A 239,623-nucleotide genomic window follows, 5' to 3' on the forward strand; every position below is an offset into this window, starting at 1 on the left:
TCCCGGAAAATCAAATGATTTTCCGGAAAAACTTCCCAGTGTAGACACAGCCCTGGTGTTCCTTTCCTCCTGCATGATGCCTACACTAGCTTGCTCATGCCCTCCAGTGCTTTCCATGGCTTTCCTTTCCACTCACAGCAGATCCCCGAAGCCATAGGTAGCCCCACCGAACTCATGCCCCAGCACAGAGCCTCATCCATGACTAGGATTGCCAGATACTTTCACAAAAAATAACCGACCGTGGCAGGAAAAAAATTGGTTGAGAAAAACAAAACAAAGTTGTTGAGCAGAAAAAAACCCCAAAAAAACGTGGGACCAAAGTTGTTGAGAAGAAGAAAGTTGTTGAGCAACAAACTAAACCAAACCAAAAAAAAAAAAAAAGCACAAAAAAACCCGGGACTGCGCCTTTAAATCCCCCCACTCCCTGCTCCCCCTGCCCGATGCAGCAGGGGAAGAACGTCCCAGCCGTCCGAGAAAATCATGTCCAGTATTTTTTGTTTTTTTAATCGGACAGAGGCAGCAAATACCGGACTATCTGGGCCAATACTGGACACCTGGCAACCCAATCCATGACCCCCTATGCTTTGAGATCAGTCACAGGCACTGCCTTTCATTATCTGGGCAGGTGCTCCGCCCTTGTTCCATCCTTAGGCCCCGCCCCCAGTCCGCCCCTTTCCCTAAGCCCCTCCTCCTTTCCGCTCCCTTCCCTGAGTGACTCCAGCTCGCCCTGAATAGCTGATTGGCAGGTGGGGGTGGGTGCTGAGCACCCATATTTTTCTGCGCCAGGGTATGAGCAGAGTTCAAGCCAGCCTCATGACAGGTCACCAGCATGGGGCCCTCCTGGTCAGAGGCTGCCTAGGTAAGAGCTGGGCATTGTTATCATGGGAAGCCCACCGAGAATGCTAGAGGCCAGCAGCAGAGGACGGAGAGAGACCGTCTGGAGTAGTGGGATGAGGATGAAAGCAGGCACCTAAGAGCACCTGTCATCCTCAAGGACCACACTGAGCTGGGCTGCTCTTCACACCCAGGAGAATGTTGCTTCCTAGTTCCATGGGACCAGGATCTGGTTCTCTGTACAGATAGTACCTCTAAAGTGCAGCCACCTCTGGGGTGGGGTGCATCGGTTGGTGAATAAGTGGCACGTCACTATGGCAGGGGATGTGGAAAGACCGGCCTGCAGTGCTCGGGGCTAACTCCTCACTCCTGCGGGGTGTAATCCATCTCTCATTGAAGCTAATCTTAAAATCTCTGCTGATATCAATGGGGCAAGCTCCAAGGCCCAGAAAGTGCTGTGGGACCATGCAGAACAGCCAGGCTCTTGGAAGGCTGAGACAACCCTGCTAGAACTGAATACCTGGACTGCAGGGAGTCCAGGAGCTCCAAAGTCATCCCCTCTGATACAGGCCAGGATGGGGAGACAGTCACGAGAAGAGAGGCTGCTGATCAGGAGCAAAGGTGTTTGAATGTCACACTGTGGCTGTCACGTACCCATGGGAACGGTGCTGCCACACAGCTCTGGTGCGGGCCCTGGAGGGTCCCCCATCGGTCTGCTAACCTCGCTGGTTACATCTCTCACTGGGGTAAACCCCAGGGCTTCACCACCTCCTGGGAGCGAACCTCGGCGCCTTCAGCACCCCCAATCCACAGCATCTGCTCCCTGCCACGAGCCTCCTGGATCGGAGCCCCCGGGGAAGTCCTGTGCTCCCAAAGGGATTGATGCACCCCCAAATTGAACCTGGCTGTGTGGTGCCTTGCATCCAGCACTGCAAAAGCAGGGTGGTTTATTAGATGTCTGGAATATGGCAGAGAAAGTCCCGAGTCATGGCAGAGAACAGAAAGGGGGTCAGCTCTCTCTGACCTCCTTGAGACCCAGCCTGCTTCCAGCAGCCCGCACATAACAACTTCCTGTGACCCCTCCTCAGCCCTTTGTTCACAGCTACCTGGCTGCCTCCTCAGGCCTTTGTCCTCCAGCAGGTCACCCCTGGCTGGCTTCCAGAGAGGGTGGCCCCCTGGGCTGTTAGCTGCTCCGTTCCCATTGTCTTTTGGGACTCTCCATAGACAAAGGGTTCCTGGACCCAAACCATCCAGCTGGATCTCTGCAAAGAGTAAACAACTTCCCCTCCCCTCCTAGTTAGCCAGGGAGCTCGTAGGGGAAACTGAGGCACACACACTCGTCATCCAAAACATTATGAAAAATTCCCACTGTGGCACCGTGGCCGAGAGCAGTCAGCAACCAAGCTGGTATTGTTGTAGCACAGCATGGATTGGCAGCAGGTGTGAACACCGGCCCAGCTACAAAACCCTCAGCTGCTCCAGCGCAAGGGATAACATCCATTGGCTTTCAGCCATCCGGGCTTGTTCTACCAAGGATTAACCCAGCCTGGAAGAAGAAAGGCCTATGTAACACCGGGCAGGCTGTTCCCGTTGGATTCCTGGCTCGCTCACACATTGGGAACCCATTCTCCCAAGACTAGAAAGCATGAGAGAGAATAAGTCCTCCAGCCCAGCATTAGCATGTGTCTAGACTACACAACTCTGTTGACAGAGAGACGTAGATTAGGCACTTTGAAATTGCTAATAAAGTGGGGATTTAAATAGCTCATGCTTCATTAGCATAAACATGGCCGCTGCTTTTTTTTGAAACAGTGCTTTTTCAGGAAAAAAAACCCTGGCAGTCTAGACGCGGATCTTTCGAAAATACTACCCTTTTTTGAAAGACCCTGAAAACCGCATTTTAAGAGAGATAAGGGATCTTTTGAAAAAGGGTTGTATTTTCGAAAAATCAGCATCTAGACTGCTGGGGGGGGGGGTTTCCCTCGAAAAAGCTTCGTTTTGAAAAAATGCAGCAGCCACGTTTATGCTAGTGAAGCACGAGATAGTTAAATCCCCACTTCATTAGCAATTTCGATGTGCCTAATCTACATCTCTGTCGACAGAGAGGTGTAGTCTAGACACACCTTCAGAGAACCTAAGATGTCTGGTGAGTTAGAGACAGCGCCCAACCTCTTAATAAGTGCCTGTCCCCATGTGCTTAAGGCCAAATCCAGCAAGCATTAAATACAAGCTTCATGTTAAGCAGATGAATAGGCCCATTCACTTGTACATAAAGTCAAGCCCATATTGACGTATCTTGCCGGCGGGGGGAACATGAGACAACTCATCCCATGCCTGCCTTCACCCAGCAGTTCGCAAAGCTCAGGTTATACCTCCCAGAAGCCTCCAAGGAGCTCATGTAAGGCTGACAGACCCTGGTCATCTCAGGACAGAATCGAACCTGGTACCTCTGGAGCTTAGTGAATGAGCTAAAAAGCCAGCTGGGATGCAGAGCAGACTCATTCACTCTCTCCATGATCTCAGTGCCACTAGATGAGTCAGTGCACCACCCCCATTACACTCAGACTAACCAGTGGCCTGCCATTCGGTGTGGTGTGGAATTCCCGCATGGGGAAGAACCCAAGGGACACATTTCTAATGAACCAAAGCTTCAATCCCGGACCCCTGGTCACCTCCTGCCCAGCTGCCCCACAGACACCTGCTCTCCACCCGTCCAGGCAGCTGAGGCCTGGTGTTTCCAGGGACAGCTGGCCTGGCACCAGCTGCCCTGGTCTAACAGGTCGCCACAGGCCTAGGATCACAGAAGGCCTCACACTGGACCTGATCCCAGCAGGGGCGCCTGGAAAAGGGGAGGAGAAAGCTGCCATGCTCCGCTGACACAGCACCCCAGAGCCAATGTCTGTGGAGAGGCCAGCAGGCACGTGGAGCCATGAGGGACCCCACAGAGGCCGTTACTGGTCCCCGTTGCTATGGTGACGAGATGTGAGTGATGACATTGGACTGGACCATGGTACCTGAGCTGGGTAATGTTGCTCTAAAGGGGGTGGGGAGATAGAGGTTTGATGTTGCCTCATTCCTTAAAGGCTTTTAGCCTCATCCCTGTGGGACCGACCATAACAGCTGCATGGGGACGGGAAGTCAGCAAGACACCACGCTAGCTTAGCTCTATGATACACACACACACACAAGGGACATAAAGGATAATGGGCTGGAAAGCAGCCCCGGCATCCATGACCTGAGCATCTCCTGAGTCTTTGGGAAGGGAACAGCAATACCAGTCTCTCTGCCCGGCCCAGAGGGGGAATGGCTTGTGTAGTCAGTAGGGCAGGTGTGGGTATGTGTGGAGAGCGGTGAGGTGAAGGTATGTGGGGAGAGAGCTCAGTCCAAGAGAGGAGTTTTACATTTGGGTCCAGATGTGATGAGGCCTGTGCTCGCTGCTGGCTCTTGTGGCAGTGAGTTCCGCAGGCTGGGGCCCTCGCCTGTGGAATGTCTCATTCCTGCCACGCGTGGGCCCAGGGGTGACGAGAGGGGTGGTGCATGGGGGGGTGTCTTGATTTGCTGCGTGGCTTGTACTGAGCATGCTCACGTGGCCTGGGCATGCTCGGTTGCATCTGCTGAAGCCACTGCCCTCACGCTGTCCCTGCAGACAGGGGTGGTCTCTCGTGGACCGTCGGGGTCCTGGTGGAACACAGCCGCAGTGGGAGGTGAGGGGTGCCAAGGAAGATGGCTCTCCTTGGTGGCAGAGTCCAGGTCGTAGTAACGGGCCAGGACCGCAGAGGCTGGTGGAGGAAAGGTTGCTTCTTCCTATTTTTCTGCCAGGGAGCCAAGGCACAGCGCGACAGAGTGACATGCCCAAGGGGTGTGGCAGAGCCAGGAGCTGAGGGCAGCTCTCCGGAGACCCCACCCAGGGCCTCCCCCACAGCACTGCAACATGTGCACCTGGGCGGAGCCCTAGGAGGGCTGGCCCTCTGCAGGTGTGGCCTCGGCAGCGTTGCAGCCGGGACAGAGGCTCTTTGGCCTCTTGCTAGGTGCGGAGTCCCCAGCTCCATTCCCCTGCATGGCGTTGCAGAGAAGTTAGCCCAGCGGTTTCCAATGCGCACACCCCCAGAGCCTGGCACAGGGCGGGCGGGGCTGGCCTGGGCATGCCCTTCCTCCAGGGAGCTTGGGTTTTTTATGCTCGCCGGCGCTGATGGACAATGCCCAAACACCGCCAGGCACACGGGCACTGCCCCTGGCCCCCTGGGTCCCGTACCCTCCTTTCCTCTCCCGTGTCAGTGTCCCAGCCTTGGTGGGGCTGACTGCACTCTTGGGGGTATCTCTTCCTGACAGACTAAAACCCGCAAGGAGTTAATTTCTGCCAGACTTTTCACACACTCCTAGATGAAGAGGGGAGTGTGTGTGGAGGGGAGGGGGAGAAAGAGAACGGAAGAGGCCTGTCTTCTGATTGGATGGCAATGACATCATACCGCCCACAGGAGCCAATAGGAAACCGTCCTGCCTGTTTAAAGCATCCCAGCCCTATAAATTTCTAGCTCAGCTCGGAGTGCTGCAGGGGGAGGAGGCGGTGGAGCTGCCTTTAATTACAGCCTCATTAGGGACCCAGGCGTGGGCCTAGGGGAGGACAAGAGGGATGGGGAAGTGATGTCTTTGTTCCAGATGGTGATGGAGCAGCCTCGCCCTCCCCTCACCCGGTGCATCTCGCTCAGCCCGCCCACCCCCACCACAGGTGCTGGGAGATCAGGGATTCTGCTCACGACCAGACCCCATCATGTGCTTGCACCGGGCACTGGGGTGAGATCATTGCAAGCGGCGCGTGATGGGACTGTGAAGGAGCGAGGCCCCCTGGGTGAACTGGCACACGGCCCCCAGGAGCCACCAGCCTGGAGAGGTGGGTGCAAGCCGACACCTGGCCCACCGCTGGACGGGGCGGGCAGGGCCGGCGAGCCCGGCGCAGCAGAGCGGGGAAGTGGGCTGAAGTCGTGGAAGCACAACGAGGTCTCTGACAGTCAGTGGGGCGGGGTGGGAACATTTTTAGGTCGGGGGCCGTGGACCCACGGAAAAATCAGTCGGGGGCTATGCACAAGTCAGAAGCAAAAATTGAAAAAACAACCCCTCACGAACCTGACCCCCTTCTCATTCCTCTTGCACACCAGAGCCTTGGGGGGGCTGGCTGGTGGATGTTGTGGGCTCCAGCCCTGCAGAGGGATGGTGGAGGGGCTGGAACACCAGTGCTGGCTCCCCAAAGGGGGGGGGCAGCTCTGAGCCTCAGGGAGCTGGATACAGGCAAGCCAGGGGCTGCATCCGGCCCCTGACTCTTAGACTCCCCACCCCTGCAGTCGGGGCTTGAGAGACGGCAGCTCAAGATCTTTCTCTGACCCTGGCCATGACACGAGGGCAAGTGGAGAAGGGAGGGACACGAACAGGGAGAAAGGGGAAGCTGGCTGGGAGCAGAGATTCTGGTCTCTGGACTTTGCTGCATTTGGCACAGGTAAGCTCCCCTCTCCCCACGCCGTATTGAACAAGCAGCTGGCTTCACAGGGCCGTGTGCTTGGGCGAGCCGGGAGGTGGGTGGACGGGAAGATCTGAGCCCAGGACAGACACACAGGCGCTGGCCAAACTCATTGCCCGAGACATTTTGAGGAGAGATGCTCAGGTGGGGGAAGACCAGCTGGGTCTGTTCCACCAAGCAAACCCCGATCCATGGCAGGCCTCACGGTTACAGTCAGACACACAGCGAGTGTGCGGGAGCTGGCCGGACGTGGGCCAGTCGACAGCACATCAGGTGCCATGTCCCTGGCCTGCACGGGCCAGGCATGGCATCTGGGCACTGAACTTGCCTGGGGGCTCAGCAAAGCAGGAGCTGGCGCTGCAGCCACATGGCCACAAAGGGGGTTCTGCCTGGGCCAATGCCATCTAGCGCAGGGCTTCCCTCTGGCACATGCTACATCAGTCGCTGTGAGCTGGGCCAGGCACCGGGGAGCTGAGGCATCCGCCTCCAAGGAGCCGGGGCCCGGCTTGGGAGAGGCACAGATGCAACTGTTGGCCTAGGCCACGTGTACAGGCTGGAACAGCTAAGGGTGCTGCTGCTTTGTGGCATCTGGCGTCATGGTGCCATGCCAGGCAGGTGGGGAGGCAGGGGACACAAGTGGGGCCCACCCCCTCCCTCCAGCTTCAGGGCAGGCCCAGTGAAAATACAACACGGAATAGCAGCACAGTGTGCCAATACCTTGAAATACCCTGGCCCAGCAGGTGGCATCATGTCTTCCTCTAGTGGCTGAGCCTTGTAACTGCAACAACCTACTACTACTGCCCAGCTCCCCGTGTTGCTCTGCGCGCTTGGGGGGTAGCAGTGCCAGCGGGTCTGGGTTTGCTCCCCACCGATAACAAGGGTGTCTGTGTAATGTGGGCCATCAGAACACTTTGTAGGGCACAGTGTGGTGCTAGGAGCACAGGGACTAGTCTGTGAAAACCAGGACGCGTCACACCCCTGCCCTAATTCCTGCTGCTACTTCGCTGGAGAGGAAAAAAGAAAGGCCACGCAGAAACTCTCATTTCTCAAGCTAAATCTGAGACTCCCCTGAGCTGTGGCTACAAAAAAAACCACCTCTCCAATTAGTGGGAGTAAGATTGATTAGCTCCAGTAAGGTCAGTGAGTACCTGGAGTTTTCTGAGGGTTGGGAGGGGAGAGTTTAATTTTGGTCAGTCTGTTCAGCTCCTTGCAGGGTTACCAAGTGCTCCTGGGCTGGCTGTGAGGATAGGTCTGCGGGGGGAAGGCTCATGCAGCTCCCAGGACACCTGGCATGAACACTATGGACAAGGCACTAAACCTGCAAAGCTTTTCCCCATGAGAAAGGTCTTTGAAGCTCAGATGGGCACTTGATGCATCAGTGTCAGTATCACCCGGCCTTAAATTCACTGTCCTAGAGCACCCCCTAGTGACAGGATCTGGCATTTCAGTGACTCCACGTGGCTCTCTCGCTCCTGACCTCAGAGCTCTGGGGAGGATGTGGCCTTCCATCCAGGACAGGGGAGAGTTCCACCTCTTCTGGGCAAGCCCCACATCTCCCACTCCTCCTGGGCGCCTCTTCCATCTCACTCTTCCTTCAAAGCAGCAGCTTCCTCCCCAGCCCTCAGGCGAACCCCAGCACCGGGCGAAGTACAAACAAAGCCACCTCCTGGATCTCCTCCTCCCAACTTCTCCGAACTCCTTCCTTTCAGCTCCTCCTTGAGCCTGGCACACCCTTCAGGTGTAACCAGGTGAGGCGCTCTCAAATGAAATTTAATGTGGATAAGTGTAAAGTAATGCACATCGGGAAAAATAACCCCAACTATACGTACAGTATGATGGGGGCTAATTTAGCTACGACAAATCAGGAAAGAGATCTTGGCGTTATCGTGGACAGTTCTCTAAAAACTTCCACACAGTGTGCAGCGGCGGTCAAAAAGGCAAATAGGATGCTAGGAATTATTAGGAAAGGGATAGAAAATAAGACCCAGAATATCTTACTGCCCCTGTATAAAACTATGGTACGCCCACACCTTGAATACTGTGTACAGATGTGGTCTCCTCACCTCAGAAAAGATATTTTGGCCTTGGAAAGGGTTCAGAAAAGGGCAACTAAAATGATTAGGGGTTTGGAACGGCTCTCATATGAGGAGAGGTTAAAACAACTGGGACTTTTCAGTTTAGAAAAGAGGAGACTGAGGGGGGGATATGATAGAGGTCTATAAAATCATGAGTGGTGTGGAGAGGGCCGATAAAGAAAAGTTATTTATTAGTTCCCTAAATAGAAGAACTAGAGGACACCAAATGAAATTAATGGGTAGCAGGTTTAAAACTAATAAAAGAAAGTTCTTCACACAGCATGTAGTCAACCTGTGGAACTCCTTGCCAGAGGAGGCTGTGAAGGCTAGGACTATAATAGAGTTTAAAGAGAAGCTAGATAATTTCATGGAGGTTAGGTCCATAAAAGGCTATTAGCCAGGGGATAAAATGGTGTCCCTGGCCTCTGTTTGTCAGAGGCTGGAGAGAGATGGCAGGAGACAAATCGCTTGATCATTGTCTTCGGTCCACCCTCTCTGGGGCACCTGGTGCTGGCCACTGTCGGCAGACAGGCTACTGGGCTAGATGGACCTTTGGTCTGACTCAGTACGGCCGTTCTGATGTTCTTATGCTCTCAGTCTCCTCTTAGCCCTTCTTGGCAGGTCAATACATCCCATCGCTTGCTAACTCTGCATTTTCTACCAAAAGATTTTTTTTTGCCAAAGTAGTTCATGGAGCACAAGTAAATATCAGACTTACTGGATCACAGAAGCCACCTAAGTGTCATTAATTCATTTTGGTGTCACTTGTTACCTTCTACTGAGAGGTAGCAGACGCAAGGGGCTTACAGGTCAGTTTCCTGCTGGAGGAGAATCAGGGATGCAGCATCTGGATATTTTCTTGGTGTAACTTATTTTACCTACCCCCTAGACACCAGTCCTGGAACAGAGGTGGTCAAACAACATGCAGGTAAACCCCTGCTTACGGAGGCTGAGCCCAAACACCAGGGCATGGTTCCCAGGAACCAACACTGCATTCAGAATTGAGTCTAGTGAGAGAAATTAAGGGAGAGTGCAAACTCTCTTGCTATTTGCACTAGATCCCCAAAGAGCCTACACCATTACAAGATGTCTGCAAAGAATGAGCCTGCTAATCAAGAGTCTGAAGTCTGTGCATAATCACCACTATCTGGTGGTGCAAGGACACTATTTTTGTAACTCCACCTCTACAGAATCAATGGCCACATGGATTTCTTAGTCAACCACCAGGATCAAGATGAATAACTCTGCCTGGCTCCCTGATCAGTTCTTCTGGCAGAAACAACCAGGAGTCCAGTGGCACCTTGAAGACTAACAATTTCATTGTGGCATAAGCTTTCGTGAGTTGTGACTTCATCAGATGAGGTGAGTTGCAACTCACGAAAGCTTATGCTGTAATAAAAGATGCCACAGGACTCCGTGTTTTTGCTGAAACAGACTAACACAGCTAGCTCTGTCTTCTGGCAGAGTGGCTCCTTAGAAACTTGGTTTGGGATTGAAACAAGATTCCTGGAAGAAGCAATATCCTTTGTGCTGTTTACGATCATCTCTGTTCCATGACTGGAGTATCTGTGAAAATAAAAAAATGTTAGATTTTGAATATACCCTGTCCTCAAATCACTGATTTCTCCTCCAGTGGGAAGCCAATCCATGATGCTCCTGATCTCTGCTATCACTGACAGGAGTATATCACTGTTGCCAGAACAGGACATTAGGTTGGAAGAAGGGGCAATAAATAGGAAATAAATGTTTTTAAAAAATCACAATGGATGGCAGATGTACTGGGCCGGGAAGAGTACAATGCCATATAGATCAGGAGCAGCATTCGCCATTGTTGAAAGACAGGATACTGGGCAAGATGGATCTTTGCTTTGACACGGGCTGTGTCTACACTGGCAAGTTTTTCCAGAAAATCAGCCGCTTTTCCGGAAAAACTTGCCAGCTGTCTACACTGGCCGCTTGAATTTCCGGAAAAGCACTGACGCTCTAATGTAAAATCACCAGTGCTTTTCCGGAAAAACTATGCTGCTCCCGTTTGGGCAAAAGTCTTTTTCCGAAAGACTTTTGCCCAAAAGGGCCAGTGTATACAGCACAGTACTGTTTTCCGCAAAAAAGCCCTGATCGCGAAAATGGCGATCGGGGCTTTTTTGCGGAAAACCGCGTCTAGATTGGCCACGGACGCTTCTCTGCAAAAAGTGCTTGTGCGGAAAAGCATCCTGGCAGTGTAGACGCGCTTTTCCGAAAATGCTTTTAACGGAAAACTTTTCCGTTAAAAGCATTTTCGGAAAATCATGCCAGTGTAGACATAGCCAGGATGTTTGTTCTTACCCTCTTATGTTTCTACTGCAAACTTTGGGTTTGCTGCAGAGTGAATTCTCTGATGTATGTTATGCAGGAGCGCAGACAAGATGACCATAAATATCCCTTGTGATCACAAGTCTTGGAATACATGAAGTTTTCCTTGAAGCCCCCTGCTGCTGGAAGCATGGGATTATGTGAGACTCTCTGCTTTCACGGAAGGAAAGGTGACTGTCTAGCCTTCCAGTGATGGAGAAAAGTCTGAGAACATGACCACCTTGCAGACTCAAAACCAGAGTGGGTTATGAATTTTGACAGTGAAACTATTGGGAGAGGAGGGGGAAATGCTGCTTTATCAAAACTGAAACTTTGTGAGAAAGGATTCCCTGGTTTTTTGTCTTGGCTCAAAAAAAAATTGAGAAAACTTCAGAATGGTTGAAATGTTTTGTTTTGACATAAAAAAAAGATTTTCTGGTTCAAAACAATTCATTTGTTTCAAAATTTAAGCTAATTAGAGCCAATTCCCCCCCCCCCCCCCGCCAAAAAAAATACAACAAAATTCAGTGGACACAAAATGATTTTTTTCCTTCTGGATTTTGAGCATATGACAACTTTCAAGACTTTGGACTCTTTGTCCCAGACAGGAAGAAGAGCTGAGCTCTTGAAAGTTTTCACAGAATCGGGCAAAGATTTCTTTCTGGTGAGCATTCCTCACAAGCCATGGGCCAAATAAAAAGAAGCCGGCCTTTATTATTTTAAAATCTGATGATTTGGGGAGCGTGCGTGAAGGTTTTTGAATGGTTGGGGTTGACAACACTGGGACCATTTAGGTCAGTGGGCCCCAAACTTTTGAGGTTGTCGGGCATAAGGGGGCGTGGCCGTTTGCCCGCCGGGCGCCAGGGGGCGGGGACACTTGCGCACCCAGGGGCGGGCCCCCCCCAGCCGCGCGCCCGGGGGCGGGGCCTCCTCCAAGGGCCGCGCGCCCAGGGCCGGCGCTCCCCCCCGCCAAGTGCCGCGCGCCCGGGGCAGGCGCTCCCCCCCCCCGCCGAGTGCCGCGCGCCCGAAGCCGGCGCTCCCCCCTCCTGCCGAGTGCCGCGCGCCCAGGGCCGGCGCTCCCCCCCGCCGCGTGCCTGGGGCTGGCGCTCCCCCCCCCCCGCCGAGTGCTACGCGCCCGGGGCCGGCGCTCCCCCCCACCACATGCCCGGGGCTGGCGCTTCCCCCCCTCCTGCCGAGTGCCGCGCGCCCGGGTCCGGCGCTCCCTCCGCCAATCGCGCTCCCCCCCCCGCAAGTGCCCGTGCGCCATGTGCCCGGGGCCAGGTCAGTCCCGAGCACCTGGCGGGCGCATTCAAATGCCCCCGCGGGTGCCATGGCGCCCGCGGGCACCGTGTTGGGGACCACGGATTTAGGTCATATGCCTTATACAGCGCATGAGGACTGGATAACAACAAGCTATTCTGCAGCAGAAGGAAGCTGGAGGACTGGCTGTTCCATAGGTCTTCTTCATTGCTAACATCTCTGATGCCCCATAATGGGGGCTCACCTGTTTTGATGGGAAGACTTTGAGACACCCACACAACCCACTTAATTGTGTGTGTGTGTATAAAAAAACAACAGAGAAAAAAAATCCAAGCTTAACATCAATCTTCCAGGCTGCATTCAGCACCACCCTTTCTCCTTCAGCCCCCTGGAGTGGCTTCCTCCTCCCTTTTTATGCTGCTTGAACATCTTCCTTTTGTATTTAGCTTGGTGACTCCTGGGTTCCTTGTTCCTAAGGAGAATCCTATGCAAATAGAGCAGTCGAAACCATGGAAACCAATGGCTAATATCTTCCTTTTGTGGTGCCCGGCCTTGGCCAGCAGCGACACTGTGTAATCGCACTGCACACTGTAATACAGATGGGGTAGATCTGAATGAGCTATAGCATGTTCCTCTCCAGGGCATCTTGTTTTAAAAATTCACAGGAGCAGAGAGACAAGATTTCAGTTGGTAAATACAAGGGTTAGGATCAATCACACTTTGGTAACATGAGTGGAAACGGCTTCTGTTTGCAGAGTCCTTTGCACAAGGCCAGACTGGAATCTTGGGCATAACTGGTGTAAACTCAGAATAACTCCCATGAAACCAATATAGTTATGTTGCTGTTTCAGCAGGATCTGTCAGTAAATACTAACAATTTTGGCTTAAAAGAACACAACATAGTTTAAGCTTGGGTTTTTAGCAGGTCTGCTTTGATAAAAGAATGGAAATGTTTTCATCGGGGGAAAAATGAATGTAAGCAATGGTGTGTCTTACAGGGAAGGATTGGAGACATTCACCTCCATTACTGGCAACCCAAAAGCAACAGCGCCTAATGACCAGAACAGGAAATTGACTAGAGACAGTGAAACTGATTAAGGGAAGCAAAATGCAAAAACCAAATAGTAAGTGATAGTAACTAAGGAATAACACTCAGCACTTTTCATCCATAGCTCTCAAAGAGGTCTATAAAATCATGACTGGTGTGGAAAAAGTGAATAAGGAAAAGTTATTTACTTGTTCCCACAATATAAGAACTTGGGGTCACCAAATGAAATGAATAGGCAGCAGGTTCAAAACAAACAAAAGGAAGTTTTACTTCACTCAGTGTACGGTCAACCTGTGGAACTCCCTGCCAGAGGATGAAGTGAAGACTAGGACTTTAACAGGGTATAAAAAAGAGCTAGATAGATTCATGGAGGTTAGGTCCATCGATGGCTATTAGCCAGGATGGGTAGGAATGGTGTCCCTAGCCTCTGTTTGTCTGGAGGTGGGTGACAGGGGAGGGATCATGTGAGGATTCCCTGTTGTGTTCCCTCCCTCTGGGGCATCTGGTATTGGCCACTGTTGGCAGACAGGATACTGGGCTGGATGGACCATTGGCCTGACCCAGTCTGGCTGTTATGATGTTCTAAAGCATGTAACAAGGGAAGGCTCAGTATCTCCATTTGACAGAAGGGGAAAATGAGACACAAAGAGGTAAGATGATAGAAACGAGGACTTCTCATGCCTGATGGACTGGTAGCAGCAAGTTCACAGAAACTATTACTTGGAGCAGGGGGAAGAAATGTTTCTTCAACTCACATGCCACTGACCACACAGCAAGTACAAGGAGCTGTCACTCACCTAATGTTAAACCTAAATCATCTTTGCTTTCGGATTTAGAAAGGAAACTCAGGTCTTAGCCAATAGGTCAATGAACGACACCCCAGGCAAGCTCTTAAGCGAGGAAAGTTTAGGACTAATGACCCTATGGCATATCTGTAGAGCAATGATACACCAAGGGAAAGATCCAGCCGCAAGCTGTGGTTTTTTAGATCGCATTTCTGGAACTGATTTGATAGGTTAGATGCATAATTTTATTTCTAATTCTGGGACACAATTTAAAACAGGCAGGCTAATTGCACTGGTTAAAGCCAGACACAGTGCTGTCAAAGGCTCTGCAAACATCGCTTTGGCCCCAGGCTTGGTCTACACACCACTGAGCGCCAGCCGACAGAGGTGATGAAAATCTTGCTCACCGCATCTATTCTGACACGTGCCAGGCCTGACCTGGTCCACCCCCTACCAACTCCAGGAGAAAGACTTTAAAGCCGGACTTCCCACCTGTCTGGTTATTCTGTCATTAAGGTAAACCCCACAGGTGAAAGAAAGGAGGGTGTGCAGCTAAGGTGCCTCGGTTTACCCATTTGGCCAATGAGGGTAATATTACTTTCTTTGTCAAGTTAGGTTGGGCATTCCACAGTGGAGGGATACTCCCTCGCCATGTGGCCGCATCGCACACGGGGGCTTGATCTCAGTTGGGCTCTCTAGCTGCTACTTTCATAATAATACATGGTTGCTGAGATCGCTACACTCATGACACACATGAGCCGAACACAGAGCTCCCACAATCTAAGGCCAGCTTGTTTGCCCATTCACTTCACTCCCCATAATGGGCACCCAGCTCACGAGAAGACTTTGCTATAACCATTTGGCTTCTCATCACTGTCTCTTTGCCTGCCCCCTGCACCTCTTTTTATTAAGTGCTAATTGCATCAAATCTATCTGCTTCCTTGGCCCCTTGTCAGCAGAGTCTATCTGGAGCAACTGTAGGATCCGAGTCAGACACAGACCCTGCTTCTTCTCAAAGCTGGCAGGCAGCTGCAATTCAATTATTTTAGGGTGGCCTGACAATTGCATCCCTGTTTCCCAGAGCGCACCTCGTCCAACCTGTCGGATGACGTTACAGGAATAAGAAAAGCAGGTGGCAGATTTTGAAACCCCCTCAGAAACGATGTACGAGTAGGCGATCGCATCGGCCAGGGCTGGAGGCAGCTGGATGAAGGGGAGTTAAGCATGGGAGCCCGCATAAAATGTACGATTCAATATTCACACTTGATCTAGGCCCCTTTGCCTCATGCACTGGACCCTGATATTCCCCCGCCAGAATATAAGCAGCAGAATGGCTCTTGCGCAAGAGGGGGGTTTTGCGCAAGAAGGAGCCATGTAGACGGCTCCTTCTTGTGCAAAAACCCCTTGTACAAAATGGCGGCTCATTAGGTATGCAAATGAAGTGCAGCCATATTCATCGCCACACCTCATTTGCATATCTTCTTGGGCAAGAGTGCGCAATGTAGACATATCCTAGAGTTTAGTGTCTAAAGGACTGGCCCAGTGGGCTCTGTTGGGTAAGATCTGGGGTATATAGTGACCTCGGTCTGTGGCAGGCCCTATGGGACCAGGAGAACCTGTTGGAGTTGGTGAGATTGGTTTTCACACTCTCTCCCGTGTCACGTTGCTGGATCTTGAGGAGAGCAGCCAGATCACTGATACACCCATAGGTGGGGGTGTTGGCCCCAAAAATGGTATAGAAGGGGGCCATGTGAGGTATTGAATAGAAACTTATTATCTGATAATCCTATGTATGCTGTTCTGGTGTTTGTATAATGTCTGTGTGTGCAATTATGAGCATGTACTTGTGTGGATACTGAAGATTTCCCTGCATGTGGTTAAGCATTGGGCAGGGCCGAGCCTGTGGACCTGCTAATTACCGAGGCCCTGTGGAACAATGGCTCTCAATGGGCTATGGACACTCCCAAAGAATAGGGGCTGTCACCTGAGAGCAGCCAGCAGGAAACACAGAGATTGGCCTCTGACCAGGTGACCTGCTGCATACAAGAAGAGGCCAGGAAGGAGGTATAAAGAGGCCATGTGGTTGATGCCATTTTGTTCTCAGCTCAGCACTTCATCCCAGAGGCAGCATTGCAGGGATCGAAGAGCCCGGAAGACCTGTGAACCCATCCTGATCCTAGGATGTGCAACAAGAACTTTTAAACCAGCAGCTGTAACATCTCTGCTAGAGCCTGCATCGAGGACTGGGAGATTCGGTGCATGTAACGTACTGTACTTTAATAACCTTACTCTCATGCTTTTCTTTCCTGTAATAATAAACCTTTAGATATAGATTCTAAAGGATTGGCCCAGCGTGATTTGTGGGTAAGGTCCAGAGGGTAAATTGACCAGGGATCTGTGGCTGGTTTCTTGGAACCGGACAGAACTTGTTCGGGGTAGGTGGGATTGGGTGCTAGGACCCCCCACCCGTGTAAGAGGCCCGGGGCCATCTGGGGACCGGATATTGCTGGGGTGTCGGAGGGGTTTTGCTCGTGAGGCTTCAGGCAGGCTGCTGAAGTGCTCTGTGGGACTGGTTTGTGGCCTGTGTGGAGAGGTCACCAGTCTGGGGGCTGTAAGGAGCCCCGGATTTGAGCAATTCGCCCTGAGCGGATGCCCTCAGCTGTGCCCAGACACGGCCCGGTCCGTCTGCTGGTCGTGGCGCAGGTAACGCTGGGCTGTCTAAGGGGATTGCCGACGAGACTTCTTGCTGGCCAGAGTAGCAGGAGCAGTGCTCTGTGTGACTAGTTTGGTGCCTTCTAGAAGAGAACTCCCGTCTTGGGCCGTAAATAGGCCTGATTCTAAGCAATTCGCCCTAATTTGACCCTCATAGTCATCCAGACAACCTGTTCTCTTACACCTCCATTATATACCTGGCCTACCCCCAATTCTGTTTTCCCTCCTTCTTTCCCCCCTCTCCCAATATTGCTGTTGAGCTTGGAGACCTCATTCCCCTCAGCAGAAGCCTAGTTCTCCATCCTGGTTCAGGCTTCCTCCTTCACCTGCACATACCCTGTCCTGAGAAAGAAGGCAGCACATATATACTACCCTCCTTCTGAAAGCTTCCCTTGATTGGCCCAAAGGCAGGGAAGCCCCGCCCCATCCTATCCTACCCAACTCTTGAGCCCGGGCCCTTAAAGTGACACTGTCCTGGCATCTTCCCACCTTGAGTAATAAACTTACACTGGTCAGGCTTCTGGCCAGGGCAGGGCAGGGCAGCACAGCTCCAGGGTACAAGATGGGGGGAAGGAGGGAGAAGACTTGCTGGTGCCTTTCTCTGTGCGATTCATGAATGAACATGGGAGCATTCACGCCCGTTAGCAGGATGTGGGGCATCTCATGCTGTTGTGCTGAGTGATAACAGGGCCTGGAAGGGCTGGCTGCTTGTCACTAGCAAAGCACAGAGAGCCCGGGGTGGAGCGTTAAGGGAGCACCATGGTGCCCTGTTTCCAGGCTGTACCCTGGGGAGCCCGTCACAACCGCCATTATAACTATATAGACAACTAAATCACACCCCTAATGGAAAGAGTTACGAAAGAGTTACATTGGTGCAGCCCAGGCCTTGAGGAGAAGTGTGCATGGAAAAATCTGAGCGCTCAAAGCCTTCAGAGACTCACATGAGATTTAAGGGAGACTCTTAACATCCCAAGCTACAGGAAAGGGAGTAGCAATTCTTACCTTTAAATGTTTACTCCACCTCTTCAGCCTAGTCTTTTGCTCTGTCAACTCTCTGAGGCAGACACAGTCACAGGCAGGCTACGTCTACACTGGCACCCTTTTCCGGAAATGCTTAAAATGGAAAACTTTTCTGTTATAAGCATTTTCGGAAAAAGCACGTCTACATTGGCAGGATGCTTTTCCGGAAAAGCACTTTTTGTGGAAAAGCGTCCTTGCCAATGTAGACGCGCTTTTCCGCAAAAAAGCTCCGATTGTCATTTTCGCGATCGGGGCTTTTTTGCAGAAAAGAAATCTGGGCTGTCTACAGTGGCCCTTTTCCGGAACAGTTTTCCGGAAAAGGACTTTTGCCCGAACGGGAGCAGCATAGTTTTTCCGGAAAAACACTGATGATTTTACATGAGATCGTCAGTACTTTTCCGGAAATTCAAGGGGCCAGGGCAAACAGTTGGCAAGTTATTCCAGAAAAGCGGCTGATTTTCCGGAATAAGTGGCCAGTGTAGACACAGCCGCAGGGTATGGAAGCCACTGGCTCGGGAGACCCAGAGGAGTAAGTTCACAGCTCTGTGTTCTTGCACCAGGCAAAGCTACATGCTCACAACTGTCTCTTTTGACCTTGAAATCTATTAAGTATTCGGTACATTTGTACAGCACCTGGCACAGCGAGGCCCGGACTTGGTTGGCCTCGAAGTGCTACCACATTATAACAACAGAGCGCTCTTCAGGTTACATTCGTCCACGCAGTAATTCCAGATGTGACTAAAGTTAGGTAACAGGTAATCCATACATGATGCACCATGCAGCATCTCTTACCCGGCGACCTAATGCGATTTGAATCCGTGTCAATTTCAATTCAAATCCACCTCCATTCTCCTGACTCTCCCTGGGAATTAAGGGACAGGCAGGAAAGGGCAGAGCTAGATGTAAATAGCTTAAAATAGAAAGAAGGGTGGGTGGGTTTCTCATGCAGGGTTCAGCTCAATGAATTTTGCACAGGAGCAACCCCACTGCCTGGAGAAATATGTGTTTGTTGTTGGTGGGGAGGGGAACCTGGAGTTCACTGAAGGATGGAAAAAAAATAACAGAAAAAAATTCTTAAAATCGTGTCTTACTTTTCTCCCCCAAAATCTGCCATGGCTATCTTCGAATCTTGGGCACATTGTGATTTAATACACTTCATGTCTCCTAATTATAGAAAGGGTCTGATTCTGATCTCAGGTGCCTGGCGGAAAGCCAGGAATAACTCTACAGAGAGCAACAGAGTTAGACCACCCGAAAGCCTGCGTGAGGTCAAACTCAGACTCTGGTGCTCCAGAAGTTAACAGTCCTTCAGAACTTGGAGGGTTGACAAGGAACAAGTTTTCCCTCTAACCTTTTCCATCCCTGTGCGGAATCACTTTTATGTACACTGAGGTACGTGCAAATGTGCACCACCCGTGGAAACACAAAACCTAGCTGTGGGCGCTCCACTAATTAGCTGGGCGGCATCTGACTCTCTTCTGGGCAGCCGCCAGTGCTTTTTTTTGTTTAAAAAAAAAAAAAAAAAAAAAAAGACCCAGCCGATGGTCGGTCATTTTCATTACAGAGGTGCCGGTACTCTCTGTTCTTTCCAGGTAAGCTCTGACTAGAGGTGCCGGTACGGTGTACTGGGCAGTACCATCACAAAAAAAGCACTGGCAGCCACACAAGGACACAGCTTATAAGGAAACCTGACAAGGGAGGGGTGAAAAGCCACTCTTCCCAACCTAAGGTCCCTCTCAGACACCCCTGCGGTACAGCACACAGAAGCTTCCGAGGCTGTTTTGCACAGCCTGCGTTCTCCACTATGTGCACGACCATGCAAGGACCTAACACACTCAGATGAAACACTGGAGTTGTGCAGGACACAAGACGCTGCGGGTTGGGGAGATCCTCGCTGCAGCTTGGTCATTAAGGGGGAGCTGAATTTCACACTTGCCAAAGCCAGGTGGGTTAGGGGCTGTTTTATTTCCTCTCTCACCCACTGGCAGGGAAAACTACACTGGGGAGCACAGACTAGTGGCTAACCTCTGGCGACCTGTGTCCTATGCCCAGCACTGCTGCTAGGGGACCCAGGCTAGTCAAGGCCAGCCCCGTGCCTTGGTTTCCCAAGGGGGGCCTGCCCTCCTTTCTGAAGGGCTTTGAGATGCCCTGGTGAAAAGCGCTATTGTAAGCCTGGCTAGAGGCAGCCGGTCACTCCGGCCAAGAGCCGCAGAAGCTGGGAAGAGGGTGGCTTCCTGAGAAGTTAAAGATAAAAGGATACAAGGAAAAATCTCCCTCCTTCCCCCCCAGAGCCTTGAGGCTAGAGGAGCTCTCGCTCCCCACTGTGGCCTCCGCCCAGTTTCTCCAGTCTCAGGGCTGCAGCAGGGGTCTCAGAAAGGAGCAAGGAGGGGGCGGAGCTATAGGGGAGGGGGTGGAGCCAGGAGGAAGCGGCAGAGCAGGACAGAAACATGAATGGCATGGGGATGCAGGATGGGAGCAGGGCCATAGGGAAGGCCCTGAACTGAGCAGGAGTGCAGGGCAGAAGAGCAAGGAAAGGCCACAGTTCAGGGTCGTGTCCCTTCATGTACTCCAGCCCAGGGCCGCAGGAAACCTTCAGGATCCCCTAAGCTGCATGGCCAGAACACAGGGAGTGACTTAGCCTGGATGTGAAGCAATGACCTTGGACTAAGAGGTGATTATGACCAACCCCTTGAGGCTTTCACTCCCCTCTGCCATTATCACAAGGAAAAACAGCTACAGGCTTTCTGCCTTTCAAAAAATCATTAAGCTATTAGCATGAGAGGTAGGGGTTGTTTTTATGCCAGACCAGGCTAGAGCGAAGAAGAGGATCTATACACTGCCCTGTATTAGACCAGAGGTCCAGCTCGTCCAGGATCTTGTCTTAACAGCGGTCAACATCAGCTGCTCAAGGAGGAAGGAGCAAGAAATTTCACACAGGAATAAACTCCCTCGGGGCAGAGGATACCCGTCACTTGGCCTCGGGGAGCAGGCTGATGTCCTGGGATAGGTGGACTGAATAGACTCAACAGCCACAGGCCCACACCCATTTTTTGAAACCTGGGGGCTCAGTATCATGTGACAATGAGTTCCACAGGTTCAGCCCATAAGAGGAAATGCTTTCCCAACTTGGTGATTTTTTTTAAAGGGAGGGGGATGGGGTTTGGCTGCTCACTGAACCGTTCCAGACAAAGATTTGAAAGGAGACACTTGAAATTTGTGACCCAAATCATCCGGCCACCACAGAAGTTTATTTATTAAAAAAAAAAAAAAAAAAAAAAAAAAAATCGGTTATGAAGGCAAACAGTAGAAAATAACTGAGCGGTAACAGCTTCTGCTGAGAAAGCCCAAGCAGGAAGTCAGGGGCTGGCCCGTTGGAGGATGACACCCCCGTGGAAGGCATTGTAGAAAGGCACTTGGAAGAGGCAGGCCGGGGCAATGGAGGATGGGAACGTGGCAGGCCAGAAGGGGAGCCTTTCTACTGGTTGTACAGAGCAGCCTAAAGTGGGAGGTCTTCCTTGATCCGGATGCGTAGAGGGCAGATCCGGAGGGAGCCAGGAGGTGTATCAGGCATTAGGTTGCCCACATAGAAATAGGGGAAGACCTCACCACTGAAGTGCTCGTGGAAGGTGTAGATGTGGCTCTTGTGGTCGGCGTCGTAGAAGGAGAGCTCGCCCTCGTCACAGTCCAGTTCCACCCGGATCCGCTTCAGGTCCCGGAGCACGGTCTCCGACCTGGCCGAGTTGGAGGCCCGGCACATCTCGTTGTCTGCCCCCTGCAGGCGGTAGATGTACCAGAAGCCCGAGCGGGCGTCGTGGTGGAAGTTCCAGCGGCGGCCGCTGCGCTCCTTGGCCACGCCCACGCGCCAGTTCGTGAGTCCTCCGAGGTCCACCTCCCACACATGGGAGCCCTTGGAGAAGCCCTGGGAGCCCAGGATGCAGGGGGCGGAGGAGAAGCGCTCCGGGTTGTCCACCAGCAGCTTGTAGCTGCCGTTGGTCACGCTGGTGAGGTTGCTGGAGACCGAGAGCCAGCCTGCGGCGGAGTTGGGGTCAAAGCTGAAGGGAACTGAGAGAGGAGATCATAGAATCATAGAACACTAGGACTGGAAGGGACCTCGAGAGGTCATCGAGTCCAGTCCCCTGCCCTCATAGCAGGACCAAATACTGTCTAGACCATCCCTGATAGACATTTATCTAACCTACTCTGAAATATCTCCCCACAGATGGAGATTCCACAACCTCCCTGGGCAATTTATTCCAGTGTTTGACCACCCTGACAGTTAGGAACTTTTTCCTAATGTCCAACCAAAACCTCCCTTTGCTGCAGTTTAAGCCCATTGCTTCTTGTTCTATCCTCAGAGGCCAAGATGAACAAGTTTTCTCCCTCCTCCTTATGACACCCTTTTAGATACCTGAAAACGGCTATCATGTCCCCCCTCAGTCTTCTCTTTTCTAAACTAAACAAACCCAATTCCTTCAGCCTTCCCTCATAGGTCATGTTCTCTAGACCTTTAATCATTCTCGTTGCTCTTCTCTGGACCCTCTCCAATTTTTCCACATCTTTCTTGAAATGCGGTGCCCAGAACTAGACACAATACTCCAATTAAGGCCTAACCAGCGCAGAGTAGAGCGGAAGAATGACTTCTCGTGTCTTGCTCACAAAACACCTGTTAATACATCCTAGATTCATGTTTGCTTTCTTTGCAACAGCATCACACTGCTGACTCAAATTTAACTTTTGGTCCACTATAACCCCTAGATCCCTTTCTGCCGTACTCCTTCCTAGACAGTCACTTCCCATTCTATATGTGTGAAACTGATTGTTCCTTCCCAAGTGGACCACTTTGCATTTGTCTTTAATAAACTTCATCCTATTTATCTCAGACCATTTCTCCAATTTGTCCAGGTCATTTTGAATTATGACCCTATCCTCCAGATTAGTCGCAACCCTTCCCAGCTTGGTATCATCTGCAAACTTAATAAGCGTACTTCCTATACCAATATCTTCATCAACGATTTAGATATTGAACAGAGCCGGTCCCAAAACAGACTCCTGCGGAACCCCACTTGTTATGACTTTCCAGCAGGATTGTGAACCATTAATAACTACTCTCTGAGTACGGTTATCCAGCCAGTTATGCACCCACCTTATAGTAGCCCCATCTAAGTTGTATTTGCCTAGTTTATTGATAAGAATATCATGCGAGACCGTATCAAATGTCTTACTAAAGTCTAGGTATACCACATCCACCGCTTCTCCCTTATCCACAAGACTCGTTATTCTATCAAAGAAAGCTATCAGATTGGTTTGACATTTGTTCTTTGCACATCCATGCTGGCTGTTCCCTATCACCTTGCCACTTTCCAAGTGTTTACAGATGATTTCCTTAATTACTTGCTTCATTATCTTCCCTGGCACAGAAGTTAAACTAACTGGTCTGTAGTTTCCTGGGTTGTTCTTATTTCCCTTTTTATAGATGGGCACTATATTTGCCCTTTTCCAGTCCTCTGGAATCTCTCCTGTCTCCCATGATTTTCCAAAGATGATAGCTAGAGGCTCAGATACCTCCTCTATCAGCTCTGAGTATTCTAGGATGCATTTCATCAGGCCCTGGTGACTTGCAGGCATCTAACTTTTCTAGGTGATTTTTAACTTGTTCTTTTTTTAATTTTACCTTCTAAAATTACCCCCTTTCCACTAGCTTTCGCTATGTTAGGCATTCCTACAGACTTCTCGGTGAAGACCGAAACAAAGAAGTCATTGAGCATCTCTGCCATTACCAAGTTTCCTGTTACTGTTTCTCCCTCCTCACTGGTCTTCCTCTTGCTTCTAATGTATTTATAAAACGTCTTGTTTCCCTTTATTCCCGTAGCTAGTTTGAGCTCATTCTGTGCCTTTGCCTTTCTAATCTTGCCCCTGCATTCCTGCGCTGTTTGCCTATATTCATCCTTTGTAATTTGTCCTACTTTCCATTTTTTATAGGACTCCTTTTTTATTTTTAGATCATTCAAGATCTCATGGTTAAGCCAAGGCGGTCTTTTGCCATATTTTCTATCTTTCTGACACATCGGAATAGTTGGTTTGTCAGGAGGCCCCAGGAGTTGCCTTTGGAGCTAGAGGCAGGCTGGTGCCAGGTGTCTACCGATAGCCTTAGAGGCCTTTGCTTAGCCACAGCCATGGGCAAACAGTCCACCTGCCAGCCTCCATCCCCCAGCCTCTCCCACAGGCACCTTTGCAGTCCCCCAGCCCGCCCCTCATGTGCAGGGAAAGATTCTGACTGCACACGGGACAGCACCAGGTGTGGGGTAGGGCCTGTGGCTGACTCACAGCCTGCTACAGCCAGTGGCTTCAAGCGATCAGCCCCTCCTAGCCAGGGCTGGCCTCCAGTCCAAACTCAGAGTCCCCCAAAAAACCACCTTTGAGTTCCACCTCAGACCGCCCCCTGCTGGAGCTTCCACAGGGAACGCCAGGCGCCATGCGGTTAGCACCGCTCCCAACAGGCAGAGCACTACCTGGATCCTATCGCCTGCACCTCCCTGTCTCCCCCTCCCGCTTTCCCCTTGCTCGCTCTCACTTGGACGACCGTCCGCTCTTTGGGGCAGGGGCTCTCATTTGCAAGGTGTTTGTGCAGCGCCCCACACAGCTCCGCAGTTGGTGTGCAGGCATTACGGTAACAGATACATTTGCCATGCCTGCTCCTACAGGGAACTGTACAGTCTAACTACTTCTGAAGCCCTAGCACAGCGGTGGGCAACCGGCAGCCCATCGGGGGTACGTGCGTGGCCAGCGAGACATTCCGTGTACCGCTGCCTACACACAGGGTTGCCAGATTCCGCTGGTTCCCCCGCACGTAGTTTGTGTCCTACCGGTATTCCTAAAGCGACGTGCACGTAAGGCCGGGGCACGTGAAGGGAGGGCATGTGGATTGCACACAGCACGGACTGCGGGAGCCATGCGCTCCCTCTGCAGCCAATCCCAGCGCGGCTACGGTTCCATCGGCACCCCCTGCAAATTCTAGGTACGCAAGTGTCGTGAGCAAAACTGCCCTGTGCCGGGAGACCGGCTTGGTTACAATCATCTCGCAGCTGACTAAGCTGAAGGTGGCCACTCCTACAGCTCACTTGTTAGCCAACGTTGCCCACTGCTGCTCTACAGAGAGCCTGGAGCAGAACTGAGACCCTACCCTGATCCCCAAGTGCCAGAGCAGTGTCTTCCCCGGGCCTGCTTCCCTCCCTCCTTTCTGCCTCTAAATCCACCCCAGCGGTGAGATTTCTGGGGACTTTCCCGATCACATCCCCAGTGTTCAGTGGTTGTGATTCTCCACACACGCACTCGTCCCGGCAGCCGAGCCTGGGCAGGGAGCAGGCTGCTGCCTCCCAGCCAGGCTCTCTCAAGTCGAAGCAGCTCCATCTCGTTCAGTGTCTGGCTGCCAGGGAGAGGGGAGGACGCATAGTCTCACACACACACACCCTAGTATGGGGAGACACCAGTCGGCTATATTCATAAAGGAGCTGGAGAAAGGGGTACGCAGTAAGATGACAAAGTTTGCCGATTATATTAACCTGCCCCGGATGGTTAAGTCCAAAGCAGACCGAAGAGTTATGGCGTTATTGCACACAACTCAGTGACTGGGCAACACACTGGATGATGAATTTCAGTGCGGATATAGAGAAATGCACCTTGGGAAAAAGGGATCTAGACTACGACATAAAATATCTTATTGCCTCTCAAACAATGGGATGCCCACATCTGGAATACTGCGTACAGATGTAGTCACCTCATCCCACCCCCCCCCCCCCAAAAAAGATATCCTGGCAGTGGAAAAGATTCTGAAAAGGTCAACAAAAATGATGAGGGGTTTGGAACAGGTCCCATATGGAGAGAGATTAAAGAGATTGGGACTTTTCAGAAAGAGGAGACTAAGGGGGGATAGGATAGAGGTCTCTAAAAATCAAGGCTGGTGTGGAAAAAGTGAATAAGGACGTGTTCTTGGCTCTGTCTCACGACACACAAGAACTAGGGGGTCACCCAATGAAATTAACAGGCAGCAGGGTTTGGAACAAGGCTGGGAGACCTCCAGCATTAGGGATGCAATCCCCTGCTGTTAGCGGCCTGAACTACTCACTGCCAGGAAGTGGGAGCGGACAACAGGGGCCGGATGCCTGGAGAGTTCCCTGGTCCGTTCATTCCCTCGGACGCATGTGGCATTGCGACGGTCGGAAGTTCCCGACTAGATGGAGCATTAGTCTGGCTCAGTTTGGTCTTTCTTAGGGTTGTGTCTCCCCCCCCTCACTGCCCCCTAGTGGATAAAAGCAAGACCTGCACGTGTGTACCTCCAGCTCCCTAAAGAGGTTCCGCCTTTGGTTTCTACCCTAATCTTCTGCCGTCTCTGATTCCGAGACCTCAGGAAGCCATCTGGTCCAACTCCCTGCTCGAAGAGTAGAGCGCATTGACCTCCCCCTTCCACAATGCAGTGTAGCAGCATCTGGAGCCTGCAGATGCAGCATCTACGGTGGCTACCTGTAACCCTCTGTTCAGCGCGTTATTCTCTGCGGGTCGAGGACATAAGAACATAAGAACGGCCGTACTGGGTCAGACCAAAGGTCCTTCTAGCCCAGTAGCCTGTCTGCCCACAGTGGCCAGCACCAGGTGCCCCAGAGAGGGTGGACTGAAGACAATGATCAAGCAATTTGTCTCCTGCCATCCCTCTCCAGCCTCTGACAAACAGAGGCCAAGGACACCATTTTATCCCCTGGTTAATAGCCTTTTATGGACCTAACCTCCATGAATTTATCTAGCTTCTCTTCAAACTCTGTTATAGTCCTAGCCTTCACAGCCTCCTCTGGCAAGGAGTTCCACAGGTTGACTACACGCTGTGTGAAGAAGAACTTCCTTTTATTAGTTTTAAACCTGCTCCCCATTAATTTCATTTGGTGTCCTCTAGTTCTTCTATTATGGGAACTAATAAATAACTTTTCTTTATCAGCCCTCTCCACACCACTCATGATTTTATAGCCCTCTATCATATCCCCCCTCAGTCTCCTCTTTTCTAAACTGAAAAGTCCCAGTCACTTTAGCCTCTCCTCAGAGGACAGAGGAGGGACTGGTTAGAACTCCCAGTTAGAGAGTTTAGTCCTTTGGCACAAGCTGTAACAGGCACCGGCTTTGATCCCTGTTGAGACCCAGAATGACAGCTGCTCGGTGCAATTACCGATCCTCGGATGCTGGAAGAGCAGCTGGCCTGTGGGGAGGAGACAGTCTCTCTACCCCATCCTGAAGCAACCAACCCTGAAGCGTTGCCGGGTGAGTCAAGGCAAAGGACGCCCTTTGTGCAGGGACTGAAAGGTGCTGAGAGTCAGCATCCACCTGCCCAAACCAGGATCTGCCTGGGAGACTCAGGATGTCACGTCATTGGCACACACAACCCAGGCTGGCTGTGTCTAATGCAATACCCTACAGCCGGTCATCCCACAAGCTGTGAACCCACAGCCTTCAGTGCCGGGGGCCTCTAGCACTTGAGCTAAAGGAGCAAGCCTTCAGCAGTAGTAGGTTGTTAGCTTCCAGGTGGACCCATCTCTGTGTGTTACATGGAGGCTGTGAAGGAAGAAATTTGCCTGCAGAGCGCCAAGGGGCTCCTATCCGGTATAGTTTGAGCGTCCCTGTGGCTCTCAGTTCCCCGGTGCCCACCTCACTCGCTGCCCCGTGCCCCCAGCACCTTACCTACAGTAATGATGTCCAGCATCTTCTTCCACACATTGTACTGCAGGGACCCCAGGAACTTGGGGACATCAACCAGCATCCCCGGTGGGATGGCTTCTGGCTCCTCGGCCGTGCAGGCAATCCTGGGGACATGCAGGGGCAGTTTAGACGGATCCGGCCGGGGAGGCTAGTTCTAGGGGAGTTACCGCAAAGCATCACCTGGGTCAGGGAGGACACGGCTGGGACAGGGGTGAGACCACCAAGGCACAGCGGAGTCGGGACAGTGCTCTGTTCTCAGGGTCCGACCAGCACCACGCTAGGGGCTGCTGTGCTGAGGGAGGGGCTGTCTGTCCAACGGGGCTTTGAAACCAAATCCTCAGCCGTTCCCTGGCTAGAGTCCAGCTTGGGGAGTTACGGCCTGTCTGACACTGTCCCTCCAGAGTCAGCTGGAGAAGGGACCCTTCATTTCCAAGCCTGAAGGGCTGCCTAGAGCCATTCCTGGGGCGGGGCGGGGCTGCAACTCCTGTCTTTGGCACCAGAGATCAGTCCTAGACCGGCCCTTCAAAGGCCAACGTGGCACAGAGGGTGCGATTCCTTATTTCGACCGAGAGTTTGCATCTCAGGCTCATCTCTACCCATCCAATTTGTAAATCGTTCTAGGACCCAAGACACCCTGGGCCAGTGTTCCCTGTAAGTTGTGCGCTTGGGCAGCCACCCAGGAGGGATTCAAACAGTGCCCAGCTGATGAGCACAGCGCCCACAGCCACCATCATGTGCTTCCATGGTGGTGCACATCCATACCTGCCTGGGTGCACCAAATTTATTCCGCACATGGATGGAAAAAGTTTAGAGGGCACATTGCTATGGGCTGCACAGGCAGAGGCGCTGGGCCCCTGCAGGAGTGGCAGGTACTCCGCACCTTGGAAAACAAGGCCCTCTACGAAAGCACCACCCCCACCTAGTCACAGCAGTAGCCCTATGTACTGTGTGATCATTTCATGCCTCCCTCTTCCCCAGGAAACTCTTCACAAGGGACAAAGCCACTATGCTGGGGACGGGGAACGCCGCGGACTTGGCGCAAGAGGGCCACGTGTTCCCCAACAAGCCTCCAGTGCACAGTCAGGATTTCAACCAGTCAGGACGGCACGCTACCTGCGCTTGCGGTTCTTGTGTTTCTGAAAGAGGAAAGAGACGTCTCACGTTACAAACGCGCCTCGGGCCGGTTTAAGTGAACAGAGGAACGGACAACGGGGAGGGGCGGGGAGAGGGGACACAGAATCGGGCCCTGGGGACAGGACTGTAATGCACTGGAGCACCTGACTTCCCAAATGTGGAGGGGATGGGCGTTAAATTCTTACACCCAGGACTGGGGCGATCCAAAGTGTAACTCCCCCCAGGAAAGCAATATGCTTCTAAGCAGGTTTGAGACACAATTTACATGGAAAACATGATTGTTTCACCCAAACCGCCTGGAGGAGGTGCTGACTCCGCACGCATGCAGAATACGGGCAAGTTTTCCTTTGCTTGGTTGCAGACTGTTTCTCTGAGGTCTCCTCTCTGCCCAGTCCCTTCCGTAGCGCCTATGGGCCTGTCTGTAGCGTTCCTGTAAGCTGCAAGCTTGCGCGCTGGAGAGATCGCAAGCTAGGATATTTTGTTTCTACCAGTGGTGCACATTCCTCAGCACACAAAAAAAAAATGTATTCCACACACAGATGGAAGAGATCAGAGGGAACACTGCCCGTCTACACTTGAGATACTACAGCTCCGTAGCGTCTAGACTGAAGCTGTAATTCCCCAGCTGCCTAGTCATCCACTCCCCAGAAAGGTGGAAGCTAGCTCCATGGAAGAATTCCTCCATCACTCCAGCGCTGTCTACACAGAGACTCAGGCTGGCTTAACTATGCCACTCAAGTGTGGGATTTCTCTCACCCCAAGCAACGCAGGTGAACCAATCTCATTTTCTAGGGCAGACCAGCCCAAACTGGCTTAATCCAAAATGATCACACCCTTCAAATACAGGGACAAGTCTGCAGCTGGTGTCAGTTGGGGTGCTCCATTGAAGGCCACACACGAGGCTGGGTTTACACCATCCAGGGGTGCCTGAATCAGGTTTGATGCCCCTTCACCGAGCTGTGCCTATCTAGCTCCCAAAACCCCAGGCTGCCTCAGTCCTTGATCCTGCGTGGCTCTGGGCATCACTTTCCCCAAACTCTCTGCCATCTGCCCATGGCCTTGCTGGAGCAGCTCGGACCGGACGCCAGCTACCCGTGCTGTGTGGGGAGGGACACCCCACTCCTTACAGAGGGGAGGTTTCTGCACTGCCAATTCCAAATGGCGACAAGTAATTTTCCACTGTCCCTTCACGTCCATGCTCAGCCCCCATACTCTGCCATGTGCCATCTCGGGTTACTGCTCCCAGACGGATTGCAGGTTACCTCCTGCCTTTGTCACTAGATGTGACGTAGTGGGGGTACCTGGCTGGTTTCTATGCTGCTGGCTCTGGGGGAACCCCCACTGGCTGCTGTGGGTACCACGACCCAGCAAAACAGGATGAGTCACTATGCAAACCAGTGGCCAGACACCCCCCATGGAGAGGAACAAAGGAAGGTGGAATGCTGCCTTGGCTGGGGGGCAGGGCTGGAAGTGAGTGAGTTGGTTGCTGGCTGTCGGAGGGCATGGATGAGACAGCCTAGGGAGAGGAGCTGGAGTTTAGGGGCCCAGTCTCCCCCATCTCAAGGGGGCCTGAGGCATCCTAGCCCAGTTCCTGTGACCAGATTACATCTGTGCTGCGCTGTGCTGGAGGAGCAGTAAACCACCCTCAATTCCACTGGCTGGTGCAGTCTGTTTGCGCCATTTCGGGGTGCAGGAGACGGGGGACCCCAACGCGCCGTCACACTGGTGTCAGAAGTGGGATGCACTGCACCCCGTGGATGGAGCTTCCAGCGGCAAGCGACAAGGCGCAGTAGAAGCAAGAGCCCTGGAGCCAGGCGTGCTGGAGACAGAGCGAAGCGGTTCCTGGGAATCGTGGGGCGCTGCAGCACTAGACTGGTGAGTCTGCACCGAGGGGCCCAGCGGGCAGATGGCCTACGCCCGACTCTTGAAGGCAGAGCTGGTGGGGCTGTGCAGAGAGAGGGGCTTGCCTGTGCGGAAAGCAGCCAAGGCCCAGCTGATTACCCAGCTGGAAGAGAATGACCAGCCACAGGGCCAGGATCTTGTCCCCAGGGGAAGCAGCCAGACCCCCCCTGAGAGTGTGTCAGGCTCAGAGAGGGGGAGGAGCGCTGGAACCCAACGGAGAGATGAGACAGCTTCCCCCAGGAGGCCTGCAAGCTGCGGCCCATCTAGGGCAGGGGCCAGCCCAGCGGAGCTGCGGCGGCTGGAGATCCAGCTGCGGATCAGGGAATTGGAAGTAGAGGACCGAGAGAAGGACCGCCAGGACCGAGAGAAGGAGCGCCAAGATCGAGAGAGGCAGCGACAGCATGAGCTGGCCATGGCAGAGCGGAGAACCGGCGGGGCACCGGCTGCGCCAAGTGCGGATGGGCCCCAAGGTCCCAGGGCTGCCAGCCACTTGGAGAGGCTCGTGGTGGCCCAATTGAAGGACATGGGTGACATAGACGGGTTCCTCAGCTCCTTTGAGAGGGCCTGTGGACTGCAACGGGTTCCCCCAGCTGACTGGCTGCAGGAGCTCATCCCCGCACTGAGCCAGGAGGCGGCCGGAGTGCTCAGTCAGCTGGAGGACCTACAGCCAGGGGATTACAACCGAGTCAAGGAGGCCCTGCTGCACAAGTTCGGGCTGACCCCCGAGATATACAGGAAGAAGTTCCGGGGGGTACAGAAAGGGCCACGGGAGACCTATGTGGACCTGGCCTCCCGCCTGGCGCAATACTGCCGCAAGTGGGTGTCTGGAGTTGGAGCCCAGACCGCAGAGGAGCTGCTCAAGCTGGTCATGATGGAGCAGTTCTATGAAGCGTGCCCACCCAAACTGAGGCTGTGGCTCAAGGACCGGAGACCAGAGAACCCCCAGGAGGCCGGGAGACTGGCGGATGAGTTCACGGAGAGCCGGTCCGGGTGTGAACGGGAGTCCCGGAGAGAAAGGGAACCGCGCAGAGACCGGATCTCGGCTGAGCGACGGAGGGAGTCAACTACGGGGCGAGACCAAGGAACAGGTCGTCTGCGCCCCAGAGAACCAGCCAGGGCCTGGACAGAGACAGCCCAAAGCCTAACTTGCCATCGCTGTGGGCAAAAAGGCCACAAGAGGGCTCAGTGCACCAGGTCCCAGGACCGGGGACTGTCCAGGGTTAACTGGCTGGGGCGGGAGGAAGGGCAGGCTGCCCCAGAGGCAGGGGCTGGCAGGCAAACCTCAGCTCAGAGAGAGGGGAAGGATGCTCAGTGCACCTCCCCTGGGAGGTCTGATTCTCAGGAGGCGGATTCCTCCGTGTACCGGGTGGGGGCAGGACGGCCCCTGCGGAGCGAGTGCCTCATACCCCTGGAGGTGGATGGTAGGAAGGTGACGGGCTTCTGGGACACGGGGGCGGAGGTGACTCTGGCCCGATCTGACATAGTGGCCCAGGAGCGGATACTACCCCACGCGCAGCTGACCCTGAAGGGCATAGACGGGTCCCCGTTTAAGGTGCCTGTAGCCAGGGTGCATCTGAAATGGGGGGCGAAGGAAGGCCTCAAGGAAGTGGGGGTGCACCCGCACTTGCCCACCGAGGTGCTGATGGGGAACGACCTAGAGGAGTGGCCCCATGAATCCCAGCGGGCTCTAGTCACTACCCGGAGCCAGAGCCAGCGGGGGGCTGACAACGTGGGTCCAGGGAAGGACTCCTGGCAGCGTCCTCAGGGTCCCATCCCAGTGGACCCGGGGTCCAGCCAGGCTGGGACTCCGAACCTAGGCAGAGGTGGGGAACAGGTCCCGATCCCTGCCTCAGCAGCTGAATTCCAGGCTGAGGTGCAGGCAGACCCCTCCTTGCAGAGGCTGAGGGACCAGGCTGGCCTCCGTGCAGCTCAGCCCCGGGGGAGAGGTGGCCAGGAGAGATTCCTGCGGGAGCGTGGGCTCCTGTTCCGTGAGTGGCTCCTCCCCAGGAAGGCGAGGGCATGGAGGGTAGAGCGGCAGCTGGTCGTCCCCCGAAAGTATCGCCTCAAGCTGCTGTATTTGGCCCACGATGTCCCCGTTGGGGGCCACCGGGGGATCCGGAGCACCCGGCTGAGGCTGCTCCAGCACTTCTATTGGCCGGGAATCTTTACAGCCGTGCAGCGGTACTGCCGGTCCTGTGACTCCTGCCAGAGGGGCGGGAAGGCCCAAGACAGGAGGAAAGCGGCTTGGGGGTCTCTACCCCAGATAGACCCTCTGGGCTTGCTGAGAGAGTTATGGGAGGGGAAGTCCTCCCTGGATGGAGCATCGGGGGTGGAAGCCGCCCTGGCTGTCCAGAGAAGGCTCGCTGGGCTCATGGCCCTGGCCCGAGAGACCCCGGCCAGAGATCAAGGCCAGCGGAAGGGTGGGTGTGACCCCCGAGGACAGGCCTGGGCCAGTCACCCTGGAGCGGGGCGGCGAGTGGACAGAGGGAAGCCAATTCATGTGGGGCCTCGCCACGGCCGGCCCGAGTCAAGGGGAGCACCCATGTCCCCGGGGCGGGTTCCCACGCAGAGGACCCGAACTTCCCTAGGTCACGAGCGGAGTGACCCTGCTCAGTTCGCTCTCGGAGGGGGGAGAACTGTGACGTAGTGGGGGTACCTGGCTGGTTTCTATGCTGCTGGCTCTGGGGGAACCCCCACTGGCTGCTGTGGGTACCACGACCCAGCAAAACAGGATGAGTCACTATGCAAACCAGTGGCCAGACACCCCCCATGGAGAGGAACAAAGGAAGGTGGAATGCTGCCTTGGCTGGGGGGCAGGGCTGGAAGTGAGTGAGTTGGTTGCTGGCTGTCGGAGGGCATGGATGAGACAGCCTAGGGAGAGGAGCTGGAGTTTAGGGGCCCAGTCTCCCCCATCTCAAGGGGGCCTGAGGCATCCTAGCCCAGTTCCTGTGACCAGATTACATCTGTGCTGCGCTGTGCTGGAGGAGCAGTAAACCACCCTCAATTCCACTGGCTGGTGCAGTCTGTTTGCGCCATTTCGGGGTGCAGGAGACGGGGGACCCCAACGCGCCGTCACACTAGAGCCTCTTATTTCCCAGGGGTACAGAGGTGCCCACATAGGGGCACCCAGCTGCTCTTGGTCCCAGGAGAGGCAGGTGGCCACATTTGTGCTAGCTGAAGACTAAGGACGATCATGGAAAAGTTAGAGCTGAGTCAACCACTGCACGGCTAATCATTTGAGCAGAAACCTCTAGCTCTCACACTGTGGGCGGAGCTCTGGACATGGGCGGAGCTCTGGACGTGGGCGGAGCTCTGGACGTGGGCGGAGCTAGGGTGTCATTCTACCACTCCCCCTACCACACTGCCCCACTGGAGTCAGGGAAAAGGGGCGACTGTAGGCACTGGAGGTGGATGGGAGGGGGTTTTACCCTGAGGAAGGAGAGGTCGTCCTCCTTCAAGTCAGCCTGCAGCTGGTTCACCTCGTGCAGCAGGGCGTCACTGTCCTCCGACAGCTTCTTGATCTTGCCCTCGATCAGGCCCCGCTTGCACCGAGCCTCCTCCTGCAGCTCCGACAGCACGGCCTTCTCCTCCCCCCGCAGGAACTCGTGCAGCTTCTCAAACTCCTCCCTGATCTGACCCTCCAGCCTGGCCACCTCCACCTGCCCGGCGGGAGGAATCACAGGGTCACAGCGGTGACCTGACAACCCAGGGCCTCACCACACCCAGGGGGTCCCTGCACCCAAGAGCTGCCCCCCAGACCGCACGCCGCCCCACTCCAGGACAGGAAGGGCGATGTGTATGCCTGGGGTTCCGCTCAGACACAGCCGTAGGGGCCCTGCCCCAAGGAGTCTGCAATCAAGAGACCGATCGGAGTTTTTCTAATGACTTTTCCGTTAAAAAGCAAAATCTGACACAACCTTGGCTGCACTAAAACCATCGAAGGCTGAAAAAGGCTTGCGATTTTTTGACTTGCCTTTCTCACTTTCAGTTGTTTGAGTTTTGTTTGCCGCAGATGAAAGACATCTGGGGCTTCGGGCCCCCTGCGGGAGGGAAGGACCAAAGCCCTAGCTGGGGCCAGGAGCCGACCGCCCAAACTAAACCTTTTCAATTAAAAAAAACCCGGAACATTTTGTCTCATTTTTTCCCCAACCGACACAAGGCAGAGGGCGGCCCCTCTCCCATTGAAACAGCACAGGAATCCAGTGCCCCTCTCCCATTTGTGCGCTTGGGAATCTCTACTCCTTCCTAGGCGGTGGGTGTCCGGTAGCTTCGTTGGGGCCTCTGGCGCCGGTCAGGTCGGCTCCCCAGGCTGCTCTGGTACGTCCCCAGGATCTAGGCTGGCTTGCCCAGGCTGCGCAAAGCCCTGGGCTCACAGCCACTTGCCACGTGCCAAATGGCGCCTGTGCCGGTGTGAAGATCCACAACCCGCCCTGTTCCCATGTTGCTCCTGGTCCCGCCCTCCCAATCACCCATCCCGATGCAGATTCCCGACCCCAAGGCACAGCAGACGGGGGCCGATTCTGCCTCCTGTGACCCAGCCTGCCTGCCTCAACACTCCTGCCGTTATCCTCCTTGACACCGGTGTGAGGGATTGCTGGCACGGGCTAGGGGCAGCGCTCCACCCCAGAGGTGGCTGCATTCCTGCCACAGGAGCGTAATCCTCTACATGCAGTTTGCAAAGGACCGTTGGATCCTCCAGGAGGAAAGGCTCCATTGGGCACTAGTCACCCAGAGAGACCAGGGGGCTTTGGGCCGTGGCACCAGCTCAGCAACTTGTGGCTCAACCAACCCCTCCTGGTAGTAGTGAGAGACTCCGCAGCCGCCTGCCTGTGGGTCAGGCTCCACACACAACAAGGCCGGCTGTAGGTTTGCCAGCAGCCAAGACCCCCCCTCTGCAGGCTGTCTGGGCAGGGACTGTGCAAACCGCCAACCCACTTCCACCTGGCGGCTCACCTGGTTGTGCTTGGAGATGGACTCATAGGAGCGCCGGACCGCCCCGAAATCCTTCACCTTGTCCCGCAGGGAGTTCTCCATGTTCCTCCACTTGGCCTGCAAGGTGGGGATGCTCTTTGTCAGGGAACCAGGCCCGACGCCCTTTTATAGACACACAGGTAGACACCCACCCCCTTCACCAGAGTGAAATCACACCTCTTCACCAACAGTCACAGCTGGCATTTAGCTAGGCCCTCCCCCAAGGATCTCCAAGCCCGACAAGCCTCAGTCTAACGGCACCAGGCTCTCAAGAGTCTGAACTCCCCTGCTGCAGTGCCTAAGACAACTCCTAAGGGGCTTCCTTGCAGGGTATTTGGCACCTTCCTCTCAATATCTGGTCCTGGCCACTGTCAGAGACAGGCCCCTTGGCTAGAGAGATGCAGGCCTGATCCTGTCTGGCAAGTTCCCCCCGCCCAGTGCTTGTTTTCCCTGTTCTGCAGGCAGGCACCCTCCCGTGAGAGAGTCCGAGACTCACGCCCGCTCACAGCACGGCTGGGATGACCGCAGAGGAGGCCTGACTCGGAGGGCTGTGTCTCAACCACTAGGCCACGCTACCCCCGCTTGCCCACCCTGCGCGCTGTCAGTCGGGGTTATGAACCAGATTTCAGCGCCGGTCCCAACGGCTGTTGCTGCAGCAGCGTTTGAATGAAGGCACGGCCCTTCCCGGTGACTCACTCGGCCAGTGACGACAGCAGCTCCAATTTCCCTTTTCCGGACTCGTGAGTGGGAGGGGGCCCCGAGCGGGTTCTCTGCCACAGTCTCTCTGCCACCCACCATGCCAGCGCTAAGCAAACTTCACTGCCCTTGCCTCGCGGGCCCACTCTCCAGGCATGGGGCCATGGCAGGGTCATTGGCGGGGCTAGTCACCGTTCCAGGACACACGCACGGGGGACAGCAGAGGCAGGGCCCCTCCCGGAGCGCTCTCCAGCTCTGCCATACTGCCAAGAGGACAAGCCACAGCGCTAGGTCTCCTGCCTGGGGACTGGCAGGGCCATGCAGCACCCCAGCTTTTTAATGCACCCCCACAGCAGGGCCATGCAGTGGGGAGAGGAGGCGGCAGGGCTAACTTACGGACAGGGTATCTATCTGGGAAACACCTGCGGCCCAAACACAGTCCTGCCCCTGGCTGCTTAGAGCCACGCCTATTTCCAGAGACCAACTAAGGGCAGCTCCGTAAAAATCCCAGGCCAGGGGCCTCAGGCAGTTTGCACGGAAGGAAGGGCAGCACATACCTGTCCTACTGCAAGGGTGTGTGTGTGGGGGGGGGGGGTACTGTGCACCCCCATACACCTCTCTCTGCAGCATCCGAAGTGCAAGCAGCCCACTCCCCGGTTGGAAGTGCCACTGGGTGCATCCGTGTATCAGTGGTGCCACACGCACACACCACTGGCTGAATACCCGGTGGGCAGCCCCACCCCACGTGCCCAGGGCAAATCCCTGTGCCCATACAGCACTGGCCACACGCCCTGCATCCCCCTGTCCTGCAGGTCTCCATGCAGTGGTGCACACACCCTCCCCCATCCTTCCCACCCCCACAAGCACCTCACTGGGGGCACGCACCCCCCCCCCTCCCCGCCTGGGCCCACTCACCCTGTAGTCCTTGGCCGTCTCCCCCACGGGCCGCACCTTGTGGCCCTCGTGCGGCTTGGAGGCCTGGCAGGCGGGGCACACCAGCTCCTTGTCCTCCTGGCAGAAGAGCTTGGCCTCCTGGCCGTGCAGGGCGCAGAGGGCGGGCCCCGCCTGGGCCCCCCTGCGGCTCTCCTCCCGCAGGAGCATCTCCACGAGGTTGTTGAGCGTGTGGTTGACGCGCAGGTCGTCCAGCGAGGACACCTCCTTGCAGACGGGGCAGGCGTGGCGCGGCTGGTGCGCCCAGGAGCGGCTCACGCAGGCTTTGCAGAAGTTGTGGCCGCAGCAGAGGGTCACGGCCTCGCGGAAGGGGTCGTAGCAGATGGGGCAGAGCAGCTCCTCTTTGAAGCGGGGGCTGGCGGCCGGGGCGGCGGCCGGCTCCATGGCCCTGCTGGAGGGGAGAAGGGAGCAGAGGGGGGCGCCCCGGCTGGAAAAACAGCTGCCGCCGCCCTGCTGCCGGGCCGGGCGCTGACTCAGCCGCAGGAAGCCGAGTCGCTCGGCAGCCCCGGCCGCGGGCACAAGCGGCGGGGCCGAGTGAGTGACACGGCGCCGGACCAGTGGGAGGCGCGGCGGCAGGCGGGGGAACGCCGCAGCGCCACGGTGGTGGGCGCGGCTAGGCGCGGAGCCCGTCTGGCCCGCGGGTGCGTGCGTGGGAAAAGGGGGGCGCGCTGCTCCCGCGGGTGCGTGCGTGGGAAAAGGGGGGCGCGCTGCTCCCGCGGCTGCGTGCGTGGGAAAAGGGGGGCGCGCTGCTCCCGCGGCTGCGTGCGTGGGAAAAGGGGGGCGCGCTGCTCCCGCGGCTGCGTGCGTGGGAAAAGGGGGGCGCGTCTGTCCCGCGGCTGCGTGCGTGGGAAAAGGGGGGCCCACCCGCTCTTTCCCCGCGTGTGCGGGGAGGCGGAAGAGGAGCCTCCCGCTATGTGTGCGTGGGGAGGGACAAAAGGGCCCCCCCTTTTCGCGTGTGCGTGGGGGGGGGGAAGGGAGCGGGTTGTCCCGCGTGGGTGTGCGTGGGGAGGGGGCGCTGCTCCCGCGTGGAGAGAAAATGGGGCCGCCCTCTTTTCGCGTGTGCGTGGGGGGAAGGGAGCGGTTTGCTCCCGGTGTGCGTGGGGTGGGAGAAAAGCCCCCCCCTTTTCGCGCGTGGGTGGGGAAAGGGGGCGAGAAAGGGGCCGCCCTGCCCCGCTGCTGCCGGAGCTCCTCTCCCCTGCGAGCTGGGGGGGGACACGCCACGACTGGGCACCGGCAGCCGGGGTTTTACCTGCTGGCGGCGGGCGGGCGGCGCTGCCTGCGCGGGAGCCGGGCGGAGGCACCGGGCATCTCTGGTGCTTTCGGGCCTCCCCGGGAGAAGGCAGCCGCGGCACCCGGGCCTTTCCTTTTATGGCCCTGGGTTGGCGCGGACTCCTCCCCCGGCAGGGCTGGGGAGCGGCTCCCGCAGCCCACGCCAGCGTGGGGGGCCCGGGAGCCGCGAGTCTCCCCTAGGACAGAAGGGGGGGGGGGCGCAAAACAGCCCTGCCAGAGACTCTCTTCCAACACTGAACCAGGAGGTTGCAGCAGAAGGAGCCAGGCCTGGAGGTTCCCCCCCCCCTACACCTGACTCGTGGGTTCCCAAACTGGGGGGCGTGAACAGGGGGTGGGGCACGAGACTCGTGGGTTCCCAAACTGGGGGGCGTGAAGACATTCCGGGGGTGCACGAGGCGACCCAGACCCCCACACACCCCATCAATCCCACCCCAAGTTTTGTTGCTTATTTTTTGGGAGGGGGGGGCATGAGGGTTTCTCAAAAATCAAAAAGGGGGGCGGGATGCCGAAAAGTGTGGGAACCGCTGTCCTAACTGATCCCCAGGCTCCACTGGTCTCCTTGCACTGGGATCCGCTGGAGGTGGGGGGGACTGGGCTACTCTTGTGTTAATTGCACTTTGCAGTGGCCTAGCGAATGGCCGGAGCTGGGTTTGTTAGTGGAAATATATTAGTGCTTGTCCAGCCACGTGTGGAGCCTGGTGCAACAGTGCCTGGGCGAGGCCGGTGCTTGGCTCCCATCCCAGATGGTCTGCCTGGGCTTGCGCAGAGGGACCTGATCCGTTGGGGGAGCCCAGGCTGGCTGTGGTGCTAGCCCGCTCACCCCCATAACCGTTGGCTACAGAAACCAAGGTAAGATGAGCTCAAAGCAACATCTGGCTGGTGCAGGGCATTGGAGTACCCCTGTTATAAAGTAGATTGGTTGGGGGTCTTCTGTAATGCCACTGTTAAATTACAATTGGATGCTGGTTTAAAAGAGTTCTCAGAGTTTTGCTCTTTCAATCAGGAAAGAGGAAACCATATCACATGACTTCAGTGGCCAATCCGCAAAGTGAATTTTAGCTAGCAAATCGTTAGACTCCCTTTTCCGGAAAGGGGTGCCAATGTAGACACAGCCCAAGTGGTGGTGTATCTTTGCAAAGCCACAGCTCTGGACCCCAGTCCCAGCTGGAGGCCAGAGCCAGAAGTGCAGAGGCTGGGAACCTGAGCTGTCTTGTCAATTTCATGACTCAGCTGTGAAATTGACAAGGCTGCCTGGCGCAAGGCATTTGGGAGGCATGAGAAGCCAGGGCAGGCAGATGGGGAGGCTTTCCCTGCATCCAGCAGGGAATGGGAAGATAAAGGTGGAGGGAGGACAGCCTGCCTGGGGGCCTGTGGGGACATCTGGGCTTCTACAAGGAGCTGCCAGCAGAGCTGAGGGTCTGGGCTCTCGGTTCCCCAGACTGCCTCTCTGAGGTTGGTGGAAGCGGGTGACGATGTGCGCCACTGACCCAAGGAGGGTAGTGTGGACATGTGTGACCACAGTAATTCCTGCCGTGGCTGTAAGTCAATCAACTGTAGCTCTGCTAAAGTTTCTAGTGTCGATGTCCCCCCCTCGCCCCTCAACCCCCATTGTGCTGAGCCCTATCCAAATGCACAGTGAGGGATAGCCCTGTTCCCTAAGGCCTTACCTCTCAACTGCAGCCCAGAGAGATGAAGGCCCAGTTTCACAGACTTAAGCACGGCACCATTTATGAAGGGCTGGAGGGTAGCAGCCCCCCCTCCTGAGTTGAATCCCCTGGATTTCATACTTGAGGTCTGCTTAATGCTGCATGCCCTGGCTCTAGAGGCAGCTCTTAACTGCAATAGAGTTTGACCTGCCTGCAGGTTTGCCTTTGGGACAGGGAGTTTGTTATAAGAAGAGGGAGTGATTAACAATAACAAAAGGCTGGGCATTCAGGTAATTGAAGGATCCTTAGATCATCACAAAAATATTGCTGGGTACTCAAAAGATAGAAGAGAATAAAAGAATAGGAATGAATATTATGGTGCTGAGATTTGCATTTGAATTACTGCTGCTAAACTTAAAAAAACGGAAAAAACAAGGAGTGGTCCTGTAGCACCTTAGAGACTAACCAAAAAAAAAAAAACCTGCTCTTAAACTTATACATGTTCTTGAAAATGGTAAAACTTAGAATCATAGAACATTAGGACAGGAAGGGACCTCGAGAGGTCATCGAGTCCAGTCCCCTGCCCTCATGGCAGGACCAAATACTGTCTAGACCATCCCTTATAGACATTTATCTAACCTACTCTTAAATATCTCCAGAGATGGGGATTCCACAACCTCCCTGGGCAACTTATTCCAGTGTTTGACCACCCTGACAGTTAGGAACTTTTTCCTAATATCCAACCTAAACCTCCCTTGCTGCAGTTTAAGCCCATTGCTTCTTGTTCTATCCTCAGAGGCCAAGATGAACAAGTTTGCTCCCTCCTCCTTATGACACCCTTTTAGATATCTGAAAACTGCTATCATGTCCCCCCTCAATCTTCTCTTTTCTAAACTAAACAAACCCCAAACTGAAAAAACAAGGGTTTGAAGTAGGAATAAGAGCCTCCGGAAAAGGGCACTTTTTCCGGAGGATCGGGGCCAGTCTAGACGCTCTTTTCCGGCTTTTTTAAAAGCCGGAAAAAAGCGGCGGACATTTTTATTTAAATGCCGCGGGGTATATTTAAATCCCCCGCGGATTTCCCTACGACGACTGCTGAAATTTACATGCCCCTTCCGGAAAAGGGGCCAGTGTAGACGTAGCCTGGGAGTCATTAGGAAAGGAATAGCTAAGACCATATTGCCTCTCTATAAAGTCATTGTATGCCCACATCTTGAATACAGTAAAACTCCATTAGTCCGGCATCCAGTGCTCCGGGACTCCTGATGGTCCGGCACCATCAGGAACCCGGAAGTGCTGGGACAGCTGGACAGGCTTCCCCCATTCAGCTGCTGCTGAAACTGACCAGCAGGCTGAATCCAGATGCCTGGGGCAGAGCAGCTGGGGTGCTGCCAGGTTGGTCCTGCAGCGCCGTCCTTTGGTGCTGTGGGACCAACCCGGCAGCACTCCAGCTGCTCTGCCCCAGGCGTCCCCCTGCTCTATTGCAGGCATCCCCGATTCAGCTGCTGCTGAAACTGACCAGCAGCAGCTGAATCAGGGACGCCTGGGGCAGAGCCAGACTATCGTAAGGGGGGGCTATGAGGGGTCTGGGGTGGAACCCCCATCCCACCCCACTCCAGACCCCTCATAGCCCCCCCTTCTGATAGTCCGGCATATCTGATAATCCGGCACTCCCTGGGTCCTAAAGGTGCCAGATTATTGGAAGTTTACTGTACTATATGCAGATTTGGTCACCATCTTAAAAAAACGCTATTTGGATTTGGAAAAGGTACCGAAAAGGCAACAGAAATGATTAGGAGTAAGGAACAGCTTCCATATGAGGAGAGATTAACAAGACTGGGACTGTTCAGTTTGGAGAAGAAAATACTAAAAGGTGGGGGGATATCATATCACAGAAGTCTAGAAAATCATGAATGGTGTGGAAAAATAGAATAAGGAAATGTTATTCATTCTTTCACGACCCAATTAAATTTACAGGCAGAACATTTAAAACAAGCATAATACATTATTTCTTCATGGTCAATTTTGTAGAACTCTTTGGTAGGAGATGGTGGAAAGGCCCAAACCATAACAGGGTTCCAATAAGAACAAAATAAATTCAAGGAGGATCGGTCCATGTTGCCAGACTGGGCAGAGATGGTGTCCATAGTCTCTGTTTGCCAGAAGCTGGGAATGGGTGACGGGGGATGGATCATGATGAGGGCCTCTTCTGAAGCACCTGGCATTGGCCTCTGTTGGAAGACAGGATACAAGGCTAGAAGGCCCATTGATCTGACCCAGTGGCCATTCTGAAGTTCTTATAGAGAGCCGAAATGTATCTGCCCCCTGCTGTAACCCACTAGACCCGCTCCCCTTCCAGAGCTCAGAGAGCGCCCAGGTGTCCTGATGGGGTCTGTCTGTCTCTCCACAGAGTTAGTAACACAGCAAAAATATACATTAAAAATGGTAAGGCTAATTGCTAAGTTGTATGCCAAAAAAGTAGAGTTTGCCTGGGCCTTAGTAGCTCCTGGATACAGGTGATGTGTGGGGGGGAGGAGGAGGAAGGCGGCTGTTTCCCTCCCTCCATTTGGTGCTTGGCTTGTACTGAGCATGCTCAATAAAACTCCTGATGCCTCTGTCTTCAACCCCCCCATGCTCTCACTCTCCCCCTCCCATCACAGCATGCACAGGTCTACGCCCCTCAACCAAAATCTGAAATGGTGCCCCTAGACTGAGGCTTCTAATTTCTATTGAGTCCCAAATCAGTGCCTTAAGCATGGGGTTACTCCCCCCGCCTCACCCCCCTCGTGCCAATTGCTCTGCTCCTTGACCTCACACGACTGGGCTTTGTAGTAACTTGGAGCCCTCCCCATCCAGTGTCCCATTGCCAGGGCGTGGGGATAGCTGCTGCCTGGTGATGAGCCATGGCCGCTAGGGTTCCCAGGTGCCCGGTATTGACCCAGACAGTCTGGTATTTTTGCTTCCTGTCCGGTAAAAAAATTCAGAAAATGCAGACACCTAAAATGTTCGGTACTTTCTGATTTTTTCCCGGCCAGAAGGCGAAAATTCCAGGCTCTCCGGCTCAGTACGGAGGCAGCCTGGCAACGCTAGAGTTTACCAAGTTCCTCAGGGGAGCTGTCCGGCCCGGTGCAGGGAGGCAAGATGGCGGAAAGCCACCGGCAGCCGGCTAGGGCCAAAAAGCTTTACTGTGGGGTTTTTTAAAGGGGCCACGGTAGTGTGGTTTTTTGTTTGTTTGTTGTTCAACAAACTTTTTCCTGGCATGGTTTTAGGTGGTAGTGGTGGTGGTGGTTCAGTATTTTTTCTGAAACCATCTGGCAACCATAACCCTCCCTGCCCCTGTGCTTACACGGCAAACCTGCCAGCTGGGCCCTGGCTGACTCGCTCAGGGAGCTCCCTCCCAGATCAACGCACATGCGAAAGTCCCATGGTGTTCCCTAGCCCACATGCGACCTGCTGCTCACTAGTGAATGGGTGCACGGGAGTGATGCTCATTCGCGGGAATAGTCCTGCTGAGGCCAGCACGAATATTCCATAGGCACTTTTAACCCCAGGGGATAAAGATGATGGGAGCTCGTTAACAGTGGTCAAGAAGTTATCTGAGCTTCTGCCTCTGGAGAGCCACGTGGGGGGATCCCAAGAGCACGTGGGGAAATGGGGTCACTAGGAGGAGGAAGGACACCAGCAGACCCCTCTACAAAGCCAAAAGGGCAAGAACGAGAAGCATGGACCCGCAGGGTGCCCTAGTGTGAGGACCTGTGTGGGCTGAAGGGGCGTTATGGGCAGTGGCGGATGAGCAGAGCCCTGCAAATCCACGGAGATCCACCTTATATCTGCAGGTATTGTATCCGCAGATATCAGTGCGGATATCCACGGCTCAATTTTGCAGATATTGATGCGGATGCGGATACAAATGTTGTATCCATGCAGGGCTCTACGGATTAACCACTGGGCTTATTACAGGACGTGTGCCCAAGGACCCGGGTCATTTGGAGAGCCTTGAAAACAATGTGTAATGGAAGCCTAGAACCCTGGTTGCTTGGCAGGTGCACAGAAAGGGGGAACCTCCCCTCTCCCCCAATGGCCTCAAACCACATCCCTGGCCTGGAGATAGAAGCCCCTTTCCGTTAGGCATGGGTGCAAGGTGCATAACAGAGACCTGGGAATCAGCAGCGCCAGGATCGCTGTTCAACCAGCTAGACTCTCCCCAGTGTCCCGATCAAGGAGAGGAGTCTTGACGGCCTGGTCAGATTGGGGCTGGGTAGCTACCGAGCTAATTAGCCCATAACCAAGAGGCAGGACAAAAGGGCACAGGTGGGAAAGGAGAAGCAGACATGAGGAAAGGCTGGTGGGGCCCAAAGCAGGGAATTCTCTGGCAGGAGACACCTTGGCTGCCCCCGCTTTGGAGGCGAGGGAGTAAAACTGGAAGGCCCTGGAAATGCACTAATATTGGACAGCAATAGGGAGGAAAACAACGCGTCCCTGTATGGATGCCAGAGGGCTCTTCGTGGTGCCCCCAGTAGTCCGCCGAAGAAATGCAGCTGTCACCCCTCAGCCACGCAGCTCTCCCCAGAATATTGCCATGGAGTCGCTGTCGTGTTTCAGCCCAGCCATATCATGCCTTTTCCGCACACTCTTTGCAGCCTTTGCGCAAGTGACGTTCTGTTCTTCGGAACATTCACAGGAAGCAAATATGCAGCCCACACACTAAATAAGAGGGCTACGTTCGTGAAGAAATTGCTCACAATGTATTTTATATTTGGCTCTAAGCTCTGGGTTCTTTAGTCCAGGGATCTTATCCTGGATTTCTCTTTTGCTGTCGGAGCACGCTTTTTATGATATGGTTATATATTCTACAGTATTACCGAGAAGTCCCATTGTGGGGGTTCAGGTCACACACACACACAGCCAAAGACAGGCAATTTAAATGCACAAGACCAGACAAAGGAAGTATTATTATCCATAGTTTATAGATGAGAAACTGAGGCACGGAGCGAGCAAATCACTCGCTTGATTTCCTGCTGGGAGCAAGAGGCTGAGAGGGAATTGGTGGAGGCAAAAGTGCTGTGGAGCAAAACCTGGGGCTAGATAATGTACATAGCATTTTGATTTGAAAGCAAAACAAAACCAATTTAAAAACCCCCAAGAAAAAGCAACTATTTAGTCTCCATTGAAATGTGGACTCTGATTGCCTGAGAAATAGCTCAGGATGAGAACCGGCAAGAAAGCCCCTATCACCAATGCAGGGGGAATGCTTGGTCCTAGGTGGGATTTTGTTTAAAGCAGCGATATTAAGACTGTGGCTCTTTAATGTGTCTCCTGCAGCTCTTCGCAGCACATGCCTTTACAACACCGTGTGTCTGTTTTGTTTAAGTATTATTTAAATGACTGAATTTATTACCCAAAGTTATTAACCAAGCAGGATGTTTTTCCTATGTTATTAATTAAGTTATCAGTTTGCACAAAGTTATTCACTTATTTGCTGTGAGGATTACATACAGCTAAAGATTTCCCCTCTTTGTCACATACTGTGGCTCTTTTGGGTAATGTTGATTGATAATTTGGCTCCTGAACCACAACTCTGAGTATTACTGGTTTAAAGACACCAGGCTGGTGATTCCTAAGTACTACAGAGAAATTATGTATTACAAAGGATACAGCAAGGACGTTTAGGACTGAAAAATCTAAGAGAAGGGCCAGAGATGTTTTATATTGGCCTCAGATGAATAGTGACACAGAGGAAGTTGTCAAAGTCAAGTGAAAGTGACCATACTGGTGACAAAGGAAAAAAATCTGTTCCCTGGGGTAAAACAGCATAGAGTTGTTTACGCTGACTGGCGAAAAATGTTGAACTATTATTCTCATTTTTACGAGGTTATTTGCAGATACTGCAGCATAACAGATGATCTTGCATGTCAGGTCTACTTTTGCTAGACATGGCGTGGCAGACCAAGTAGGGTCAGACCGTGGGCGGCAGCATCGCAGGCATGCATTTAAGCAGGTTACAGGGAAGTGTGGATTTACATGTTGCTGCAAATCACCCTTGTCCCCAATCCCATGGGTGGGTGGAAGATGGTGGTCAAATAATAAAGTGGCTACAGGGAAAGGCCACCGTGTCAAGACCAATCTAGATGCATCAATGTTACATTACAGAGTGGCGCCACGGAAACATGGTGGCTACGTCTACACTGGCACCATTTCCGGAAATGCTTAAAACGGAACAGTTTTCTGTTATAAGTATTTCCGGAAAAAGTGCGTCTACATTGGCAGGATGCTTTTCTGGAAAAGCACTTTTTCCGGAAAAGCGTCCGTGCCAATATAGATGCGCTTTTCCTCAAAAAAGCCCCGATCGTCATTTTCGCGATCGGGGCTTTTTTGCGGAAAACATCACTGTGCTGTCTACACTGGCCCTTTTCCGGAACAGTTTTCCGGAACAGGACTTTTGCCCAAATGGGAGCAGGATAGTTTTTACGGAAAAACACTGACAATTTTACAGTAGCTCCTCAGTGCTTTTCCGGAAATTCAAGGGGCCAGTGTAGACAGCTGGCAAGTTATTCCGGAAAAGCGGCCAGTGTAGACACAGCCCAATTTATCACCTTCCGACACTTCGTTTAACAGAAAACCCGAGCAGGGCGATGCTAGAGGCTGGCGGTCAGAGGAACAGTGCAGACAGAGAAAAAGAGAGACAAAAATCAAGACAATTGGGCTGTTCTGGGATCTGCCACTTCTCTGTGAGCATGTCACAGTGTGAATCTGTCAGGAGCCAGCGGTCGCAAGCAGCAGGGGGGGTCACAAGAGTCAGAGGAGGTGGGGTCATCCGGTGAATACAAATAATAATGAAGGCAGAGAGAATTCTTTGGTCCTGTGCAAAGGCTGCTGTGTTCCTCCTTCCACACTGTGCAGCTGGTGTGTGACAAGACCTCACCTGCTCTCAGAATGCACAGGGAGCCGCTCACTTGTTATTGCAGGAGGATCCGCTAGATGGCGCAGGAAGGGTGCAGGTAGGAGCAGATCCAGACATAAAAATGTGCAGGGCCAGTCTTAGGGAAAATGCCACCCTGGGCAAATATACATTTTGGTAGCCCCAGTCCCCGTTGTCTCCCCAGGCTTCTCCCAACCCCTCACTGCCTTGGTCTCTGCTGCCTCCCTGCATCTTCACCCATCCTTCCCGGCCTCCGATGCCTCCCCTCCCCAGTTACCCCAAGTTGCCTTTGCAGCCTCAGCCCCACACCCCCCATATATTACTTGTCTCTTGGTCACAGGGCCCCCCAACTATGCTGCCCTGGGTGGCTGGGTCACCCACCTGTAGGGCCAGCCCTGAAAACGTGTCCCTGTGTGCTGTGACAGAGCAGGGGGGCGAGACTCTGCAGGGCAGGTCAGAGCTATGTAGATTGGGTGCAGCGGGCACTGGGCATGCTCATGAGCTGACTGAAGGTCCTTGGATGGTTTGCACTGTGGGCCAGGACCCTGGCAGGATACACCGAGTCACCGTCCTGATGTGGCACCCAGAGGAGGAGCCCAAGGGGAGAGGCGAGGCCTGAATAAACAGGAGTGGTCTGGAAAGCTCTGCAAAGGAGCAGTGCCAGGCTATGTTTGAGGGACTGGGACAGTTTGCTGGATTTGGAAGGGGCAGGCTCCCTCACCCCGCTGGACAAGAAGAGGGCTAGAGCCACGGCAGGCTGGGCAAGCTGCAGTCTATTGCTGAAGAGACTTAAGGACAGTGTGTGAGACTTTCACTCGTGCGACAAAGCAGGGATTGTGTTTACTCCATTCCCTTTGTGATGTTACATGCGATTTCTGCTGTTCTGGGGTAGCACTGTGTGTGTGCCTCAGTTTCCCTGGGCACTGCACTACTATCTGGATGGGAATTCTAGATGTGACCACTGAAACCAGCGGGTTCACAATGACCCAGGCTCACAGTAACCTGAGCCTGGGAAGGGTGTGTGACACCTTTTGCCCAGGAAGCTGGCCAAAGGAGGAGGCAAGGTTGCCTGCAGGGCTGGGCCCCCTTGCTGAGTGTGAGTTAGTTTTGGCTGGCTTATGATGCAGGGAGGGGGCCCACGGCCCTGGCTCTGGGCCCCCTTCTCCCCAAGTTGGATTGTACTGGCTGCTTCCGGTTCCTGTGCTAGTAAGGAAGTGTTCTATACTGTATCCCTGGGAATGATAAACATTCTGTTCCATCCACTGGCTGAGAGTCACTTCTGGCTGTGGATGGGGGTGCAGGGCTTGGTGACTCCCCACTCCTCTGTGACAACTTGTTTCCGAACTTTAAGAAGCTGGCGTGCCCTATGGACACCGTCCTGCAGAGCCTGAGACAGGTAAGTTACCCAGAGAAGACCCCTAGGGCCATGGCTCTCAGCCTTCCCAGACTCCTGTACCCCTTTTCAGCCCTTTGGTTTGCCTTGGGCACCTCAAATTTCCCATCACTTAAAAAATCAGGCATTGGCTTCAGCCCCACGTGGTGGGGTCGGGCATTGGCTTTTTGCCCTGGGCCCCAGCACGTCTGATGCTGGCGTTGGCAATCCCTTTCAAGAGAACTCGAGACCCACTTTGGGATCTTGACCCACGGTTTGAGAAACGCTGAACATACAGAGCAGTATAACATATAGAACATATATGGCTGTCTTGTCAAATACACGGGGAGGCATTGGAATTACAATTCATCCACAAATTCAGTTCTCACTCTGATCATCATCTTCTCAGTTGGGACAATGGGGGTGTGTCTAGACTACATGCCTCCTTCGACGGAGGCATGTAGATTAGCCAGATCGGAAGAGGGAAATGAAGCCGCGATTAAAATAATCGCGGCTTCATTTAAATTTAAATGGCTGCCCCGATCTGCCGATCAGCTGTTTGTCGGCAGATCGGGGCAGTCTGGACGCGATGCGCCGACAAAGAAGCCTTTCTTCATCGGCACAGGTAAGCCTCGTGAAACCAGGTTTACCTGTGCCGATGAAGAAAGGCTTCTTTGTCGGCGCATCGCGTCCAGACTGCCCCGATCTGCCGACAAACAGCTGATCGGCAGATCGGGGCAGCCATTTAAATTTAAATGAAGCCGCGATTATTTTAATCGCGGCTTCATTTCCCTCTTCCGATCTGGCTAATCTACATGCCTCCGTCGAAGGAGGCATGTAGTCTAGACACACCCTGGATGACTGGGACATTATCAACCTGACATTCATTATCAACCAGAATCCTCTCTGTGTGGATTCTGGTGTCAGTTCCCTTTGATCCTTATCTGCTTCCTTTTAACTATCCAATCTTCAGGTGCTTATAGGCACCAGTTCTGCCTACTTATTTACCCCTTTGATATTTTAATTCCTTGTTTTCCCCCCCCCCCCCCGCTTTCTCTTTTTCCTTCCCTCCTCTCCCTTCTCCCCTATTTATTTTGGGTCTGCCCATCCTAAACTCATAACTCTGGTCATCTGAAGAAGTGGGCTGTGCCCACGAAAGCTCATGATACCGTCTACATGTTTTGTTAGTCTATAAAGTGCTACCAGACCTCTTGTTGGTTTTTGAGTTTATCCTGTACAGACTAACTCAGCTACCCCCTGAAGGCAGCTGAGTATATAGGGCAGTATAAACCAGTCATTGTCAGCATGACATTTGAATGTGTAGTGACTCTGCTAGTGCTTTTTATGCAGCCTGCTGTAAAACTAGGCAAGTATCTGGATGATGAGATGAATCCCTGGAAGGCCACTGTACACCCACAGTGGTACATGTACCCCTAGTTGTGAACCACTGCCCTAGGGGAGTGTATGTGTGTAGGTGCATGTAATTATAATTTGCATTTGAACACTAACACTTTGGAACCCTCCTAAAATATTACTTGTTGCTGACAATACTGACAATTGTTTCATGGGTCATAAGTAAACAAATGCATACACATCTATCAGTCTAGATCTTACTGCCCCTATATAAAACTATGGTACGCCCACATCTTGAATACTGCGTACAGATGTGGTCTCCTCACCTCAAAAAAGATATTTTGGCATTAGAAAAGGTTCAGAAAAGGGCAACTAAAATGATTAGGGGTTTGGAACGGGTCTCATATGAGGAGAGGTTAAAGTGACTGGGACTTTTCAGCTTAGAAAAGAGACTGAGGGGGGATATCACCAAGGTATATAAAATCATGAGTGCTGTGGAGAGGGTGAATCATAGAATCATAGAATAATAGGACTGGAAGGGACCTCAAGAGGTCATCGAGTCCAGCCCCCCGCCCTCAAGGCAGGATCAAGCTCCGTCTACACCATCCCTGACAGATGTCTATCTAACCTGTTCTTAAATATCTCCAGAGAGGGAGATTCCACCACTTCCCTTGGCAATTTATTCCAATATTTGACCACCCTGACAGTTAGGAATTTTTTCCTAATGTCCAATCTAAACCTCCCCTGCTGCACTTTAAGCCCATTACTCCTTGTCCTGTCCTCAGAAACCAAGAGGAACAAATTTTCTCCTTCCTCCTTGTGACACCTTTTTAGATATTTGAAAACCGCTATCATGTCCCCCCTTAATCTTCTTTTTTCCAAACTAAACAAGCCCAGTTCATGAAGCCTGGCTTCATAGGTCATGTTCTCTAGACCTTTAATCATTTTTGTCGCTCTTCTCTGTACCCTTTCCAATTTCTCCACATCTTTCTTGAAATGTGGCGCCCAGAACTGGACACAGTACTCCAGCTGAGGCCTAACTAGTGCAGAGTAGAGCGGCAGAATGACTTCACGAGTTTTGCTTACAACACACCTGTTGATACAACCTAGAATCATATTTGCTTTTTTTGCAACAGCATCACACTGTTGGCTCATATTCAACTTGTGGTCCACTATGACCCCTAGATCCCTTTCTGCCATGCTCCTTCCTAGACAGTCGCTTCCCATCTTGTATGTATGGAACTGATTGTTCCTTCCTAAGTGGAGCACTTTGCATTTCTCTTTATTAAACCTCATCCTGTTTACCTCTGACCATTTCTCTAACTTGCTATGGTCATTTTGAATTATGTCCCTATCCTCCAAAGAAGTCGCAACCCCACCCAGTTTGGTTATTTATTTGTTTCCATAATATAAGAACTAGAGACACCAAATTAAATTAATGGGTAGCAGGTTTAAAATGAATAAAAGAAAGTCCTTTTTCACACAGCGAACAGTCAACCTGTGGAACTCCTTGCCAGAGGAAACTGTGAAGGCTAGGACTATAACAGAGTTTTTAAAAGAGCTAGATAAATTCATGGAGGTTAGGTCCATAAAAGCTATTAGCCAGGGTAAGGAATGGTGCCCCTGACCTCTGTTTGTCAAAGGCTGGAGAAGACAAATTGCTTGATCCTTGTCTTCAGTCCACCCCCTTTGGGGCACCTAGCACTGGCCACTGTCGGCAGACAGGATACTGGGCTAGATGGACCTTTGGTCTAACCCAGTATGGCCATTCTTAATGTTCTTATGTAAGTACAAGGTTGAACCTCTCTAGTCCAGCATCCCTGGGATCTGACCGGTGCTGAGCCAAAGAATTTGCCGGACCATGGGAGGTCAATATTGTCTAGCAACATCACCAACACTTCCACTGATTACTGGGCTCTTAGAAGACATTTAGGGGTAAATTAGAGCTAAATAACAGCACAGAACACTGAGAGCCAAGACTGGTGGCTGTAAACAAACTTTAGGGGACCACAGGAAACTTGGCCACACTTATGATCAGTGGACATCAGGCTACCTAAAATCATCCTGGACCACAGATGTTGCCAGACCAGAGAGTGCTGGACTAGAGAGGTAGAATCTATACAGCTTTAATAAGTGCTTTGCCTCTACAAATGTTGTCACTGCTTCTCCTGGGGTATGTCTAGTTTACAGGGTTTTGTCGACAGAAGTTTTGTCGACAGATACTGTCGGCAAAGCATCTGTCGACAAAGAGCATCTAGACTACATCCAGTTCTGTCGACAAAGCAAGCCGCTTTATCGACATAACAGTGTGGACGCAAAGGACAGTGTAGATGCAATAATGCCTTCTATCAACAGAACTCTGTCGATAAAAGGCGTTATTCCTCGTAGAATGAGCTTTACATACGTCGACATAACTCAAAGGCAGTGTGAACGCAGGTATAGTTTTGTCGACAAAACCCTGTAGTCTAGACACACCCTTGGAGACTGAACTCTGTATAGATAAAGCTACACCCTGAAAAGACGAACCTCTGGCCCGCAGCCTGCAGCAAAGAGAGGTAAGCTGTGATTCAGAAGAAGGTCAGAGCACAGGGCTTTCCCCGAGTCCGTTACACAAACATTGGGCCAAGCAGTACATGTTTGCAGGACTGGTTCTGGTGCACTGAGTTATATTGAATGGGGAGCATAACTCACGAGTAATTCAGTATTGCCAAGTGTGACGGCGCATTGGGGTCCCTCGTCTCCTGCACCCCGAAATGGCACAAACAGACTGCACCAGCCAGTGGAATTGAGGAAGTTTATTGCCTCTCCAGGATACAGCACCGCACAGATGTAGTCTGGTCACAGAGCTGGGCTAGGATGCCTCAGGCCCCCTTGAGTTGGGGGGAGACTGGGCCCCTAAACTCCAGCTCCTCTCCCTAGGCTGTCTCATCCATCCTCACCGACAGTAACTAACTACATTCCCTTCCAGCCCTGCCCCCCAGTCAGGGCAGCATTCCACCTTCCTTTGTTCCTCTCCATGGGGGGTGTCTGGCCACTGGTTCAACAAGTTTGGCACTACCTTTGCATAGTGAGGTTTTCCCTGCTGGGTCTTGCTCCAGACAGCAGGGGTCACCACAGCCCAGCAAGTACCCCCACTACGTCACACCAAGCCAGAACATTCACAAATCGTGAGATTGGGCAAAGGTTGCCTTTGATGTTAAATAATGACCTTTAGGCCCTTTTTGCTGCCTTCTGGCTTTGAGCCCTCAGGGGGTGATTCCTGCATGCTTCCAAGCTTTTCCCTGCCACAGGAAGGCCAGAAGCCTACTTAAAAGACAGCTGAGCTCTCAGACGCTCCCATGACTCCAGCAGCTGGGTCTTGGGGATACCCACTAAGGATGGTGAGAGTTGCCATAGAAGTGGGAACCCCGACAGTCGCATGCATGGGGAACACTCCAGCAGAGATCAGGATCCCCTGTGCTGGGTGCTATACAAACACACCCCTCCTGAGAGGTCTTCCCCACCCAAAGAGCTAGACAAGGCAAGGGATGGGGAATAGAGGCACCAAGAGGGAAAGTGGCTTAGTGGAGGTCTCCTAGCTGGTCAGAGGCCAAGCCAGGAACAGAAGCAGGTGTCCTGGCCCTCAGGCCCATGTTTTTCTAGTGTTGCTAATAGTTTTTTTCCTTGACAAGAGAAGCACGGCCCTGGGTGCTCAGGGCTGTCTAGGATCGAGGGGAGCAACACGGTTTCTGCTTCTGGGGCGCCCGGTCTAAATGGCTGACCCCAGGCACAGCCGGGTGGCAGCCGGAGGGCCGTGGCACCTTCGGGCGTCCGACGGCGGTGCTTGGGCAAAGTGCGGGTCAAGGAGGGGCAGATCTGGCAGCGTTTTTTGCCCCCTCCTCCTTGGTGGCAACAGGTGCAGCTGAGTTTGCCTCTGGCCCCTGGGGGCTGCCCCCTTCCCTTTGCCTCTCTCATGTGTGGGTTTAACGCCGCCAGCTGAGGCCTGAACCACTCGTTGCATTGGTGACCCCCCCCTTTCACATTCCCCATGGGCGCCCGTCAGCGTCCCAGCCCGGGGCCCCTCCAGGGCCGCCCCGCGCACGTGGATTCCCGGGACGGGGCCGGGCGTGACCGAGGATCCGCTCAGCCCGGAGCCCCGCGCCTCTGCCCCTGCAGCGCCCGGCCCGCCCCGCCCGAGGAGGATCGGACCCGCAGCGGGCTCCGCGCCTGCAGCGTGCGCGTAGAGCCGCGCGGGGGCGGCAGCTGCGCGCCTGGCCCGCCCCGGCCCCGCGGAGCCGGCTCCAGACGCGATCCAGCGCTGCCGCGGCGAGGACAGCCCGGCTCGGCTCGCACGTGGCTTCTGCCGCCGGGGCAAGCAGCTGGCTCCTACCCGGGCTCGGCCGCCCCTGACGCCTCCCCTTCAAAGTAAGTTGGGGGGGGGGGTCTGTCTGTCTGTTTGTCCATCCATCCATCCGTCCATCCCGCACCCTGGGCTTGGCTGCCCTTGCAGAGGCATTGTTGGGGGGTATGGAGGGCTTGCTCCTGGCTTTGTGGCTCCCTCCAGGGCTGGCAGAAAGGGGGATGTGGCCAGTGGTTTGGAGATGCGAGTGGAGACCCCCCCCCCAGGGTGGGCTCCTGGGCCAGGTCCCAAGTCCCAAGCCCGCCTGGGTGGAGGCCGATGTGACGCTGCTGCCGTCTAAGGTGCGGCACCGTCTGGGTTTTGGTGAAGCAAGCGGCTTTGTCCCTGGTCTTAGCCATCCGGGACGGAGCGAGCGGCTGTGCCAGGCAGGCACTGAGCCAAGCTGGTCTCGGGTGCGGTGTGGGGACGTTGGCACTGCTGCTGCCCGTGCTTGGTTTGGTCAGTGGGGCTGGGGTTGCCTGCCTGCGGGCAGCGTGGCTGCGAGAAGTCTGTAGGCTGGCATGCTCTCTGCTTGTCTGTCTACCGCCTCCCATTTAAAACTACCATACAGCCTGGCTAGCTAGGAAGTTTGGCCGGGGACCGAGTCCCTTTGGTCCGTTTGCATGGCTCCCCTGCAACTCCCTTCCTTATCTTCTCCCGCAGCAGTGTGAGTGCAGGCGCTGGAGACATGGCGCAGAGGCTGGGTGCCAGAGCAGGTTTTGGAGGAGGCTGGGTGCCAGAGCAGGTTTTGGCAGAGAAGGAGAGGCAAAGATAGCTCCCGGTCACCCCCAAATTCCACTGGGCACTACCATAATCCCCAGTCTGTGCCCTGGATCTCCCTGATGGCACCCCTAGGTAAAAAGATCCCATTCGCCAGCGACGAATCGGACAGCGTGCAAGGTTCTTATGGTACCAGAATGGCCACCCTGCTATTATTATGCTTGTGCTGAGGCCAGGTTTTGCCAGCCCAGTAGCGGTGCAGGGAGCTGTACATACCCTGTATCCTTGCAGAAGGCTTATCACACAACTGTTGCCTTGTGCAGGGACAGACAGCATGGCCCAGGGGAAAGGGACTGGGAATTGGGAGCCCAGCCCTCACTCTGGCACTAGGCAAGTCACTTGACTTCTCCGTGCCTCAGTTTCCCCTCTCTGAACTAGGCTACTCGCCTCCCCCTTTGTGATTTATGCCTGAAAAGCACTTACCAAGGGGCCGGGAAGTTTGCAACATCAGGGCGCTCTGCAAACGGTGCCAACGCCGTGATGTCGCATCCCCTTCCGAGGTGAGGTTAGTTGGCCCCGGCCCTGTTGAGAGGAGGGGGAAGGCATGAAGCAGCATAGCCGAAAGTGGCACCACCATCCCCCACGTCTCCGGGCGAGTGGCTCCTAACCCAGTGCTAATCCCGGCACCTTTGCTGGTTAGTTGCACCCCCAGCCACTGGGACTATTCTGCAGCCAGCGTGCTCATGTCTGGACAGTTGTGTTCGTTTAGCGGCTTTAACGACGGGTCCACAGGGCACCATCTGCAGTGGATTCACCGCCGTGGCCGCCAGCTAAGCCGGGACTGACCATGAGAGGGGTGGTACCATGCTGGGCCAGCTGCAGGGGTGGGCAGGAGCCCCCGGTGGAGGAGTTGGGAGGCTGAGGAGCAACCGCTGTTGCCGTGTAAGGATGTGGGGGCAGCAGTGGGATCTGTGGTCCCTCTCCCTTTGGCAAGGCGGGGCTGTGGACTGCAGGGGGGCGCAGAGAAACAGCCGCCCTGCCACTGCTGGGGTGGAGCGGTGTGACCTTTACATGACCAGGATGCAGCTGTTAAACGCAGGCTCTCCTTGCTAGTCTGGGGACAGGGGCATACTCGGAGGATATGCACGAGTGTGCTAGGGCTTGTAACCTGCCTGTGCCATCGTGCACGAGTGAGCAGGTCCAATTCCATCCAGCACTGGGGGGGGGCTGCCCTGTGACCCAACCAATCCCTTCTTTGGCTCAGCAAGCTGGTGCTGCCACCTTAGGGACTGTGGTTGGGATCCAGGCTTCCTAGGTAGAGTCTCTGCTCACCCATTTGTCCCTTTTGCACCCAGGACCTGGTTTCTGCCTTGCTCTTTGAGCCCCCTTTGGCTGGAGTGTGGTATGATGCAGCTATGCCCCAGTCAAAGGGGCTCTGGAGAGCAATGCATGCTCAGACTGTGGTGATGGAGGATCTCCAGGATGTAAAGTCCAAGGTGGCCATGTGTGGATGGCATTTGGGGTCCTAGAAGGTCTGAGTAAGGGGCAGTGGAGTGGGGGATCCTGGAAGGTGGATAATGAGGAGATGTAGGACGGGCCAGTGTGGCTTTATCCCAGACCCTGGGCCCCTCACATTGGTTTACAGACCAGAGGGCTGTCTGCAGCTGAGGCTCAAGCATCTTGTTGTGGTAAATGCTGGGTCTTGTGCAAAACCTGGGGTGGATTTTGCAAGGCTTTCTCGTCTTCCAGGATGCTACAGTGTGCAGCAGGAACTCAGGGGGAGGGTGACGTTGAAGGATCTGGACTGGGCGCCTTCCAAGAATTTACTTTTCAGATGAGAAGCCCATGGGAGGAGGGCGCAGGACACCTGGGTAGGAAAGGGCCCACAAGCATTCACAAAATTTTGCATTTTTTTTCCTGTTACAAATTGGGGAATAATTTTTTTTTCAGAAATGGAGAAAAAAAGTTCAGTTTGGATCACTTGGCGCATCTTGTTTTGATCATTTCAAAAGGGGTTGTTTCATTTTCGTTTCATTCTCTTTTCTCTTTTAACCTTTTTTTTGTCTAACTCTACTAAAATTTCAAACCAGAAAGTAATTCTGTGTGTAAAACCAAAACTTTGTGGGTGGAAAATACAGAAATGGAACATTCAGGCAATTTCAGAGAAATTTTTTTCCACAACTGTTTTGTGTCAGGAGATTGGCTGAAACAGACCCACTTTTGTGAAAAACCATTGGTTCTGACAAATCCACATTATTTTATGCCAAAAAAGAAAGACCCCCCCCCCAGCTAAGTGTACTCCTGTGTTTGAAGCTAGGCTCTGCTGTGAACCTCATATGCCCATGCCTCAGTTTCCCTATTGGAAAAATATGGCTGGCAATGCTTGCCCCTCTTTATAGAGTGAGTTGAGATCTGTAGATGAAAAGCCTAGTTATTTATTAAATAGCAGTGATGCCTAGAGGTTGTGACTGGTGTCCCATTTTGTCAGGTGCGTATAAATGCATAGTAAAGCAGATAGAGTCTACAATGTGCCAGCGTGTCTTGTGGCACCTTAAAGACGAATAGGTTTATTTGGGCATAAGCTTTCGTGGGTCAAAACCACTTCCTCAGATGCATTCTAAAGCAAACATCTTGGTTGCATCTGACGAAGTGGTTTTGACCCCTGAAAGCTGATGCTCAAATAAACCTGCACATCTTTAAGGTGCCACAGGACTCCTGGTTGTTTTTGCAGGTACAGACTAACATAGCTACCCCTCTGAGACATGGGCTGAAAGTGATTTCCAGTATATACAGGATTTTGCACCTTCTCGGTGTACAGCGAGGGAGGAAAAAGCCAGCCCCAACACAGACCCAAGAAAGGAGGCTGGACCTCTGGTGACTTCCTGAGGCTGAATACATACTGTCACACATACCCAGTGTAAATAAATGAGGCTGATGGGTTGCAGCACCCATGGTTGTATCCCTTGGGCTGCAGAAAGCTGAACCTGGGGCAGAAAGGCCGGAGGCCATGCAGCTAAAGAACTGACCTGACCTTGGTCCATTCCTGGTCTTGCCACATTCCCTATCTATGCTGAGTCTGTAGTGCCTGGTCTGTAACACCGTAATACCTCACCTGTACAGACTGCTAGTTCTTTGATGCCGGGCTGTGTCTTGCGATGTGTCTGCAGTCCCTGCCACTGGGTACTACAGAGTCAGTCTCTCCCTTGCTTGTTGAAGCTGCTCCACTTTGTGTACATTACTTAATACTGAGGACCAGCTGGAGGCTGATTCTGTAGCCCAGAGCGGAGGGCAGTCCATTAAGAGCACCATTCACTCACGTCTGAGGCCAGAGCCCATGTCAATGGCTTGGCCTCCTTGTTTTCTTCTTGCCCAGACGTTCACCACCCGAGACACCTTTCCAGCGAAAGTCTTATGGACAGCAACAGGTTTGGATTTTGACACCACATTTCCTGTCAAATAATTCCTGACTGCTCCTGCACTTCCCTGTGGCTGTGGGGTTCACTCCGAGGTCTGGCCACCTTCCAGCTGATGAATGTGCTGTCTCCCCAGCAGGCCTCCGTTTCCGCTGGACGCAATCTTTCAACGTTGACTTGGCCAAGCCTGTGGTGTAGCATGGCTGACTGTTGGGAAGTAGCCGCTGCGTCTCACCCCAGAAGAGAGGCTGAAGCAATGTCTGTCTATCCATTGCTTTCTCCAGAGAGGGCTGTCTGTAGTGGAGAGTAGCCCCGTGGCTGCTCTTAGTTACGCAGCAGGACTGGTTGGCGCAGACCTGGCCCAGGATCAGGGAAGCCCATTGGTGGCCTAAATCATGGTTCTCGACCTTGCCAGAGTAGGGTTGCCAGGTGTCCAGTTTTCACCCAGACAGTCCGGTATTTGTCTGTTATGTCTGTTATTTTCTGTTTTTCTCGGACAGAAGTCCAATGGGGACAGTCTTCTGGCGCATCTGGCGTGGGGTGCAGTGACCTTTGTTTTTGCTCAACCAATTTTTTCACCCACCATGTTTGGGATTTTTTGCGAAAGTATCTGGCAACCCTATTCCAGACTATGGTGTCTCTTTCAGGCATCTGGTTTGTCTCAAATACCCTCCGAGTTTCATTTAATTTAAAAACAACTTGTTTACACAATCAGACGTAAAACTACATAAGTGCCACATCACTCTACGACTGCTGCCGTTCTCGTTTTTAACCATAGAATTACCAATCAGTTGGAAATATAAGTCGTAGGCTTACATTTCAGTGTGCGGGATCTAGGGCACTAGAAACAAGTCGCTGTGCGTATAAAAGTTTAGTTGGGACTGTCTTGGCTGGTGCGTTTTATGCAGCCTGCTGTAAAACGTGGCAGATCTCTAGATGAGCGGATGTACCCCCTGGAAGTCCCCTGAATGCCCCCAGGGATACACACACCCCTGGTTGAGAACCACTGGCCTGAAGGGCCCTTCTGTTTTCCTTTGGTGAAGCTGAGGATTCAGGCCTGGCTCTCCGTGTGTCCGGCTGGGGATCAGACCCCCACACCCGAGTTCTCAGTAAGGTGGGAGGGGGGAGCTCCTTGTTTGTGGAGTCCTTTTGCTGGGGCAGGGCATCCGGCAGTCCGCTCTCTATCTCACCCTGGTTGGGGCATCTGCTCTCACGTAAGTGCAGGCTTGAGGAGCCGTGTCACCCGCACCCCTCACCCTTCCAGGAAGTGGGCAACCGGCAGCAGAGGTGTGGCTTCAGTTAGAGTAAGAAGGATGCCCTTCCCCTTAGCACAAACTCCCGCACGGGCCAGATCCTCCAAGTCCCTCAGGTCGGCTCTGGCCTGGTGAGCCAGAGACCTGCCCAGAGGAGGAACAAAGGACTCATCGCAGGTCCCCCGGGGTCTCGCTCTGGCTGCCCCTCGCGTAGGTGAGTCCTTCGGGCTCCTGGGAGGCAGCAGGGTGCTGCAGGCAGATCTGCCAGCCTCCGGGGAGGAACAGGGCAGCCTCTGCACCCGAGGGTCCTGCTGGGCTGGCAGGAGATGAAGGCAGAGAGAGAGAGAGAGAGGGCGGTGCCGGGAGGAATGCAGGACAGCCCAGACCAGGAAGTGAGAGCACAGACGGGGTGTAAACTCCCATGGTGTTTTCTTCAGGGCCTCTAGGGAAGGGAGAGCCCGTTTTCCATACCTCTGTCCCTACCCCGTGCCCATCTTGGGGCAGGGAGGGGGGGGGCCCTGTGGACCCACGGCTCTTTCCCTACTGCCTTGGCAGCTGGTTCCCCTGAAGCTGGATGAAAAGGTAGGAGATGGTTAACCTGGAGTGAGCCGGTGTGTCCCGCTGGGAGGGGACATCCAGGGGTTGGGTGCTGAAGGGTCCTGGCGGGTAGCGCCTGCGGGAGCATGCTGGCCTGTGTAGGGGTGACGATCGCCCCCCTGGGTCGTTGGGGGGGTGGCTGTGACTGAGGCCGAGCGCCTGGCACCGACGGTGGAAGTGTGTGTGTGTGTGTGTGTGGACTGTGGACGTGTGTGTGTGTTCTGACTCCGTGCAAAATCCTCCCCCTCCTCCTGTCCCTGGTGTGAGGGCGCCGTAGCTTGTCGGCTGGGGCTGCGCCCCGAGGTGTACAGGGCCTGGCGGTGGGCTGGATCTGCCATGGGATGGCACGGATCTCCTCGCACCACTGGGATTCCGATACCTGTGCAAATATTTGCTAGGCTGGGCCAAATCTGTCCCTGATGTAACTGTCCGGGGGAGCCTGGCTCCTGGTGTTTACTAGTGAGAGTGCCCCAGAAAAGGGGCTGAGACCGGCCCTTCCGTCCAGCGCCTGATCCAGGAGAGCTGGGGGCAGGGGCATGCTCTGAGGGGATACCGGGCAGGGCTGTTTACTCAGGGAAGGGGCTCGTGTCGTGGGATGGACCCGGATGTGTGGGATCCGATGCCAAGAGCATTGCCTGCTGAGACACGCCGGCGCCTCGCCCTGCACAGGGGGCTGGGTTTCTGCCTGTGGAAATCCTGGCTTCAGCCTGCCACTTGCAAGGAGAGGTGCCCACCTCAGTGAGCCCAGCCGCTGGCTGGACGACTCGCTGGCCGCCAGCCGGCAGACACACGGGTGCTGGTGCCCTGGGGAGCGACCTGCCTTGGAGGGGCCAGTCTGCAAACAGAGGGGCAAACGCCGCCCGAAGCTGCAGTGACACAAACTGGTCCCGTCCAGGAAACGTCCCTGGGTCAGCTCCCACGGCGAGCTGGCAGGTCCCAAAGTGCGATTCTTACCCCCACTGGTGGGCCCAGACGTCTGCACGCCGCACGGGGCTCCCCAGCGCTCGGGGTGACGGGTCTGGAGCGAGCATGTGGAGTTCCCCTGTGCGCTGACAGGGAGGGGGAAATCACATGCTGCTGGCATTTCATGCACCGTGAGTTTCCTCCCCTGTTTCTTACTCCTTCCCTGCTTCGCCTCTTCCCCTCTGTCCCCTAAAGGCTGCAGAAGCTACGGTGCCGCACGGCGTCTGCACTGCTCCGATGACAACAGAAATGAGTCTTAAAATGCTTGCGGGACTTTTCCTCCTCTCCCCCCTTCCCCCGAAATACGGCCCCTAGGAAAGCCCCTCCCCCAGAGCTGAAAAAGCCCCGATCCGGCAGTGAAGGCGCTGCTCGTTTTCCCCCATGCTACCGATGCTGCTGGCTCCTGCCCAGCGCATGCCATTCATAGCAGAAACACGCCGCCTCAGGCCTTGTCATCCAGGGCCACGGCCTCGGCTGGCGTAAACCGCTGCAGTCTGCAGAGCCCGTTTACGCCCGGTAGGCATCTGGCCCGGGAATCTGCCTGCAGAGGCATGACAGAACTAGAAGTAAGGGCTTGGCGTGAGGTGCCCTGGGATGCTGCAGGATCCTCCATGTGTGCTCAGGGAGAGGGGGGAAAGGAGGGAAGGTTCCATGCGGATGGCCCTGGAGGATGGTGGCTTTCCCCACACGGCATGGTCAGAACCGGGCCAGGGTCACCCCTCAGAGCATGTCTGCTGAATCACAGGAGACGCGAGACTGTCACAGCCCCGGCGAGAGAGTCTCTGTGCATTAGCCCAAGCGTGGGCTTCTTGCTCCGCCGGTCTCTGGCCAAGATGGTGGCTACTGCATGATTGTTCTGGGTCTGTGACCCATTCACCTCCCTCTACGCTCCCCACCACCCGGTGCTTGTACAGCCCCTGATCCCGCAGGGTCTGATCACCTCACTCTCTTTAATGTATGTAGCCTCACGTGCTGCCTCTGTGAGGCAGGACAGGGCTAATATCTCTGTTGCACAAAGGGGAAACTGAGGCACGGGAAGGCTCACCCACGCACAGGAAATCAGTGCCAGGTCCCAGGCTAGTGCCTTAACCACTGGGTTATCCTTCCTCTTTATCCTGGGCCTCAGTTTCCCTTGTGAGTCATCAGAGATGCAAGTAAAGACTTTGTTTTCATTCCCCCCCCGCCGCCCCTCCCCGCTCTTGGAGTTGGGTGACTAAAAGCAACCGCTTGTTCTCCGCTGGGTGAGTGTGAGAGCCCTGTTTGCAAGCCGTCCTGGGCTGTTCAGGCTTATCTGTCTCTGCATCTGAGAGCTGTGGTCATCTCTGAGAACTGCTGTCAGGTCCCATGAGAAGCCTGTGTTTCAAGAGAGCAATAGATTCTTAGAATGGGCTTAAATTAGCCACCACAACCCCCCCCTCCCTTACCAGCTTGGGACCATCTTTGCAGGAGGTCTCTAGCTCAGAATCCTAGGGTGGGGGGACACTTCTAAGCATGGGATCTGGGATTAAAAACTGCAGCTGATAGAGCTAGAGTGTATGTCTGAAGGAGCCAGAGAGGAAGACACAGTGTGCGTCTTCTGCTGTGTCCATGGGGGAGATAGGTTCTGTGGGTCTTTCCCCGTGTGTGTGTGCAAAAGACACCATTGGGGTGTGTGAGTGTGAGCGAGACTGGCTTTGTGTGAGAAGGGAAAGGGACAGTTTCCCTATGAGACAGCCATGGGTCAATGTGCAGGTGAGGCAGTAGCCATGGGAATGATTTTCCCTAGAGCTGTTGGGACTCTGGCAAGTCCTGGAGAGCAGCATTTTGCGGTGTCCCCTCTCTTCTCTCCCTCTGTGCATTATTGTGTCTCCTTGAATGGAAAAGCCTCCCCCACTGTTGTCCCTGCACAGGGCGCTGCTCCTGCTTGTTCAGAAAACTCTCCGGCTGGGTGTGTAATTTTTACCTTCCACCTCTTCCTGTGGAGCACAAATGGCAGCACTCCTCCAGCTTCTGCTTTTCCATTGTCTTCCCGCTGGGGCTGTTATTAATATGCACCGTGCAAAGTCCTCGGGGCTATGGGGGCAGGAAGGGCAATGTCTTCTGAATCACTTTGCTTTTTCCTCTGCATAATTCTTACTCATGATGGGTTGGCAAAGGAGTGAAGCCTTTGCACGGAGCTTTGCTTATAATTCTTAAAATTATAATAACATCAGAGTAATGCCCCTGAGCTCTCACTGTACAGAAGTGTGGTTATGGCAGGAATAGAAAAGAGCCTAGAACCTGTTCTGCTTGTGATACAGCAGTAATGCCCTCAACTGATGGAAGAGCTAGCTGGAAAAAATTTTTTCCCCACCCATAGAAATTTTGACAACCATGGAAAAACTTTCAATGAAACATTAAAAACGGAAATATTTCAATTTGGATATGTGATCCCAGTGGCTCATGGGAGTTGTAGTTCTCGTGTCTCGTCCTGCCAGTTTTCCTCTGCAGGCTGGGTTGCCTGGCCAGACTACATCCCCCATGATGCCCCTTGGTCTCGCCTCTTGGTGAGAGCAGACAGTACATCATGGGAGATGAAGTCCAGCAGGAGAGCCCAGCCTATAGAGGAAGAATGAGGCTCCTGAACTACATCCCCCATGAGGCACTGAGATGGCATTTCTGAATTTGTCAGGAAATTCAGCTTGTCACTATCAAGTAAAAACAAAACGGTTGATGTGAAATTGGTGCTTTGTGTAAAAAACCCCCCAAAACCTCCCCTCCCAATTCCTGTTTAAAAAAACACGTTTTTGATGGAAAATCCCTAAACAGGCCTAGTTCATGGGAAGTAGCAGCATGTTACACTGAACCTTCTGACAGGGCTAAACCGGATAGTGACACATGCTGTAAAACTGTCTTGCTCTTTCAGCTCAAACGATAGAGGCCTGTCCATAGGGTGCTGAGGGTCCCTGGTTTCATGCCTCCTGATTGCCCCTGACGGGGATGAGTTTCATACCAAACAGCCTGAGTCCATGGAGCAGACGGGGTGAACCTCCAAACCTTGCTAGGCCTCTGCTTAAGCAGTGCCTAGATGCGAGCCCGGCAGGCCTGGGGATGTTAAATATCGGTTAATTGAATAGTCAGTTAACCCCATGGATTCTTATCGGTTACTCGACTAGTCTATAGTCCCCGTGGCTGGAGCTAGCAGCCAGTGCGCTCTGGCCTCATTCCTGAGGAGCCCCCTGCCACTCCGGGCTGCTGCCTCTGTATCAGCGGCAGCAGCGTGGGGTGCCAGGCAAGAGCTGGTTTGCGAGGGGAGCCAATTTAAAAACGAGCTCCCCTTGCGGACCAGCTGCCTGCCACTCCACGCTGCTGCCTCTGAAACAGAGGCAGCAGCATGGGGAGGCAGCAGCCCCTGTCCGGGGAGCAGGGTCTGAGCTGCCGGTCCTGGTGCGAGCTGGAATTGAGCCAGGCTACCTACCAGGCTTGGCTCATCATAGACAGGGGCTGCTCTGGCTGTCCGGCTGGAGCAGCCCCTGCCTATGATGGGCCGATCTGGAGCACTCCCTTTTCTGAGGCAGGCAGGGAGCTGCTCCGGCACCTACTGGTTAACCGGGTCCGATAAGCCTCATCCATTAAGGCTACTTCTACACTATGAGTTTTCTCAGCAAAAAATAAGCTAATGAGGGACTCATTTGCACGAGTCACAATCTCATTTGCGTATTTTCTGCTGCTTGTTTTTGCGCAAAAACCCCAGTGCCAAAACAGATCGGCAGTCAATATGCAAATGAGAATGCGAGTCATGCAAATGAGTCCCACATTAGCATATTTTTTGCTGAGAAAACTCATAGTGTAGACATAGCCTAAGAGTTAACCAGTTAACCATTTACATCCACAGACAACAGGCAGATTTACTCGATAAATTCTACCTCACTGAAGTGATGATCCTTCTTCATCTTTAAAAGCCTGCACCTCTGCTACTTGAGCCAAGGGAGAAACGCCATCTCTTATCGCTACCAATTGGTATTTTTCCCTTCTGTGGACTAGTCATTGCTGTGTGTTATGATCTGACCTATAAAGGATAAAATTTGTGCTGACGCTCCATTCAGAGGCAAACACACTGTTCAAGGCCCACGCACACCCCAAAATAGGTCTTATGTGGGGTGCGCGTGGGCCTTACTGTAGGAGAGCAGAGGGAAATCCGGCATATCCATCCCCTGAGATATTCCAACTTTTGTTTTCATCCCAAATCAGGAGGAAAAGTTGAAGTTTTGAACTCTTGTGTGGAATGGCAATTCCAAAACATCTCCCGTCTGGAACTATGGAAACATTTTGTTTCCAGATTTCAGTCCAAAGAAAACATTTTGACAATCCCGGAATTGATGCTTCATTTGGGTTTATTGGACCGAGACAACATGCTTAAAAAGCTTCAGAGGGGCGGACGAGTTAGTCTGTAATTGGAAAAACTTAAAAAACAAGGAATAGTCTAGCAGTATATTAAAGACTAACAAAACATGTAGATCGGGGTGGGCAATACTTTTTGAAGGGGGCCACTTCACAAATTTCGGAAGTGGCCCTGGGCCTCAGGTGGAAGGGGCGGAGTTGAGAACTTCCTTACCGGGAGCTTTGCTTGGCCTGGGATCTCTGCCCCCTGACTTCTGGCCAAAGGGAGGGACCTGGAGCAGATGGGAGGGTGCTGGGGGCGAGCCTCCTCCCGGAGTTGTCTGGGGTGGAGGCTTAGAATTCACATAACACAGCTGGCAGCTCCTGGCCCCGCTACTAACCTGTTGCCTGGCAGCTGCCCGGCAGGCACAAGCGCTTTGAATAGAAGCAGTTGAAAGGGCTCACACCTCCCAGGCAGTTCCCAGGGAACGGGCCAGTGAGACCGAGAGCTGTGAGCCCTTTCAATTGCTTCTGTTTAAAAGGCTTGTGTGTGCTGGGTGGCCGCCAGGCAACGCAGCTGCCCAGCAAGCGTGATCCCTTTAAATAGAAGCAGTTGAAAGGGCTTGAGCATCTTCAGCTCCCAAGCACATGCTAGGGCAGGGGCCAGCAACCTTTCAGACGTAGAGTGCCAAGATCTGACTTATTCGCCTCTATGCACGGGTCCGAGTGCTGGTGATACTTTTTAAAGTCAATAATAGTCCTACTTAGCAGCTTTGTTAATAAATAAATTAAGATGCAGATCTTACCTTTCAGTGCAGGGGTCGGCAGCCTTTCAGAAGTGGCATACTCAGATTTAACTTATTCCCGGATCTGTGTGCTGGGGGAGGAGCGGGGAGGGGTGGCCAGGGCAGGCTGGGTCTGGTGACCTTATTTTCTGAACCAGCTGCAGCTAGGGAGAACGGTTTAATTTAAATTATGAAACAGATTAAGCGTTTCAACTTTCTCCTGTTAGTTTATCAAACTTCTTTTTAAATAAAGTAAAATATTCTCTCCAATGCAAAAGGTTTCAATGTTTTCTTTATTTATGGCAGGGGTGGGGAACCTTTTTTGGATTAGGGTGTCACTGACCCACAGAAAAATCATTTGGGGACCACACAAGTGACAAGCAAAAAAATCCTCCAAAAATTCCCCAGTGCTCACTGATGGGGTCCCAACTGAGACATCTCACTCTTCCTCTGATCTAGCCTTATGGGGTGAGATGAAGAGACCGGGGGGGGGGGGGGGGGACGGACACTGAGGTTCAGGGCTTCCCGTAGTCCAGATTTACTTTTCTGGGGTTCTGGAGTTAGTGGATTTTATGGACTTCCTTAGGCTCTGGGATAGAGACAAAAATGAGGGGTGCAGTCCACGAGACAGGGCTGCCAGTAAGTAGGATGGGGATGGGGTGCAGGATCTGGGGTGCTGAAACAGGCTGGGAGTAGCGTGTCTGGCCAGGTAGAGGAAGCAGGAGCAAGGGAGGGTGCAGTGTGTGGCCAGGAAAGAGGATACAGGAGCAATGTAGATAATGGAGCAGGGTGGGGGTGTCTGGCCAGGAGAGAGGGTGCAGGAACAAGGGAGGGTGTCAGAGAAAGCTGGGGGTTCTGGCTCTTGGGAGGGAAGTGAGGGGATTGGGGTGTGTGTGGGGGGGGGTCTGGGCATGAGGGGGGACCTTCCCTGGCTTCATGCCCCCTTGTAGCAACGGTTGCAGCCATGCTGTCCTGGCTACCCCGGAGGCTGGGGCTGCCGCTACCATGCCATGGCAGTGGCGCCTCCAGCCTCTGGGGTGGCCCTGGACCACGTGGCTACAGCAGCGGTGCCTCCAGCCTCCAGGGCCTCCAGGGTTTGCCATGGATCACGTGGCCGCGGCAGCGGCACCTCCAGCCTCCCAGACCGGCCCTGGACCACGTGGCTGCAGCAGCGGCACCTCTGGTCCCGGCTGAAGAGCCTCCGCCCCATCACAGCCTCCTCCCACTGCAGCCTAACCTGCTGCCGGGAGGAGGGAGCGCTCTCCAATGGCTGCGCAGGGGAGGAGGGGCGGGGCTGAGCTCCCTCCCACGTGCCACTGAAAATCTGCTTGCGTGCCATAAGTGACACGCATGCCGTAGGTTGCCGACCCCCGCGCTTGGGATTGGGGCCTGGAACTGCCTCTCCGGCCGGATCAAAGCCCTAGGTAGCCCACTAAGAGGCTTTTGCCCTCCTCCCCCTCTCTCCCCGATGCAGATGGTATCGTGAGCTTTCATGGGCACCACCCACTTCTTCAGATGAATGGAGTTATGAAAGGTCCAGCTCCAAAATAAATAGATGTGGGCAGGGGAGAAGCAGGGAAAAATTAGTCAGAGTTTTCATGTTACATGAAGTCGATAGAGCAGGTGCAAATGGTTCTTAAGGGCCCGTTGTTTGGTTGGTTAAGTCATGAGGCTGTGGAAGGCAGTGTGCTAGCCAGGTGATGTCTTTATTCACAGCTTTGTGATGGGTCCCAAACCTGTAAACGAAGTGAAGTCCCAAGGCTTCCCTGTGTATTTGGCTTGTGGAATTGGCCTGAAACAACACGGTGACTTTGAGATCCATTAAGGAGTGCCCGGGCAGGTTCAAGTGTTCTCCAACAGGTTTATGTGTTGCCTTTTCAGATATCTGATTGGTGTCCATTAATTCGTTCCCGTCGAGACTGTCCAGTTTGGCCAATATACATGGCAGAGGGACACTGCTGGCATTTGGTGGCATAGATCACATTAGTTAAATGAGCCCCTGATGTAGTAGCTGATGTGGTTGGGTCCAGTGATGAAATCGCTTGTGTAGCTGTGTGGGCAGAGTTGGCACTGGGGCTGATTGCAGAGGTGTGTTCCTGGGTGATTAAGATGGAGGTGTGCTGTGTGGTTACTGGAATTAATTTGTTTGCGGTTAGGGGGTTGCTTGTAGGTGAGGACTGGCCTTCCCTGCAAGGCCTGTGAAAGTGAGGGGTCATTTTTCAGGATAGGTTGTAGATTGTTGATAATGCGTTGGAGGGGTTTAAGTTGTGGGCTGTAGGTGACGACAAGTGGAATTCTGCTGTTTTCACTTCTTGGCCTGTCTTGAAGTAGCTGATATCTGGGTACTCTTTTGTCTCTGACAATCTGTTTTTTCACTTCTCTGGGTGGGTATTTCAGTTTTAAGAATGCTCTAGATCAGTGGTCCCCAAGCATTTGAGGTTGCCGGGCGCCAGGGGGCGTGGCCGTTCGCCCGCCGGGCGCCAGGGGGCAGGGACACTTGCGTTCCCGGGGGCGCCCCCCCCCATAGCCGCATGCCCGGGGGCGGCCCCCCCATAGCCACACGCCTGGGGCCGGCGCCCCCACCCTCAAGCGCCGCGCGCCCGGGCCCGGCACTCCCCCCGGCAAGCGCCGCGCGCCCGGGGCAGGTGCTCTCCCCGCCAAGCGCCGCGCGTCCGGGGCCGGCGCTCTCCCCCCCCCCAAGTGCCGCGCGCCTGGGGCCGGCACCCCCTGCAAGCGCCCCATGCCCAGAGCGCGGGCGGCCAATCCGCGGCGCTCCCGGGGCCGGCGCTCACCGTGCGCCATGTGCCCGGGGCCAGGTCAGCCCCGAGCACTTGGTGGGCGCATACAGGGCACCGTGTTGGGGACCACGGCTCTAGATAGATCCTGTAGGTATTTGTCTCTGTCTGGGACTGGAGCAAATACGGTTGTATCTTAGGGCCTGGCTGTAAACAATAGACTGAGAAATGTGTCTTGGATGGAAGCTAGAGGCATGAAAGTAAGTGTAGCGGTCGGTAGGTTTCCGGTATAGGGTGGTGGAAATGTATCCGTCATGTAATTGTACAGTAGTGTCAAAGAGATGGTTCCCTCATGTGGACTGGTCCAGGCTGAGGTTGACGGTGGGGTGGAAGTTGTTGAAATCCCTCTGAAATTTTTCAAGGGTCTCTTTTCCGTGGGTCCATATGATCAGGGCTCGACAGATCACTGAATCTACTCGCCCGTGGCGAGTAGATTTCAGCTGGTTGCCCCGTTTACCAGCGGCGCGCGCATGCGCAATGCGGGTCGTGCCCATGTGCAGTGCGGGGCTGGGGAGAAGATTTCGCCGCCGTTTGTCAAGCCCTGCATATGATGATGTTATCAGTGTAGCGTAAATAGAGTAAGGGCGCTAGGGGTCGAGAACTGAGGAAACGTTGTTTGAGGTCAGCTATAAAGACGTTGGCATATTATGGGGCCATGCGGGTTTCCCACGGCTGTGCTGCTGACTTGAAGATACAAATTGTCTCCGAATCGGAAGTAGTTGTGGGTGAGGGCAAAGTCACAGAGCTCTGTAACCAGGTGTGCAGTGATGTCATGAGGGACGGTGTTTTTGATGGCCTGTAATCCGTATGCATGTGGAATATTGGGGTAAAGAGCTTCTGTGCCGATGGTGGCCAGGATGGTGTTTTCAGGAAGATGACTGAAAAGTTTCCTCAGGAAGTCAGTGGTGTCTTGAAGATAGCTAGGTGTGCTGGCTGCATAGGGTCTGAGGAGAGAGTAAATATAGTCAGTCAGTTCAATCTTAAACTCAATGTTACTCTATGCAGGTGCACTGCCTTCTGGGAGATGTAGTTTGGGAGACTGAGGCACTCATTCTCCTTAGAATCCTCCGATGCCCATGATGCATGAGACAGCTTGGTCATAGGAAAAACTGCATTGCATTTTGGGTATATTTTAAGTGTGCCCGATTGTGACATCATGGCCTCAAACGTGTTCTCCTGTGGCTGTGTAGCCCGATTCTTGAGGAGCAGGATGACAAACAGATGTCACACAGGAACGTGCAGGTGCTCATGGATGCTTTCACGTGATGGTTGGCCCTTTTTTTCAGTCAGTTTTTCACATCGAGCTTCCTCACCGTGTGTGCAGCCTTTACTGCTGGTTGGTCTCTGTTCGGGTCTGTCCTTGGCTGCATCTTTGACATTATCAGTATTTAGGCAGTAAGAGGTGATATTCAGCCAACGGGTGCGTCTCTGGGGGTTTTCTTACCTACCCCTCTTGTGCTCTGAGTTTCAGCTCACCACTGAAAACTTTTTCTGGGCGTCTTCCAACACCCATTCTGGTAACTTGCTCTGTCCAGCTCAGCAGGGCTTCCTCAATTAAAGCTACGATTATGTAATGGGTTCACGGAAGTAATGAAATCGAACAGCCTCTGCAATATTGGGCTGTGCAGCAGGATCCCAGCCCCCACTGCAGGTGGGAGGATCCTGGCAGCTGCCCAGTCCCCATGGGTGTGGGAGGGACCCCATTGTTCCCAGTCGTAGCAGCCATTGGGGGACGGCCCCCCAGCTTTAACCCTACAAGTGGCCTCCTTCAGTTCCTAGCCTGTGGCTGAGGGCTTCAGCTTCCATCTGCCATATGCATATCCCTATTTTGTCAGGGATGATTTTAGTAAAAGCTAGGGACAGGCTCTGGCTTCTGTGAATTTTTGTGTGTTGCCCATGACGCATCCACAACTTTTACTAAAAATACCCATCGTAGCCTTATTCATGCTCAGTGCTTGGATACTGGTTGGTTTTGTTCTTTCAAGTCTTTGGGGGGAACCCATTCCGCAGGATAGAATTGGGGTTTAAACGACAACTGCTGTAAAGCACTGCACTGAGAGGGAAATGCAAAAGGGGGATGGGATAGGGGCCTATAAAACCACGACTGGTGAGCAGAAAGTGATTAAGGCCTTTTCTATACTTATGAGACGATCAACACTCAGGAGATTGATGTTTCAGGGTTTGATTTAGCGTGTCTAGTAAAGACCCACTAAATTGAAGGCTGAGGGTGCTCTCGTTGAGCCCAGTAGTCTACAGGGTCGTGGAGAGTGAGAGAAATAAACAGGAGAGTTTCTTACTTCAGCCTCCCACCAAGGGGCTGCCCCAGAAATTTGGTTTAAGGTACATCGACTCCTGCTACACAGTTCTCATAGTGTAGACCTGGACTAAGGAAGTGTTATTTACTCCTTCATATAACACAGAGAACTAGGGGTTGCCCATGGAAATTAATAGTCAGAAGGTTTAAAACAAATAAAAGGAAGTACTTCTTCACACAGTGCACTGTGAACCTATGGAACTCCTTGGCAGGGGATGTTGTGAAAGCCAAAAGTATAATAGGGTTCAAAAAAGAATTAGATAGGTACGTGGAGGATAGATTTATGAATGGCGAGTATCTAAGAAAGTCAGGGATGCAACTCCATGCTCTTGGTGTCCTTATCATCTGACTGCCAGAAGTTGAGAGAGGATGATAAGGCAAGATGGATCATTCACAATTGCCCTGTTCTGTTTTTCCCTCTGACGCACCTGGCATAATAGGATACTGGAGTTGATGGATCATTGGTTTATTGGGTCAAAAAGACCCCAAATGAAATATCTCATTTTTTATTTTTCCTGTCAAACCTTGAAAATGTTTGGCAGAATCAAAATTTTTCCGTGGCAAATTCAATGCTGAGGAAACGGTATATTCCATTGACAAATCCCTGAGTAGTTGCAATCACTAGATATAGTCAGAAGGGATCGATTATGTAAAATCTTCCAGGCCTTTCACGAGAAACAAAAACGGTAGTTAGTCAGGGGGTGGCTGTGTTAGCCTGTAACTTTAAAAAGAATGAGTAACCCTGTGGCACCTTAGAAAATAACACATATATATGGTGTAATGAGCGTTTGTGGATAAAACCCATTTCCTCAGATGAGATGAGCTAGAGTGGAGAAAAAAAGGGGGATCCTTAGAATGGGAAAGAGGGAGAAAAAAAATACTGGTGACTTGTAGTGCTGGTGCAAATGAGGCTAATGGTGTGGTCTGAAAACGTGTCCTGTACTTAGTTGTTTATGTCAATGGGATGCTGAATGTAAGGAAAGCCGGTTTTATAAGATATCATCCGGTTCAAGTCTTTGTCCAGGCCTAGGGAGATGGTGTCAAATTTGCATATGAAGGTCAACTAAAGTCCATGATACTATCTATCTATCTATCTCTCTTTGTTAATTTCTAAGGTGCCACAGGGCCACGCTTGTTTTTAACAGCCGTAGTAATGATTATACATGAAACAAACCAATTAAGCTATGGAAATGTATTGCCTGAAACACAGACACAGGAATGTCCAGGGAGGTGTAAACTTCCCCCCATTTTATGAAAGGATTTTACTGCTGTGGACGGAGGCTGGAACGAAATATTGATCGCAAACAGAGCATGTTGGTGGCTGCAAAGCCTGGACTTATTTATCTTAGGGGGGTAACCGATAAAGGAGGATGTGGCAAAGGTAGACAGACTAACGCAGGGTATAGAGAACAGGGTATAGAGAACGTAGCTGGGGAATGTTTGATGATCCTGGGCAGACATGCCCCAATGTGGGATTCACAGTGTTTTGTAGGTGCCTAGATCAATGGGCGTTATTAGGCTTTGAGACCCTCCCAATTTGCTGCATTTCCTAGGATTGCCAGGTGTCCGGTATTGAACCAGACAGTCTGTTATTTTTGCATCCTGCCCGGTGCAGAGAGGCAAGATGGCAGGTGGCTGCTTGCAGCTTGTTAGGGCCAAAAAGCTTCACCACGTGGTTTTTAAAGGGGCCACTCTTCTTTTTTTTTTTTTTTTTTTTTTGCTTAACAAACTTTTTCCTGGCGTGTTTTTGTGTTGTTGATGTTCGGTATTTTTCCTGAAACAATCTGGCAACCCTAGTGTTTCTGAGCCCAGGCTACAGTTCAAGTGGGGCTGTCTAGTCTGCCATTTTGGCCCTGTAGCTTGAACCCAAGTCAGCTGACCTGGGCTTCGAGACGTGCTGCTGTGTAAAGGCCACTGAAACACTTTAGAACACGTGAGCCCCTGGTTGTGATACAGAACCAAAGGCACAGTCTGTGACACTGGAAGGTGACAAAGGCCAAACGGAAAGACTTGCATACAGCGCCGCGTCGCCTGTGCCACTCAGCTCATTGGGGCTAAAAGCACAGTAGGATTCATTTGTGTTAAAGGGCCCGTCTGAGATATGGATCACAGAAATATCCAGAGCTCCATTTCCAAAGGAGACGATGGGATTCGGGAACTCAAAAGTAGGCGTCTTTGAAGAAAATCCTGGCTTACCAAACATGAACTTTAGAAGGGGGGTAAATTCCCACCCCCTGCCCTGCTACAGGAGATAAGCTAGCCTAATTAATGGGGTAGTAATTAGGGCAAATTTCTACAGGCCCCAGCTGAGTTCAGGGCCTCATTATGGTCTGTGCTGTAAGTGGCACTGTCAGGTCTACGTTGTGCTAGGCACTGTACAGAAGCATAGCACTAAGATAGCCTCATGTCAGGAGTACTGTACACCGTCAAAGACTACAAGCCCACGCAGCTGGTGAGAGCCAGGCCTAGGACCTATGGCTCCTGTATTCTTGACTGTGCTCTAGCCACTAGGCACTATTGCCGCTTGATGGTCCCTGGGTGTGATTCTTCCACAAATGCCTGTTGCTGGTGCCTGGCCTCTATTGAAGACAGGACACTGACCTATATGGACCGTGGGTCTGATTTACTCTGGCAGCTGCTGTGTTCCTTATGGGGATACAAAGATGAAAGCAAATAGTCAATTTTTTAAATTTATGGAAGGGACAGAGATGAATCACTTGGTGATGACTTGCTCTGTTCATTCCCTCTGAAGCGTCTGGGAAGACAGGCTGCAGGGCTAGATGGGCCTTTGTTTTGACCCAGTCTGGCTGTTCCTTTGCATTTAGCTTCCGGCAGGGCATAAGGACCTTTTGGGATATTTTGCCCTATCCGTTCTCCAGGACAGGAATGTCTTATCTGTTTAGAAAGCATGTAGTATAGTCTATTGAGGCTGCTAGCAGAACCACATAATAACCAGTTGAGGAGTCTCTGTGCCAAAACACACCCACACAACCCCTTCAAACATGGGAACAACTATTTAGGGAACTTTCATTCACTGTCGCCCACGCGTCACATTGATGGTTCTCGAGAATGGACTCCTCACCTGCCCAGCAAGTCCTCTTCCACTTGGCCACTGTGCAACGCACACACAAAAAACACCTAATTGCAAAGCATGGGCTGTGATCTGAGCGATAGCTGTAGGAGAGGATTCAGTTGCGTGAGGTTTGTGCTGCAGTGGGAATTGGAGGGGTTTGGGGTATGCAAATGAGGGTCATGTCCAGCTCATTTGCATACTTTGGTAATAAGAGGCCTGGTTCCAGCCTCATGCGTCAGTGCAAAAGCTGTCAGTATCTGGGGTCAGGAAGAATCGGTCCTGCCCTCATCTTGGCATGGCCAGTATAAACCATCATCCACTGCCTGGGACTCAGGACTGGGAGAAAGGAGGTATGGGGTGTCTTAGTAAATGTAGCAGTGCTGCCTTATGTGGGCTAGCTGGTGCCTCAGTTTCCCCTCACAAAGATTAGATCTCCCAGCTTCCCCAGGAAGGATTCACAGCCAGGCCAAAGACTCTTTCTAAACAAAACAAAAATTAGTCCCTCTGCCCACCCTGGGCAAGAACCGCCAGGCCACTCCATTACATGGATTACCTCATACGTGTGGTGCCTCAGTTTCTCCACCTGTAAATTGCAGGAATGATGCTCACGCACCTGAGTAATGTGCTCTGAGACCTCAGCGTACCCTGTAAGCACCTGAAATTATTACGGGACATCCCAGGGGCGTTACCATTTGCTCACTGACGCATCCACGTTCGCCTTCTGTAGGAGGTGAGATGCCAGGCAAAATGGGCCATCGGGGCAGACTGGCTGTGAAGCGCCCAGCGCGGTGCCCATAATCCTGTGAGCTTGCAAAAGCCCGACCTGAGAGAGGCCAAGCCAGGCGGCACACACGTATCTTTCAGGGGTGCGGCCGCTCGCCATCTTCTTCCCTCCACCTCCACCTGCTCGGATTGGTGGGTTTTCAGAAGCAGCCAAATGCGGAAAACAAACCCTTTATTTTCTTTTGCCCCCACACGAGGCAGCCGCATCACATGGGGTTTCGCTTGGGTTGCTTAGCGACCGTTGTGCTTAGCGACCAACGTGCTTAGCGACCAATGAGGAACCTGTGATCACACCTCCCAGAGTTTCCCCGTGGTGCAAAAAATCCGAGGACGCCAGTGCTCTGCTCGCTTGCTTTGTGCAGAGAAAGGTTACCGGGAAACACGCCCACCCTGCTCCGGGGAAGTGGGTTCCCCTCCCCTGGGGGAGGTTTCATTGCTGAGCTGGATTTATTTTTAGTACTTCAGCATTTGTTGGATTTTTGGGTTTGATTCTGATGCAAGTGATGGGCTAATAACAGAGGTAGAACTCCCACCCACGGCTCTGCCGTGGGACCTTAATCAACGCAGCGCCCTGTTCTCCTAGCCTGGGGCTCCCACCCACAGCTCTGCCAGCACCCCTACATCCCAACCCGCAGCGCCCTGTTCTCCTAGCCTGGGGCTCCCACCCACAGCTCTGCCAGCACCCCTACATCCCAACCCGCAGCGCCCTGTTCTCCTAGCCTGGGGCTCCCACCCACAGCTCTGCCAGCACCCCTACATCCCAACCCGCAGCACCCTGTTCTCCTAGCCTGGGGCTCCCACCCACAGCTCTGCCAACACCCCTACATCCCAACCCACAGCGCCCTGTTCTCCTAGCCTGGGGCTCCCACCCACAGCTCTGCCAACACCCCTACATCCCAACCCGCAGCGCCCTGTTCTCCTAGCCTGGGGCTCCCACCCACAGCTCTGCCAACACCCCTACATCCCAACCCGCAGCGCCCTGTTCTCCTAGCCTGGGGCTCCCACCCACAGCTCTGCCAACACCCCTAAATCTCAACCCGCAGCGCCCTGTTCTCCTAGCCTGGGGCTTCCACCCACAGCTCTGCCGACACCCCTAAATCTCAACCCGCAGCGCCCCGTTGCCCCAGCCTCGGGCTCCCACCCACAGCTCTGCCGACACCCCTAAATCCCAACCTGCAGCGCCCTGTTCTACCCGCCGGGGCTCCCACCCACAGCTCTGCTGACACCCCTAAATCCCATCCCGCAGCGCCCTGTTCTCCTAGCCTGGGGCTCCCACCCACAGCTCTGCCAACACCCCTACATCCCAACCCGCAGCGCCCTGTTCTACCCACCCAGGGCTCCTACCCACAGCTCTGCCAACACCCCTAAATCCCAACCCGCAGAGCCCTGTTCTACTTACACAGGGCGCCCACCCACAGCTCTGCCAACATTCCTAAATCCCAACCCACAGCGCCCTGTTCTACCCACCTGGGGCGCCCACCCACAGCTCTGCCAACACCCCTAAATCCTAACCCGCAGAGCCCTGTTCTACCCACCCGGGGCGCCCACCCACAGCTCTGCCTGGAACCCCAGGTAATTATTCATGGAGCCAGCCCTTGGCTTCACTGCCTTGGTGGCCGGATTGGCTAGCTCCAAGCGAGCTGCAGTCTCACGCCCTGTGCGTGCAGGGTCCAAGAGACAGACGAGCTCAGGACATGCCGCGGGAATGGGATCTGTGTTTGCTGCGCCCGTCTCTGCTCACTCAAGGCTGTGATGTCCCCTCCCTCTTGTGCGCCCCTCGGGGCAGGTTGGGTGGTTCTGAGTCAGGTACTAGCTCTGAGCAGCGTGGGCTGTTTTGCCTCCCTGCTCACTTTCAGACGTCACCAGCCTCCTTTGCCAGTTCCTTTGCCCCCATGGGAGTTAGGGGCCTAAATACCTCTGAGCATTTGGGCCAGAGGACTTCCAAAGAGCTGGCTGGCACTGCGGATAGCCCCTCCTTCGGCTGCCCCGTCCTATACTGGATTTGGTCCTTTGCCTCATTCAGACAGGGACCTTTCCTTGCACGTGGCCTGCACAGCACCACGCAGCATCTTGCCCACATGCTTAGAATCTAACTGAGCATTATCTTTGGGGTCAGGAAGGACGTTTCCCCTAGCTCAGACTGGCAGAGACCCTGGGTGTTCTTTGCCTTTCTCTGCAGTGTGGGGCATGGACCACTTGCAGGTTTAAATTAGTGTAAGTGTTGGAGTCTCTGAAAATTGAAGTTTTAAAATCATGGTTTGAGGACCCCAGTGATTCAGCCAGAGGTTACAGGCAGGGTTCCCGCCAATGTTTTCCATCCATATGTGGACTTTTTCCATTCATGTGCGGACTAAATTTTGTCTTATGCACCGAGGCACGTGCAAATGTGCACCACTAGGATAAACACAAACTTAGCTGTGGGCACTCTGCTAATCAGCTGACCATCATGGGAATCTCTGCTGTTAGCAGTATAGGGCAGCAGGTTTAAAACAGATAAAAGGAAGTTCTTTACACAGCGCATAGTGAATCTGTGGAACTCCTTGCCAGAGGAGGTTGTGAAGCGTAGGACTATAACTGGATTTAAAAAAGAACTAGATAAATTCATGGAGGTTAAGTCCATCAATAGCTATTAGCCAGGATGGGTAAAGAATGGTGTCCCTAGCCTCTGTTTGTCAGAGGGTGGAGATGGATGGCAGGAGAGAGATCGCTTGAACATTACCTGTTCCGTTCCCTCCCACTGGGGCATCTGGTATTGGCCACTGTCGGCAGATAGGATACTGAGCTGGATGGATCTTTGGTCTGACGCAGTATGACAACTCTTATGTTCTTATGTTCTCCTGAGTGCCCGCACAAGTGCACAGCTTATAGGGAACACTGGTTAGGGGTCTATCACAGGAGTGGGAGGGTGAGGTTCTGTAGCCTGCAATGTGCAGGAGGTCAGACTAGATGACGATGATGGTTCTTTTCAGCTTTTCAACTGGACACCTAAAATCCAAGTTGAAGTCCAAAATCCAAGTCTAAGGCCAGTGAGTGGCAGAGCCAGAAAAGGGGCCCTGTGGTCCTGTCTGCTGGGCTGATACATCCCTTCACGATAACGCAGCAGAAGCGTTTGTGACATGGGCTTGCAGATCTCTGCAGAGAGCATCTTCCTCTGCACAGGTATCTTGCTTTCTGGGTAGGCTGCGGTTGCAAGCCAACGTGGCTGGCACTGAGTCACCCCTGCCTGCTGTCAAGGAAGGGGGCTGGTTGATGCGTGCTGTTCCTCTGACAAGGCTGGAATTCAGGAATGCAGCAAGAAGAACTTTCCGCTCCTCAGCTCCAATGCTGGTTTGTTTTTTTTCTGTTTAATTTGCTGGGAGTTTCTTTGACAGCTTCCCTGTTCCAGGTGTGGGGGCGGAGGCGGGAGGAGGGGAGCGCTGCTTGCTTTGCTACCTCCTTTTGCCTGTGGGCTCTGAACGCTTGTTGCAAGGGACTGTGTTTCTGAATTTCAGAGCAGACAGTTAAACAAAGAGCTTTGAGCAGAGAGCGGAAGGCTGGAAGGGGTCTGAACGTGACTGAGAAGCCAAAAATGTGGGCCTGCTGTGCTGGCATGGGATCTTGTGGGCTGTGTGAACAGCAACATAGGAAACACCTTAGCAGACTGATGGCCTACCCAGTATCCTATCTCCGACAGCGGCCAACGCCAGCTGCTTCAGATGCAGTGTAAGAAACCTCAAGAGCTGGAGTTTGGCTTTCTCCCACTGCCACTCATACTTTGTTACACTGCTGTCTAGCGTAACAGCAGCTGTTTTGAGTGTCCATGTAAATATCCAATCCGTTCCCGACTCCAGCTCAGGTGTCGGCCTGCGGGATTGTGGCGGTGAGTTCCACAGGTGAACAGATGCCCTGTGTAACACGGGGTTTGAAAGGAGTTCCGTCTGCCATTTGCACAACCCCTTGTGCTTGTAGTCTAAGAACGGCCATACTGGGTCAGACCAAATGGCCCTCCTTGCCCATGAGGAGACAGGGTCAATAAGGGTACATCTACACTGCAGGACAAAGTCGAATTAAGATAGGCAACTTCAGCGATATTAATTGCATGGCTGAAATCGAAGTAGCTTAACTCAGCTTTTGGCGCTGTCTACGCAGCCGGAAGTCGAAGGAAGAGCACCCTTCCTTTGACTTCCCTTACTCCTCGTGGAAGCAGCGTTACCAGCATCGACTAGACCGCTAATTCAAACTCTGGAAGAGCGACAGTGGCAGCTTCAATCTTCCTCTGTAGTGTAGCCGTACCCTAACAGTGCGTTGTAATCTTATATGTCTCAGCATCTGCATAGAGGCAGCTCTCCCAAGTAGACAGACGGCTGAAACATAACGAGATTCCCCCGTGGCTCAGTTCAGCCCCCGGCCTCCTACCAGAACAAAATGCTTTCCTGTTCCCAGATGCTACGGGCCTGATCTCAAGGCAGTGGGAAGTTTCCCACTGGCTTAGCAGGGTTTGGGATAAGGCTGTCTGCCATGGTGTCTGGCCCCTTGTCAGCTGTCTCAGCAGAGGGTGGATAGGACAGAAGGGTGCTTTGGCTTCCCCTTGAGCCCGCTTGCTCAGGGTTGAATGTCACCCCCACTGTGGTGGGAACTGCCCCCTGAGGGCATCCTAAGAGTGAAGAGTTGTCATGGAGCTGGGAGACATCCTGGTGTTTTCCAGCACAGCCCTGCTGAAGAGCAAGGCAGGGGGCAGTGCAGGTACATAGTGGTACCATCGCCCAGCTGTTCCTTGGTACATCTCAGACTGCTGTACAAAGGAAGGCAGGATCCCCATTTTATTGAAATGGAAACTGAGGCACAAGAGTCTTGCCTAAGAGGCCAGGCCAGGACTAGAACAGTAGTCCCCCGCATCCCAGCAGCACCGAGCTCAGTGCCATACTCGTTCATGCTGACACTAGCTTTGGAAGGGAGCTAAACACTCATGTTTCAGGGTTAAACCCGCTTTCTAACTGTTAGCGATCAGGGTCAGGCCTTTGCTAGGGGCAGGTCACCCCACCTCTGCCTGCTGCGGGGGTGCGGGGAGGGTCTTGTACCTTCTGCGCAAACAACTAATGAGGAAGAACGGTCCTGTGGTTAGGCTGCATCTGGGACTTGGGAGACATGGGGCATGTCCTTGCTCTGCCACAGACCTCTGTATGACCTTAGGTGAATCACTTAGCCACCCATGCCTCAGTCTCCCTTCTGTACCATGGGGATAATAGCCTGGCCCAGCTTCACAGGGGAAGCGAAGAGGACAAGGATATTAAAGATGGCAGAGCACTAAGGGGCCCAATTTTAAATGTGCTGAGGTGATTAGCTCCCCCTGATTTCACTGGGAGCCAGGTACCTAGGCAGGCACTGTGGTAAAGGGGGCTTTGCTCTGGTGCAGGCTGCATGTGAGAACAAAAGCCACGTCGAAGTGACTGAGCCAGGATAGCGATTCCTGGGGCCCTGGGCAATTCGAGGGGGTTTGGTGACGTTTAGGCAGGGTGGCACTGCTTTCACCAGCCTGCCCCTGGCGGCCGGGACCCTGGGCATCTGCTGTATTGTGGGTAGGGGACAAGGGATGGGACTGCTAACTCCTTCCTCCCAGCCAGTGCAAAGGGGAGCCCTGGCTGGTGGGGGGGGGCAGTTCAAGAGCACCGTGGTCTGGCCCTTGGGAGGGTGCCGGCTGTGTGGGACAGGCCTCATGAGGAGAGGCTGGCTACAGTCCCTTCACCAAGTGAAAAGGAGCAACACTATGGGCGTGTGGCAGAGCATCTCTCTGTGTGTTTGGGTAGCAGGGATGTAAAATCTCATTTAACTGGTTAACCAATTAAAGCAGGAGAGAGGGGGCGAATGGGAGGACAACCCCCTCCCCACCTGCTGTGGCCAGTCTAGAGCTGTCCCCTCACTGGAGACAGGGGCTGCTCTGGCGGGGCTGGAGTGCGGGTCCCACAGGGCTGTAGCCGCCCCCTGTTCCAGCCCCCACCGGTAAATCATTCACTTCTCTGTTGGGTAGATGTATGTGGCCATGTGAGGGGGGGGGGGTGTAGGTGGGTGTGCTTGTGTGTCTACAAGGGTGTACTGTGCACGTGTATATCTAGATGGGGGGGTGCATCTAGATGAGTGTATTCTCAGTGACTATGTCTCTAGGCGTGCAGGTGTGTATCCAGGTAGGTGTCTGCTCTTTGGGTGTCTAGACCGGCGAGTGTGTCTAGATGAGAGTGCTGAGGTGTGCGTGTCTCAGATAAGTGTACTCTCTGTGTGTGTCTCTAGGTGGGGGGGTGTGTGTAACGAGACAGGTGTGTGTATCGAGACAGAGGTTGCGTGTGTGCGGCAGCATGTCTGTGTCTCTACATGGGAAGCTAGCTGGGTCGGTGGGGGTGGGTTCAGTGGTTTTTGTGTGCACCCGGCACTGCCTGTATTCAGTCTCCAAGCGGCTGTCAGGCTGCAGGGTTAGGCTGTAGCACACAGCTCTGGGTCAGGGAGCTGCATTTCCCTCACAGGAGGTCTGGGAGGGACTGTGCCTAAAAAGCAGTGGCTGGCTTATATGCAATGAGTTTGATAGGTCTTGGGCCCCACACTCCTGGGGCTCAGCCTCCTCGGCCTCTCAGCTGGAATGGTGATACAAGGGGGCTGGCTGTGGTCGTGAGACCACTTTTCTGGCGGGGTGTGAGCCCCCGTCCAATGAGAGACAAAGCAGTGCCTCAGCACTGACCCCGAAATCCCTCCCGGCCGAAGGACAGAGCAATGTGAGGATTAGGGAGGAGCGAACTCGGGCTGAATGCCACATCCCCTCCGGCAGCGCGGGCCTGGAAGCCAGAATTTAACGGATGCGGCTGGAAGGCAGAGTCTGGGAGAAATGGTGGAAAAGGAAAGAGAAATCCGTGTGGTGGGCCCAGGCCTGAGCTTGCTCCCCTCCCCCCAAGTGTAAATGCAAAGTGAGCCACTCCACTAAAGGCCTGGTCTGGTTTCCCTCCCAGCAGTGTAAACACACTGGTGCAGTGTAAACTCAGGGTGGCCCCGCTGAAGTCTGAAGGCCTGGCTCTGACCTCACCCTCAGCCCAGGCGGTGAGTAGCCCTGATCGCGGGGAGCGGGGAGCGTTCCGTTCAACAGCCGCAGTCCGGTCCTGAGAATCTGGGGTCCCCCTGTGAACCTTTAGAAGGCTGCATCGTTCCTGGGCCTGCGGCGGCCTCCTGATCCGCCAGCAGCCGCCTCGGAAGATGCTCTCTCCCTCGTCAGCTCGTGAAAAATTCCTTCCCAGATGGTCCCTGCCTTGTCCTCTCCCCGTCTCCAAATAAACGCTGTTACGCTGTGCCCGGTACAAGAAGATCTGTTTCCATCCGATCTTGGCTCCGATGCAGAGCGTGGGTTTGACGGGAGCTGCGAGGGGAGGGCTTCGCGTTTCACATTCCCTGGAACACCTGGAGTCCTGAAGCTCTTTCGAATGCCTCTGGCATTCATTTTTCACTCCCTGGTGAGGCCCGTTTAAATAAACAGGGGTTAATAAGTGACCTTGTAAGAAAGACGTGGTTTAATGGTGAAAACACGGAACTGGGGGACTTTCCTGGCTTTGGGCTAACTGGAACCCTGGATCCAAACCCACCGGAATTCTGTGACATTTGCAGATCAGACTCCCAAATGTGCCTATTCCTCCTTTGGCACTCAGTGCCTCAGTTTCCCTGTCCGGAAGCTAATTCACTGCTTCTCCAGGCGCACAGCTGTGACCTGGAGTTCGTTCGTATTTGTCAGTTGCTGGACAAAAGCCAAGAGTTCTGATTTGTTTGTCCCTGGCTCCAACCCCAAGGCCATAATTGACCTTCCTGCGCCGGTGGGGCTTGCAGTGACAGAACCGGAACAGAATGGGTGAGAGCAGAGCAGACTGGAAAAGGGAAGGGAACTTGGTTCTGGTCCTTACGCTGCATGAGGTGATGCTGATTTCAGTCCCTGCAGGGGAAGCCCAGAGGAGTTGTGAGGAGTGGGGTAATGAAATCTAGATGGCAGGTTAGATAAGGAAGGGGCTGGACTCGCAGGGCCCCAATTGGGGTCATGGCTGGTGATGACGGGACAAATTAATTCACACAGTGTGGTTTGTTTAAGGTTACAGGTGTCCGGAAATATTACAGGGCCCTGGGACACAGCCAGTAAAGCTCCTCTCCCAAGTAAAACTCCTCTCCCAAGAACCACTGCCGGCCTTGCCTGGCTGGTGGAGGGAAGGTGGATCCATATGCTGCCGTCCACCCCCACCCCTGCTGAGCTGGGGAGGAAGCTCTGTCCTTGTGCTGCCCTTGCCTTCAGGCTCTGCCCCTGCAGCTCCCATTGCCTGGGAATTCCAGCCAATGGGTGCTGTGGGGGTGGTGCCTGCAGGTGGGCACAGGGCAGCATGGCTCATGCTGAGCCCCCCGTACCCCCCGAAAGGAGAGCTGCCCGAGTAAAGTGCCCCACAACCCAACCCCCTGCCTCAACTCTGAGCCCTCTCCTGCACCCTCCATCCTTCCCACACCCCACAACTCCCTGCCCCAGCCTCGAGCCCCCTCCACCTCCCTCCCAGACCTTGCAACCCAACCCCCTGCTCCAGCCCCCTCCCATATCCTCCCTCCCAGATCCTGGCTCCCACCTGCTGGCCCCGCTCCTGGGGACCCAGCTGCTGCCTCACGCTCTGGGCTCTGATACTGGGCTCTGATACTCAAGGGAGCTGGACCAGGTGCCTGTGGCGCTGCAGGCTGGGCAGTGTAAGCCTTGTACAGCAGAGCCCACAGTGCGGGGAAGCAGCCGGCTCCTGGGAGCGGGGCTGAGAGCCGGCACACGCCAGCAGAAGAGTGTAACCTCAGCCAGAACCGGTCAGCTGATGCTTATCGGTGAACCAGTTAAACTCTTAGGGTATGTCTACACTACCCTCCTAGTTCGAACTAGGAGGGTAATGTAGGCATACCGCACTTGCAAATGAAGCCCGGGATTTGAATTTCCCGGGCTTCATTTGCATAAGCGGGGAGCCGCCATTTTTAAAACCCCGCTGGTTCGAACCCCGTGCAGCACGGCTAAGATTCCTATTCCGAACTACCGGTACACCTCGTGGAATGAGGAGTAACTGTAGTTCGAACTAGGAATCCTAGTTCGAACTACCTAGTTCGTGCCCCGTGTAGCTGTGCTGCATGGGGTTCGAACCAGCGGGGTTTTAAAAATGGCGGCTCCCTGCTTATGCAAACGAAGCCCGGGAAATTCAAATCCCGGGCTTCATTTGCAAGTGCGGTATGCCTACATTACCCTCCTAGTTCGAACTAGGAGGGTAGTGTAGACATACCCTTACATCCCTACCCTGGAGTCCGCACCCACAGCCACGGAGCGTTCCAAGCCGGCTTGGGCAGTACCAAGCCGCCTAGCCTGGTACCCGCAAGGGCGTACGCTGCTGAGCCACACTTGGCTCGTTTCGGCAGAGGGAAGAGGTCAGCTCCTTGTACTGCCTCCAGTCTCCACCCCAGGCTGGCAGTGCTGTCCATTCTCATGGGCCCCTGAGCGCTGCTGTCTGTAGATCCGAGGGTTTTTAGCTGAGCCCCTGTGAGGTCAAGGGGCCGGCTGGGATGGGTGGCCCCTGCTCTGAGCTCCTCAGGCTTTGGGAATTTCTGGATCAGGGCCTGGCGTGTGCCCCTTAAGTATTGCCTCTTGGAGAGCCTGGTTCCAGCTGTCGCAGGGATAGCAGCCCAGCCCAAATCCGAGGGGAGAGAGGCTCAGCCCAGCTTCAGTGTCCAAGCCAGCGCTGGGGGGTGGAGGGCGACGGGAAAGATCCCCACGGCCTGGCGTTTCCCTGCGCCTGCCGTCAGCTTCCTCCCCGCCTCCCCCGGGGTGAATCACCCCCTACAGACGGGAGCGCGGTGTCACGTGTCCTTTCTGCTGCGTGGTGGAAGCCAGACTTCCTGCGAGGGCATCACGTGAAACCGCTGCCGGCTGGTGTCAGTGTCACTGCAGAGCCAGCAGCGACGGAGAGATCCGGGTTTGAAGTGCTTTGTGATACGGTTTCATGGGAAGCAGCTGTCTAGGCGCCTCCCCCTTTCCCTTTTTCACAGCTCTGCCTGTGCCCCTCTGTGCGGACCCACAGAAGCTGGGAATGGGCGACGGGGTGGATCCCTGGATGATTCCCTGCTCTGTTCCTTCCCTCTGGGGTGCCTGCCATTGGCCACTGTCGGCAGACAAGATACTGGGCTAGATGGACCTTTGGTCTGACCCAGGCTGTTCTTGTATTCAGTCCTGGTTTCTGTCCTTGGGGGTCCTGTTGCTTTCTCCATCCACGCTGCCTCCCTGTGCCCCCTGCCTGGCCCTGAAGTCACCGGGTGCCCCCCAGTTTGGGAAGCTCTCTTGTGTCTCTAGCTTGGTTCTCTCTGTGGAAGGCACCTGGAACGTCGCTACTTCCAGGCCCCCTCGCCGCCATTACAGTCTGAGCGCTCCGTCCCTGTCCGTGGGAGCCGTCCTGCCCCTTCCCTTCCACGCTGGCCAGGGAACAGGCTGGTGGGAGTCTGCGGATGACCTCTCCCTGGCCCGCAGTGTCTTCCCCATGCTCCCCACCTGCTGCCTCCCACCTAGCTCCAAGCATCACGCTGCTTGCTCCCTGTCCACCAATCAGAACCTAGGGTGGCTAGAGGCAGTGCAAAAGGCCAGGAGCATCGACACGGGGGATGTTAAATTATAATTAATTAACTCATTGAATAGTCAATGGGATTTCCATTGATTATTCGATTAGTCGATAAGGACTAGCGCGGCATTCTGCCTTTGTAATGTACAAGAGCCCCAGCAGGGGCTCTTGTGCATTTCAAAGGTTGAAATGCCCCAGGCCAGTAGGGAGTCCCCCGCTGGCCCCAGGCTCCATCTGGCACTTCCTCTTTGAAATGTACAAGAGCCTCCGAGGGGACTCTTGTACATTTCAAAGTTGGAACGCCGCCACTGCACCCCTGCCCCCTCCCGTGGAGCAGGAGCTGGGGGGAACTGGCTTTTAAGCCAGCTCCCCCAACACCTCCTCTTCCCCCTGCTTGCTGCCTCTTTCTGATAGAGGCGGCGGGGGGAGGGTGCGAGGGAAAGAGACTAGTCGATTAGTTGCTTATATCCCTAATCGACACCGAGGAACACCCAGAAAACTCTGGTTGGCCAGTTTGCGCTTCCAGCCACAATGTTCCCCATTTAATTTCATCCCATCGTTCTTGTCTCCCTCCTTCGACCACCAAAAACAGCCACCTGGGCATTCACAGTCCTCACGTGTCTTCGCCAAGGGAATCTCTTTCAGTCCTTTTCCATCCGCAGTTTTTCCAACCCTCGGCCCCGATAATTTTCTTTTCACCCGTTACTGATCTTCCCTCTTACTCCATGACTGCTCACTTTGGTGAGGGACTGTGTCAAAAGCTTTGAGAGTCCAAGTGCACTAAATTAATGGAATCACATGTTTGTTGACCCCGCCAGAGAATTCTAATAGATTGGGGAGGCACGATGTTCTTTGCAAAAGCCATTTTGACTTTCCCTAGCAAATCATGTTCATCCCTGTATATGGTAATTCTATTCTTTCCTGTGGTTTCAACCAGGTTGCCCTGAATTGCAATTAGGCTTGTAATTGCCGGATCACCTCGGGATCCTTTTTAAAAAATCATAGAACCCTAGACCTGGAAGGGACCTTGAGAGATCATCAAGTTTAGTCCCCTGCCCTCACAGCAGGACCTGTCTAGATCATCCTTGATAGATGTCTATCCAATCTGCTCTTAAATATCTCCAGTGATGGAGATTCCACAACCTCCCTGGGCAATTTATTCCAGTGTTTAACCACCCTGACAGTTAGGAAGTTTTTCCTGATGTCCAACCTAAACCTCCTTTGGTGCAATTTAAGCCCATTGCTTCTTGTCCCATCATCAGAGGCCAAGGAGAACAATTTTTCTCCCTCCTTCTTTGTAACACCATTTTAGATACTTGAAAACCGCTATCATGTCCTCTCTCAATCTTCTCTTTTCTAAACTAAACAATCCTAATTCTTTCAGTCTTCCCTCATAGCTCATGTTTTCGAGACGTTTAATCATTTTTGTTGCTCTTCTCTGGACTTTCTCCAATTTCTCCAAAGCGGTGTCAAATTAGCTATTTTTCCATCATCGGATCCAGAAGCTGGTGTAAGGGATATGTGACATACCACAGCTAATTGCTCTGCATTTTCATGTTTGAGGTTGTTCAGAATGCTTGGTTGAATGCCATCAGATACTGGGGACTTGTTGCTGTTTATCAATTTACTAGCCAATTAGCCCGTCATAAGACGGGATTTTCAAGTCCTTCCTCCACCTTGGTCTTCCCTCCGGAACCTCCCGTCTCTCGCACCGTCTCTCTCTCTCTCTTCCTACTGCCTCCCCCTCTCTGTCTCAGCTCTCCTCCGCCTCTTGCCTCTCTCGCCTTCTGCCTCTCTCTCCGTCTCTTTCTTTCTCTTCTCCCCCTCCTGCCTCTCACTCTCCCTTTCTCTTCTCCTCTCCCTCCCCTCCGTCTCTCCCCGCCCCCCTTCCCTTTTCCCTCCCGCTGTGGTGCTCGGCTGAGTGCTGCCTGCTCAGCTGGGCCTCTGCGAGGGACGGGGGCGGGGTGGTGACGTACACGGCTACAGGGTGGGGCCGTGTACGTCACTCCCCTGCCCCTCCTTCCCCTCCCACTGCGGGGGAGCCCAAATGGCCCCTTGTACTGCTGGCTCCCCCACGGCAGCCCGGCTGAGGGGTGTGGCACTCAGCTGAGCGCCACAGCGGGAGGGGACGGGGGGCGGGGTGGTGACGTACGCGGCTGGGGGTGTGGCCGTGTACGTCAGCGTTATAAACTCACAGACACTGGCCTACTATATCTATGATTTCACAATCTGCTCTATTGACACCTCAGTCTGGGACAATTCCTCAGACTGTTCTCTTTAAAAGAATGACTCTGGTGTTGGAATCTCTCTCTCATCCTCAGCTGTGAAAAACGGGTGCAAAGAATTCATTTAGCTTTTCTGCAATGGCCTGATTTTCTTTGAGTGCCTCTTTAGCCCCTCAAGGCTACGTCTAGACTACCCGCGGCTTCCGAAAGAAGATATGCAAATTAGACACAAATTTGCATGTCTTCTTCCGATCCCTTTGTTGGAAGTTTTTTTCGTTAAAAAAAAAAAAAAGTCTAGACGGGGTTTTTCATGTGAAAACCCCCTTTTTCAAAAGAACCCTTATTCTTCAAAAATGGGGTTTACAGGGTTCTTTCAAAAAAGGGGGTTTCTGCGCGAAAATCCCCGTCTAGACTGCTTTTTTTTTTTTTTTGGAAAAGAACCCTTCCAAAAAAGGGATCGGAAGAAGATATGCAAATTTGTGCCTAATTTGCATATCTTCTTTCAGAAGCCGCGGGTAGTCTAGCTATCCCCCAATTGTCCAGTGGCCCCTCAGATTGTATGACAAGCAGGCTTCCTGCTTCTGCTGTACTTTTTTTTTCTTTTCTTTTTTTTTTTTTGCTGTTTGTGTTTGTGTCTTTTGCTAGCTGCTCTTCAAATTCTTTTTTGGTCTCCCTCATTATACTTGTACACTTGACTTGCCAGAGTTTATGCTCTTTTCTCTTTTCTTCAGTAGGATTTGACTTCTGATTTTAAAGGATGCCCTTTTGCCTCAAACCATCTCTTTTACTGGTGTCGTTTCCACACTTTTTAAATCCTCTTTACTGTGTTTGTTAATGTGAGGTAGAAGTCTGTTACTTTAAAAAAACTAATAGTCCTGTAGCACCTTATAGCAGTGTTTCCCAAATGGTGTTCCGTGGAACCCTGGGGTTCCGTGAAGTGGAAATAAGTGTTCCGCGAGAAAATTCCATTACAATAACATTTTATGATTTTAAAAAATCATAATTAACATTTAAGCATTTATGAATTGTGTTGAAAACAACTTTCATTTGTGTTAATCTCATGACCTTGTTTAGCTTTTGTTTATTATTATCTTTACTTACTTGTGGTCTACTTTTTCAGCTCCATATATTATTATTATTCCACAAATTTCTTTAGAATTTAAAAGGGTTCTGTGGCCAAATAAAATTAGGAAACACTGCCTTAGAGACTAACCAAAAAAAAGAAGAAGAAAAGTATCATGAGCTTTCATGGGCAAAACCCACTTCCTCAGATGACCTGTTGTATGGTATTTTTACATGGGGAACACATATTTGATAATGGGCTTTAATTTAGCAGAGAAAGGGGTAACATGAGCTAATAGCTGGAAGATGAAGCTAGATTCATTCAGCCTGGAAGTAAGATGTAAAATTTAGAAAGTCGGGGTGATTAAGAATTGGAACACGGGTTGTGCTGGATTCTCCATCATTGGCCATTGTTTAAATCAAGACTGGATGTTTTTCTAATGCTCTGCTCTAGGGATTATTGTGGGGAAGTCCTCTGGCCGGAGTAATACGAGGACTCGGGTCAGGTGATCATGATTCTTTTTGGCCCTGGAATCTGTGACGCTTGACTCCCTGCCCGATCTGGAACAAGTCACTTTCTCTCTGGGTCTGTTTCTCACTAGGGATGTAAGCGACTAGTTGAGTAGTCAACTACCTGATAAGCCAAGACATTGGGTAGTCAAGTCGACTCCTCGCATTCCTGCCCCCTTCCCTGCCCGCTGCCTCTGTATCAGAGGCAGCAGCATGGGGGGAGGGGCAGGTGAAGCTGCTGCAAAGTAGTCCTCTGCCCACAGCTGGCCGAGGCTCACCACGAGCAGAGACTACTCCATGTCCCGCAAACAGGGCCTGCTGTCAGAGCAGCCTGTGTTCACGGCCAGCCCTGGGTCCGGGAGCTACCCTCACTGTGGCTCTGAATTTTAAATGTGGTAATAGTACATGATTAGCCAATTACCCGCCTCTTAATATCCTTATTTCTCACAAAGAGATTTGTTGTTATTTTTAGTGGCCAAAACGATCAGGGCCTCCGTGTGCTTGGCTCTGTAACTACACACAGGAGAAAAAAGTCCTAACTCCAAAGTAGGGATGTTAAAACACGTTTATGGTTAAACGTGAATTCATTGAAACTTTCAGCGGTTACACGGTGGGGTGGGGAGGCAACTGTCATACGGTACCCAACAGACTGGGGTTTCTTGGGGCTATTGCAATAAAAAAACAAACAGGGATCATAGAAATCCCTCCATAGGGGCTAGTCACCCCTGCCCAGTCCTGGATGGAGAGAGAAGGAGAGATTGAAAATCTGACCTTTTCAATCGGAATGTGGCTGTTTTGATGCAGCTCCATTAAAAAAAAAATTTGGCATTATTCCAACGCAAAAGCAAATTTTGGATGCTCCAAAGTTTTTGCGGAAAGGACCTGTCATTTTCTGGCCCACTTCTAATATTAAGTAGTCATATGGTGTGAGGAAAGTTGGGCCATTCATTGGGATGCTAGCCTGGGACTTGGTTCAAATCCATGCTCCGCCATAAACTTCCTGTGGGACCTCGGACTAGTCATGGAGTTTTTGGTGCCTCAGTTTCCCCATGTCTAAAATGAGGCCATAGCAGTGCCCTACACAACAAAGGTGCTTTGAGAATAAACACATTTAAGGTTATGAGGTTCTCAGACACTAGCAATAGGAGCCTAATGTGCATCTTAAAATCCTGCCATGCATCAGAAGCTGAGTAGGAATAAATGGTCAGTGTGTAGCAAGGTGAATAGGTAGCACTCGGTGACACCAGGTTCGGTGCTAGATCCCATGTTGTTTAATATATTTAGCACAGGCATTGGAAAGTGACATGGTAACCTTTGCAGATGTCACACAACTATTTAGATTTGCCAAGACTAGAGAGGGCTGTGGGGAATTTCAGAGAGACCGAGCCGTGGCAGGTGAATAGGTAGGGTGATGGCAGATGAAAGTCAGTGCTGACAGACATAGCATAATGCACATTGGAAGGAACAATTTGAACCTTGCCAGGTTTAAATCACAAACATTGACTCAGGTAGAAGGGGTAGGCCTCTCTGTAGGGAAGTGTAACCTCTGCTCAGGTGTTAGGCTGCATAAGAAATGGGATGGAGAATAATATTATAATGTCCTCATATAATTAACCCATGGAACTCACTGCCACAGTATACTATGGTGGACATTGGCTTAAGAGGATTCAGTACTGCATTTGATGGCTAGATGGATAAGGAAATCATGGGTGAATTCCTTGTTCAGGGATGCTAGTCCCTTCCCCTGCCTCTTCCACATGACATCCCACCTCTTCTGCCCTCTCCCTCAACCTGCTGGTATCAGAGGAGCCCCAAACTCCAACACTACGGGTGGAAGAGCCCCGTCCCAGCCCGCTGGCAGACTTGAGTTGCCCCCAGCCACAGGTTCTGGGCTTCCCTGCCTGAGCCCCCGCTGGCTTTGGAGGAGAGAGGGTGTGAGGAGGGGTGGTCACGGGGGAACAGCAGGACACAGGAGCAGGGTCTGGGTGCCCTTTCGGCAGCAGCACTCCAAAGGCAGCAGGCTGGCAGCATGTTTCTGCAGGCAGGTGTTTGCAGAGGGCCTTTTATACCCCCACCCTTGCCCCCATTCCATTAGCTAGGATGAATAAAGGAGATAAGCATTCATGCTTCAGCCCATAATCCAGTCACCGGCAGGGGCTAGGAAGAAATTCACCCTTGGGGCAGGTTGTTGCATAATCGCTTGCTATAGGTTTTCTTGCAACTTCCTTCAGTTATCTGGTGCTGAGCACAGTCTCAGCGACTGGATGGCTCACAAGTCAGATCTGGCCCAGTGACCCCTACCATCATAGCGGCTCCCAGTCTCTGATGCATTTAGCCTCCCAGCACCCTTAACTCCCTGGTACCGAAGGGGAGCTGAGTCACAGAGAGGTGAAGCATCTCTCCCAAGACCATGCTTGGTAGTTGTGGTGAGCAGGGACTTGCACCTATATCTACGCCAGCCCCCTGGCCACTTGGTTTGCCTTTTTGTCGGAAAGCTGCCAGACCTGTCCCAGCATCGGCGCAAGTCTGGGTCGCATCCGAGGCGCTTGGCAGAGTCTCATCTTCATTTCAGCCTTGCAAGGCTGTGGCAGCCACTCCGGGACACTGAATGGAGGCACGATGGTGGGAGGCAGCTGAACAGGTTTCAGTGACTAGTTTCAGATAGTTTCACAAAAAATACCGAACATGGGGGGCAAAAAATTGATTGAGAAAAAAAAAACCACCTTCACCAAAAAAAAAAAAAAAAGTCACGGTGCCTTTAAATCCCACACTCCTCACCCCCACCAGATGCGTTTTTTTTTTACCGGACAGAAGCCGCAAATACCAGACTGTCCAGGCTAATACTGGACACCTGGCAACCCTAGCAGGGACTGTTTATCTCGCCTGTATGGACCCGGGTTTAAAACTATGTCCTCACCTTAGCCACGATCCGGCTGGCCGCCTGCGTCACACAAGCTCGAAGCAAAGTGAACTGAGTTGAAGCCTGGCTGATTAGCCCACTCTGTGGGCTGGCCTAAGACCGACAGATTCTGGTGTTTGGGGGTGTGACGTAGTGGGGGTACCTGGCTGGTTTCTATGCGGCTGGCTCTGGGGTAACCCCCACTGGCTGCCGTGGGTACCACGACCCAGCAAAACAGGATGAGTCACTATGCAAAGGGATCTCTCAGCCAGTATGGCCAGACACCCCCCATGGAGAGGGACAAAGGAAGGTGGATGCTGCCCTGGCTGGGGGGCAGGGCTGGAAGAAGGTTAGTTAGTTGCTGTCTGAGAGCATGGAGGAGACAGTCTAGGGAAAGGGGCTGGAGTTTAAGGGCCCAGTCTCCCCCCATCTCAAGGGGGCCTGAAGCATCCTAGCCCAGCTCTGTGACCAGATTCCATCTGTGCTGTGCTGTATCCTGGAGAGGCAATAAACTTCCTCTATTTCACTGGCTGGTGCAGTCTGTGCCATTTCGGGGTGCAGGAGATGGGGGACCCCCAACGCGCTGTCATGGGGGGGAGACATTTTCCCTACAAGAAGGAAGGAGCAGGGAAAACCAGGCTGAGGAAAAGACAATGAGTTGCTGAAGGAAAGGGGATAAAGAAAATAGGGATGTAAATGGTTAACGGGTTAATCAAGAAGCACCGCCCTGACCAGGTGATGCTTACCGGTTATGGTTAACTGGCGGGGGCAGAAGCTCTGGCTCAGTGAGGCTGGCTGGAGAGCAGCCCTCTCCCCCCCGTTTAAGCCGTTAACCGGTTAAACATGACATTTCACTGGCTAACAAATTAAATGTGAGTTGACATCCCTAAAAGAAAGACTCCAGGACCGTCCCGGTCAGGGAGCGTCTGCCCCACCCCGGTACAGTCCCACCTGACGGAGGGAGGGGAGTAGGTTTTGTAGCTGTCAGGTTAATCTCCTTCTTCCCTGGCCCTCGTGCAGGGAGGTTTTCCTCATGAGGCGGCTGCTGCGGCTGCACCCTCTCCGCCTTTGCAATATGCAAATTCCTCTCTGCACACTTGTGTGAGAAGGAAGGAAGTGTCTGTTTGGTCAGAGCAGGCTTCGCGGAGAGAGAGGCAGCCAGGCGAGCGGAGGCAGCCCTCTTGACAGTAAGTGGCACTTTCCTCACGCTGCCCTGGACGCTGGCGCCTTTTGCCCAACGTCTGCGTGAGCTCGGCTGGTGCTGGCCCCGCCAGGGCCACAAGGCGGGGGGCAGAAGGGGCTGGCTGGGGCGAGCGATACTCCGGGAGGGGGGCACAGTCAGACAAGAGGGTGCTGTCAGTGGAGTTGCAGCATGGCTGACTTTGGCCCTCCGTGTGTCTGGGGTCATGAAAGGAGCCTTGGGCTTTGAAATCCTCTGGGTATCTGCAGACCGGGGCAGCCGTGCGGTGAGCTTCCTGGGCACCGCGCTGGGCCTCAGCCCTCGGGGGACTGGATGCTGCCAGGGCTGCCTTCAGCACAGGCCTCCTGGGTGCCCGCGGCTTTGGACCAGGCCTGGGCACGGCCCAAATAGCCCTTCTGCAGCTCTGGGATTTTGCCAGGGTGACCCCGTCAGCGCCACCAGGTGCAGTGGGCAGCTGTCGGTCTCAGGTGCATCCCAGAATCCTCTGCCCCATTGCCTGAGCCAGCCCACAGGACCGTTCGAGGGGGCCCTGAAAGCCCGGAGCAGGAAAAGGGGCAGAACTAGACATAGGGAGGGGGCGGGTTGCAGGACGAATACAGCAGGGGTGGATTGGGAAGGGGCAGCCCAGGGCTCTCTGGCTGAGAGGGATCTCTGGCTCCGCAGCCCCTTCCCTCGTTGGCCTTCCTGCCGAGCCGGTGGGGGGAGCAGGCCGTGCTGAGGGGTGCCCACCAAGGGCCTGGTTGGGGCCCAGCCCCCACGGCACAGGGACTCAGCACCAGCAGAGACCGGAGTTGAACCCGTTACCGAAGGTTTGGCTTCCCACCGCCCGGCCCCAGGGGATGGGCGGCGAGCAGGCTGGGGAAGTGGAGGGCATGTCAGGGGACGGAGGAGAAAGCAGGGTGTTCCAAGCCCTAAGCTCATGAGCTCCGGGTTACCCTGCTAGCTAGACAGCTGTAGGGAGATAGCCCGGCGCAGTGAACAGACAAGGCCTGTCGCAGCAGAGCCAGGCTCACTGGATGAGGAGGAACGTGTAGGCAGAGCCTTGTCCTGCTGGGAGTGGATTTAACCTGGGCCCTAACTCAGTTATGCCAACATACGTTGCCCTGGCAGGCCGGCCTGCAGGTGTCTCTAGCTCCCAGCCCTTGGACGAGGTACAGCAGAGATACGACTGGAGAGCCTTACGCTCTTCGGTGTAGGGTGCCAGCTCGGCTGCTGCTATTCTGGGAGATTTTTTTTCCCCTAACATGAGGTAATGTTATTTTCTTAGAAGATCCTATTAAAATCTCCATTGCTTTCAGTAGTCACTGGGAGATTAACGCCGATTCTGGGAGACTCCTAGAGGGTTGGCAACCCTACATCTGTTCCATCCCGGGGCCCAGGAAGTCACATTTGGACCCCGGGATGGGGGGACTGCAGAGGTGGCTGAAAATCCCCCAGATCCCTAGCTTAAGTGCAGAAAAGGAATGACCAAAATCAGAGCTGCTATATTTCAAGAGCTGAGTTTCCCCGATTCGTAGGGTTGCCAGATGTCCGGTATTCTACTGGACAGTCTGGCATTTGCGCTCTTTGTCTGGTAAAAAAATTCAGAAAATACCAGACATGTGCAATGTCCGGTGTTCTCTGATTTTTCCGGCTGCGCACCGGATGGAAGCCTGGCGGGGGCGGGGAGAGCGGCTGGGAGGCGGGGCCACAATCGGCGCTAGGGGCCTGTGATTGTGCAGAAGACTGGCGAGGGGGGAGTCCCAGCCCCTCCCCTGGCCCCCACCAGGCTTCTGTGCAATCACAGGCTCCCAGCACCGATGGCGGCCCCGTCTCCCAAATGGGAGACAGGTTTGCGATCGCTGCTCTGGGGGGGCGGGCTTATTATCCCGCATTCCTTTTTTTTTTTTTTTTTTCTCGACCAAAAAATACTCTGTGTCCAGTATTTTTTGGGAGGCCATCTGGCAACCCTATCCCTGCATGGTGGAGGAAGGCCACCTTGAGGTTTTCAGTTCCACATCCAATCCCTGAAGCTACTCCCCGCCAGCCTATCTCCTTCCTTCAGAGTCAGGAGCGCTCAGGGGGAGCAATGCCCCAAAGCGAGTCCATAATAAATAAGAGTGCCAAGTTCTTACCATTTGCAGATCTCAGAGCACTTTACAAAGGAGGTCAGTGTCATTTCCAGGAAGGGAAATTGAGGCACAGAGAGAGGGTATAACAAGCTCTCTCAGCAGGCCAGTGTCAGAAACAAAAATAAAACCCAGGGTTCCTTCAATTTTTTCCCATCCATGTGCAGAATAACTTTTGTTATATGCACCAAGGCATCGTGCAGATGTGCACCACCAGCAGAAAAATATGCTATGGGCACTCTGCTAATCAGCTGGGCGACACTTGAATCTCTCCTGGGTGGCTGCCTACATACACAGCTTGAAGGGAATTCTGCTCCTGAGGCCTCCCTGGCCTAGATGAGGGTAGACAGCTCTATAAATTGGCTGTGTCTCCTCCAGCCATTGGCTGCTCGCCATCAGACGTGCTTCCCCGCACAGTCCTCATCCTGGGGAGGTCGGAGCAGGCCAGAGAGCTCAGAGCAGCCTGGTCAGGACCCACAAGGAGACACGCCCAGCCCCCGTGGGTCAGGAGGACAAGCGGGGCAGTGTGACACGGAGCCTGGCCTGGGGAGAGACGAGAAAGGAGAGCCCCGCTGACACCTCGCGTCTGGGCACACCAGCTCAGCCAATTGCCAGTGTTTATTTTAGGGAGGCACCGCAAAATAAAACGGAGCCGCGAGCCGGGAAGAGAAGGCAAAACCTCTCTCACTTGGAGCTCTGTTTCCCAACTTGGGCTCTGAGCAGCTACCACCCCTCCTTGTAGGAAATAGATGGGGGGAGGGGTAAAAGAACAGGGCATCAGGAACCTCTGGCAGCGAAATCCATGTGGACGTGGAATAAACTCCCAGTACATGTGGTGGAAGATCCTCTTGCAGCTGGCCTGGACAGACCGCGCAGACGGAAGAGAACAAACATGCCTTGGAGCAAAGGGGTTGGACTGCATGGGAGCTCTAGATTATGCCTCTTTGGATCTTACGCTGTGTCTAGCCCTGCTGCGACAGCTAAAGGGACCGATTGCAGAAAGGCTCTTGTGGTGAAGAGACAGCTGCTGGGGTAGGTGTTGGGTTTGGGCTTATTTTGTCTCTGACTGTCAATTTAACTCATTCGCTTCTGCAGAAGAGGGAATGGCTAGTAGGATGAAATGCCCCTGCTATTTTAGGCTGGGGATTTGTCTGAGCAGCAGAGGGAACGTTGCTCAGATGGGAGATTAAGGCTTTGTAGATAGCAACCAGCACCTTGAATTTCACGGGGGTGTCTACTAGCAGCTCACGCAGCGCTTGGAGCACATGGGGCACTATCCAGTTGACAGCGCATTCCCCTCAGAAGGGTGGGCAGCTGCAGTACGCACTAGTCTGAGCTTCTAGGGCACTTCGGTGCTCAGTCCCAGCTAGCGCCCGCTGCACCACTCGCACCTAGGGCTCAGGATTGGCAGAGACAAGGACTCAGGAGCTGAATTGGAGGTGGGGAGAAGTCATGGTACCTTTCCAGCTCTGCCCACAAGCCTGTCTCCAGCCTCGCGAGATACCCAGTTGTGCAGATGTTCAAAATATGTGTCCCGAGGAGCCATTTGGGCCTGGATCCTGTGTGGCTGGAATGGGTCCTCGGTCTTGGCTGTTCCTCTGTTGGGCTTAGGTGCCCTGCTAGACTCCACGGGCTTCTCCTCTCCTCAGTGGACATGCACAGCTCCCTCTGCTCATCGGGTGTGGCTTTGTGATGGCCTGCCTCTGCCTCCTCCGCTTCCTGGGGCTCTTTCTATCAGTTGCCCGCAGGCTTGATTTTGCCTAATAATGCCCTTTGCTCTGGGTGTAATTTACAGTACTGGCATCTAACACAATCTCCGTGCTCAGTTCTCCGCCCTTCCCCTGTGCTTGGTCTCTGCATCTCTTCCCTGCCTGGACACTCTGCTTTCATCCGTTCCCAGTTGAGAGCTTTCCCGCCACTGTGGAGTCTGCTCTCCCTGACCCTCAGCCTTTTCCGGCTCCCTGGCTTTTGGGACCAAACCCTTCCCCAGCCACGGACTTCGCAGGCGTGCTGTGTAACTCCTGCTTAAAGCAGCTCTTCCCCAGGGGCTTCCTTCAGGCCCCTTTCAGCAGTTCTCTGGGAAATCCTCGCTTACAGCTCTCGGCAGCCCTCTGCCTGATTCCCTCATCCCTTTTAATTTCTCAGCCGCTAACTGATCCCAGTCATTTGGGCATGAGACAGTGACGGGTGCTTTCCCCTTCGCACGGTGACAGCCAGTGGGCATTCGGGCTGCCACCCCTCCATGAACGGGTGCACTTGGCTCCCCTCAGAGCTATTGCTGCAGGCTGCCTGCAGACTCAGGCAAACACCACTCAGGTGAGACTCTGAAGGTTTAGTTCGTAGCCATGAGCACTAGAGCACGAAAGCTGAGATCCTGGAGAAGAAATGGGCATCTCTGAGAGGACACGGTGCTGCTCTAATTCAAATGCTGCAGATTCTGCAACTTAAAGGAGGGGCTGTTTTGAAGCCCTGCCTTGTTTTGAGGAGCGTGGAGCAGCACTGGGTGTAGAAGGACCCTTGTGTGCAATCCAGGTGCCTTTGGTTGCTGGGAGCAGTGGTAGATTTAGCCGTCTCTTCTAGGTGCTCCTCTGTCAATTGGCCGTCCGGGGCAGGAAATAGGAGTTGATATAGAGCTAATCTAGCTCTTGGGGAGTGGCCAGTGACCAGCAGCACACAGATCAGACTGAGCCCTGTGGGTAATCGCCAAAGGCATGTTAAATTAGAGCAAATATCTCCTGACTCTCTGTCTGGCCTGTACTCGGACCACTAGACCATGCTTCCTCCAGCCAGTGGTACAAGGAAGGAACTGAGCAAAGGAAGTTTTAGGCTGAATATCAGGGGTGGAGGGACAAGCTGACATTCTGTTCTGTATCAATTTAGACTGCATTCATCACCATAGCATCTTCACTTAAGCCAGGGGTGGGGAACCTAAGGCCCGGAGGCTGGATGTGGTCCCCGGCTTGCCTAGATCTCTCCCCCCCCCGACCAGCACGGGGGAGCCTGCACTGGTGTTCTAGCTCCCTGCTGCCTCCTCTCTGGGCTGGAGCGCGCAAAATTGACTAGCCTTGGCCCCACTAGGCTCTGGTGTGCGAGGGAAATGTGGGGAGTGTCTTTCTGCTCCTCAGTTGGGGGCCACGTCAGTGGGGAGTTTGTTTGTTTTTTGCTTTTCATTTGTGTGTGGCCCCCGGCTGATTTTTTTGTGGGTCAGCACCCCCCCGCCCGAAAAAGGTCCCCCCCCAACTTAAGAACTTCACTTAGGAAGGAAAAAACTGGGGAATAACCCGCCAGACAGTGGTACTGATGGACAGGAGCTGTGGATTACTGTGAATCGCAGACTGAATATGAATAAGTGATGTGATGCAGCTGCCAGAAGGGCTAATGTCCTTCCGGGGTGTATTAACAGGAAGCTCGTGTGCAAGACACGGGAGGTAACTGTCCCCCTCTGCTCAGCATGGAGAGGCCTCTGCTGCAGTATGTGTCCATTCTGGCTGAGCAGCCCCAGCTGGGCTATTGGCCATAAGTCAAAGACAGCCACGAGGCAGTAGTCATGAGTCAGGATCAGGGTTATTGGCAAGAATCAGGTCTGAGTGAGCCAGGGTCAGAGACTAGAGATCAGAGAGCAAGAGTAGGCCTAGCATCACAACTGACCAGAATTCAACGTGGTTGCCCAGACGACTGCCTGGACCACTCTCCAAGGTGCAGTAGTGAGCTTTGGCCAATCAGAAGACCTCGGTTCTGTCACTCTGGACCCTGGGGCGGTACTTAATTCCCACAGTGCTCCTGGGAGGTAACTCTCTTCTTGGTGGCAGCGTGGGAACGTCAACAGTCCCTGGTGTGATGGAGCTAGCGTGCAGGCCCATGGGTATTAACGGACATTGGGAAAGCCTGGCTAACTCTCAGGGGTGTTAAGCTCTGGAATCGGCTTCCAAGGGAGGTGGTGGAATCCCCGTCATGGGAGGTGTCTGAGAGCAGGCTGGACAAACCCCTGTCAGGGATGGAATAGGTTTGCTTGGTCCTCCCTCAGCACGGAGGGGAGGACTGGCTTTAGACCCTCAAGGTCTCTTCCAGCTCTACATTTCTAGGATTCTTCCAGTCCCTCATAAAGCCACTGTCCTGTCCTCTTTCCCCAGGGGAGACGCGAAGAGGGTTGGTTTGGAATAATGGTAATGGCGCGCACATGTACTCGCGCACGTTTCCCCCGTGTTTATATCAGAGAAGGCAGGTCAACGAAATGCGCCTTGCTCTAGGAATGGGAAGAGGTGGGGTGGCCCTCGGTTCCCGGAGGAGTCCGTTGCAGTCCCAGACACCCCTCTGCCTCTTTCCGCCCAGGACGGTTCTGTCTCCTTCCCAGAGGACCCCGGGGGTCGTACCGGTGAGCAGTCCGTTGTGTCGAAGGAGCAGTTGCAACCACCGGCTCCAATACATCTTTTCTGTATTCCGTATTGGGGGGGAGGGATAGCTTAGTGGTTTGAGCATTGGCCTGCTAAATCCAAGCTTGTGAGCTCAATCCTTGAGGAGGCCATTTAGGGAACTGGGGCAAAATCTGTCAGGGATTGTACTTGGTCCGGCTGTGAAGGCAGGGGACTGGACTCGATGACCTTACGAGGTCCCTTCCAGTTCTAGGAGACTGGCATCTCCATTCATTTCATTGGTCCCCGGCTGTGGAGAGGGGCCAAGACCTTGAATTTGGCTGTGTACTCTGTGGGATGAAGGTGTGGGGCAGTGGTCCCCAAACTCTTCACAGTTGTACCCCACTGGCCTCTGTGCCCCCAGAGCTGGAAGCAGGGCTTTACCTGGGGGCAGGGCTAGAGCCATGGCCAGGGACGCAGGCTGGAAGAGAATCTTCAGCCAGGGGCGAGGCAGGGCTGTGACAGAGCGGGGAGTGGAACAGGGCTGGTGGGTGCTCCCTGTGTGGACTGATCTGGTCTTCCTCCACCTGAACGTTTCTCTGGGGCATGCCCCCACGGTGTGAGGCCCATTAGGGTGAGCAGAGGCGTAGCCTGGACTGTTGAGGAGACACGTGGCCAGGTTCTGTACTAGTTGCTGAAGCAGGGAGGGAAGGCTTGGTGGCCGGATGTCTTGCATTGCCGTAGTCCAGCTGAGAAATGACAAAAGTGTGAATTGCCGAGGCAAAGTCTTCATCTAGCTATGCCGGCCGGCAGAAAGGGGCATTGCTGTCACTAGTGTGTGTGATGCTAGGGATCTAGCAGGATCTAGCAGAGTCGCCCTTTGAAGAGCGCAGGGGATCAGTACCCAAGTCAGGCTCGGGGCCGGGTTGCCGTCCTTTCGAAAGACGTTGCTGAAGGACGTTTTTCTTGTCACCTGCCGGTCAATTCTCACGCTGGCATTTACCTCCTCCAGGCAGCTCTGGGGGCTGATGGCCAGTAAAACCCCAGCCAATCAGAAGTCTTGCTAGGCCGTGCAGCTTCTGCAGCCAATAAGACTGCACTCGGGGGCAGACTGACTAAGGAATCAGGTCGGTGCTTTGGAAGCCTTTGGGTGTGGTGACTCGGCCCTGAGAAATCTCATTGGCTCTTGGAGTTAGGGGCGAAGCAGAGTAGCCAATCAGATTGTATGTAGATGAGTCATTCTGTTAGAACCAAGAAGTGGAGGATGGTGAGCACCAGACCCAGAGAGCGGGGGTGGGAAGTTTGCAGGCTGCACTGTGAGAACTCCCTGCTGCAGGCTAACCTGCGTATGGGACCCTGCATATGGGGCCTTGTAGTGACAGGGAGCAGCAGAGGTGTGTTCCTGACAGCAGCCAGCCCCATGCTGCACGCTGTGGGGGGAAAGCGTGCCACCGCTGATTGCCAGCCCCCTCCCATGGCTTCCCCAGCCCGCTGCTACCAAGTGCTCCCTCTCGGCTGCAGGAAACCACCTGTCTCCTTCCTGTTAACGTCAGCCGCAGAGCACCTGAGGTTCTGTAACGCTCCCCGTTGAGCAAAGGCAGGTGGAGAGGAGCAGCCCTGCCGACAAGGCGATCGTGGCTGACACAGGCTGGCGGACAGGGCCGGTTCTCCTCTCCTACACCCACTCCCCAGGCTGACACACTGCTTCCGTGGGGATTTGAAACCGCAGAGTTCACCAGCGCCAGCCCCCACCAGTGACTAACACAGGCAGCCTGAAGGGCAGTGGGCGTTAAAGTGGGGGCTGTTGCATTCATTTAGATGGAACCCAGGGCCCAAGGAGTTAAGGCCTCCGACGCTCGTAAAACAGTTGGAAGCAACATGCGGGGTCTGGCAAACAGAGACCTCTGCCTGCTGCAGCACCACGGCAAACAGCCGTGTAATGATAGGAGTTACTAGAGAGAACTTTCTGGGTGTCTGGCTGGTGAGTCTTGCCCACATGCTCAGGGTTTAGCTGATCGCCATATTTGGGATCGGGAAGGACTTTTCCTCCAGGGTAGATTGGCAGAGGCCCTGGAGGTTTTTCGCCTTCCTCTGTAGCATGGGGCGCCGATCACAGATGGAGGATTCTCTGCATCTTGGGGTCTTCAAAGTATTTGAAGGCTTCAATATCTGAGATATAGGTGAGAGGATTATTCTAGGAGGGGTGGGTGAGATTCTGTGGCCTGCACTGTGCAGGGGGTCAGACTAGATGATCATAATGGTCCCTGCTGACCTTAAAGTCTATGAGTCTATGGCTACGTCTACACTGGCCCCTTTTTCGAAAGGGGCATGCTAATTTTAAACTTTGGAATAGGGAAATCCACAGGGGATTTAAATATCCCCCGCGGGATTTAAATAAAGATGTCCGCCGCTTTTTTCCGGCTTGGGGAAAAGCGTCTTCAAAGTAGGAATAAGAGATCCTCTGGAATAGGGCTTTATTCCGGAGGATCGGGCCAGTCTAGACGCTTTTTTCCGGCTTTTCCCCAAGTCGGAAAAAAGCGGCGGACATCTTTATTTAAATCCCGCAGGGGATATTTAAATCCCCCGCGGATTTCCCTATTCCGAAGTTTAAAATTAGCATGCCCCTTTCGAAAAAGGGGCCAGTGTAGACGTAGCCTATGAGTCTAATCTCTCATTAAAGAGACCAAAAAGTAGGTAAGCGAGCGAAAGCCTTTGGACTGAGGCGTGTGAAGCCAGACGTTCGTATCAGCAACGACCCTTGCTCCCTTCCGCTGGAGAGAGCTTTTCGAGGGAAACACCATGCTGGCTTGACGGTCCCGTAGACGGTATTGAATGGGGCGGACTGTGCGTTGGGGGGTGCAGAGAAGTCAGCTGAGCAGGGCTGGAGGTGGGGTGACTTGCTGCACTTGTTACACATCTGAGCCCGTTTCTATGACACCAAACACAAAAGAGAGGAGAAAAAAGCAGCAGGCAGTAAACACAGCCCCTGCCGGTCAGAGCCCCACGCCTCGACTGTGCGTCGATAGGGGGCAGCCTGCCCACATCGCTTCCTGGGACCTGCGAATCCCAGCCCCACTGGTCCTGCAGTCTGAATGGCCGAGCTGCTGAGCAGCCGGCTGGCCCTACAGAATCCAGTGGCAGGCACAGGGCTTTGTGCCAGGGGTGGCATGTGGGGGGCACGGGCCCCTAACACTGTGGGTGGGAAGGGCAAAGGGTCAGAGCCTATAGGTGGCCTGGGGGACTAGCGGGGGAGGCGTGTGGTGCCCGCAGCAGGGATCGGGCCAGCCCCTGCTCCCGCTCTGCTCCTGGCTGTGTCACTCGGGAGGGGCGAGACCGCCTCCCTCACCTACCCGCACTAGCAGGGGGGAAGCAGGGCAGTGCACCAGGAGCCAGGGGAGTGGGCTGAGGCCGTGTCGTTCTCCTCCCGCCCCCCCGCTGCTGCTGGTGCTGAAGGTGGGGAGGTCTGGCCTCTGCTACCGGCACCAAGTGCCCCAGTAATACCCGGAGCTGTGTCGCTTGTGGGGGTGGGGTGCTTGGGGGAAGAGGTGGGGCGTGGAGGGAGGGCACAGAGCAGTGTTGGGAAAGAGTTGGGTCCTGGGGTACAAGGAGGGTTGTCCTGGGCCTCCCCTGGACTAGGGGTGGTATGGGGAGTGGTCATTTGATCGCTGCTGTTTCCCCATTTCCCCTGGCCCTCCTCACCAGTTGCTCCTGCTTTAGGTTGCTCATGGTAGACTCTGTGCATCCCGCTCCTCTAGGGACTGACCCCGGTTCCTGATCCTGTCTGGCTCCTGCCTCTGACCCCTGGTATCCTGACCCTGGGCCCTAACTCACAGTGCAGATCTCCAGCTGGTCTCTTGCTTCTGGCCCAGCCGACTTGTGACCGTGGAGTCTGGCTCTGACGACTAGATCCGGCTGCCCCCAGCCTGGCCATGGTGCCGAGGCGTGGATTCTCACTTGCTGCTGGAAAATAACATGTGGTTTTCTCAGCTCCTCTGAGACCAGGCAAACTGGTCCCTGCATCGGGCCGGGGAGGGCAGTGCGCTTAGCTGCCTCCTTCTGGTCACAGGCGTGCAGCCGTGTTGCAGAATACGCAAAGCACAATAGGCTAAGCCAGACAGGCGGAGAAATGAGAGAGAGGAAAGAAAAGCCGAGTGTGAGTCTAGCATCCCAGGGAGAGATTGGGGTTTTGCTGGTTGCGATGGCAGTGTCGTCTGTGCTCTTCTGGCCTGGAAATCATAGAACCAGAGAATACTAGGACTGGAGGGGACTTCGAGAGGTCATCGAGTCCAGTCTCCTGCCCTCATGGCAGGGCCAAATACTGTCTAGACCATCCCTGATAGACATTTATCTAACCTACTCGTAAATATCTCCAGTGATGGAGATTCCACAACTTCCCTGGGCAATTTATTCCAGTGTTTAACCACCCAGACAGTTAGGAACTTTTTCCTAATGTCCAACCTAAACCTCCCTTGCTGCAGTTTAAGCCCATTACTTCTTGCTCTATCCTCAAAGGCCAGGCAGAACAAGTTTTCTCCCTCCTCCTTATGACACCCTTTTAGATACCTGAAAACCGCTAGCATGTCCCCTTTTAATCTTCTCTTTTCCAAACTAACCAAGCCCAATTCTTTCAGTCTTCTTTCATAGGTCATGTTCTCTAGACCTTTAATCATTCTCATTGCTCTTCTCTGGACCTTCTCCAATTTCTCCACATCTTTCTTGAAATGCGGTGCCCAGAACTGGACACAAGACTCCAACTGATACCTCGTAGAGCAGAAGAATAACTTCTCGTGTCTTGCTTACAACTTTCACGGTTAGGCTGAAGGGGGTCCAGACTTCCCGGAGATGGTGGGAATGGCATCTGTGATGGTGAAACTTCCTTCCGTAGCCAATTTTTCATAGAGTCATAGAACACTAGGACTGGAAGGGACCTTGTGAAATCATCAAGTCCAGTCCCCTGCTCTCATGGCAGGACCAAGCACCATCTAGATCGTCCCTGATAGATGTATCTAACCTTTTCTCTTTAAGGACCCATAAAGGGAGTGATGGGAGGAATAGCCTCTCTCTTCATCATTTGGCCCACCAGCTAGGTTTCATATGTGACCCATCAGTTTTGTTTCACCGATTTCCAGTCCCACACGTCTCACCGTACAGGATAGTAAGTTACAACAGAAGGCTTTTTGTTTGTACTCATTCAGTCTGTCCCCACTTTTCACCTTTCGCTGTCGACGGTTGTCGATACACAAAATGGTGACATTTTATTAACTTTCCACAGCTGAGCTCAGCATTAGGGTAACTGTGTAAGTCCAGTTGTCACAGGGTGGGACACACACTGGCTTTTTTTCAGTGCAAATCTAGGAAAATCATGTATGTTGCAAAACACGGTGGGCAACTCCAGAATTCAGCCTGCTTTGCTCTGGTGCTGCAGGGTTACACAGGAGCAGGAGAAGTTGGGGGTCGGGGAGGAGGAAGAGCTAACCCTGTACTTTGGCAGGGTGTGTGCTCTGTCCCACTTTAGTGACTGGTGACTGGCCCTTCGTAGATAACAACCTGTTGCTGCTACTTACTAATGGAGCAACTCCTTTAGCTCAAATGGTTGCGTTCTGTATGGCAGTTCTGAAGATTTGGGGTTCGAATCTTTCTGACCTCTTCTGCGGTCAGTCAATTCCATGATCACGGTGGCTCTGACTTTCCACACCCAGATGGAGAAATTCCGCTTTGAGAAATCTGAAAAACACAGGCCCTGTCCCTTTAAACCCCCCTGCAGGGTGAAGAACGCTGTGTTCTGTAGGACAGGCGGGATTTTTAAGGGTCCCGACCTGTAATTACGTGTTCTTAGGACAGTGATTACATGGAGTTGCTTTAAAAAGCAGAACCTTGCAGCGTGGAGGAGCCGGCACGCAGCATCCTGGAAGAGTTCAGACGCACGCAGAGCAGCCAAGCCCTCTGGATTCTTTCTGTACAATGCAGCAGCACAATGCAGGCTGTAATTAGAGAGTGGCCCCTCGCCGATCAAAGCTGTCTCTAAGTGCTTTGCAAATGACAGCACAAATCACACCACTAGAGTGTAAACCGGGGGAAGGGACAGCCAGAACCTGCCTCTTAGTGGCAGCTCAGTTTAGTGCATTTTGAGCAAACAACTGTCACCCAACTAGGGATGTAAAATCCTGTTTAATCTGTTAGGTGGTCAAACGTAATGTTTAACCAGTTAGTTGAGTCAACAGGTGGGGAGGGGCTGCTCACCTGTTACAGGTGAGGCTTACTGGTTAACTGGTCAACCATTCACATCCCTAGTAAAAAATAGCCGAGTGGATGTCACAGTTTCAGGACAGTTGCATCTGTATTCCCTCTCGTGATCCCTCCCAGCTGTCACTTCTCTTGAGTGGAGATTTGCATCTTTCTCCCTTCTGACTGTGGGTTTTCAAGGCTACTCAGTTGCCTGGCGACGCTGCTATATCCCCCACAAGCCAGACTGCTTAAAAAGCCAGTGTTTGCACTTCGCTGGCGCTGCCCAATATCATAAGTTATCATAGAATCATAGAATCATAGGTCTGGAAGGGACCTCAAGAGGTCATCGAGTCCAGCCCCCCGCCCTCAAGGCAGGACCAAGCTCCGTCTACACCATCCCTGACAGATGTCTATCTAAACTGTTCTTAAATATCTCCAGAGAGGGAGATTCCACCACCTCCCTTGGCAATTTATTCCAATATTTGACCACCCTGACAGTTAGGAATTTTTTCCTAATGTCCAATCTAAACCTCCCCTGCTGCACTTTAAGCCCATTACTCCTTGTCCTGTCCTCAGAAACCAAGAGGAACAAATTTTCTCCTTCCTCCTTGTGACACCCTTTTAGATATTTGAAAACCGCTATCATGTCCCCCCTTAATCTTCTTTTTTCCAAACTAAACAAGCCCAGTTCATGAAGCCTGGCTTCATAGGTCATGTTCTCTAGACCTTTAATCATTCTTGTCGCTCTTCTCTGTACCCTTTCCAATTTCTCCACATCTTTCTTGAAATGTGGCGCCCAGAACTGGACACAGTACTCCAGCTGAGGCCTAACTAGTGCAGAGTAGAGCGGCAGAATGACTTCACGAGTTTTGCTTACAACACACCTGTTGATACAACCTAGAATCATATTTGCTTTTTTTGCAACAGCATCACACTGTTGACTCATATTCAACTTGTGGTCCACTATGACCCCTAGATCCCTTTCCGCCATGCTCCTTCCTAGACAGTCGCTTCCCATCTTGTATGTATGGAACTGATTGTATCACTCAGCTCTTTCTAAGAACCTTTCTTCTTACGCAGAAACCCTGCTAAAAACAAGAACAGAACCTCCTCCCGTGCTAAAAAGCTCACGAGGCATCACCCCGGCTCCAGCTTCCGGCGCTAGTATATGTCAGTCCTTCAAAACCCACAGTTGGGTTTTCCCCATGGTTACACGTTCAGAAGTGTCTCTGACCCAGAATGCTGGCTGGCCAGAGCAGCTGTTTCTTTACACTGTCTGAGCCCTTGATCTCAGCCTTTGCCAACAGGTGATCAGCTGACAAAACTCCCTCCCCTCTGGAGATTGCTTCAAAAGGCTGTTCTTTTGCATAACCAGAGTTGGGTAATTGATGTTATCCAGTCCTCTGAACGCCCAATCTCACTTGGTCACTCCTCCCCCTTGAGAGGTAATATACAACCCCAGCCCACCGAAGACATACAGTGGACCTCAGAAGCACTCAAACCAGTCAGAGGCAAACTCGGCTACTGAGTGGGCTGTATGAATGGCCCTCCTTCATCTCAGTGGGCTACAAGATTGTCATAACCAAGACGGCCTCCCGGGATAGGTCGTTTGGCTCACGGCACTTGCCTACCTAGGATTTGCAGGCAGGGCCGAATGAACCAGAGCAGTGCTTTGATTGGCTGCAGAGGGCACGCATAATTCTCACAACGTTGTGCGCAATCACAATGTTGTGTGCAATTTGTAATAGTGATCGGGGAAAAAAACTCTGATATGGATGAAAAGCAGCAGAATCTGGCAACCCTGTGCCTAGACAATGGTAAACAAGATGTCTTGTGGGCCACACATCCCTCGGGTCACAGGTTGCCCATCGCTGACTTAAACATAACTCAGGGCTGTCTCCCAAGTGGCCGGCCCTTGACATATCTGTTACAGTACCTCTGGCTTTAGCACCATGAGCAGGTAGCAGGGTCCCTGGCCTGTTTGTACAGCCTGCCTTGCCCCATCCAGCCATGCTGCAGTCATTCCCTGGACTCCAACATGGGCAGGCCCTTTCCCACAGCATCTTCCTGGCAATGTGACAGAGTGCATCCTTGAGCATCTCGGGTCCGCCTCCTGGCGCCCGTTCTAACAGAGCCGCGACCATGTGAGAGCTTGTGCTGGGAGCAGGGCTTGCTCATGAGCTCGTCTGTACTAGACACAGGCGCTCTTAGCGCTTGCACGGGTGAGGTCCTCTACTGGCAGCAGTATGGTACTTCTGTGGCCACTAGATGGCGACAAGACTGTACCTGCCCTGCCTAAAACCAGCGCTGATGTTTTCTTCCCAGTGGGGCGCCCGGTGCACAGACGCCGCAGCCCTGCCACTAGCGAGGGGCTGACAACACGAGACTCAATGCAGGCTAGGAGAGCGGCTGCTGCTGGGACAAAAAGCTGGGGTCAGTTCTGAGCTGGAGACAGAGCCATAAAGTCAACACAGACCGCACTAGGGTCTCGACATGCATCTTGCATGGTGTGGGTGGGAGCAGGCCGGGGCTATAAGCCAGCTTCGGGATTGTTCCTGTTGCATGTGGTTCCATCTACACGGCAGGTTTTTTGCGGAAGAGGAAATGCAAATTGAGTGCTCATTTGCATATCTCACACTCTCATTTGCATATCTTCTTCCAATCCTTTTTACAGAAGAGATTTTTTGCAATAAAAAGCCCTGTGTAGATGGGGCCATTTGTTGGAAAAAACCCTTTTTGCGCAAGAGCCTGAAAACTTAATTTTTTGAGGACTATGGAATCTTGCACAAAAGGTTTTTTTTCTGACAAATGGCCCCATTTATACGGGGCTTTTTATTGCAAAAACCTCTTCTGCAAAAAGGATCGGAAGAAGATATGCAAATGAGTGCTCCATTTACTTTGCCTCTTCTGCAAAAAACCCACAGATAGACGTAGCGTGTCAGTGCCACACCTGACAACAGAGCCCCTTCCCGTGTGCTAATTGTGTCCTCTTCAGGGTGGAATAAGGTCAGTATTTTGAGGGACTAATTTGGAGAGAAACAAACAAAACCAAAACCTTTTTTGGCCAAAGATTTCCGTTATTTTTCCCCCCAGTTTTTTTCCCTAGGTGAAAATGTTTGATTTTCTGGGGTTTATCACTCATTTCTCTGCCTCCCTCCCTCCCCTACTTCCTTTTTACAAATGGAAAATGGTGGGGGAGGAAGGGAAAAAAAGCAGGGGCAACCGCTCGAACACGGAGCCCTGAACGCTGGGCATTGTTGTTTCGACTCCCATTGAAATGAAACATTTTGTTCTGATTAAAAAAAAAACGATCGAAACGTTTCCAGTGAGACGACAGTTTTTGGAAAATGTGTAAGAGTGAAAGCCATTTTTTCCTCCCTCTCCTTCACTTCCACTCAAAGGGCGTTAAAGGACCACGTCCCTTATTTGTATCCATCCTGGTATCCATCCTTCTGAGATCCTAGCCTGAAGATTTGTATAGAACTCACTAATGGAAACGACCTATCCAGTCCTTTCCGTCTTGCCCTTCCTGCATGGCAGAGGAGGAAAATAGAGTACAGGCAGTCCCCGGGTTACATGCATCCGACTTACATCGGATCCCTACTTACAAACGGGGTGAGGCAACCCCGCACTAGCTGCTTCCCCCCAGCAGACCAGGGAGACGCGAAGCTAGCGCCCCTTCCCCAGCAGACCAGGGAGACACGGAGCGGCTTTTCTCAGCAGACACCTCAGCTTGAGAATAAAGGACTGAGGGAAGTGAGGTGTGGGAGAATATAACTGAGCTCTGGAGAAATATTTGGCTAGAGTTTCTCCTACAATATGTACCAGTTCCGACTTACATACAGATTCATCTTAAGAACAAACCTACAGTCCCTATCTTGTACGTAACCTGGGGACTGCCTGTATATGTTCTTTGTCCACTGTAGCTTTAAATGTTCTACACCAGCGTTTCTCAAGCAGTGGTACGAGTACCCTTAGGGGTACTCGAGAGAAGTCTGGGGGTACGTCAACAAAACTGAAATTTGGAGAAAACGGAATTTTTATTTTAACTTTTACAGCATTTTATTATTTTTGTACTTTTTACACCCAAAAATTTAATTGCCTGCCTGGCTACGATTAAGTTGTTTCAACAAATGTACTGCAATGGTAGAAAAAAATGGTGTGTGTCTCAAAATTGTAGGTACTGTTGTTGAAAAAGGGGTATGTTATAAAAAAAAGTGGAGAAACACTGTTCTACACAATCAGATTCAACTGTTCTCTGTACTAAATCTCACCAGTAGCATGCACGAGCTGGTATCCCATCTTCGTTCTCCTTGGCTCCGTTGCATCCAACAGGCAAACGCCACACTGTTGGCAGCAGCCTGGGAGGGTATCTCCACACTGCAGTGGGATACAAGCTCCCTGCAGGCTGGGTAGACACACCTGTGCTAGTGTGGCCCAAGTCAGCATGCCGACAATAACAGCCTGGATGTTGCGGTTTCAGTGGCGACAGAGGCTAGGCACCCAAGCTGCCGTCCAAGCCCAGTGTCCATGCTGCTGTTTTTAGAACGTTAGTTTGATCTGTGGGCCATGCGCTCCCAAAAGGGACTAAATCCATCGCGTGGGAACCAGATGTTACAAGACACAACCCAGTGAGGTCCTGCTAACTCCACTGCAGGTCACGGGAGAGTGTGTGTGTGGGGGGGGGGGGGGAGGGGGGGGATGCAAAGAAAGACCCACCGGGAGCTAAAGCTGAAATTTACATGGGAAAAGGGGCACTAAGATGTGGATTTTTGCCAGCTGTTCATGCTGCAGCAGGGCTAAGAGTCCTGGGCAGGATTGGGCTGTGTTGGAGTAACTGTTGTGTGATACCAGAATCCAAAGACTGTCCCTGTCCCGTTGCCTTCCCCTCCCATGGCCTGATTGGTTGAGGCCACCTCGTGCTGCAGTCTGGTACGAAGGTCCCATTCATGGTCATGCTGTGTCAGCCAAAGCGGCCTTTCTTGAAGCTAGGCACGTGCCTAGAACAAGAGAAAGAGAACCTAGGACCGGGTGGCTAACCTATTTAACAAACAGAGCCGAACCAACAGTGGAAAAAATGCGAAGAGCCACACCAGAATTGTCAAGCAGAAAAAAAAAAAAAGAAAAAAAAAGGAGGTTGCCCCTTTAAGAAACAAGCGTAGGCTTTTTGGCCAATTTTGGGTGCCATTTTGAATCGTCACCCCAGTGAGCACAGGTCCATGTTCTCCAGCATCCTATCTCCAGCTGCAGCCCATATTGTAGCTTCAGAGGGAGATGGGAGCTCTACCAGTGTCCTCTGTCGTCCCTTGTAATTGCAGGGAATTGATCCCCGTATGGGAAAGAGACCTGATACATGATCCTCTCTCCTCGCTCCGGGGAAAGACAACCCACCATCACTCCAAGGACCCCACCAGGCTGCCCAGGGGAAGACTTTTTCCTGTCTCCAAATTAGTGATGAGCAAGACTCCGCCTGGTTGAACACCTGTTCCCATGTGTGAGCCAAGACCGTGGTATCCAAATCCCTCTTCCATCCACCCAGTCGGTCTCCCTCGCGTCCATCACCGTGGCACCCGTCCACTACTGCCTGTCACTCGTCTTGAGTTCCCAGCGCTAAGTGGAACCAGGCTCGCGAGCCGCAAACCCGCCGTGGAAACAACTCTCGGATGAACCGTATTGGTTTGGTCAGTTGGTTTATTCTGCAGACGTCCTGGGGGCTTCGCACCTCACTCAGTTGCTGATCTGCGATTAGTTGTCTTGGGCATTAATGAAGGCTCCCCATGCTTGTTAGTTGCGTTAACCGAGTGTGGGATGTGCCTGTGCACCTAGAGGCAGCAGCGTGCGTGTGGGCTGCCGTTTGGATTTGGAGGGGCTCAGTCATTTCTCCGTTACGTGGTTCATTTGCCAAGAGAGAAACGAGAGGAGAGGCAAAGGGGCAGGGAGATTTCTCCTCTTATTCTCCTGCTGGCCTCATCGGGGCTTTATTTTCCCATATGGACCCTCTTGGAGTTTTTCCCTTGCATCTAGCCCAGGGGTGGGCAAAAGGGCATCCCAGGGCCAGATCCAGCCCGCTAAGTGGGTGGATCCAGCCCACAGAGGCCCTGCCGCTTCCCCGCCCCCAGGCCAATTAGGATCTGGGGGCAGAGGAGTGCGCAAAGGTTTCTTCACCTTGCCAGGAGCAAGTGGCACTTGGAAGCTTTCAAGGGCCATGCAGGGTGGGGACAGAGCGGAGGAAACGTCACACGCTGCCCCGCCCCCAGATTCTGATTGGCCTGGGGGTGAGGGAGCATGGGAAGTCTCCTTCCAGCCAGGGGCATGGGCACTCCGGGGAAATGGGGGACAGGGGCAGGTGGGCAAAGGTTTTCCCTCACTCCCAGACCAACTGTGTTCTAGGGGTGGGAAACCTGCAAGTATCCCGGCCCCACCCTTCTGCTCAAAGCCCTGCCCCTTCCGGAGTGGCCCGGGGCCACTCCAGAAGTTTTTGAAGTGGTCCCCAGCAAGAAATTATTGCTCACTCCTGATCTAGCCTGTTCCCCTGGAGTAGTTCTTAGCCCTTTACTCAGTCTTTGCTGGTCTGTGTCTCCTGGAGCCGGCGGTCGCAGGATCGTGCCCTGCTGGGGACATCATAGACCACTTGTTGCAACAGTGTCCTCGGTCTACACTTTTCTCTTCTGGGAGCGGATGCAGCGCTGGAGGATGCTGAAGCGCAGGGGTTAGTTGTAGTGCCGATATACAGCAGACAGTAGCCCTGCGAGCTTCCCTCCCATCATCACACCCGTACGCTTCACTCGCGATACAGGCAGCCATGCTCACAGTTGGTAGCTCATCCTCTAAACTGGGGATGGGCAAACAGTTTTGCCAGGGTTCCGGTTTGCCAGGGTTTTTCTTCCTCCCTATTGACTCTTCTCATGCACTATGTTGTACCAAAAAGGGCTACACGAGCGAGTAGATTCTAGAGTTTGTCAAGTCCTGGCTATTAATGTCCAAACGTTTGGAAACATTTCAGCATCTGAATCTTATTGAGGTTCAGTCATGTCTCCTTTAAGTAGAACCTAATGATTTGTGTATCAGGTTCACAACCAGCGCAACACAAACAAATGCAACAAAAGGGTGTTTGAACAAAGATTCTTTTGATGCCCCAAATGAATGTTTGCGCTAAGCCTTTAGTTATCGTTGCTTAAGGGACTGCTGCTATCCAACGTCTAGAGAATGGGGCTTGAGGCATGTAGCGATGGGTACGAGCCAAACTTTGGATCAAGATTAGAACATCGCGCCCCCGTCTGAAAAGGTTCTGTGCCAGGCTGCCGGAGAGAGAAAATGCGGAGAACCAGGGGGGAAGGGAAGGAGAGATGATGAACCTGTGGTGCTGGGGAGGTGATACTGCTAGAGCAGCGGTGCGCAACCCGGGGTTCACGGCTGCCTTCGTGGGGGTCGCAGCACTTGGATCCGGTCTGCTGCTTTTCCTGGCTTCTCGGCGTCCGACGCACATGCGGCAGAGGCAAGGGGAGTGGTAGGAGAGTGGCCGCAGCCCGACAATTAAAGGGGCCGCTTCCTTTTTTTTTTTTTTTTTGGTTCCGTTCCACCAAATTCAGCGGCCCCTGTGGGGGTCGTGAATGAAAAAAGGTGGCGCACCACTGCGCTAGAGAGATGGAGAGCGGTCCAATTTTAGGATTAAATTGCATTCCCAAATCCCAGGCACTCGGGGAGGGGAAAGGGGCGAGCTGAGATGAAGACATAGGAGGAGACTCGGGTGGACCAAAGCCACAACCTGGGGTGAGCAGATTTGTTTAAAACCAGGCATTATGTGAAATAATGTACCCCCGACTGCCCCTAATGAGTCAGCAAGCACTCTGGTGCATTGACGCTGCTGGTATAATGTCGTCAGCAGATGGGAGGGCAGCCCAATTAGGGTCAGTGGGGGGTGGGGTTTGCATTATTCCTTGCTGAAAGCCCCAAAGAGCACACTCTGGTATAGAAATTAAAATAAAACCAGCCCTTGGAGCAGGCTGGCTGCTGGGGGGGGGGGGGGTGCAGTCTTTTGCTGCACGCAACTGGGGCTGGGGTCGGGGTCATCTGTTCTGTTTGCCTGCAGACCAGGGCTGGATTAAGACCTTTAGAGGCCCTAAGCACTGAAAAGATTATGGTACCCCCCCCCCCCCCATACATAATTCAAAATAAAAACAATCCTATACTGTAAAATCTCTTTTTTTTGTGTGTCCCTGCTTTGCTTGTGCCCTAAGCACATGCATAGTCTGCCTATTGGGTAATCCAGCCCTGCTACAGACTGAAGGTCAGCTAGAACTATAGTTCATTCACCAAAGTTAACAAACTTCTACCCCCTGCCTACTCCTACCACCCTGCTGCTGTGACCTCAGTGCTTTCTGAGGGCACACGAGGCTGCCCCGATAAAAGGCGCTGCTTCTCCTCTCAGGGTCAGGAAATGATTTACAAAGGCGATCAAGAATGATCCTTTCCCTAGTGGGTCAACTGAGGCATGGGATAAGGAAGGGGGTTGTTTCAGCTCACCCAGTGATTCAGTGGCAGGACTAGGAACAGTAAAACCCCAGTCTCCTCCTTCCCAGGTACCTTAAACACAAGACCCCAGTAAAGCAGGAGCAATCGATCACACTTCTGAGCAGAGGATGCTCGGGCAGTCACGGTGGGCTGGTGAACAGTGGGCAAGAGAGCCTTTTGTTTCTAGGTTGCGGGTTCAAATACAGCCAGTGCTATTTGAGAATGATTGAAGGTGTGGAAAAAATCCCATAGAAAAGGAGCTAGAGAAGGTGTCCTGGGGACTTCTCTGTGCTCTGTCTCCCAGTGCAAGAGCAAAGAAAGATGAAACGGAAAGGTGGCAAATTCAAAGCGAGAGAAGGGAATACTTTTTTACACATGGTGCAGTCAGCCTTTGGAATTCCTTGCCACAAGATATAACTGAAGCCAGGAGCGTAGTAGGATTCAAAGAGGGATTAGGCATTGCCATGGATAACAAGGAGATTCAGAAAAACGAGTAGTCCTGTAGCACCTTAGAGCCTAACAAAAATATATATAGTATCATGAGCTTTTATGGGCAAAACCCACTGCTTCAGATGAGTGGAGAAAAAATGGGGTACAAGCTCATGATACTATATATATTGGTTAGTCTCTAAGGCTATGTCTACACTGGTGTGATCTTGCACCAGAAGTATGCAAATGAAGCTAAACGTGGTATATCGCCGAGCCTCATTTGCATATCTAATGAGCTGCCATTTTTGCAGAAGAGGCTCTTGCGCCAGACGGAGCATCTACACTGCCCCTTCTTGCGCAAGAAAAACCCTCTTGCGCAATGCTGTTATTCCTGCAAATAATCAGCGTCACGGCATTGCGCACGAGGGTTTTTCTTGTGCAAGAAGGGGCAGTGTAGACAGCCCCTTGCAGGAGGCATAAGGGATCTGTCGAAAAAGGCTTTCTTTCTTGACAGATCCCCCTCTAGACGGCCGCTTTTTGCCGACAAAGTGCTGAGTCGGCAAAAACGGCGGCCATTTTTATGCAAATGAAGCACGGGATATTTAAATCCCCGCTTCATTTGCAATGTCGATCTCTCTAATCTGCATCCCTCTGCCGACAGAGGGATGCAGTCTAGACATACCCTAAGGTGCCACAGGACTAATTGTTTTTAAAGTTACAGACTCACACAGCTACCCCCCCCAAGTGATTCAGTGTTAGAATAAAGACGATTAAGCCCCCCCCCCCATCCTATCCAAGGTTTGAGAAGAGAGTCTAACCCCTCCTGCATCAGGCTCTAACTCCTAGGAGTAAAGAAAAATCTTTCCCTGTGGTCATGTTATCCCATTGCTGCCTGCGATAGGGTTTCTCCTATCTTCTTCTGAAGCAGCCAGTACTGACCAGGGAAAGGGTACAGAGAAGAGCGACAAGAATGATTAAAGGTCTAGAGAACATGACCTATGGAGCCAGGCTTCATGAACTGGGCTTGTTTAGTTTGGAAAAAAGAAGATTAAGGGGGGACATGATAGCAGTTTTCAAATATCTAAAAGGGTGTCACAAGGAGGAAGGAGAAAATTTGTTCCTCTTGGTTTCTGAGGACAGGACAAGGAGTAATGGGCTTAAAGTGCAGCAAGGGAGGTTTAGATTGGACATTAGGAAAAAATTCCTAACTGTCAGGGTGGTCAAATATTGGAATAAATTGCCAAGGGAGGTGGTGGAATCTCCCTTTCTGGAGATATTTAAGAACAGGTTAGATAGACATCTGTCAGGGATGGTGTAGACGGATCTTGGTCCTGCCTTGAGGGCGGGGGGCTGGACTCGATGACCTCTTGAGGTCCCTTCCAGTCCTATTATTCTATGATTCTATGACCACAGCAGGAGACAGGATACCTGTCCCCCCTCCCCTTCCCCATTACGGAAAGGATGTGGATGCATTAGAGAAAGTCCAGCGTGGGGCAATGATTTGGGGGCTGGAGCACATGCCTTAGGAGAAGCTGAGGGATTTGAGCTTGTTTAGTCTACAGAAGAGTGAGGGGGAATTTGATGGCAGCCCTCAACTAAGACTGAGAGGGGATATGGTACCGGTTTGCTAGTATCTAAAAGGGTGTCACAGAGAGGAGGGGAGAAAATTGTTCTTCTTGGCTTCTGAGGATAGGACAAGACGCAATGGGCTTAAACTGCAGCAAGGGAGGTTTAGGTTGGACATTAGAAAAAAATTCCTAACTGTCAGGGTGGTCAAACACTGGAATAAATTGCCCAGGGAGGTTGTGGAATCTCCCTCTCTGGACATATTTAAGAGCAGCTTTGACAGACATCTGTCAAGGATGATCTAGGCCAGTGGTTCCCAAACTTTTTGGCATCACATCCATTTTTTGAGAAACCCTCATGCCCTTCCCCCCCAATAGCAGCAAAACTTGTTGAGCAAAAAAAAAAAAAAAGGGGGGAGGGGGAACTGACTGGGGCCAAAAAACAAAAGTAGCAGCAAAACTTAGTGGCGGGTATTGAGGGGCAGGGTGGCTGGTTCGCCTCGGGCCCCCTTGGAATTTCTTCACCTCCCCCCAAAGGGCTACACCCCCACTTTGGGAACCGATGATCTAGACAGTGACTGGTTCTGCCATGAGGGCAAGGGTCTCTTGAGGCCCTTTGCCGTTCTAAGTGTTCTATGATTCTATACCTGAAGGGAGGTTCCAAAGAGGATGGAGAGAGGCTGTTCTCAGTAGTGACAGATGGCAGAACAAGGAGCAATGGGCTCAAGTTACAGTGGGGGAGGTCTAGGTTGGATATTTGGAAAAACTATTTCCCTAGGAGGGCGGTGAAGCACTGGGATGGGTTCCCTAGGGAGGGGGTGGAATCTCCATCCCTAGAGGTGTTTAAGTCTTGGCTTGACAAAGCCCTGGCTGGGTTGATTGAGTTGGGATTGGTCCTGCTTTGGGCAGGGGGCTGGACTCGATGACTCCTGAGGTCTCTTCCAAGCCTACAGTTCTGTGACCGTATGGGCTAATTGCTGTGATGGGCCTATGATGATCCGAACTCGCTTCCCAAGTGGCTGCTTGGTGGCTTAGTGAAATGAGTTTGATGGGTCTCAGTCCAGGGTGGCGTGGCAGCCACCTCCTCAGTGCAGCTGTCACCGTGAACGTTATTTGGGAACGTCCATGGAGAGGCCCCTCAGTGCTGAGCTCTGGATGGTGGACTCCAGCCTTTACAGGGAGGTCCCCGTGTGTCAGAGCTGGGGGCAGATGAGGAGTGTGCCCATGCGGGTATTATTGGCATTGTGATTGTGCCCAGACTGCAACCAGCTTCAGGGACCCGCTGTGCTAGGTGCTGTACGAACCCATCGGACGGCATAGTCCCTTCCCTACGGTCCGACAGCCTCCAGAGCAACGTGGGGAGGGAGGCAATCAGATACGTGTAATGCCTCAGCTCCACCTGCCTGCCCCTTCCCCGTCGCTTGTGGACATCATGGAACGAATAGGCCTGGGGCAGGAACTGGAAGGAAGAGTGGTGGTTTGTGGGTGAGTCCAAGGAGGGTGTCCCGCATGTAGGGAGCTGCAGGGGAGAAAGTGCAAAAGCAGCTGTGAGTGATCATTAGCAGGCTGGATAACCCATGTTGTGTCCTGAGGGCTGGATGGGCTGTTAGTGTCCTGGGCTGCTAATCTGGCTGATTTTGCCAGGTTTAAATTACCTTTGTGCGTGTGGATTGTGGAGGGCGCAGCTCCGTGTGTGTCCATGTGTGTGTTTGAACCCTGTTTCGTCAGACATGAAAGGAGAAATGTATTCATGACGCATGCATGTTCCCCGGCGTCTTGCCTCTTTGTGCACCCTTATAATTAGCAAAGGCCACTCCTGCGTCAGTTATGACAGTCTGGGTTTTTTTTTCCCCATCTGCAGATTGTTTGTATTTATCATGCGTTATTCAAACCTATCCAGCTATTAAAGAGAGGGGAAAATTTGCAGAGAACTAGCCGAGCCATTTCCCCATGGCAGGATCACTGCCTAATGCAACAGATGTGTCTTCAAAGCCTCACCTGGTGACCTGCAGTCAGATGAGCTATTTTTCTGTCTCTGTGGCAATTAGGGGTTAATAAATAGGTCTGCTTTGAAGCAGGCATGCCGCAGGCAGGTAATAACAGATCCAGCTCTTCTGTGATGTTTTTTTTTTTTTTTCATCAGTGGATTTTCAAAGTGCTTTACAAAGGAGGGCAGCCCCACGATCCCGGTGTTACAGAGGGGGAAACTGAGGCAGCAAGTGACTTGCCCAAGATCACCCAGGAAGCACAGCTGGAAATAACAGCTGGTCTTTTGAGTCTGAGACCAGCGCTCTGTGCATTCGGCCACACTGCCTCTCCTCTCTGTATATTTGTCTCCTTGCTGTGCAAGTACGCAGTTCTGCTGATACCCCTCAAGACTGACCTGAATCACACCCGCTCCACACTCAGCTCTGCCAGTGCATCTCAGTCCTAACACCTAGCCTCTCGCCCTTGCCATTCCAGCCCTGGGCTCCCCACACAGCACTGCCTGTGCACCCCAGCTTTGCTCTGCAGTCCAGCATACCTCCTCTACCTTCCCATCTGGCTGGGGAAACCAGGCATAGATCACCCCTTAGAAAACATCCTTGCCTAGGCAAAGGGAGAGAGGTTTGGACAGCCTGCGGCTCTACATTTCAAGTGTATTACAAGCCAGGTGGGCAGGTAGCCCAGCTCCGTTCTGGCTTGCATTGAGTCCGGGAGCCGAGTCCCAACTTCCCCCGAACAGGGTCTGCTGCCACCCTGCACTGCTGCCCCTCTATCAGAGGCGGGGTGGCAGGTAGCTGGTCTGCATGAGGAGCTGGTTTTTAAACTGGCTCCGCTTGCAGACCAGCTCCTGCCTGGCACCCCATACTGCTGCCTCTGATACAGAGGCAGCAGTGCAGAGTGGCAGGAGGCTCCTCAGGAGTGGGGCCGGAGCACACTGGCTGCCAGCCTCACCCCTGGGGACTATAGAATAATTGAGTAACCGATAAGAATCCACGAGGTTACTCGACTATTCAATTAACCGATATTTAACATCCCTACCCTTTACTCCTTCTTCTTTACTCCTTGGGCTGACCCAGGACAGCAGCCTTGAGGCTCAAGTTAGATTTCAATGGCTGGCTTCTCTGTTTCGCTAATTTTGGTCTGAAATCCCTGCTATTTTTAACGAACCCATGTTGCCCAAAAGTTTAGATCTAGTGAAAACATAAAGCCAGGAAGTTATCTCAGCAAAGATCCAGCCTCAGATTTACAAAGCAGGAGACGACAGAGAGACACACACGAAACAGAAGCATTTCTGTGCCGTTTTTCAGACACAGTTATTTGCAAACAAACATTCTTCTGGAATGTTTGCAGCCTACGCACGGGTGGCTGATCGCCTGAGCCTGTAGTTGACTGTGCACTCTAGTAGTTTGCAGTTTTGGTCCCTGGATATTAGAGAGACAAGGTAGGTGAGATGATATCTTAACTTCTGGAAGAAATTAGTTCAATGAAAGATATTGTCTCACTCACTGTGTCTCTCTATGAACCCAAGTGATACTCACTTCATTGATTCCCATTGTCCAAGCTGACAGAAAAGGAAACAAAGTGTGTTAAAGAATCAACCGTAAACTAGATGATTACAAGAAAAATAATGGTAACTGTTATTGTAATTGGCAGTGCTGGCAAGAAGATAGGGTTAACAATACACCACAATGAAAAATAAGTATACTTTGTGTGTAGGTGTTACTACTGCGCCCTGCTGTATGAAGTAGTAACTGCACAACTGTGTTTCCTATGCCCTATACTGCCAATTGAGGAAGGAGATTCTCTTTTAGCGTGAACAGCTTACCCCGAGTCCATTCATATTGCTCATTAACAAAACCAAGTGCAGAAGTCCCAAAGCATAGTCCCTATCCTTGGCACCCTTAAAAATCACTCGCCTTTTGGCCTCTGAAATATTGTATTCGGACATCCTCTGCCACTCCTGGCCTCTGTGCCAGCCCTCCACTGTCCCTCTGAAGGACAGGCTGTGCTGGTACAAGAGGATCAGGGTGGGCAGCGTACCTTCCTGTGGGCCTCCCTCAGCCTCTCTGCTGGGAGCATCCCGCCCTGTGCCTGGGTCTCTCACAGTGCCCCCGGACCCAGCTGTAGCAAGATGTCAGTGGTAGCCAGGGGTGATGGGTTCTGCCCCAAAGTGGGAGGCCCCACAAGACCCCGCCTCCTATGTGGCTCCACCCCTGCCACACCTCTTCCTGAGGCCACGCCCCCAGCCAAGTCAGACGCTGGAGCTGGGCTGGCGACCTAGGATCCCTCCACCTGCCTGGGGTGGCGGGGCCCTGGGAGTAGCTCTAGCCCATGTCCCTAGGCTCTCGCCCCGGGCAAGTGGAGTGTCCACGTGCCCTACAGCTCCTTGGGCTCCTGTTGCACAGGACTGGCCATGGGGCCAGGCATCGGGGGAAAGAGAAAAGCAGGGGACCGAGCCTGCTGAAAAGCAAGCGCTGTGACCCCTTGGCTCTCTCTGTTACCACGCTCTGGTGGGAGCCCCTCGCTGCTCCCCTTTTCTTCAGCCCTCCCTGGCCCATGGCTCAGGCTTAGAACCAGCCAGTATCTCCCTGTGCTGCTCCGTGGCCATCAGCCTTCTCCAGCTGTGACGCCGGCCCCCGACCTCGCTTGCTGACATCCTGCTGTCTCCCAGGAACCCGCGGCAGCTCCTGACGGACTCTGGACGGGCCCAGGCGCACTGAGCCCAGCGTCCATCCGCCGGCCTGCCACAGCCCCCAGCGGAGGTCGCTGCCGGCGTGCGATGCTCCCGCGACAGGTGAGGAGGAGACGCGGTGTCCCTAATACGACAGGTCACCGTGCCACGAGTACAGCAGCACCGCTGGCGGCCGAGAGCCTGGCGCTGGACTGGTTTGCCCCTCTTGCCTGCCGGGGCACGGCTGAGGCCCACGGGAAGGTGATGGTGTCGGGGCAGCTTGTCCCCGGTTCCGTGCCGTTGTGGGACGAGCCGGGGCCTTGGCGTGGAGCTGACTCATCGTGGGGGATTTCAAAGGAGCCTTTTAGAAAAGAGGAACGTGCTGAAGGCAGAACCGAGACTCCCTCCTTCCCTCGTCGCCGGCTCTGTGCCCTGAAAAGCAGGCAGAGGAAGGAAGCGCTGCGAGGAGCAGATGGAAAGATTTCACTGGCAAGAAACCGAGAAGCGGGAGGAGGCTCCAGCCAACGGCGGCTCTCGGGAAGCGGCTGTACTTGTTAGCCACGCTCCCGGAGACGAGCAGATGTCTCCGTCTGCTGGGGCGTTGTCACGGGCGTGCCTGGTGTGCATGGCTGGGTCCCTTCCCCGTGCCCGGCCACAGCTCACAGACCTGGTCTCCCATCTCCTCCCTTCACTTCATGCCTGGCCCTGCTGTCTGGGCCTCCAGGCTTTGTCCCCCAAACCAGGGTTAGGGGCCACGGACCCATGGAAAAATGAGTCGGGGGCTGCTCACAAGCGAGCAGCTGAAAAACCCCCCTCCCTGTGGCCCCCAAATGAGAAGCAGAATGACACTCCCCACACCCGCCTCGCACACCAGAGCCGAGGGGGCCCCAGCCTAGGAGATTTTGTGCGCTTCAGCCCCCAGGGAGGTAGCAGGGGGGCTGGAGCACCAGCACAGGCTCCCCAGTGCTGGTGAGGGGGGAAGACGAGGGCCGCATCCGACCCTCAAGCCTGAGGTTCCCCACCCCTGCCCTAAACGCCGCTTCCTCATCCCCCCCCCCTTTGACCAGCACCATCCCCTGCTTCCTTCAGCATCGCCCACGTGCCCCCGCTCCTGGCCCTTTGCCTCCAGCCCACGAGTGCCTGCAACGCCTCTCTCTCTGCTGCCTCCTCCGCTGACCCACCCGGCAGTTCCCTCTGCAAAGTGCATCCCTCCAGGAGCCAGCCCCGGCTCACCCACCACAGACCCCTTCCCCTCCACTGCCAAGCACTGCCTCCCCCAAGCCCCAGCCCTCTGACTCCCCCTAACACTTCCCTTTTGTCTTGACTCCCTCCTGCTTCTCCACTTACCGCCCCGTCTCTCTTCTCCAGGTCACCTCTCAGCCCCTGGCATCCTCCCCCTCCTTTTCACACCCCTCGTTATCCCCGGCTCAGCCCATTCACGGCACCTGAAGGGTCGGAGGAGCCAGCGGGTACCATCCGGAGAAAGAAGGAAAGAAAGAAAAATTGCTGTTGTATCCACGCCTGGATCGTCGGCTGGGGTAGATCCACTAGCAATGACAGAACTGCGCGGGTTTACACTGGCGGAGAAGCTCCCTTTGTGCCCTCCTCGGCCAGCCTTTTGGATTTCACGTCTCTCCTCTGGGACGGGAGCTGTGTCCGCAATGGGGCCCTGATCCTAACACGGCCGTAGGGTGCTACCGTCACACGTATCATAAATGCCAGGGCTTGACAAATAGTGTAATCTAATCGCCCGTGGCGAGTAGATTACACCCCGGTAGAACCAGCGCGGAGCGATCTGCGCATGCGCAGAGTGCAGAACTACGTGGCTAGCGAGCGGGGCACGCCACCGCTCGGCGAGCCCTACTAATAACTAATCACTATGGCTACATCTAGACGGCAGGCCTCTTTCGAAAGAGGCTTTTTCGAAAGATACTTTCGAAAAAGCCTCTTTCGAAAAAGAGCGTCTAGACGACAACCAGGCCGTCTGGATGCTCTCTTTCGAAAAAGCACAGTGTGCATTGCATAAGCGCCTTTTTTCGAACGAGCACTTTGGAAGAAAGGCGTTATTCCTCGTAAAACGAGGTTTACCGCGGTCAAAAAACCTGCCGCGTTCTTTCTTACTTTCGAAAGAACGGGCAGCAGTCTAGACGCAGGGGAAGTTTTTCCAAAAAAAGGCCACTTTTTTCGAAAAAACCTTGTAGTCTAGACACACCCTATCTCTCCTGCTACAAAATACGCCTGTGACCTGAGCTGCCACACTTCGCTTTCACCCACCCCCTGCTGCCATGCTCAACGGCTAACCATAGCGGCGCATTTTGCAAACAGCAGCAGCACGTTCGGGCCCCTCGTTGCTGCCCAGGATTTGCTATCCAGTGGCAGAACCTTTGGTAGCCACATGCCAGCAGACATACCTCTGGCATAGATAGAGCACACACCTGCTGGCAGTTTCTTGGCCCAGGAGTTCTGCTTCCTGTAGCTTCGTCTGCGTGAGGCTCCGCTTCCCTTGCAGTGACCTGTCCTTTTCCGGGAGCTCCTTCCTGCATCACCCCCCTTTCCCTCTCCTCCCGGCGTGACAAAGTCAAGTATAAACAGCATCAGCAACCAGCTGGGCGTGGCGGGCAGGTAGGACAGTGGCCGTGCGCCCGGAGTGCAATGTTGTTCTAATCTAGGAGCTTCTCGTCACAATAGTATAAAAACTAGAGATGGAGCAGACCTAGGCGTTCGCCCAGCCCCTCTCCCCGGCCAGGGCACGGGATCTGTTCAGACACAACATGCTTCATGAGGTCTGGTTTCTGAGCATATCCATGGGCTTTGTAGCTTCGGCAGTGCAAGGAGTGTGCTAGCCAGAGCACCTTGAAACCTAGAAATCTCACGTACTGAGGCTTCACTTGGAATAATACGGTATTTGAGATGGAGAGGCTCTATTTGATCACCTGCAGCCCATCCCCTTGCCCTCTTTGGTAGCTGGCACCTGAGCTGGGATCCAGCACCTGAATAGAACAAAGCAACGTGTGCCCTTTAGCTGGGATCCAGCCATGCTCTTAAAACAATGGAGTTCAGTACCTTAGCACCATCGTCTTGCAGAACAATGCAATGCATGGTCCTTAGCTGGGATCCAGCCACCCACGTGCAGAACAGTGCAATGCATAGCCCAGTGCAATACATAGCCCTGAATGGAGATCCAGCCACCCACCTGCAGAACAATGCAGTGCATGGCCCTGAGCGGGAATCCAACCACCTCCCTGCAGAACAATGCAATGCATGGCCCTGAGCAGGGATCCAGCCACCCGCCTGCAGAACAATGCAATGCGTAGCCCTGAGCAGGGATCCAGCCACCCCCCTGCAGAACAGTGCAGTGCATGGCCTTACCTGGGATCTAGCCACCCACCTGCAGAACAATGCAATGCATAGCCCTGAGCAGGGATCCAGCCACCCCCCTGCAGAACAATGCAATGCATGGCCCTGAGCGGGGATCCAACCACCTGCCTGAAGAACAATGCAGTGCATGGCCTTACCTGGGATCTAGCCACCCACCTGCAGAACAATGCAATGCATGGCCCTGAGCGGGGATCCAACCACCTGCCTGCAGAACAATGCAATGCAAGGCCCTGAGCGGGGATCCAACCACCTGCCTGCAGAACAATGCAATGCATGGCCCTGAGCAGGGATCCAACCACCTGCCTGCAGAACAATGCAGTGCATGGCCTTACCTGGGATCTAGCCACCCACCTGCAGAACAATGCAATGCATGGCCCTGAGCGGGGATCCAACCACCTGCCTGCAGAACAATGCAATGCATGGCCCTGAGCAGGGATCCAGCCACCCGCCTGCAGAACAATGCAGTGCATGGCCTTACCTGGGATCTAGCCACCCACCTGCAGAACAATGCAATGCATGGCCCTGAGCGGGGATCCAACCACCCACCTGCAGAACAATGCAATGCATGGCCCTGAGCGGGGATCCAACCACCCGCCTGCAGAACAGTGCAGTGCATGGCCTTACCTGGGATCTAGCCACCCACCTGCAGAACAATGCAATGCATGGCCCTGAGCGGGGATCCAACCACCCACCTGCAGAACAATGCAATGCATGGCCCTGAGCGGGGATCCAACCACCCGCCTGCAGAACAGTGCAGTGCATGACCCTTAGCAGAAATCCAGCCTCGTCCTTTCAAAAGATGAATCGTGAGCATGTCAGAATTTTCAGGATTTGAACTCTCATGACTGGTTAGCTGAGTCACATGGTTTTTTGTCTGTCCCTCCATTGGATAACGGCACACAAATGCTCTGTGTTCAAAAGGAGAGGCGCTGTGGTTTGAATGGCCCCTCCTGAGTATGGCTTTGAAATGTCTTTTTGCACCAGCGATCAGGCGACAGAATACAACCTGGAGTAGGGGGAGGGGGGAGGTATCATTTTCCAGTAACATTCACCCAACTCTTCTTCAATTCCTACTGCTGCACTGGCCCCTAAATAATCAGGCTTGGCAGGAGGCCCAGTCTGTCACGGAGCCCTCTCCCTGCTGCGCATGAGGGCGAATGGCAACCGACATCCACTTGTTCAGCTCCAGGGAGTCCTGTCTCTAGGCTGATTGATCATTTCTTCTCCTGCCTCATTATCGCAGGTGATGGATGCTTCAGGTCGAGACACTGGGCTTTAATTTGAATAGGACAAGTGAGAGCTGGTCCCTAGGCGTCAGCCTGGGTTGTTTTTTAGTGCTGATGGAAGATAATGGGTTGCCTGTCCCAGAGCATGCAGTTGTAGGGAAGCGGCCTGTACTTACGTATGCTTCAATTTCACCAACTGGATTGCTACAGGGTCTCTTCCAGTGTTCCCTCTAATTTTGGATCTCTCCTGGGTGGTTGCCCAACCACTCAGCTTACAGGGAACAGGGTGGTCAAATATTGGAATAAATTGCCATGGGAGGTGGTGGAATCTCCCTCTCTGGAGATATTTAAGAACAGGTTAGATAGACATCTGTCAGGGATGGTGTAGACGGAGCTTGGTCCTGCCTTGAGGGCGGGGGGCTGGACTCGATGACCTCTCGAGGTCCCTTCCAGTCCTATGAGTCTATGATTCTATGGTCACCTCGTCTTTATGGCGTTTCCGGGATTGCCAATTTCTTCTTCACCCCTTCTTGACGGGGTCACTGGTCCAGTGGGTGTGGGAGGGGAGGAAGCAGTCGAGATTAAAGAGAGGTTTTGGACATCGTTGTTCCTGACATTCTCATAAGCAAACTTGAGAAATGTGGTGTAGGTGCAATTTTTATGAGGTGGGTACACCACTGGTTGAAAGGCTATGCTAAGTAGTTCTCTATGGTTTGCTGTCAAATTGAGACATGGGGATCTACAGGGGTCAGTCCTGGGTCTGATACTAGCTAATATTTCATTAATAACTTGGATAATGCAGTGGAGAGCACGTTTATAAAATTTGCAGATGGCACCAAGTGGGGAGGGGTTGCAAGCAGTGTGGAGGAATTTGGAGGAGTTGGAATTTGGAACGATCTTGACAGACTGAGGAATTGGTCTGAAGTCACCAAGATGAGATTCAGAAATGACAAGTGCAAAGTACTGCACTTAACGAGAAACCATCAAAAGCACAACTCCCAAGTGGGGAGTAAGCGGCTAGGGGGTTGTACTGCTTGCAAAGGGCCTGTGGGTTATAATGGATCACAAATTGAGTCAACTGTGTGATGCAGTTGCAAAATAAGCTAATATCCTCCGAGGGTGTTTTAACAGGAGAGCTGTACGTAAGACATGGGAGGTAATTGTTCTGCTTTGCCCGGGACTGGGTAGGCCTCTGATGGAGATGGGATATAAGTGACTAGTCAACTATCCAGAAGCTTATCGGAGAGTTGACTAGTCCCTCAACTAGTCGCTTTCCCCCTTCCTGTTTGCTGCCTCTATCAGAGGCAGCAAGGGGGAGGAGCAGTAGCCGGTGGTGGGGGGAGCCAGCTTAAAGACAGTTCCTCCCATCACCGTCTCCATGGAGGGCAGGGGAGGCAACGGGGTAGTGGGGACCAGGCACGACCCAGTGCCATACTGAGCACTTCTGCTTTTTCAGTGTATTAAGAACCTGCCAGTTCTTAATACATTTAAAAATTAGAAGTACAGTGGGGGAGACCTGGCGCGAGCCGGGAATCAGCTGGTCCAGCTTGCGCCAGATCCCCCCGCTGCGCTTTATCCTTTAAAATGTATTAGGAGCAAGCAGGCTCTTAATACATTTAAAAGGCAGAGCCGCAGCGGGATTGGCTCCCAGGCCGGGCGCTAACCCTGCTGCACCTCCCCCACATCGACTAATCGACTAGTCGATGGAAAATCCATCGACTAGTCGATGAGTTGATTAAAAGCAATTTAACATCCCGAAGCTGGACTACTGTGTGCTGTTCTGGGTGTGACACTTTAAGAAAGAAGTGGATAAACTGGAGAGAGTCCAAAGAAAAGCAAGAGAAATGTTCAGGGATTTAGATAACACGATGCACGAGGAACGGTTAAAAAGGGCACGGTTAGCCGTGAGACAAGAAGACTGAGGCAGGACCTGATCACAGTCTTCAGCTATGTGAAGGGCCATTATAAAGAGAGCGGCAGGCAATTGTTCTCCATGTCCACTGACGGCAGGACAAGATGTAATGAGCTTAATCTGCAGTCAAGGAGATTTAGGTTAGACATCAGGAAAAAAAACCTTTTTAACTCTGAGGGGAGTTAAACTTTGGAATAGGCTTCCAAGGGAGATTGTAGAATTGCTGTGATTGGAGAATTTTTTAAGAACAGGTTGGACAAACATCTGTCAGGCATGGTTTGGGGTAACTCGGTTCTGTGTCTGCACAGGGGCTGCAAGAGATAAGTCCTTTGCAGCCCCGCCTTTCTGTGATACTATGAAAACACATCCCCCAGTGTTGTGAGAGAAAAATCCTGCTTGTGCAGCTGCTGTGTGAGTTAGCTGCTGCCTGCCACCCCAGAGGTGGCCGCATTGCAGTTTATTTGGTGAATCATTTTGAGATGAACGAGAAGGCCCATCTGTGCACTTCCTGGTTCTGCCATGCCCAGTGAGAAGAAATCCAGGTCGTCGTGACTCACAATCGACTTTGGCATTGCAGGAGTTTGTTCTAAAGGGGGAACTGCAGATCTTATGCGGCGAAGAAATCTTATTGAGGGCCAGATGATGAAGCCCATGGCCTGGCAAGCAGCTACTGAAGGAGATTGTGCTGCATGATGTGTAGATCTGCAGACTTAGAAAATTGCAGCCGCCTGTGCGGGGCGCACGGTTGTGTTCTGGTGGGGCTGCTGCTGAAGGACAGCGGTGCAGGGTTGCTTAGGGGAGCCAGGCTGCGATCGGTCCTTGGGGCTGATTACGGGAGTGTAGTTGCCCGCACTGCTTTTGGGTTGCTTGTCCGGGCCGTGTCGACGGTGCCCATCGGTGTGTTTATTGTAGGCTTGCTGAGGAAGGCTGGGAAATCCATCATTTTATCCTTCCCCATCCCCCCAAACATCCAAAACTGTCTCTGGGGGTTTGACTGGGCTGATTAAAAAGAAAGAAGGCAGAAAACTGGGGGATTCCCAGGGCCGCCTGGGGCAGGTGGAGAGGGCTGGGCCGGTCCCAGGTTGAAAGCCATAAGCAGACCAGAAGATGCGGGGTGGAGAGGGAGAGCGTTAGGCGTTGCTCTGGTCCTGCATGCGTGAGATGGGGCGCAGAGCAGCCGGCAGGTTACGCTGGCCTAGCCGCGGGCAGGACGGGCGAAGGCAGCAGCAGGTTTGCTTGCATGGTAGGACCATGACTGTGCCCTTGTAGCCGTGGGCTGGAGGGTGGGGGCTTGCCCCACTCCCGTTCGGGCACTGGCGGTACTCGTAGGCCCGTGCTGCGCCTCGGGGCAGAGGGAGCCGGGACCTTCCACTGTCCGGGTGGGGCGAGGGCTGGGAGCCGCAGGTCTCTGTGCTACAGAGAGGAGCGGCGCCGGCCGGCTGACGTCACGCCGCATGCCCCGACAGGCCCCCGGCAGCACGTGCCTGCCATGCCGCACGGGGCGGAATCGCGGAGCCTCCCTCCTCCGCTTCCTGGGCTCCTCGCTAGGCTGGGAAACAGACCAGGAGCGGGGTCCCAATTCCCCCTGGTAAACATGACAGGAGCAGGCTGCTTGGAGGGGGAGGGGGAGAGGGTTCTCCTGGGTGCTGGGTTCTGCTGCCCACCCATGCAGGGTGCCGTCTTCCAGGTGCCTTTCCCCTGCCTCTCCCGCACTGGCCCAGTGCCTGGTCCTCCCCCGGCTCTGCTTTGCCTCCTGCCCTTCCCCCCACATATGTTGGGGGGGTGGGGGAGACTGGGCCCTGGGTGACTGCTGAGAACCCAGCGGCCTCGCTGCCCTGTCCCCTGCCCAGCGCTGAGCCAGGGGGGTTCCTTCTCCATTCATCCGCCTCTGTCTTGTCCCCGCAGGAGAGTGATGCTGTCCTCGTAGCAGCGCCGTGCCCCTCAGGATGTCGGGAATGCCGGAGGCCCTGACCCGGCTGCGGGGGACCTCGCTCCGGAGTCTGGGCGGGACCCTGGACCCCAGCATGGTGTCGCTGCCCATCGACCTGGAGAAGGAGGAAATGAGGATCCTCAAAGTGTGTTTCTACAGCAACAGCTTCAACATGGGGAAGAACTTCAAGCTGGTGAAATGTTCGGTCCTGACAGAGATCCGGGTAAGTGAGGCGGGATGCAGCGTTGTCACGGAGATCAGGGTCAGAGGGGTTGGGAGTGGCGTCGTCACAGAGAACGGGGTCAGGGAGGCGGGATGCGCCATCGTCACAGAGAACGGGGTCAGCGGGGCGGGATGCGTCGTCACAGAGAACGGGGTCAGCGGGGCGGGATGCGTCGTCACAGAGAACGGGGTCAGCGGGGCGGGATGCGCCATCGTCACAGGGAACGGGGTCAGTGGGGCGGGATGCGCCATCGTCACAGGGAACGGGGTCAGTGGGGCGGGATGCGTCGTCACAGGGAACGGGGTCAGCGGGGCGGGATGTGTTGTCGTCACAGAGAACGGGGTCAGAGGGGCAGGATGCGTCGTCACAGAGAACGGGGTCAGCGGGGCGGGATGCGTCGTCACAGAGAACGGGGTCAGCGGGGCAGGATGCGCCGTCGTCACAGAGAACGGGGTCAGTGGGGCGGGATGCGCCGTCGTCACAGAGAACGGGGTCAGCGGGGCGGGATGCGCCGTCGTCACAGAGAACGGGGTCAGCGGGGCGGGATGCGTCGTCACAGAGAACGGGGTCAGCGGGGCGGGATGCGTCGTCACAGAGAACGGGGTCAGCGGGGCGGGATGCGTCGTCACAGAGAACGGGGTCAGCGGGGCGGGATGCGTCGTCACAGAGAACGGGGTCAGTGGGGCGGGATGCACCATCGTCACAGAGAACGGGGTCAGCGGAGCGGGATGCGTCGTCACAGAGAACGGGGTCAGTGGGGCGGGATGCGTCGTTACAGAGAACGGGGTCAGCGGGGCGGGATGCACCATCGTCACAGAGAACGGGGTCAGAGGGGCGGGATGCGTCGTCACAGAGAACGGGGTCAGTGGGGCGGGATACGTCGTCACAGAGAACGGGGTCAGCGGGGCGGGATGCACCATCGTCACAGAGAACGGGGTCAGCGGGGCGGGATGCGCCATCGTCACAGAGAACGGGGTCAGCGGGGCGGGATGCGCCATCGTCACAGAGAACGGGGTCAGCGGGGCGGGATGCGTCGTCACAGGGAACGGGGTCAGCGGGGCGGGATGCGCCATCGTCACAGAGAACGGGGTCAGCGGGGCGGGATGCGTCGTCACAGAGAACGGGGTCAGCGGGGCGGGATGCGCCATCGTCTCAGAGAACGGGGTCAGCGGGGCGGGATGCGTCGTCACAGAGAACGGGGTCAGCGGGGCGGGATGCGTCGTCACAGAGAACGGGGTCAGCGGGGCGGGATGCGTCGTCACAGAGAACGGGGTCAGCGGGGCGGGATGCACCATCGTCACAGAGAACGGGGTCAGTGGGGCGGGATGCGTCGTCACAGAGAACGGGGTCAGCGGGGCGGGATGCACCATCGTCACAGAGAACGGGGTCAGCGGGGCGGGATGCACCATCGTCACAGAGAACGGGGTCAGCGGGGCGGGATGCGTCGTCACAGAGAACGGGGTCAGTGGGGCGGGATGCGTCGTCACAGAGAACGGGGTCAGCGGGGCGGGATGCGTCGTCACAGGGAACGGGGTCAGCGGGGCGGGATGTGTTGTCGTCACAGAGAACGGGGTCAGCGGGGCGGGATGCGTCGTCACAGAGAACGGGGTCAGCGGGGCGGGATGCGTCGTCACAGAGAACGGGGTCAGCGGGGCGGGATGCGTCGTCACAGGGAACGGGGTCAGCGGGGCGGGATGCGTCGTCACAGAGAACGGGGTCAGCGGGGCGGGATGCGTCGTCACAGAGAACGGGGTCAGCGGGGCGGGATGCGTCGTCACAGAGAACGGGTTCAGCGGGGCGGGATGCGTCATCACAGGGAACGGGGTCAGCGGGGCGGGATGCCTCGTCACAGAGAACGGGGTCAGCGGGGCGGGATGCGTCGTCACGGAACGGGGTCAGCGGGGCGGGATGCGTCGTCACAGAGAACGGGGTCAGCGGGGCGGGATGCGTCGTCACAGGGAACGGGGTCAGCGGGGCGGGATGTGTTGTCGTCACAGAGAACGGGGTGAGCGGGGCGGGATGTGTTGTCGTCACAGAGAACGGAGTCAGCGGGGCGGGATGCGTCGTCACAGAGAACGGGGTCAGCGGGGCGGGATGTGTTGTCGTCACAGGGAACGGGGTCAAGGGGGCGGGGCGGGATGTGTTGTCGTCACAGGGAACGGGGTCAGGGGGGCGGGATGTGTTGTCGTCACAGGGAACGGGGTCAGTGGGGCGGGATACGTCGTCACAGAGAACGGGGTGAGCGGGGCGGGATGCACCATCGTCACAGAGAACGGGGTCAGCGGGGCGGGATGTGTTGTCGTCACAGAGAACGGAGTCAGCGGGGCGGGATGCACCATCGTCACAGAGAACGGGGTCAGCGGGGCGGGATGCGTCGTCACAGAGAATGGGGTCAGTGGGGCGGGATGCACCATCGTCACAGAGAACGGGGTCAGCGGGGCGGGATGCGTCGTCACAGAGAATGGGGTCAGTGGGGCGGGATGCACCATCGTCACAGAGAACGGGGTCAGCGGGGCGGGATGCGTTGTCACAGAGAATGGGGTCAGTGGGGCGGGATGCACCATCGTCACAGAGAACGGGGTCAGCAGGGCGGGATGCGTCGTCACAGAGAACGGGGTCAGTGGGGCGGGATGCGTCGTCACAGAGAACGGGGTCAGCGGGGCGGGATGTGTTGTCGTCACAGAGAACGGGGTCAGCGGGGCGGGATGTGTTGTCGTCACAGAGAACGGGGTCAGCGGGGCGGGATGTGTTGTCGTCACAGGGAACGGGGTCAGCGGGGCGGGATGCGTCGTCACAGAGAACGGGGTCAGCGGGGCGGGATGCGTCGTCACAGAGAACGGGGTCAGTGGGGCGGGATGCGTCGTCACAGAGAACGGGGTCAGCGGGGCGGGATGCACCATCGTCACAGAGAACGGGATCAGCGGGGCGGGATGCGTCGTCACAGAGAACGGGGTCAGCGGGGCGGGATGCGCTGTCGTCACAGAGAACGGGGTCAGTGGGGCGGGATGCGCTGTCGTCACAGAGAACGGGGTCAGTGGGGCGGGATGCGCTGTCGTCACAGAGAACGGGGTCAGTGGGGCGGGATGCGTCGTCACAGGGAACGGGGTCAGCGGGGCGGGATGCGTCGTCACAGGGAACGGGGTCAGCGGGGCGGGATGCGTCATCACAGGGAACGGGGTCAGCGGGGCGGGATGCCTCGTCACAGGGAACGGGGTCAGTGGGGCGGGATGCGTCGTCACAGGGAACGGGGTCAGCGGGGCGGGATGTGTTGTTGTCACAGAGAACGGGGTCAGCGGGGCGGGATGTGTTGTCGTCACAGAGAACGGGGTCAGCGGGGCGGGATGTGTTGTCGTCACAGAGAACGGGGTCAGCGGGGCGGGATGCGTCGTCACAGAGAACGGGGTCAGTGGGGCGGGATGTGTTGTCGTCACAGAGAACGGGGTCAGCGGGGCGGGATGTGTTGTCGTCACAGGGAACGGGGTCAGTGGGGCGCGATGCGTCGTCACAGAGAACGGGGTCAGCGGGGCGGGATGCGTCGTCACAGAGAACGGGGTCAGCGGGGCGGGATGTGTTGTCGTCACAGAGAACGGGGTCAGCGGGGCGGGATGTGTTGTCGTCACAGAGAACGGGGTCAGCGGGGCGGGATGCGTCGTCACAGAGAACGGGGTCAGTGGGGCGGGATGTGTTGTCGTCACAGAGAACGGGGTCAGCGGGGCGGGATGTGTTGTCGTCACAGGGAACGGGGTCAGTGGGGCGCGATGCGTCGTCACAGAGAACGGGGTCAGCGGGGCGGGATGCGTCGTCACAGAGAACGGGGTCAGCGGGGCGGGATGCGTCGTCACAGAGAACGGGGTCAGAGGGGCGGGATGCGCTGTCATCACAGAGAACGGGGTCAGTGGGGCGGGATGCGTCGTCACAGAGAACGGGGTCAGCGGGGCGGGATGCGTCGTCACAGGGAACGGGGTCAGCGGGGCGGGATGCGTCGTCACAGAGAACGGGGTCAGCGGGGCGGGATGCGTCGTCACAGAGAATGGGGTCAGTGGGGCGGGATGCACCATCGTCACAGAGAACGGGGTCAGTGGGGCGGGATGCGACGTCACAGAGAACGGGGTCAGCGGGGCGGGATGCGTCGTCACAGAGAATGGGGTCAGTGGGGCGGGATGCACCATCGTCACAGAGAACGGGGTCAGCGGGGCGGGATGTGCCGTCGTCACAGAGAACAGGGTCAGCGGGGTGGGATGTGCCGTCGTCACAGAGAACGGGGTCAGCGGGGCGGGATGCGTCGTCACAGAGAACGGGGTCAGTGGGGCGGGATGCGTCGTCACAGAGAACGGGGTCAGCGGGGCGGGATGTGTTGTCGTCACAGAGAACGGGGTCAGCGGGGCGGGATGTGTTGTCGTCACAGAGAACGGGGTCAGCGGGGCGGGATGTGTTGTCGTCACAGAGAACGGGGTCAGCGGGGCGGGATGCGTCGTCACAGAGAACGGGGTCAGCGGGGCGGGATGTGTTGTCGTCACAGAGAACGGGGTCAGCGGGGCGGGATGTGTTGTCGTCACAGGGAACGGGGTCAGCGGGGCGGGATGCGTCGTCACAGAGAACGGGGTCAGCGGGGCGGGATGCACCATCGTCACAGAGAACGGGTTCAGCGGGGCGGGATGCGTCGTCACAGAGAACGGGGTCAGCGTGGCGGGATGCATCGTCACAGAGAACGGGTTCAGCGGGGCGGGATGCGTCGTCACAGGGAACGGGGTCAGCGGGGCGGGATGCGTCATCACAGAGAACGGGGTCAGCGGGGCGGGATGCGTCGTCACAGAGAACGGGGTCAGCGGGGCGGGATGCGTCGTCACAGAGAACGGGGTCAGCGGGGCGGGATGCGCCGTCGTCACAGAGAACGGGGTCAGCGGGGCGGGATGCGTCGTCACAGAGAACGGGGTCAGCGGGGCGGGATGCGTCGTCACAGAGAACGGGGTCAGGGGGGCGGGATGCGCCGTCGTCACAGAGAACGGGGTCAGTGGGGCGGGATGCGCCGTCGTCACAGAGAACGGGGTCAGTGGGGCGGGATGCGTCGTCACAGAGATACAGGTCAGTGGGGCGGGATGCGTCGTCACAGGGAACGGGGTCAGCGGGGCGGGATGCGTCGTCACAGAGAACGGGGTCAGCGGGGCGGGATGCGTCGTCACAGAGAACGGGGTCAGCGGGGCGGGATGCGTCATCACAGAGAACGGGGTCAGCGGGGCGGGATGCGTCGTCACAGAGAACGGGGTCAGCGGGGCGGGATGCGTCGTCACAGAGAACGGGGTCAGTGGGGCGGGATGCACCATCGTCACAGAGAACGGGGTCAGTGGGGCGGGATGCGCCGTCGTCACAGAGAACGGGGTCAGCGGGGCGGGATGCGTCGTCACAGAGAACGGGGTCAGGGGGGCGGGATGCGCCGTCGTCACAGAGAACGGGGTCAGTGGGGCGGGATGCGCCGTCGTCACAGAGAACGGGGTCAGTGGGGCGGGATGCGTCGTCACAGAGATACAGGTCAGTGGGGCGGGATGCGTCGTCACAGGGAACGGGGTCAGCGGGGCGGGATGCGCCGTCGTCACAGGGAACGGGGTCAGCGGGGCGGGATGCGTCGTCACAGAGAACGGGGTCAGCGGGGCGGGATGCGACGTCACAGAGAACGGGGTCAGCGGGGCGGGATGCGACGTCACAGAGAACGGGGTCAGCGGGGCGGGATGCGACGTCACAGAGAACGGGGTCAGTGGGGCGGGATGCGACGTCACAGAGAACGGGGTCAGTGGGGCGGGATGCGACGTCACAGAGAATGGGGTCAGTGGGGCGGGATGCGACGTCACAGAGAACGGGGTCAGTGGGGCGGGATGCACCATCGTCACAGAGAACGGGGTCAGTGGGGCGGGATGCGACGTCACAGAGAACGGGGTCAGTGGGGCGGGATGCGACGTCACAGAGAACGGGGTCAGTGGGGCGGGATGCGACGTCACAGAGAACGGGGTCAGTGGGGCGGGATGCGACGTCACAGAGAACGGGGTCAGTGGGGCGGGATGCGCCATCGTCACAGAGAACGGGGTCAGTGGGGCGGGATGTGTTGTTGTCACAGAGATCCAGGTCAGTGGGGTGGGATGCGTCGTCGCAGAGATCCAGGTCAGTGGGGCGGGATGCGTCGTCGCAGAGATCCAGGTCAGTGGGGCGGGATGCGTCGTCACAGAGATCCAGGTCAGCGGGGCGGGATGCGTCGTCGCAGAGATCCAGGTCAGTGGGGCGGGATGCGTCGTCGCAGAGATCCAGGTCAGCGGGGCGGGATGCGCCGTCGTCGCAGAGATCCAGGTCAGTGGGGCGGGATGCGGTGTTGTCGTGGCGATCGAGGTCAGTGGAGTTTCTGAGCTGGCTCCCCAGCTGCTGGCCCAGAGAGATGACAGCCGTGGCACGGCCCTCCGGCCAAGCCAGGCGTGGGCCGCTGGGAGCTGCACCTTGTTCCTTGCTCGCGGTTGCACCTTGTTCCTTGCTCGGGGTTCTGTGGGTTGTGCTGCTGGCACTGTGGAGTGAGTCACCGAGATTCTGCTAGGTTTTTGGTTCCCGTTTCAGGGAAGTTCTGCAGAGCGGCCCCTGCCAGGGCAAGGGGAGAGCTGTCACGCCAGGGCAAGTCACATAGCCAGTCTCGGGAACAACGGGGCTGGGGCACATCTTGTACAAGCTGGTCTGTGCAGGTCCTGGTCCTCTGCGCCAAAGACACGTCCATGCGGATGCTCTGGGAGTATTAACAAATGGTGTCGTTTAGTGCTACGGGCTTTGGGGCCAGGGTTCAGCCAAGGTGCTAGGCTGGGTGAGGTGTGTGGAGAGGTGCCTGTGTCCAGGTCTGTGACAATAACTCTTGCCCTGCTGAAGCCTGCGGGGATGTGTCTCAGGCCCCTGGGGCAGCACTGGGAAGCGTTGTGTCCTGTGTACCTGGCAGTACCAAAGTGGCTGGGACAGAAAAGTCAAGAGATCTCGGGCTTGTGGACTGTACCAGTCTTCTCTCTAACGCAGGGTTTCCCAGCCTATGGGTCGGGACCCAAATATGGGTCGCCATTACATTTCAAAAGGGTCCCTAAGTGTCTCCCCAGGTGGCTTCGCTCTCCTTCCTCCTCCTGTTTTTGAATTGCCTTGGGTCACCCAGGCTTCCTGAATTGTCAAAATGGGTCCCCATCTGGAAAAGGTTGGGAACCGCTACTCTAACGTTTTGCCTCCATGTGCAAAATAAATTTTGTTATGTGCACCAAGGCATGTATAGATGTGCACCACCTGTAGAAACACAAGTTACCAGCTGTGGGTACTGTGGGGTCTCTGCTAATCATCTGGGCGGTGTTTGAATCTCTCCTGGGTGGCTGTCCAAGTGCTCAGCTTGGGAACACTGGGCTGTACTATGGTTTGCTGAACTGTGGGGCACCCCATGGGTGGTGATTGTGTGAGAGCCAACACCAAGCTGCAGCTGCAAGTCCAAGGTCTTAGGGACGTACAGTAGGACCTCAGGCCAAGTCTACACTCAGGGATAAATTCGAATTAAGATTCACAACTCCAGCTAGCTGGAGTCAACATACCTTAATGCGAACTTTGGCTCCATCCTCACAGTGGGAGGTTGATGGGAGAAACCCTCCCATCGACTTCCCTTACTTCTTGTGAGGAATAGGTGTTTCGACAGGAGCGCCATCAGCATTCAATTTAGTGGGTCCTTACTAGACCCGCTAAATCGAACGCCAGAAGATCAATTTCCAGAGCATCGATCTGCGGATAAGGATAGATATGGCCTCAGCATTAGGGACGCCTCGGGAATGGATGTTGTTCATAAATCTCAAGTGTTTGTAACACTGAACAAAAGGTTATGGTTCTTTCAAAAGCTTACAACTTAACGTTGACCTAATATAGCCTTGAAAATTTACTAGGCAGAAGAAAAATGCTGCTTTAAGCAATCTGCATTTCAGTGAAACAAGCACAGACCAATCTATTTTTTAAGCTTTCTCATTATTTTTTTAGGGCAGGGGAACTTCAGAGTTACAAACACCAGAGTTACAAACTGACTCGTCAGCCCTACACCCCTCTTCTGAAACAGGAAATGCGCAGTCAGGAGGCAGCCAAGCCCCAAAAACAACAACAGCAAAAAGCAAAGGCAGTCCTGTGCGATGTCAAACATAAATTACTGACAAAATAAAGGGAAAGATTTAAAAAAAAGATTTGCCGAGGTAAAGAAATTGGCTCTGCGCTTGTCTCATTGAAATGAGGCTGGTTAAATACGGTACTACACTGTTTTTGGGTTTTTTTCTGCTGCTGCCTGATTGCACACTTCTGGTTCCAGAGGCGTGTGGCTGACCGCTTGGCTTGTAGCTCTGCGGTGCTACTGTACTTGGGGGACTGGCCTGCCCCACCGCAGAGAACGGCTATTTTTAGTGTGCTCGCTCCATCAAAGCCTGGGCATACCCATCTCTGGAGCTGACAATTGCATCTCCCAGCTGTAATGCAGATGGAACAGGCCTACCAGCCCTGTGGCTAGGAGGAATTCCCTCCGCCAGTCCTATCTGCTGGGCGGGTAACGCAGCGTGCCAAGGCAGCTTTGGTAGAAGCCAGAGCTGCTGGGGAGGCAGGGCTGGAGATTCGGGGTGGGGAGCTTGTGCGGATTTGCAGCAGAGCTGAGCACACTCACCTGTCCTTTTGAAGTCAATGAGAGCTGCAGCACCTTCCCCCGCCGGAGTCAGCAGGTGCACAGTCCTGGTGCAGAGCGGGACCGTTCGCTCTTCCTGCTAAGGCTGACTCCATCCTTCACCGCAGGGGCTTTGCTATGCACACGGAGGGATCTCACTGCCAAGTCCCTACCCTAAGAGGAGCGGAGAGGGGAAAGGCTGCAAGGGGCTCTCTCCCACCTCCCACCCCCCTCATGCAACCAGTGGCTTGCTACTGCCATGCTGGAGCCTCCGCATTTATTTGCTGACAAGTAAAACTTGCAGAATTTTAAAATACTGTGCACAGAATTTGTATTTTGTTGGTGCTGAATTCCCTCAGGAATATGGGGCGCTGGGCACTTCTGGGGGGCTGTGAGGGCGGTCGGGACTCCTGCATTGGGGAATGAAGAGCTGGGACTGTGGAGCTAGCCAGTTGTGGATAAGGGGCTGAATAAATAAGACTCCATGAAAGGGGAATCTTATTGTAAGGATGCTGGTCCTAATGTCAATTATTGCAAAGTGCCTGGGAGGGAAACTGAGGCATTGCTGCTGTAGAGCCATTGCTGGATACGAGAGGGTGCCCTGGAGGAAGCAGACTTAGACTGACCTGGGCTTAGACTGGCGTAATTGGCAATGAAGTTCAGGAAGGACTTGGGCAACATCCACTGCTTAGCAGGGTGCAGCAATGTGCTGTACCAGCCCCTGTTTCTAGGGGACCCCCATCCAGGTTAGCCCCTGGGCAGTACAGGCAGTCCCTGGGTTACATGGATCTGACTTACATCGGATCCCCACTTACAAACGGGGTGAGGCAACCCCGCACTAGCTGTGCCCCCCCCAGCAGACCGCCGAGACACGCCGCGGTCCTGCCGCCCGCGTCCTCCGCGGCAAGAAAAGCCGCTCCGCATCTCCCTGGTCTGCAGGACTGAGGGAAGTGAGGTGTGGGAGAATAAAACTGAGCTCTGGAGAAATGTTTGGCTAGAGTTTCCCCTACAATATGTACCAGTTCCGACTTACATACAAATTCAACTTAAGAACAAACCTACAGTCCCTATCTTGTACGTAACCCGGGGACTGCCTGTACATTGCAGCAATCTCTTCTAGAGGCGACCACACCAGTGTTCTCGCTAATGCTTTCCATTCGTGTGCCGAATAAATTTTGTCATATGCACCGAGGTATGTGTGGATGTGCACCACTTATAGAAACAGGTTACCAGCTGTGGTCACCAGCTGTGTGAATCTCTCCTGGGCAGCTGCCCAAGCACTCAGCTTACAGAGAACACGGAGCCACACCTTGGCTCCATCCTCATCCCACAGGAAAGGGCACAGATGCTTAGCCATGGTAGGGGAAAAGACGTTCACCAGACCTGTTGGTGGCTGGATCACAAGGTTACGTGACTTGCCTGTGGAGATGAACACAGCTGGCGCTGGCCCCCCAGGAATCCTGGTGCTTTAACAACAAGGCAACAAGCTGTGGCTACCCTTCAGGTGTCCTGACCTTCCGTCTGTCACTAACCACCAGCCACGCTGCCTCCCAGCTCTTGGGATAGGGCCCAGGACACCTGATTCCCAGGCCACTTCTCAGGCCAGCAGCCTGCTCACTGAGCCGTGGGCTCCGTCGTCCTGCACAGAGACAGGACCCAGGAGACTTTTAAAATAGAGCTGCTAGGGCAGTGAAAACCTTGCCAGCTTCATCCTCCCGTCAGCAGGCCTGGGAGACTGGCAGGGGTGAATGTAGCAGCCAAAAAGCAGCTGGATGTGTTGCATCAAGGGGAACAGAGTGTTGCTGGAAGGGGCAGGTATGTAGCACAGCGCGTACTTGGGAATAGAGACACGGAGGATCTGCCGCTGCAGGGAGTCTGGGTGGATGAGGGAAGAGGCGCCTACAAAGAAAAACATTGGGGGGAAGGAGAGAAGCGGGGGACAATCTCTGCAGATACCCTAGCTCAGCGCTTTTCACATTTTTTTTTCCTCATGGCCCAATTGAAGAAAGTTGTTGATGCCGCAATTTGACTGGAGTGCGGGCTCTGGGGTGGGGCTAAGGAGGAGAGATTTGGGTTGTAGGGGGGTGGGATCTGGCTGGGGGGGAGGGGAGGTTAGGGCTGGGCCAGGAGGGCCTTATCTTGAGCAGTTCCCCGTCAGTGGTGCAGCGGGGCGCTAAGGCAGCTCCCTGCCTCTCCTGGCACCACAGACCATGCAGCCCCCCAGAAGCAGCCTGCAGCAGGTGCCCAGCCAAGTGGAGTGCGGAGCTAGTGCTCAGGGCAGGGGCAGTGCATGGAGCCCTGTGCTCCCCTCCTAGGAGCTGGGCCTGTTGCCATCCGCTTCTGGGGTGCAGCACATTCTTGGGTGCCAGGACAGGCAAGAAGCTGCCTTAGCCACCCCCCCCCCCACTGGTCACCTGATCCCCCTGCAGCCACAAGACCCAGTGCCTGATCCCCATGCCACGCCCCAGAACTGAGTCACGACCCGAAAACGTTCGAGAACCCCTGGCCTAGCTGCTGGAGGGGGCAGGGAGGCTGTGGGGGTCACACGGTTGCCTATTCTGCCAGTTGCTCACGAAATGATCCTGCTCCCCATTCCCTGCCCACACCCTGACACTCGGCAGCGGCTCCACCGAAGCCCAGCTGGCGTGGGCGGCCAATTCCGCCCCTAGAGGCTGAGGGTGGCTGGTGAACCCTTTGCCAAGGGGATGTCTGCATGGCTGGTGGGCGAGGTGTTTCTCCGGCGACCGCGCTTGAGCATCCACATTGCCTTGTAGGCCTGGAATTGCTGGATCCCAGTCTTGGGAGGCTGAGGGCCCCGCCCCCACCTTTTAGTAGGAGCGTCATTTGAGGGGGCAGGAGGCCGCATTGCCCCCCAAACTGCAGACCTTGGTCAGGCTCAGAGCAGGGGCTGTGTTTTGCAGTGGGGGAGACAGTCAACTCTCACGACCCCCCTGCCCACTCCGGAAGCACGGCCCTGCTAGTGGTGCCAGCCTATTTCTGGCCGGGGTGGGGGGGATTGAGATGGACCTGGTCAGCGTGCCCCAGGGGGTGGGGACACAGGCTGGGGACTGCTCTTGGGCATCCGGCCTTCCTCCAGAGGCAGGTGGAGGGTCAGGGGCTTCCCACACCAACCTGGGCTCCCTAGATGGCCATGGGCCTGGGGAAGAAGAGGAGGAATTAAGGGGTAGGGCTCCGGAGAGGTGCCTGGCCTTGGGGTTCCCTTAAAATAAAGTAATGAATAGAGATGCCTATCTTCTAGAACTGGAAGGGACCTCAAAAGCAGGATGAAATACTATTCCTGGCAGATATTGCCCCAGATCCCTAAATGACCCCCTCAAGGATTGAACTCACAACCTTTGTTTTAGGTAGGCCCATGCTCAAACCACTGAGCTATCCCTTCCTTCCCTTAGTTTCACCAGTGAAGGCCCCTTTGAGTGGTGTGTAGACCCCTGTGCTGCCTCCCATGGCACAGGAGTGAATTGCAACCCAGGACGGCTTGCTCTTCGTTTTGTGTGATTGGCCATCAAGGTCAGCTGGTATTGTGTCTGCTCTCTGATTGGACAATGCAAGCTTTATAACCGGGACAGGCTGCTGGGGGAGGTTTGTTGGTGGATTGTCGCATGGGCTCAAGTTTTATCTGAGCACACACGTTCGTGGTTAAACACCACTTTGTCAGTTCACCTGACAAAGGGGTTTGTAACCACCAAAGCTGGAAATAAATAAAGCTCAAAAGCCCAAATGAATCTGAGGTGCCGCAGGACTCCTCAGTGTGTTGGCAGATACAGGCTAACCCGACTACTCTCTGGGGCTAAAGTTTGTAGTTCTCCAGGGATTAGCAAGGACTCTACCTGTGCCCAGGTAGCAGTTGTTGGAACACTAGTGAATGCTAAATCCTGGGACCTTACGGATCTGGTATAGTGAATTGTTTGCAAAAATACTCAAGGATCTGAGGGCGGGAATGGAGTGGATTGCTATTATTTGATCTCCTCTGCTAAGAATACAAATCCTAGGACCGCAAGATGGCCTCAGAGCCATCTGCACGCCGGATTTCCTTCTTGCCGTCACTCCACAGTTATGAAACTACTGACACTTTCTGCACAGGTCTGTGGTTTCTTCTTCATGTTGCAAGGTGAAATAGCCCACAGGTCAGATCCTTGTGGGTGCCGAGCTCCTTGCTGGCTGCCATGGGAGCAGGAGGCACTTAACATGGCCTGATCCTAAGACATGCTTTGTGAGGCGTCTTCCTTTCAGGCGGGCCACAAAACGGCATTGAGAAGGTTGCAGGGCCTTCTGGTCCCCATTTCAGTTGTGCTTCCTTGGACCAGAGCAGAATCCGATCCCCGAGAGACCTGAACGAAAGGTTTTGGTCTAAGCTTGGGACGTTGGGGAGAGAGGCCAGGAGGTACCGAGAGGCTGTGTCTGGAGGCCGCAGCTGTGGTGGAGAAGGTTCCCTTGCAGAGAGGGAGGCTGAAGGGACAGAGGAAGGTTGCACCTATGTTGGAGGCCCTGGCCTGGGTGTGAGTTCTACTCTTGGCTCTGTCACCCTGTCCATGAGTTCCCCCCGCAATGCTATGTCTACGCTGTGGCTTTTGCTGCCTTGACCCTATGCAAATGAAGTGCAGATTAGCATATCGCCACACTTTATTTGCATAATTTATTCAAGCTGTTTTTGCGCAAAAACAGTGTGGACGGAGGGTTTTTTTGCGCAACTCCCCTCCCCCCCGTTTTGTACAAGTTTCTTATGCATAAGGATCTTGTGCAAAACGCGATTTTTGCACCAAAAACCCCATTCGTACTGCTTGTTTTTGTGCAAAACCCCCTTGAATAAATTATGCAAATGAAGTGTGTCAAAATGCTAATTTGTGCCTCATTTGCATAGGTACTGCCGGCAAAGCCAGCAGCGTAGACAAAGTCCAAGGGTTTAATGGTGTGGTACAAGGGCTGCTGGGAAACAGGGGTGGTGCTAGATCAGGGGTTGGTAAGATATGGCTCATGGGCCGGATGCGGCCCATGAAGCCTTTTGATCCAGCCTGCGGCTTGTCCGGCTGCTCCCCTGCGCCTAGAGGGAGCCGCCAGCTGCTTTGACTAGCGAATGACTTCGCGCACTCCCCGGCCCCAGCTCTCGGTTGGCCTGTGGGTGGGGGAGCGTGCAAAGTCTCTTCCCCCCGCCAGGGGCGAGCGACACCTAGAAGGAACAGCCCCTTTCTGCCAGAGGCCCCTGGTGCCTGAGGCCTTGCCCCTCCTGGGGGGGCCGCCCTGTGACCACTACCAAAATTAGTGAAGTGGCCTGCCTGCAAAAACGATCGCCTGCCCCTGTGCTAGATGAAGGGGGGGGGGAGGTATAAAACAGGGGGGGATGTTTTTTGGGTCGAGGGCTACTGACACACAGAAAAATCAGTCGGGGGCTGCACACCAGTGAGGAGCCAAAAAAACCCCTCACTGACATGGCCCCCAGTTGAGGGGAAAGGCATTCCCCATGCCCACCAGAGCCGGGGGGTGGCAGCCTAGTAGATTTTGCATGCACCAGCGCAGGCTCCCCAATGCTAGGGGGGGGGCTCTGATCCGCAGCCCCCGGGCCTGAGGTTCCCCACCCCTATAAAGCAGGCAAGGATGCCTGGAATCAGTAGTTGACTGGGTGGGGGTAGAATGTGTCCCTGCTGGATGATAGGGAGAAGGCAGGCAGAGAGCATGAGGAGAATGGCTGGGGGGGATCTAGTCTGAGGCCAGGATCTCCCTTGTGTCCTTTGACCTGTCCCTTCTCTCCCTTGTTGCATCTCCCCTTTCAGGAGAACAGGCTGACTGTGGTGCTGCCTTGACCCTATGTTCCTGTCAGGCACTTTCCCCTGGGGGGCTGGGAGTGTTGGGGAGAGGCAGGGAGCTGGCCTTGTGGGCGCAGCAGTGTTATGGAGGGGTGCATTCCCTTTGCCACCATCATCCGACTTTCTCGGCCCCTCTCTGCTTGCAGCACTCTTTTTAGCCACCCTCCTGCGTGCACCACATGGTCCAAGAACCGGTTAAACCAGACGTCCTTCAGTAAGCTGATAAGGCAGAACAGGTTCCGTCTGAACTGGTTTAATACCAGTGCGAACGCAGGCGAAGCGAGGCGGATCCTCCCAGAGCGCGCCAGAGGCCTTGCGAAACCTCCCAGGATACCCTGCTTCCGGGAGCAGAGCAGGGCTTGCGGAATACATGCCCCGCAGGCACTACAGCCAAATTCCCAACTCGGTGCAACGGGTCCCCTTGCAAACAGTCCCCCTCTGTAATGCTCCAGGCAACTGTCTGTGACTCAGAACTCCGGCTGCTGCTGCCATGACTTGGCTGGAAGTCTCAAGAAGAGACTGGAAACGGTCCAGATGCGGGATGTCGCTCTTTCAGGGTACTTCTACACTTCAGAGTTTTTTCGGAAAAACAGGCGTTTTTCCGATAAAACTTCACATACGTCCACACTGCAATTAAGTTCTTTCGAAAAAAACCCCGAAAGAACAGAGGGGTTTTTTCCGACATTGGTAAACCTCTTACTACGAGGAAGAAGCCTTTTTCCGAAAGAGTTCTTTGGGAAAAAGGCGTGTGTGGACGGGCGAGAGGGAGTTCTTTCGAAAGAAGAGGAAAGAGGAAAAAACATAACTGCTCTGATAGCCACTCTGTCCATAGTAATCACAGCTTAAATGCAAGAGTGTGTCCATTCAGTGTGTACGCTCTCTTTCGAAAAAGCAGATCAATTTTTCAATGCGTTTTTGCTGTGCAGACACTCTCTTCCAGAAAAGCTTCTTCCGAAAGAAGCCTGCAGTCTAGACCAGCCTTTCTCAACCTTTTTTTATAAAGTACCTCCCCCCCCCAAAACCCTGTAAGTAACCCCAGTACCTACAGTTTTCAGACACACAATTTTTTTCTACGATTGCAACACATTTATAGAAACAACTTAATCGTAGCCGGGCGGGCGATGAAATTTTTGGGTGTAAAAAGTACAAAAATAATAAAACACTGTAAAACTTAAAACAAAAATTCAGTTTTCCCCAAATTTCAGTTGTGTTGACGTTCCCCTCAGACTTCTCTCGAGTACTCCTAAGGGTACTCGTGCCACTGGTTGAGAAAAATTGTAGACATAGCCCCAGTCAGCCAGTGTGGCATCTGTGCTGCCCTTCCTCATCAGGCGCCATGGCCTAGACTGAGCTAGGGGCTGGGGAGCAGGGCCAGACGCCCCCTGTGCTCCTAGCACCTGCTGTACCGGAGAGAGACGAGGTGTTAGTGCTGGAAAGAAGAGGCTGATGGTGCCCCTCCCATGCTGCACCACATTCGGCCCTGCTGTGGAAAGGGGCTTTCTCATCCCTCAGAGCCCAGTCAAACTCTGGGACAGCTGCAAAGAGGGCATCTCACACCTGTCCCCATGTTGACACCTGTCTGGTAGGATCTGCATGGGAGCTACCTGTTCATCTCCTGGGGCCTCCCTGGCGAGGATGAGCTGCAGAGCAGTGACCCAGCACGGGCAGGTTCTAGTCTCTTGTCATTCCCCTGCCCGGGCCACCCTCCCCAAGAGAGCAGCTGTCAGCCATGCTGGCGGAGAAGAGGGGGAGGCTACAGCAACTTTGCAATGGAATCAACAAAAGGAACGATCCAAAAAAAGGCCGGGGGGGGAGGCCCTGTAGCTTGGCGGATTGTGTGCTGGCCTGGCGCTTAGCAGAGCTGGGTTCTAGTTCCAGCTTTATTGCTGGGTGAGCCTGGACAAGTCATTTTACTTCCCCGTGTCTCACTTTCAGTAACCTTGCAGTGCACTCATAAGAACATAAGAACGGCCGTACTGGGTCAGACCAAAGGTCCATCTAGCCCAGTATCCTGTCTGCCGACAGTGGCCAGCACCAGGTGCCCCAGAGAGGGTGGACCGAAGACAATGATCAAGCGATTTGTCTCCTGCCATCCCTCTCCAGCCTCTGACAAACAGAGGCCAAGGACACCATTTTATCCCCTGGCTAATAGCCTTTTATGGAGCTAACCTCCATGAAATTATCTAGCTTCTCTTTAAACTCTATTATAGTCTTAGCCTTCACAGCCTCCTCTGGCAAGGAGTTCCACAGGTTGACTACGCGCTGTGGTCTCCAGGTGCAAAGTGGGATAGAAAGCGAGATAATCCTACTGGGGCTGGAAGGGGACTCTGGAGGCCGTATGGTCCAGTATAGCCCTGAGGCAGGACTACGTATTATGTGGACCAGTGGTTCTCAACCTGTGAGTCATGCCCCCCTGGTGGGGGCTTAGAGTGGTCACAAGTGCAGGGCTGGTCTCAGAGGCTGGGGATGGGTGACGGAAGAGGGATCGCTTGAAGATTCCCTGTGGATTCACTCCCTCTGGGGCATCTGGCATTGTCCACTGTCGGTGACAGGACACTGGGCTAAATGGACCTTTGGTCTGACCCAGTTTGGCCATTCTCATGTAATTGCCTGGGGGCTCTGCAAAGCTATTACATGCTTCATGTCGGGAAGGTTCCTGGAGGTTTTATCACGCGACCTAATGGTTAGTTAAAGATGACTCTTTAATTCCTGGAGACTCGGCAACTCCCTCCCCCAGCACCCTTTTCCTGCTGGCGGGCGCCATGGATCAGTGCCTCCCCCTCCCTCCCCATGCCTCCTGCCCATTATGATCAGTAAATCCCTGTAGGTCCGCTGGTATCCCCTTTATATCCACAGGTATCCTTGCAGGGCTCTAGCGATCAGCTGTTTGTGGCATTTGGAAAGCTCTGGAGGAGAGGGAGCACGAGCGAGCATGCAGCACTCAGGGGAGAGGTGGGATCAAGTGGGAAGAATTGGAATGGGGTCGGGCTTTGGGAGAAGGGGTGGAGTGGAGACGGGGCTTAGGGCAAAGTTGGGGGTCAAAAACCCCCTAGCACTTTTGATAGTTGGCCCGTTACCCTGATAGGAAATTTTTCCTAATGTCCAACCTAAACCCATTTAAGCCCATTGCTTTTTGTCTTGTCCTCAGTGGCGAAGGAGAACATTTTTTGTTCCCTCCTCTTTATAGCAACCTTTTTGTGTATTGAAGACTGTTAACATTCACCTCCCGCCCACCCCTTCAGCCTTCTCGTCTCCAGACTACACAAACCCAGTTTTTTCAATCTTCCCCCATAGGCCACGTTTTCTAGACCTGTAATCATTTTGTGGCTCCCCTTTGGACTTTCTCCACCTCTTTCCTGAAAGATGGTGCCCAGAACTGGGCACTGTGCCCCAGCTGAGGCCCAGTCAGTGTGAAGTAGAGAGGAAGAATGACTCCTCCTGTCTTGCTCACAACACTCCTGCTAATGCATCCCAGACTGATGTTCACTTTGTTTGCAAGAGTGTCACGCTGTTGACTCATTGTGATCCCGTACAAGCCCCCGATACCTTTCTGCAGTAGGGGTGTGAACGATTAGTTGACTATCCGATAAGCAAATGCTTATCGGATAGTCGACACACTAGTCAACGAGTTGCTTCCCCCCCTTGCTGCCTCTATCAGAAAGAGGCAGTGGGGGAGGGGAGAACAGGCGAGGGGGTGCTTCAAAGCGGCAGTGCTGCATGGAGCTTGGGGACAGATCCTGGGCTCCATGCGGCGCTGCAGCTTTGAAACCCTGCATGCAGCCCTGCTTCCCAGCTGGCCCTGGGCTACATGGACCCCGGGTTCCATGCGGCGTTTCAAAGAAGCAGAACCATGTGGAGCCTGGGGTCAATAGGGGACTTCCCACTAACCTCATGCTCCATGTGGCGCTGCCGCTTTGAAACACCGCGAGGAGCACGGGACCAGCAGGAGACTGCTTGAGTCCCCCACTGGCCCCGTGTTCCCTGCAGCGCTTTTGCCTTTGACGTGTAACAGCAGCCTTGGGGACCTTATTGACTAATCGAATAGTCGATGCAAATTGTGTCAACTTTTCGATTAGTCCGTTAATCTAAATTTAACATCCCTATTCTGCAGTACTCCTTCCTAGGCAGTCATTTCCCAGTCTGTAGGCATGCAACTGATCATTCCTTCCTCATGGAGTACTTGGCGTTTGTTTCTATTGAATTTCATCCTAGGTACCTCAGACCGTTTCTCCAGGTTGTCCAGATCATTTTGAGATATGATCCTGTTCTCCAAAGTACTTGCGAGCCTTCCCAGCTTTATAAGGGTTCTCTCTACTTTATTATCCAAATCATTTATGAAGGGATGGAGAATCAGACCTGGGACAGATCTCTGGGTCCATTCCAGCTTGATTGTGAGCCGCTGCCAGCTCGTCTCTGGGTTTTCCAGTTTTTCAGCCAACTGTGTGCCCATCATGCAGTAGCTTTGTCTACCAAGATCTTCTGAAAAAACTTCTTCCGAAAGAGAACGTCCACACACACAAGCACATCGAAACAGCGATCTGCTTTTTCGAAAGCGAGCGTCCACACTGAACGGACGCTCTCTCACATGTAAGCTATGTGTGGGTGGAATGGCCACCAGGGCACCTGTGCTTTTTCCTCTTTCCTCTTCTTTCGAAAAAACTCCCTCTCGCCCGTCCACACACGCCTTTTCCCGAAAGAGCTCTGTTACAAAAAGGCTTCCTCCTCATAGAAAAAGGATTACCAACACCGGAAAAACCCTTCTGTTCTTTCGATTTACTTTCAGAAGAATGTGATTGCAGTGTGGACATAATTCAGGTTTTGTCGGAAAAATGACTGTTTTTCCGACAAAACTCTGTAGTGTAGACATACCCCCTGGGTCAACCCTGCTGCCTACCTCTTCTCCTCTCCTCAGCCTGGTTCATCCATGGAGCTAGCATACACTGAAGCAGGGACTGGTGATGCTTCCTTAGCCGATGTCCCGGGCCTCTTGCGTCTCTTGAAAACAATTTGCCCAGAGGTTCCCTCCAAAACCTTCGCCCTGCACTGAGCATTGAGAAGCCCGTAAATCTGCAACTGGTGCATTTCGAATGGGAGACCAAGGCCTGCCTTGGGAGGGACTGTTTAGCTGCAGGCCATGGAACGTCTTGGTTCAGGGCTCAAAAGGAGAGTGGTTAGAGAGGCACAGTTTGATGGCTCTTTGTTGGCTCGTCATGTGGTCCAGCGCTGAGCCTCGGGAGTTCCCGGTTTGATTCCTGTTGCTAGCAGAGATTTACTGCACGTCTGTCATGTCATCTCTCTTCGCCTCTGTACGAGCAGGCTAACGGTTCCTTTCTCTCCCTTGTTTGGCCTGCATGTTGTACGGGAAATGGATGGCCTCCGTCTGCTGTCCGTACAGCACCTGGCACAGTGGCTCTCCGAGCGCAGACGGAGTTTCTAGGTGCGACTGTTAGGTCTTCGGCATCCTGCTTTAAAGAGGCAACTTTGCAAGACGTGATGTAGTGGGGGGGTAGCTTGGTGGTTGCTATGCTGGGCAGTGGGTTGTGAGTGACCTCCACTGGCTGCTGTCTGCAGCACGGCCCAGCAGGGCAGGGGATGAGTCATTATGTTAGGGGGCTTCGAACCTGTCTGACCAGTATCTCCCAGAGAGCAGAACAATGGGAAGAAGGCGGAGTGGAGCCCTGGCTGGGGGCAGGGCTGGATGTGAGTGAGTTAGGTTTCTGTCTGGGAGCATGAAGGAGACAGCCTAGGGAAAGGGGCTGGAATTTAGGGGCCCAGTATCCCCCATCTCAAAAGGGGCTGAGGCATCCTAGGCCTGCCCTGTAACCAGATTACATCTGTGCTGTGCTGTGTCCTGGAGAAGCAATAAACTCCCTCTATTCTACTGGCTGGTGGAGTCTGTCCGTGCCATTACGGGGGCACAGGAGACGGGAAAACCCCAACACGCTGTCACAGAGGTCTGTGGGGAATTCCCATCCTTCCGTATTTTCCCTTCACTGTCACAAGCTCTCACCGCTCCCACACCTGGAAGGCGTCAGTTCTGTAGGGACAAGGCTGCTGAGGTGACAGAAAGGCTAAAAGGACCAATCCGTAGCTCCAAACCGAACAAAGTCATTTTGGAAATAAATAGGCCTCACAAAGGCAGGAAACTGAATTAGTGTTAACAGGCAAAAAAGAGTCCGTGATCATTTACCAACATGCTCAGATAACAACACCAACAAGCGTAAGTCCGTCCGTGTATAGAGACAAATCCACCTCTGGTGTTGATCCATTGATTTGAGTCTAGTTGCAGAGACTCATAATTTGGCTCATAACCTGCCTTCCGTCTCCTTGGCTGTGTCCAGACTCCATGCCTCCGTCGACGGAGGCATGTAGATTAGCCAGATCGGAAGAGGGAAATGAAGCCGCGATTAAAATAATCGCGGCTTCATTTAAATTTAAATGGCTGCCCCGATCTGCCGATCAGCTGTTTGTCGGCAGATCGGGAGAGTCTGGACGCGATGCCCCGACAAAGAAGCCTTTCTTCATCGACACAGGTAAGCCTCGTGAAACCAGGTTTACCTGTGTCGATGAAGAAAGGCTTCTTTGTCGGGGCATCGCGTCCAGACTCTCCCGATCTGCCGACAAACAGCTGATCGGCAGATCGGGGCAGCCATTTAAATTTAAATGAAGCCGCGATTATTTTAATCGCGGCTTCATTTCCCTCTTCCGATCTGGCTAATCTACATGCCTCCGTCGACGGAGGCATGGAGTCTGGACACAGCCCTTATGGCTGCCAAATGGATGTATACAAATTACATACAACTTCCAGGGGGTTGTTTTACCCAGCACTGACATGCAGCCACCTCTGGGGCAGAACATGGCAGCTAACAGGACACAGTGTGGAAAAAGTAGAAGGTGACGAATGTTACCGTATCAAAGCAGGTTGAGATTCGTCCGGCAGGATATAATTACTCAAGCTGGCATTTGGCCAAGGCACTTGGGTTAATTCTCATCTTCTTGCAGAAGGGAGACAGGGCACCTTTAATGACCAGGAGAGGTTAGGGTTTGTGTGAGCTGAGTCCCTACCTGTTATGACAGAGGGAGGCAACCCAGCGTGGCCACAAAGTTGCCAAAATGAGTGACGGCAGAAGGATTTCTTGTCCTAGTTCTTCCCATGGCGCCAGCTCCTGTGCTTATCAAGGCTCAAACTGGGGGCGGCTAGAAGGAGGAGGGTGCCAAGGAGACCACAAGTGCAGAGCCAGGAACAGTGTTCTGGGGGGAAGGTCGAAGCAGCCAGGCTGCCGATGTGATGAAAAGGGCTGGCCAGCCACCCGGCTTTCACGTGGCCAGCTGGTGTCAATTGGTAGCGCTCCACTGAAGTTAACAAGAGTGGTACTGACTACCGCCGGGGGGGATCTGGCCCCATGGTGCCGTAAGTGGAGCAAGGAAAAGAAAAAATGGAAAATGTCCTTTATTTAGCTGCAAAACAAATTCTGCAGATTTTCCAAGGTTTGAGTGATAAACTATGAACCAAAGATAGCTGCAACATGACCCTGAAAACCACAGTTTGTATCCTGAATGTACCTAAACAAACTAGTACAGCTTGTCACCAAGTGTGCAAACAACTCAGTGACCTTATGTACTAGCTTTACTAGCTTTCTTTCTTTCTTTCTTTCTTTCTTTCTTTCTTTCTTTCTTTCTTTCTTTCTTTCTTTCTTTCTTTCTTTCTTTCTTTCTTTCTTTCTTTCTTCTGAAAAGCATTGTGAGCTTGCATGACATTACATTAATGTTCTGATTGCAGTTTTAAGGCATGGGGAGAGTGTATCAAAGTTTTAACAGGAAAATTTGAAAGAAATGTAACACCTGAACCTCCCGTCACTGGGCCAGATTTTCAGATGCTCCGTTAGATCCAGGGCAACGCCAACGCTCAGCCCCAGGCCTGTGGTATTTCGTTACAAGGACAGCCTGTTGAAACACCGCGGCGTTTGATCTCCCTGCAGGGAACACAGGGCTGGTGGCTGTGTGGCGGTAGCCGGTCTGAAAGCTGCATCCCAGTACCCTCTAGTGGGCGTAGTTAAAACAGCAGTGCTGTTTTTCCTTGGGGTTTATGGTTCATTGCTGATCACACACACTGGGGCTCTGGGGCCATTTGTAAAGCGGGTGGGGGAAGAGGGGTGCTGGGAGCTAGTGAATCAAACCTGTTAACTCTGGACATGACAAAAACTGCTGCAAGCCACGGGGTGCCACACCCCCAGACCCTCCTGTTCCAGCCTCCATGGGGCTGGCCCAGCACTAGACAAACTGTAGGCAGCTCCCGCTGCAGAGAGTGTGCGAATGTAACACAAGGGAGGCCCTGGGAAGCCCAGCACCCAAAGGGTTAAATGTGCCACCAGGATACCTGTGCCAAGTTACTGCTTGCTTGGAGGAAGGGGGTGGTACCACAGGGGAAGGAGGTGGTGCCACGGGGTGGTGCCACGGGGGAAGGAGGTGGTGCCACGGGATGGGGCCATGGGGGAAGGAGGTGGTGCCACAGGGTGGTGCCACAAGGGAAGGAGGTGGTGCCACAGGGTGGTGCCACGGGGGAAGGAGGTGGTGCCACGGGGTGGTGCCATGGGGGAAGGAGGTGGTGCCACGGGGTGGTGCCACAAGGGAAGGAGGTGGTGCCATGGGGTGGTGCCATGGGGGAAGGAGGTGGTGCCACAGGGTGGTGCCACAAGGGAAGGAGGTGGTGCCACGGGGTGGTGCCATGGGGGAAGGAGGTGGTGCCACGGGGTGGTGCCACAAGGGAAGGAGGTGGTGCCACGGGGTGGTGCCATGGGGGAAGGAGGTGGTGCCACAGGGTGGTGCCACAAGGGAAGGAGGTAGTGCCACGGGGTGGTGCCACGGGGGAAGGAGGTGGTGCCACGGGGTGGTGCCACAAGGGAAGGAGGTGGTGCCACGGGGTGGTGCCACGGGGGAAGGGCCTGCTGTGTCCTCGCTCTCATTCCTCCCCTCCCCCGCTGCAGGAGGTCATCAACTCCATCCTGCTGAGCGGCAGGATCGGGCCCGACATCCAGCTGGCCGAGTGCTACGGCCTGCGCCTCAAGCACGTCAAGTCGGATGAGATCCACTGGCTGCACCCGGAGCTGACGGTGGGCGAGGTGCAGGACAAGTACGAGTGCCTGCACGTGGAGGCCGAGTGGAGGTAGGAAGGGCCCGCGTGGCTGGGGAGAGCTCTCTGGCCTTCCCTGCCCTGAACAGGCAGCCGTCCGGGAGATCGCCATCGTGGGGGGCCGTAGGGGCGGCACGGACCCGTTGCGCTGGACCTGGGGCTCTCCCAGCTTCCTCTCCGCTGCGGCGCGTTGGGGATGTTAGACGTCGAGTCCCTGAATAGTCGTGGAACCGCATCCACGCGTAACGGCTGCACGACAGACCCCGGGGGCAGCCAGCCCCACGCCCCGGGGGTCCCTAGCCAGCCTGCGTTGCTGCCTCTGTATCCAAGGCAACAGCACGGGGCCCCACGGAGCAGCCTCTGTCCACGGCAACCTTCCCTGTCCCCCCCGCGCGTCTGCCTCTGCAGAGCAGGTGGGTGAGAAGCCAGCTTTTAGGCCGGCTTTCCCTGAGCACCAGCTCCTGCTGCTTCCCCCCCCTCCCGCCCGCACTGCCTCTGTGGGGGAGCAGGCGGCTCTGTGGGATCTGGTGCTCGTGGGGAGCCGGCTTAAAAGCCAACTCCTCAGGGGCACTGGCTCCCTTTTTCCCCTCTCCCCCCGCTGCCTCTGATCCAGAGCAGCAAAGGGGGAGAACGTGTAGTCGGCAGGAGTAACCAGGCTTATCGGTTAACCGTGTAGTCGACTACACCTTGACAGCCCCACTGCCCGTTGCAGACTGGGATGGGCAGGTTGGGACTGCAGGGCATCGGCAGAGCTGGGCAGCGGGGACTAGAGCCTTCCTCGGAAGAGCTGACACCCCAAGTAGCCGGCTTCTTGGTTTCTTTAAGGTATGACCTCCAAATCCGCTACCTCCCGGAGGACTACATGGAGAGCTTCCGGGAGGACAGGACCACCTTACTGTACTTCTACCAGCAGGTGACAGCGTTTGCCGTTAGCTCCCCGGGACAGCGGGCCGGTCTCCCCCGACTCCAGTGGCATTGTGCCGTCTCGCTAGTGTTGAATTTGGCCTCCCAGCCCTGCCCACCTGTGATCCCCCTGGCTTCAGCTGTCTCCCGGGGATCACGTGCCCTCTGTGGCCCTCTTGCTCTCCCTGCACTGGGGATGGATTGAAAAATGTTCTGTGCACCCCCAAATTCCAGAGAAGTCTATGGGAGCGGCGGGGGCCCAGCACGTACCAAGACCCGGCCAGCAGCCTCTGTTTGACCCACAGCTGTGAAGTGGGACTCTCTGCCCTGCGGGGGGTGAGACTAGGGGATCGCCCCCTTCTGGCCTTAGCTCTGAACTGCCAGGGGCAAGAGTTATCCCTGGCGATTGAACAGCTCCAGGTCCTAAAATACATCTCTTTGCCCTCACACGTCCCAGCTGCATTCACACCCAGGCCTGCAGCCCGTGGCCCCCAGGCAAGGGGAGGGGCTGTGGGGGGAAATGCAGGACCCCTAACTGGCCTCTGGATCTCTCTTTCTGGCCTTGCAGCTCCGGAGCGAGTACATGCAGCACTACGCCAGCAAGGTGAGCGAGGGCATGGCCCTGCAGCTGGGCTGCCTGGAGCTCAGGTACGTACCTTACAGGGCAGGCGGCGAGCCACTAGGGCCTTGTTCCCAGGGGGGAAGGACCCTTCTTAAAGGTGCAGCCCAGCCACAAACCTTTCCAGCATGCTTGGATCCAGAGAGGCTGCACTGTCTAGTGGTTAAAACAGCAGAAGGCAGGGAGCTGGGGATTGCTGGGTGTGAATCCTGGCCCTGCTGCTGGTTCGCTGTTTCCAGTGATTTCCCCTTCCTGTGCCTCAGTTTGCTCCCTCTGCAAAATGGGGTTGTGCTTTGTAAAGGGCTTGGATGATAGGGCCTGTTTAGGGTAGAGCATTTTCCTATTATGGTTCCCTTTGCCCCAAGCAAAGCAAAATAGGGGTGGCCGGGAGCAAGCCACCAACATAGGGACCGGGGAGAAGTTCCGGGTTTCATTCGGGACGGGAGGGCAGGTCCTTATGACAGAGTCCCACCCCGCTTGGACATGGTGAGTTGGGAAGCTCGAGCCAGACTCCAGTGCCTGAAGCGGGAGGCTCAGGAGGAGGGAGAAGAGAGAAAGATGAAGAACTGGGCGCAGCTGATCCGTGGGCTCTAGTGTCCCGTGGCTCCCAGGCTGGTGGGGAATGGCTCTTTCATGCCCTTCAGCTGGAATAGCATGGGGGGAGGAGTGCGCATTCCCGCTGAATCTCTCCGGCAGGCCAGCTGGACTTGAGTGGCCGGATGTTTAGATGGGCCCTAATGAAAGTCACCGGAGAGATTCAACTTCAGGAGGCTCCTCTCAGGCCCAGCCTTTGGGCAAGGCGAGCAAGGCGGATGCACGCTGGATTGTGCACGCCTCCTGCAGAGTCAGCAAGGCAAAGCCCAGAGCCCTAGAAATTCCTCCGAGTTTTGCAGTGAGCTTATTGCTGACAAGAGGCAGAGACTGGGACTGCCCAAGGCTCACGAGGGTTAGCAAAAGTCTCCAGCTGCCCATGTTGAGTCTGAAAGTCCCAGAGCCGCCTGCTTTTCTGACTGTCGCTCTTCATAGTCCAGAAGGCAAAGTCTCAATCCCAAACCAGACACCCCAAAAGCTTGTGTGTGTTTGGGTCCTGCGGTTGGTTATGGTACCTGAAGGGGGGTTCCAAAGAGGATGGAGAGAGGCTGTTCTCAGTGGTGACGGATGGCAGAACGAGGAGCAATGGTCTTAAGTTGCAGTAGGGAAGGTCCAGGTTGGATACAGGCAGTCCCCAAGTTACGCGGATCCGACTTATGTCGGATCCGCAGTTACGAACGGGGCTTTTCTCGCCCCGGAGGACGGGAGCGGCGGGACGCCCAGATGTGCCGCGGTCCGCCGCCCCCGTCCTCCGGGGCGAGAAAAGCTGCTCCCTGTCTCCCTGGTCTGCAGGGAGACAGGGAGCAAAGCCTTGGAGCACGCCCGCAGCGGGACAGCCCGGGCGCGCTTGGGCTGTCCCACTGCGGGCGTGCTCCACGGCTTTGCTCCCCGTCTCCCTGGTCTGACCAGCAGACCAGGGAGACGGGGAGCAAAGCCTCGGAGCACGCCAGCAGTGGGACAGCCGCGGCGCGCCTGGACTGTCCCGCTGCCCGCGTGCTCTGCGACTTTGCTCCGCGTCTCCCAGGTCAGCAGACCAGGGAGACGGAGCAAAGCCGTGGAGGACTTGGGCGGTCCCGCCACCCCCGTCTCCCTGGTCTGCTGGGGGGGGGATGCAGCTAGTGCCCCCTCCCCCAGCAGACCAGGCTTTTCTTGCCTACCCCTGGGGTAGAGCAGCTGGGGGCTGCCGGGTTGGTCCCGCAGTGCCGCTCCGGACCAACCCGGCAGCACCCCAGCTGCTCTGCCCCAGGCGTCCTGATTCAGCCGCTGCTGGTCAGTTTCAGCAATGGCTGAATCAGGACGCCTGGGGCAGAGCAGCTGGGGTGCTGCTGGGTTGTTCCAGTAGAGCCGAGGAGCTGCGCTACTGGAGCAACCCAGCAGCACCCCAGCTGCTCTGCCCCAGGCGTCCCCAAGTCAGCCGCTGCTGAAACTGACCAGCGGCTGACTACAGGAAGCCTGAGGCAGAGTTGCTCTGCCCCAGGCTTCCTGGAATCAGCCGCTGATCAGTTTCAGAAGCAGCTGACTTGGGGACGCCTGGGGTTCTTAAGTTGAATCTGTATGGGTATGTCTACACTACCCTCCTAGTTCGAACTAGGAGGGTAATGTAGGCATACCGCATTTGCAAATGAAGCCCGGGATTTGAATTTCCCGGGCTTCATTTGCATAAGCGGGGAGCTGCCATTTTTAAATCCCCGCTGGTTCGAACCCCGTGTAGCGCGGCTACACGGGGCTCGAACTAGGTAGTTCGGACTAGGATTCCTATTCCGAACTACCTAGTTCGAGCCCCGTGTAGCCGTGCTACACGGGGTTCGAACCAGCGGGGATTTAAAAATGGCGGCTCCCCGCTTATGCAAATGAAACCCGGGAAATTCAAATCCCGGGCTTCATTTGCAAGTGCGGTATGCCTACATTACCCCGCTAGTTCGAACTAGCGGGGTAGTGTAGACATACCCTATGTAAGTCAGAACTGGCGTCCAGATTCAGCCGCGGTTGAAACTGATCAGTTTCAGCAGCGGCTGACGCCAGTTCCGACTTACATACAGATTCAACTTAAGAACAAACCTACAGTCCCTATCTTGTACGTAACCCCGGGACTGCCTGTATTAGGAAAAACTATTTCCCTAGGAGGGTGATGAAGCCCTGGAATGGGTTCCCTAGGGAAGTTTTGGAATCTCCATCCCTAGAAGTTTTTAAGTCCCGGCTTGACAAAGCCCTGGGTGGGATTTTTTAGTTGAGGATTGGTTCTGCTTTGGGCAGGGGGCTGGTCTTGATGACTCCTGAGGTCTCTTCCAGCCCTAGGATTCTAGGATTCTGTACAGAGAGGTGACCACACTGTGCTCAGTTTCATTGGGAATGTCACGTATATAATTCACAGCAGAATTTAGCTCAGGACTATTTAAATTTAGCTCCAGACCTGGTTTGGAGTATTGAGCGCCCCAAAGCTGTGTAACACCGTGGCCACCATAGGTAAGCAGCTGAGACAGAGCCCTGGACTTTCTGCTCCAAGCCTCTGCCACTTGAGCTAAAGGAATAACTCCATTAGCCTATAGCAGTAGTAGGCTGGTTTCCTTTCTGAAAAAGAGCCATTAAAGGGGGATGCGACTTAGTTAGCCAACCCATTATCTTTGCATCTTATTTGGGCCCATTTGTTTGATGGTCCCTTTCCTGACTCTGGTCACAGTGTGACGCTAAGGGTCACCTGCCACGCCTCCTCTCATTTTGCATACTGAATGTAGGAATGAGCCGCCAGGGCCAACGGCTAATCGGCTCCCCTGGCATTTGGAGCCTGCTTGCATGCCCCCCGCAGAGGATGTGCAGGCACGAGGCCAGCATGTTGATGCCTGATGTGTCTCCCTTCTTGCAGGAGGTTCTATAAGGACATGCCCCACAATGCCCTGGATAAGAAATCCAACTTCGACCTCCTGGAGTAAGTGCCCTTTGTCGTTCTGTATCTGTCTCCGCCTGCTCTCCGATCACAGGGCGTCCAATCCCATGGCAAGAACATCTCCTCCTGGATGCTATGTCCTGGGGACAGCTCCCTGGATGGCGGCATGGACGGAGACTCACCAGTTCGGTACCTAGCCGCCAGCACTGCTGAGCATGTCCACCCAGAGCCAGCATCCCTCCATCCCCGAGTCCCATCCCTGTGGAATCCACTGGGCACAGTGCAAAACCAGGAATGGATCTCCGAGGGCTTGGGTTCTTCTAGGGTTCTTCCCAAATCCTGGCCAGGAGGGTGGAGTGGGATGCCCTCCGGATGTGACAGAAGTGTGTGGCTGTGTCTACACTGGGCCACTTATTCCAGAAAATCAGCCGCTTTTCCGGAATAACTTGCCAGCTGTCTACACTGGCCCCTTGAATTTCCGGAAAAGCACTGACGATCTACTGTAAGAAATCAGCCACTTTTCCAGAAATACTATGCTGCTCCCGTTCGGGCAAAAGTCCTTTTTCCAGAAAACTGTTCCGGAAAAGGGCCAGTGTAGACAGCACAGTAGTCTTTTCCGCAAAAAAGCCTCGATCGTCATTTTCGCGATTGGGGCTTTTTTGCGGAAAAGCGCATCTACATTGGCACGGACGCTTTTCCGGAAAAAGTGCTTTTCCGGAAAAGCATCCTGCCAATGTAGACGCGCTTTTTCCAGAAATACTTATAATGGAAAACTGTTCCGTTTTAAGCATTTCCGGAAAATCATGCCAATGTAGACGTAGCCTGTGTGTGTCCTTCAAAGCATCCTGGCTCGAATGCAGGGAAGAAAACCCAGAGTGGGCGGAGCTAGTTGAACTCCGGTCGCCACTGTTAAAAGACCCATCCAAGCCACTGGCCCAGGGCACTGGCTGCCTGTCTCGCATCCTCTGGCACCCCCATGCGCCCTTTTAGAGAGGCCCTATGCCCCTGTGAAATGCGAATGAAAGGAGAGGGCGTTGCAAAGCAGCCTGGTGGATCCTTATCCCGTGCATTTATCTCTTGCTCTCACCACCTTTCAGGAAGGAAGTGGGCCTGGATCTGTTCTTCCCCAAGCAGATGCAGGAGAATTTGAAGGTGAGGCGCTGCTGAGCCGGGCCTGGGAGTCCGAGATAGATAGGATATATGTGGCCAGCCCAGGAGGCCAGGACGCCTCTGGAGAACAGCTCCACACTGCTGGGTTGAGGCACGAGGGTGAAATCCAGTGTCCGTGCGGAGGGACGAGACTTAGGGGCCACTCTAGGCCTTGGGACTAAGCCGGCTGTACGAGCATGAGTGGGACTTGAGCCATACCTAGGATGTGTCCCAGGGAAAGGAGCGGAACAGCTGGGAACTCACCCAAGTTCCTTGGCAGAGCTCCTGGGAGCCCAGCACTGCACGGCAGGTCGATGGGAAGGAGCATGGGGTGCGGGGGACGGCAGGGGAGCACTTGCAGGAATTAACAGGGGTCAGTGGAAACCAGGGCTGAGGAGGGCTGGCAGAGCTGTGGAATAACTGGGGGGGGAGAAGGGGGAAGCTGTGTGTCAGGGCTGAGGGGGCCTGGCAGAACTGTGGGGCAGTCTTAGAACCTCGGGTGGGGCTGGGTCAGCACTCACGTGCATTGGCAGAGACACCGTGTGTGTGGAGAGGGAAGCGTCTGGCCATGCAGGGGCCTCCTGGACCGCCCGGCTTCCAGCTGTCAGGTCTTCCCGCCCCGCCGGGGGCCCGGCGCTGACTCTCTGGTGCCCCCCGCAGCCCAAGCAGTTCCGGAAGATGATCCAGCAGACGTTCCAGCAGTACGCCCTGCTGCGGGAGGAGGACTGCATCATCAAGTTCCTCAACACCCTGGCCTCCTTCGCCAACATCGACCAGGAGAGCTACCGCTGCGAGCTGATAGTGAGTCCCTGCAGGGGGCCGCAAGGCGCCGGGGCCGGGATCCGTCACAGGCCTCCAGCCAGCGCCTGTCTGGAGCCTGCGAATGCATCTTCCATGGGTTAATAACGCAGTGCTCCGTGGCCCGCACCGGGAGCAGGGCTGGGGGGCGGTGCTAGGATACAAGGGAGAGACGATGTTCCCACCTTTGCTGGCTTTCATATGCGCAGTGCCCAGTGCCATCGCTGACTGTGAAATTCACCCCTTCGTGGGGCTGGGGCAAAGGTCTAGGATGAATTACACCGTACCAAAGGCCTGATTCTGCTCTTTCTGACACCGTGTCACGGGGGTTACTCCTCGTTACACCAGCATGAGAAGGGAATGGGCGTGGGGAGCTGAGCATCAGCGCTAGCCTGGCATCCTTAGCACCACATGCTGCCCCGTGGATCAGGCAATGTGTGGCAGGCTATTTCCCAGCGTGTTGCTGGGAGTGACTAGGACCGGAGTAGGCAAATACCGGCCTACGGGCTGGATCCAATCTGCCAGGGTCCGGCCCCCATGCCGCCGTATTTGCCTGCTCCCCCGCAGGTACAGGGGATTATCGCTCCCATTGGCCCCAGATGGCTGTTCCTGGCCAATGGGAGCTGCAGTCGCAGGCCCCTGCGGAGGTGCAGGGAAATCTAGCGGCAGCAGCCCAACGAGCTAACCCCAGTGAACTGCTGCTGTTTTATTGCCCGCCCTGGACTAGGAGCTGGATGGGGAGGACTGAGGCTCAGAGACGCAGAGCCGACGTGCAGAGTCCCAGCTGCGAATGCCTAGTGGGATCACTGGGCAGGCCGTGACCGAGCCGTGGGAGGTACCTGCAGGAGGAGACTTGCCTAAGGAGGGGAATAGCCCCCCCCAGGGAAACCCCAGAACAGTACCAGTGCAGGGAGGGACGTGTCAGGCTGCATGCAGAAGAAGGCAGAGACTAGCACGGTCCCCAGGCCCGATGGCTGGAGTCGCCCGGCCTCGCGGTCTTGTTTCCGTCAGGGTGAGGAATCCGTGCCGGGGGAGCAGGCCGTTCCTGGCGCAGTCCCAAAGCCCGGACACAGACCTGCTCCGTGAACCCAGCAGCTCCAAAGAGCAGGCCGTGTCCTGGCTCAGGCATCCCCATGCCCAGGGAGCTCTGCCCCGCTGCTCCCGAGGGTCACGCTCGCAGCCCCACCCCCGGGGCGCACAGCGCATGCGCGGCTCGGCTATGGCACAAACGCGGCCCAGTCCAGCCCGGCTGCTGCTGTTGGCGCGCGCTGGGCCGTGTAGGGCCCCGAGGCCGTGGGGGGAAGGGTGCTGCTGGCTGGTGCTGTGGGGATGTGGGTGGGCCGGTGCTGCGGGAGCTGGGCGCATAGCGCCTGATGGCAGCTGTAAGGGATGCCACGCGCCCCTTACAGCTGCCATCAGGCGCCCCCCATCAGTTGGCACCCTGGGCAGCTGCCCAGCTCGCCCATCCCTCCGTCCGGCCCTGGTTCCACCCACACCTGCCATGTGGCCTAGAACCCCCGGCCTTGGCCACAAGTCCCCAGCTGTTCGTACCACATCCAGGGGCGGGACTCCTGTTCCTGAAGGACTGGTTGGCACCCAGCCTTAATCCTTGGCTTGGAGGCCACCCCCTGCTAGCAGCCACGTGTGCCTTTCGGTAGAGTCCCAGGCAGACAGAAAATTGGTATCCAGAGCCGCAGCTGCAACACTGATCCGAGGGTATCGCATCTGCAGATGCAGATACCCGCAGATATAAAGTGGATGGCTGCAAATGTGAAAGGCTCTAGGTGCTCAATCTGCGTCCGCATCCTTCTCTGCAAAAATGAGCCGTGGATATCCACAGGTCTGCACGGTTCCACCTTCCAGCATAACAGCTGCACTGAAATGTTTGTAGGGGCCATTGTATAAATCAGTATAAATCCTAGTATTCCTCCTGTGCTACATCCTCAGCCACCGATTAACACCAGCTGGGGATCAGTCCTGGGGGTAGGCAATGAAAATGGAAAACCGCCAGTTTCCAACTGATACAACAAAATACTTGTTTATGCAATTGCCCTGTGGAACTCACCGCCACTTGATATCAGTGAGGGCAAAGTATCAGCAGGATTCCAAAACAGACTGGGCACTGATAGATTCAGAGACCATTGTGATTAAGAGGCCTGACCTCCTACATGACACAGGCCTGTACAGTCTCGTCAGGATAAGAACACCCTGAATTACGAGTCCATTTGACAGGACATAAAATGTATTCCCATTATAAATCCTCTCTCCTCAGGGACTAAGCCAGTCACTGATGGCAGTTAAATAGGACTTTCCCCTTGGGGTATATTGCTCCATTATAGGGTGTCTTGCACCTTCTTCTGGACCAGCTGGGCTTGGCCACTGTCAGAGACATGATGCTGGGCTAAGTGGGGCTGAGGAGGAGACAGGCTGTTCCCCCTACAGCAACCCCAGCTAGCCCCCCACAGGGCATGCTCCATCACAGGGCTTTCATTTCAACCGCTCCCAGTTTGCCACCCTCTGATTGCAGCCGGTCCGAAAGGTGGCTCCAGACTCTGCCTCCGAGGCAGGGGAAGGGTCTGAGTTTGTGTTAGCAAATCTCCTGATCCGCGCAGAATTTCTCACGCAGCCAGAGGCTGCCAAAGCCCCAAGCTGCGGCCAGTACGCAGCAGCCGGTCCCGGTGCCTTTCACGTCGCGCCGGGGTGAGCCTGGCCGTGGGTGGCTGGATCAGCAGCCGCTGAGGCGCGTGACAAGTGCTGTGGGAAGTTCCAGGTCTCCGGGGACTGTTCCAGCCCTGCTCCTGCGGTTGCACCTCTCAGCTGTGCGCCCTTTTAAGTTTTGCTGGAGCCCATCCCTGAATCCCCGGCTTTTGTAGCATTTCCGCCTGGAATGTAGACCCAGGCTCATCCCCCAGGCTCCCCAGCGCAGCTGCGTGCCCCCTTGGGAAACAGGGGGCCTTCCGCCGCCCCGCCTGCAGGACGCAGCAGTTGGACGGTCGTGAGGGAGCGAGTGGCGTGACGCCGTCATTGCCCCGGAGCTGCCGATGAGACACTGGCCTTCCCCAGCCCGGCAAGTGCTGTGATCCTGCAGGCGGGGCGGCGGAAGGCCCCCTGTTTCCCAAGCGGGGCTGGGTAGAACTGAACCATGCCAGGCACTGGGGAGTGTCACTCCGCAAAGCAGTGTGGCAGGGTGCCTAGGCTGCACTCCCAGACCAAGGTGCCAAGGTCCCAGGCTGGGCTGCTGAGTGGCAGCATCCTGCACTCCCCAGGCGGGTGCTCCTTTGCGTCTGGAGACCCGGGTTCGAATCCCTCCTGTGAGGTCAGCGGTGGGTTTTGGCTGAGTTTTCACAGTGGGTGCCCAAATGTCCGGCAGGCGTGGCTCACGAGAGGCCCAGCAATCGGCTTCCCATCCTGGTGGGTGCTGCGGGTGGGGACAGAGATGGGCCAGCAGAGCCATGGGTGTGGAAACCGGCAGAGCTACTCTCTGCGCTGCGCCGGCTCTCAGCTACCGTCCCCTCACAGAGCGTGAAGGCTGCCCTGAGCTGAGTTTTCCCCAGGGAGAGTGGCAGCCCAGTTCTTCTTGGGCAAGGGTCCACCCCACCCTTCCCTTGCTGGTGCTCGCGTTGCCGGCCTCCGCTGAGAAGCCAAGGACTGTGTGGGCCTCAGAGACTGAGCTGCCCTCTCCCCGGACAGTGCTTCCTGCAGGCCAGGGCTCTGCCGACGGTGGCCAATGCCAGAGGGACCCCTCTCTTGTCATCCTTTTCCAGACAAACAGGCTAGGGACACCCTCCCTGCCCATCCTGGCTAATAAGTATTGATGGACCCAACCTCCAGGAATTTATCTCGCTCTTCGACCCCCTGTAGGTTCCGTTCTGTCAGTCTGGCCCCCTTGAGCAGCGCTGGGGGCTCCAGCAAGCCCCTGGCTGAGAAGCTCATGGGAAAGGAGAAGGGGAAGGGCTATTTTGGAGGCACAGCAAAGCTCACGCTCACATCCTCCTCTCTCCCTTCCAGCAAGGGTGGAACATCACGGTGGACCTGGTGATCGGGCCCAAGGGCATCCGGCAGATGACAAGCAAGGAAGCAAAGGTACGAGGGGGAGAGGCATAAATGCTTAGGAAAGGGCTTAGCCACCCCCCAGCATCCCACAAGTCCGGGGCTGGGACCTAGATCATGTTCCTCTTCTAGCAGTTGAGGGAGGCGGAGCTGCCCTGGGCTGGGGGATTGCAACCCCAAAATAGACGGCGGTGGTGCTGCTTTTCTGGGTTTTGGGGGGGATGCTGGCGAAGTCCAGTGCTGCTCTGGGGTGCCCTGCTGGGTATAGCTCTTAACATGGGGGGGAGTGGCAATCACATTGGCTTTTCGGTGCGTTGCAGCCCACCTGCCTGGCAGAGTTCAAGCAGCTCAAATCCATCAAGTGCTCCAGTGTGGAGGAAGGCAAGGCCGTGCTGCAGCTGACGCTCACTGGGACCCCGCAGGTAAAGAGTGTCTCTTACTGTCCCACAACCACACCGATCCCAAGGCAAGAAGGGATCGCTGTGAGTGCCTGGCTTGTCCTCCACCTGCGAACTTCTCTGAGCCGGTGCCCGTTTGAGCTGAGATCTCGGGGGGGGAAGGGAGGGGACGGAAATAAATCCGATCTTGCTTTAGAGAATGAGCGACAAGAATGATTAAAGGTCTAGAGAAGAGCGACAAGAATGATTAAAGGTCTAGAGAACATGACCTATGAAGCCAGGCTTCATGAACTGGGCTTGTTTAGTTTGGAAAAAAGAAGATTAAGGGGGGACATGATAGCGGTTTTCAAATATCTAAAAGGGTGTCACAAGGAGGAAGGAGAAAATTTGTTCCTCTTGGTTTCTGAGGACAGGACAAGGAGTAATGGGCTTAAAGTGCAGCAGGGGAGGTTTAGATTGGACATTAGGAAAAAATTCCTAACTGTCAGGGTGGTCAAATATTGGACTAAATTGCCAAGGGAGGTGGTGGAATCTCCCTCTCTGGAGATATTTAAGAACAGGTTAGATAGACATCTGTCAGGGATGGTGTAGGTGGAGCTTGGTCCTGCCTTGAGGGCGGGGGGCTGGACTCGATGACCTCTTGAGGTCCCTTCCAGTCCTATGATTCTATGATTCTATGATTTAAAACTGGCCAGTGATGGAGAAACCATCAGGACCCTCAGTAAAATGGTCCACTGGTTCGTTCCCCTCGCCCTTAAAAATGGACGCCTTGTTTCCCGTCTCAATTTGTCTAGCTTCATCTCTCAGCGGCTGGATGTGGTCTGCTAGGTTGAAGAACCCATGGTTTTCAAATATTCATTCCTCACCCCCCACCCCTCCAGTGCCAAGGCTGGAAAAGAGAAATGAGCGAAGAGAAAGGGAACCCGAGAACAATTCCAGGGAGTTTGGGAGACGGCTGTTCTAAAAATAGCTGCAATAAAGCCTGTCAGGTGCTTTTAGTAGTAACAGAAATAAGGCCGCAGGGTCACATCTATTGATCTGACCTGCAGGGAACACAATGCTGGAGTGTGTGTATGTGCGGAGGGGTTGCCAGCACTTTGGGGGATAGAACTGAAACCAACGGGGTCTTGATACCTTGAAGAAGTTGGGCTTTACCCAGCAAAATGAAATTCCACCAAGATAAAACGTCGGGGAAGAGAAACCGAATGCGCAGGCACAGCCCCGTGGAGAACTGGCTTGGCAGCAGCACTACTGAGAGGGGTCTGGGAGTAGGGGCGGGTCCTGGCCTGAGCATGGGACAGCCGTGGGACGCAGCTGCCAAAAAAGCAAATGCCATTGGAGGTCGCATTGACCGAGGCCTAGCGAGCAAGTGGTAGTGCGGCTCTGCTCAGCGCTGGCCAGGCCTCAGCTGCAGTCGTGTGTCCCGTTTTGGTCACTGCTGTATGGAAAGGGTGTGGAGACACTGGAAAGGATCCGGGCGCAAGTAACAATGAGGATCCAAGGGATGATGCAGCCATAGGAGCAAAGGCTTCAGATCACTGAAAAGCTGCCATAGAAAGGATGGAGAAAAGCTCTTCTCTCGCTGCAGAGGGCAAAACAAGAGGCAGCAGGTTCGAACTCCAGCATGGCAGAGTTAGTGAAATCTCAAGAGAAAACTTCCAAACTGTAAGAACAGCAGGACACAGGAACAGGTGCCAGGGGAAGCTGTGGAAGGTCTCAGAAGGAGACTGGAGTGGAAAGCCAGCCGCCTGGGATGGCTCAGGCCAGCAGTTCCCAACCATCGAGCCACGACTCCCTGCCTGCTGGGCCGTAGCATGTTGCCACACCACACCCCGCTTTTAAATCTCCCTGCCCACTGGGCTTTCCCATGAGGTGCCGGGGCCCAGAGAGCATTTTAAAGCTTTATGTAAGACGTCAACAGGCCTTTAAAGAATAAACTGTTGGTAGAGGTTTTCAATTTTTCATGTGATTAGTCGGTCCGCCCCAAATCCAGCAAGGTTCAGTCCCCTTCTTCTTAATAGTCTCCGTTATCCTGTTTGGCTCCCTAAAGTTGGAGTTTCAGGAACAGTCTCCAGACTTTACAAGCGTTTGTGTTGGTTTTTTAAAATGTGTGTGTGCAGCAGGTTTTCAAATTCTTGTTAACCATCCCGTCTCCCGCCCCATTGATTTGCCTGGTGTACCGTGAGCTAAAATGACCCTAATGAAAATGCAGATATTTCAGAGCTGGTTTGCCAACAGTTTTTGAACGAGTGTTCCAGTCCGCGGTATAAAAAAGGTTGGGAGCCACTGGTTTAGACACGCCAAATCCTGCCTCTTAGCTGGGGTTAGACTAGCTGGCCCTTGCGGTCCCTTCCGACCTTGGCATTTTACGATTCTGTAAGTCACACGGTACCACCGGAGAGACGAGGTGGGCGGAGCAACATCTTTTATGGGACCCACTTCTGTTAACATCCTGGGACTGACCCGGCTGCAACAGGGCATGAGGACAGGCCACTAGCTGTAGATGGCACCAGACCAATACATCAGGGGCCTGATTTGTCCTCAGTTGCAATCCTCCAGGATTTGCCTGGGGGTACTTTAAAGATACTCATGCACCAGGCCAGAGACAGGTGCATCTCGGAGGGTGGCACATGGTGTAGCCCTTCACCTCCTGCTGCCCCTTCAGCATGCATCTTGCCCCAGCGCAGCCCGGGAGGGGGACAGTTAGACACACACCCTGGCACTGGTGTGACATGTGCACCCCCTTGCCCGTCACCTGTGACCTGGCCTTCGGATGCAGATTCCATTCGCGTGGTGTCACTCACCGGCCCAGAGGCCCCGTGGAAGCTGGGAGCCAGCAGCAGCCCCATGGATGCGGTTTCGCTGGTGGTTGGGGCCCCAGGTTCATCTGTGAGTCTGGCCCTGGGGGGTTGGGTTTGCAGGGCCCCACTGGCCCAGAAGGAAAGGGGGTGGGTGCAGGACAGCAGGGCATTTCACCTCTCTAGCCTGCTGGACTCGTGCATCTCGGGGCTGCCTCCCGCAGTTCCCCGTGCAGCCAGGAGCGTGCGGATCTGGGTGCGGGATGCGGACATTCACCTGGGTTTCACATGCCCCCTTCCTGCTTCACAGTCCCTGGCTATTAAAACCTCCTCCCTGGCCGAGGCGGAGAACATGGCTGACCTGATAGACGGTTACTGTCGGATGCAGGGCGACAAGGAAACATCCCTCATCGTCCGCCCTAAGAAAGGTGAGCGGCTCTCTGAGCCCGGGTGCGAGGGAGGCCGGAGGGGGAGCCAATGCGGCGGGATTGAGGTCCCGTGGATGTCGAGGGCTGGTGTTCAGACGGGCTCCGGGCAGGGTCAAAGCACCCATCAGCCTTGATTTCCAGCTCCCTGACCACTCCAGTGCGGAGTCCCCACACAGCTCTGTTCAGCAGCCTCCTTTTTTCCTGCCCTGGATGATGACCACGATCCTGCTGAATTACAGGTTGAGCTGAGAGCCCCCAAACTCGCTGCAGGTGTGGGCCATGCTGGCATGCACCCCAAAGGCAAAAGGCAGGTGCAGTGGCAGATTCTGGGGGTGTTGTGGCTTAGCCCGTTACTGAGCAAAGGGGGTGTGTCTCTTTGTCCCCTTTGACTGCCTCAAAGCAGCTTGTCAAGTATCAGAGGGGTAGCCGTGTTAGTCTGGATCTGCAAAAGCGACAAGGAGTCCGGTGGCACCCTATAGACTAACAGATGTATTGGAGCATAAGCTTTCATGAGAAAAGACCCACTTCGTCAGACACATAAGCTTTGAAAACTCATGCTCCAATACATCTGTTAGTCTGTAAGGGTATGTCTACACTACAATGTTAGTTCAAACTAACAGACGTTAGTTCGAACTAACATTCATAGGCGCTACACTAGCACTCCGCTAGTTCGAATTTGAATCGAACTAGCAGAGCGCTTAGTTCGAACTAGGAAAACCTCATTTTACGAGGATTAAGCCTAGTTCGAACTTACTAGTTCGAATTAAGGGGTGTGTAGCCCCTTAATTCGAACTAGTGGGAGGCTAGCCCTCCCCAGGTTTCCCTGGTGGCCACTGGCCAACACCAGGGAAACTCGTCTGCCCCCCTCCCGGCCCCGGACCCCTTAAAGGGGCACGGGCTGGCTACGGTGCCCGTGCCAGGTGCAAGCCTGCCAGCACCCAGCCAGCAGACCCTGCACCTGGCACGGCACAGAGCCACCCACCCGATGTCCCCCAGCCCTCCCCCTCTTCCCGGGACCAGGCTGGCGGCTCCCGGGAGCTTGCCCGGGACCGCAAGAGGCGGGCACCTTCCTGGGCTAGTGCGGACATCGTGGACCTCGTCCTCGATCTCCGCACTAGGCACAGGAAAGTGGTCGGCTAGGGCAAGAGAGCTGCCAACCTGGCCACCCAGGAGCAGGTGTGCATGAAAATCAAGGGGGTCCACTGAGACCCCCGACCCTGAGCCCTGAGCTTACAATGGTCAGACCAAAGGTCCATCTAGCCCAGTAGCCTGTCTGCCGACAGCGGCCAACCCTAGGGACCCTGGAGGGGATGGACCGAAGACAGTGACCAAGCCATTTGTCTCGTGCCATCCCTCTCCAGTCTTCCACAAACTTTGGGCAGGGACACCACTCCTACCCCCTGGCTAAGACTACTCCATGGACCCAACCTCCATGACTTGATCTCACTTCCCTTTAAACTCTGTTCTAGTTGTAGCCTTCTCAGCCTCCTGCAGCAAGGAGTTCCACAGGTTAACTATTTGCTTTGGGAAGAAGAACAACTTTCTCTTACTAGTTTCAAGCCTGCTACCCATTCCTTTCCTTTGGTGTCCTCTAGTCCTTCTTTAGGGGAACTCATGAAGAACTTTTCTGAATGCACCCTCTCCACCCAACCCCTGCTTTTAGAGACCTCTATCCTGTCCCCCCTCCGTCTCCTCTTTTCTAAGCTGAACAGTCCCAGTCTCTGTAGCCTCTCTTCATCTGGGACCTGTTCCCAACCCCTGATCATGTTAGTTGCCCTCCCCTCTCCCAGCCTTTCTCTTCCCCTCTCCCACCTCCTTTTCCCAGTCTCCCCCAGTTTTGTTCAATAAAGACAGATTCCATTTTTGACCACAATTGTCCTTTATTTTGTACATCAAGAAAAGGGGCTAGGGAAGGGTAAGTGGAAGAAGGTGAGGGGGGAATGGGGCACGAGCCCCCGATGGGGAGGACTGGGCTGGCTCTGGGGGCTTCTGGGGGTGGAAGCTCTCCTGCAGCCCCCCAATTGCCCCCTCTCCCCAGATGGCAGCCTGCGGCAAGTGCAGCCGGGCTGATGGCCAAATGGTGTGATGTGCCCAGTGTGGGTACTCCGGGCAATCCAAGCCAGGACTGGTTTTCAAGCGGGGCACCCCTGAGAACTGTCTGTCCGGGGTGGGGATCGGGTCCCTTTAAGCGCAGCCCTCGGCTAGCCTGAGACAGCAGCTCCACGCTCTTAAGTCCTCCTCTGATGCCCTGCCGGCACTGCTTCCGGCCATCCTTAAGCCCTGTTCAGGGTCCACTCAATGTGGACATGCTAGTTCGAATTAGCAAAACGCTAATTCGAACTAGTTTTTAGTTCTAGACGCGTTAGTTCGAATTAGCGCTGTAGTGTAGACGTACCCTAAGGTGCCACAGGACTCCTTGTCATCAAAGCAGCATGTGTGCTCAGTCCTAGCCCTCTGCCTTCTGTCCCACATCTTCCTCGGAGGCTCTGCTGGATGATGGGAGAGGGGAGGCCAGAATCCGGGGAGCGGGCAGCTGGAGATGCACAAATAAAGACCCTTTTCCCCCTTTCTCCACAGAGAACGAGAAGCGGGTGAGCCTGCCGCAGATCCCCACGCAGTAAGTACAATGTAACCATCAGAGGAACCTGTATCAGTACGGGACAGAGGGGCCACGACTATGGGGATGTCCAGCCATTTTCCCTCCTTCTGTGGAATAAATTTTGTTATGTGCACCGAAGCATATGTGCATGTGCACCACCAGTAGAAACACATACTGCCGGCTGCTGCTGGCGCTCTGCCAAGCAGCAGGGCAGCATTTGAATCTCTCTTGGATGCCCAGCTTAGGGGAACACTGGAACACTGGTGTCGAGGTTGGAAGGAAAGGACAGATAACCAAAGCCCTGGCCGTGTGTGGCCCTCAGAGACCTCATGGACTCCTGGCTTTAGCCAGGGGCCTGGATACCCAGGTGATGGGCCCCTTGGAAATGCTGGAGGTGGGTGGAAGGGGGGTGAGATGGAAGGACAGACCACTGGAGAGCTGGATACATGGCTAGGACGGCTGGTGATAGGCTCACAGCGCTGAGCTTTGCGCTTGCTCGTTTTCGCCCCCAGGCACATCGACGAGAGAAGACCCATGTTGTCGGAGAGCATCAGCGTGGGTGAGTTTCATTCGCCCCTCGCTCGTGGCTGGGAACCGGGAGAGCAGGCAGCCGGTGCAGCAGCTGGGACACGGAGGGAGGGGAGAGTTTGGAGCAGGGGAGAGATTCTCGGCTTTGGTTTATTACACACCCACAGAGTCGGGTGAAGCCAACGTCTTCGGTTAGCCCCACTGTCTCTGCTCCCTGCTGGTTTAGACCCTTCTTGGCAGCAGTTGGCGCTGGCCACCATCAGGCAGAAACATGGCCCTAGACCGCCCGCCTGACTGATTCACCACAGTGGTTCCCACATTCCTTGCCCAGCGGCTTCCGTGGGCATTGGGGGACTACTTATGCTCCGGAGACTGCAGCATGTAGCAGCTGGGGGTTGGTCCGGGCAGAGGCTCTGGGCTTTCCGCACTGTTGCAGCCCTGGTTTTCAAACAGAGTAAGGGGCAGCTTGCAGGGGTCTCAGACCCGCTGGCTTATTAAAAGAAATACCCCAGGCTCGGCTGTCAGTGTGCCCCTTTATCCCTCCTGCTCTGGGGCTATCTGGCTTTTCACAGTCCTTGCTAGACCCAGGAGAGGTAGGACTTGAACCCATGACCTTGTCCTCCGCAGGTGAGCACCCTATCCCCTAGGCTACATGGGAACATGTTCCACCACCTTGCTGTCAGGGCACCCTTTATCCCTCCTGCCCCGTCCCAGCGCTGCGGCTGCTCTCACTGCTGAATTTCTTGCCCTAGATTCGGATATTTACGCTGAAATTCCCGATGAGGCCTCAAGACCCAAGTCTGGAGGTAGGTGGCTGGAGACGCTGCTGGGCTCTGGCTGGAGACGCTGCTCCTTGAAGTCTGGAGACCCCCTCATGCAGGAGGAGCGGACGCCAGCTCCAAAGAAAGGGGCTGGCGGGGCGGCGCCTAATTGCTAGCTCCCGAACGAGGGGGAGGAGCTAGGGGTTCACCAGCCACTCCTCCTGGTTGCCCCCCCGCAAACTCAGCTACTGTCGTCACCTTGCACCTTCCTCCACGGAACAGACTCCCTGAGGGGACGTTGGCTTAGTTCTGGAGACCCTGCTTGTCCCGCAGGAGATGAGCGAGGGCTGCGTCTGTATCGGGGACAGCCCCCTGGGAGGTGCCCCATCCCCTGAGAGCCCCCAGGGCGGGAACAGGGTCTCTGGCGGTCTCTGGCTGTGCACGCCTGGCAGAGCTGCCGGCCTTGCAGGGGCTGTCCTGGCCCGGTGGAGCCGTCGGCCACTGGGGGCTCTCCAGGCACAGACACCTGGGGACTCGCGGGCGGCCGCTGTGAAATCCTGTTGCTCGGGTTTCTCTGTCCCTCCAGCCCAGCAGTACGGGATCTCCCGAGAGGACGTGACTCTGGGCAGGATCCTGGGGGAAGGTTTCTTCGGGGAGGTGTACGAGGGCATTTACACCAACCAGGTGAGCTCCCGGGCAGGTCCCCAGCCCCCTGCAGCCCCCGATCCTCACCGCGGGTCTAGCGGGGTGGGCGCAGCAGGGCAGATGCTGATCCCTCCACAGACAAAGCTGCAGCAACGTACCAGTCCCACAGCGCCCCCTGGTGGCTGTGAGGGCACACCACTGTGGGAGGCGGGGCCCTACTAAGATCCAGCCCCTTTTCAGTCTATTACCTCCTTAGTCCAATGATCTCTCCCCCCTGGCTGGCACCAGCCCATAGCCACTGGGCATCTGAGGCCACTGATTCAGGTCCTCTTCACCCAGCCCCCTTGTCCCACTCAGCTTTTGGCCTCTTTCCAGCCCCCCCCCCAGGCCTGATTCCCCCTACCCCAGGCCTTTTCCCGCACAGGTATGTGGATATCCCCTGCAACCCTGTTTCCTTTTCACCCTGGTTCTTCTTGGCCCAGGAAAGGTACCCTCCCCCTTTGGGTGGCACTGAGCTCTCATAACCCCCCTCGGCTGCCTCTCACGGACCTTCCTGGTTAGCCCCGGGCCACGCTAATTCCCCCACCCCCTTGGATGTCACCTCATGATAAAGGCCGAGAGTGAAAGCCCCTTCTCCTTGCAGAAGGGGGAGCGGACCAGCGTGGCCGTGAAGACCTGCAAGAAGGACTGCACCCCCGAGAACAAGGAGAAGTTCATGAGCGAAGCTGGTACGGAGGGCCCCGTAGCCATGGCAACAGCCAGCCCCCAGCACCCATGGGCGCCTCTGGCTGTATCCTGCATGGCGCATGGCGGGGACCCCGGCAGGCCCATGGGGTGTCAAGGCAACGGAGGGGGGGAGCAGCTCGGGGTGAGGGGAGTCTGATGAGGAGGAGGATGGAGAGGGAACAAGGGGCCGCTGGAGCGGCATTTCCAGGCAGTAATGGGGGAGCGTTGGTCTCTGGCCTGCCCCAATGCTCCGCCACAGCTGCTGCTTGCTCTCCGGTGGGGGAGGCTCACCTTCCTATTGCGGGCGGGCCCCACGTCGACCCGCCCCCCCGGGCCGTGCGGCCTCGGTGCCTGAGCCCTCCCCCCTGTCGCTCGCCCGCCCGCAGTGCTGATGAAGAAGCTGGACCACCCCCACATCGTGAAGCTCATCGGCATCACAGAGGAGGAGCCGACCTGGATCGTCATGGAGCTGTACCCCTACGGGGAGGTGAGGGGCGGACACGACGGCCTGGGGGGGGGGCTAGGAGTGGGGAGCAGGGCTGCTGGTGACGTGCATCAGGCAGCGTTTCCTCCCCAGTGGTGGTCTTGCTTTGGGGGGGAAGGAGGGGAGAGGATGGGGCAGGCAGGAGAAGACCGTGTTTGACATGGAAATCTTGCTGCTGTAACAAATACCCGTCACCCACTTGCCCTGGCCAGAGGGGGTGTTGCCTAGTGGTTAGAGAAGGAAACTGGGTTCTGGGGAGCTCTGGTTCCGGGCTTGGTGCTGCCAATGACCTTGGGGGCAAGTCATGTCACTGCTCTGTGCCTCAGTTTCCCTGCCCGTGAAACAAGGATAATAATTCCTCTGCTGTGGAGTGGATGGGTCTGACAGTTATATGGACGAGGCTGAAAGGTATCAGGACTCCCAGCGGATCATCCCATTAGTTCCCCCTCTCCAGCTTCTATGATCTGTGCAGGTCACAGCTGCCTTCGACTCCCTCTTTCCCATGTGGTTGCTCCCCTGCCCCCTCTCAGGTGTCTTTGGCATGCCCTGCCTGGGTCGTCCCCTTCCCCTGCTGCCGAGTTTGCCCCTAACCACAGCTCTCTTGCCCCTGTGCAGCTAGGCCAATACCTCGAGCAGAACAAGAACTCCCTCAAGGTGCCGACCCTCATCCTGTACGCGCTGCAGATCGGCAAAGCCCTGGCGTATCTGGAGGCCATCAGCTGCGTGCACAGGTAAAGTAGGGGAAGGGTGACGAACGGGCTTTGCCAAGGCGGCAGGCGTTAACCAGCGTGTTGGCAGAGAGCTGCAGAACTGGTGGCACGTGCAAGCACATGCAGGCCCTCACCGCTGGACTGGGCACAATTTTTCATCCGAACTTTTTTTGGGGGGGGGACTGAAACATGCGGCTTTGCAGTGACCGGAACATAAGCAAATTGACGCTGTACGTCGTGGATGAATTGTTTCGGTCGCAGGGGAAAATGACCCTCCTCTCCCCCCGAAAAAAACCCAGATTCAGTCTCTGCTTTTTCCAAAAAGGGTTTGGATTTGGTGAATCGAAGCGACTTGTTTAGATTTCACAACAGTTTTATTTTAAGAAATGTTTGAAGAACTAGAAACCCCCAAACCGTTTTCCAGGCCTGTCCAATCAGAGGTAGGAGCTGTGCCACGCGGCTGCAGCAAAGTGCTAGCAGATCAGAATCCTCCCTGTGGGAAATCCGGGCTACACACTTACGGGCAAGACATTGGGGGAGTGGGTCCCGGAGCTCAGCCCTCCAGAGCCGCGGAGCCACACGCCCTCACGGGACTGACTCTCTCTCCCTCTGCCTCACAGAGACATCGCCGTGAGGAATATCCTGGTGGCTTCTTCCGACTGTGTGAAGCTGGGGGACTTTGGGCTCTCCCGGTACATCGAGGATGACGAGTATTACAAAGGTAAGTCTGCAGGAGCCCCGGGGGAGGGGAGGCATTGCTCTAGATCAGAAAGCGGCTGTGCACAATGAGCCGCGTCGGGTCAAGAGATGGCAATAGTCGCAGTCTCTAGGGCGTTCGCTTGCGGAGGGCAGGGTAGGAGGTTCTAATCCTGGGTCTCCCCCCCGCCTCCTCCACAGCAAGAGGTGGGATAAAGGGCGCCTTCAGAGTAAGGCGGTGGGGTGGGTTCTGGCATAGCCAGGCGTTTGCTGGTGGGGGACTCGAGTGCCGGGACTGTGGGTGAGGAGTGCAGGGCTGTGTTCCTGTGGCGGGGACCCAGGGGTGGGCTTTGAGTCAGACTGAGGGGCTCCAGCAGTGGGACCCCCAGGAGCAAGACAGCGGAAGGAGCCCAGGACCGGGTGGGGGGGCTGTGCGTTGGGTTTGCCGGACATCGGCAGAGCTGGGGGTGAGGAGAAGCCCAGAGCAGGGGGTGCTGCAGATGTGTGACCGTCTTTCCTCCTCCCCAAGCTTCTGTGACTCGTCTCCCCATCAAGTGGATGTCGCCCGAATCGATCAACTTCCGCCGCTTCACGTCGGCCAGCGACGTGTGGATGTTTGGTGAGTGGGGCTGCGGGAGGTCGGGGGCAGGATGTGGCTCTCCAGCTGGTGTCTGGCCAAATTCTGCTCTCGGTTCCCCGGAAGTAAATCCAGAGCTGTGCCGTTACGCTGACGCTAGGCCTGCGGAGCGTGTAGGGGGAGCTGGGTAGGGCCCAGGGAAGTCCCTGTGGTGGGGGAGGGAGCTGCCAGAGATCAGTGCAGATTCGGCACATGAGAGAGTCTGTCCGTGGGGCTTCCTCCTCAGAGCCGGGGAGGCAGCAGGAACCTGGAGAACTAATGGCACCCCGGCTGCTCCTGCAAACCCCCGCCCTGCTGGCACCTCAGTGTGCAGCATGGCTACTAGCTAATAGGAGTTTGGGGGGGCTCAGGACAGTTACTAGCCGGGAGTTGTCACCACAAAGACTAATTGGGCTGCGGAGGCTGGACAGGTTCACCCCTCGGGAAGCTGGCTGTGTCTGTCAACGGTACTTGCCTGGCTCCTGTTACTGTAGTATCCCAGCATCTCCCCATCTTCAGTGTGTTTCTCTTCCCACCCCCTCGATGAGGAGGGCAGGGCGAGTACCCCAAGGTCAGATGGGAACTAGAGGCACAGCGAGGCTAAGTGACTTGCCCAAGGTCACACATGGTCGCGGTGGCAGAGAAGAGCTTTGGCTAATCACTGGGCTGTCGGCACAGCACGGGGGGCATCTGCCTTGCTTCTGCCCATGCTGGCCCGTCCCGCCTGTGTGAGTGCTTCCCATCCCCCTGCCCTGGCCCCACCTGCCATCCCTAAGGGGTGTACTTCATATTCCCTGCCTGCCCAGCTGTGTGCATGTGGGAGATCCTGAGCTACGGCAAGCAACCCTTCTTCTGGCTGGAGAACAAGGACGTCATCGGGGTGCTGGAGAAGGGCGATCGACTGCCCAAACCCGACCTCTGCCCTCCCATCCTCTACACCCTCATGACACGCTGCTGGGACTACGACCCCAACGACCGGCCCAAGTTCAAGGAGCTGGTCTGCAGTTTGAGGTAGGCAGCAGGGGAGGGAGGAGGTCGGTGCTAAGATCCTGGGGCAGCCCAAGGCATCGGGGGAGGGGGGGCTGTGAGACTAGTAACTCAGGTAGCTGGGGAGGTCTTGTTGCCAGTGGCTGCATGTTGCTGCCCCTGCAGGCCCTGGTACCCGGCAGCCAGAGCCCTGTGGTGCCCCAGGGCTCTGGTTCTACCTGCGGAGTTCAGTCACCCTGAACCCAGGCCACAGGTGCCAGCTCCTAGCTCAGCACTTACCAGTGGGCCCCACCGATTAGCTCCTCCCCCACCCCCACAGCACCTCCCACCTGGCATTGATCGGCTGTCCAGCCGTGGGCAGGAGGCGTGGGGGAGAGAGGAAGGAGCAAAGGTAGGAAGGAAAAGGTGGGCCAGGGTGGGGCGTCCTTGAGGGAAGGAGATTGGGGGGGAGGGGTGGAGACACTGTGGGATGCAGCTCTGGGGCTGAGCTGAGGACGACAGCCCCATTTCACGACTGCCTTCGGGTGTCTGATGTTTTTTCGTTCTTTGTTGGGACAAAACCAAGAAAAGGACGTTTTAAAGCAAACAAAAGGAAGTGTTTCTTCACGCAGCGCACTGTCAACCTGTGGAACTCCTTGCCAGAGGATGTTGTAAAGGCCAAGACTATTAACAGGGTTCAAAAAAGAACTAGATAAATTCATGGAAGTGGCATCCATCAATGGCTGTTAGCCAGGATGGGTAGGAATGGTGCCCCTAGCCTCTTTGTCACATGATTCCCTGTTCTGTTTACTCCCTCTGGGGCATCAGGCATTGGCCACTGTCAGAAGCCAGGATACTGGGCTAGATGGGCCTTTAGTCTGACCCAGTCTGGCCGTTCTTATGTTCTTAAAATCAGAACCTTGGCACAGACCTGGAATTATAGAATCCTAGGGCTGGAAGAGACCTCAGGAAGTCATCAAGTCCAGCCCCCTGCCCAAAACAGGACCAATCCCAACTAAATCAACCCAGCCAGGGCTTTGTCAAGCCAAGACAAACCTCTAGGGATGGAGATTCCACCCCCTCCCTAAGTAACCCATCCCAGAGCTTCACCACCCTCCTAGGGAAATAGTTTTTCCTAATATCCAACCTAGACCTCCCCGACTGCAACTTGGACTGAAACCTGCCTTTCTTGAGTCGGGAAATCCGGGGGCACCCCTGGTGTTACTACGGTCAGGGACTTGAACCTGGGTTTCCCCGCCAGCATGTAAGTTCTGGGGAATGGACCGAGAGGCAGAATCGCTCTTTGGTGCTAGTGGTGTGAGCCAGCTCTGGGGAGAGTGCCCTGCTGCTGGGCCTTGCAGCACGAGCCCCTCGCACTCGGCTGACAAAAGGACATAGACCGTCTCCCCAGCTGTCTGCCAGCGAGGCTTACAAGCGTGTGGGTTTGCGCTGCTTCGGCAGACTCCAAGTCAGCCAGCCAGGAAGGGGGGAGCTGTCTGCTCACAACCGTTCTTCCCACCTCTGCCTGTCTCCCCACACAGTCACTGGTTTCCACTGGCCCTGTAGCTTGTCAGGGCGATGGGCATAAGCAGCTCCGCCCGCTGCTGGCTGACTGGCTGCTTGGCATATCCCCTGTAGTGGAGGGAGCTTCCGCGCTCAATTCTTCCCTTTCCCTTGGCTACCGCCTGTAGTGACATTTATCTGACGGAGAAGGCAATCGCCAAGGAGCAGGAGAGGAACAATCGCCACCGGCCTCCGAAAATCATGGAGCCAACGTCTTTCCAGGAGCCCCCGCCCAAGGTAAGCAGGGATCCGAGCTGCGTCTATAACAAGCTTCTGGCTCCTGCCCGGGCTGTGGAGCCCACCTCCTTCCCCAGAGAACCCACCTCACTCAGAATAGGAGGATGTGGTCTCTTCTAGCCGTTGGCTTGCTTAAGAGATAATAGCCTACTACAGCTGTTGCCTAATGGAGCTGAAGAGGCCCATGGTTGGGCTTTCAGACCTGGCAGGCAAGGTTCCATTTCCTTTAATAACTCAGGGCATTCATGGGGACCTGGTGTGTCTTAGACCCCAGGCCAGAAGGGACCACGGTGATCATCCGCATCGGCCATAGAATCTCCCCAAAAGAATTCCTAGAGCGGATCTTTCAGAAACCCGTCCAGCCTGGATTTAAAAATCGTCCCTGATGGAGAATCCACCCTGGCCTTCTGGTCCATCCCTGCTGTCCACCTTCTTTTGAGTTTCCCGTCTCCCCTAGACGGCAAGCTCTTTGGGGCAGGGCGTGTGTTTTCTTGGCCTGTGCAGAGACCGGTGCACTTGTGCATTCAGGAAAACAATAAGCCCGTTTGCTCAGAGGGTGAGGTTAGTAACAACGAGATTTGTTGGGTCAAATGTAGCAAGATGCATGGGTTTGCCTCCCTTAGAGGCAAGAGCAGTGCCAACTGGTGAGGTTATACCTGCATGGTCCAGAGGGCCGTCTCATGACAGACCTCACGTGCAGTCACATGGAACACGCTATGTTATGCTGGATCCACATGTCCTGACACAGGAAAATGCAATGCGCTCCCCTCCTAGAGCTGGTATCCATCCACCTGGCTGCCTTGGGAGACACAAGGCTACAGGGATGGGCTGGTCCAGCTTGGTTTTTGGTGGCCTGCTTCTCGCTACATTCCTAACAGTGGGCTGACATCTCTGGCTTATCTTGCTGCCGGGGTCCGAATGCCCCCAACACCACTGACCGCGCCCCTCTGTGCTTTTCCATGTCCTTGTCTTCCCACAGCCCAGCAGGCCGAAATATAAGCCACCTCCTCAGACCAACTTACTGGCTCCCAAGCTGCAGTTCCAGGTAAGATCTCCTGGCTGTAACTTCCTAGCCTGAAAGCCACAGGATAGTGGCTAGCGGAACTCCCTGGCGCACACACCAGAGCGGGGTGGGATGAGACCTTTGCATTGCGGCAGGGGGACTGCTGTGTGCCGCTTACTCTGAGCCGAATCTTATCGCTGCAGAGCGCCCCCCGGCTTCCTCCCGACGACGGAACAAGTGCCCAGCGCCGCTTGGGGTTTGGTCCTGCACAGGTCGGGGTGGAGGGAGGGCATGCTGCTCTAAGTGAGTGTATGTGTGTGCACTGAGGCGCAAAGAGAGACTTTCCCCCTGGGGGTGGGATCCTGACACACACGGATTTTTCCCTGGGGGTTAGGAGAGAAAAAAGTTTCCACCTGTCTCGCTTTGTTGCTGCCCGCTGGAGAGGTTTGGCCACTGGAATTCTGCTCTGCGCCCTGCACGCCCGCTGAACGGGGCCCGGAAGTCGGCTCTCTGCGCTTGGTCCGCCTGCCCGCACACCTCTCCCAGCAGTGAAGTGCAACGTGTGCCAGCCCAGCACAAACAGAGCGCCACGGGGCCCAATTCTGATCCCACCCTGGGTTTACACCAGCAGCACTCAGCTGATTTCAGTGGAATGGCCTCTCGCTTATGCCGCTGTAACTGAGATCAGGATCAGGCCTGATAGATATGGGTAGTGGAGTCTTGTGGTTCCAGCGCAGCATTTGGGCACGGGAGCACGATGCTCTCTTCCTGGCTCTGCCACAGACATGCTGTGTGACCTGGGTGAAGTTACTTTACTGCCCTTTGCCTCAGTTTCCCCATCTGTGGAATGGGGAAGATGATCCTGACCTACCTTACAGGGGGTGAGGTTGGGAGAATTAACTGGCTAATGTCTGTAAAGGCCTCTGAAATCCTAGGGAAGAAGAAGCAAGAGAAAGACAAAGCATTATTGTCCTGGGAGGGAGGAAATATTCCTCTGGTACAAAGGGGTAAACTGAGGCAGGAAGAGGCTTAGCCCACATTTTCAAATATGGATGGCCTGTTTTTCTGGGGCCCAACTCCAGGCCTCAGAGGCCCTGGTTGTCCAAGAGTGACAAGCACCCAGTGTGGGAACCTGTGGATGTTCAGGGCCCTGGAAAGTTACGTCACAATGCTCAGGCCTGGCCACACATGTTGGGAGTCTCAGTATCTTGGATGCCTGGAGCCTGGCTGACCTGCCCCACCCTGGGCAAGCAGGAGAGGAAAGGCCCGGTGTTCCTGGTGTCCGAATCTCTGCTCAGACCACTAGGCCAGCCCTGCCCTTGTGCTGCAGTGTGGGATGAGGCAGGGGAGAAGAAGCAAATCTCTGTTGAAGGGCCACCAGCCGTCACCCTCCCTGCACATCTGCCCCAGTGCGAAGGTCCCTCTGTGAAGCGCTCCCTGCTCTGTGTACTTGCTCTCTCCGCTCCTTCTGTCTGTTGCTGCTAATGGTCCATGTCTGTGTCTGTGCCTGGTGCCTCTTGCTCCCCCAAACAGGTGCCCGAGGGTCTGTGTGCCAGCTCCCCGACGCTCACGAGCCCCATAGAGTACCAGTCGCCAGTCAACTCCCTGCACACCCCGCCGCTCAATCGGCACAACGTCTTCAAGCGCCACAGCATGAGGGTAAGGCGGGCCGGCTTGCTTGTCTCCTGGCTGGATCCCAAGGGAGTGTTAAGCTCAGCGCTGGGGGGGTGAGGTGCAGTGTGAGCCAGCAGGGGGTGCTCTGCCCTCCGCCACAGGCATCTGGGGAGGGGGCGCTGCCTTGTGTGACCTCGCTCTTTGCTGTGCTGCCGTGTCCGCTGCTTATGCAAAAATAATTCCCGGCTGGCCTAGGCAACCGAACCCGTGGTACTGAGCCCGGGAGCACCCCTGCTCTGGGTGTCCCTAAACCTCTGACTTCCGGAAGCTGGGAGTGGATGACGGGGACAGATCCCTTGATAACTGCCCTGTTCTGTTCATTCCCTCTGAAGCACCTGGCTGCGGTCAGAAAATGGGACACCAGGGCTAGACAGACCGTTGGCCTGGACCAGTGTGGCCTTTCGTGTGTTCTTCTTGTGTTAGGGACTGGGTCTGCCACTGCGTGTGTATGTCCAGAGCCTAGCACAGATGGTGCCTTTGTGAGCAACCACAGTGCAAATCAATACAACAACCTACTAGAGTGTGTACTCAGTGCTCGGAAGCAACTCCACTCTAATGGGCCCATGCGGGCAACTCCGTAACCCTCTACAGCAACCCCATGTGGGCAGACAGCTCTCTTGCTCAGGCTACGTCTAAACTGCAGGCTTCACTCGGAAGGAGCTTTTCCGGAAGAGATCCTCCGAAAAAACGTCTTCCGAAAGAGTGTCCACACTGCCAAAGCACATTGAAAAAGCGATCTGCTTTTTTGAAAGAGAGCGTCCACACGGAATGGGTGCTCTCTCGCATTTCAGCTGTGATGACTATGGACGGAGTGGCCAACAGGGCACCTGTGCTTTTTCCTCTGTCCTCTTCTTTCGAAAGCACTCCCATTTCCCCATCCACACACACCTCTTTCCAAAAGAGCTCTTCAGAAAAAGGCTTCTTCCTTGTAGAAAGAGGTTTACCAATGTCGGAAAAACTCTTCTGTTCTTTCGATTTTTTTTCGAAAGAACACGATTGTGATGTGGACGTAAGTGAAGTTTTTTCAGAAAAACTCTGTAGTGTAGTCAGTAACCCACCATAATAACCAGCTCTCTCGCTCAGTAAACCACCACAACAAATATAATTTACCTGTGTCTATGTATAGAGTGAAGGAACAGCCGTGAAAAGAAATACTTCAAGCGTCCAGCAGGGCTGTTAGAATTTAGTAGCGGAGACACTAGTCACTAAGGGTACGTCTAAACTACATGGCTCCGTCGACGGAGCCATGTAGATTTGTTTGTTTGGCAAAGGGAAATGAAGCCGCGATTTAAATAATCGCAGCTTCATTTAAATTTACATGGCTGCCGTGCTGAGCCGACAAACAGCTGATCAGCTGTTTGTCGGCTCAGCACGCTAGTCTGGACGCTCCCCTGTCGAAATGAAAGCCTTTTATCGACATCCCCGGTAAACCTCATCCTACGAGGCATAACGGGGAGGTCGATAAAAGGCTTTCAGGTTGGCGCGGAGCGTCCAGACTAGCGCGCTGAGCTGACAAACAGCTGATCAGCTGTTTGTCGGCTCAGCGCGGCAGTCATGTAAATTTAAATGAAGCCGCGATTATTTAAATCGCAGCTTCATTTCCCTTTGCCGATCTGTCTAATTTATATGCCTCCATCGAAGGAGGCATGTAGTCTAGACACACCCTAACAGTGGACACTGAAATGATGCTGGCCATTTCGTAAAGTTGCCATTGCGTGGTGTTGTCAGACTCTGGTCTCGTTTACAGTGTGGTAGATCCGGAGTAACCTCCACTGAGGTCAATCTGGAGTACCTGTGGAGTCACACTGGTGTCACTATGGACATTATGCCGTGGGTTCTGAGGCGTGTCCTCTCGCCCCTGCGTGGCTCATGCAGGTAGGTGGGCCGTCCCGGAGCTGGGACTCCCTCATTCACAGCCCACGCTCTGTCTCCCAGGAGGAGGACTTCCTCCGGCCTGCCAGCAGGGAGGAGGCACAGAAACTGTGGGAGATGGAGCGGGCCAAGATGCGGCAAATGCTTGAGAAGCAGCAGAAGCAGATGGTGGAGGATTATCAGTGGCTGAGGCAAGAAGAGAAGTCCCTGGTGAGTGGGTACAGCGGGTTGAGCTGTCTAGACATTTTGCAATGACCCCTTTGTCCCTTGGAAAATGCCACTTTGTCAAAAGCAAAACGTTTCCCAGGAATGTGGCCAGTTTGACGGTTTCATTTCAGAGATAACCTTGGATCGGAGTGTCCCTCTGAGGTCGAAACCTTCCCTGGCCCAGTCTTGGAAGGGAAGGTTTCACTTTTCTGAACTGACTTTTCCTTTTAGTGCTTAAAATGTTTTATATACTAAAACATTTTTAGTATTTTACAATTCCAAATAAAACCTTTGGATTGACCCCCAAACAGGGTGGGTTTTTTGTTCAGAATTTCATTCCTTGGGAAATATCTCTGTGTGTTTGTTTTCGTTCTGTGTCAGAACAGAAGAGTTTTCAAAATTGTGAAATTTCCAGCAATATGGAAAATTCGATTCTAGCCCAGCTATGGCCAACATCAGACTAGCATATTGGTCTGGTAGAGCGGTCCAGTTGTCAGGGCTGTGGGCTGGGACTCCAGAGACCTAGGCACCGCTCCCTGGTTTGCAGTACACTTCCACTTAGTTCCTCCCTGCCTCAGTTTCCCATCTGTCCAATGGCAATACCAGGACTGCCCTATTTCCTGGGGTGCTGGAAGGATAAATACATTCAAGACTGAAATGTTCTGAGGCTACAGTAACAAGGACCTTAGACAGATTTTTAGGGTTAAATATGTTTTTAGATAAACTAATGGTCTAATATACTACATCTTATAACACAGCTAACCTGGAGTTTGGGATTTTTGCCAGAGAATACTGGCCATTTTGTAAAGTTGCCATCACGTATCTGTAGGTGGCTGAATTTTTCAGGCACCATTTTTTTGTTTGATCGAAAAACAGTCTTTTTTCAGAACACAAAACTGCTCATGAAAGGTTGTCAGCACTGGAAATTGTCAGTTCTTTTCCACAGTGCATTTTTTAATAATAATTTGTACCAAAATTGTTACAGAAATGTTCTGTGTGGGGAAAATCCACTTTTCAGTAAAGAAAACCTGGTTTAGAGGAGATGAAAAATGTCTGTAATTGTTCTGGTATGAAACTTGGTTAAAATATCATGGAAAATGTAATGGAAAAGTTTTAGAGTATGGAAGGAACTATGAATTTTGGAAATGCTTGAATAGTGTTTAAATCATCTGTAGTAGGGCATTTTAAAAGTAGATACAGTCTAAGGGTGTGTCTACACTGCACCGTTAACTCGAAATAAGATACACATTTTGAGCTACACAAATTGCATATCTTATTTCAATGCTATTTCGAAATAGCTTATTTTGTCATTTGGTGCTGTCTATACAGCGCCAAATTTAGAAACAAAGCGCTATTCCAAAATGTCCCTTACTCCTCGTAGAATGAAGTTTACAGGGACATTAGAATAGTGAGCCCGAAATAATGGGCTTGCTGTGAAGACACGGGATAGCTATTTCGGGATACTCCAGTATCCTGAAATAGCATCGCAGTGTAGACGGTACCCTAAGTCTGTCAACATGAAATATCCCATGATAAAAACAGAATTAGTTTTGGTTTCCTCCGCTATGAAACTTGGTTTGCTATGGAGTATTCAATATAAATGGCTAATGTGTAGTGCTGATCAGGAAATGGTTTTACTGTCCTGGGAATATGTTCAAGATTTTGAAACTTCTTCTCCTAAACTGGGACAAAAATTTTAAAGCTTAACAATGCTTGTAAACCAAAAATCCAGGGGGAAAATTCCGCTGTGGTCCATCAAAACATCAGTTTCATCCGTTTTTAATTAAATACTTTTTTTTTTTTACTATAAATGAACTATGCAGAAACAGTCAATGTAAAACAAAAAAAAATTGCTTTGGAAATGTTGAAACGTTTTTCTCAATAATTTTTTAAAACAGGAAATTTGTTGAAGTCAATTCTTTCCTGCTAATGGTTTGTTTGTTCTTGCAAAAAAACAAAACAAAAACCCATTTAGTCATAAAGAGCCTGTACTAATAAAAACATTGAATAGTCCTGTGGCACCTTAGAGACTAACAAATTATATATATATATATATATTACCATGAGCTTTCATGAGCAAAACCCACTTTGTATGTACTTTTACAATGTACTACTACAGCTGATTAAAACAGTATTCAAGCATTTCCAAAATTCATAGTTCCTTCCGTACGCCAGGGTTCAAAAACGTTTCCACGAAATTTTCCATGATATTTTAACCAAGTTTCATATCAAAACAGCTCTACTAATGTATACATCTGCCCTCTGCTGGGCCGTGCTGGAACTGGTTTGCTATGTGTCATATGCCCTATATTGGTAATAGCTGAGGGGCCTGGGAAGATCTGAGTGTATCCATGAAGTAGATGTGCAGCACAATGATAACAGCCTGCAAGTTCTTCAGGGGCCACTTGGGGTGTAACAGTACAGTAGCTGTAACACAGAAAGATAATTTCTTCACTGATTTTGCACTATTTATATTTGTTATTCTTCTCCATTGCAGGACCCCATGGTCTATCTGAACAACAATTCTCCTCCAGTGAGTAACACAAAGCTAATTCTGATAGGAACTGAACCATCTCTCACTTGTGACCTGTCTGGCTAGGCTATGAACATATCTTTTTGATCTGTGTTTGTAACACACACTAAGAACCTGGGCTGAAAACTGCTTTCAGACACAGAACGGCTGTGTCTACACTGGCCACTTATTCCAGAAAAGCAGCCACTTTTCCGGAATAACTTGCCAGCTGTCTACACTGGCCACTTGCTTTTCCGGAAAAGCAATGATGTTCGGGCAAAAGTCCTTTTCCGGAAAAACTGTTCCAGAATAGGGCCAGTGTAGACAGCACAGTAGTCTTTGCCGCAAAAAAGCCCCGATCGCGAAAATGACGATCGGGCCTTTTTTGCGGAAAAGCGCGTCTACATTGGCCACAAACGCTTTTCTGGAAAAAGTGCTTTTCCGGAAAAGCATCCTGCCAATGTAGACGCGTTTTTTCCGGAAATACTTATAACGGAAAACTGTTCCGTTTTAAGCATTTCCGGAAAAGAGTGCCAGTGTAGATGTAGCCAACAAGTATGAATGGGACTTGGCTGTCCCATGCATTGGGCTAGATAGGATATCTCTTTGTTCCAGTGCTTAGGGCACTAGCCCATGACCGGATAGGACTTTATTTGTTTCCCTGCTCCACCACAGACTTCCTTTGTTATCTTTGAGAAGCCACTTAGCCTTCCGTGCCTCAGTTTCCCATAGACTCATAGACGCGTAGGACTGGAAGGGACATTGACAGGTCATTGAGTCCGTCTCCCACGGCCTCATGGCAGGATTAAGTGCTAGCTAGATAATCCTTGACAGGTGGACAGGACAATAGTCCCACCCCATCCAAATCAGGTCTCCCCCTTCTTGGTGTTTACATATTTGCCATGCTGTTCGACAGCCGTCCACACACCCCCCCACCCAAGTTCTCCAGTCATTGCTCCGCCTAGCTAGACATACCTTGCTCGTAGGCCTTTCCCTGTTAGGCACGTTCCTCCAGCAAGTTACAGTAAACCCCCCACTAGCCGAGCCACAGTTCAGTGTAGACAAAAGTGCAGACCATGTTTCCACGGGACTGGCTCTTCCCACCCAACAGGGGGCAAACTGGTGCTTCTACAGCCTGGAGGACTGGGTCCGAACCCAACGCCGCTGACCTATGGCAGAGCTTGAGAAGTGGAGTCTGAGCTTCCAAACAGCCCCCCTTCCGAGTCATCCCAACCCCTCTCCGACTTTGTTCACAGGGGGACTCGAGGGGCAACGTTTCCAGCTTGAGCCGGTCTTGGCGCAGAACCTCCATGGTTCTCAGCCATAGAGATTGTCGTTGTCCCTTAGTGCCAGGCAGCAGAGGGGACTCCAGCTTATGCCCGCCCTTGTTTCAGCTCTTCAGGTTTATTGTGGATGTTTCTCTTTGCAGCTGCTCCCGGAGAAGGAGACCGACTACAGTGAGTATCCACTCCAGACTGCCCCATCCTCCTCCTGCCTAAGGGTGGGGTTTCTGGTAGCTGCCGTTCCAGCTGCATATGCAGTTCTTGTTCAGTCACATTGTTTAATCCTTTATTTGAGATGGGGGGAGCTTTCGAAGTTATTTGACTAAATAATACCCTGAGCCAGGGAGTTCCACTGGTTAACACATAGACGGCAAAACCAGTGTTGGGAGTTGAACCTATGTAGACAACAGTGCCTGATATCTGAGACTGTGAGCTCTTCGGAGGGTGACATAGCCATTCAGAATGCTGTTTTCGGCCCCGTGGCTACACTCTGGTTTTAGCACACTAGATCGGTGCTATCATGGGCATGTCTCCTGGAGCTGGAAATTAACACCGGGCCGCTCGAAGTGTAGACAAGGCCCCGTGGGTGCCCGCGGGACATGGCATGGCGAGGCCTGATTGGTGTCTCCACGGGCGACGGCAATAGAATTAACAATCCGAACAACAATCCTTCTTTTCTTTTCTTTCCTTTTATGGACGGTTCAGCTGAATTTACAGGCCCGCCCCAGAAGCCGCCCAGACTAGGAGCGCAGGTATGTGGTGAGAATGCACCAGGCTGTGCTCCCTCCCTCCCGGTCTGCACACGCCCCTTCTCCTCCCCTTGGAAACAAGGCCCAAGCTACCCAGAGCTGGCAGGAGGAGAGCGGAGTGGCCTCTGGGCATGCACCCTAGCCTGGAGCGCAGAGCAGCGATTAGAGGGCTGGCGCCATGCTCCCATGCCTGGCTTTGGCAATGGGAGGGTTGACACTCCACCCAGACATGGGGGGGTCTGCATGTACCATGCTGATGCTCACGGCTAGTTGGCTGATCGGTTTGGGCAAGAGGGCCAGTGTAGACAGCACAGAAAAAGCTGTTTTGCGCAAAAGAGCTCCGATGGCGAAAATGACGATCGGGGCTTTTTTGCACAAAACCGCGTCTAGATTCGTACGGGCGCTTTTCCGCAAAAAATGCTTTTGCGGAAAAGCGTCCGTGCCAATCTAGACGCTCTTTAACAGAAAACTTTTCCGTTAAAAGCATTTCCGGAAAATCATGCCAGTCTAGACGTAGCCAATATATGTAGCCGTTTAACCAGTGAAATGGGGTTTTACATCCCTGATGTGTCCTCTCCTGCCCTCTGGACAGCCAATCCAGCCGACCCCCACTGCCAACCTGGACCGGACGGACGACACGGTGTATGGGAACGTCATGGAGCTGGTCAAGGCGGTGCTGCAGCTCAAGAACGAGATCAGCCAGCTGCCCCCAGAGGGGTACATCATTGTGGTGAAGGTAAAGGGCGCAGGGTGTGGAAGAGAGGTAGGCTGGGAAGGCGGGCATGAGCTAAGACCGCCCATACAGCCTAAGGCCAGAAGGGACCATTGTGTCTATCGACCAGGGGCGGGGAACCTCAGGCCCGTGGGCCAGATGTGGCCCCCGGCTTGCCTGGATCCGGCCCCTAAGGCTCAGGGCTCCCCCTTCACCACTGGGGAGTCTGCACTGGGGCTCCAGCCCGCCTGCCGCCCACCGCAGGACTGGAACACACACATCTACTAGCCTGGGCCTCCATAGGCTCTGGCGTGAGAGGGGAATGTGGGGATTGTCCCTCCTCGGTCAGGGACCACGTTAGTGAGGGTTTTTTTTTTTTTCTTTTTTGCTTCGCTTCTCACTTGTGTGCGGCCCCTGACTGATTTTTGTTCTGAGTATCAGAGGCCCCCGATGCAAAAAAAGGCTTCCCCCCCCATCTGACCTTCTGTCTAGCACAGGCCAGAGACCTACCCAACAATATCCCTAGAGCAGTGGTCCCCAACGCGGTGCCCACGGGCGCCATGGTGCCCGCCGGGGCATTTGTGCGCGCCCGCCGACAACCTGGGCCGGCCCGACCCCTGGTGCGCGGCACACGGGAGGCGCTGGCCCCAGGCACGCGACACGTACCGGCGCCGGGTGCGTGGCGCTCGGGAGGCCCCAGCCCTGGGGCACATGCAGGCACTCGGGCGTGCGGCGCTCGAGCGGCGCCGGCCCCAGGCGCGCAGCTCGGGTGGCGGCACCGGCAAGGCGCTCGGGTGGCCCCAGCCCTGGCCCTAGGGGTGATCCTGGACACGTGGCCCCGCCCCCGTGGGCCCGGCGCGTGAGCGGCCCCACCCCCTAGGCGCCTGGCGTGTGAGTGGCCCCACCCCCAGGCGCCCGGCAGCCTCTAACGGTTGGGGACCACTGCCCTAGAGCCAGTATCTTGGGAAAACAGCCAGACTTGATTTTAAAATGGCTAGTGACCGAGAATCTCCCACAGCCCTTGGTAAACTGCTCCAGCCTTTAATTACTCTCACTAGTCCAAATTGACACCTCACTGCCAGTCTGAATTCGTCTGGTTTCCGCGTCAGCCGTCTGATCACGTTAGACCTTTCTCTGCTCTTGCCACGGTTCTCAAGATGCACCTCTCCCCACTGGTGGTCCTGAACCAATGGCGGGGAGCATTTCCCAGAGTGCATCTCTCTGCAGTGGCCCTCCCGAGCCAAGACAGGCCCAGGTCATTACTGAGACCGAAGCCTTGTGACCGAAGCCTTGTGCAGAAGCCAGAGACGCCTTTCACGCTGCTTTTCCTCCCCCCTCACAGAACGTGGGCCTGTCCCTTCGGAAGCTGATCGGCAGCGTGGACGAGATCCTGCCGGTTCTGCCTGCAGCATCACGCACTGAGGTAGGGCTCTTGCACATCATGATGCTATGGGGTGGGGGGGGGGCATCGTGTGGGACACCCCCCACTTTTGGAGTAATGGACCATCCCAATGAAATGCACATGGTCTTTCCCCAGCTCCCTGCCCGTATGTCTTGGGAGTAGATCCCATTAGGACTTTCGGAGCTCACAAAGCACAAGGGCAGACGCCGTGCACAGCGTGCTTCGGGGGGAGCAGCTGAAGTCACAGGGGAAGTGCAACTTCCCTAACTGTCCCCCTGCTAGAGGTGATAGCACAGGCCTGGCTCTTTTCCTTAAAGAGACCACCCCCAGGGACACCCCGGAGTCCTTGCAGGGGCTATAGGCTGTCAGTCAGAGAATTCCTTGAGCTACTGTTCATAAGTGCCAGCTGGAGCCCATCCCACATGAATGGAGGCAGGTTTTTAGCTCAAACTTCCCTTAAATTATAAGTTAATGGAGATTGCCTATCTCCTAGAACTGGAAGGGCCCTTGGAAAGTTTGGAGTCCAGTCCCCTGCCTTCACAGTAGGACCAAGTATCATCCCTGACAAATTTTTGCACCATCTCCCTAAATGGCCTCCGTAAGGATTGAACTCACAACCGTGGGTTTACCAGGCTAATGCTCAAACCACTGAGCTATCCCTCCCCTCTTGCAATGCAGTAGCCAGCTTCAAATGTTCCAAAATCACGACTTGCGCCCCCTCCCCCCTTTCCAGCCCCCAAGTCACGTGATCAATGACAATACAAAGGAGTTTCTTTGTCTGTTACTTCTGCTCTCTGAGACTTACGGAGGCCCCTTGGCTCCAGAAAAATCTGGAAACTGGGTATTTTTTGTCGAGGAACACGGAGAGGCCCGTCCTGTCGCATGACTCGAGGAGCTGGGGCTTTCAGAAAATCACCAAGCGTTGCAAGACTCGAGGAGCATCGGGAAAGTTGGCCACACTGATCAGTGTAGCTCATTAGCCAGCCATGAATCGGGCCCCCTTTTGCGGATTTCACTGTCCAAAGGGAGTGAATTGCCAAGGCCCGCTTGGTGGAGACGGCATTAGAATTCAGTCTGGCATCATGGTCAGATGATAAATCCAAGGATGCAGCTTCAACAGGGAGAACCTCCGTTTTGCTGGTCTATTCCCCATGATCTTCCCCTGGCAAGGCATAGTGGAAAAGAGGCAGGGGTCAGGTGTAATGATTGTAAAGGTGATTCTTAACTGAGGCTGCCGGACATGGAGAGACCCCGTGGTCATCTCTTACTCTCAGACTGAGTTGAGCAGGCTGTGCTGCCTCTCGTAACACCCTAAATCCTGGCCTGGATAGAGCTGCCTTGGAAGGAACTGCTGACACACTGGGAGGGAGTGCAAACTTAGCTGAGTCACTCCATTCGCTGGCAGCTGTGTTAGGCTGTTATCCCCCATGCGGTCTAGCCACTAGAGGGCCTCCAGCTTGGGGAATGTCCTTGTCATGATCACAGGGTTAGCCAGCAGCCTGGGAACTGAGGGGTTAACCTTACCTAAGTCAGGAAGATTCGGCCAATAGGAATGTAGGTAGGAATTTCAAACTGGGACAAAGAAAATTTTGGTTTTTCTCTCCTTTGTCCTAAGCAGTTTCTCTCCATCTACTGAGGGGGACAGACAGAATGTCTCCCTCCCAGAATAGACTCTTCACTCTTCTGTAAGTTGGGTAAAGTTTAGAGAAATCCGTTAGGTTTTATTGTTTTATGGTTTGGGATATGGGATCTGATGTCTGTGCATTTAAAAATGCTTTTTGCTTTCCGTTGTAACTAAGTTCTAGGCCCATGATGGAGTTTCCCTATGAGTATTACTTGTGACTTCCATCTAGTCATTATGCTTGCAACAGGAACATTGTGGTGATAATCAAAGTTCTTTCTCTTTTCTTTTTTTTTTAACCTGGTATTGGTTAATTTTTGTGTCCTGGTTTATACTTTAGGGGTGAGATTTCCCAAGTAATCTCTGCCTGGTTTCTTTATCACTACTTGGGTGGTGGCAGCGGAGTTTTATCCCCAAAATCTAGGTTGTTAAGATTTTGGGGGGAAGGTTTTTACCAAAGCCTGGAAAGATAAGGTTTTGGGGTACATTTGCAGGCCCTCACTTCTGCATTTATCATGCCAGATAAATATTTACTTCCTCCGCCGCTGCCTCTGATGCTTCCTGCCGCGGATGTGTTTTGTGTTGGCAGATCGAGGGCACCCAGAAACTGTTGAACAAGGACCTGGGCGAGCTAATCAACAAGATGCGCATGGCGCAGCAGAACGCCGTCACCTCGCTGAGCGAGGAGTGCAAGCGCCAGATGCTGACGGCCTCCCACACCCTGGCGGTGGATGCCAAGAACCTGCTGGATGCTGTGGATCAGGCAAAGATCCAAGCCAACCTGGTGAAGCTCTCTCTGGAGTGAGAAAGACAAACTGCTGGTGGCAGCGGGAGAGGAATCGGCTCCGGAAGGCCCGGCTTTCAATATCTCTTCCAGCCTCGATGTTCCGCCCTCCCTCCCCGCAATCGCTCATGTCTTATATATTGTTGTGTCCGTCTTCTGAAAACAGGGCGGAGGCTGGTCTGGCTCCTCCCCTTTACAGGGCATGCTTGTGGGGAACTCGCTGTCTTCCTGTGTCCCATAGAACATGCTGCTGGGGCTGATTCTATACACACAGGACACTGGAGGGGTGTGCAGCATGGGGGTAGGGTGGGGATAGACAAGCAGAAACACTCACCCACCTGCTAGGTCCCAGTCCTGCCAGGGAGCTTTCATATCAATTCTGCTTCCAAAGCGCCCTCTGAGCTGCCAGGAGCCTGCCGAATTTCACAGGTGCAGGCAGCTTTGGGAGACATTTTTTGCCTTGTTACATTTGCAGGCATTGGGAAACTAGGGTGTTTGGACGTTGCTGGCAGAGACCCGGGCGTTAGATGAGATGCCCAGGGCTCTGGAAATGTTCCACTGGGCCACGAAGAGACTGTTTATTTTTTTTGTATATTGTATAGAAGAGTTTATTTAATGACCGTGTGTGATCTGTGTGCATCTCTGGAACCAATCCGCTCCCAGCCCTCCTCATCTGCAGCTGGAATGCACCGATCCCAGAGCATGGACTGCGCCGAATGGGGATTTTGATCCTGAGAATTGTCGCCTTGGTTCTGACGTTGAAAACCACAAACCGGCCCCGACGACGGTATTTCTGGTCTTTGCTTCTCTGTAAGATTCTGTGTGGAGAAAAAAAAAAACAAAAAACCAACAAAGCAACAACAAAAATCTTTCTATTTGGTTTGTGGTTGAATTCAAAATTGTACGGTTTGGCCGTGGCCAGTAAGTCCCATGCAGCTGTTTGTTCTGGTTGAGATAAATGATGTACAAAGTTTGATTGTGCCTTTGCTTTTCTGTGGTGTGTGAGTCGGGGACTCTACAGAGCTGTGTTTGGGGGTGGGGGGTGACCACAGGATCCCTTGTGCCCGCCCCCCCCTTCTTCTCACATGGCCCTTTGTGTCTGTGAAAGCTCCCGGCGTGCTAGACGCAAGGTCAGGGGTTTTCTTTGAGGGCAGGCATCCAAGGCCCTGGAGGCTCACGGTTGTTTGAATCTCTAGGCGTCTCCCGTAGACTAGGCTTGCTTGCAGTGTTGCTCTTGCTCCGGCTGGCTACGCTGTGTGAGGACAGGCTCTGCTGGACCTTGAAGTCCAAGGGCTCGTGAAAACGGAGACAAAACCGGTTCTGTTTGTCTCTGCGGGCTACGGGGGAGGCGGGTTACAGCCGTTGCGGGGTTTGCTTCTTGTAGTGACATCAGTGGTGCAAAACATTCTGATTGATACACCCTTCCCATTCACACACACGTCTCTTTCTAGCCATTCACACACTCCCATAAGCCCCTCCACGCACTCCTCCCCTTGCAAAGCTACACCGAGATGCACATCGAAAGCCATACGCACTAGGGATGTAAGCAAGTAGTCGGGTTGCGTACTCGACTACTCACTTCTCACCTGCCTTGCTGCCTCTGTATCAGAGGCAGCGGGTGGGAGGGGGGCAGGAACAGGAGCCAGTGCTGGGGGGAGCTGGCTTATAAGCTGGTTCCCCCCAGCACCATCTCCGTGGTGCCGCCTCCTCACCACTGCTGCTCTATCAGAAGCAGCAGTGGTTGGGGGGGGGGGGCTTCCGTGAACGGGGGCTGCTGGACCCGGTGCGAGCTGGGACCAAGCAGTCCCAGCTCGTGCCGGTCTGGGACGCTGCGACTCTACATTTTAAATATAGTAAGAGCCGTCTGGCTCTGATTACATTTGAAACACAGAGGTTCAGTGGTCCCGGACTGATGTGAGCCAGGACTGCTTGGTCCCATCTTGCACTGGGTCCGTGAGCTACTCCCACTGCAGCTCTGCATTTTCTGGGTGTCTGGCTGGTGAGTCTTGCCCACATGCTCCGGGTTTAGCTGATCGCCATATTTGGGGTCGGGAAGGAATTTTCCTCCAGGGTAGATTGGCAGAGGCCCTGGAGGTTTTTCGCCTTCCTCTGTAGCATGGGGCACAGATCACAGCTGGAGGATTCTCTGCATCTTGGGGTCTTCAAACTATTTGAAGGCTTCAATATCTGAGATATAGGTGAGAGGATTATTCTAGGAGGGGTGGGTGAGATTCTGTGGCCTGCACTGTGCAGGGGGTCAGACTAGATGATCATAATGGTCCCTTCTGACCTTAAAGTCTATGAGTCTATAAATGTCGTCAGAGCTGGGTGGCTCTGTATCGACAAATTGTATCGACTACACGATGTGTCAGTTACCCAGCTCTTAACATCCTTATCACCCCCCCCCTCCGCTGAATCCTGAGACTGGTTTCCCAGTCGTGTGATCTTTTCTTTCCCTTTGCTTTCAAAGCTGCACGTGCTTCACAATTTCAAGCTCCCCAGGAGGGCTGCAAACTTCCTTTAACTTTGGAAAGAAAGTTAGGTGCCTTACACTGCCTCTCTGGGTACGTCTAAACTACATGGCTCCGTCGACGGAGCCATGTAGATTTGTTTGTTTGGCAAAGGGAAATAAAGCCGCAATTTAAATAATCGCGGCTTCATTTAAATTTACATGGCTGCCACGCTGAGCCGACAAACAGCTGATCAGCTGTTTGTTGGCTCAGCGCGCTAGTCTGGATGCTCCCCTGCCGACATGAAAGCCCTTTATCAACCTCCCCGGTAAACCTCATCCTACGAGGCATAACGGGGAGGTCAATAAAGGGCTTTCAGGTCGGCACGGGAGCATCCAGACTAGCGCGCTGAGCCGACAAACAGCTGATCAGCTGTTTGTCGGCTCAGCACGGCAGCCATGTAAATTTAAATGAAGCTGCGATTATTTAAATTGCGGATTCATTTCCCTTTGCCGATCTGTCTAATCTACATGCCGCCGTCGATAGAGGCATGTAGTTTAGACACACCCTCTGTGTCCAGCAGCTGGGAATGAATTAGAAAACCAAATACCGCAGTTGCCAGCAACCCTGATGTGGAATGTCATCCAGTCCTTCCTGCATCCAGCTGGGTATATACAGCTTGGACCCCCAGCCTCACGAGGCAGGATCATACTATTCAATCACCATATTAATGCCCACCTAGTGATCCTCCCTTTGAAAGTGAATCTGGCCCTTCGGCAGAGACTTAGGGTGTGTCTAGACTACATGCCTCCGTCGACGGAGGCATGCAGATTAGCCAGATCGGCAGAGGGAAATGAAGCCGCGATTAAAATAATCGCGGCTTCATTTAAATTTAAATGGCTGCCCCGCTCTGCCGATCAGCTGTTTGTCGGCAGATCGGGGCAGTCTGGACGCGCCGCGCCGACAAAGAAGCCTTTCTTGATTGGCACAGGTAAACCTGGTTTCATGAGGCATACCTGTGCCGATCAAGAAAGGCTTCTTTGTCGGCGCGGCCCGTCCAGACTGCCCCGATCTGCCGACAAACAGCTGATCGGCAGAGCGGGGCAGCCATTTAAATTTAAATGAAGCCGCGATTATTTTAATCGCGGCTTCATTTCCCTCTGCCGATCTGGCTAATCTACATGCCTCCGTCGACGGAGGCATGTAGTCTAGACGTACCCTTAGACAGGAGTCCTTTTTCTACTCCGACACACATCAGAGACCCAGCTGCAAGGATAACAGAGACGCTTTCTTGAGTTTTTCTCTGATGTTTCAGAAAGTCGGATGTGATGTTCTCTTTCCCTCCTGCGGTAGGGGGCTTTGGGGTACTGGTTTTAACCCCACCATGCACAGAAACTCTGACTTAGGCCAGATAGAACTTAAGTTTGACTTAAAGTACAAATTGGCTGGCTAAATTGGAGGAACCCGGATGCCTGGGTTCTTGGCTCAGCTCTGATGCTACGTGTTTGGAGTGCTAGTCTGGGCCATTAAAAACATGTGTGTGTATCCTTGCACTGGCAGGAGACTTCCAGTGAATTGCCACCTTCTCTCTGTGCCTCAGTTTCCTCCATCTGGAAGATGGCCATAAAGCCTGTTGAGTTTGTCCTCAGTAAGGCTGGTTGAAAACGGGGCGTATTTACTACGGAGAAACTTGAACATTTAACTTGTTCACTTTGCTTGGAAATTTTCCCTGGATTTGTTGACGAAATGAATCCAAATGAAAAATCGGTGGGAAGATTTTAATGGAAAACTTTACGTTTTTATTTTTTCCCTTCTCCTGAGAAAATGGATGTGGGAAAGATGGCGGGGACCTGAAATAAACACGTTTTTGAGGTGAGAACAAAAAAACGTCTGTGATTAGTTTCGGCAACAAATTTTGAATCTTGAAGGAAAAAGTTTGCTTGCTTGGCGGGGAAGCGGGGGGGGGGGGGGGGCGGGAAAGCTTTCAACCAGCTCTTCTTTGCCAAGGGTGCTCTGGGCAGAAGGCAGCTGAAAATGGTGACTAGCTAGAGTGACCCAGGTGCCAATCACCCAATTAACTCCTGGATGCTTATGCCATGGCTGCCCAGGGATTGGTCTGGGGAGCTCCCTAATGAAAAGCATGAGCTGTGATATCTATGGTTTCCCAGCTGCAGGGTACAGACGGGCCACTAACACCCCTTACCCATTGGATTATATTTGGACCTGGGGATAAATTCTACTCAGTGACTATGGCTACGAGAAATAGTATGAGATGGACCCTTGTCGCCAAATCAGTGTGAGCAAAGTTCCAACAGCAGGGGACACATCTGCCCTCTGGCAGGGTAGCTACGGGCACGTTAATTTCAAACAGAGAGCTCCCAGAGTGTTTCCAGTCGGATCTGCTTAGTGTTAAGCAGTTTCCGCTCTTCAAGTAGAAATCATGATGGGATTTCACTGCAAGGTTCCCCTGGTTCCCCCCTTCTTGCACTGGTCACTTATTGGCACAAACCGGATGCGGGTGCGCATCTACATGGCTGGCGCTGACGTGCGGCATCAGAACTGGCGCGGTGCTGGGGTTCACCGAGAGAAGCTGGAGTCCAAATGGGGCCGTGGATTGACAACGTTCCTCCAATGTGGACAAGTCCAAGGGGGTCCACAGAGCCAGCCGTCAAGGTCGGCTAGTTTGCCCCTCCCCAGACCTGGGTGCAGATCTGGGAGCAGCGCAGGGCACAGACCCTATATCATCCCAGCCAAGAAGGGAGGGAGGAAGAGGCCGATGGTCCCCAGCAAACAGACGATGATAAACATCCAGAGGAATATCCGGTCTATCACCATAGCAACGTACTTCCAGTCCTCCTTCACCTGCAAGCAGACAAGAGTCATGGTGAGGAGTGGGGGGTGGAGGGGACACGAGAGCAGCAGGGGTCACAAGGGCCCAGCAACCTGGAGGAGAGGCTGTTGTGTTGTGAGAGAAAGGTTGTCTGTGTGGACGTGGCCTGCGGCAGAACTCGGGAGCAGGGGTGGGTAGGAAAGGGGTCTTTCCATCCCATAAGACGTTTGGAGAGTTTGGAATTTTTTTCCATTTCAAATCATGAAAACACGTTGAATAAAATCTCAAAATTTTCCACAAACAAACCAAAAAGCCCCAAAGCAACCCAATTCTGGTTCAGGTCTATTGAAACGTTATTTAAGTAGGGTCTCAAAATGAGCTCTCCCCTGACATCTAGTGGTAAGCTATAGAAGAAGACCAGGAGCTGCCCTTGTTTGCATGGTCACACCCACCTGGCCTAGGCGCATGGCATGCTGGGACTGATTTGCTGAGATGATTGCTCTTGTCTGTGTTGGATCAACAGTCACTTTGTTATTAGGGCAGAGGTATTAATGGGTTGTTATCCTTGTTGTGTGAATCCAGGGCAACAGCTGTGCCTGGCATATCACAACTGAGGGACTCCCCATCAGCTAAACAGCACTTACTAGGCAGGGGACAGAGGTGCTAAAGCCCAGTGAGTTGAGAGAGAGAGGGAATAAGGGATAAGTATTTGTACCTAGTGGTGTAGGGTTTGCCCAAAGTCCTAGACCCTGCCACATCCTTTCTCTGCTTATTGTGTTATAACAGTGCTGGTAAAGGCTCCCTTGAAAATCTCTGAGATAAGAAATGGTTCAGGGTGCATTAGCAGTGAGGCTGTATCGTCAGTAGCTGATATTGCTGACAGCAGTGTTAAGTGTTGTGACCCCAAGGGAGAGCAGGACAGTGGAGCAGGGTGACTGCAGAGTGAGTCTGGACAGCCAAGTGAGCAAGGGGTGGGAGGTGAGCTTACACAGATGCACCTCTGAGGACAGCATGGCTGCATCTAGACTGGCAAGTTTTTCCACAAGGCTACGTCTACACTGGCATGATTTTCCGGAAATGCTTTTAACGGAAAACTTTTCCGTTAAAAGCATTTTCAGAAAAGAGCATCTAGATTGGCACGGACGCTTTTCCACAAAATCACTTTTTGCGGAAAAGTGTCCGTGGCCAATCTAGACGCGCTTTTGCGCAAAAAAGCCCCGATCGCCATTTTAGCCATCGGGGCTTTTTTGTGCAAAACAGTACTGTGCTGTCTACACTGGTTCTCTTGCGCAAATGATTTGCGCAAGAGGGCTTTTGCCCGAATGGGAGCAGCATAGTATTTCCGCAAGAACACTGATGATCTTACATGAGATCGTCAGTGTTCTTGCGGAAATTCAAGCGGCCAGTGTAGACAGCTGGCAAGTTTTTCCGCAAAAGCAGATGATTTTGCGGAAAAACTTGCCAGTTGTCTACACTGGCCACTTTGCATTTGCACAAGAACACTGATGATCTCATGTGAGATTGTCAGTGTTCTTCCGCAAATACACTGACTCTCCTGTTCGGGAAAAAGCCCTCTTGCACAAATGCTTTTGCACAAGAGGGCCAGTGTAGACAGCTGAGAACCGTTTTGTGCAAAAAAGCCCCAATGGCGAAAATGGCGATCGGGGCTTTCTTGCGCAAAACCGCGTCTAGATTGGCACGGACGCTTTTCCGCAAAAGTGTCCATGCCAATCTAGACGCTCTTTTCCACAAATGCTTTTAACGGAAAAACTTTTCCGTTAAAAGCATTTGCGGAAAATTATGCCAGTCTAGGCGTAGCCCAACTGTTAATGGCAGGATGGGGTGGAGGGAGCAAGAAAGGACCCAGTAAAGGACTTTGTGGTCTGAGAACTCACAAATCTGAGGTAAAAGATGCTGCCCCAAACATTCTGGGCTGGATGTCCTGCTCTGGGGTAAAGATGCTGCCCCACACTCTTGCCTGGGTGTCTTGCTCTGGGGTAAAAGATACTAACAACCTCCCCCATCTTAGGAGAGGCTAAATACCCCACGGATAGAGGGTCTGCAGCATGGGCGGAAGGGAGGCTGTGTGAGAACAGAGCCAGAGCTGAGACAATACTCCCCTCTTAAAGCCACTGTTCGGGGGCAAATAAAACCTGCTCTGAGGGGGTCACCAAACCTTACACCTGCCCAGCTGGCTGGAAATGCCGGAGCAACGACTGAGGCCTGGCAGCATTGGTCTAAACAGGCCACGTGGAGCTTTAATCCAGTGCTGAGAAGACCCAGGCCAGTTGCACCGGGTCCCTCGCTGCAGAGCTGAGCAAGGGCGTCTGTTAATTCAGTCTCTCCGGGCCCACTGATGCCCAACAGGCCCTCACGCCGCGATCCCGTGGCTCTGATCTGCAGCTGTGTGCCGATGCTTGTCCGGACCCCGGTATTCAGGCCTCCGGTGAATAAATTTGGCCTCATTTCATTTGACCAACCAACTGGCTCCTTTACTGCACAGGCCTCTCTTGCCAGCCAATCGCGGGCCTAGGACTACTTGATTACCTCTTCCTAGCTCTCCCCTGATCTCTGGCAATGAGACACCCAGCCAAGAACTCACCGAACAGCCACAAATGACTGGAGGTGATTGTAACGCCGGCGGGGCAGGGGCAATGAGTGGAATCAAAGCCCCCTTCATCCTGCCTGAGCGCCAGGCCTCCCCCCACCCTGGGCCCCACTGTGGTGGTAGGAGGAAAGCCAGCCCCCCGTGGTCTATCACTGACTGCCCGCACGCGCCTCACCGAGAAATCAGCGTCCTCGGCTCGCAGGTGGTCAGCGATGTACTGCACCCCCTCCAAGGCCTTCAGGATCCTGGGGCACAGTAGCAGGCCAGGCTCCAACACCAAGCTGTCCTCGTTGGCCGGCGGCCGACGCGCCCGGGCCCCCAGCCCCCTGCCCAGGTGGTGGCTACAGCTGGAGCGGCACTGGACACTGTGTTTGTGGGTGCCTGTCTGGAGGGTCACGTGTCCAGGGTGTCTCCTTTCCTCTTCCTCCTCCTCCTCCTCCTCCCACGTGTCATCGATGTCTGTGCTCGGCCAGCCCCAGGAGGCGCTGAGTCTGATACCCGGCGGGTCGTACTGCCCCGTGGGCTCCTCCCCGGGGGCTAGCCCCGGAGGCCTCCTCATGAAGAGCCAGCGGGGGATGACGTGCAGGAAGACGGAGCGCACCCAGCGGGGCATCTTGTGGGTGCTGGGCGAGCGGTGGTGGACGTTGAGGACGAAGACGGTGATGACGATGGAGAGGGTGACGAAGATCATGGTGAAGAGCAGATACTCACCGATCAGGGGGATGACCAGCGAGGTGGACGGGATGATCTCGGTGATGAGCAGCAGGAAGACGGTGAGGGAGAGCAGCACGGAGATGCAGAGGGTGATCTTCTCCCCGCAGTCGGAGGGCAGGTAGAAGACCAGCACGGTCAGGCAGGAGATGAGCAGGCAGGGGATGATGAGGTTGATGGTGTAGAAGAGGGGCAGGCGCCGGATGACGAAGTAGTAGGTGATGTCAGGGTAGATCTCCGTGCAGCAGTCGTACTTCTTGGTGTTGTAGGTGCCCACGGCGGTGATAATGGCCCACTCCCCGCTCTCCCAGTAGTCCTTCAGGTCCACGTCGCGCTCCATGCTCTCCAGGTCGATCTTGGCCTTGTCGTACGTCCACGAACCAAACTTCATCTTACAGTTCTGCTGGTCGAAGGGGAAGAAGGTCACGTCGATGCTGCACGAGCTCTTGTAGATGGCCGGCGGCACCCACTTCACCTTGCCGTTGGAGAAGAGGTGGGCTTTGGTCATGTGAGTCACTGCGAACTCCCCGTCGGCGCTGGAGGACAGAGGAGCAGGGGTCAGAGCTTGGAGAAAGTGGGGGGAAAGGAGAGGCCAGGCCAAACCAACCAGGGGTGGGGGAGAAAGCTTGTGATTAGATTAGCTCTGGGCTTCAAAAGCTCTCCGTTTAAGTGCCTGGCCCTGCTACATATCCCCGGTGCAAATCACCCCATCCCATGTCATGAGGGGTATGGCACGGGTGCCATATGACGAGAGATTAAAAAGACGGAGACTATTCAGCTTAGAAAAGAGTAGACTAAGGAGGAATATGATAAAGGTCTATAAAATCAGGACGGGTGTGGAAAAAGTGAATAAGGAAAAGTTATTTACCTGTTCCCATAACATAAGAACTAGAGGTCACCAAATGAAATTAATAGGTAGCAGCTTTAAAACAAACAAAAGGAAGTTTTTCTTCATGCAGAGCACGGTCAACCTGTGGAACTCCTTGCCAGAGGATGTTATGAAGACCAGGACTTTAACAGGGTTCAAAAAAGAACTAATACATTCATGGAGGATAGGTCCAGCAATACTTATTAGCCAGGATGGGCAGAAATAGCGTCCCTAGCCTCTTGTCTGTCAGAGGCTGGGAATGGGTAACAGGAAAGGGATCACGTGACGATTCCCTGTTATGATCCTCCTTGTGGGGCACTTGGTATTGGCCACTGTCGGCAGATAGGACACTGGGCTAGATGGCCCTTTGGTCTGACCCAGTATGGCCACTCTTATGAGGACAGCCATCGCAATGCCCCACTTAGGTATCTTAGCAGTGTCTGACCCTTTGCACTGGGGGGAATTTCACTCCTAACTCTTCTGGGTCTGTTTCCCCATCGGTGAAGTGGGGGGACCGTGTCCTTGGGAAGAGCTCCGATGTATGATGAAGGGAGACACAGAGGGGCCCAGTGACCCAACGCAGCCCCACGGCAAGAGCCCAGCTTCTGTGGTGACAAGCATGTCTGGCTGGACAGACCTGGCAGAAGTCCGTGGGGCTGCCCCAGTGCAGGAGATCAGACCTGGGGGTGGGCCGAGATGTCCCTGCAACCGAGCGCAGCTGGGAACCATCTGGAACCCCATGGCCAGGCCTAGGTCCCAGAGGGCGAGGAAAATCCAGGCTGTCAAGGCAGCCGGTCATGAAACGACTTGGGGCAGGTTTGAAACCCAGGAACTCATCTCCAGCAGGAGTCCCCCGGTCGCTCCGTGATGCTTACTAAAGCTGGGTCAAGAATTTCCTTCAGTCACCAAGACACACCAGGAGGTGGCAGCAAGTCACCAGTTGCAACTGGAAGCGGGAGCAGGAACAGGCTGTAGTGAAGCGTGGGGCCCTGCCTGGTGGCAATCGCATGGAGGCCTGGGCTGTAATGCGTGGGAAGGGGATCTGTGGCTCAGGCTACTGGAAACCCCCTCCTCCCCCCCGGTTCACTCTGGTTCTCTGCTGCCTCACACCTGATTCTGCTCCTAGTTACATTGGTGTAAACCCACTGACTTGAGTGCAGTGACTCCTGATTTGCATCGGTGCAGCCACCAGTGGGATCAGGACCGGGGGTCTCGGTGAGGCCCGGCCTGGAGGTGTCAGGTGTGGCATGGACTGCTGGCAGTCCTGTACTGCCCGGCGTGACCCCTGGACTCCCTCTCCACCCCCAAGCTCTGTACCTGGCCAAGCCTGCACAGCGGCGCCACCTACTTGTTGTACAGCACAATGTCAGGAATCCAGATCATCTCGGAGGGCACCCGGATGGAGGTGACGTTATCAAAGTCCGCCGGGTTCCAGCGCAGCTTGTAGTCACTCCATTCCTGGGGGTGGAAAGAACGAGAACGGCTGAGATGGGCCTGCTGCCCAGAGAGAGCTGGGGATCCAGCCTTCCATGGGAGCAGGGCCACCATGGCTGCAAGATGAACAGTGTCCTCCTGCAACAAGCTCACCGTGGGATGTGTAGTACCAGAAGCATGGGCCCCTCCCACATGGGGCCCTGGGTCATTGCTCGATTTAAAGAGGTTCCTCCTGCACCGATTTCTCTTTTCAAATGAGTCTTCATTGCTAGCAGGCTCACTGACAATGTGCCCATCCCCACGGCGTCTGGGCACCGGGGGGCAATTCAGTGCCGCTGACAGGGCCCAGGCTGCAGTCCAGCCAAGTGCAGGTCCCTCTGTATAGGTTAGGTAGAGTGGAGGCTGTACTGTCATCAGCACCCGATGGACAGTCCCATCCATATGCTGTAAATTCTGCCCAGGCAGAGCCTCTATCACTGGGGGTCACTCGGTGCCTGTTCCCGGCACCCTGGCCTAAGACCTACCAGTGCATCTGAGCATCCAGTTCTCACATGGGCTGGATTTCAACTGTGTCTGCATGGGCAAAGCCCCCTCTGCCAAGCCCCTGGGACATCGTGGCTCTTGGGTTTCCCCCAGATCAGAAGGCACAAACTGAAATCCAGCAAGTGGGATGGCTAGACTAGACTTACCAGGCTGGTCTGGACTTCCCTGAACCAAACTCCTAAATCCCCAGAGAGTCCCTCGTCACCTGGGAAACCCACCTCTTCCTTCAGTACCCAGCTGGGAAAACATCCCTCACCTGTTTCAGCCAGACGTTTGTGGTCATCATTTGGTTCTTCTCATCCTGTTAGGGGCACGGTGGGGAGGGGAGACAGGAGAGAGGAGGAACGTTTGTTTGATCCTAACAGAGAAAACCAACACCAGACCTGCAACCAGCTGCTTTTTCTGGGCCAGTTCGGTGCAAGACCAGCTGCTCCCCTACCCTTCCCATCCTCCTCCAGAGCCCGGCTACTGGGAGGAACCAGTGCCAGCTATGGAGAGATTTTATCTCCTTTTGCTACATGGTCACTAGGTGGCAACGGCGTGCCATTAGTAATGACAAAGTATGGGCATTACATAAGAACAGCCATATTGGGTCACACCAATGGACCATCTAGCCCAGTATCCTGGCTTCCAACAGTGGCCAATGCCAGGTGCTTCAGAGAGAATAAATAGAACAGGGCAATTATCGACCATTGGCCAGTCCCAGCATCTGGCAACGAGAGGGTTAGGACACTCAGAGCGTGGGGTTGCCTCCGTGCCCAAACAGCCATTGATGGACCTATCCTCCATGAACTTATCTAGCTCTTTTTTGAACCCCATTATAATTCTGATCTTCACAACATCCCCTGGCAAGGAGTTCCACAGGTTGACTGTGCATTGTGTGATGAAATACGTCCTTTCATTTGCTTTCAAGCTGCTTTCTATTACTTTAATTGGGTGATCCCGTCTTCTTATGTTATGAGAAGTAAAAAATAACACTTATTAACTTTCTCCAAACCACTCATGATTTTACAGTCTTCTGTTATATCCCCCCCTTAGTTGTCTCTTTTTCTAAGCTGAAAACTCCCCCTCTTATTAATCTTTCCTCATGTGGAAGCTGTTTCATACCCCCTAAGCATTTTTGTTACCCTCTTCTGAAACTTTTCCACTTCTAATCTTTTTTGAGATGGGGTGACCACATCTGCACACAGTATTCAAGATGTGGGCATTCCACAAATGTATACAGTGGCAACATGATATTTTCTATCTTATTATCTATACCATTCCTATACTGTTTGCTTTTTTGACTGCTGCTGCACATTGAGTGTATGTTTTCAGAAAATTACCAAAAAAACTCCCAAGATCTTTCTTACGTGGTAACAGCTCATTGAGATTCCAGCACTGTGTGTGCACAGTTGGGATTATGTTTTCCAATGTCCATTACTTTGCTTTTGTTAGCAGTGAATTTCAGTTGCCCGGTCACCCAGTTTTGGGAGATCCTCTTTGCAGCTTGCTTTCTACTGACCTACAGATTTGGCTGGGGACTTCTTCGGGGCCTGTGTTTTGGAGGGCAGAAAAGATGATCACGGTGACCCTTCTGGCCTGACAACTGTATTAATCTAAATATATGGGAATTGCTTTCTATTCCACCTCTGCAACAGCTGAAAAACACTGGACAACAGTTTAGGACAGGAAGTAGAGAAGAATACTGCAGCCAGCTGGAACCACAGGCACAGTTCAGTTAAGTGGAAGATAATGACCCATGTTGCATGCCCAGGGGCTAACAATGTACCATCTCCCATCCTGTGAACACTTAATCAGTCATAATAAGCCATGGTTGGCATGAGATGGTTGAGAACTGAGATCTTGAAGGTGGAATGAATGATACTCAGTAAAACCCATCCCAATGTATTTTATCTCTGTCACCAGGTTCTCTCGAGACTCCTTTTACAGACCAAAGCCAACACTCGGTCCCTTGATGTTAATTGCTGTTACATTTAAAATGCTCATGGTGGCCTGGCTCTGACTTGATCTTGGGTCAGCCAACTTCTGGCTGAGCTCATTTATCTTGGTCTCCCAAAAGCGCTGGAGAGAAATTACAGGCCGAGTAGAGCAGAGGGATCGTTGCAGTGAACACAGTTTTGTGTCGCCAGCTCTGGCCAATTCTAAAGACTTTGTTATTAGTAAATATTGGTCTGGGTGGTTAATGGTTTGAGCATTGGTCTTCTAAACCCAGGGTTGTGAGTTTAATCCTTGAGGAGGCTGTTTAGGGAGCTGGGGCGAATCTGTCAGGGATGGTGTTTGGTCCTGCTGTTAGGGCAGGGGACTGGACTCAATGACTTCTCAAGGTCCCTTCCAGCTCTTTGAGATGGTATATCTCCATATATTACACAGAGCAGTGTTCCCCAATTTTTTTGGCCACGGAACCCTTTTAAACTCAAAAGAATTTTGTGGACCCCCTAATAACAGTCATACATATGACATATAACAGGCGCTTTTGCGGAAAAGCGTCCGTGCCAATCTAGATGTTCTTTTCCGAAAATGCTTTTAACGGAAAACTTTTCCGTTAAAAGCATTTCCGGAAAATCATGCCAATCTAGACATAGCCAAAGAGTTTACACCCAACGTTCTACAGCTGGGAAGGAAGTACAAAGCAGTAAACTGAGTTGCCCAAAGTCACACAGTGGGTCTATGGCAGAGCACGGAAAAGGAACCAGCCCCAAGGCTGAAAGGATAAAAGTTCTTACAGCCCTTACTTATGCAATATACTACCCTGGTGGAGAATTCCTTCCTGACCCCAGCTAGTGATGCATGTGGACCCTGAAACATGAGGGCTGATGCAGCTCTTGCTGAGCGTAAGTTGCCTGCTGTAACTCTAGGTGCTAGTATAAATGCCCCACCCTTCTGTGGAAAGTTTTAGAAGTAGAATTAGAGTCCAGCTTTGCAAACGTACCACGTCGATCAGCTGTGCGATGGACAGCCCAAATCTGATGATGACGACATCAGAGATGTTGGAGACTGGCCGGGACCACCTGTTGTAGCTGGTGAACAGGTACTTGAAGAGGCGCTCCTCGGCATGGGTGTGAGTCCGGTCCTGGATGGACACTGTACCAAAGGGAGACAAGAAAAGCCATATGGACATGCTTGTTCGCTGTCAGTCAGAACACACTGAGCTCCCTCCCCTAATGAAATATTAATAAAGCCAAAAGTGTTAGCATGACCCTCTCGCTTCCAACAACAAACAGTATTACATGAGGTTCAGGGTTTGGTAGGCAGAGATCTCGACCTGGCAAACACACCATTAAAAACTCTAAACTTTTTACAGAAAAGAACCTGAGACACAGTTAAAGCATTTGGAATACGATGTATTAAATGAGGCTTCTGTTTTAACCATATCCCTTGTTCTCTTTAATTGGAGAGAGATTTTAGAAGCAAGCCCACCCCTCGGACAGTCTTTTAGCAGGTGTCTCTGAGGGCAATAACTGCCCCTTTGGGGAACAAAGAAGTTAGTTGAGATGGGCTGGTTTGGCTCCGATTGCTGGTGTTAAAGACGAAGAATCCACTTCCTGGAGGATTGACACTCTGGCGATCAACTCCCCGGGGTTTGATTAGCAGGTCTAGTAAAGACCTGCTAAATCAAATGCTGAGGGCATCCCGTCAGCACCGGTACTCCTTGCTGTCACGAGGAGTAAGGCAAGTTGACAGGAGTGTTTCTCCCATCAACCTCCCACTGCAGGGCACCCCAGAAATTCAGGGTAAGTCACATAGCTGGAGTTGTGCATCTTCCATTGATTTTTCCCCCCCGTGTAGACCTGGCCAAAGACCTGGCCAGTGTCCCAGAAGACAAAACAAGACAAACATACTCAAGAAGGGAAAGAAAAGGGCCGCAAAGAGAGAAACAAGCAGCTTTATAGATACCACTGTGGGATGGGGCAGAGGCTGGAGGCAGGGATGAACTTAGCACTCAGGGTGAGTTGTTCCTTGTTTCCACGTGTTCTCTTGGTATCGCTTTTACCTGCAGAACAAAGCCGGCTTGCACTGGAAGTGCTGTGTGGTGCTTTATAACCGGAGCAATCACACATCTGGGGAGAGAAAGGCAGCCGCTGTCCCTGGGCAGCTGGCCGGGCTGGGAAGGACACAGAGGGTACGTCTAGACTACATGGCTCCGTCGATGGAGCCATGTAGATTTGTTTGTTCGGCAAAGGGAAATGAAGCAGCGATTTAAATAATCGCGGCTTCATTTAAATTTAAATGGCTGCCCCGCTCTGCCGATCAGCTGTTTGTCGGCAGATCAGGGCAGTCTGGACGCTCCCCTGTTGACATGAAAGCCCTTTATTGACCTCTCCGGTAAACCGCATCCTACGAGGCATAACGGGGAGGTCAATAAAGGGTTTTCAGGTCGGCGCGGGAGCGTCCAGACTAGCACGCTGAGCTGACAAACAGCTGATCAGCTGTTTGTCGGCTCAGTGCGGCAGCCATTTAAATTTAAATGAAGCCGCGATTATTTAAATATTATTTGCTACATTTCTATCACTATTCTGCCAGCAACTGGCACCCTAGGTGAACCATACAATCGGCACCCCACCTCCAAACCCCTCAACGATATTGAGCCACCATTTGGCGCCCCATTTAACTTGGTGCCCCAGGCGGCTGCCTCGTTCACCTATATGGATGGGCCACCCCTACCTATAGGTCAAGGGATGGGCACTCATACTTGGATTGCTAAAGACGCTGCGGCTAAGCCAGCAGGGAAGCTTGTCATAGGTGGCATTTAAACAGTAGCTGTTGATCTTCAAAGCATTTTACAGCGGGGGAAATAGGCTCCGTGAAGTTAAAGAGCCTGGCGTAGGCCCAGGTCTCAGGGAGCAACACCGGGAGTGGAACAAAAGGAGCTCCTTTGTCATTCTCCTGATTCACGCAAGCCCCTTACCTGAGGGTAGCAGGATGAAGCACCATGCGACCACGATCCTAAGAGGTGGGTATCCGCTGGCGAACGGCTCCATCTTCGGGGCGGCCAGCACCACTGCTTCCCACCCCCTCCTCTTACGCTGACCCTCCGGAAGGCAGCTGCTTTCATTTGCAAAGCCTTGGCCGGAGGCAAAATCGAGCGGGGAGTGAATCCGGGGGGACGGCGGCAGCGGATGCGAATCGGCAGAGAAGCCAGCGGTGGTATCCCCTGCGTGGGAGCAAGTGACACGCCGGTGTCCTCGAGTAAGGAGGTGGGGAGTGCCGGCGGGTGGTCTGGAGGGCTGAAAGTGTGGGTGCTAATCAGAGGGCTGCGGCAGCGGCTGATTTTCAATCCACGCCGGACCCAGGGGCTAGTTCACCTGATGGGATGAGCCACATTCCTTCACAGGAGTTGTCCTCGGGCTGCCGTGTTCCTAGAAACCAGAAAAAACAGACACTGCTGTCAGAGGCCTATCCAGAGGCACCCGGCTCCATTGGGCTGGGCCAGGTGAGGCGGAGCACAGAATGGGCCCTGGAGACCTTGATTTTTCAGCCAGATTTCAGCTCGTTTGATCGGTGCTACTCGCCTGCCTTCAGTGGAGTTACCCTGGCTGCAAACCTGCCCCTGCTCCGTTCAATGAGTCCGCGCTGATTTACCTCAGCTGCGGCGCCAGCCTTTCCTAGTTAAGAGGAGCAGTGTAGTGACCTTTTGGGTCCTTATACCGGGGATTTGTGGCAGTGGGGCTCTAGCACTGCTGGTGAGAGCACACGCTTCCCGAGAGCACCGTCGCTGCAGGAGGCCTCCTGATACCTGCACCCCCAAGCTGCTCTGCTAAATCAGGGGTGCAAAAGCAGCATTGCAGGAATGGATGTAAAGGGCTTTACAGCAGCTCCTGTGGAACTAGATGCAGAGCACAGGTAATTAGCAAAGTCATTGGGGCTCCCACCACGAGCCAGGTCCCTGTATAAGATAACAACCTACTACTGATCCATCTAATGGAGCTAACCATTAGCTCAAATGCTGGGGGACTGCCCGTGTGCGTGAAATTCAATGCTGATAAATGCAAAGCGCAGTGGGAAACACAATCCCAACTATACTTATAAAATGACGGGGCCAAATGAGCTGTTCCCACTCGAGAGAGAGTCACTGTGGGGGATTCTCTGCAAACATCTGCTCAACGTGCAGCGGCAGTCAAAAAACGCAAGCAGAATGTTGGGAAGCATTAAGGAAATGGAACGGTAACAAGACTGAATATATCCTATTGCCTCTGTACAGGGGGGCTGTGTCTAGACTGGCAAGTTTTTCCACAAAATCATCTGATTTTGCGGAAAAACTTGCCAGCTGTCTACACTGGCCGCTTGAATTTCCGGAAAAGCACTGACGATCTCCTGTAAAATCATCAGTGCTTTTCCAGAAATACTATGCTGCTCCCGTTCGGGCAAAAGTCTTTTTCCAAAAGACTTTTGCACGAAAGGGCCAGTGTAGACAGCATAGTATTGTTTTCTGCAAAAAAGTCCCGATCCCGAAAATGGCGATCGGGGCTTTTTTGCGGAAAAGTGCATCTAGATTGGCCACGGACACTTTTCCGGAAAAGTGCTTTTGCGGAAAAGCATCCTGCCAATCTAGATGTTCTTTTCCGAAAATGCTTTTAACAGAAAACTTTTCCGTTAAAAGCATTTTCGGAAATTCATGCCAGGGTAGACGTAGCCGTTGTGTCTACGTGGCAAAGTTATTCCGGAATAACGGTCGTTATTCCAAAATAACTATGCACGCGTCTACACAGCAATTCCATTACTTTGAAATAATTTTGAAATAGCCGACGGCTTATTCTGACTTCTGTAAGCCTCATTCCATGAAGAATAACGCTATTTCGAAATAAGGCGTGTATGGACACTCCACTTCTGCTACTTCAAAACTAGCCAATTAGCCCATCATAAGAAGGTGTTTTCAGGTCTCTCCTCCACATTGGTCTTCTCTCCTGAGCTTCTGGTCTCTGGCTCCGGCTCCGTCTCTTTCTCTCTCCTCCTCCTACTACTGTCTCCCCTCTCTTTCTCTCAGCTCTCCTCCGCCTCCTGCCTCTCTCTCTGTCTCTCTCTTTCTCTTCTCCTCCCCCTCCTGCCTCTCACTCGGGGGACCGTGGAGCCCAAATGGCCATATGGGCACCGTACTCCCCGTGCTGCATGGGGCGTGTGGAGCCCAAACAGTCACTTGCGCCACTTGCTCCCACGTGACGGCCTGGCTGAGTGGCGCAGAAGTCAGCCGAGTGCCACGGCAGGAGGCGAAGGGGGACAGGGCGGTGACGTTCACGGCCAGGGGGCGGGGCCTGGAGCTGCTGTCATGCCGCACGTCACTGCCCCGTCCCCCTTCGCCTCCCGCTGTGGTGCTCGGCTGACTTCTGCACCGCTCAGCCGGGCCGCCGCGGGGGAGCAAGCGGCTGTTTGGGCCCAGCACTCCCCATGCAGCACGGGCCACCCAGAGGGAGCAGCCAGCATTTCAGGCAACAGTGCCGCCCAGAGGGAACAGCCAGCATTTCAGCAACAGCGCTGCCTAGTGGGAACAGCCAGCATTTCAGGCAACAGTGCCGCCCAGAGGGAACAGACAGCATTTCAGCAACAGCGCTGCCTAGTGGGAACAGCCAGCATTCCAGGCAACAGTGCCGCCCAGAGGGAACAGACAGCATTTCAGCAACAGCGCTGCCTAGTGGGAACAGCCAGCATTCCAGGCAACAGTGCCGCCCAGAGGGAACAGCCAGCATTTCAGGCAACAGTGCCGCCCAGAGGGAACAGCCAGCATTTCAGGCAACAGTGCCGCCCAGAGGGAACAGCCAGCATTTCAGCCTTACAGACTCTCAGACATTGGGCTACTATATATATGATAGCCCCTCACCAGGGACATTCTAAGTTATTCCTCCTGGGGCTCTAAATCGAGATAACACGTCTACACTAGGGAAGCCTGCCTTGGACTAATTTTGAGGCTTCCTTGAAGTGTAGACGTGCTATTTTGAAATATGCTATTTCGGAATAACTATTCTGGAATAGCTTATTCCGAAATAACCGTGCAATGTAGACGTAGCCTCTAAATCCATGGTATACCCACATCTTGCATCCTGTGTTCAAATCTGGTCACCTCGTCTTGAAAAATATACCTTGGCATGGAAAAAGAGGCAGAGAAGGGCAAATAAAATGACTAGGGGTGTGGGACAGCTTCCATATGGGGAGAGAATAATAAGACAGGGACTTCTCAGCTTGGAACAGAGATGGTTAAAGGAGGCATGTAACAGAGGTCTATGAAATCACAGCTGGGGTGGAGGACAGGATGGACAAAACCGGTCGTCCCCAGGGCTGGAGGGATAAGGGGCCCCCTGATGATAAGGTGGTGGGGCAGGTTCCTGCATGGCTTAGGGGATAGGGCACTCACCTGGAAAGGACAGGGTCATGGGTTCCAGTCCCAGGTTGGATCAGGTTGGACAAAACCAGTTGGTCCCCAGGCTTGTACTACTTCTCATTACACAAGCACAAGGGGTTGTCCAACAGAATCAAGAGGTGTCTGGGTTAAAACAAGCAAAAGGAGGTACTTCTTCATACCAAGCACAGAAAGCCCCTAGAACTCTTTGCCAAGTGGTGTTGAGAAGAACAAGGGTAAAAAAAGAGTAAGGTATGTTTAAGGAGGGTAGGTCCATGAATAGCTGGTAGGCAGGGCAAGCTTGGTGCAACCTGATGCTCTGAGCATCTCTAGCCTCAAAAACAAGCAGGATCTTGTTTAGGCATCTTAGGGTATGTCTACACTTGCTCCCTAGTTCAAATTAGGGATGCAAATATAGGCAATCAAAATTGCTAATGAAACAGGGATTTAAATATCCCATGCTCATTAGCATGATCTCACTGGTGCATTACTCCACTCAACAGCTGTTTCAAAAGTGAAAGTGCATGCTGGGATGCGTTAATTCAAACCAAACCCCTTGGTTCAAACTAATGCTTTGAGGAGTAATGTTAGTCCGAACCAAGGGGTTTGGTTTGAACTAACGCATCCCGGCACGCACTTTCACTTTTGAAACAGCTGTTGAGTGGAGTAACGTGCCGGCGAGATCATGCTAATGAGCACGGGATATTTAAATCCCCGCTTCATTAGCAATTTCAGTCGCCTACATTTGCATCCCTAGTTCAAACCAGAGAGCAAGTGTAGATGAACCCTTACAAACGAACAGCTTTATTTGGGCATCAGCTTTTGTGGGTAAAACCCCATTTGGTCAGATGCATGAAAGAGTCACAGGGCTCCCCTTCTGGTCCTTGTCTCCAGCCTTTGTTCGCCAGAAGCTGGCGGTGGACAATTCAGGGTGGATCACTTGATGAGTCCCTGTCCTGTTCATCCCCTTTGATGCCTTTGGCGCTGGTTGCTGTTGGGCTAGATGGACCAGGCTGCGGGGTCAGCTCTTGTTGATGGCATCCCTGTAGTGGGTGATTGCAGGATCACAAAAACAAGGGAAGATCTGTAAGTTCCTTCCAGCGTCCCATGCCCCTGCGACCCTCACACATCTGCCTGGTGGATCAAGTTGGGCTGCAAAATAGAGGAAGCCAAATAGCCACTCTGCAGGAGGGCGAGAGAAGCAAATTGCCACCTTCAAGGGGCATGAGATGTGATAGTTGAGGATATGTCGGAGCAGGGGAGTGGCTGCCTCCGAATAGGCCAGTGGTCCATCCAACCCATCAGGGCTGGTCCATTCTGATGTTCTCCAAGACCACATGCATCAAAGGAGACTACCCGGATTGTGCCTCGTTGGTGCAGTGGAAATGTCTTTCTCCTCCCAGCTCGTGCCCAACGGCCATTTCATGCTCTGGGGCAGTGATTTCCATGGGTAGTGGGCACCGAGGTACCTTTGAGGGGCTAGGCCCGAGTGCCTAAGATGCTACAAAACAGAACCGAGGCACCGACGTCACTTATGCCCTTTTATTGTTTACCCAGGAGAGTACACGACTCTGGGCTCATCTGGGCAAAGGCAGTGACGGTGGCTTCCCAGTCATTCCACACGCAGCACCCGACCGAGCCGAGAGCTGCTGAGGCTGCTGTTTCTCTAGGGCTACGTCTACACGACGAACCTCCTGCCTCATTTTTGTAGGAAGAACGGTTCTTGTGCCAAAAACTCTTGCGCAAAAGGAAATGCAAATGAGAAAGCGACAAATGCAAATGAGCGCTCCATTTGCATTTGCTCTTCCGCAAGAGGCTCATAGTGGAGACGTAGCCTAGGACGGGGTGGGGAACCTCGGCCTTGCGTGTATCTGGCCCCGGAGGCACAGAGCTTCCCCCCCAGCATTAGGACTCCCACACTGACACTCAAGCCGTCCTGCGACCCCATTGTGGGGGCTGGAGCACACAAAATCTACTAGGCCGGGCCCCACGAGACACTAGGCTCCAATGTGTGACGGAAATTTGGGGAGCGTCTTTATCCTTCTCAGCCAGGGAACATCTCCGTGATGATTTGGGGGTTTAATTAATTAATTAATTGGCTTTTTTTTAACCCCGTTATAATTCTGATCTTCACAACATCCCCTGGCAAGGAGTTCCACAGGTTGACTGTGCATTGTGTGTCGAAATACATCCCCGGGCCCAAACAGGTTCCCCCTCCCTGCTCTAGAAGAATCTGTTGGCACTGCAGGGACTAGTCTAGCCTCGTGGCACTTGTCTGGGAGGCTCAGAAGATGCCTGGCTTGTTAGGCATGATGTATGGCCTACATGTGGAGGCCCTGACTGGGGACGCCTTGGTGGATGGTCGTCTGCTCCCCCACAAGGAGGGACCCCGGCTCGCTATTAGCCCAGGGAAGCTGCAGAGCTCACATAGTTGTTAGGCTTCCATGCAACGGAGCCGTGGAAGGCAGGGAGGGAGGAGACGGGGCCCGGCCTGTGCGTGACCCCAGCTGAGGTGTGTACGGAGCAGCCCTGACACGTGCTCAGCAGCTGCAGTTGTGCCAGGAGAAGCCGACGAGCCGGGCAGTGGCGCAGCCATCTGAGCGTCTCATGGCAATGGGGGGAGGGTGGTAGCCCTTGGAAGAGCGGAGGGACTCAGGACAGAGAGACCCCCCGGCGTCACTCCCTCACTGGACAGTGTCCCCGTGACGCTGCTCCCGTCCCCACTCAGAGACCCTGCAGAGCAGCTGCCCCGGTCTCAGCATCCCGTCCCAGGCTGTTTCCGGGCTCGGTGTCTCCTTCGAGAGGGGAGAACACACGAGGCTTTTCCCCCGCTGGGCAGGCTTGCAGGAGGTGGCCAGCAATGCGGCTGCCCTAGGGCTGGTGGGGGTTGTGCAGAGGGAATATCCCGGAGGATGGGCAGGGTGGCTCTAGGGTGGCGGCAGTGGCGACACTGTTTTGAAGGTGTTCCAGTCCAGGACACGGCCCCCTCTGCCTCCAGAGCGAGTAGGCTTTTGTTTCCATCCCCTTTGCATCAATGGGGCAGCACAAAGGGGATGCACGAGTGCAGAATCTGCCCTGGGACCCATCTGCTTTTTTTCTTGAAGTTTGGAAAACAAATTCATTGGGTGCTTCGCCCCTTTTGCTTTGGGTCTTGAAAGGGAGCAGAGAAAAGCTTGCATCCCTCATACCTACTGAGACCTCACTCCTTGGGGAAGGGGGAAAACAGAATCCCCAATATAGATCAGTTCTGAAAGAGAGATTCTTTTTAATTGTCTCAGCTGCATTGTAGGAATCTTTCCGCTCTGTGCTGTAGGAGGAAAGCTCTCTCCTTTAAGGAGGGAAATGATTTTCACAGTGTTTGGAAAAGGACCAGAAGGCAGAATTTGTATGTAGCACAGCTCCTCTATAGACCATAGATTCTCCTCTATAGACCATAGTAACTGGAAAAGCAGCTGTTGATGAGAGCACGAAAGGGGAAGGGAATACACAGGGCATCTTTGGCAAGCATCGCCCCTCTAGCTGGTTTAAAAATGAAAAGACCCCTCTTTCATTTGTAGCTGTAATTTGCTTAGCTCTGACCCTGAGTTCCAAACGCTCGCCAGATGCTGCTCCAGAACAGGCATCTTCTTTAACCCCCGAAAAGCTGGGTTCATTAAAGATCTCTCAGCTTTTACTCCGAGCAAATCTGAAGCGGGACGAGTTTATTTAATAAAGAAGATGCTTCATTGGGCTTCATTTTTCCCTGACTCGCTTAATCAAAAAAAGAGACCTTGTTAGCTCATCACTATGTCTTGAACAGTTGTCAGCTTACTGCTGCGTTGATTAATGTCTTGATGGTAAAAGGGTTTGAAGACAAAAGAAGAAATAATGCTCGCTCGTGTGTGTCGAAAAGAAAATGACTGAGACTATCCCCCCGGGTATGGCGAAGAAATTGAAATATAAGGGAAACAATTAGCAAAGTGCACAAGGGACTTTGCCAACATCGAATCCATCTCTATGGGCAGAATGATACAATGTGATGCAAAAGAAAGTTGAGTATTTTAGACACATCACCATTGAAGACATTGTAGAGATAAATAAATAAACAATAGAGGGAGATAAGTCCAGGCAGGATAAAACCTATGAAACTAAGATGGTGTGTGTGTGTGTGTGCACATGATTGACTTTTATATGTGTGTATATGTAATGTGTGTTGTTGTGAGATAGGTATGTGTAATGTGTGCATTGTGTGGCTGATATGTGTTGTGTGTGTGTGTGGATGGGTGTTGTTTGACTGTTTTGGATAATGCGTGAGAATGGGTGTTTTGAGCCTGCTGTGTTTTGTGTGTCATGTGTGTGAATGAGTGATGTGTGACTTTGTGATGTGTGAGAGGCAGAGATCTCTCTCTCTCTCTCTCTCTCGCTCACACACACACACACACACACATTCCCTAAGGACCCCATTCCATTTGCTTCACTGAGTAATTCTACACATCGCATCAATCACTCTGCCTTTTAGGAATTCCAGCCTAAATAAATGTGCCCAATAAATCAGTGTGTACCTTTGAACGGGACGCCCTGCATAGCTCCTTTTCTTCACGGTGCGTGTTTAACGGCCAGGTTCCATTTCTCTCCTGTCACTTGTAATCACTAACAACTGAGGGAACTGAGGACACTTATTCCCAGGCAGCTGCAACTCATGGTGTGAGAGCTCCCCAAAGGCTCACATCCTGGTGCCGCTCTGCTTCACCTGGAATTTAAGAGCCACGTTTCTTTAGTCACTTATTAACCCCATCCTAGACAGGTCAGGCTAAGGACAGAGCTGCTTAGGCACTGGATCATGAATTTGCTGCATTTAATGGCATTCTGCAGGCTTGGTTTGAATAGTGCGCTGTTCTCTTGTTCTGACAGGTTTCAGAGGGTGTGTGTGTGCGTGTGTGTATGGAAATATATACCATGAAAGCCTGAGTCCATATAGTGGTAGAAATGTAGCCATGTTAGTCTGGTGCAGCTGAAACAAAAAACAGGACTATGTAGCACTTTAAAGACTAACAAGATGGTTTAATAGGTGATGAGCTTTCGTGGGCCAGACCCACTTCCTCAGATCAAATAGTGGAAGAAAATTGTCACAACCATATGTACCAATGTTGTGGTCCATATATATATTGTAGGTGCTGCAGTGTGAATCCTATGGATGAGCATTGTAAGGTTATCTATGCTTTGTTTCTGCTAATGAGCTCCGAGGCTGTAGCAGGACAAAGTGGTTTTTGCCTTTTTGCCTCACTCTTCTGAGGAAGTGGGTTTTGCCCAGGAAAGCTCATGATTTCTCTCTCTCTCCAGAGAGAGAGAGAGAAATTTGTTAGTCTCTAAGGCTATGTCTAGACTGCAGGCTTCTTTCGAAAGAGGCTCTTTCGAAAGCATCTTTCGAAAGAGCCTCTTTCGAAAGATCGCGTCTAGACTGCAGGCGGATCTTTCAAAAGAGCAATCCGCTTTTTCGAAAGAGAGCACCCAGCGAGTCTGGATGCTCTCTTTCGAGGAAGCCCTATTTACATTGAAGAACGCCTTCTTTCGAAAGAGGAACTTTCGAAAGAAGGCGTTCTTCCTCGTGAAACGAGGTTTACCGCCATCGAAAGAAAAGCCGCGTTCTTTCGAAATAATTTCGAAAGAACGCGGCTTGAGTCTGGACGCAGGGGAAGTTTTTTCGGGAAAAGGCTACTTTTCCCGAAAAAACCCCTGAGTCTGGACACAGCCTTTGGTGCTAGAGGACTACTCATTGTTTTTAAGTTACAGACTAACACAGCTCCCCCTCTGAGACTTTTTAACAGACAGGCAATAAAGTGAAGCAGATAGTTTGCGGCACACACAAAAGCGTGTAGAAAGCAGGTGAGAGAAGGGGTCTAACAGGACCTCCCCTCCCCAGCAAGAAAACTCCCCGTCTTTTTCCTCCCTGCTTCACCAAGTTTGCTGGCTAAGCTGTGCTCCACTGCCCCTTTGCTGTTAAGCACACGCATGCCACCTCCCTTGGCGTGCCTTTGGGCCAGCAGCCAACCTGCCCCCATCAGCAAGAGACCCCCCCCTTACCCGTCGGCCGAAGGGCGTGGAGGAGGAAGCCTTGGGGAGGCTAGGGAGACGCCAGCCGGAGCCCCGCTCAGCGTCGTCCACCCAAAGTGCAGGCAGAAAGGGAAGCATCTTGCACCGTCCACGGTCCCACCAAGTGCAGGGGCTGAGCAGGGGAGAAGATGTACAGGCGAAGGAGCCAGGTGGCCTCTCCCCCGCACCACAAACACCCCTGCTCCCCCCTCTTCAGCCCGCCTCTCTTCAGCTTCACCGACCGGTGCCGTGGTAACAAAGTGGTCCTCGCTCTCTTTCAGGCCCTCTTGGCTCAGGGATGCTGCATCTCAGCCAGCGCCGGCGAGACTGCCGAAGATCCCCCCAGCGCTTACACTAAGCCATGACGACACGAAGGGAGTAAGGGGCGGAGGCACCCTGGGGTTAGTGATGGCTGCAGGGGGTGGTCGGGGCCTGGAGATGGAGGGTTAATGTGACAAATAGATCGGCTGGGGCGTCTCCTCTGCGGGAGTTCCCGGAGCTGCTTCCCCAGACTGTCCGGCACTGGGGCGGCGTGAATTACTCACTAGCTCTCCCGGGCGCGCATCAGCCGGAGCAGCTTGTGTAGGAGAAGGCCTGGGGGAAGGGCGGGGGGAGGAAGCAAATGTAAAATAAAGAGGAAGGGGCTACAATGTGTGTGCAAGTGCACACACACACACACTATCTCTCCCCCGGACGTGCACATACACATACACACACACACTGACAATCTCTCCCCCTGGATATAGACACAAAATCTCTCTCCCTGGGCATTCACTGGCCCACGCACCCACCCATTCTGTCCCGGGATATGCACTGACACACATACACACACACACAATCTCTTCCCCGGATATGCACTGACACACACACATCTATACACACAAATTCACACACAGCTGGGGCACACACAATAACACACACATGCAAACACAAAATCTCTTCCTGTGGACGTGTACACACACACACACAGTCTCTCCCCTGGGGCACACACACTAACACACACATACAAACACACACACTCTCTTCCCGTGGACATGCACGCACACACCAGTTCTCTCTCTGGACATGCACTGATACACATACACACAAACACTGACAATTTCTCAGCCTGGACAGACACACACAAAATCTCTCTCCCTGGATATGTACTTACACAGATACAATCTCTCCCCTGGAGCACGCACAATAATACACGCATATACAAACACACACACTCTCTCCCCCCTGAACATACTCTGACACACACAGACACAGTCTCTCTCCTGGGACACACACAATAACGCTCACACAAATATACAAAATTTCTTCCCCTGGACACGCATTGACACATACAGAGATACAGTCCCTCCCTCCCGGACATATGCGTCTCTCTCTCTCTGTCTCTCTCTGACATTTGACATCAAGTGAGGTAATTCTCTGGCCTCAGGCCTGGAGTCTGTCTGGTCCATCACCTAAGTCCTGGGCAAAGGGATCTGGTTTCATGATCCGTGCCACTCCTAATTTGCGCTCAGAGTAAGTGAGAGGAGAAATCGTGTGTGTGTGTGTGTGTGTGTGTGTGTGATATCAGTATCAGATCTACATGGGCTGGGGACAGATTACCATGGACGGAGGAGGGGGGGAGAGGTGCCAGGTCACCAACCCGAGCTGGCACCTGCATCACATGGGCAGGCAGGCTGTAGCAGTTCCGGTCCCAGTCCCAGAGCAGAGGAAGGGAGGGTGACGGAGAGAATCCAGCAATGAGGAAGGCAAGAAGGAACGGGCAGGACCTGAAGGAACAAGCTGGCCAAGGGGAAGGGGGGAGTTGGGTAAAGGCAGAGAAGGGGGCGGAGCCTTGCGGGAAGAGGCGGAGCAGGGGGTGGGGCTATGAGGGAAGAGGCGGAGCAGGGGGTGGGGCTATGAGGGAAGAGGCGGAGCAGGGAGTGAAATGGGAGGGTCTGGCTGTCAGTATTTAGAAAGCTGGCGACTCTAACCCCCATCTGCTCCCACAGGGTTTCCTACGTCTTCCTCTGAGAAATTCAGTGCTGGCCTCAGAGTCAGGCTACTGGGCTAGAAGGCACCTGGTTTTGATCCAGCACGGGAATTCTTACAGGCCGCTGTGGGTGTGTACGCGTCCAGGGTGCCTTCGCTCTCTGAGGTGATTTAAAGGGCCCGGGATCCCAGCCACTGCTGTTGCCGCAGTAGCCCCTGGGCCTCTGCCCTCTTTCCTTCCGCCCGTTGGAGGGCTTGAGTGAGGGGCAGTGTGTCACATTACCGAATTGGAGGGAAGCAGCCAGATCACTGCTGCACCCCTAGGTGGGGGTGTTGGCCCCGGAGATCTGTATGAGGGGGAGTCATGTGGGGTATTGAATGGGAGCTTGTTGTTTTCTGATCCTGTGTACACTGTTTATGTGAGTATATAATGTCTGTGTGTGTAGATCTGTAATCTGTGTGGAAACTGAAGATTTCCCTGCATGTGGTTAAGCATTGGGCAGGGCCGAGCCTGTGGAGCCTGTGGACATGCTAATTACCTGTGGGACAATGGTTCTCAATGGGCCAAAGACACACCCAAAGAATGGGGGCTGTCCTGAGAGCAGCCAGCAGGGAACACAGAGAGGCTGAGGACCAGGTGACCTGCTACATACTAGAAGAGGCCAGGAAGGAGTATAAAGAGGCCATGTGGTCGATGCCATTTTGTTCTCAGCTCAGCACTTCATCCCAGAGGCAGCACTGCAGGGATTGAAGAGCCCGGAAGACCTGTGAACCCATCCTGATCGTAGGATGTGCAATAAGAACTTTTAAACCAGCAGCTGCAACATCTCTGCTAGAGCCTGCATCGAGAACTGGGAGATTCGGTGCATGTAACGTACTGTACTTTAATAACCTTACTCTCATGCTTTTCTTTACTGTAATAATAAACCTTTAGATATAGATTCTAAAGGATTGGCCCAGCGTGATTTGTGGGCAAGGTCCAGAGGGTAAATTGACCAGGGATCTGTGGCTGGTTTCTTGGAACCGGACAGAACTTGTTCGGGGTAGGTGGGATTGGGTGCTAGGACCCCCCACCTGTGTATGAGGCCCGGGGCCATCTGGGGCACGGATATTGCTGGGGTGTCGGAGGGGTTTTGCTCGGGAGGCTTCGGGCAGGCTGCTGAAGCGCTCTGTGAGACTTGTTTTTGGCCTGTGTGGAGAGGTCGCCAGTAGGGGGCTGTAAGGAGCCCCGGATTTGAGCAATTCACCCTGAGCGGACGCCCTCAGCTGTGCCCAGACACGGCCCGGTCTGTCACACAGTGTGAGCGAGGGAGGCAGGTTCCCTCCTGTTAATTCTGGGGGAGGGAGTTTGGGCCAAGGGGGGGCATCAGGCAGGTAGGAAAAGCTCCGGGGAAAGCAGTGAGGTCTGGGTTTGTGCAGGTCTTGGCCGGTGACCTGAGCTGGAACCCGGAGGAGAGGCGAGTTCCGGTCCTCCTAGCAGCCCCCTAACGACCCAGAGCAGGCAGCGGAGTGTAGCAGCCAGGGCCAAGTCTGGAAGTGAAAGCTCCTGGACGGAGAGGGGCCAGGAGAGAGGAGAACGGGTGAAGAGATAGATGGCCACGGGAGAGTGCAGCACCTGGAGGGAGCTAATCCCTAGTGGCTAGGCAGAGGAGCCTAGTGGTGAGTGGACCCAGGACAGTTAATCCAGGTCTAGTCTGAGCCTGTTTCACCACCGAATTGCCATGCATTGGTTGCTGGACTGATCTCAGTACAATGGCTTCCTTTATCCCAACTGGTTTTGTGCTAGCACCACGTCCGTGCTCTGGATTAATTGGGAACTTGAGCAATAAAGCCTCAGGAACTCATCTGGAAGGAGGCCGGGTTACCTTGCCAAGTGTAAGGTGGTGGGTAAGGCTAATTACACTCAGGCAGCTTTCATCCCCAGGCACGGCTCCCTAGAGCTTGAGTCTGTTTGGCTCTTACCAGCTGGGTTGGGTTCGTTCTTGGCAGGGAAGGCTCCAGTAAAAACACAAAGGCCCTGAACAGAGACTCAGAATCATAGAAGAGTAGGGTAGGAAGAGACCTCAGGAGGCCATCGAGTCCACGGTCCTGCTCAAAGCAGGACCAATCCCAACTAAGGGTATGTCTACACTACAGCGCTAATTCGAACCTAGACCTCGCCCACTGTAACTTGAGCCCATTGCTCCTTGTTCTGCCATCCACCGCTACTGAGAACAGCCTCTCTCCATCCTCTTTGGAACCTCCCTTCAGGTAGTTGAAAGCTGCTATCAAATCCCCCCTCACTCTTCTCTTCTGCAGACTAAATAAGCCCAAATCCCTCAGCCTCTCCTCATAGGTCATGTGCTCCAGCCCCCTCAGCATTTTGGTTGCCTTCCACTGGACTCTCTTCAATGTGTCTATATCCTTTCTGCAATGCGGGACTCGGAACTGGCTGCAATACTCCAGGGCTACGTCTACACTGGCATGATTTTCCGGAAATGCTTTTAACGGAAAAGTTTTCCGTTAAAAGCATTTTCGGAAAAGCGCGTCTAGATTGGCAGGATGCTTTTTTTTTTTTTTGCGGAAAAGCGTCTGTGGCCAATCTAGACGCTCTTTTCCGCAAAAAAGCCCTGCTTGCCATTTTCGCAATCGGGGCTTTTTTGCGGAAAACAAATCTCAGCTGTCTACACTGGCCCTTTTGTGCAAAAGTTTTTTGGAAAAAGACTTTTGCCCGAATGGGAGCAGCATCGTATTTCCGCAAAAGCACTGACAATCTTACATGAGATCGTCAGTGCTTTTGCGGAAATTCAAGCGGCCAGTGTAGACAGCTGGCAAGTTTTTCCGGAAAAGTGGCTGCTTTTCCAGAAAAAGTGGCCAGTCTAGACACAGCCCAGATGTGGCCTTATGTATTCTGAATAGAGAGGAATAATCACTTCCCTCAATCTGCTGACAACACTCCCCCTAGTGCAGCCAAACATGCCATTCGCCTTCTTGGCAACACGGGCCACGCCCTTGACTCATATGCAGCTTCTCAACCACTGTAATTCCCAGGTTCTTTCCTGAACAACGGCTGCTTAGCCAGTCTGTCCCCAGCCTGGAGCAGTGCTCAGGGTTCTTCCATCCCAAGACTCTGCACTTGTCCTTGTTGAATCTCATGTGATTTATTTTGGCCCAACCCTCCAATTTGTCCAGGTCACTCTGGACTCTATTGCTGAACCCAGGCTGCATTTGGTAGCAACCAGACGGGATGTCAGGCTAGATGTACACTACCCAGATTGTAGGGCCAGCCGGGCACACAGCTGAGCAGCTCTAATTTCCAGCTGACTTCTGGGAGAAGAGCTATCCCTTCCCCCCTGCCTGGCTTATTCCTCCTGGCCGAGGAGAAGGAGGAGGCCACAAAGACTCTGCACCAGGAAGAGGGGAAGCAGCAGCCGAATGGCGGAGAAGCTGGATTCAGGGCAGCTGCTCCCATCTCCCCAGGAACCGTGGACTGAGGTGTGAGTGGAATGGGCTGTGACAGCCGGATGTTACAGGTCTGTATAGGGGAGCCGCGGCTGGGCAGTGAGCCAACGCACTGGGGCCCTGATGAGAGAGACTTTCTGAGCCTGGCTTGGAAACCCGCAAGGGCCTATTTGCCTGGAATGGAGACTGGACAAGCCCTGACTCTCCAGGGGACCTACCGAGAACGGCTACTGCACGCCTTGAACTGTAGCCATTGAACTCTCTGTGAGATACCTGCAACCCTCCCCTTTCCTGCTGACCAGAAGGGTCCCTGGGCCAGAACCCAGAGTAGTGGGCGGGCCTGGGTTCCCCCTAACCCTCCCCATGACCCTACAGAGTCAAGGGAAAGACCAGGACTGGGGGGGAGTGTCTCCCCAAACCGTGAACGAGCCCGTCATGAGGGTGTCTCAGTAGGCTGGGATCCCTGCCTCTAGTGAAGAGAAGGAAGCCGTGTGGAGGGCCCCAGTGAACCTCTGAGGCAAACATTAACCCGCAGGAGTGCAGGGCCCATGGGGTGTGGTCAGGGCCTTGCCACGGTCCCCGTTACTGGGCCTCTTTTTGAACCTTTCCCCCCCGTTTGACAGCAAACCAGTGATAACTACTCTTTGAATATGGCCTTGTGGCCCCTTCTGCACCCAGCCAGACTTCCTGGCCACAATTCCCTAGTGGTCTCGTGAGCATGTCATGTGGGACTGTGTCAGAAACCTTATTAAAATCAAGCTGGATCAGGTCTACTGCTTTGTCCTCCCACCTCCTCCGCTAGGCCAGCGATCCTGTCAAGGATGGAAATTAAGTTGGTTTGCTCCTGACAAATCCATGCCGCCCATTCCTGATGACCCCACGCTCCTCCAGCTGTGGACAAATGGAGTTTGTCATTATTTGTTCCAGTATCTTTCCCGGTGCTGAAGTTAGGCTGATTGGTCAGTAGTTCCCCAGGGTGCCAGAGGCAGGCTCTGGCTGGCAGGAGCTGACCTAGGTGGTTCCCAGCCAGCAGCTCTGCAGCCTCCCTGCCTGTGTGCTGGGTGGCTTTTCCATGGGGCTCTGCTCCAGCACAGGGAAGGAGGAGTCTTCATCCTTTCCCCCTGCCTTCATCCTATTGGCTGGAAACTGGCCAATGGGAGCTTGGGGATTTTGCTAGGGGTCGGGAACATCACATGAAGCTTTCTCCTCCCTGCTCAGCTTGCAGAGCAATTAGCAGCCTGCTGTTTAAAGCGGCTGCTTCTGCTCTGTAGTTAAGGTGCTAGTGAAGCAGCCGTGGGTCAGATCCGGTGGCTTTGCGCGTCAGATCCAGTCCCCTAACTGCTTCTTGCCCACTCCTGGGTTGGACATTAGGAAACACTTCCTAACTGTCAGGGTGGTCAAACACTGGAATAAGTTGCCTAGGGAGGTTGTGGAATCTCCAGCACTGGAGATACTTAAGAGCAGTTAAACACACGTCAGGGATGGTCTAGACAGTGCTGGATCCTGCCATGAGTGCCGGGAACTGGACTCGATGGCCTCTCATGGTCCCTTCTAGTCCTAGTATTCTATGATTCCCTCCCAATGGAGCTCTGCTGCAGGGTCTATGTTCCCTGATGAACACACAGACACTCCAATCCACGACCAGGGCACGTCAGAGAGCACCGGTTAATCAGCACTCACAAGCCGACTCCTTAAATGTCTCATGAGGCTGGGTGCACAGCAGTGCCAAGCTGCGACCCGCATGTGCCCTTGGACTCACTTTAAGCAGCTACCCTCATACTCCCCCAGGTTCAGCGCCTCCCTAGCCCCACTTCCATGCCACGACCGTTCTGCCAGTACCCCGCTTACTGAGCAAACCCTGCAGGAGTTTTGGGGGTGAAATGTTTAGAGCTGAAAGTAACCTGGTTGTAAGAGTCTTGTGTGAGGGACTCATCAATTTAGCTCTTCCAGCTTTGCGTCTCCTCTTGCCAAAGTCTGGACACATCCACTGTCATCGTCAGGGTGGAGCCTCGTAGTATTTTAGGAGCTGGATGGGGGAGTGGGAGGGATAGGGAGAGAAGTAGCTGAATTTCCCAGATTGCTATCTTTGGCCTCTTGGCCTCACCTCATTCTTCAAGGAAGGGGCCAAGTCAAAGGTTGGAGGGCTAACCAGCTTCCTTCGGAAGTAATCAGGTCTTGATGGCCCTTGAACAAGTCATGATTGCAGGGTCAAATGGCCACTAGCGCTAGCACACTGGCTGCGGTGAAGTCGAGCAATTCCTCGGGCCCACATCTCCGTGTGTGCCGCATCCCCGTGGATTTCATTTTGTTTCGGACTTGAAGGAAGCCTGGCACTCCCAGTGAAACTCAACTGGAGCGACGTGGTGAGGAGTTTCTGAACTGAATTCATTTCGAATGGGCGAAGATCACCTGCAACCGGAGCTGCTCCCTCCAGTTGGGCTGGGCATCCGTCGTGAAACTCAGATCCCAATTCTGAGTGTCCATTTTTATAGGGAGTTTGAGCCTCCTCTGCCACTGAATTCCAATGCGCATTTGCTACCTAATTCCCCTGGGTTCCTTTGGCAATCTCACTCTGACAGGTTAAATGTTTTGCCCAGTCAGACAGTGGGCAAGTGGCACTAGCTCATAGACTAGCTAATAAAAAGCCACTATCCTAGCCCCGTCCCCCTCCCTGTTCTAACCACTGGGCCACACTGTCAGGCCTGGAGCAACATGGTCCTCCTTGTGCCACATGTGTCCTCTCTCTCTCTCTCTGTGAAAAGGAGCATTTCCTACCAAGCGAGTTACTGACTGGCAGCTGCTGAGATGAGATGTCACAACGCCATAGGCCAGACGGTGCCCTCCCTGCCTTCTGTCTGAACCTGATGAAGCTGTCTCACAGAGACAGGCTTCTTGGCAGAGTCCGTCGGGGCGCGTTCCAGTCACAGGCCTGTCCCTGGCTCGCCCCGTGTTTTCCGGTCAATTGCGATGAAGCCTGAATGGAAGGCCCGGGGGAAAGCATTGGCTGTCCCAAGAATGACAGAGACAGCAGCAGCTTTCTCCTCCTCACTGGAGACGTGTCGGCTTGCGGGCTCTTGCCATTCAGATGGGTGCAAAGCCCCCCTTGCTGCAGCTCTGGAGAGCATGGAAACAGCCTTCCTGGGCAGAGAGACGACCAAGTGGATGGGTCCCTGAAGCTGAAAGAAACCTGCGTTCAATGCCCTGTTCTGCCTTTGGTGAGTCGCTTTGTGCCTCAGTTTCCCCTCTGTACAATGGGGATAACTGTCCTGCCTCACAGGGGGGCTGTGAGGTTGCAATTGAAGCGCTCAGGTCCTATAGTAACAGGAGGGCTGTATCAGCCAGGTGAACCACGTGGCTCCTCTGCGGTGAGGTCACTGCTGTGGTTCCTGGCCACGTGACTGTCAGAGACTTGGTTTAGGATGAGATGGTTGGGGAGCAGCTACCCGCTGTAAGCTCTAGGGAAGCAGGGTGCTTCAGAGGCATCTGCTGGATGGGAAGGGTGGCGACGGTTCTGCTGGACCGGATCACTTCTTTGTAACATGCACCATGCACACATTGAGTCAGCGCTGGAGAAAGGGGTAAGCGGTGAGGTGGTAAAGTTTGCGGATGGTACCAAACTTTAGGATCGTCAAGACAGAAGCAGACTGTGAGGGACTCCAAAAAGATCTCACCAAACTGAGTGATTGGGCAACAAAATGGCAAATGAAATTTAATGTGGATAAGTGTAAAGTAATGCACATCGGGAAAAATAACCCCAACTATACGGACAGTATGATGGGGGCTAATTTGGCAAATCAGGAAAGAGAACTTGGAGTTATCGTGGACAGTTCTCTGAAATCTTCCACACAGTGTGCAGCGGCGGTCAAAAGAGCAATTAGGATGCTAGGAATCATTAAGAAAGGGATAGAAAATAAGACCCAGAATATCTTACTGCCCCTGTATAAAACTATGGGACGCCCACATCTTGAATACTGCGTACAGATGTGGTCTCCTCACCTTAAAAAAGTTATTTTGGCCTTGGAAAGGGTTCAGAAAAGGGCAACTAAAATGATTAGGGGTTTGGAACGGGTCCCATATGAAGGGAGGTTAAAGCGACTGGGACTTTTCAGTTTAGAAAAGAAGAGACTGAGGGGGGGGATATGATAGAGGTATTTAAAATCATGAGTGGTGTGGAGAGGGCGGATAAAGAAAAGTTATTTATTAGTTCCCATAATAGAAGAACTAGAGGACACCAAATGAAATTAATGGGTAGCAGGTTTAAAACTAACAAAAGAAAGTTCTTCTTCACACAGTGTGTAGTCAACCTGTGGAACTCCTTGCCAGAGGAGGCTGTGAAGGCTAGGACTATAACAGAGTTTAAAGAGAAGCTAGATAAATTCATGGAGGTTAGGTCCATAAAAGGCTATTACCCAGGGGATAAAATGGTGTCTCTGGCCTCTGTTTGTCAGAGGCTGGAGAGGGATGGCAGGAGATAAATCGCTTGATCATTGTCTTCGGTCCACCCCCTCTGGGGCACCTGGTGCTGGCCACTGTTGGCAGACAGGATACTGGGCTAGATGGACCTTTGGTCTGATCCAGTACGGCCGTTCTTATGTTCTTATGTAGCTCTTCCCACCAGCCCTGGCACCCCCATTCACTTGTGGGCAACTGTATTAAGTGAGCAGCCTCTGTGCTCCCAGGTCTAAGATGCAGCTGCACCGGGAAGGGTGGAGGCCTAACCCCCCCCCATGTGCTACCATAAGGGGCCCTGGCATGATTTAGCCTTAACCAGGCTGGTGCCTCAGTTTCCTCTAATGGTGACACCAACAACTGTTTGTATTAATGAACCAAGGGCTGTGAAGAGCCTGGCGCAACCTCTTGTGAAAAATGACTTCGGTGTCTCCTTCGTCTGCCTCTGCCAGGCTTTTAAGAACTTGCTTATCTCACGCCGACGGGTAGAGAGAAATTGGAGGCATTTGATTCGCCACTTACCAGCAAGCTGGTCTTGTTTAGCTACTTGGAAAACCAGTTCCAGCAGGTACCAGAGCCAAAGAACCCCCCTCCACGCCCCCAGCCCTGCCCTGCCCAGGATCTGGAGGGATTCATGCTGTGGCAGCTTCCAAAGCATCTCCCCCAACGGCAGATTTTTCTCCTCCCCTCAAAGTCTGATCGCCCCAGAGCAAAGCTGTGCAGAGTCTCAGAAGGGTGGCCGTGTGGGTCTGTAACTTTAAAAGCCACGAGTGATCCGGTGGCACCAGCATGTGTAGAATCATGAGCTTTTGTGGGAAAAATGCACTTCCCCCGACGAACTGTGCAGAGTTTGCTATGAAATGCATCTCAGCCTCCCATGTTTTCCTGGCTGGGAAGGCTTCAGCGGGTCGGCGGCTTTCTGAGCCTTTTTTGGACCTGTCATTGCAGCTCGTTTTTGTTTTTTTCCAAGTTCGGAAGCAGACGGCTTATCCAGCTCAGGGGCATCCAGGAGTGAGAATGGTGGGGGGAGGGGAAAAGCAGGGACATGGACCCCCAGCAATAGGTGGGGGTGGGGTGAAGAGATCTTCTGTCCCCTGAGGTCCTGGCAGGAGCTGATGTAACCTACACATCTACTGGGTGTGGTGCACCGTCCCATGTCGACTAGACTGCTTACAGAGTGAGGAAGAATGAGTTTGCTTTACAAGCTTAGCTGCGAGCCAGATGGCTTTTAGCTCAAGTGGTAGAGCAGGGGTGGAGGATCGCAGGCCCAGGGGCTGGATGCAGCCCCCCAATTGCCTAGATCTGGCCCCCAAGGCTCATGGCTCCTGCCCAGCATTAGGGAGCCCGCACTGGTGTTTCACTCCCTCTGCCACCCGCCCACGGGGCTGGAGCATGTCAAATCTACTAACCTGGGCCTCCTTAGGCTCTGTGGTGCAGGGAAACCGTGGGGAGCATCTCTCTCCTTTTCAGTCTGGGGCTTCTCCCTTGTGTGCAGCCCCCAACTGATTTTTCTGTGGGTCAACGGCCCCCAACCCCAAAAAGGTTCCCCGCCCCCGCGATAGCGGCTCATGCACTAAGCTCCAGAGGTCCCCGGTTCAGTTCCACTAGTTGACATTACATTGACACCTCCTCCTGCTCTCAGTGGAGGTACGGAATGTGCCCTTCCAAAAGCATGGGGATTCACATGCCTGTGTGGTTCACTGTCCCATGGAGTGGCACTTAGACCACTCACAGCGAGCGATAGGAACGAGGGAGCTCAGCAGACTAAGCTGCGAGCCAGCTGACTTTATAGCTCACGCTGCAGAGAAGTGTGTCTCAATCAGTGGTACGAGCACTCTTGGGGGTACTCAAGAGAAGTCGGAGAGGGGGGTACGTCAACACAACTGAAATTTGGAGAAAACTGAATTTTTGTTTTACGTTTTACAGTGCTTTATTATTTTTGTCCTTTTTACATCCAACAATTTCATCGCCCACCCGGCTACGATTAAGTTGTTTTAAGAAATGTGTTGCAACGGTAGAAAAAAAATGTGTGTCTGAAAACTGTAGGTACTGGGGGTACTTCATAGAATCATAGAATAATAGGACTGGAAGGGACCTCGAGAGGTCATCGAGTCCAGCCCCCCGCCCTCAAGGCAGGACCAAGCTCTGTCTACACCATCCCTGACAGATGTCTATCTAACCTGTTCTTAAATATCTCCAGAGAGGGAGATTCCACCTCCTCCCTTGGCAATTTATTCCAATATTTGACCACCCTGACAGGAATTTTTTCCTAATGTCCAATCTAAACCTCCCCTGCTGCACTTTAAGCCCATTACTCCTTGTCCTGTCCTCAGAAACCAAGAGGAACAAATTTTCTCCTTCCTCCTTGTGACACCCTTTTAGATATTTGAAAACCGCTATCATGTCCCCCCTTAATCTTCTTTTTTCCAAACTAAACAAGCCCAGTTCATGAAGCCTGGCTTCATAGGTCATGTTCTCTAGACCTTTAATCATTCTTGTCGCTCTTCTCTGTACCCTTTCCAATTTCTCCACATCTTTCTTGAAATGTGGCGCCCAGAACTGGACACAGTACTCCAGCTGAGGCCTAACTAGTGCAGAGTAGAGCGGCAGAATGACTTCACGAGTTTTGCTTACAACACACCTGTTGATACAACCTAGAATCATATTTGCTTTTTTTGCAACAGCATCACACTGTTGGCTCATATTCAACTTGTGGTCCACTATGACCCCTAGATCCCTTTCCGCCATGCTCCTTCCTAGATAGTCGCTTCCCATCTTGTATGTATGGAACTGATTGTTCCTTCCTAAGTGGAGCACTTTGCATTTCTCTTTATTAAACCTCATCCTGTTTACCTCTGACCATTTCTCTAACTTGCTAAGGTCATTTTGAATTATGTCCCTATCCTCCAAAGAAGTTGCAACCCCACCCAGTTTGGTATCATCTGCAAACTTAATAAGCGTACTCTCTATCCCAATATCTACATCATTGATGAAGATATTGAACAGTACGGGTCCCAAAACAGACCCTTGAGGAACTCCACTTGTTATCCCTTTCCAGCAGGATTTAGAACCGTTAACAACAACTCTCTGACTACGGTTATCCAGCCAATTATGCACCCACCTTATCGTGGCCCTATCTAAGTTATATTTGCCTAGTTTATCATTGTTAATACTTATCATTGCCTACTTATAATTGTTTTCGAAAAGGGGGTACTTTATAAAAAAAGGGTGAGCCACACTGCTGTTGAGGCTCCTACGCTCAGCTGCAGAGGGCCCCCGGTTTGAATCCCCAGGGTGGTGGTTACGTGTGCATGCCCTTGGGGATGGTATGTGCTGAATGGGTGGGCCCAGTATGGCCATTCTTACAAATGCTGATGTCCCCAGAGACCAGGTGCAATCAACCCAGAAGCGGAGCATTCGCCAGGTGTAGAGCAGCATGAGGCCAAAGAGCGAGGGCTGCCCTAGCTGGACATCAAACCAGAGAGCGAAAGCACAAGAGCTGGAGCGAAAGCTCATGCCAATGGCCACACTGGGTCAGCCCGATGGTCCATCTAGCCTAGGATCCCAGCCACTTCAGAAGACATGAACTGCACAGGCAAGTACTGAGTGATCTGCTCCCAGCTTCTGGAAGTTGGAGGTTTTGGGACACCGTCCTGGATGGGCTTCCACCAGCCTTTCCCTCTGTGGCTCAGGCAAGGGTGGATGTGCACTGTCAGGGCTTGAGCGGTGGCCAGGCCTGGTGCTGCCTCTGCGCCAGGGGGAGATTTCAGGGCTTTTCGAGCTGCTGCCTGGCACAGAAAATGACATCCCGGCCAGGGGAGGGCAGCAGCTAAACCCTTCTCTGCAAATACCCAACTGGCTCGGGCTTGAGAGAAGGGTCCCCTTTGTAAAGCTTAAGGCAAAAGGGGCCATCCGATCCTGTCATCTGACCCCTTGGGCAGGGCTGAATTAAGCCTTCTGGGGACCCTGGGTTAGTAGATTTTGTGGGGACCCACCAGGCTCTGGCGAGGGGCCAAAAATGAAGGATTCAGTGTGCAGGAGGGGGTTACTCGGGAGCGGGATGCAGGGTCTGGGTGGGGGGGAGGGTACAGAAGCAGGCTGGGAGTGGAGGTGTGGGGTTCGGGGCAGGAGAGAAGGTGTGGGAGCAGGCTGGGGATGCAGGTGCAGGGTCTGAGAGGGAGGGTGCTGCAGGAGGAGGGTCCTTACCTGGCAGGGAGGGAACAGGCAGCTCCACATGGCCCTTTGCTTGCAGGCCCCGCCCACTGCTTCTCCCTTTGACTGCAATTCCTAGCCAATGGGAGCAGTGGGGGTGGAGCCTGCAGGTGAGTACCACTAGTGGTGACACATGCGGCTCCAGCCCGGGAAAGGGGGAATGGTAATGTTCAGAGTGGCTTTCCCTCCACTCCTTCCAGGCAAAGCCACAGAGTTTCTGCCGCCATTGAATTATTTATGGGGCTCGGTCCTGTGGCTTCTCCAATGGTTCAAGGCCCTTTTCAGAGTGGCACACGTAATAGTCCTGGCGTGGTCTCACCAGTGAAGTCCACAGAAATATAAATCACCCCCTCCCCATTCCTGTTATACGCTCGAGCCTGCTTTCACCCAGCCTCACATAGAGCTCAGATTCGGTCCCCTGGAACCTCTAATCGTCTTCTGCACCGGGAATGCCCATGTGCAGAAGCTGGGACTCCAGCAACCCTGCTGTATCAATGCCAAGGGCTGACGGTCTCCAATATTTGTATCCTCTCTCTCCTGCAGGATGTGTTCCAGACAGGGCAGCTGCTTTGGGCTACTGGATTTATGTCTGTGTGGCAGCAAAAGGCACCAGGGCCTCGTCGCTGTCTTTCCGCTAGAGGCCACAGAATAGAATGAGGCGCTGGGACTGCACAAGGAGCTGTCACTGTGCATGACGTGGCAGAGAGGCAGCCCTTGTTTTGGTTTGCAGAGAAAATGGCTTGGACAGGACCCCGGAGGGAAGCGCCGGAGGGGGAGGTATGGCCCCTGTCAAGGACCGCTCTCAGGCGGAGCCGTCGTCATTATAAGCTGCCTGCCTACTGCCCTCCAGCTCAGCTGAATCGATCTCAAAGGAACGGTTCCACCTTTCAAAGCAATGTGCCGGACTCTGGTCTGAATGACACCTGTGTAAATCTGGATTAACCCCACTGATTTCCACGGGCTTTGTCTGAATTTGCACCAGCATAGCTAAGCTCAAACAACAGCTTCTGGAGAGCATCTGGGAGGGGAGTCAGCATGATCGGTGTGTGACTCCCCCATTTGGGGAAACTGGGTGTGCCCAGATCTTGGTCCTGCCCCGAGGCCTGTCCCTATTTGGTCTGCGGCTCCTGAAGCCCTACCCATGTTCCATTAGGGTTGCCAGATGGTTTAACCAAAAATACAAAACACCCCCCACTTCCCCAAAAAACCACTGGGGAAAAAATTCTGTTGAGGAAAAACAGGAGGAGACCAAAGTTGTTGAGCAAAAAAAAAAAAAAAAGACCTTGAAAAAAAAAACCAGCGTGGCCCCTTTGAGGCTTTTTGGCCCTAACATGTTGCCGGTGGCTGACCTCCATCTTGTTTTCCTGCTCCGGGCCAAACAGCTCCCCTGCAGAACGAGGGAAGCACCCAGCATTTTCGCCTCCTGGCCGGGAAAAAAATCAGAAAGTACCCGACAGTTTAGGTGTCCGGTATTTTCTGAAATTGTTTACCAGACAGGAGGCGAAAGTACTGGACTGTCCGGTTCAATACTGGACTCCTGGCAACCCTATGCTTTACCTCTGGCCCTACTTGGCCATCTCCTTTCAGCTCCTTGCTCACTGCTTATCCTTTTTGCCCCTTTTCCCACTCCCTTGCCTACTGCTTGCCCCTCCTCAGCCAATCCCCTAAGCCCCATCATGGCTTCTGTGTGCCTTTTCACACCTCTTGTGAGGTCCCCACGGGCATGTTCCATTTTTATTGCCCTTCTCTGAACATAAGGTTTTAATATGTAATAAGAGAAATTGTCTAAATCGCCAGTATATGAGAATAGAGCCCGGAGCAGGGCCAAATAAAGTGCGAGGCTATGTGCAGAGGAACCAACTGCTCATGCTTCCTGCCGGCTTTGGTCCTAGAGAGTTTTGCCTGAGGGAAGGGCTGACAATGCCTGCAAGATCCGGTCCTTTAAACAGGTGACATTGCTGGCACCATGTTGAATATCTGATGTTTTCCAGGCCAGATCCTGTGCCTATCGCCTTGATTTGCTTCTCCATTAGTGGGGTCACGTGTACAGGCTAGAATTTACCCAAGCAGGTCAGTTTCCTGTATTAGTCCACATTCTCTGTGTTGGCAGAGCTCCATCCACCTCGACAGAGCTGAGCTAATTTACACCCGCGAGGAATTTGTCTTATCACCTGCTATTTAGGGGTAGATGCTAATCTCAGTGGTGCTATGTCTAGACCAGTGTTTCTTAAACTTTTTGAGACCATGCAACACCAAACAATGATATTTTTTTATGCGGAATACCTATGAAAATTGTATTTTTTTTTAAAAATGTTGTCAGACAAAGAAAAAAAAAGACAAAAACAAAGAAGTAACAAAACCAAAGAAGAGGTTGTGGAACACCTGTGAGTTGTTGATGGAACACAGAGCCAGCCCAAGGTACGGGCTGACCGGGCTACCGTCCGGCGCGCCCCGTTGTAGGGGGCGCCATGCGGGGCTGCCGGGCTGGGCAAGGGTGTCACCACGCATGCTCCGCATGCCTCGGGCAGTGCCACACTTGTGCCAGGCACCCGGGGGTGGGGCCGCACATGTGCTGGCACCCAGGGGCGCTGCACACCTGAGGGCAGGGCCACGCATGCGTCACACTTCTGGGGGCGACACCGCACTCCCGGGGCCCGGGGTGCACAAATGGCTCGGGCCGGCCCTGATGGAACACCAATTTTGCGGAACATAGTTTAAGAAACACTGATCTAGACTGCAGGCTTCTTTCAGAAGAACCTTTTTTCGAAAGAGAGCGTCCACACACAAAAGCGCATTGAAACAGCGATCTGCTTTTCCGAAAGAGAGCATCCACACTGAACGGACGCTCTCTCGCATTTAAGCTGTGATTACTAAGGGCGGAATGGCTATTAGAGCACCTGTGCTTTTTCTGCTTCTTTCAAAAGAACTCCCTCTTCCCCATCCACATGTGCCTTTTTCGGAAAGAGCTCTTTTGGAAAAATTCCTCTTTCTCATAGAAAGAGGATTACCAACGCCGGAAAAACGGAAAAGTAATTCGATTTACTTTTGGAAGAATGCGATTGCAGTGTGGACTCAGGTTTTGTTGGGAAAATGCCTGTTTTGCTGACAAAACTCTGTAGTGTAGACATACACTGGGTGTCAATCCAGATGATCTCCTCTGTCTTCCTCTGTATTGACACCAGTGGAACTAATCCAAATGGGGCCCCTCCCTTTTTGCCAGACTGGCCCAATTTTCCTGAAAACGGGAAGGTTCCAGGGTTTACTGTGAGTCACTCAAATGGAAGCAGAGATGGGAAATAACCAGGGTTTTCTGGAGGGAATTCTTTGTTTAATGGAAGGGGATAAATCTGTTCCAGGTGACTTTGCCACTACTTGGGTTGATGTTAGGTGAGGAAGTACAATGTTTAGGATGGCAGAACAGAATTTTCCAGGTTTTGAATCATAGAATCATAGAATAATAGGACTGGAAGGGACCTCAAGAGGTCATCGAGTCCAGCCCCCCGCCCTCAAGGCAGGACCAAGCTCCGTCTACACCATCCCTGACAGATGTCTATCTAACCTGTTCTTAAATATCTCCAGAGAGGGAGATTCCACCACCTCCCTTGGCAATTTATTCCAATATTTGACCACCCTGACAGTTAGGAATTTTTTCCTAATGTCCAATCTAAACCTCCCCTGCTGCACTTTAAGCCCATTACTCCTTGTCCTGTCCTCAGAAACCAAGAAGAACAAATTTTCTCCTTCCTCCTTGTGACACCCTTTTAGATATTTGAAAACCGCTATCATGTCCCCCCTTAATCTTCTTTTTTCCAAACTAAACAAGCCCAGTTCATGAAGCCTGGCTTCATCGGTCATGTTCTCTAGACCTTTAATCATTCTTGTCGCTCTTTCCAATTTCTCCACATCTTTCTTGAAATGTGGCGCCCAGAACTGGACACAGTACTCCAGCTGAGGCCTAACTAGTGCAGAGTAGAGCGGCAGAATGACTTCACGAGTTTTGCTTACAACACATGAAATCATGAAAGCAAAATGAACAGCCAGGAAGGGATGGCTGCCAGCATGTAAGGTCACTGATCCCACTGTGGTGTCACCACGCTCAATGGCTGCGTCTAGACTGGCAAGTTTTTCCACAAAAGCACCTGTTTTTGTGGAAAAACTTGCCAGCTGTCTACACTGGCCGCTTCAATTTCTGCAAGAACACTGACGATCTCATGATTGTCAGTGTTCTTGCGGAAATGCTATGCTTCTCCCATTCGGGCAAAAGCCCTCTTGCGCAAATGCTTTTGCGCAAGAGGGCCAGTGTAGACAACGCGGTATTGTTTTGCACTAAAATGGCGATCGGGGCTTTCTTGCGCAAAACTGCGCCTAGATTGGCATGGACGCTTTTCCGCAAAAAGTGCTTTTGCGGAAAAGCGTCCGTGCCAATCTAGATGCTCTTTTCCGCAAATGCTTTTAACGAAAAACTTTTCCGTTAAAAGCATTTGCGGAAAATCACGCCAGTCTAGACGTAGCCAAATAGGTTTTTATATCACACTCATTCCCATAGCGTCCGCACACCTTCCACTAGTGCCTTAAACAACAGAGTGATACAGCATTCCCCTCCCCACACTGTTTCTGCGAGGGAGAAGGTGTCTCCAACCGGCAGGGTAGCTTACACCGTGTGCCGGGACGAGCACGTCTGGAGCTCCTAGAGCTGCCAGCGTCGTTCCCCGCTTAACAGCAATGACAGTGTGATCCAGCCAGCACCAGTCCTCGCTTTGTATCTGACAGCGACCGACAGTCTGGGCGCCGGAGGCGAGGGCCTCAGACTGTTCGTAGCACCGCAGCTGTGGAAAGCGTGAGGCGCAGACAATCGGTAACCCAGACAATGGACCCTTTCAAGCCCAGATTAAAAATAACTTGGTGCAGACATGAGTGGGGAAAGAACAGCACAGCTTGTGCCACGGGCAAAGGACAGGACAGGCCCGCTTAAAGGGGGCACGGTCCTGTGAAATTTGGCCCCTCATTTCCATTAATAAAAAACTGATACAAAACCTGGACCCCCAGCTGGACCATTGGACCTCCGGCCAGCATTGCCTCATGGCATCCCTATATCCACATTATTGCTCACATTATTCTGCGAGTGCAAACACTTAGAGGCTGCTTGTTCAGGTTGGACCTCTCTAATCCGGCATTTTCTGGTCCAGAAACATCCGTGGTCCGGTAGGATTGTAGTTAGCTGGTTGTCCACTTATCCTGGGTGTGGCCAAGTTTCCCATGGGACAGAGAGTTTGTTTACAGCCCCCAGTCCTGGCTGTCAGTGTTCTGTGCTGTTATTTAGCTCTAGTTTACCCCTAAATGACGTCTAAGAGCCCAATAAGCAGTGGACGTGTTGGCGATGTTGCTAGACAATATTGACCGCCTGTGGTTCAGCAATTCTCCGGTTCAGCCCCAGTCAGGTCCAGAGGGTGCCAGACGAGAGCGGTTCAACCTGTACAGCCCGTAGGTGGTGATGCAATAAAATACAAGTCCTGGCCTAATACCCTCAGGACTTGACTGGTCCAGAGCCACGAAGCTTGTTGGACCACGGTAGGGCAATGCCGGCTTCTCAGCTGCGGGTCTCCCAGCTAGCCGCCTCTGGACCCCTGACCTGGCCTCCAGGCCCCAGCCTCCCACCCCAGCCAATGAGCTCAGATGCCCACCCAGGCCACTGGCCGCCAGCTCCCTGCTGAGCTCTGCCCCCAGCCTCCAGTTCTGGCCACCAGTTACCAACTCCTTGTTGTACATGGAGTGCCCCAGGGGTGGGTCCTGGGGCCAGTTTGGTTCAACATTTTTATGAATGATCTGAATGAGGGGATGGATTGCACCCTCAGCAAGTTGGCAGATGACACTAAGCTGGGGAGAGAGGTAGATACGCTGGAGGGCAGGGATAAGGTCCAGGGTGATCTCAGCAAATTAGAGGATTGGGCCAAAAATAAATTGCATGAGGTTCAACAAGGACAAGTGCAGAGTCTCACACTTAGGACACAAGAGTCCTAAGCATTGCTCCAGGCTGGGGATCGACTGGCTAAGCAGTAGGTGTGCAGGAAAGGACGTGGGGATTACACTGGATGAGAAGCTGGATATGAGTCAACAGTGCGCCCTTATAGCCAAGAAGGCTGATGGCATATTTGGCTGGATTTGGAGGCGCGTTGCCAGCGGATTGAGGGAAGTGATGATTTCCTGTCTATTCTGCATGGGTGAGGCCACATCTGGGCTACGTCTACACTGGCATGATTTTCCGGAAATGCTTTTAATGGAAAAGTTTTCCATTAAAAGCATTTTCGGAAAAGCGCGTCTAGATGGGCAGGACACTTTTCCGCAAAAGCACTTTTTGCGGAAAAGCGTCTGTGGCCAATCTAGACGCGCTTTTCCACAAAAAAGCCCCAATTGCCATTTTCGTGATCGGGGCATTTTTGCGGAAAAGAAATCTCTGCTGTCTACACTGGCCCTTTTGCGCAAAAGTCTTTCGGAAAAGACTTTTGCCCAAATAGGAGCAGCATAGTATTTACACAAAAAGCACTGATTTCTTACAGTAGGAAGTCAGTGATTTTGTGGAAATTCAAGCAGACGGTGTAGACAGCTGGCAAGTTTTTCCGGAATAGCGGCTGATTTTCCAGAAAAACTGGCCAGTCTAGACACAGCCCTGGAGTATTGCAGCCAGTTCTGGGCCCTGCATTACAGAACGAATATGGACACATTGGAGAAAGTCCAGCGGAGGGCAACAAAAATGATGAGGCGGCTGGAACACATGACCTATGAGAAGAGGCTGAGGGATTTGAGCTTTAATCCACAGAAGAGAAAAGTGAGGGGGGATTTGATAGCAGCCTTCAACTCCCTGAAGGGGGTTCTAAAGAAGATGAAGCCAGGGTATTTTCAGTGGTGGCAGATGATAGAACCAGGAGCCATGGTCTCAAGTTGCAGGGGGGAAATCTAGGTGGGATATTAGGAAAAACTAATTCACTAAGGCTGCATCTAGACTGGCAAGTTTTTCCGCAAAAGCAGGTGCTTTTGTGGAAAAACTTGCCAGCTGTCTACACTGGCCGCTTGAATTTCCGCAAGAACAATGACAATCTCATATAAGATGGTCAGTGTTCTTGCGGAAATACTATGCTGCTCCCATTCGG

At 53.7% G+C, this 239,623-nt stretch overlaps 3 protein-coding genes across 14 annotated transcripts; 1 reads left to right on the forward strand and 2 right to left on the reverse strand.

Moving 5' to 3' along the window:
• Window positions 1-20,839: 20,839 nt before the first annotated feature.
• On the reverse strand, window positions 20,840-38,363 carry TRIM35 (tripartite motif containing 35). The gene is made up of 7 exons (XM_075923311.1): window positions 38,213-38,363; window positions 36,928-37,354; window positions 35,299-35,394; window positions 33,774-34,004; window positions 28,423-28,445; window positions 27,292-27,413; window positions 20,840-21,636 (listed from the first exon to the last, which is right to left on the reverse strand). Exons 1-7 carry the CDS (start codon window positions 38,269-38,271, stop codon window positions 21,071-21,073), a joined length of 1,524 nt encoding a protein of 507 aa, XP_075779426.1. The 5' UTR covers window positions 38,272-38,363; the 3' UTR covers window positions 20,840-21,070.
• A 9,710-nt stretch (window positions 38,364-48,073) lies between these two features.
• PTK2B (protein tyrosine kinase 2 beta) lies at window positions 48,074-193,540 on the forward strand. Of its 11 annotated transcripts, XM_075923317.1 has the most exons (32): window positions 59,688-59,889; window positions 121,307-121,429; window positions 129,728-129,975; window positions 153,456-153,634; window positions 154,427-154,514; window positions 155,073-155,152; window positions 158,575-158,637; window positions 159,693-159,747; window positions 160,405-160,545; window positions 164,551-164,625; window positions 164,913-165,014; window positions 168,099-168,216; window positions 170,794-170,833; window positions 171,328-171,374; window positions 172,096-172,149; window positions 172,691-172,788; window positions 173,393-173,477; window positions 173,862-173,962; window positions 174,575-174,690; window positions 175,290-175,390; window positions 175,895-175,984; window positions 176,788-176,992; window positions 178,639-178,747; window positions 179,727-179,792; window positions 181,284-181,409; window positions 183,360-183,506; window positions 186,001-186,036; window positions 187,445-187,472; window positions 187,995-188,050; window positions 188,640-188,783; window positions 190,102-190,182; window positions 192,372-193,540. In XM_075923317.1, exons 3-32 carry the CDS (start codon window positions 129,769-129,771, stop codon window positions 192,585-192,587), a joined length of 3,054 nt encoding a protein of 1,017 aa, XP_075779432.1. In that variant the 5' UTR covers window positions 59,688-59,889; window positions 121,307-121,429; window positions 129,728-129,768; the 3' UTR covers window positions 192,588-193,540. The 11 variants fall into 11 exon arrangements, with proteins under 11 accessions (XP_075779429.1, XP_075779433.1, XP_075779430.1 ...); XM_075923314.1 differs by lacking the exons at window positions 59,688-59,889; window positions 121,307-121,429 and adding an exon at window positions 48,074-48,214; XM_075923318.1 differs by lacking the exons at window positions 59,688-59,889; window positions 121,307-121,429 and adding an exon at window positions 53,808-53,947.
• Window positions 193,541-197,445: 3,905 nt separating this feature from the next.
• On the reverse strand, window positions 197,446-218,730 carry CHRNA2 (cholinergic receptor nicotinic alpha 2 subunit). Of its 2 annotated transcripts, XM_075923323.1 has the most exons (8): window positions 218,400-218,730; window positions 216,881-217,068; window positions 208,920-209,370; window positions 206,943-207,094; window positions 204,267-204,311; window positions 203,382-203,491; window positions 200,630-201,701; window positions 197,446-197,878 (listed from the first exon to the last, which is right to left on the reverse strand). In XM_075923323.1, exons 3-8 carry the CDS (start codon window positions 208,990-208,992, stop codon window positions 197,753-197,755), a joined length of 1,578 nt encoding a protein of 525 aa, XP_075779438.1. In that variant the 5' UTR covers window positions 208,993-209,370; window positions 216,881-217,068; window positions 218,400-218,730; the 3' UTR covers window positions 197,446-197,752. The 2 variants fall into 2 exon arrangements, with proteins under 2 accessions (XP_075779438.1, XP_006116805.2); XM_006116743.4 differs by lacking the exon at window positions 216,881-217,068.
• Window positions 218,731-239,623: the final 20,893 nt, after the last annotated feature.

The sequence above is a fragment of the Pelodiscus sinensis genome, chromosome 3, assembly GCF_049634645.1.
Source record: "Pelodiscus sinensis isolate JC-2024 chromosome 3, ASM4963464v1, whole genome shotgun sequence".
NCBI classification, from domain to species: Eukaryota; Metazoa; Chordata; order Testudines; family Trionychidae; genus Pelodiscus; species Pelodiscus sinensis.

Bases quoted from the DNA above. Each gene is read 5' to 3' on its own strand.
- CHRNA2 (XM_006116743.4), bottom strand. From the start codon at position 208,992: ATGGAGCCGTTCGCCAGCGGATACCCACCTCTTAGGATCGTGGTCGCA. The intron at 203,492-204,266 runs GTGAGGGATGTT...TTCCACCCCCAG, and splicing joins CAAACGTCTGGCTGAAACAG to GAATGGAGTGACTACAAGCT. The intron at 197,879-200,629 runs GTGAGGCGCGTG...GTCTGCTTGCAG, and splicing joins CCGAGGACGCTGATTTCTCG to GTGAAGGAGGACTGGAAGTA.
- PTK2B (XM_075923314.1), top strand. From the start codon at position 129,769: ATGTCGGGAATGCCGGAGGCCCTGACCCGGCTGCGGGGGACCTCGCTC. The intron at 153,635-154,426 runs GTAGGAAGGGCC...GGTTTCTTTAAG, and splicing joins CACGTGGAGGCCGAGTGGAG to GTATGACCTCCAAATCCGCT. The intron at 175,391-175,894 runs GTAAGTCTGCAG...CTCCTCCCCAAG, and splicing joins GGATGACGAGTATTACAAAG to CTTCTGTGACTCGTCTCCCC.
- TRIM35 (XM_075923311.1), bottom strand. From the start codon at position 38,271: ATGCCCGGTGCCTCCGCCCGGCTCCCGCGCAGGCAGCGCCGCCCGCCC. The intron at 37,355-38,212 runs GTAAAACCCCGG...TCTCCCCTCCAG, and splicing joins CGCCCGCCCGCCGCCAGCAG to CAGGGCCATGGAGCCGGCCG. The intron at 28,446-33,773 runs GTAAAACCCCCT...TTCCTCTTTCAG, and splicing joins ACGACCTCTCCTTCCTCAGG to AAACACAAGAACCGCAAGCG.